Source organism: Nyctereutes procyonoides, unplaced genomic scaffold, assembly GCF_905146905.1.
Source record: "Nyctereutes procyonoides isolate TBG_1078 unplaced genomic scaffold, NYPRO_anot_genome, whole genome shotgun sequence".
NCBI lineage: Eukaryota > Metazoa > Chordata > Mammalia > Carnivora > Canidae > Nyctereutes > Nyctereutes procyonoides.
In genome coordinates, this window is record NW_026575132.1 from 15,736,167 (window position 1) to 15,979,959 (window position 243,793).

The 243,793-nt window shown below is 42.0% G+C and overlaps 1 long non-coding RNA gene across 1 annotated transcript; it reads right to left on the minus strand.

Annotated features, from left to right (window-relative positions):
• Positions 1 to 121,932: 121,932 nt before the first annotated feature.
• On the minus strand, positions 121,933 to 235,545 carry LOC129522905 (uncharacterized). Its single transcript, XR_008667006.1, has 3 exons — positions 235,419 to 235,545; positions 220,927 to 221,050; positions 121,933 to 122,694 (listed from the first exon to the last, which is right to left on the minus strand). It is a non-coding gene; the product is annotated as an uncharacterized LOC129522905 (long non-coding RNA).
• Between the last annotated feature and the right edge of the window lie 8,248 nt (positions 235,546 to 243,793).

Sequence of the window (243,793 nt, forward strand, 5' to 3'; positions counted from 1 at the left end):
CCAAGGCAAAAATACATCTAGGTTTTGCTTTAAGAAACTTGTTCTTTTGATAAAGAACATTATGATCAAGTAATTTCTTTTTTTTTTAAGATTTTAAAAAATTATTTATTCATGAGAGACACAGAGAGGTTGAGGCAGAGACAGAGGGAGAAGCAGGCTCCATGCAGGAAGCCCGACGTGGGACTCCATCTCAGGTCTCTAGGATCACACCGCTGAGCCACCCGGGCCGCCAAAGTAATTTCTATAAGAATTCTTTCAAGATTGTCCAACAGAACTTTCTGCAATGATGGAAATGTTCTTCATTTGCATTGTCCAATATGACCGCCACTAGCCACATGTGGCCATTGAACACTTGAACTGTGGCTAGTGTGACTGAGGACCTGTGGTTTTTCATTTTCATTTTAATTACTTTAAATTTAAATGGTCACGTGCAGCAAGTGGCTATGCTATTGAACACCACAGGGCTGGATGTCAAGACATATCCTGTTCCCTGTTCCATTTTTTAATTTACTTTTTTAAAATTTTATTTATTCAACAGAGAGAGAGTGCCAGAGAGCACAAGCAAGGGGAAGAGCAGAGGGAGAGGGAGAAGCAGGTTCCCCACTGAGCAAGGAGCCTGATGCGGAGCTGATCCCAGGACCCCAGGATCATGACCTGAGCCAAAGGCAGATGCTTAACTGACTGAGCCCCCCAGGCACCCCTGTTCCCTTTTTAAAAAACTAGTCTTCAGTATATCTAACTTCAAACACATCCTCCAGAAATTCAGTATTATCAGCAATGGGGAAAGAAGGAAGCAAACATTGGATTAAGCATCCTCTAGGCACCAAGGCTGGGAAAGGTGCTTTCACATGTGAAATTCATTTATGTTTGGTTGAAACCTTACAACTCTGTTATAAATTATATCATTCCCATTTTATAGCTGAGAAAACTGAGGTGATAAATTTCAACAAATAGCCTAAAGTCACTAGATGAATAGCTGGCAGAAATGGAATCTGAGTCTTTAGATCCTGTCTAATAGTCTTCCCATTTTAAATAAGTGGTGTTATTCCCACTGCTATCCCCACTTCACAGAGAGGGAAAACAAGTCATTAATTACAACAAAAAGTCTGGGAATGAGTGGTGGCCACAGAGGTTTGTGGTCTGTAGCTACACGTTTCTTTCAGATCCAAGTGTCCATTGGAATATCCAGTGAACTTGCATTTCTTGGTGCCAATGGTGTAGCAGGCGGTCTGAGACCGATCCTAAGCCACTCTATTGCTACAGAAAGGTGTCTGAGACCACAAGGAGGAGGGGGCATTTATGAGGCAAAAGCTGTGTCCAAAGGCGCCTGGCTGGCTTAATTGGTTAAGTATCTGCTTTCAGCTCTGGTCATGATCTTAGGGTCCTGGGATTGAGCCCCTCACTGGGCTCCCTGCTCACTGGGGAGCCTGCTTCTCCCTCTGCCTCTGCCCCTCCCTCACCCCACTCGTGCTCTCTCTCCCTCTAAAAAAAAAAAAAAAAAAAAAAAAAAAAGCATGTCCAGAGCAAGAAATTGGAGATATTTCCAAATGCAGTGGTATAAGAGTCAAGGAGAAAGCACCCTTCATCCAAAATAGCTCAGTACCTTGACTCTGGGAGAAAGTAGGAGGATTACCAAGGTTTGGGCATGTTGATTGAGGTATTTTTTCCTCTTCCCAGGCTACAGCCAGAACCCCTGGCTCCAGTACCAACCGGAGGGTAGTGAGGAGAAAGCTTTTCTCTGCTGGTAACCATCCACCCAGAAGTTTCCTAGAAGGTGATGTTGATTGTAATTAGAGCCTTGTCTGGGGGTGGAGGGGGGGTTGTCTCAATTCCCAGTCCTGCAAATGCAGCTGGTGGCTGGGAAGCTGCCGCCTGGCACTCTCTCCAGAGACAGTCTCAGCTGCTCTTCCCGTCTAGAATCATCACTTGGTTGAGTTTCCCAGGGTAGGGGTTTTGAGTGTGGGGCAGGAGGGAGGATGGCAGCGTTTGGCCCTGGAAGGAGGCAATGACCATCACGCAGGCGGCTGTTCACAGCGTGTGTCTGCCCCTAGCCTGGCAGCAGACTGCAGTTACTCCCCGGTCCCTTGCTGGCTGTTCACTTTCTACACCAATGAGCTCTGAGGTGACAAGTTCAATTCCCAGCTCTGTCAAACCTGCATTTTCTTCCCTGACCTACTTTTCCCACTCTGCAGTGTTTGGAACAATGCCTCTCTCTGTTCCCTGTTTAGACCCATCTTTTGCCTGAGCTGGTGCAGAAGCACAGGCCTTTGCCAGGCTTTTTGCCTTGAATCCCTGACAAGTGTTGATGGGAAAAGAAAAAAAAAAAAGAAGAAGAAGAAGAAGGGAAAAAAAAAAAAAAAAGATCATCTCATAAAACAGAGTTCAGCTCTCCCACAAATGCCCAGATTCTGGAGGCAGTGAATGCTGCCGCTGGTAAGGAAGGAAATGAAAAGGTCGTGCTTCTCCATTCACACCTCTCTCCCCTCCACCCCCTACACCGCACCCCAGCCTCCTGGGCACACTGAGGAGCAGCTAAGGTGATGCCAAGAACGCTCCTGACCTCATGAACAGAAAAAAAAAATGCTGCTGCTGCATTGAGCAGCTCCAGTCCAGGCATAGCCGAGTGCTCTCCTCCACATGCCCCCCTGGGGGGAGCGGCTCCTGAAAGGAGCAGAGGGCAGCCCCTCTCAAGGCTCTTGAGTGCTACAGCCCTGCCACCACCTCAAGGTTTCCCAGGCTTAGGGCCCCAAGGTGCTGTAAAGAGGAGCCCGTGAGGGAGCACAAGTGAAGATGCCTTGTGGTCTGTAAAGCAGATGTCCGCTCTATGAATAAATGCAGGATAATCTGACCCCGGAAGAGGTGAGTGGCAGAGAATATAGTAAATCCAGAGCCATCCTTTGTTTACCGATTGCTGTGTGCCAAGATTGCTCGGTGTGCTTTCAAAGGAACTAAGTGGCTACTCTCCTAAGCCCCCACGGACAGACGGACGTTACCACTATCACCCCCATTTCCTAGATGGTGGGGTACGGGGCAAAGGCTAGGAGTCAGCCCAGAGCCTGCCCCTGCTCCCTCCAGCTTGCACTGTGCACCTCTACCCTGTGCACACTAGCGTCTTCTGCTTGCACTGCCCGCTCTCCATCTTTCACTCCAAGGTAGAGGCACTGCTGTGTCCCCTCTAGCACTCCGCAGCCCTCTCCTCCTGCCCCCTCAAAGCTCAGCCAAGATCACAGTCCTGTTCCTCCACGTGGGCTTGCGACAACAGGCTCCCCTGGGACACCCCCCACTCCCCCTTCAGTTATTCCATGAGTTTTCTCTCCTAAGAGGATCTGGGCTAACCTGGGGCACAGCTTCTGTGCTGGGCACAGATAGGGCCATGCCTGAGCTCACACCCTCTGGTCCTTCTTAGTCTAGGGATGCTGATGTCTAGTCAGCCCTGTTTCAGCAGCCTTCAGAGGATGCAATCTCTTTCCTGCTTGGTCTGCTGCTCTGCGAGGACACAGAGCTTACCATCTACCCTGCAGCCAGGAGAGAATGACATCGTAAGGAAAAAACACGAAAAGTCCCAGGAACTTGATGATATCATTGAGTTGCTGTGCTGACCCCGGAGCTGCCAATTTTCAGATTGATTGTTTGATTAAAAAAAAACTTTTAAATTTCTATAATTAATCTACCCCTAGTTAGGCTTCCTATTACTTCCAGCCCGAAGCAGCTGACTAGTAGAGGTAGCTAAAAGTAGCCCTCCGGAGAGGGTGCTGGGTGACTCCTTGTTCTCCATGTCGGTCACTGCCTGCCCCACCCTGACATACACACTCCTGCTTCCCTCCCCGAGAGGCTCCAGGAAGGATAACCTGGCCATCATCCTGCCTGGGTTCCTGGCCTTTGTGATCTCTGCTCCCTCTGCAGGGAAAACCCCTCCCCAATCTTCACAGGGCTACTTTCTTTTCTTCACCCAACTCAAAATCACCATGGCGAAGAGAAGCCCTACCACCCACCTTGAGTTCTGTGTCTTACACACTCTGTGTTTCCTTCAAAGAGCATCTCAGGATGTGTAAATATCTAAATTGTTTCATATCTTCCTGCACTCCACAGTGTGCCCCCCTTACTCACCTAGAACATCGCCTGGCTCAAAGCAAGTGTTCAGACATGGTGCACAATCCCCTGCTTATCCCCTGCTGTGTTTGTTATGGTGTCTCAGTGGGACCTTCTCTTCTTCCTCCTCCTCCTTCTCCTTTTCCTCCTTCTCCTTCTCTTCCCTTTTTCTTCTTTATTTTCTTCCTTCTTCTCCTTTGAAGCCAACTGATGCCCTTTAGCTTCCATCGATGGTACTGATGATTTCTTTTCCAAATTAACCTTCCCAAATTATTAGAATCTCTGTCCGTGTTCAACAGCTGAAATCCCAGTTTGATCTTTTCCAGTGAGGCTTGGTTTCTAGGGTATCATTGTAAATTGGGATGCTTTGATGGAATGACAATGTGGGGATGTTTTTAAGCTTCTTGCATTCTTTTCACTATATCATTATGGTGGTTTTCAATCTTTCAGACATTTTAATCTATGCTTAATTATGCTCATTCCCAGAGGCTCCTTAAAAGCAAATGACACAATTTTTTTTGATCAAATAAATAATACACACGAGGCCTGCTAAGACTTGATAGAAGCCTGTCTGATCAGCTGAAGATGATGACTGGGAGGCAGGAATTTGGGAGAGTCATCACCCACCCTTCCAGCATTTCCAACCACTCAAGAAAAATCTTCAGAGCCTAGGAAGAGAGAGTCTGAGCCAACTATGTACCCTAGCTTCTCCTCTCTGCTAGGATGGAACCTGTGGAGATGGATGACTGTGGTTCCTCTTCCTTCCAAAAGAGGCAACGTGAAGTCCATCTGGCTTCTTTGAGAAAAGGAGAAACAGGTTCTATAGTAGTTCGGCCTGCTATAACAAAATACCATAGACCGGTGGCTTAAACAACAAAAATCTTTTTCCTACAGTTCTAGGAGAGTCTGAGGACTCTTCCAAGAAGGTTGGAGAATCCAAGATGAAGGCATTAGCAGATTCAGTGTTTGTTGAGAGCTCCCTTCCTGTTTTTCAGATGGCCACCTTCTCATTATGTCTCCCATTGGCCTTTCCTTGATGTGTACACAGTGAAGGGAGAGAGAGAGGGAGAAAGAAAGAGAAAGAGAGCATGTACATTTCTGACCCTCATTTTATAAGGGCATTAATCTCATCACGAGGCCCCTACCCTCATGACCTCATCTACCACTAATTATTTCCCCAACAACTTACTCCATCACCTTGGGGATTAGGGTTTCAGCATATGGAATTTGCGGGTAGACACAAACATTCAGATCATAGCACTCTCCTGTCACTTTGTAATAATGACAAGAGTCAGTGTAAGATTGGGGCATTGGACATTCCTTGCCAGAGCAATCTGGGACCTCTCAGCTTATGATGGGCATCTGCTGACTTGGCCTGTCCAAGCATGCTACACTCTGCATGTTCCCCTTGTTGTGAGAGTGATTTCAGAAAGACTATCAGTTAAGGTGCTTCACGCTTATCTAGTGGTTGGCATGGGCCCAAACTGAGTCAACTCAGATTGTTCTGGAAATTTTAATCGTGAACAGAACAAGGACATAAACTCAAGATGACCCAAAATATTGTCACTTCCCTAAAGAGAAAGTGACAATATTTTTTTAATTCAAAAGATTTTATGACATACAGTCTAATGACAGTATGAAAAAAAAAATCAAAGCCCACATTTGGTTTTCTTAACAAGGAAACAATGATTTAGATGCTGCACATAACGACTCCTAAGATGAGAAGAGCAGTGTGCTCACTTTCTGCTACTTAAATTCTCAGGTGTCCATACTTTCTGATACTTGGTCTTCAGCTTTGGCTCTTAATAAATGACTACTACAAAAAAAAATGACTACTACATATCCTTCAATTAATTGTTTTTTCCCCTATGAGTTGCCAGGTTAATATCTGCTACTTAATAAGAGGATCCTAAATTATAGACTTTTTAAACAATGAACCCCAGAGCTCTACACCTGCTCCCATTACTGAGGCCTCAGAATATGTTTATCTTATGCATCCTCTACTAACTCTGGAAATCAGTGTGGAAAAGGCCCAAATAATTGAAAAAAAACAAAACAAAATAAAACGGGTCACTCTCTCTCTGATCTGCTGTGTCATTCTCAAGTAGAAAACAAATGCTGAGTGAAGTAAGTCAATCGGAGAAGGACAAACAGTGTATGTTCTCATTCATTTGGGGAATATGAATAATAGTGAAAGGGAATATAAGGGAAGGGAGAAGAAATGTGTGGGAAATATCAGAAAGGGAGACAGAACATAAAGACTTCTAACTCTGGGAAATGAACTAGGGGTGGTGGAGGGCGAGGAGGGCGGGGGGTGGGGGTGAATGGGTGACGGGACTGAGGGGGACACTTGACGGGATGAGCACTGTATGTTGGTAAATCGAACACCAATAAAAATTAATTTATTAAAAAAAAAGAAGAAAACAAAATGGCAGATGCAAGAACCTAAGGGAAAAAGAGTCTTTAAAAAAAAAAAAAAAATCTTATCTGTCTGTCTTAAAAGCCATGAATGAAATAAAGGAAACTGTGTTCATAACACCTGACTCACATGATTACTGTGGGTCAGCCATCAATATGTAGATAGAAAGAAAATAATTGGCATAAGCTCCTTGAAATTTCTGCCTACAGCCTCCCCAAGGAGGCCTTGGGGAGATTCAGACAGCATTTGAACAGCTAGGGCTTAGTAATGAGAACTGACATTCTAGTGTGTAGTACAAAAGACACTTCCCTCTTGGAACCAGGAAAAGTACTTTAATCAGCCAAAAAGTTGCTACTGTAAAACAAAAAAGAGAGAGAGAGAGAGACAGAGGATAAAATAACCCCCTTCACGTATTGTTTCTCTACCTTGCTAAGCCCAGTTCCTACTAAGTGTCCAAGCCCCTGTGCCATCATCTGTGCCTACCTCATTAATGCCATTTGCTCATTGCTATGCCAGAAAACCCAGCTGATTAACGGGAAATCCTGAGCGGAAGGTTGCCTGGGTTTCAAGTTGCTTATGCACACAATTCACACTCCATGTGTTAGGAGCTCCCTCCTTTCCTCAAATCACTCAGAGAGTCTGGAAAGTGGGAAATAGGCTTTGAATGGTCTCTGGCTTCTTACTGACCGGTCAAACCCCAGGGTGCCCATGGAATATTTGATTAGTTGTAAACTCAAAACAACCATCACGAAGAAAGATAAAAGGTTAAAACCACAAGCAAGGCCCCCCAGAGTGAAGAGCCTGAGACACTGGAAAAGGTAAGCTGAGAAAATACTCAGACCCCCTCTAGCAGAAGCTAAAGATAAAACAAAGCATGTTTCATGCCTAAGGCAGAAAATTAAAAATTGAGCAGGTTCCATTCTGAGAGGTGTATTGTAAGGTGAGGCCTCCTTCTTCATACTCCACCCCCAGTCCCTGTCATCCTCTCTGGAGTCCAGTCTTACCTGCTGGCATCTTGTGTTTCCCTTTGTCTCCTGCCACCACCACCACCCGCTGCCCCCCCCCCCCCAGCCCCTGCTTCTAGCTGAGACAAATACCCCATCACTAATAAATGTGCTTACCAGTGTCATCAACAGACAATATTTTCATGGCAATAATCACAGAAAACTTTAGTGAGGCACCAGATCCTAAGGGCTTTGGGTGTGCACTTTGGGAATATATGCAGACCCCTTTGTACAAGCAGCCAAACACATCCTGGAACACATTTTCAGAATCTAAAGGCTGGAATAGGGCCACAGTCATGCCCCCTTCCTTAGGGCATCCTACATCAATTTACTGGTCCATGTGGGGGATAAAGACCTGGCTCCCTTGCCTGATTTGAGACAGCTCTGAAAATATGTTCCAGTCTCAGAGTGCCCTATTTAAAAAAATGGCAGAAAAATGCTGTAACAGCAATGGAGTTCAACATCCCTCTCTACTCAATCCTGTTCTATTATTCCCTTGACAATGTTGATCCCTAGAATACTCCCCCAATAAACTTATTGCATTAAAATAATTTTTTTTTAAATTTTTATTTATTTATGATAGTCACACAGAGAGAGAGGCAGAGACACAGGCAGAGGGAGAAGCAGGCTCCACGCACCGGGAGCCCGACGTGGGATTCGATCCCGGGTCTCCAGGATCGCGCCCTGGGCCAAAGGCAGGCGCCAAACCGCTGCGCCACCCAGGGATCCCGCATTAAAATAATTTTTTAAGAGATGGAACAGACTGAGGTGGTCTTAAAATCTACCCTCAGTGACTGTAGAAATCCCTTCTGTGATATCCTTAAGAGAGAATCAAATGGCCCTTCATGGAAACTTCCCAGTGGTTGGGGTCCCACATTCTCACAGAGGAGTTGAAAGGAAGTGGTGTGACATAGGGGAGGGAAGGCCCATTTCTGACACTAGAGTAGATATGGAACACTGTAATGTGATGAAGTAAGGACTAGAAAAGGCGAAGAGCTTCTGGGAGGGGCAAAAGGATGGGATGCAAAGGTATTAAAATGTGATGATCCAGTAAATCTGAGTGCCCAAAAGCTAGCAGAGAAAAACCATCAAATGATACCCTGGCATCCTTTTCCTTTCAAAGTCGAGCTAATAAAGGAATACAGTGGGGTATCCTGCCAAGAGTGGTATAGAAACAACACAGGGAATTTATGATAAAAGACCAAGGAAATGGGCAAGGAAAAAGGAGCTAAGAATACAAGGACACTACAGAGAGAACTGTTAAGCAAGCATCATGCCCCTGGCTTATCTCCTTTGCACACTGAACTCCCAGAGGCTTCCAACAGAGCTCGACACGGCGAAGACTGACACAGAAAGAGTTTGGCTTGTCACATATCTAGCATGGCAGGAAAAAGTAGGAGAGGTTCTGAAACATGGAGTCAGGCAATTTCTAGTAGTCAATCAGAAGGCTGATTTTTGCAGTGATGGTCTACAGACATGGTCATCAAGCTTTGTGATGACGGCCTAAACTGCTCTGGGCAGTAAGGACAGGGAGCTGGTTATGAGTTGCTGTAGGTCTTCTTTCAGTGGGAGAATCACCATAAAGGAGCTTCAACTGACATCTGAGTATAAATTGTTAAAGCAAACCCTAGAGAGGGGACAGGCAGTTTGTATAAGCATGTTACTTGCCCAGGACAAGACAACAGGGAGTGGGTCATCTCCTAAGCTGTACCTAGCAAAAACACTTCCAAATGCTCTGCTAGCTAAACCATTATGTTTGTGGCTGAATTTGGCCCTCAGGCTGCCAATTTGCAACACCCATTCTAAAAGATGGGGATCTTCTAAAATGTCTCAAGTGATCACCTGGTGCTACCACCGCTCACACTCACAGTTGAAGCAGTCTCACAGCTACATTTATGTTGTATTTCATGTCAGAGAATAGCCTCCCACATCCCCCTCTCTGTGTCTTCGCTGCCACCATCCCTCTCACCATTTCTGGCTCAGAAAAGTAAGTCAGTGCAACTGCCAAAATGGAAGGGAAGGAATTGACCAAGTGGAAAAAGAAAAATGTTGAATAACAGTGAGCAAAACATGAGGGGCAGAGTAAAAACTTCCAAGATTGTTAAGATGTGATATCCTAGTGCTTTATACAAAATCAGCCTCCTCCTTCTTGAAGAAAAGGAAGGCATCAACATCTATTGAATACCCGAACTATGTCAAGCAAGTGCCTGGCACTTTACCCAGAAGGGCCCAGAGAATGTGGGGTGGGGCTGAGGCTATCTTCTTCGTTGTAGGCCTTACAGACTTTGATTCTCAGGCCACCTAATCTGTACCTCCTCAGCTGATTAACATTATTTAACAAGGCATTATGCCTACAAAAGCAGAAGTGCAGGAACCAAAGGAACAACCTGTGTAGTCAATGTTTGTAACCAATAGTAATACAGAATAAAACTGAGAAAACACAAGCTTACACTGTGAAAACTTGCAGGAAAAACTTAACTTCTATTCCCAAAATTCATAAGCAAGTCTTTGCTTGACTGATGCTGTCTATACACTGTTTGGTTCTCCGAGGCTCTGCTCAAAGAATCATCCAGGCACCAAGTGGAGATGGAAATGGGAGAAAGGCAATAGATTCAAAATCAAAATCAAGAAGGCACTATAGTGGTTACATGAGGAGACCAAGTTTATACTCCAATTATTATTTCAGAAGTGGAGGATATTGAGCTATAGCATAGCTTCCATTTCAAACTTCATCTCCAATATTTAAAATAATTTTGCCTCGTTCCTGGGACTAATCATACCTCCATCTCCCCCTCATTTTAAAACATCCCTTCAAATCCTAAAACTCTACATTCATTTATTTGACAAATATGTATTATGCACTTACTGTGTACCACCTGTTCTAGGTGCTGGAGATAAAGTGAGAGGGGTCAGTCAAGAACCAGGTAGATAAACAAGGAGCTTATGTTCCAAAGGGAAGATATTTGGAAGCATTAGTTGGCTAAGAATATCAAATTTATTAATCTCTTTCATTAAAGTTAATTTTTCAATGAAACTTAAATCATCTTTCTCCTTTACATAGGAGTTCTTACAGAGAAAGAACTTAGGCCTTCTTAGAAACCAGATCCAAAGACTTACAGGTTCTGATATGTAACAGTATTATTGTTATCACAGTATTTAAAATAACAATGCTGACGAAGGTCACAGCCATTGCTTGCACCTGCCCCATGACCTCTGAACACCAGCCTACTTTAGAACCTAGAAACGTTTGGAGCCCATCACTGAGGGGCACTGGGAAGCTACTAGAGACAGACTGGCAGAAAGGGGAAGGAAAAGAACAGAAGAGACAGAATGGAGAGAAACAACCCGGAGAGAGAAAAATAACATGAATAAAAGGAGAAATACAGAGAACATGGGGCTAGGGAATGAAACAGAGTGAGAGCATACGCATCAGAATGGTAGGACAAGTCGAATGCTAGGACCAGGTGGAGGAGTTAGGGGCACCTAGAGTACCCCTATAAGGAGGTGCTCACTCTCAAAGTCATGCAAGTACCCAGACACCTTGATTTCCCTTCCTGAACACAGGGTTGGCACTCGGGGCCCCTTAGTGACCATATCAGTACCGCTGGTACCCAATGCTGGCCTGTCATAAGTGCAATAGCATCTCAGCTTCTCCCTTTTGGATGGAGAGGCACAAGAAATGTTGAGAATCAGGTTATTTCTACCTCTCATTCCATTCCTTTCTGAAAATACTCTCTCATTCCTGACTACCCTGAGCTCTCCCTCTTCTCTGTTCAGGGTTGTTGAGCTGTTGAGCACTTAGGGGATTGCTAATTGTTTCACGGGTTTAACTTTTGTGTCTTCAACTAGTATGTAAGTAATCCAAGGATAGGCACCATGTCTAATGGTCCACAAGGCCAAGGAAAATGATGGGCACACAGTAGGTTCTAATTAAATGACTAAATGATTGATTGATTGGTTAGTTGTGATACTGTTGCTCAGCTAGGAGCTAGCAACACAGATAATGACCTTCAGCTTATTATTCACAGGCCACCCAAGTCACTCCTCATCTCCTGAAACACAAGAACTGCCCCCATCACATTCCCCTAAGCGACTGTGTGTCACACACGACAGGTGTGAGAAGAGCTGAGGGTGACACTAAGGAGGTATCAGAGACCCTCTTGGACAACAGTGGAAAAAGAAAACAATACAAAGCAATCATCTCTGTGAAAAGGGGACTGGAGTAAACTAAGAAATGATTGCCTTTGCTTCAATAACAGAATACCGGGATCCCTGGGTGGCGCAGTGGTTTGGCGCCTGCCTTTGGTCCAGGGCGCGATCCTGGAGACCCGGCATCAAATCCCACGTCGGGCTCCCGGTGCATGGAGCCTGCTTCTCCCTCTGCCTGTGTCTCTGCCTCTCTCTCTCTCTCTCTCTCTCTCTCTCTCTCTGTGACTATCATAAATAAATAAAAAAAATTAAAAAAAAATAACAGAATACCCAGGCTGTCATATACTCCCACTTATGGTGGTTGGGGGTCTACTGTGTATGCAGCTGGAATTCAAAAGAACCTAAACTGCATAGAAAATTCTCAATTTCCTAGGACACCTGAGTGGTTGAGCATCTGCTTTTGACTCAGGGCGTGATCCTGGGGTCCTGGGATCTAGTCCCACATCATGCTTCCTGAAGGGAGCCTGCTTCTTGCTCTGCCTGTGTCTCTGCCTCTCTCTGTGTGTCTCTCATGAATAAATAAATAAATCTTAAAAAAAAATTCTCAATATCCAATCCAGTTAGAATACTGTTGGTTGCACTATTAAGCCCAATACTATAAAGGAATTGTAGTCTTTGACTCTCTTTATGCTTATAAACAATCCCTCAAGCCCAAGGAAGGGCTCTAGCCATTGGTTAATTCCTATCTGGAGCATGTGATGCCTGCCTGGTCCTCAAAGTCAGCCTGGCCCATCGGCAGAGCAAGCATAGTCTGGCCTGCACAGGTGAGTAGTAGACAACTGTAAGTACTTAGGACAAACATCCTCAAACACAATTTGCTTGATCACAGCACCGTTTCTAGACCCCTGGATCCATAGCCCTTTTTAGGCCATTCTCTTTAACTCCTGTTTAAATAAGATCTCACTGGTGCTTGACCCTCAGCTGCCCCTCTGGCTTTCCAAACCCTGTGCTGCATCCCATGGACAATACAGTTCTTGCCCCATGGGACATGCCATGTGGCTGATATCCTAATGGAGCCAATTGTGGTAGCCCTGTGAGTACAGAGACTCATTTACCAGGAAGCCACTGACAAAGCAGCAGACAGAAATGGGAGCAATTACAAAAGTGTCCACTGCACTGGACCAACGTCTGCATGTGGCTGGCCCAGGAAGCCAGGCAAAAATCCTCATCCCTGCTGTATTAACTTCAACTTATTTATCCGGGGCCTAAGGGGACCTCAATGGAGCATGTGATTTCTGTGTACCATCGGGGTCCAAACACATGGCCATAGTAGACGGAGTGGGAAGGAGGGGGAGGGGAAGGCCTTAGAGGCAGCTGGCATGGAGGGAAGACAGGGCACCTAAGAAAGGCCACGCCGTGAAGAGCCTTAGAATATAAACCAGACTTGGCAACAGGTCCTAAAAATCGGAGGGAAGACATGGTTCTGACTCCAGCTGGTGGCCAGGTATGTGAGTGCTCCCATCCCAGCTGTTCCACGTGCACATGCCATGGAGAAAGGAGTAAATGTGTAAAATAAAGGACTCTCTTATCAAACCCTATCATAGACTAGGGCATAAGCAACCCTGCCGTAGGATCCCCTGTTGGGAACGTATCACAGAGGAAGAAGGGCTCTCCTCTTTGTTGCCAAAAGCTGCCAAGTTGTCAAGGCCTGTGCGGTTGAAGAGTGGTGGGTGCTGGGGCAGAGGCCATCCGGGTCACCAAGGCTGAGAGAGAGTGGTGGCTCTGCTCAACACCCCAGGTCAGAGGCTCAGGAAGATGTGCGGGCCCCTGAGAATACTCCTTAGGCACTCTCAGGAATACACTTCGGCGAAAAGTGTGCAGAGGATGGAGAAGGGCTTTGCAAACTTTTATGGAGTTGGTGGAGATGTGAGCACCAAACATAATGGGAACTTATTCTTGCTCGAGGGCTGGTAAAGCTTGGGGATCTTTTCACTATGTCAGTGTACCAAATACTCTAGTCCCTTTTTAAGAATGTCAGGAGATATCTAATCTACCAGAACGAATCCTGCTGGTTCTGTCCTTGTGATCAGAGGTCAGTTACTTGGGGACCATCAAGCACATGAGCTTCCATTGTTTCAGAGAAGTGGGCTCTCTCCCTGCAGAGAAAAAGGAGGAGGTTCATAACCACTAAGCACACGCTGGCCCCTTCATTCTATCATGAAAGCCACCCCTGCTACCCAAAGCCTTCCCTTGCTCCAGCGAAGATGGCAGGAAGCCTTTACTATAACACAAGAATCCAACGTGAGCCTTGCCATCCACCACATTCCAATATTGTCTATTGCACTTACGCATCCCTAGCCAGAGAGGAGGACAAGCAAAGCTTCCCATAGTGTTCTTTTCATGTGCCTAATCATCCCAGACATGCCTCTGGTTTCCTCCCTGCCCCACCAGGCCCACAGTCTTTTCTTTCTGTGGTAAATTTGGGCATGTCCAAAGGCTCAGGGTGGAGAGCCATGAATCATGAAGGAGAGGCTATAAGAACACTGCGTTTCTACCGCTTCACCCACATGCCCCAAATGGTCTAGTGGGATCCAACTCTGACCCCAGTGGAGCTCTTCATCCATGACGGGTGCCTTTAGGAATGTGTCTGTGGGAAGCAAGAAGAGCTTCAAATACAGTAGAATGGACTCACTGGCTCTTTCTTTCTTTCTTTCTTTCTTTCTTTCTTTCTTTCTTTCTTTCTTTCTTTCTTTTTCTCTTTCTTTCCTTCTTTCTTTCTATGTTGTGTTGCAAGAGGGCCCTGAAGATTAGTGAACTGAACAAGTAACTAGATGCAGAGACCCAAGTCCTGCTGCTGAGTCATTTTAATCTGTTTCAGATTCGATTTGCTCAGAGTATGGAGAGGAACAAGGCTCCCAGTGGAGATATCATGTAGCTATAGCCTAGAAGTATTTTCTTAATAGATGAAATTTAGAAAGAATTTGAATCTTTTATGCTGGGGAGGTAAGTAGCTGAGTGAAATGGTTGGGAAAAGGAAACATTTGGCTCTAGTGATTCCAAAGGACACTTCACTGATCTAAATATTTGTCCAGCTGAATTGCTACATCCACTCTCACCTGCTCAGAATCAATATGTTCAAATCAAACACAATTGTCTGCATCTAAGTGGGGAAAAAGAACTTAAACCTGAGCTGGCAAGTGGGGAAGGTGAGACAAGATAGGGAGCCAGGACAGGAAAGCTCTTTTCCACTGAGTAAGGGACCCAGAGCAAGTTGTTAATACTCGGAGTTAGATTCTGAATTCTGTGATTTGATGGCAAGTTCCAGAGCATCTAGATGTCGTGAATAACTTCTATACTCAGGACAACATATGCGTTTTTTTGAGAAAGAACGTATCTGTTGGAACAAACATTTTCTCTTCTTGCTTTAGCCTTGAATTTCTCAGGATGCACACATGCTGCCATGCTGGGAAGGCGTGAACAAAGCTGAGTGTACTGGTTTCCTCACTTTTTAAGGAGTTCCCTCAAGATGGCTGTGTCAAGGCCTTTTCATTCTGAGTCATTTGAGTTTTATCCAAAAAAAAAAAAAAAAGAAGTACTTTTTGATTTAACACTGTTTTCCATCAGATGTGTGCAAGTTGAGAGCCATCTGGCACTGCACGTAGCCCAGTTGCTTGCTGCCTCCTGCATCAGCACCTTCCTAGGCCCTGCTCCGCATGCAGTATGGAATTAGGGGCTGGCTCAGTGACAGTAAAGGAGAATCAGGAAGGACCAGAGTTCTGCAGTTCCCCTTGGCCACAGATGAGTCTGCACATTTGTGTGTTCAGCAGCATGCCCAGCGGCCCGTTCCTGCCATTCTTGTCACCACAGCTATTCGACCAAGGACAGGCTGGATCTTGTGACCAACCCTCTGCCTATGGACTGATGGAAAGGCACTTCTGGGCCTTATACATGCACTTTATGCACATGTGTGGAAAGGTGAATATGGCTCTATGCAGCGGCCACTCTTGATGTCCTCCTTAATATCATAGATTGATTGCAAAAATGCCCCCAATTCTTTACCCTCCCCCTGAAGCCACGCCTTTGCGTGTGATTTTGCATTTCCTTCCTTCAATAAACGGAGTTAATCTCCCCACCCTTTAAATCCGGGCTGGCCTTGTGACTCACTGTGACCAACGGATTCTGATGGAAGTGATGGTGTGCCAGTTCTCAGCCTCAGGCTCCAGAGGCATTGAGCACTTTGGCTCTTCCTCCTGGACCCATGATTACCATGTGAGCAAGCTGCACTGCTGGATGAAAGAGACGTATGGCCCAGTCTTCCTGCTACCCTCACTGACAGCCAAAGAACTACCAGGCTTCTGAGTGAGGCCTTCCTAGACCAAGAAGCCCTCGGCCAACCTGTCCTTGGCCAACCTGCCCTTGGCCAACTACAGATCCACGTAAGCCTAATCAAGATCAACCGAACCTGGCCCAAGTTAGTAGCACTGTCCAGCTGACCCACAGACTTGAGAGCAGTAGTAAATGCTTGTTATAGTAAGTTGTTAACTTTTGGGAAGACTTGTAACACAGCAAGAGCCAACTGATACACTTACTCAATTCAGGCAGAGGCACAGCATGACAGGATGGCATAATAGTACCCTTCAGGCATTCATACTCATTTATTTATTCTGCAGATATTGATTGAACTTCTGCCGTATAACAGGTATTATTCCAGGTCCTGGGGAGGCAATGTCTCTGCTTTCTTAGAGTTTGCATTCCAATGGGTGAAGACAAACCACAAATAAGTATGTGAGGAAATAAATAATAAAAACATCAACTAGTAGTAGGTAATATAGAGACCATCTAAAAGGGCCTATGATAAAGAGTAACTGGGTGTTACTTTAGCTTCATGGCCAGGGAAGCCTTCCTTATTGAAGAAGCATTTAGCATGGAGGAGAAAGGATATAGAACACATAGGGCTTTTAAGCCAGGAAAATAATTTGGATTTTATGTCAAATCCACTAAGCAAGCTATCATCACTTTTTTAAAACAAGAGAGTAACAAAATCTGATCAGTGTTTATATGAACCCCTCTGGCTGACAGACTTAGAATTGTCACCAAGGGCCAAAAGTGGAAGAAGAGAAACAGTTAAGGGACTCCTGCAATAATTTAACTTGGCCAGGGTTATCTTAATGGACATGAAGAGAATTATGGTTAAGGGGAAGAAGTAACAGGACTTGAGATGAGTTGTGTGCAGGAGTTAAAGGACAGAGAGGAATCTAAGGTGAGGTCCAGATCTTTGTTCAGTCACTGAATGAACCAAGATGGAAGACATTGGGGGAGGGACAGGGCTGGGCCGCTTGATTCTAGGATGTCTGTCCATTAGGGCAGGGAGACACCGCATGTGTGAAACACCACATAGGCCTGAAGTTCTGGGAAGGGGTGTTTTGGGGGAGGGGTCAGCACCGGAGGAGTCAGTTGGTGGTCGCTGGCATGCAGATGCCAGAAACCTTGGACTAGACAAGGTCACATGAGAACAGTGATTAGAAAAAAAGTGTGCCCGAGGATAGAGCCCTGGGACACACCCACATTTATGGGCAGGGCAGCTGAGAAGATGAGAAGCAGAACAGATTGAGAATGAACAGCCAGTAAAGGAAGGGGCAAATGAGGAGGGACATATGGTGTCAGCAAAATCCAGAGGACAGAATAGACAGGAAGGAGCTTCTAGTCTATGGTGTTGAATGCTCCAGACTGATACAGAGGACAAGAACCTTACTGCAACCATTGAATTTGGCAAACATTCAAATGCCCTGTGCCCTCTTTGGGACAGCAATACAACCATATATTTATGAAACATAAAATGGATTATGAAATTATTTTCTAGGCTTTCTATGTAAGCAGCCTTATATCACTGGATAGTTGGATGACTTAATACCAGCTGCCCCCATCCTTCTTAATCCCTGTTCTAATTGGTTCAGTTATTCTTCAAATTCCATAATTCTCCACAGACCCCAAAATATAATGACCCCTCAGGTGAGTCTGTATAGACTCTCCAGAAACTCTAAGTTCCATGAAAATAAAGATGGCCTCCATCTTGCATACACTGTATCCCAGCACCCACTACAGTGCCCACCCACAAATAAATTCTTACAAATGTTGAGTACATGAAGGAATGTTAAATCCCATTTGACCTCCTATCATTGGTACTCTACATGGGTTCTTCAGTTCACCAGGCTGCCACCACCTTATTCCCCTGTGGACGGATGTGAGGCATTTTTTTTCAACATTCTACAAAATGAGGTTTCTCAGGGTAAGGATCCTTCCTGCTCTTCAGTCTTTCTAGGGTAGCGTGCTGCTCAAAGGTCAGTTTCGTGGTACTGCTAGTGACCCCTCTGATGTGGACTTCCCATTGGCTGACAAGACCTTCCTGGTAGCCTTCCCATTCTCATAGATGGGACATGATACTCCTAAACTATGTTTAAGGGTCCCATCTCCCAGGACCTTACATTTAATATTTTGTATGTGTTTCTTGTTGTGGAATTTTTCAGCGGCTCTGTATTCGATTCACACATATGCAAGGTCTATATGGCTGGATACTAGGATGAGTCTGTGTCAGCTTGGCCCAAAATGTTGTCTGTATCTAAAAGTCAAGGTTATAACACCTAACACTGGTATCTGGGAGCATCCTTGTGACTTTTGATCCCTATAAGGGTATTACTTTTACCCTGCAATCCTGACCATGGTGCTTGTGTGTGAATCAATATTAAAGTTTTTGCTTCCAGTAAGTCATGTGGACCCTTTCTCAGAGGAGGGCATTTGGTAACTATTCCAAATGCACCTAGAACAAATCACCTGCTAATCTGAGTGGAATTCTTTTTTCTGGGACAGACAGGTGTTAAGAGGTAGAGCACTGAAAAGTCAACCTCAGGGGACCTGAGCCAAAGGCCACCCTTTCTCACCTTTAAAATGACTTCACCTGTAATCATTAAGGTTTTTTCAACTTTGAAATTTAGTAATTATTCTGGGCTTAACCCTGTAACTTTCTGCTACACTTCCTACCATAAGTAACTCATATTTGCTTGGCCTGTGAAAGGAAATTATCACAGAAGTAAAATCAGATTTTAGCTGAAGTCAAGACACATATTAAATCTGTTGCTTCACAGTTGAATACAAGCCCCTCCACCTCTGACAGGCTTCTCCTAGCTGTGTGCAGACACTTAATAAATGTTTTTGATGAAAGTCCCTCTGTCTTAAAAGGAAATTAGATTGTTCTGACAATATCTCCTCATCGCTAAACTGCTGGTTATTATCCAGCAGCCTGTGATCCTCTAGGTGTTTGCAAATTGATTGTTTAATGTTTTGCATCCCTCTATGTCCACATTTTCAGGGTCAGCAGTTACATCTACAATTCCCAGTGTAGGTGATGTGTTTGTCCTTTGCTGGTCTTCGGGCATTTCATTGAACACACACACACACACACACACACACACAATTTTTGTTTCAGAACAATGTCCCAGGCTCTTCCTTCATTTACTTCTTTGTATTTATTGAGTACCAAACATGTATGACCAGCATTGGGCTAATCACTATGGGTACTTTGGTATGCAAGATAGCATAATCACATCCTTATGGAGCTTAAGATCTAGTGACTATAATTTCAGATTGTAGTTAGGATTGTGAATAAAATAAACAGGTACGATGATGGTAAACAAATGAGAAGGCCTCTCTGAATGGGAAAAATTTAAGTTGAGCTATGAAGAGTATAAGAGGGAGGGACAGCCTTAAAAAACAGGTGGAAGGAAGTGATGAAGGCAAGAGCCCTCGCCTGAGACATGGCTTCATTTGGTCTAGCACCTAATGGAAGGCAAAGTGGAGTGGACTTTAGAAAGAGTGAAGGTAAGAGGCAATCCTGTTATGAGGAGCCTTACAGGTAAGATGAACATCCATTCTAGTTTGCCAAGAACCATCTGGTTTGACCCTTGTCCCTGAGTAATTATTGATAGGGCCCCCTTTCACTCTCAAAAGTGTCCTGGGTCACACAATAAATTATATGGTCATCCAACTTAAAGGGTATGCCAAAGGATTGGGATTTCATCATTATGTAAGACATCTATGGTGCTCTGTGGAGGCCCTACTCCTTCAAGACTGAGCCCTCTCTTCCTCCAGATGCCAAAAGGGTTTGCTGTTGGTAGCTCACAGCTGAGTCCCTCCCCAGGAATTACTGAAGGGAGCTGACTTGCTCTAGGATATGCCTCCTCTGGGGACAACACATATCTAATTAATTGGACAATATAGGAGTACAAAGGCCCCAAGCCCCATGCCTCAATTTGGAACATCTCTGAAGGCCCATTCCAGCTCCAGAGCTCCAGGTGGGACCCACTGAGGCCTCTGTTACAGATGCATCACAGCTCAATCCTACCCCCTCCACAGCAGGGGATATTCCCACAGCACTCCCCCCAAATCACCTGCATGTAAATATCCACTGCAGAGTCTGCTGCTGAGGAACCTGGCCTACAATCCCAATGTTAGCACAACTTTCCATTAAAACACCTCTTTAGTGTCATCTACCCTGACATCTCCACATCTAGTCAAGAGGTAGAGCTTCCCCTGGTGCTTTTCTGCTAGGTATATAAAGGATCTTTTCCTACTGTCTTTTATGTCCTTTGTAAATTGAATCACCTACTTTGTTTTGACCTGGATAATTTTATCTGCAAACAGTTGTATCTTCATGCTACTGGCTCCCTGTAAACTGGCACCTTTCCCATTTTGTACTGCATTCCACATGCTTACTTCAGATCTTGCAGACAACAGCTCTTCTTTAAACACCTTGGTTTTTGATTACCTAAATTTAGTTTCTTCTTCTGGTACTTGAATTATTTCCTTAGATAATGTAAAGATCCCATAAATTCTTCCTTTATTTCTTTTATTCATGAGATTATTCCTGGTATTTCTATACAGTAATTTGAAATTTACTGAAATAAATTACACTAGGACCCCATTCTTCATAGCTCATTATCACCAAGAATGCACTGCATCATGGATTAAATCATGCTTTCCCAAAACATAACCACAATCAACAAAAGATGGATGCTGGGTCATTAGAGTATAATAGGAGAGAGTTGGTAATCTTTACAAAGTAACACTCCATGTATTTACTCCCTCACAGGCATAAGAATAAATGAGCATGCAGGTAGTAGGGAATGGACACTAGGAAGGAGGAGGAGAACATTCACACACTTTGAACACAGGGATGTGCCTACACATCCTGGTGAAGTCTCTTAACTTGTTTTCAGCCACTTAGCCACATGAAGTCTCCCCATCTCCACCTTTGCCATTGTGATGAGCACATGAGAGGAGGGAAAAAGTATCTTCATTCTCCCCATTTATTCACTCAACAAATATTCTTGAGCACCTACCACAGCGCTGTGCCTATGTAGCACTGTATTAGGCACAGAGCATCTGGGAAAACTGTTCAAGTTCCCTCCACCCCACCCCTACCACCACCACCAATCATGACTTACAATATGCCTCTTGGTCCTGAATCTCAAAACAGTATAATAACAAAAATATCCCACTAGCTTTTTTCCCCCCTTTTAGTAAGTTCCCTTTCATTAAAATTCAAAACTTCTATTTCAGATTATCTGCCCTAAGCACTCCTACTGTGGAAATCTTTAATCCTTCAATTAAAGTTTCCAGTTATAGAGAGATTAGGTCAAAAAAAAAATCTTCTTTAGTTGACCCAGAACCAAACATTGTTCTTAATACTTTTCAATCACTTGCTTACACTTTTATTTCTAAAACATTGGTTATATTATGTACCTATCACCTCCAGCTTATATCATAGTAGAAAGTATATGGAAACCAGTTAGAACTTCAGCTCTATAATTTATGAGCTGTTGGATCAGTCTCCTTATTTAGTCTCTCAAAGCCTCATTTTCCTCATCCATCAAATGGAAAGAACACCTAATTTAAAGGATTTCATGAGGATCAAAATCAATCCTGGCAGTAAAGGCTTGAACCATGCCTGACACACAATACACACTTAACTCTAGGTTCCTTTCACCTTTCTTGCCCAGAATCACTGTTCATTCATTCAGCAAATTCACACTGTTGATTAAATTGTGCAAGGCACTGCTTCAGGCCCTAAGGATGTAAAATGGGTAAGTAGGACAATGTACCTAGTGTTATGCAGCTTCTATTCTAATGGGAGGAGACAGGCAGTGAATGAATAAAAAGATAGCAGCCAGTGATAAATTCTAGAATTAAAATTAGGCAGGAAATAAATGGCGAAGGGGGACAGTGTCTGCTTTATGCTGAGTGATCAGAGGCCCTTTCTGGGAAGGTGAAGTTGAGCTGAGACATAAATGACTTGTAAAGGAATAAAGTCAACTGAATATCTGGAAGAAGAGCTCTCTAGAAAGGGAGCATAGCTAGTGAGAGCCCTCAGGAAGGAATGAACTTGGAGGATTTTATCCAAGGGGTGGGACAGTGGTGGGCAAAGGCCCAACCATTATGGGCTACTTGGTCAGAGTAAAGAGCTTATATTTTCTTCTCAGTGCAATGAGGAGCCTGTGGGAATTTAAACCAAAGAAGGAACAGGATCTGAACTATGTGAGTCTGAACCACCTGGAAGAGTAGGCTAACAAGAGTAAAGGGAGGGGAATCATTTTGGAGGCTATTGTAGTCATGCAGATGAGAGATGGGGAGACCTGGAGCATCATGGAGGCCATAGGAATGAAAGATAAACAGGTGCTGGAGAGATGTCAAAGTAGCAATCTACAGATTTGCAACTGGATCAAAAGGAGGGAGAATGCAAGGGGGTGAGATGTATTCCTAGGACTTGATTAGACACAGAGGTGCCATTTACCAAGATTGAGAACACAAAGGAAGGAATATATTTATGGGAGAATATCAAGATTTCAGTGCTGGACATTAAAAGTTTGAGATGCCTCTTAAACATCTAAGGGAATATGACTACAAGACAATATATATATAATTAAATATATGAGTGAGGATTTCAGAAGATGGACCAGGGCTTAAGAAATAAACGTATGAATTTGAAAGAAATTACACTAATGATAGTATTTAAAGCCACAGAACTGGATGAGATTCCCAAGGATGTTGACGGAGAAAAAGGGTCAAAGTTCAGGACTTGGGGCCAACCAATTCATAGGAGTCCAGGTGAGGATTCTAAGGAAGAAAGCCAGTGTAGAAAAACCAAGAGACTATGAAATTAAAATGCCAAGAGAGTGTTAAGCAACGAGGGTATGATTTACAATTGCTAGAGTCACCGGGCGGGCTTCACAAGTACCCCATTATCAGCAAACCAGTATTATGCCCAATCACCAACCTGTCAACCTCATGAGCCATTTCAGCACCCACTCCTCAGATTTATCAGTGTTATGGGTTGCATTGTGTCAACAAAATAAGTTATGTTGGAGTCCTAACCCCGGTACCTCAGAATGCAACCTAATTTAGAGATAGGGTCTTTACAGAGGTAATTGAGTTAAATGAGGCCATCAGGGTGGGCCTTAATTCAATATGACTAGTGTCTTATAAAAAGAGGACACAGAGACACACACACCCAGGGAGATCACCATGTGAAAATGAAGGCAGAGAACAGGGTGATGGAGCGGAAGACAAGGAACGCTGAAGATCGTCGGCAAACCACCAGAAGCTGGGAGCCAGTCAAGCACAGACTCCCTCACAGCCTCATGAACCAAGGAAGTGACACCTTGATTGTAGACTTCTACTCAGAATTCTGAGACAATAAATTTCTGGTAAGCCCCCACCCCCCCCCCCCCCAGTCTACGGTACTTTAAACAAGCAGCCTTAGCAAACTGATACCACTGGCATGCCAGAAAGGCAAGCAAAGGCTCTCAGTACTCTCTCAGATTGGGGGTCTCCTCTCCTCAGGTCCAAAGGACAAACTAGATTTCTGGAATAGTGTTAGCCACTGAGGGGAAACCTCCGTGGGCTTTGTTCTCAGTGTTTGAAAATGGTACTTCATTGCCAGCATCTGTAAAGACACTTGGAACAATATCACACAAGGTGAGTAGTGTGAAGGCTACAAGCTTTAGGGTCCAAATGAGACAATGGGATGGAGGGAAGCAAAAACAGCATGGTTACTCAATACAGAAGTAGCCAAATTGTCCATGTGGCATTTGGCCTCAAGAAGTAACCCCAGAGGAAGGGAAGGTGTAACCCCTCCACTCTGTCTGCCCAAATTAGAGATGTCTTGTCTTGACAATGGACACACTTTGAAAGCCTTCACTTTCGCTCTGCCTATTTCTGGTCCCACAAGGCACACTCTCTCTCCTTTTATCCTAAATTTCTAGAAGTCAAAAGAAAATATGACTTTTTGAACATTCAAAACTTGAAAAGTACCCTAAGGTACTACAGTTAAGCTGTTTTCGATTATAAGGAGCAGACATCCACATATATGTTCAACTCAGTTTGGGGGCGAGGGGTGACTGCTGTCAGGAGCCGTATGGAGCTGGTAAAAAGAAATTTTCAGTTGAAACCAAGAGTGTTTGTAATAAATAGATCACACTTAAGTAGTGGGCCAGGCACCCTGGTAAGTGCTTTACACATGTTAATTTATTTCTTCCTCACAACATCCCTTTGAGGTGGATACTATACTTGTACAGATGAGGAAAAAAATATTACATGCCTTGCCCAAGGTTACAAAGCTAGCAAGTAAGGAGCCATTATTTGAACCAACATGGGCAGGGTCCAAGGAATGTTCCTCCAAGTACTGGTCTATGAAAACCCAAATGGAATGGAACCCAGATTAAGGATTCTCCCTCTCTCCCTCCTTCCTCTGCCTTTGTCCTCACTTCCTTCTCCCTCTCCTTCTCTACCTCTACCTTTTTCCTTCCACTCTTTCCATATCTTCTCTTTGACTCTCTTAGTATTTCTCTTCCCCCTCTATTGTGTCTACTCATCTTCTTCAGCCACTAACCATTTTATTCTTTCTGTGTGCTCTGTGTTGCCCATTTGTACCCAACAGCTTCTACTTAATCCTAGTTCCTCCTACTCCCTTACACCTTCAGCATCGACACGGCCCACTTTGACTACTGCAACCTCACATTGGTCACTGCCTCACCTGAGATTCTTCAGAAAATCCAACTGGATCTGTCCATTAGGTGCCCCCCAATCTAGTTGGCTGTGGCTACCTATTGAGTTGTAAGGAACTAAATATGGCAACCCACTCAGGGCAGCCACAGAGAATGATGCCTAGTAGGCGAAGTATCACCTTTGTTTTTGACAGAAAAACTGTCTACTGATCACTTCTGTCACAGATAAGCCTGCGAGCCAAGACTCCACCCCTCCCTGGCCCATGCCTGAGTATATGATGCCCCTGGTGTAATAATGCTCACGCATGCTGTGTGTCTCTGTGCGATGGCAGTAGCTGATTGCAAGTGAATAATGAGAATATTGTCTGGCTCCTCCAAGAGAAGACAAATGGGCTGGAGTTGCAGGGCATATCTGATCGAAATGGAACCCAAACATCCAGGCATCAGAAGGAGGCAAGAGACAGAGAACTACATAGTTCTGCGAAGCTCAGCAGAGACCTGCCCCTTTAGTAAACCAGAGGTCTCCATCTGTGTTTGGAATAAAAGCTGGAAACCAGAAAAGAGAAGCTGCTTTGGTAAAAGTCAAAAGGAACTCAGCTTAGGCCAGGGGTAAGCCTGCACTTGAACTAGAAAGAGAATCTCAATTTTTCCCAGGAGAAAAGGAGAGAAATGCTGAGATACAGCAAGACTGGGCTCACTGTGCCAGGCTAAGACATCTTGCTCAGAGCACATGAAGTCTCTGTATCAGACTTATGTAGTCACCAAACAGTGAACCAGGCTCTGCAATAAATACCTGCATTTGCAGGCCTGAATACATAACAGTGTTTATTTAGAAAGCAAGTCATCGGGATCCCTCGGTGGCGCAGTGGTTTGGCACCTGCCTTTGGCCCAGGGCGTGATCCTGGAGACCCAGGATCGAATCCCACGTCGGGCTCCTGGTGCATGGAGCCAGCTTCTCCCTCTGCCTATGTCTCTGCCTCTCTCCCTCTCTCTCTCTGTGACTATCATAAATAAATAAAGTTTTTAAAAAAAAAAAAAAAGAAAGCAAGTCATCTAACAATTTCTTTTTTTCAAAGGTGGCTCTATTCCAAATAAAGTATTTAAATGATATATTACTATGTTTTCCATATAATCCCTTAACAGATTTGAATAGACTTATGACAGTGCTGGACAGGTGTTAGTATCTTGCTTTATCCCAGCACTCCACACTCTGCAAGAGCACTCAGCCTTCCTTCTAGAAATTTTGCTCTCTTCTTTAATACACTGAATTACTGAAAACAGATCTTCCATATACTTAGCGAACAAAAATATTTTTCTCATTGAAAATAGAATCACAACAGGCACATAGGCAGATATTTAAACAAAGGGAACCCCAAATCTCATATCTGGATAGCTAATCTATTTTTCAGTACTGCCCACAAATACCTAACAAGCTATCCTACCACTAAATCAGACTTTATGGCACTAGTATAATGTGTTGATGATTAACCTTGTCGACTTCTTTCTTAAATAACCCCTCCTCGTTTATGCCATGGTAGTAAATGGTTCCCCTCTCCCATGCAGGAAGTCCAGAATGAAAGTGGGTTGTTGCCATGGCAACAGAATACAAGGCAGAGAACTCCAGAGAAGGGGGAGGTCTCTATACCCAAGGCCACAGCCACAAGAAAGCCCCAGGCCCCAGAGTGGTGGCAGCAAAGAGAAGCAACCTGCTATGACTTCACACTGCCAGATGGTCTGCTGTTGACACAGGGTTCCCCCCAACTGCTAATTATTTGCATAACTCTGGATCATTCATTCAAAGGAAAATGAAGAATTCACTAAAATATGCATTGATATAGTTACCAGTTTTTCTCTTTGAACAGCCTAGCATTGGAAACCATCTCCCAACACTTAACACAGTGCCTTATGCATATAAGCCACTTAAGAAGGGTGTATTTAGCTATTTACCAGATCTCTTCTTGAGCCAGGTATGGCTCAAGATACAGAGATGAAAAAGACAAGTTTCCTCTCCTCAGAGTGCTCACTGTTCAGTGGGTAGACATGCATCTATAATCTAGACCATGCAACCTTACGCTCCAGCCTGATGCTACAGCCTGGCCCAGTCGGGGGTTGGGGGGGATTCAGAAGACAGGCGTACCCTAGGGGAGAACACAGGGCAGGGGAGAAAGGCGGGCAGGGTACGTTCCACAGGATCCGAGTCCTCAAGGATGAATAAGGAGCTAAGGGCGCTCCTTGTTTGTTTGTTGTTTGTTTTTGTCTGCTTGCTCTGAGATACTCCTAGCAGAGAGGATGGCAAGAGCAGAGGCCCAAAGGTAAACAATAGCACCATCCCTGTCGGAAAGCATATGCAGTTAGCTATTTTGAACAAGAATGTGCAAGGCAGGGGATGGCAGGGGCTGAAACTGGAGACACAGGTAACTAAAGTGTCCACAGACCATGGAAGTCCCTCCCCTGGGGGACCCTGGATTGTAGTCTGGGCAATGGAGCCACCAACATGGCAAAGCTTACTTTTCTGGAAGGACCCCTTTGTAGCAGTGTGGAGAATTGCTTAGCAGATCACACTGTAATCAAGAGAGGGCCAGTTCCAAGGCTGCTTCACACACTGAGGTAAGAAACAATCAGAGCTGGAATCAGAGTAGGGTATTAGGGATGGAAAGGGTGAGGACAGATGCTAGAAACATTGACTAAGTAAAATCACATAGCTCCTCAGCATGATTCACCTCCCTCCTCCCAAATCCCAAAGACACAAATCTCCATCCTCCTCTCCATACCAGTTTTAATGCTTAAAAAAACTGGGCAAGAAAAGGATAAGATTGGCAGCCACTGACGCTCCTCCGATAGTACCTAGCTTACACATTCATTGAACCACTTAAAATGATCATAGTCACTTTAAACCCAATTGGCTGAGTTGATGGACAGGCAAAAATATTTCTTTCTTGGATTTATTCCAGTACACTGTTTCCCATCATTACTGGTCATGAGGGTCAGAAAAAGAAAGGAGATTTTTAGAAAGATTCTGAACAATATATCAATGCCAACTCAGAGTGACAGGCAAAACAAAACAGATAATGTTTCGTGTTGAGATAGGATCATTCCTTTGAGGCCCTCCTGGTTTCACAGCGAATATTAATTTTTAGAGCATTCCTATAAAGTAGACAAGTGGCAAAGGGGGTTGGCTCCAATTCAGTGGGGAAAAAAGAAAAGATGCTAGTGCCTGGGGAAATGCACCGGTTTATCAGAGGCAAGGCTAGCTGGAGGCAAGCCTGAGGACAGAGTTTGGGCTTCTCAGTTTCCTCTCCTGTTTTTATCAACTAAACCTGTCCTAATGAGGTTATTATATTTAACATAGCCTGTCCAGATATCATCTGAAAAGAGGAAGCAAAGACCTGGGTAATTTTCCAGATAATTTCTTTAAAAGAGAAAAAGCAACCTCTCTTTCCTCCAAATTGTTTATAATTGGTGCAATACAGGAAGTCTCACTGCTTTTTAATGAGCTCCCAAACTCAAATTCTGCCTTTTAAATTTTTTTTTCTGAAATCTGCATTTGCCTGAAATATCTCAGTAATTCTTGTGGAAAGGGAGGTTTTGCCTAAATTATGAAAATGACCTCAATTTGCTTCTTGGTGTAGCTAGGGGACGAGTGGGTATCGCATGGTGGTATCTGGGCTGTAGAAACCATGCCCTTATGCCCTTCCCCTGTGGCCTGAGGTACGTGGACCTCTTCTGGTACCGGGATGGGCAGTGGGACTCCATGCTGGAGGTTGACACTCAGATCCTTTCTGTTCTCCATTAGAAATTTGCAGCTCATTTTGCATGTCCCAGGACTGCAAAAGACACCACCTGCTTTGTTTCACTTGCACACAGGTAGAAATGTAAGACTTATCCTGGCAACTGGAAGGAATGACTCCAGTTCTTACTAAAAGGTCAGCCTTGGACTCGGTTTATTTTATAAATATTTATTTATTTATTTATCTATTTATTTATTTATTTATTTATTTAATGGGTAAACTGAGCTAGCAGTGATGAGCCAAGGAAAGGATTGCGTTGCTTGCTTTTTTGCCAAAGCACATGTCCCCACTCTTTGTCTGACTTCCGTCCTTCTCTGCCTCGCTGCTTTTGTCCTGCCTCTCTCAGCCACTCTCCCCTTGATCCTTTCTTCTTGTGTGAAAGAGAGAGAGAGAGAGAGAGAGAGAGAGAGAAGAGAGAGAGAGAGATGCCTCTGGGGGCAAAGCTTGGATTACAGTGTGGTCCGGAAGCTGCAGTTCAGGCAAAGAGAAGGAGCCCTATCCTGCAGCAGGTTTTGGAGGCAGACGATGAGGCTGGGGCACCCCAAGAGTTTGCCTTGTTGCTGGGGCTTGCAGACAAAAGCTTCAGATCTCGACTAGGAGCAGAGGCGGCTCCTCTGGGCTGGCGTGGGTCGGGGGATGGGGGGGCCCCCCCCCGCTGCTCCCCGCAGTTAGAAGAGCCAAGGACAAAGGATGCTCACCAGGCCACCCTGACCCCCAGCTTGTCCAGGTGTCTTACACACGCACCCCCCCCTGCCCGGCCCCTTGCACACACACCCGGCCCAGAGTCTGCGCTCTGAGCACGTCTGAGCACATGTCTCCCAGAAGGAGGGCCCCTTTCTTAGATTGAATCACTTCGTTTTTACACCCTAAACAATTACACATGATTTCCCCAAATGCGAGAGCAAGTCAGCAGACTCTATCCAAATAATGGGCTGTGAGTCGGTAAAGCGGGTGAGACTGGGGGTGGGGGTAGAGGCCCCCAAGTCTTTGTTGCTCTCCCATCTGGCTGGAAGCCAGAGGTGAATCGAAGAGACCTATCCTTTGTCCACCCATCTGACGTCACCCCAAGCTCCCACTCGGCCAAGTCAGGGTGTAATGCATCACACATGTCCATTGCTCGAAAGGTGTCCGAGAAAGCCGGGGCTCCCTGCGCCTGGGAGGGGGCTTTCCCACAGCAGTGCTGCTTTCAAGGTCACAGCAAAATGCAGAGTCCCGCTTGCTCCACCAGAGTCTGTCATTGTTAGCGCCCCCCTCATCCTCCAAGGAGACCAAAAGCATGTGCTCTGTGGCTTTAAGGGGAGAGAGAATCCTTCTCAGGCTCTCTATCAAGTCTGGTTAGGTTTTAGCATGTAAAGTTCCAGGCCATAAATAATTCAAAAGGCATGAAGAAGATTTTCTTCCTTCTCCATCTATCCCTGCACACGGCACCCCCACCCCCACCCCCTGGCTTATAACAAATGCTAATTTAATCAACTGGCAGTAAATTGCACTGGTTGCTGACTCATGCCAGACACAGCCCCTGTGGACTTGACAGGCCTTTGCCATCCCGCTTGGAAACAAACAATAAAGAGGTGCAGCTCTGAGCTGTCCACCTTTCTCCCTTTGTCCTCCTTTGTCTCCTCCCCTCCCCCCCTTCCCCAAAAAGGATCCTTCACAAATGGAAGATCCCTGATGTACTCGCAGGCAGTTCACACGGCAGTGGCCCAGGGGCCTGTGTTCCATGCAAGTCGTGTGGCCTCCCAACCGACCGCCCGATGGCCAGGCGTCCTGAAGGCCGCAGGCCACAGGCCGCAGAGCATGAGCGGCAGGGGAGGCAGGCGAGGCCCGGAGGAGGGGTGGGAAGCAGGGGGAGGCAGGAAGCCCTTGTTATCCACACTGTGGAAGCATACGTGTCAGGAAGGCTCTTGGAAACCCCACAGATAGCGCTGGGCGGGAAGCTGAGGACGGGATGGAGAGGAGGCCCTTGGGCCTCACTGAGGCAAGGGGAGCGAGGCCCCCAGGCTCCTGAGGACAGCTGGGAATGGAGGGCAGGGGCAGCAGTTTCCTGAGAGACAAGACAAGAGGAGCAGGTGGAGGGCCAGAGACCGAGAGGATGGGACAGGAAGAAATGTCCCCAAAAGGAAATGGCCAAGAGGAAAGAAAATATCTATGGGAAGCCTAGAGTCTATTTCCTTTTCCTCTCGCTCTTTTATTTTAGCTATAAATATTTATCTTCTAAAGAAGCCTTCTCCATCCCCACCGCAGAGGGATTCCTTGAAAACCCTCCCCATCGACATCATCCAAATATTTGCTGAGCACTAACGTATAGGAAGGAAATGGAAGGTTGTTGACCCTCTTGTGTTCAAATGGCCGCAAAGCACTTGGAGTGCTCCAAGCCCCATCACGCCCATTATTTTGTTTGCTTTCTCCTTCTGACCACCCCGGAAGTGCACAGCTGGCAGCGTCTGGCCCTTCAACAGCTAGGCGGGCCTCCGTGCACAGGCCAGTGGATGGTCCAGTCACAGCGGCTGCTGTCTCGCCAGACCCCTCTCTGTGGCTTTGCACACAGTAGGTCTAACTGCATCAACACTAGGCATAGGTTTTATTAAGCAAACAGAGTAACAGCAAAGCAGCAGAACTTCCAGAAGGGTCTCACTCACCTGGTCACCAAAGCCTCCCCACAGCACTGACTGTCCATACTATTCTTCAGTCTGGAATAATCAGAGTTGTTTAGTGTTGAATTGTAACCTCCCCGCCTTAGATTATAAACTCCTCCTGTGGGGAGTTTCTGTGTCCCCGCGAGGCTAAATAGGGGAGCTTACATAGAGCAAATGCAGATTTTCTGGCTGGCTGTAAGCACATCTTGAGTCTTTTCAAGTGACAACCCTTGCAACCGCCACATTAATGTTCAGATCACCCCAGTGAGGCAGATTTCATCAGTGGTCATTCCTCTACGATGGCAGCTCTAGCTCCCATCCTTTGGTTCTTTCCCAGGTGTGCATGCACGTGTACGCACACAGACGTGTGTCTTCGACCAACCGCATCGTTGTTTGCCTCTCTTTGAGAGTGTTTTCTAGAAGACTCCCTGCATAATGGCAAAGCACTTTTGCCTTAGAACTAGGAGAATGCACCAGCAACATCCTGCAGGAAGCCCAGACAAGGGAACAAATAGAAGCCCTCCTGTCTTCCACCACCCTAGTCCCTGTGCACTATTCTGCGCTTCTTTCTTCTAATTCATGGCTCCATGCCTTTGGGGTCACTGGGGGCCAAAGAAGAATGGCCCAGTGGAGGGGAGCCTCCGGTGTCCAGCACGCAGCATTCTAACGGACGAGCTTCACTGCCAAGAATGGAAGGCGTGGTTCACTTTGTCCTCATTTGACCAGAAGGCTCCGTGCGGAAGGCTGCCTCAGTGCTGGGCTGTAAACTCCTGGGGCGGTCATAAATAAACGCAGGGCCTGGTGTGGCTCCTTGGCTAAATGTTTGCACAGTAACTCAAATGAGGCAGCAGACATGAGTCAGGAGGGAGAAATAAGCTGAAGAAGGGGGGCGGGTGTTCAGGGAGCTTGGGCTTCTCAAGGCTGCGAGATGGCACTTTAGCCGGAGACACTCGCTGGGTCTCCGGGGACAGACTGCAGGCCCTCCCCCCGCACCGCACCACCTGCCAGAGCCCTTTGCAAGCCGACTCCAAGAGCTGCTGAGTGGGCGAGTGGCCTGTCCAGACTCCATGCGTGAGGCCGACCAGGGCCTTGCACATTGCTGAGAGGGGCCAGAAGAAGACACTAAATATTTTATCTATTTGGAACAGTCACCGTTTGAACGAGGGCTTCTGTACAGGCTGAGAACGTAAAGCTCCGGGATGACATTGGTTCTGCAAGCTTAGGTCTGGGGGAAATATGGAAAGACAATAGTTATTTAATTCCAGTGATCGCTGCTCTGAGTTGAGTCATCAGTGGCTCACCAGATTTATCCTTGCCTCCCAGAGACAGGGCGCCAGCGGCTGGTGGCCAGAGGTTATTAAGCCTCCATGGGATGCTTTGTTTTCTCCACTGGGGACAGTGGAAGGAAGGGCTTCTTCCTGCTGTGATATGCCGTCCTCTCAGGCTACGTACAAAGTGAAAGTATGTGCTCAACGAATGAATGCACTCCTTCCTGTGTTCATTCATCGTAAAACTCAGGGCTGCCCAGAACTTGGGCATTCCATTAAAATCCCCATTTTAAGTCTCCCTCGGCTCCTCCAACAATTACGTTAACCTGCTCGGGCTGTCACCACAGACCACGTGGCCTAAACAACAGAAATGTATTTTCTCACAGTTTTGGAGGCCAGAAGTCCAAGATCGAGGTGTCAGCAGAGGTGGTTTCTCCTCCCGGGCTTGTAGCTGGCTGCCTTCTCCTGTCTTCCCTCTGTGGGGGTCTGTGTCCTAGCTCTTCTTCTTATACAAAGATGAGTCCCAGTGGGTTAGGGCCCACCCATATGACCTCATTTTACCTTAATTACCCTTGCAAGGGCCCTATTTCCAAATGTAGTAACATTTTGAGGTCCTAGGGGCTAGGACTGCAACATAAAGAATTTGGAGAGCACACAATTCGATCCATATTGACCATTATGATTTTTGTGGCTCAGGACAAAGGATGTTCGTCTCTACCTGCATAAACACTTTGGTAAACACAGTCCCTGCCCCTGATACAGGAAGACTCAGTACCTGCCCCTGCCCCTGCTGTCTGCTCATGGCAGGCACCACCACTCCACCCACCCACCGACGTGAGACCAAATAATTCCACGGCACTTCAGGGAGTAGTAACAGGAAAGAAGGTGTTTTTTAAGAACTAATTTTTCAGTCAGTTGTTTTGCTGGTGAAGGAAGGAGGGCAGCAGGAATAAATATTCTGGGGGGCTCAACCCCTTGCCCTTTATCTCTTGGTTCCCACCAGCAGATTCCCTCCCGTTGGTGGCTCATTCCTTGGCATGAAGGTGGCTTCTACGTGGCCGCCTCTGTATCAACACCATATCCGAGCAGTCTCCTTTGGTCATAGAATGAGATTCCATTTGTTTGGAACATAAGTGGGGATTCAGCCCTTGACCAACACAAGTTGCAGGAAGACTCCAAGTGTCAGGTTTATACGTGGCTCCATTGAGTCTTGTTCTTCCCCCCAGGTTCTCCCAGATCCCATCAGCAGCCTTTCTGCCATTGCCCCAACCAAAAGTCACTTTAAGGAGGCTCTTTTCCCAGTTTCCAAAGCATGTGCCCACACCATTTGAAACTTATCCCTGCTAGAGAAGTCAACATCCACCCATTTCCAGGATATAGGGATGCTGAGACCTCTCGGGCAGTGACTTTTGGCCTCATCACTATAGAAGAGTGAAATGGATAAGAGTCCACAAAGAATATTCCTATGTCATTTGTTAATGTTTCAAAACTCCCATTTAAAATGGTTCGCATCTTAAATGCTTGCTGTGTGTGTGTGAGTGTGTGTGTGTGGTGCTATTACTGTGTTCTTATTTGACACCCTCCTCTGAGCCTACATGCTGGAGGTGTGAACATTTGGTCTCTGAATTCATATGCCCTTTTGAATTCTGCAAATGTACCTTGCTAGGTTTAAGAGCATCTTCTGGTGAGTTAAGTCAGAGGTAGATACTGATGCTGATACAGACTCAAGCAGACAAGGAAAAGTAATTGTAAGAAAGGAGTAGGAAAATATCTCCCATTTATCCTCTTCTTAGCTCATAATTCAAACCTACATTTCTAGAGATTTTAAAATATTATGGCAAGAAAGCCTTAACCGACCAAGATTTCATACCAAAAAGTCTAACCCCAGTGAACTAATGCTATTTGTTTACCCACTATGAACAGGGCACAAAGCTGTCCCCTGGGCAAGAGTCAGACATGCAAATCTCTGTCCTCCACGATTGCAGAATCAGAGTCAGAGTGAGGAAACACAGACACATAAACCATAATTAATGATAGAAGGCAGGAAAAGCTGGTCAGTTCCAACCACGAGGCACAGACGCTCAGTGCTCTGGGGTTTGGAGGTGGGACTGATGATGGCCACAGCAAAAGGGTCTCAGAGGAGGTGCTATGGGAGCCATATTAGGGGGTTAGATCTGGTCCTAAAAGCAGCAGGGGAATGACATTATAATAAAACTAGTGTCAGAGGTGAGTTCGACACAGGTTGTGCTGGGGCAGGTGAGAAGCAAAGCTGAGAGACCAGCGTGCAGACTCCAACAGTGGCCCAGGCACCAGCAACTCCCACCTGAGCCAGGGGTTGGTTGGCAGTGGTGAGAAGAGGGAGAGGAAGATGCTCAGGCCCCGTGAATGAAGAACAAGCAGAATGTTGAATCTTACTGGCTGGGAGGGACAGGGGCCGGGGCTGGGGTCCTGAGCCCTGGCCACCTCTCATGGGAAGACAGCTGTCCAGAGGGATGGTCTATTCCTCGCTCGTCAGCTTTCTTCCTCCTCGCCTTAGAAACACATCCAGAAAACAGCAGAATCACCCACACACCAGCTTCCTCAGTGGGAATCCCAGGTCAAACCCAAGAATGCAGCCCTGCCCTCTCTGAACAGACAGGAAGAATGTTCAGGGCCCAAGTATTAATGATGTAAGGCCAGATTTCAAACAAAAGTCCCAGAGCTCCCTCTTGGCCTTCGTAATCCCTTCAGCTTCAACCCCAAGACCAGATCTCCACCCTCATTTTACTGAAATGGACATAGTCTGGCTATGATCTTGGATCATTTATTATTTTTTTTTTATCTTGGATCATTTAGACTTCAGATCACATACTTCTCTGCCCCTGTTGGGTTCTCCAGTGATTTTCGTGTTGGCCCTGTTAAGCATCCAGCATCTTCTCTTCCCCTTCCAATAGCCCTTATTTCTCTCTGTATCTCACATAGGATTCCAGGGGTTACGCGATCTAGGCTAAGCTCATAAGGGCATCGCATCCACCTTTCTTTGTTGACATAGTTAAGCTCCTGGTTCAAATGTCCCCTGAAGCCAGACACCTCTAAACTTTTCATTTATATGAAATAATTTTCCTTTCTTGTCTGACTTCTGTAGTTTGTTCCTTGAACTTAAAAAGCCCCTGGCACAGGCTCTCCATGTAATTGTGTCATTGTGGGAAGGGCTCTGGGAAGGAAGGCAGTGCTAGCACCATCCCTTGAGGTCTCACTTTCGCATGCACTGGCCAGTGACCTTTGTCAATGCTCTTTGTCTCTCTAGGCTTTGTTTTGTTCACTAGAAACCTGACTGGTCTTACAAGCCAATCTCTACTGACCCTTCTAGATCTGGCGACCTGACTCCATAGGCCCCACTGTGAAGCCCTAGCAAACCTAACCATTCACTTCTGGTTCTGCCCTTTCAGGCAGTCACGCCACTACCTCTGTGGGACCCCCACTGCGACCTATGAACACCAGGTGGACTGCCCTTTCTAGAGGGGCTGAGGAATCACACATGGTTCCAGGGGCTGGAACACACGTAAACATCAATTGACAGCAGCATGAACAGAAATAGAGCGTCAGTGTTTTCTTTCTCTGTGGGGGCAGGGAGCTACCGGGCAGAGGGAGGGGGACACGAGGGGCAGGTAGAAGGCAAAGTCCCTCACAGGTAGGTGGAACTGAGGCAAGGGGGAGACAACCAGAGAGGAATGTTCGATTATCTGTTGAAGATTCCACACCAGAAGAGGTGAGACTCCCGAACTTGAACGTAACAATAGCTGGATGAGTCAGAGGTGGGTGCAGATTGGAGGGCCAGAGCTGGAAGCAGAGACGCCCCCTGAGGTGTTCTGATGGAGGTCAGACAGGGAGGCAAAAGCTGAAACCAGGGGAGTGGAGAGAAAGAAGAAAGGCATCTGAAGGACTCAGACCTGACAGACACCATGTTTTATGAGGAAAAGGTCAATAGAGGTGAAGGAGGAAACAGAAAAGGGGACTAATTTCTTGAGTTGCTGTTACACACTGGCTCTTCCCATACACCAATGCATGGAAAACCGAGAGTAAGGGCAAGGAAGCCAAGGAAGAAGCCCCAGCCCAGGACAGGCATCCCTGGCTTCTGTGATGTAGCACCAGGGACCTCGCAGAAGAGGTCTGAGTGCAGGTCAGGTCAGTGGAGCCCAGATCTTCGTGCACCCCAAGAATGATGGGTCCTGGTCTTGGGCATTAGAGAGGGTGGCAGGTGGTCTGGATGCCCTGCCCCGCACCCCCACTCCTCAATTCAGACCCACTCTGAGAGAGGCCCACCTCAAGCTCCCTCCTCCCCAACACAGGGTTTCCCTGCCTCGGGGCCTTCCCTGAAGCTGGGGGAGCCTCACACAGGGCAACCCAGAGCAGCAGAGGGCTCCTGCTCCCTTGCCCCAGCCTCAACTACCAAGACGCCAGAGCCAATGGCGCGATGCCCCCGCCCCTTTCTGCACACCTGCAGCCCAGACCTGGGTCAGGCACCCGCGTGCCGGTTCTCCCCGCTTCCCTGCCTGGGTCTCCCCACTCCTCACTCCTGTCTCCTGGGGGACCCCAAATCACGATGTGCACCCAGGCATTGGCTGAGATTCTGCTTTCAGGGGACCCCGACCGAGACAGAGGGGAGCTACCTCGCAGAGGCAGGAGTGCAAGGCCTGCTGTAAGCCCCGGCACGCTAGACACACGGCTCGACTTCTGCTCCCCTGTGCGCCGTGTCCGTGGGGCAGGCAGAGATGCTCTGGACACTTGGGATGCGAGTCACAGGTTCGGGGCCCTAAAGCCCCTCTGAGGGAACTGGCACTGCCAGTTCCCAAGACTGCTTGTGGAAACACAACAGGCAGGAGCCCACTGGCGTCAGGGTAAAGCAGCCCTTCCCCTGTGGAGGGTTAGCCCCCCCACCCCGGGGGGCCACAGCCCAGAAGCCTGGGGTAGGCAGACGCCCAAGAAAGTAGTTTGTTTCCTTTTGACTCATCCCCACAGTCTTTTAAAGTCCAAGGCCACTTGGCAGGTGTGAGGTTTAATGGCAATAGATGGAGTTCAGCCCAAAGTTTACACTAGGTCCTTCGATCCTTTATGCTACAGGCGGGCACCCAAGGCCTTTGAGCCTACAACCCCAGCTTTAGCATGTTTGAGAGAAAGGGCTTTGTCTCCGTCCACCCTCGCCCTGGGTCCTGCAACTGGGTCCTTTCTACTGCCTGGCTCCTAACTTCTCACCTCCGTTCCACCTTGAACTTCTCTGACGGTTTGGTTATCGATCACCTCCTTGGGCCTGCAACAACCATCTATCCTTAATGCTACGTTGCTTCCAGCCTTGGGAGAAGGGTGCTTTGGGGAAGGTGAAGCAGCCCTCCCCTTTGGCCACCCCAACTTGGGTTCTGGCCTGTGGCAGAATTTCCCTGCCACATTCGGGCTGTACCAGGTGGTGGATACTGTGGAGGTGTTGAGAAGATCAAGGGAGTTTCAAAAGCCAAAAAAGGAAAATGGAAGCACAGGCCTGATATCTCTATGGCCGAGTACATCAGCCCTGTGGGGCCTCTCCCTCCCGGTCTGTGGCCCAACATGTTGCTGAGGTGACTCTACAGCCCTCCTCGATCCTGCCATTCTTCTCTCCTCCAGGCTCCGAAGTTGGGCTGCTACCAAGATATCCTTCTGTTCCCTTTTGAAAACCAATTCACTATCTTTTGGCATAGGACCTTTTTACCCTGGGTTGTGTTGGGTTTTTTTTTTAAGTTTTTAATTTAAGAAATTGCCCTAATAGGAGCACCTGGGTGGCTCAGTGGTTGAGTGTCTACCTTCCACTCAGGTTGTGATCCTGGGGTCCTGGGATCGAGTCCCACATCAGGCTCCCCACAGGGAATCTGCTTCTCCTTCTGCCTGTGTCTCTGCCCCTCCCTCTGTGTCTCTCATGAATAAATAAATTAAATCTTAAAAAAAAAGAAATTGCCTTAATAAAGCAATTTTAAGCATAGGGAACACAGTTAACAGTATTGTAACAGCAGTGTATGGTGACAGATGGGAGCGACACTTGTGGGGAGCACAGCACAACATACAGACGCATCAAATCACTGTGTTGTACACCTGAAATTAAGATACCATTGTGTGCCAACTCTACTTCAATTAAAAACATTAAAAAAAATAAAGCAATTTTAACTCTTCAGGGAACCAACATTCATCATTTAGAGACCAGGCCTTTGCCTTTCCATAGCCACAGGATTACCCAAAGATCCTTCTTAAAGAAAACAGAGTGTGGTGGTATTATTTCAGCATTAATCAACCCTCCGACTTCAGCCCTAACCTGGATTTGATGCATTGCCACCATTCCATAACCCTCACAATAACAAACACATCTTTTACCATCTATAAAGGTTGTCAAGGCTAAATATTAAAGCGCATAACCTACAGCCCATGGCCCAACAAGAACACTTGGCATTCTCCACCCAGAGCTCGTTCAAAGCTAGAGATTTGATAGTCGCCTTAGAGGCAGAAAGGTCTCTGGCCAGACATCTGCACACAGATTTCCCTTCGGTTTTTACCTTTAATCTAGTGCAGTGATTTTCAAATTTCAGTGTGGATAGAAATTTGAATACAGGGTTGTATGTTTTATGGGTGATACAAGGCCTTTCCAAGGCTACTACGGAGTTTATATGATGTTCACGTTACGTGTTGATTATAGCACCTAAAAATATCGCTCCTAAGATGTGACTCTTCCGTATGGAACACTTTCTTCAACACAACTTTTGCCAACAGACTAGAATTTCTAAATGGCTGCAAGATTTTATGTGGTACTTTTTTCTTGGTCTCGCTACGCTTGCAAAGAGAACTCAGCTCCTCGGTCCTGGAGTGCCAGGCCTGACCCTCAAGTTAGCACTTAGCAGCCTCTCTCTAGTGCAGAGGGGGGAGAGGGAGGGGGTGGGGGCCTGGCTTTCTCACCAACCAGCCAGACCTGGGGCTACAAAACTCACTATCATTCATTTCGTCTTGGCATTTGAAAGCAGAGATCTCCCTGGGCCCATCATCTGCGTCCTGAATTTCCCGGCTTTATTTTGAGCCCTATTTCATCTGTCACTGCTTATACCTCTGCCCAGGTTCATGGTAAATGGTCTGTTTCTGTCAATGACTTTTTCATCTATGTCAGGGGAAGGCCCATTAGACAAATCCAATGGGACAAGTTCAGAGATTTTGTCAGTTGCCGTCATTCTCGGGCCTGGCTGTGCAGTGGAGCACAGACGTGAGACAGACTTGTCAAGATGGGCAGCTTCTCCTGGAAGAAGTTTATCTCAATGGAGAGAAACACGTGGTGGGTGAAAAACATCAAATACTGGCGCTTCGTCCTGGGAGCGGCACAGGAAGCTGAAAGGGCTGTCTGTGAAGCAATTAAAATAAGTCAGAGTCTCAATCCCCCGAGCTCAGGGAGGAGGGCAGACAACAGCCCGTACCCAAGCTGATTGGGGGTGCTTGCCACCAGCCTGTTAGCAGTGAGGAAGCAGTCATTTCTCATCTACTATTTTCAGTTTATCAGTAATCAATAATTATTGATAGGAGAAATGAAAGACACTATTTTGTGTCTTATTTCACTGAGAAAGCAGAAAAGAATACCACGTTTTCCGTCTGGCAAATTAATTAAGGCCCCTGCACCACCGCTCCCCTGGCTGCATAGACCCAGGACCCAGCTCCCCAGGTTTCCTGCAGTGAGGCCGCATCCTGGGTGTCGCAGGAGACCCAATCCTCCTCCCACTGCCATCACTTGGGCCGTCACACCCTCGCTGTCAGCCTCGTCCTCTGCCCTCTGCATCATCAGTTACTTGGTCCTTCCTTCAGTTTACAAACATGCTGAAGTGCTCCTGCTAAAAGGCAAAAACCCTCTGAATTCCATTTCCCCTTTTACTTGCTGCCCATTTTTTCCTGCTTGCTTTTTTAGCAAAGTTCCTTTCTCAGCTTCCTCCTCCTCCCATTCTGTTGAACAACTCTCCAGGGATTAAGAGTTGTTATCAAGGTTACCAATGATCTCCAAGGTAACCAAATCCAATGCTCAGTTTCACAACATTTTCCCTAATGGGTTGCTCCATGTAAGATATTAATAATATAATATAATATAATATAATATAATATAATATAATATAATAATATGTTTTCTTGCTTATCTAATCATTAACTCCCCGACCCCACCATGACATATGAGCCATTCTCATGGGAAAACAGCAACTTGATCTCTTTGCCAGGCACCCCCAGCTCCCAGAGCCCTGTGCCTGGCATATTAGGTCCTCAGTAAAAGCCTGTTAAATGAATGCTTGAATAAACAGATCAATCAATCAATTAATTACCAGTAGGGGTTGCAACAGGGAGTATGGCTCTGCTGGCACCTGTGTATTAGGAAGGAGTAAAAATCAAAAATTTTTCGAGACAAAGCTGCTGTTTCTGTAGCCTAGTATTTGCAGTAGTCTGGGAAGTGACGCTGTCCATTCTTGGGAATGGAGTGGTGGCCAACAAAAGGGGAGCTAATACTAATGCAGTGGTGGGCAAGAAAAACGGAGTGTCTACTATAGGGCAAGGACTGATCTAGCAACTTTCACATACTTTTCCTCACTCCTTATAAGATAGGTGCTACTATTATCTCCATTTTGCAGATGGAGAAACTGAGGTAGAAAAGAGGCCAGGGGCACTGCATGGTGCAGTCAGTTGGGCCTCCAACTCTTGGTTTTGGCTCAGGTCGAGGTCTCAGGGTCATGTGATGAAGCCCTGGAAGGCTCCAACTTCCACGTGGAATCTGCTTAAGATTCTCTCTCTCCCTCTCCCCACCCCCACTGCGCACATGCACATGCACATGTATACTCTCTCTCTCTCTCTCTCTCTCTCTCTCTCTCTCAAATAAATAAATCTTTTTAAAAAGAGAGAGAGAGAGAGAGGCTAAATAGGGTGTCCACGTTCACCCAGACATGAGTTTAGCATGAGGAGCCCATATAATTTGCCAGTTCTTTGGTGCTTGATATTATTAATTCACAGAAAATTAGGAATTCACAGAAAATCAAAGGAACTGAGCTGATACGGACAAGCATAAGTCAAGGTTTCCAAGGCAAAATACATATTCGTTTGGGAATATTTGTGTTGTTGTTTTTATTGTCAAAGAACATCAAAATGTCACTAAAGTCAATATAACAACCGAGTTCAAAGTGATTTTATTGTTTGTTTCCTTTTCTAAGCATACTCACAAGAGGCTTATAACCATTATTCACAGGATACATGTAGTTGTAGCATAGCCATCTGGCTAGGGCTGCCAGATAAAATGCAGGATGTCCAGTTAAATTTGAACTTCAAATAAAACATAAGTAATACGTTAGCATATATATGTCACAAACATTGCATGGAACATACCCTTAAATATTTATTGTTTATCTAAAATTCAAAACTAGCTGTGCTTCTGTATTTTATTTGCTATGTCCAGCTACCTCACACCTGGTCAAATGCTCCCTCACCCCTCCCCAGTCAAAATGCATTCCCTCACTCTGCCAGAAAGGTTTTATCAAGGCAATAAAGACAGAGAAAAGAAGGGAGAGGAGGACACTTTGTAAAGACTCTGAAGCAATAAAAGACGAATGACTGTTGTCCTTCTGTTCCTGAAGGAGGGACCAGGACCTCTGTGAGACACATTTCGAAATAGGTTAAGTTAACCTTCAGACACATTTGAGCCCCACCCTTGGCCTCTGGGGCCTGCAGTCTTCTGCTCAGAAACTGAACAACATGGAAAATCCCTTGCATTCTCCAGCCTCAGTTTGTCCATCTGAAAAAACAGTGGATATCTTAGAAGTTAGAAAGGAAATGAAATAGGTGATATGACATTACTGACTTCTGTGGGCATGGTGGCTGGCACAGACCACTCTGAACCTTTTTTTTTTTTTAGATTTTATTTATTTATTTAGAGAGAAAGAATAAGAGAGTGTGGGAAAGGGGAAGGGGGAGGGATAGGGAGAGAAAATCTCAAGCAGACTCCACACTGTGCTTGGAGGATCTCACAACCCTGAGATCATGACCTGAGCCAAAAATCAAGAGTCGGATGCTCAACTGACTGAGACACCCAGGCACCCCTGAATCTCTTAAACAGAAACCTGAATGACTAGAAGAAAGCAGCCATGTTCAGAGAGAGAGGGTAGTGTGTCTGTGTACCTACAGATAAGACAGAGGAAATGAGGCCCAGATGGGACAGCATGTACAAAATGTTTAATGGGGACAGAGGATTCCATACTGACCTGTTTTTTAACAACAATAAAAGAAACCAGATTTAGAGTAAAGTAAAAACTTCACAATTGGGGCAAAGCAAAACTAATCTATAAATCACATTCCCTGAAGTTGATTTAAGTGGTGAACTGAAGTGCATGCTAAGTGAGGAAGAAAATATAAAGACTGGGCATAAACACAGCTTGGAGTTATGATCAAATTAAAGTTACAACAAAATTGTCTCCATCGATACCTGGTACTGTGTATCTTGAAGTAGGGCAATGTTATGAACTGAATTGTTTCCCTCCTCAAATTCCTGTGTTGAAGCCCTAACCCCGCTGTGACTGTGTTTGGAGGTAGGACCCTTAGGGAGGTTATTAAGGTTAAATAAAGTCATAAGGGTGAAATCCTAATCCAATGGGACCAGTGGCCTTATAAGAAGTGGGAGAGAGAGGGCTCCTTCACCCCACCTGCATGTACCTCCATGTGAGGACATAGCAAGAAGGTGGCAGGCCAGCCACAAGCCAGCTCTCACTGGAACCTGACCTTGTTGGTACCCTGATCTCAGATTTACAGCCCCCAGAACTGAGACAAATTTTTGTTGTTAACCCACCCAGTCTGTGTGGCGCATTGTTATCGCAGCCTAAGGAGACTCAGACAGATAATAGGGAATGAAAATCTGTTTAGAGGAGCATTAACACACCCATTTTAAGAGCCTTATTATGTGAAAAGCCTAGAGTTACTTAATAGCAAGTAGAATATGGAAGAAAGAGAAAAGTAGTCAATAGGATGGACAAAAACACCCTAGCAGTTACTGGAATAAAGAACTAGGAACAAGGATGCCTGGGTGGCTCAGCGGTTGAGCACCTCCCCCTGGCTCAGGGCGTGATCCGTAGTCTCAGGATCGAGTCCCATATCAGGCCCCCTGCCTGGAGCCTGCTTCTTCCTCTACCTACATCTCTGCCTTTCTCTCTGTGTGTCTTTCATGAATAAATAAAGAAAATCTTTTTTAAAAAATAAAATAACTAGGAACAAAGCCTCTTTTCCAGTGTCAGGACCAGCTTCGGGTTTACCAAGGTCCCAAACAAAAGGACTTGATCAGGAGAGCTCAGACATCTCACTTAGAGCACACACATTGAATTACCCAAGGCCAATGGGCAGCACCAGGAGAGTATTCAGTACCAATTAGAAAGATTTGAATTCCAACTTTAAAAATTCTGAAATCGTTGATTTATTAATTTATCCATTCTCATTATTCTTTTGCTTGGGTTACAAAGAAAAAGAACAAGAAACTATCTCTAATCCATGGTTCACTCATTCGAGGCATTACTTTAGAAATGGGAGGATTTAAGATTTGTCGATGTGGGGTTCCTGCTCACAAAGAGATACAGGAGAGAGTTCTATAGGAGAGATGCTCAGAAAATCTGAGCAGTGCAAAGGTGGATTTGGAAAGACATTGGATGAATAACTGTCTTAAGACTGGATGGATAGAGGGATGGATGGATGAATGGATGGATGGATGGATAAAACAGTAAGTGTTACAGAGACTCCAGAAGGACTAATCCTGAAATGCCAGCAGCTGGCTATATTCAACCTATTTAACCATAGGCATTGATGATTCTCTGACCAATAATAACACCCTATTCATGCCTCCTCCATTACCATCACGTGAGAGACATGGACTATCTTATTTGCATTTCTTTTCCCAAAAACCTATTTTTGATACCCTGAACTGGGACCCTGTCAATCTCATTGACTCTTGCCAACATTGTCTGAGTGGTCCTGTTCCCCTTATCATTCCTGGAAGCCTATATAATAAACTCATTCATTCATTCAACATATATATGAAGTGCTCGCTATGTGCTATGCACTAAGTTCTGGGGATAGACTAGAAGGCAAACATGCTTATACTCTGCTGGAAAAAAATAAAACAGAAAATAAACAAAAAATAAAATATATCGTACATAGGACAATGGTAAGTGCTATGGAGAAAAGTACATCAGGGAAGAGGGACAGAGCAAGCCAGAGTCAGGGCTGCCATGTTTGAAGCTGTGGTCAGGGAAGACTCCCCAGGAAAGTAACCTGAGAAGCAAATATCTGAAGGAGTTGGAGGAATGGTCCAGGCCACTCTCTGGGGGAAAGGTGCCCCAACCAAAGAAAAGAGTGAAGTTCTGAGGTGGGAGGATGACTGGAATGAAAAGGAAAACAATAGACAGATGATTGCATCAGGTGGGCGGGAGAGAAAAGGAGGATATGATGTCAGAGAGACGAGAGGAAGGGAGCAGTATAGGGTCCTGTCAGCCCTGGTAGGGATTTTGTCTTTTACTTTGAGCCATTGAGGGGTGGTAAAAGCTGATGTAAATTTTAACAGGATGAATCTGGCTGCGAGATTGAGACTGAGAAGTCAGAGTGGCAAAGGCAAAAGCAAGGAAACTAGTTAGGTATTTTAATAATCCAAGTAAGAGAGGCTGATAGCTCCAACCAGGTGTTAGTGGCAGAGGTGGAGAGAATATCAGATTTTTAAATAGCTTTGAGAGGTAGAGCCAATAGTATTTGCTGATGGTCTGGGTGTGGAGTTTGAATAAGGAGATACCCATTGCCAAGCACCCCTGGTACCAATACCAGAATGCCATCTTCTGCTGAGGGACTTCAATTAACTGATTGCTAGCTCAGTTTGATTTGGGATCCTTCTAGCACCACCAGTTTCTGCTCCCCTCCCCCAAATAAATGTGATTTGGATTAATGGTCATTCCATCCCTCTACCTTCTACTGACTCCTCAGCCTTTTCCTCAAGTCCAACCTAGTGTCCATCCTATAAACGCTCTTGTTTCTACCTCTCCCCACCTGCACTTAGATCCCCACAGGAATGGGAACTATGGGTTTTAAAGGAAGAAAAGGGAATGGATCCTAAATGAAAATGGGTCCCTTGGGGGAGAGTGATTCCAAGCCAGGATATGGATGAAGGGAAAGCATTAGGCCACATATTGTAGCATGGAGATGATCAGAACAGCAAGTACAGGCATTGAAAATTAGCACCTTCCTAGCTTCCTATCCAACACTTGTTTCCAGATTTCAAGACACTTTAGGTCCAAATAAGATGTATCTGGTTGACATCTGAGATCAAGAATAGATATCTTAAAAAAAAAAGGGATATCTAAAGATAGAGGCTCTTCTAAAGTGTTAGTCTTAGTTATGATTGTTTAGACAACAAAGAAAGGAAGAAAGGAAGAAAGGAGAGAGGAAGAAGGAACAACAACGAAAAAGACGGGTTCTTTCCCTTTAGCTATTTTACAAAAGCAGCAATGTGTTATTATCACATTCTACAAAATCTACCTAATTTTTTAAAAGAACCCAAGCCATCAACCTCCTATATGTTATTTTATGATTTAGGGCAGGACTTCTCTGAAGCAACAGTTAAGAGGAAATTCTTTCAGGGAATGAAAAGGCTGAGCAAGCTGTCTAAGCAAACCATCTTCTGGTAGTAAAGCACACACTGCATAAATATCTTGGAACACAATCGATGCAGTAGATCCTGACTTCCTGCTTTTCAGATTCCTGATCAGGATTTCCAGGCATTCAGGAATGCTGGGGGCTATGCGTGCACATGTCATCGTTTTAAAGGACCCAGTACTATAATTCTTGCATGTTGAAATTTTCCACTGACTTCAGTTTTACTACTATAAACCACCAAATCCTCCAAGATTGTGCTAGGGAAATTTGGAGGCATGCTTCCAACCTCCTGGTGGGATAAATTATAAGATGTGATGAAGTAGTTATTTTCTAGGACTTGTTGTGTTTTTATTCCTCCCACAAACAAAAATGCCAACTATCACAAATTAAATAGATTCCTCAAGGTCCAAAGGAGGCTTCTCATGCCCTGTTTTGTTTACTCAGCGTTAGTGTCGAAAAAGATGTTAAAGGGCCAGCCTCACAAGGAAACTATTTCAACAAAAGGATGTGAATAGGAAGCAGGGGACTTGAAGGCCTTACCCTCAAGAAGTTTGGGTAATGAGGTGACATGGTGAGTAAGCACCAGTTTCAGCTGTCCAGCCCCTTCCCTTGATGCATCTCCCTCTGAGGTCTACCAGTTGTCCAGCAGCAGGTTGTCCAGAGTGCTACCTCCCTAGAACCTATCACCTTTGCCTTCATCTCAGATATCCTTAAAAATAGCTACTATAATGATGGACTTTTCCACCAGACACTACTCTACACCCATGTCTCTTCAGAGGCTTTTCCCCGCTGAGGCTGAAGTGGTCAGATTCATGGTCGACCAGAGTAGTTGGCATGGCTCCTGTGATGTTGAATTTGTAGAACCGAATGTTCACCTCAGAACTCTGAAACCACATCTGGGCAGCATCTCCATGCTGACAACAGGTGCAGGGTCTGAAAAAGTCATATTGTGGCCCATTGTGTGCATCCACATGCCTCCCTATCTTGTTCCCACATGGCAGGGATGGAATCCCTAATGCTCAGGCCTTTCATACTGCCCACTGTATGTAATTGGGAGGCCAGAGGAGTAGGGCAGCCCAGTGACACCTTAAATAGCTCTAAGAAAGTCCTTCCCTCCGTCATTTTATGCCACCACCTGTCTACCTCTGCACTTGACCCACCCTTTACACTGGCTGATCAGAAATATAGGATGATGGTTGGCTTTGAGGGTGCCTGTCAGTTTTAAGGGTATCTGTCAGTTTGGGGGATGCCCATCCACCCACACAGCTTTCTTAGCATCCAGCCCTCCTTGAGGCCACGGCCACAGGCCCTGATGCTTGTGCCAAAATAAAAATATGCATAACAGATAACTGATTCAAAACTCAACGTCTTGTTAGTGTGGCAGTAAAAATTAATAGGCATCATAGTCTTCATATTCTGTTTTCCTTTAACGTACCTCTGGATAGAAATTACAACTGAAGCCAGAAGTTACAAGCTTCAGTGAGCAGATTAATGAGAAACCTTGAACATTTGGGAGACAATCAACACAGGTGCTTGAATAGACAAATCTTTCAGTTAGAAATTACATCTTGATAAATGGTTGGGAAAATTACTATGGAATATTTACATACCAGTTACCCTACTTAAGCTGCATCAATGCAGTGTCTATACTTTATCTTAAACCGGTGTCTAGGCCTGTTTTTCACTGCAAAGAGATTTTCTTATGATATTCAAACGTGTGTTTCGATAGTTCTCAGAACTATTATCCTGTAACCTTAAAACTATAAATGTTCATTATGAGAAACCACATAAAGTTTGTTGTAGAAATGTGTTGCCAAAAAAAAAAAAGAAATGTGTTGTTGAACTTTGTGGTTTATAGTAGAAGACAATGTGTGTTTACTCCTTCTAATCTATGTTTCTCATAGGAGCTTGATAGAAACCACCAATCTTGTGATAATTACCTCAGTATTAGTTCACCGCTTTAGATCTAATCTACTTAACCACTATAGAGGGGCTGTGCTGTATCTCTTAAAATTAAGAACATAGCTAAAGGCAGTCTTGCTCATACAGATTTATTTTACAAGTATAATTAAAGCATTAATAACTGTGTATCTTTTAAACACAATGAGAACATGATTTGCCACGTTAGTAACAAAATTCTAGGAATCCCATCACTTTTAGTTCAGAAAAAGATGTCCTCTCCATTTAGTTTTTAAATAAACAAGTGGGTACGTTGAATAATGAAAAGCAAGTCACCCAAAGGGTAATTTTCATAATGAATTGATGAAGACGAGAACACAGGCACGTGGGACCGTACACAAATATACCCAGATTAGAAGGTGGTATGTGTGAGGTCATCAGTACACACAGCGAAATCTGATTCACAATAATTGAAATTCCTTTATTCTAAAGGCAGTCAGTCTGTTTCTAGAGACAGAGGTAACAGACAAAGGTCAAGTCGTCAAGGGTATTCTCTGGAATGTTATCTAACCCTACCTCAGGCATAAAATTCTCACTCTATCATCAAGAAGAATCTGTGAGAAGGATGTCTACTGCCTAAATTGTCCCAAGAAGAGGACAGGTATGCTGTTTCTTCTCTAACTTGGGTCACTTTTCCCTGCTGCTTCAGGAGCCTTTCCCAGGTCCCAGTGCCACGAACCTGCCTTGGGATACTGGCACTGTCCCTCTTCCTGAATCAGAGAGATATCAGTCCACTCCTGAATTTACATACCCATCTCCTAGACCCATGGCCCTGCCGCCCAGCTTCCCCTTCAAGGGAGGTTCTGAGGGGAGGAATGACTGCCATAGTCCTCCTCCAGCTATTCAGGGTCTGTCTTAGCTACAGAGACCCTCCTTACCCAAGGTCACACTCTTTCCCGATGGCCCACAGCCTTTGCTGAAGGAGGTGCCCACTGGGCATGGCTCCAATGGGCAGCATTCACAGCAGCTCTTCTGGCCACACTGGCCAAGGCCTTTCAGGACGTGCATCACGGCTTCGCTCCTTCCTCTGCCAGGTCCTCCTTCCAGTTCCTACCCTTCACAAGTACTAGATCCGATGAGCAATGTTGTTCCAGAAAGTCTAGCTCAGCATCTGTTTCTAGAGAGTCCTGGGACAGCTGTTACATACTTCCACCTCTTCATGAGATTGCAACCAAATGATCAACCTGACAAATTCAGGTAAAGCAAGAGGAACGTCTGGAAGCCGATGAGACTGCAATAGTGGTCCTTAATATTTGAGCCTTTAGAAGTGGAACCCTGCCTTCAAACAAGATCTTTGCAAAACCATAAAGCAAATAAAGTGAAGCATCACAGTTGGAATGCCACAGAGTCCCAGAGAAATGAAGGTCAATGGACCGAACAGATCAGGTATCAGAATGTTTGAGGGAATTTGAAAAATGCTAATGTCCAGCCCTCATCCCGGAGATTCAGTTTCAGCATTGTAAAAGTCCTTCAGGTGAATCTAACAGAGGGCTTGGAGTGAGAACTCATGAGCTCTAAAACACTCTACCCTCTGCAGGTCTCTGGTTCCATTACACAAGATGGCCCTTTCTCCAATATGGACATTTAGGCCAAAGCCTTCACCACCCTAGACTAAAGAACCAACTCCAAACCCTTACACTAACAGAGGGATTTATTTATTAATTACTCCAGTGACAGCATTGGCTATATTCTCCTCCACAAATCAAACAAAAGAAATTACAGATGAGCTAAAGGCCCCTTTGACCTCGCTCTGCCGGGTATTAAAGGGCTTCTCTTATTGCTCTTGGATCCCATTTCTCCTCTGCTGCCAGATCTCCCAGATTGGCCCCAAAATTCGTCTAAGAAAAGAAGCCATCTAAATGTGGGAAGGTGCTCAACTGTGGCCTCACCTGGACTTCCACAGCAGACTTCATTCACTAGGATGTCTGGATTTGTTGTTCTCCAAAGCCTATCTAAAGAGTTACATGGCATAGCTTTCCTCCTACCTTCTAAAGCTACAGAAAGACACAAAAAGACCCCTTCTCAATTGATTGTCCTGCCTGCCACATTTTTTATAGGAAATTTTCATTGTCTGTATCTTATCAATAGAAGAAATAGCCAAGATTTAGGGAGTTCTTAAGTATATGCTGGCCCCATGTTTAGTGTCTAGCCCCCCAACGTACCTGAAAATTAATATGATTGTATTTTCCCTAGTTACCTATATAAAAAAAGCATTTTTTAGAATTTTGTAGGTTCTCTCTGTAGAGGCCCTTTTGAATATTTGGCTTTAAATGTGGGTGGTTTTGTTTTGTTGTTAAAGTTGACAGCTAGTGTTAAAGTATTGTAAACAATAGTTGAGATTATTCACAGTCAACTGGTATTCAAGGATGCTTCAGTTCTTGGTCAACTTATTATTTCAACTCAATTTAGTGCTACAAAAACAGTACCTTCCTGATAACCCCTGTTGTTAAGAGTCCCTCTTTTAGGAAACTTCGATAGACTCAATGATCTCATCTCCAATTTGATTACAACACTGATGCCAGAAAAATTGTGATAGTCGAGTAAAATTGCTTTGGTTCTAGAGAGCCAGCATATATTGAACCCCTAATATCCTCCCCAAAAATATATATACATTTATGCATATGTTCATGAAGAATATGTGGTATTATTTGGGGGGCACTAAATAAAGCCTTTCATTATTTGTACTCAACAATATATAAATAACTGATTTATTTTAAAATAAATATTTATTGAATTTACTATACATTAAAGATGTAATATACATTAAGAGAAGAGCACAAATTATAAGTGTTAAACTCAAAGACTTTTTACAAGGTGAACATTCTCCCAGTAACGAGCACCAAAATCAAGAAATAGAACATTACTAGCACCAAAGAATCCCCACTCATGTTTTCTCCCTGTTTCTAGCCCCTGGCCACTGACCTAACTTCTATATCATGCGTTAGTTTTGCCTATTTGCCTACTTTATATAAATGGAATTTTTGAGTGTGTGCTCTTTGGTGTCCACTTCCTTTTAACATTTTCCTTATAAGATTCATATATGATTTGTACATAGTAATAGTTTGTAATTTTCATTGATGGGATATAACACATTATTACTGATGGATGTTTGGTTGGGGGGTGCTATGATTAATACAATTGCTATGCACACTCTTATATATATCTTTTAGTATATGCATGTAAGCATTTCTATTGAGTATAGGTCTAGGCCTGGAATTGCTAAGTGATAAGACACATATACATTCAGCTTGGAAGATACTGCCAAACACCTTCCTAAAATGAGTGCACCAATGTATATTCAGAAGTATATGAGAGTTCCAGTTGTTCCACATCCTCATCAGCACCTGGTATTGTTTGTCAGTCTTGGTTTTTATTCTAACCATTCCAGTAGATAAGCAGAAGTATCTCATTATGGTTGTAATATATATTTTCCCTAACTATTAATAAAGTTGAGCACTTTTTAGTAAATCTATCTAACATTGGTATCCTCTTTTATGAAAACTGTTCAAGTGTTCTGCCTATTTTAAAACTTCAGTAAATTAAGACAATGTATTAATAGCATAAGAATAGACAGACCAATGTAAAGGTATAGAAATTCCACACATATATGATCACTTGATTTGTGATAAAGTCAAAAGTGATGAACAGTGAGAAGAAAATGTCTTTACAGTAAACCATGCTGGGCCAAAAGGATATTCATATGAGAAAAAAATACATTTAATCCCTATCTCACACCATATCAATGTGAAAAGTAAAACAATTAAAAAAATTGTAAGAAGGGCAGCCCAGGTGGCTTAGTGGTTTAACGCTGCATTTGGCCCAGGGCATGATCCTGGAGACCCTGGATCGAGTCCCACGTGGGGCTCCCTGCATGGAGCCTGCTTCTCTCTCTGCCTGTATCTCTGCCTCTCTCTCTGTGTGTCTCATGAATAAATAAATAAAATCTTTAAAAAAATTGTTTTAAGAAAATAAAGAATAATAGCATAATGACCATGAGGAGGAAAACAATTTCATAAATAAAATACAAAAAGCATTAAGTATAAAGTAAAACAAGTTACAAATTATGATACAAGTTATATAGTATATAAAATTTCTGTTTATCAAAAGGCACCATTAAGAGAGTGAAAAAGAAAACCACAGAAGATATTTACAGTAATACATTTAACAAAAGACTCATATCCAGAGTAGATTCTTTTAATTGCTGCATATTATTCCATTGTATTGTATATCACGGTTTATGTCTAACCTCTAGTGATGACCATTTACTATTTCTGCTTACTATCTAAAGCAGTGTGGTAATGAATGAATATACGCTTCTACAGCTTTGAGTATTTCCTAATAAATTATCCAGAAGGGCATTCATGGGATAAAGCAGAGAGTTTTGAACCACAAAGGCCTTGGAAAGATTTTTTTTTTCTCACATGGGTTTTCTCCCATCTTGCAAATCTCATTCTGAAACTAATTGTCTGCACTTTCTTTGCCTGAGCCTTACCAATTTTCCTTTTTGTGAAGACCCTAGCATAGCTTAAGCAGAGTACATAGGCTTAAGGAGAAGACTTAAGAATTCTGATGAGGGGGAATAAAAGGACATAAGAAAACGTTTAGACCAGAAAACTCTCTAATACTCTCTCAAAGATTTTCTTCTTGGCTTCTCAGCTTTCTAAAAGAAATTATATTTATGTCATAGTTATTGACTTGAGCAGTATGTCTTGCATGTTGATGGTAGGCAAGCATCCTGAGGTCTTTTCAAACAAGAGATTTATCAAGTACCAACTTCAATTAACTGATTAATTTTTTGGTTACTAAAGAGAGATCAGACATCTCTCATTTTCAACATTATTTATTGAAAGTATTTTTCAGATATATATATTAATCTACTTTCTTGCTTTGGTAAATACAATATCCTGAATATAGCTGATTATTTCTTTATAGGTAAAAAATCTTAGGATCCTTAAGATCAAAATTTGAATATGAATCTTATCAAAAATGACACTGATGAAATAAAGTGTCCCTGGAACATTTTGCCTTACAGTAGACTATAAATTTTTTAAAGGCAAGGACTACATTCAAGTTCTGATTCTGTCAGGTAAAAGGTTTGTGATCTTGAGGGAGAGTATATGACTCTCAGTGTTCCCATCTGCAAGCACTCAGGTTGTTGGAAGAATGAGAATTCCTAGTTTATAGGGCACAGCACATAGAAGAACTCAGTGAATGTTCCTTTCCTTTCTCTGAAACATTTTTTTCTGGAGTCAAATTTAAATGAGTGTAGGACACAGAAATAAATTTTTCTGATACCAGGGTGTAAAACAAAAAAATTAAAAGCCTAATATTCTTTTGCCTTGTGAATCGCATATCTCATCTGAAAGTGAAGTGACATGGAGAATTCTAGCATACGGAGATTTCTAATTATTTGCTTCTCCTTAGTGATTGGGCAAACCTTCAGGCAAGCAACTTGGCAACATGTATCCCACTTCCTTTGCCCCAGCAATCTCTCTCTACTAATTCATCTTAAGGAAATAATTGAGTATGAACAAAGAATGAATGAACAAGGATATTCACTGGAAGTTTGTTTATAACATTAAAACAGCAAAAACTCATCAATAGGAGACTGGATCATGCATAGAGCAAAGCATTATGAAATCTTTAGGAATTACAGTGTAGCTTCATAGTTATATATTTATAAGATGCCCACAAAATATTGTTAAGTGGATAAAGCAAATTACAAAATACTGTATATTAAATATTTTGTTCCACTTCTTTCAAAAGTGCGTGTAACTGCATGTATGTATGCATAGAAAAGAAGTCTTGAAAAGTATACACCAATATGTTCCTATGTCTATCTCCAAGTGTTAGAATTATAGACGATTTTCTCTTTCTTTTTAATACCTTTGTGTTTTGCCTGAATTCTTTTACAATAAGCATGTACTATTTCTACAATGAAAAAATAGTAAAGCTATTTTTGTTTTGAATTTTTCAAAAATTTAGGTGCAAAAAAAAAATGCCAACTGATAGCCCTAAATTAGGAAATCCTGAAAAACCCAATTCTGTATGGACTTTCATTCATCCTCAATTAGAAAGGAGAAGTTGCATTACTGCTGCATATATCAGAGTTTCTCAATGTCAGTACTGTTGACATTAGGGCTGGATAACTCATTGTTGGGAAAGATTGTCATATGTCTTCAAAGATGGTTAACAGCATCCCTGGCCTCTACCCACTAATTACTAGTAACACACCATTCCCTTCTTCCTGAATTACAACATCCAAAATGTCCACAGACATTGCCAGAAGCCCTTGGAGGACTAAACCACCCTAGTTGAGAACCACTTCTCTAAGGAAACCCCATGTTTGCCACTTAGTAGCTGAGTGATTCAACCTCTCTGGGCTTCCACTTCCTCATCAACAGAATGACTGCATTAACTTTAAGATATCTTTGGTCCTGACATCTAGAGTTTTACAGGCTTGCAGAAAATCAGTTGGTCCAAAGGGAAAGTGATTGGTCCAGAGTCGTACAGAAAACCATAAGTACAGTAAAAAATGTAGCTTGGTCTCCTGGTTACAATCATACACTTATCCTTTATTTGTGTGACAAGTATTTATTGAGTACCTCATATATACCAGGAGCTGTTATAGGTATTAGGAAATAGTAATAAAAGAGAAAATGAGATCCTTGCTCTCATGGAGCTTACTTTCTGCTGAAAGAAATAAACCAATCATGTAAATTAATAAATAGGAGTATTTTCGATAGTGATAAATGATATAAAGTAGGTAATGTGGTAATGGTAGCCACTGAAAAGGCATGGGGACTTTAGATAGGGTGGTCTAGGAAGATCCCCAGAGGAGCTGACACTTGAACTAAGACCTAATGATAATAAAGACAGAGCCAAGCAAAAATTAGTGGGAACAAAGTCCTCAGTAGAGGAAATGAAAGTGCAAAAGCAGTGAGATGAAGAGCTTGGAACTGTATTCATGATAGAATAAAAGCAATATGAACCCAATAAAAAAGTACAAAGGAAAGACTGTCAACTTTTAGTCTTAACAACACAGGGGAAAGGTAAGTAAGTGGAAAAGTAATCTCTAATTTTTCTATAGTAGTGTGAAATATGCTAAAATTTAAATCCAGAAAAAAGCTCTTGTATCATGACCTTCTTCAATAATGCAATTGAAAAAATTGTGTTTGGGGGACTTCTGGAAACAAATGTCCCCCAAACTCATCAATGCCTCTCTATCACCATTTAGTACTAGGAGGGGATGCCAAGAAGATGTCACTGAATTGCTAAAGCAATAAATTGAGGAGATAATCTTTTTCGTGGTTGGTATGCTCAAGGGGAATGGGTCCAGCAGATAAAATGATAACTAGATTTAGTTGACAATTTGCTTTGAGTAAAATGTCGAGCTTGTAAATAATTTAAAAATAGCCTGTCATTCAATTGCAGCATGTCCTTTAAGAAATTTTAATCGATGCAAAACACATTTCTCAAACACAAGCTTCTAACCCCTATGAAACCAGCTATCGGTCTAAACAAAAAGCTGCGACTCGGTCAGAACAGTGTGTGCGATGCTTATGAAGGAGAGTGAATTAAACTGTAGCCCCGGAATCCAGTATTATGACAATATCCTGCAACTCAGAAATTAGCTATTGCGACAATATGTAATGTGGAAACACACCACTTGTTCAGCTTCTTGCTCAAGGGCACTGAGAGGCTGAGGTTTCAATCCTCTCCTCAGAAACAATCAACATGCACATAAACTCTGTGTGTTCTGGCTGCAAATGGATTGTGTATTTGTTATATTTGCCAAAAGCACAGCATTACAGAGAAAGAGAGAGGGAGGGAAAGGTGGAAGGGGAGGAAGACAGAACGACCATTGAAATTAGGGTGTAGTGTCCCCTTGAGAAGAAGCACGCAAGGACAAAGAGGCCTAGGACAGGATTTGGGGATGGGGGATCTCTCCTGACTCCCACCCTGTCACCAAGCTAAGCTAGACCCTTTTCTAGCCTGCCCTGCATCTTGCAATGGAGAGAAGTAACCATCATTCCAAACGTGAGAGCAGCAGAAAGCCACCTTTTGCAGGCCAGCTGCTTTCCCTCAGTACAGCAGGAACCAGAGGCAGCGGCTTCTCTTCCTTTGTACTTCTCCAGCGCTGCCCCCAAGCCCGCACTGCTGGGTCACACAGCCTGGTAGCCTTCTCTGACTCAGCTGTTCTTTTTCCGTAGCACTTTTTATCAAAGGAAACCAATCACTGTCCAGCCCACAGCACCAGGAGATGCAGCAGCAAAACCCCAAGGACAATAGAAAGTTCTTTTCCTTTAGATTGAAACTCCTGGAGAAGGTTTTTCATTTTTTCCCCTGCTTAGATCTGGAGGTTTTTTTTTTTTTCTTTTTCCTTCTTTCTTTTTCTTTTCCCCCAACATTGACATAGATTATGAAGGCATCATCCTAAAATGCCAGCGTGGCAGCACCAGTTTCAGAAATAAACCAGCACCATCGGAGAATAAGGACACTCTCTAAGTATTTAACTAACGTTGGCTACATGTTTGTTTTTAATGAATTGGTTATCATTGATTATCACTATATATATATATATATATATATATATATAATATATATATATATATTTTATCCCTTAAATCTTAGGTGCTAAATAATCTGCAAAGCTGTTAATCCTGGATAGATTTAAAGATAATAGATAATGGTGCATTATTCATAAATGCTGTAGAGCAGGATATCCATTATGCAACAGCTAGTCTCTAACAATATCATTTTCATATTTATCTATTATTATTTCATTTAAGCCAGATTGTCAAAAATTGTTGAAATGTTAATTTTAAAAAATATATTTTTTTAATTTATTTATTTAAGAGAGCGTCTGCAAGCAGGGGTTGGGGGAGGGACCAGCAGACTCTGTACTGAGTGTGTGAGCCCAACTCAGGGCTCTATCTCATGACTGTGAGATCATGACCTGAGCCAAAACCAATAGTTGGCCGCTTAACCAATTGAACCCTCCAGGTACCCCTGAAATGTTGATTTTTAAAATCCACTCTTAAAACGAAACAGCACTTCCTCCTATCAATCTAATATAATCATGGAGACTGCCTGAGGATATTGCTTCCTTAACTCTACCTCTCACTCAGTTTACACATGGCCACACTCACAAAGACATGCATACATACTGCTCCGCTTTGTTATTGACTGTTGAGTGGTTTCCAGCCTGTCTTTGTCCCAAGGTCAACCAGAAACAAGCTTCACTTTTTGTTTTCATGTAGGAAGATCTCTTCATTGGTAGGCCTATTTAAACTCCTTTACAGATATTGAACCAAATCTGCTCAGGCTGCAGCCTCCTGGGACCTTTCACTCAGGGCTAAATATAAATAAATACTCATGTAGGACAGCTTTTGATGAAACATTAAAGATGGCTCTGGTTGTATGGCTTCTAGATTCTCTATTTTGTCTATGAAAAATCCATGGTGGTAGAGAGAACCCTAGCCACGGGAAGGGAAGATTTGTAAATTGCTGCCTATGGACCCCCTGGGACTTAATGGCACAGGGCAAAGAAGCAGCTGATCTTGGCAAAGGAAGCAAGATAAATAAAATTAGCCACTAAATCAGCTTCCCTTAAAATACCAGCTGTCAACTTTCTCCAACATTTATGAATTTGGGGGCATGTTACTGTCACATTGGGTCTCACCCAGGATCAAGTAGCATTGCTCCTTTCAATTGAGAAAGGATCCCCTGGTTACCCACATAGGAGAGGTCCAAGCAAAGCTTTGTCTTCTTTCTTTCACTCACTTCCCCTTACCATATGTACAAGAAAGAAAACCAACCCAGGCTGACCAATATTTATTGCTATAATGACTGTAATTGTTGTTTATTTTTAAACTATGCTCTCAGCCATCCCTTCAAAGAATGGGGCTGCTGGCTTCTATAGGAGATTATGCTCATCCCTCTTGGAAACTACCATCTGCTCACAAAAATGAATCCGTTGATAGAGATAGAAGATGAGTCTGGATGAGCAGAAATAAGACAAAAGATGGGGATCGTGCAAAGTTGGTGGGGAATGAGGCGGTGCCTTATCCCTCTCCTGTGACTCCCCAGTGGGACCAGTCCTCCGCAGCTTCAGAAGAAAGGCTGGTGCTACTCGAGGAGGGTGCTGGAACTTGGACTTAATAGGCAAAGATGAGAGGCCGGGAGCAATAACTTAAAAAGCTAACCTTAGCTAGACAGTGCACAAATCGCTTGATAAGTGTTATCTCAGAATAACACTTATTCTGAATAAGTGAATCCTCAGAACAACTAGGTGGATGATATTATGACTGTTTTTTAAATAGGTTAGCAGTTGACCTGTGCTCCTGTCCTGAGAAGCCTTGTAAGTGGTGCAAGACTCTACTCTTGCCAGATGTGAGGGGGAACAGCAAACCACAGTCACATCCCAACAGAAATTGTTGCTACCCAAGCTGAAAGCATGAGCTTCCAGCTAATATAGATCCTTCCAAGCCAGGCCTCTAAACATACCTGGGCAGGTTCTCCTAGAATAATCAGCTGGAATCATATGGGAATCACATGAGACACATGGAAATCTCAGGGAGAAAACATTGACAAGTCCAACAAAGTCCTTCTCCTTGCTCCCACATACACCTTTTTGGAGCCACAGAAGAGAACCTGAATGGCATCAAACACAGACTAGCTATTTTACTCTTAATTTGCACCTAACTACGTCCTTTGGCTGGAAGCCAGGTGAAATTCCTATTATACTTTATAGAAGCAAAACTGTGAAGCCTTTCTCTTATTTTGTTGTTGCCTCTAAAAAAGAAAAAGAAACGTTACAAAGCTGAATCCATAGTAGGCACATAAAGACCATGTGTTGGCTCATTAAAACAGTAATTTTTTTGTTATTGTTTATTTAAAAATACATGAAGTTCTTCCACAGTGCCTGGATAAGAACCGTGTATAATCCATAGAAAACACAATCTTTACCATTCCAAAAACAGGCAAAATATCATAATACAAATAGGCTAAATCGACACTCCACAAACTGAATGAAGGACCTGAGGCAAATGAGCCAGAAGAGTTGGCACAATTCAAGCTAGGAGGAAAAAGTCTACTTTTCACTCAAGTATAATAAAAATTATAATGATTTACTCTTATAAAGAGCTTTCCAGTGATATTATTTTGTTTGAGCTTCACAAGGCAATGAAGGGAGGAGTGGTTATCTCCATTTCTAGAATCAAGTCAACTAAATGACTTGTCCAAGGTCATGGTCAGTGGTGGAGGGAACTCATGCTGCACATGGCCAATTATTTGACTAATCCAAGAAAATGGAAGTATATCAGGATTTTTCCACTAGAATGTTCAGCATAAGAGCTGGTCATTGACACAAATGAAAACACACTCATAAATGGCCCTTTCCAAAAAAATTAAAAATAAAATAAATAAATGCCCTTTCCCATAATTCCCCTGGGGCCCAGGTGGAAGACAGTTATGTGCACATCACCTGCATTCCTCCAGCCACCTTTTCAGTTTCTTGTAAGAGGTGGGGATAGATGGGTGAGGACAATGCTTACGAAAGCAAAGGGGGACACAGTGATAAAGAGTGGTGTCCTTCTACTTTTCCCTCCCAAGTGGAGGGGTCTGGCTCTCCCTTGAAGTTGTTCCTTTCCTCGCTAAATTACCATGCTAGGCACGTGGTGACAACACAGAAGGATTTTCCATAAATTTGAGTTTAAAGGGGATAATACTCGATGTTAAATCGTTAAATTAAAACATTCTTTATAAGACATTTTTACAATTTCAAGCCATTTTCCCAACTAGAGCTGCATAGTAAATTAATTACTACATTAGTAGTTCATTGGTGACTCTTGTAAACACACTTTTACTCAAAACAAATACACACAACTATTCTCCAAATGTTTGTTGACATATTTGAATACATTAAAGTGCTTGTAATTTTAGGGAGAAACGTATTCTTGGTAATTTCACTGCTTGCCTCATTTTGTCCTGGGAAGAATTACGTTCATCTTCCAGTTGGCATATAGGATAATTTATCACAGCTACTTACGTGATACTGGCTAACATAATTGAAGACTCTTTAGGAGTTAAGCTGGGTCAGGAAAAAGTAGTTATTAATCTAGTTTAAAATTTTAATAATTTTATTTTTACATATACTGAGAAGAAGAACTATTTTTTTTCATTCCTAATGGCTGAAAATATGAAAGGTAAAAGTCTCTTGTTAGATAAACATACAACTAGTCACATACATTATATCTAGTTGTGCTTTTCCCAAAAAAAAAAATGCTTCTCTTCACTTTTGTAAGCAAATGCTTAACCTTATAAAATAAGTAAAAATAAGTAATGTGTAATAAAGAGAATATACTTTAGCAAGATGACCCCCAACTAAGATCGGTAAAAAGCATAGTTTAGGTAAAAATGTTTCCTATGTCAGCCATCCAAAAGTATGCTGTGTTAAAATTCTATATGAGTAACTTGGATTATATGCAATTCAACCTTTTTCTAGATATACATACTTAATGCACAGCTGAAAATCACAAAGCACCAAAATATCCATGTACAAGAGCAGGTTTTTGTAATGAGTATATTTATATGTCTTATATCTACAGAAACCATTTTCTCCAAACCGAAACTTGGCATGACTGATTTGATGAGTTCAAGTATACTTACGGGACAGTGAGTATAGCTGAAAGCAGAATATTTGATATCAGGTATAAGCTCTGCAGTCAATGCTCTCTGGCTGCTATATTTCTACAAAGAATGAGGCCACACATTATGCCCACACATTTATGTGACAGCTGTGGACACCCTGTGTGCACAGACAGAGGCATATTAAAGAGAGAGCTAAAATCCTAAGCTAAAACCACCAAAATACCCATGCACAGTGAACTAGGTAAATAAATTGTGCTGTATACAGACAATGGAATACTAAGTAGAAATTACAGTGCATGAACTATTATTAGCCTTGCAACGTGAATGAATGTCATTCCTATATTGGGCAAAAGAAGCCACACATGTGAGGAACAGGATTTAAATAATTTCTGTAAGGTTTTAAAAGAAGCAAAAATAATCTATGGTGTCGGAGGTCAGGATAGCAGTTACCCATGGGGGAAAGAGGTGGGTAGGTGGGTAATGAGGAGTCTTCTTGAGAGCCTGATATATTTTATTTCTTCATCTGTGGGCTGCTTATATAATCTGGTTTCACTTTGTGAAAATTCATCCAGCTATACACTTAGAATTTCTGCACTTTTCTGTGAGTTAGACTTCAATAAAAATATTACTTAAAAAGTAATAATAAAAATACAACTACGATAGCTCTCTCCCAAAAAAGCTGACGCAAAGTGCTGCTTAGGATTCAAGTAGGGGAGCAAGAGAGCAGAGCCCTCTGTATTTTGGGGAGATTCAAGGAAATAGGCATTCACAATCACGAGCAGAGCCCTCATTTTCTCATGCTGTGTGGTAAACAAAAGATTGCCTCTCAAAGAAAGGAAAAGCCCATGGTGTCTCTGAGCCAAATGTCCTCTAGTGTGTGTTTATTTAGCTTAGCCATCACCGAGTCACACACAGCCAGGGATTCCTGGGAGGGGATGTCCATGGTTCTAGTTAGATGAACTGTTTGCCAAAAGCGTAGACAGCCTCACTCTCTAGAAGAGCCTTTGCTGGCTTTTGGCAAAACGACCTGGTTGGGAAAAAACCCACTCTGCAACTACCTCTGAGCATGACTCGGATTTGAGAGCATGTTATAAAAGCAAAATTCTCATTCTGCTGCCAGAATTAAGAAGTTCAGCCTTTTTACTTGGCATAAACTTTCTTCAAGAAATGTACCAAAGCTCGTGTATCATGGTCCAATTCCACTTGGGGAAACATGGAGCTCTGCCGTCTTCACCCAGACTGTTGCTCTACATGGAACCCAGAATCTCCTTGGTGAGCAAGACAGGGGAATTCACAAATGGGCAAACAAAGCCAATGCTGAAATTCGGATTTGGGGGCAAACGCTGGTATAAAAATGGACAACCAGAAGAGGCGATAGATAAATACCCTGTCATCCAGCAGGAATAGGCAGGAGAATGTCATTCCCAATTCTGACTCTGTTGTCTCTTTGTATCCTCTATAAATTATCTTACTTTCCTGAAAAATGGGTATGTAATGCTTTCTCTAAGTGGAGGCAAGAAATGCTGATGGTTTCGGGGAAAGACAAGACTCTGGCATGCATCCATGCTGTGCTGATGAGAAATATCTTTATCAAGCCTGCCATTACCATGATTGTGACCCTCTGGTTTCTGGCAAGAACACACTAGATCTGTAATCTTTAGTTCTTCTTCTAAACCTATTACTTATTTGTAATGCCATCTTCACTACTAATTTAACCTCTCTGGGCTACAAATACTGTGCCAAGTGAAATTGCCCTTATCATTCTTCAAACACTCAGAGGAGCAGGATAAAGATGCCTGTACATTGCTTGGACCATTCACAAACTTAAGTGATTCTGTGAACATGAAGGCCAGCCTTGATTGCTGTGCCCTCCTTCCCATCTCCTTGTATAAGTCCTGCCCAACTCCACCAGGAGGATTGAGTCCATAAGAGATGGGGTAGGGCATACAAATCTCCTGAGTTATGAAAAAGTTGGGTCATTCTCAGTATCCTTTCATTTTTGAATCAGTGACCTCTAGCTGCTACCCAGACTTGCCAGAGTTTTGACCCTCTGGTATTTTCCCTTTCCTTGACTTAAAGTGACTTTACAAATTCCCAATTAGATAAATCCAAGTTTTGAAGAAGTGATAATTGCTACATCATGTAAAAAGCAATTTTAATACATATTTTTATCATGTTTTTGTAGGAGCAGAAGGATAGTTATGACCATTAACAATTTAAAAAGAGGAACATACTTCACAATTAAAGTGTTGGAAGTTAGAGCTCAGAGAAGGTCAATAAGAAATAAATAAATAAAAGTATTGCTGAGACTGTAATTTGAGCAAAGGTGAAAGTACCATTCAATTTCACCCCAAAAAGGTGATTTTACATCCACACGTTTTAGGGAACATATCCATGGTGAAAGTGAGCTACCCCTGTAGATTACATTCCTCCAGCACTTCTAGTAATGCCAATGCAGTATTGCGAAAACAAATGCTTCTCTTAGTCAAGCATGTAATCACATATTTCCAGATGAGAGGCACAAAAAAATGATTAAAGGTTTGGGAAATTGGACCCACACAGAAAGACTAATGGAATTGGCTTCATATATCCTCAAGAAGAAGAGAAGATTGGTAGGAGAGGGGGGCTCTCAACCCTGTATGTGAAGGAATATGTGCAACCAGGGGTTCCATGGGATAACTGGAAATAAAAGCAAGATCATGAAAGAACAACTAGATATACCTAATTTACATTTTAACAAAAATTTTAAATCTTTGAATTTTTAAGTTACAGGGATACTCAGAACATTTTCTAACAAATACCAAAAGAATGCTTGAATCTGCCTATAAACTTTGGAGCAAAATTATATCTGGTTTCTTTTCTGGATTGGTTTGGTTAGCAGCAGAGAGAAGACCAAAAGAACTTGGAGGAGTACCACTAAAAACTATAGTTTCAGAGTCTTGACTACCATGAAGCTAAACAAGAGGGTAGCAGTCTGATCAGAAAATAAGAGTGACCTTCAATGACCATCCAAATGTCATCACAGGTCTACATCATGTACTCAAACAACAGAGCTGCCCTGAACCGATCAGCTCCACAAAATAAGTTCTTTAACTTGACTTTCCTATTTCTGTAAATGATGTCACCTCTTTTTCAGTCATCCTGGCATGACACTTCAGAGTCATTTTAGACTCATCTGTTTCCCGCGTTCCTCACTGGCAGTCTGTCAACAATGCCTGTTGAGTCTTCCTTCTGTCTTTTCCATCTCATAGCCCTCCCTTCCTTTCCATTCCCAAGGCCAGCATCCTAGTTCAGGTGATCACTGAGACATATCAGTTAAAAAAATAATAATTTGTGCAATTCCTGTCTCCTATATCCCAAATTCTCCCTCAGTATTTCTCAAAGGGTAGCCTGAAGATCACCTCTGAGAAAATCACCAAGTGAGTTTATTAAAAATGCAGAATTCCCAGACCCCAGACTTCTATCTTAAAATATCTGGCGTTGGCTCTCAGAGATCTGAATTTTCAATAAGCTTCCCCATGTGATAGCTGTGTACCCTAAAGTTTTAGAGACTCTCTTCTATCAATTCAGCTGACCTGCAGTTTATCCATTTATCCAACAATATGAGACACAAAAAGCTTTTCATTGAGCTATTCCATACTTTTTTTTTTCCATTTATTTATTCATGAGAGATACACAGAGGCAGAGATATCAGCAGAGGGAGAAGGAGGCTCCCTGCGGGAAGCCCAGTGCAGAACTCCATCCTAGGACTTCAAGATCACTATCTGAGCCCAAGGCAGACACTCAACCAATAAGCCACCCAGGTGCCCCCATTCCACACTTTAAATAGTCTTAAGTGAAAAAAAAAAGTCTTAAATGTGTTCATCAGTAGTAGAAAATATAAATAAAATGTGATGTATTCATACAATGGGTTACTATACAACAATAGAAAGAGCCAACTACTGCTATACACAACAATGTGGATAATTCTCACAGGCAACAATGAGCAAAAGAAACTAGACATAAAAGAGTCTATACAAGATGATTCCATTTATATGAAATTTAATAACAGACTACAGTGGTGGACATAATAGTAACTTAGGTAGAATCACAAAGGGCACTTTCTGGAATGCCACAATTGTTCTATAGTTCAATCATGGAAATATTTACATGAATGTGTATGTGTGCATATGTGTGCATTAAAAAACATTTATTGTAATTTATGCACTTCTATATGTGTAGGTCTTTTTCTCAATAAATATAATAAAAATAAATAAGTGCAGTTACAGTTTTCTGAAAGAGAAGGAAGAAAAAAGAAAAGAAGGAAGGAAGGAAAAAAGAAAGAACAGAAAAGAAAGAAAGAGACAAAGAAAGAAAGAAAGAAAGAAAGAAAGAAAGAAAGAAAGAAAGAAAACGGAGGGAGGGGAGAGAAAAAAGAAAAACCTTAAATCATCATTGCCTGCAAGGTAAAGTTAAAATTTCTTAGCATATCTTGTAAGACCTTCCACAATATATTCATAGCCTAATTTTTCAAACTAAAGTCCCACCACTTTCCTCAGGTAAAAACTCCTTTCTAGGAGTGCCTGGGTGGCTCAGTCAGTTAAGCATCCGACTTTTGATCTTGCCTCAGATCTCCATCTCAGGGTCATGAGTTGAAGTGCTGCATTGGAAGCCTATCTAAAACAAAATGAAACAAACAAACTACTCCTTGCTAGTCAGACTGACCTACTTGTGTTTGATTTTATTGAATAAAACTCATGGTTTCTTATCTTTCTCTTCCCCTTCTCTTCTTTCATCTTCTTTTGCAATTACATCTCATTCACCTAGAATGTTATTTTTTTCCATCCAAATCTTAACTACACATGACAGTCCCATCCGGTTTCCTCATGACTCCTTTTCCTGATCACTTGTTGTGGGTTGAATTGTGTTCTCCAAAAATATATGTCAAAGTTCTAGCCCTTGGTACCTGTGAATGACCTTATTTGGAAATAAGGTCTTCGCAGATGTAACTAGTTAGGATAAAATGATATTAATGGGATGGGCTCTAAATCCGATGCCTGATATGAACACAGAGATGCATTCATCAGAACCCAGGAAAGAGGCAAACAAGGTTTCTCCCCTAGAGCTTTCAGAGTGAACATCGCAACACCTTGACTTTAGACATCTAGTCTCCAGAACTATGAGAGAATAAACTTCAACTGTTTTAAATCACCCAATTTATAGCAATTTGTTATGGCAACCCTAAGAAACTATTCCACCACTCCTATTCATGGTCACCCTCTCTTCCCAACTTCCATAGCTCCTAAATTCTAAGCAAATCATTTGGCCTGTGGTAGCCAGCCTCCCCATAGTGCTGCCCACCTCGTGGTATGTGTATGTGTAGCTCCCTCCCATACTGAGAGGGTTAATCATTCCAATAGCATATGATGGAAATGATGTGTGATTTCTCAGGCTGGGTCATAAAAGACTGCAGCATCTGCCTTGCTCTCTTGGACCATTCAGTCTTTGGAGAAGCCAAGTGCCATGTCATTAGAATGTTCAGGAAACCCTATGGAGAAGTACACATGGTAACAGTCATCACCAACTCCCCATTTATGAGAGTGAGCCAACTTGGAACCATATCCTCTAACCCTAGTCAAACCTTCAGATGACTGTAGCCCTGGCTGAGATCTTGACTGTAACCTTGTAAGAGTCCTTGAACCAGAACCACCTACCTAATCTACTTCTGGATTCCAAAGCCATGGAAACTATGTGAGATAATAAATACCTATTATTTTAGGCCACTAGGTGATGGGGCAATTTTTTCAGCAGCATTAGATAAATAATACAACTCATTATCATATACTAGCACATATTTCTTAACTCTTCTTGGGAAAATCTTTACTTCTCAACCAGGTTGCAAACTTTTCAAGGGTAGGTATCATTTCTTATGTTTCTTTGCACCCTTTACCATGTCCAACAATTTTATCTCAATACTATGTACCCTAATAGATAAGCTTTCAGAATTTCACATTGAGCCAACAATAGCTCATATTCCATATCTCTCACTTAAAGATCAAATTTATGGAAACTTCCATCACAAGTAAATCACATAAGAAAAATCTGCACTTGAAGCCATTTTGAAGCCATGCTTTTTTGTCTCCCACCCATTTCCCTGCTTCTCTGTTGTTGCTTGTTGGCTTCTGAAATGTAGGTCACCTCCAGTGGCATGACCTAATTAGGAAATGTAATTTAAAAGAAAGAAAGAAATCCTCTGAGATGGTGGATTTGAAACAAAGAAAAGTGGTTCTTTCATTTTATGTTTTTGGCAATAGCTTCCTTACTAAAGTTATCCCCTTTCCACCCCCAAGCTACACAATTTGTAAAGCACAAAAAAGAAAGGTAGAAATGAGTTCAGGAGCAGCTGGAAATGATGAATTTATAATGATCACAGAAGGAGTAAGAGTAAGCTTTATTTCACTAAAGTGGCTCTGTGGGGCTGCTTCTTGGCAGCACAGTGATGAGACTTGGGAGGGAGAAGTATTGGTGATGCTGATACAAAGCATCACATGCTCTCAGGATGGGAGGACACCTTATAGTTCATCTAATCTAACTGTTCAGGAAATGCTCCGACACCTGTTGTTGTGTTTATAACACAGCAAAATGTCATTTACAAAGCATCCAAACAATAGAGGGTTTTTTTTTTCCTTCATACACTTGTCATCTTGTTCTAGAAAAGAGAAAGAGTAAGTAAGCTAAGTAGATTTTAAGGGATCATTACAAAATTAACTTCTGGGGGATGTTACTGGGCCACATTGGATTCCATCCATCTCCCTCACCTCTTCCTTTCAGAGGCATGATGTTGGGTTCCTGTAAAATGCCTAAGTGCTTTCTGAATCACCCCCAGAAACACTTAACTATACTGATCATAATTGAATACATTATTAATTATTTCTTTGAAAACTGATATTCCATGTTTATCATTAGACAATTCCATTTATCCTGCAAAACTCAAAAGCCCACAAGGTGTATGACCTGCATGATGGCTGACATTTATTAAAGTGGAAACTATTATATTATCCCATTTTACAGAAGTACAGAAGGTTAAGTATCTTACCTAAAGTCAGACAGCAAAGAAGAGATAAAGCCAAGAAGAAAAATCCAGGAAGTCTGATCATAGAACCTGTGCTCTTAATACATAACCTTAATTAAAAAAAAAAACTATATTCTTCATCTACTTGAGATCAAAGGGCATTTACTGCATAGGCAGCATATCTGTTTCTCTCTGCAAGCACCTTCCTGAATGCAGGAAAGAACCCCAGTCATATTTAGCCTTCTTTCCATCCCAACACAGCCATGGGAAATGTCACACTGATACTCATGGTTCATGCACGGGTTACTCTCCCTGTTGCTGAACAGGGCATTCTGATATGCTCTCCTACTGATAATCACTCCCTAAAGTTAAGGAATTCCACTTTAGGCATGACAGTGTGAAGAGCTCTGCAGAGCTACTCCTCCCGCAAAACTGGTTAAAGTTATTTTTAAGAACATGATTTAAAGTTTGGGGAAATGTTTCTATTGGTATATAGCAAAGGAAGAAAAATTCACTCATTAAGATATAATAATACTCTGTAAGAACTATAAGAGATAAGAGTATTTGAACCAAGACCCACATCATTCCTCCCATATCCCAGCCCAGTAAGGTAGACTCCACTCCAGACTGTTATGGTCAAGAACACAGGACTCCTCCTCCTTCCAGCTATCAGTCAGAGACTGTTTCCCTGGGACAGGCAGGACTATGGCATTTCTCACCTTCCTTCAGCCACTGTTGATAAAGCTAAATAAATACCAGGTGAATATGGCCAAGAGTTATGGGTACCCTTCTTTTACCCAGCCCCAACTCATGGCATAGGGACTCTACCTTGGTCACAGTGCTGCTCAGAATCATGTATCCCCAGTCATGTTTCTCTGGTTCGGTTCCATACCAAGAGAGGCAAGCTGAGGAGATCTGGGACTGCTGCCCTTCCCTTCCATCAAGTATTCAGCATATAAAGCAGGGTTATCCCTCAGAAAGGAGCACACCATGGTCCCTGCCTCCACCACCAGAACTGTGGCTCACAGATTTTGCCTGGGAGATGTAGTAGACCATAGAACATAGAGCTCCAAATCTTTCCCCAAAGAAGCAGACATTTGCAATAGAGTGTGAAGAAATTTAAACCTAAGGTTGCTCTCAAAATAGTGGAAGTTATGGAGAAAGGTAGTTGGGAGAAGATTGATAGAGTTTTCCCTTCAAAGGAGCCTGAATTTGATTGGATTAGTCTGTGAAGCGATTTATGCCTCAGGGCATTGTTGAAAACAACAGAGCAATCAGCCAGCAATTAATTGAATTTAATAGCTAACTGCAGTCAGGAAAAGAGAGTCAAGGAGAGCCCCACCAAAACCAGTCATCCCAGAATGACCGTAAGCACTGCTCCCCTAAAAGAGCAGCATTGACACTGTAGGAGGGGTCAGATGGTGGGGGGGGGGGGGGAGAGATCTCACTAAAACAATCCAGCCAATCACCAAACAAGTTAACAAACAAAAATAACAATGCCTGGAGAGACTAGCACTTAGAATTGTACAATACATTATCTAAAACACCACTTTCTAACAAAAAATTATAATATATGCAAATAAACAATAAAGTATATCCTTAAGTGCTTCATACAAAACAGGCACAGAAATGGACTGAGAATAACCAGATGTTGGATATAAAAAGATTTCAAAGTAGCTATTATAAATATGCTCGAAAAACAAGGAAACTATGGTTAAATAGGTAAAAGTAGACTGATAATATTGCATCAAATAGAGAATATCAATAAAAGATAGAAATTATTTTTTTAAAAAGAAACAAATGAAAATTCTTGAGTTGATAAGCATAAAAACTGAAATAAAGAATTCACTAGAGGGGCTCAATAGCAGATTTGAACTGGCAGAAGAATGAGCTAACTTAAGGATGGATGGATAGAGTTTATGCAATCTGAAGAAAATTAAAAAAAAAAAAGAAAGAAAAATGAAAAGAGTGTCAGAGAAATATGGGATACCATTAACTGCAACAACATAAGCGTAATAGGAGTCCCGGAAGCAGAGTAGAGAAAAGGAGCAGAAAAAATATGTAATCTATACACATCCAGAAACCACAATTAACTCCTAGGATAAACACAAAGAGATCCACAAATAGTGAAAATGCTAAAAGCTAAAGACAAATCTTGAAATCAGAAAAAGAAAAATGATACATCATATATAAGGAAACTCCAAAAAGATGAAGAGTTGAGTTCTCAAAAGGTTTCTGAGAGGTCAGAAGGCAGTAGGCTAACATATTCAGAGTATTCAAATAAAAACCTTTCAAACAAAAACCCTATATCCAGCAAAACAACCCTTCAAAAACAAAGGCAAAATAAAGACCCAGATAAACGAAAACAAAGATACTGTTGCTAGCAAACTTGTCTTACAAAAAATACTAAGGACATTTTTTTTTTAAGATTTTATTTATCCATTCATGAGAGACACAGAGAGAGAGAGGCAGAGACACAGACAGGGAGAGAAGCAGGCTCCATGCAGGGAGCCCGATGTGGGACTCGATCCTGGGATTCCAGGATCATGCTCTGAGCCAAAGGCAGATGCTCAACCACTGAGCCACCCAGGTATCCCCCGAAGGACATTTTTTAGGCTGAAAGCAAATGGCCCAAAACAGTCATTCAAATCCATGCTAGAAAATAAAGAGGACTGGTAAAAGTTATTATGTAATTCTAAAAGATACCATACAGGTACACCTAGGTGGCTCAGCAGTTGGGCATCTGCCTTCAGCTGGGGGCGTGATCCTAGGGTCCTGGGATCAAATCCCATGTCGGGCTCCCTGCATGGAGCCTGCTTCTCCCTCTACCTATGTCTCTGCCTTTCTCTCTGTGTCATTAATGGATGAATAAATAAAATCTTTTTAAAAAATACTGTATTTGCATATTTCTTTATCCTTTCTTCTCTCAACTGATTTTAAACTCAATTGCATAAAATAATATTCATGTAGTACACTGGCAAGCCTACAACATATAGAAAAGTAATATATTTGCCAGTAACAGTACAAAGGAGGTGGGTGGGAACAAAACTATTTGGGGCTAAGGAAAGTTTCAGATGGTAATTCTTCAAAAGATTCAAAAGAACAAATGCAAAGAATCAGGAATTTAAAAAACCAAGCTTAATATAACAAAGGCTATACAAATATCTTGCCCTTTCTTCTCTTCTCTCGAAAAAAAAAATATTTAAGAATAAAAATAACAAAAGAAGTGAAAAACTTATAACCTGAAAACTACACAACATTATTATAAGATAGTGAAGATCTCAATAAGTGGGAAACCATTCCATATTCATGAATAGGGAGACTTAATATGGCTAAGATAGAAATATACCCCAAATTGATCTATATTTTCAATGTAACTTATATACCAACAAACTCCCATATATCCTTCTCATAGAAATTAACAGACTGATCCTAAGATTCACAGAGAATTGGAAGGGATTAGAGTAGTCAAATCTACCTCAAAAAATAAAAAATTTGGAGGACTCACACTCTCCAATTTCAAGACTTATTACAAAGCAACAGTAATCAAAACAGTGTGATACTGGCATATAGATAGACATAGAGATCAATGAGATGCAAGTGAGAGTTCAGGGGTGCCTTGGTGGCTCAGTCAGTTAAACCATCCAATTCTTGATTTCAGCTTGGGTCATGATCTTGGCATCATTAGATCAAGTCCCACCTGGAGATCTACACTGGACATAGAGAATGATTTGGATTCTTTCTCTCCCTCTCCATTTCCTACCACCCCCCTTCTCTCTCTCTCTCTCCCTCTAAAAAAACAAAACAAAAAAAAAAACCTAATTATTTAAAAATTAAAAAATAAAAGTAAGTGTCCAGAAATAAACCCCCGTGTCTCTGGCTAACTGACTTTTGAAAAGGGTGCCAAGACCATTTAATGGGAAAAGAGTAGTCTTCTCAACAAATGGGACAACTGAATAGTCACATGCAGAAAAATACCATAGTATCCTTACCTTACATCATATACAAAAAATTAACACAAAATGGGACAAAGGCCTAAATGTAAAAACGAAAATAATAATATTTTAGAAGAAAATATAGGAGCAAATCTGCATGACTTGGGATTTGGTCATGGATTCCAAGATAGATAATAAAAGTATGAGCAAGAAAAGAAACAAATAGGTAAATTAGACTTCAAATTTAGAATAGCTGTGCCTCAAAGGACATAATCAAGATGGTGAAAAGACAACCCACAGAATGGAAGAAAATATTTGCAAACCATGTATGTGAAAAGGAAATTGTATCCTGAGTATATAAAGAACTCTTATAATTCATTAAGAAAAAGACAACCCAATTTTAAAATCAGAGGCGAAGAGTTTGAATAGATATTTCTCCAAAGAGGATGTTCAAATGTTCAATAAGCACATGAAAAGATACTCAACACCATTAATCCTCAGAGAAATACAAAACCAAACCACAAGAAGACACCATTTCACACCCACTAGGATGGCCACAATCAAAAAGTTGGCTTATAACAAATGTTAGTGAGGATACGGATAAATTGGAACCCTCATACTCTGCCAGTAGGAATTTAAAACGCCACTTTAGAAAACAGTCTGGCACTTTCTCAAATGATTAAATATAGAGTAACCATATGACCCAGCAATTCTACTCTTAGGTATATACCTAAGAGAAATGAAATATATGTCCACAAAAAATTTGTTCATGAACATTTATAGTAGCATGATTCATAATAGCCAAAAGGTAAAAACATCCCAAATGTCCTTCAACCAATGAATGAATAAATAAAGTATGGTATAGCCAAACAAAGGCATGTTATTTGACCATGAAAAAGTGAGGTATTGACAGAGTCTATAACATGGGTGAACCTAGAAAACATTATGCTAAATGGAAGAAGCCTATTGCAGAAGACCATACATTATATGATTCCATTTATATGAAATGTCCAGAATAGGCAAATCCTTAGTGATAAAAAGTAGATTAGTGGTTGCTTAGGATGAGGGAGGATGGGGATATGGACAGGTGATAGCCAAAGGTTTCTTTTTGAGATAATGAAAATATTCTAAAACTGACTGTGGTAATAGTTGTGAACATCTGCAACTATACTAAAAAATGAATACTTTACTGGGTGAACTCTGTGGTAGTGATCTGTCTCTCAATGAAGTTGTTATTTTTTTTAGTTGAGTAACATTCTACAAAATATTTGACCAGTACTCCTCAAAACTTCCAAGGTCATTAAATACAAGAGAAACTGTCAAAAAACAGGAGACACTAAGGAGATATGATGAATAATGTAATATGGTATCCTGGATGGGATTCTGAAACAAAAATGACACAATTGGAGGAAAACCAAGCACATTTACACAAAGTATGCAATTTAACTAATAGCAGTGTAATATACCAGTGCTGGTCCTTCATTTGGAGCCAGCATGTGTACTATACAATGTCAACAGTGAAACTGGATGAGGAGTATATAGAAACTCTACACTAAAACTTTTTGTAAATCAAAAATATTTTTAAATAAACATTAATTTAAATTTGGAGGAAAAAGGAATCACTACCGTAGATCAGTGCTTCCCAATCACTCTTAATTCTAGGGGTTAGCTTAAAATGGCTGAATTTACCATGACCTACCTTCGTGGAGAGGCCAGCGAAAAATTACGTTTCTAGGGGGCAAATACTAATGGGAAAAGGTTAGGGGAGGGGCACCACATTGTTGGACATTAGAAGGAAGGGAAGAAGTAGAAAAAAAGTGTGGTTGAAATTGGCACCTAATCTTGGTGACCAAAGTTGAGCCTTGCCTACAAATATTTAGGAGGTTAGAGAAGAGTGGCTTGAAAAAAGGGAGGCCATGGCTGACAGATGGAGGGGGCCAGGCAGGGAAGTTGGGTCAGAAACAGATTCCCTAGAAATCATCTCTGCAGGTACAAAGGTACATAGGTACAAAAGATCACCTCTGTTGAGGGTCCCCTCCAACTCTCAAATCGTCATTTCCCCCTCACCAGACAATTCTTTATAAATGTCCACTTCTCACAAAGTACCAAAGGGGATACAGGCAACCACAAACATCTTTTCGCCCAGTATCTCCCACTCAGATAGTGTATACAAAATACATAGCAAGTCATATGTATTTTGGGAAATGTTTTAGGACAAAGTCTTACTAGAATATCTAATAAGCATAGACTCTATTGCCAAAACAAGCAAATGTTCAGGATATAGGACTCTAATAAAAAAAAAAGATATAGCAAGACAAGAATCAGATCAGAATATAGAAAGGAAATTACTTAAAAGACATTTATTAGACATATCTCAAAGTCAGGAGCTGGGGATAAGACATAAATGCACTATCAACTACTGAGACCTCACAATCAAGGTATGGAGGGTAAGGAGGTGAAGAAGATGATGGTCCAGAAGAGAGAACTCAAAAGGAAAGAAAGAAAATGAAAAATACACAATACAATGCCAAAGAGCTAATATTAGAAATCTAAGCCAGTCTCTTGCCCCTTCTGCAGAAGCCTTAACCAACAAAAAAGAAGAAAGAAAAAAAAGAAAGAAAAAGAAAGAAAGAAAGAAAGAAAGAAAGAAAGAAAGAAAGAAAAGAAAAGAAAAGAAAAGAAAAGAAGAGAAAGAGAAAGCCCATCCAGAATTGTACAGAATGTAAAGGAGGCATAAGCACAGTAATCCAGACACTCCTTGAGAATTAACTGCTTATCAGTCAGGGCCATGCTAAGACCTTGACATGCATTATGACATCTAATCCCACAATTCCTCAGAGAAGTACATTTTTAATCCCTATTTTCCAAATTGTGAAGCTATGGTCTAAAAAGGTTAGTCTACTTGCCCAAGGACACACAGACTGGAAATACTGGAACACAATCTTTCCCCAGATCCATGTACTTTAACCCTATAGGACAGTGCCTGGGCTAAGGGATGAGAGTTCAAATAAGATTATTTCCTCATTTTATTTATTTATTTATTTATTTATTTATTTATTTATTTATTTATTTGAGAGAGAGAGAGTATATGAGTGGGAAGGAGGGGCAGAAGGGGAGGGAGAAGCAGACTGTCCTCTGAGCAGGGAGCCCCACCACGAGGGGCTGGACCCCTGACCCTGGGATCCTTACCTGAGCGGAAGGTGGACACTTAACTGGTTAAGCACCCAAGAGTCTCTATTTCCTCATTTTTTAAAAAGATTTTATTTATTCATGAGAGACACACAGAGAGAGGCAGAGACACAGGCAGAGGGAGAAGCAGGCTCCCTGCAGGGAGCCAATGTAGGACTTGATCCCAGACCCCAGGATCACGCCCTGAGCCGTAGGCAGATGCTCAACCACGGAGCCACCCAGGTGCCCCTTATTTCCTTATTTTAAAATGAAATTTTGTACAAGGAAGAAAGAAGAAAAATTAAGATCTAAGTCCTCCATTCTTATATCTATCCTTAAAAACAGCCTCAGCTGATGAAGGAAGATGGAAACAGGAGGAAATGAGAAATGGCGAGTGCGCAGGTGTTTGCCCCAGTCCAGAGACCCTGCTCTTCTGCAAGACGAAGGAGGAAGGAGCTTCAGCTCCAAGTTAGCACTTCCCACACCAGATATTGATCCAGGGAGACAATGACACAGCAGAATGAATAAATGTATACTCAGAGCCATTATTGCCTCGGAATAATGTGTGCACCCAGCTAGTGTGTATTTTAATGTGGGCTGGGGGTGTGGGGGTGGAGGTGGAGGGGTAGTGCGTATCATTTCCAAATGATAGCAAAAGAAGGGGGGAAAATGAACAATTGCAAGGAGTCGGGGAGTTTTATTTGTTTGTTAGAGCTGAGAGATCATAAGTCCTTCGGGCAGAGGCCTTTTGGCTGCATTACTGGGTGGATCTTCTAGTTAGGCACATATGTGAATGCTGTAGGTTCTGAACATATTATACACAATATGCATGAACAGGCCCATTTATAGTAACGCATGGAGTTGTCTTGGCACTATTTCTCATGCTAGAGGGTGGTGTAGCCAAAGTAGGAGTAAGTGTGGCACCTGAGACACATTCCAAGAGCTATCATTCAGTTTGGTATCACCCAGACATTTGGGCCCTCCCAGGGCCCTATTTGACCCATACATTCAACTTCCAGACCTCAGATCTCCCCATTATTCCATTGTCCCCATTCTAAGATCAGAGCTGGCTCTCCTACTTGTCACTTTTGCCTGTTGCTAATGTGGTTTCACATAACATAAATCTGAATATATGAATTTTAAGAAATTATATATGAGGTGTGAATTTCTTTGCATAGATGGAATCCACTTGAAGAATCCTTCTATAAAGTCACATTTTCTTACATTTACTAATGAGATTTCATGATAGATTCTCTCTCTTAAGCTAACTCTTGAGTATATCCACTATGCGCTCCGAATCAGAAAAATATGACTTTGCAAAAGCATGTATGTTGTGTAAATTGCATGCCGCCCCTTTATTGAGGTAGAGCTATCTGAAGAAGTTGTTGGATTGGATGCTGTTTAGGGGAGACATTATCTGGAGTCTAAGTTATTGCTACCAACAGTTTCAGCTTATATTGGAGTGTCCCTCCACCTCTGGTCATTAATAGTGAGTCCAGTTTTCAGTGGGAAAAGCACAAGACACTGGTGCTGGGGACCAAACTAGAAAGCATTTTGTCTGACCCTCTCACTTTATAGATGCAGAATCCAAAACCCGAGATGTTCAGTGGATTATTCAAGATCATATGACTTTGCAAGATTGGTAAACATCTCAAATCTCATAAGCATTTTTAAAATTGAGCTCAGCCTACAGAGCCCAAGCCACTGAGGACATGAAGTGGTTACAGCAGTTCCCTCTTTCCCTTCTGCCCTGAGGGACATTGAATACCATTATCCCAAAAAGTTAAGACTTCAGAGATTGGTACAGGTTTTGTGGTGCCTGAAGTTTATAAAACTTGGAAGACCCTTTGAGAAAAAAAAATGCTAAAGCACAAATATAAAATTCCTATTCTTTACAAATAGAAAAGAATATAAATTTAGAATGAGGAAATTAAAAAAGCTCATTTTAAAGACAGGACAAACACCACATATATAACAAGTACCCCCCCCCACAGTAGTATTTTTTCAAAGATTTATTTATTTATTATTTGAAGGGGAGGGGCATAGGGAAAGGATGAGAAAGGCTCAAGCAGATGCTTTGCTGAGCACAGAGGCTGATCCAGGGCTCAAACTCATGACCCTGAGATCATGACCTGAGCCAAAACCAAGAGCTGGATGCTCAATCCGCTGCACCACCCAGGGGCCCCAGTAATATTTTCATTATTTAACTTTTTGAATTGTTCCTATAACACTTTTCCTCTACATTTTGGGCTGCTTGTTCTTTGAGGGTTTCTTCACATGACAGTGATTTTGTCATATTTTTCCTATAGAGAAAACAGAAGGATAATTCCATTTTCCCTCTAACGTGGCAAATTAAAATTTGCCTTTTATTATTCAGAGTCTAGAAAAAATTTTCAGCTCCAGACCTCATTCTCAGTATTATCATGCAAACTATTAGGCTGGTTGCCAAACTGGGGAGAAACTTTATCAGGTTCCTATCATACATATGAGATAAAGGATTTGGAAGAGTTTTCCACAAATTAGCTTCTGGCTGGGCACATTTGGAATGTTTTTACTCCTTGTACACACATGTACTTCCAATCTTAGGCATCTTATTGGAATACTATTGGAATCACTTTTAGCCCAGTCAAGATGGAATCTGCACTTAACAGGGCTACATTCTGCCCCTCGTCCCTTTGCTTCCGTCCCTCTACACAGAACAAAGAGTCTATGGGGTCAAGGATAAATGTAGGCTGAAAGCCCATGTCTCCCACTTCTTGAACATGTTCCAAATATATGGGACCTACTTAAGCCTCTTCCATTTCCTTCCAAGGGAAGACAATGCTCCCAGTGTTAACATTCATTGGCCAACCTCAGAGCCATAGGCAGAGTCCATGCAAATGAGAGACCCTAAAGCTTAAACTTCACTAGCCTTGTAGCAAATCCACCTCTACAGGGTGTCCAGAAGCTCTGTAATGACAGCTATTCCATCTGGCCCCCAACCCAATCTGGAAATCACTCCACTCATCAAAAGCATAGTCTATGAAAACCTCACTATCACCTGAGCATGGCAACTATGCAGGGGAAGCAGAAAGAAAAGCTCAGAGAGATGGAGATATATGTGCCTCTGAACACAGTGAAATCTTCCTGGATATAATTTAAGTGGCAGCAGACATCCTGGCTGCCTGCCCTCTTGAACCACCATGGCTCCATCTTGATATCCCTCAGAGGGGCAGCCCCATTGCTATGCGGGGCCTCTACTGTTCCCATTAGGGGAAAGTTGAGCAACTTGTCCCTAAATATAACCCTTCCAAAGTGTCTTCCTCCTTCATAACCCCATAAGGTAACATATCAGGTACGAATTCCTCCTCAACCCAGAATAGCCCAGGATACTGACAAGGTGACCTCCTCTGGCCACAGTTAATGGATAGATGATCTCCACTCACTTCATGCATTATGGATGGGAGTGAGGTAGGAAGAGGAGTGTGGGGTAGCAGTGGCCAAAGAGGATTGCTCACACTAGCCTAAAATGAAAAGATGTTTTAAGACAAAGGGGATCCCTCAGTGGAGTATTGATTTGCCAAGCAGCTGCTCTCTCACAAGAAGGTGAAGAAAACCCTTCTAATTTCATGGCCCCTCTGCCCATGATTCCCTGCAGCTACCACCCCATCTGCCCAGAGGACAGCCCTGCTAGCAAACAGAGCAAATCCTCTTTATATAAGGCCCTGGACAACCCGAGGCAAACCAGCTAAGTAACCTAAGACTTTGTCCAGCTTCCACCCCTCAGCCACTTGCCCATCTCATCCTCCCTGGTGCCTTTAGGAGTTCTGGCTCTCTCCCCTGACATTCCAAGGTCAAACTTTCGGGAACTGTTTTTCACATTCAGGTATATGTGATTAATAGCACCCCCTGCCTTAAGCATGTGTCTTTAAACAGAGGTCAAGGTCTTACACAAACAATGTGTAGTCGATGAGCTTTAATAAATTTTAGTCTAATATATATTTAAGAAAAACTTGCAGGCTTCTTAAAATAGGGCTTTGTATTTAATCATCCGAAACCCCCGCCGCCCCCCCCCCACACACACACACAGTGGGAAGAAATAAAGAAGCCAAGAACTTTGGAGGTAGTTAGCCAGGGGAGAGGGCTAGGTGACTTGTCACAAAGGTCAAAGAGTAGGAGTGGGTACAAGCTGTCACTTGTTCTATGGAGCTGGCTCCTCCCTTCACACACACACACACACACATACACACCACAAATGCCTTTAGGATGGGGTTAGTTTCTGATATGGAGCCTAAGTCCAAGCCTCTCAATTTGTATTCCCTGCACTGTGAGGGGCAGCCAAGTATAGGCGGGAGGTTGGGAGGGGCATCTAGAAGGAGAAGGACAAATTTAAAAGGAAAGATTTACGAGGCCATGAAGATGTTTCTCCCAGACTCCTGAGTGCAGGAGTATGACTTATTTATTTTATTTTCATTTGTAACCAAAACCTTCCCCTGACTCCCATTGGCCCCAGCTGAGAGGAGAGAGAGGGCCGGCCGTCAGGCGTTGATCACCGGGCCAACGGGAGACAGTGTGGTGTGATGCTGACGCAGCCCACTGACAAGCCAGCCAGAGGCCCAGGGGAGCAGCTCTGAGCCGAGCAGCCAGAGCCAGGCAGGTAGGGAGCTGACAGCTGGGGAATTGCTAAGAGGCGCCAGGCTTGGGGGGGGGGGGGCAGGCTGGTGAAACAGTGGACTCCGAGAAGGTGCGATTCTGTGATGCACAAACACTGTTGTTTACCTGCTTCCCGTTGAGTCTTCTCCATTTCCCTGGCTTCACCAGGCTCCACGGAGTAAATCTCCTCTCTCCCTTCCCCCGCCCACTTGATCACAGGTCAACCCCACCCCATCCCTGTTCTGTAACTTTTCCCTCCCCCACTCCTTTTGGGAGAAGGAAGGGAGCACATGATTACACATTACTAACATCAAAATCTCATTTAGTGGTCAGCCGGAGAGGGACAGTTTCTGATGTCCTTAAGGCAACTTATGGAACTGGGATCTGCAGGGCTCAAAGAAAGGACAGGCTGGGGATGGAGGAGCTGTCTGTGCTGAGGGTTCATGCATCCAGGGTGCAAAGACACAAGGTACGTGAACTTTGGAAGACGTTGAGGACTGCCTTGTCCACATGCCCTGGTGGGAGGCATCCCAGGGCAAAGAGGAGCCATGTCCCCAGACTGCAGTTCTCTTTTACAAGATTGGAAACTGGGGGGGGGGGGGGGGGAGCAAAGCTTTGAGCTTGTGAGCCAGTCCTGAGCTCTCTTCACAACAGTGACCCCCATATTTGCCCTTATTGCCCTTTATTAAGGTCCTAGAACCCTTTACAAAGACCTCCTGTGTGGGAAAATCTATCATTCTCTTCATGCAAACACAACAAACAAAAACAAAACAAAACTACTAATCAGGTTGTATGCAGCCTTCTTGCCCTGTCACTTTTCTGGATGATGCTGAAAACAAGGTAAAACCCCTGCTGACCTTTCCCTTGTCACTGCACGTAACCACCCCATCCTCTTGCACTAGACAAGGCAATATCACAATTTTCACTTATTAAATGAATAGACAGACACTGTCTAGCTCACAGCTGGAGTACTCCTACCGACGGAAACCACTGGTGATTCTCAGCAATCCCAGGCTACATGTTCCCTGGTCCTGGAGTCCCATGAGTCTCTGCCCCTACCCCTGGCCCTGCTCACCGGACGAGAGGTTACATCATCCCCAATCTAGAGATGAAACAACAAAGGCCAGCTTAAGTGGATGTGATTCCTTGTTGTTGTATCATCTGAGAGCCTGATATTATGAGCCACCATTACAAAGCTGAGTTCACTCCATCACAGGAGTGGGCGCCTCAGAGCTTAGGTACTAGCCCCAACCCTGACACCTGCTTTGTATAGAATATTTAGGTCCAGGTATCAAAAGACCTGAACTCTAAGCTTAGGATCACAATGTAGCAATCATGTTAATTATATCGCTTAAAATCCTTCTGTGGCTCCCCATTGCCCTTATAATAAAATCATTACCATAATATTCAAGCTTCTGCATTATTGGACTTTGCCCATCTCTCTGACCTCCATCTCACACCTCTGTCACTCTCACACTCTACTCCTTACCCTAGTTCTTGAAGTCACCTAGGCTTATTTATACCTCATTGGCTTTGTATCTGTTGTTCCCTCTGTTCCTAAAAGTGCCTGGAGTCCACTAATCATTTGGCCTCCCACAAATATCTAGTTAATCAATGGGTAGCTTAAGCATACTTTGTATAGAACAACAATAAAACAATGGCACCCCACGAAAAAAGGTTGTGGGGAGGGAAAAATTTTTAATTTGATATATTTTTTAACCCAACTAATTATAATGGGGAAAATAGGAATCTCATTTGTTCATTAGTTCATTACTTTAGCAGACATTTATGCTACTTGAAGACCATCTGTCCCTCCTAACTCAATTTTAAGTTCCATGAAGGCACATAGAAGGTATCTGAGAAGTGTCTACTAAATGAATAATGAATTCATGAACAAATGAATAAATGCAATTTCAGTTTAATCACTTCACATCTTTGAGCCTCAGTTTTCTTATCTTTAAAGTATGACTAACAATAACATTCTTCCTTGCTTCAAAGTAGTGAAGAGACTGAAATAAAATGTACATTTGAGACCCAGTTTCCTTAAATATAGAGCCTGAGGCAGGGATTAAGTACTGGTGCTTTATTTGGAAGGTACAATTCCAGGGCATTGAAAGTGAGGACAAAAGGAAAAGAGACAAAAAGAATGGGGAAAAAAATGAAAAGTTAATGAATTGCCCCATTGACCACTGCTTCATGTGAACCCACAAAGGGGCACCGCAAATCACTTGGCAGGAACACCCACAGGAACACACACACAAACCGTCTTACATGGAGAAACAGTACCTTGAAGCAACTCTTCAAGGAAGGATGGAACACTGGCCAATATTTACCCACTACAGAACTCACTGCCCCACACTTCCAAACTGTCTCCTCTGACCACCCTCACCCTTTGAAAGCACTCAGAAAGTCTACTCCTATGCACTTCAGCACGGTATTTCATCCAGGTCTGGTTCAAAGAGCCAGAGTCTCCAGGCGTGTGGCAGGTTGACGACAATTGGTGAAACTCTGAAGCCCCACATAAAATCCCTCTGTTTCAAGGGGGGCAGCTCCTTCATAATACGCAACTGGGAAAGAGTGAGGATGAGAGAATCCGATGAGGATGAGGAGATGCACATCAGGCATTTTTTTTACATCAGGCATTTTTGATAAAATATCTGAAGATGATTTAAAAGCCGTAAAGCCCCAATGAAAAGTGATGTTTCATTGGCGTTTTTCTTTTAATTCAAGTGTGTTTCCACCTCATGATCTTTGTCCTTTTATAAATTTGATAAGCTTTCAACGAGACTGCACAAATGAAAGGCAGTTTCTCCTGTTTCCACTGTTATTGTTGAAACAGCACCTCTCTGAAATAAACCACTTCATCTCTTCATAAAAATCCTTCTATCCAAAATAGGAACATCAATGGGTTCAGTTAAAGTGGAGTGTTTTCTTACTATGTTTAGTTTGTGTTATTGAGAAAAAAATGCAACAAATATGAGCAATCCTTATGGGAGATACCTTTCAAGTAAAATCCTTTGCCTCTTGAGCCTCCCTCTCACTCCTTTTCTACAGCATCAGCTTTTGAGCCCATTCTTATACTGGTATACTGTCTACGCAGTGATTGATTTTAACACATCTCCAACATGCCAGTAAATGTCAATATCCCAGAGTCCATCTAATGGTCAGAATGAGTAGATTTCCTAGCCTGAAATGCCTCCACCAACAATTACATAACCTGGTGACATGTGGCCTCCTCAACAGGTTTTATCTACAAATCCAAGACCCTTAATATTTTAGATCAGTCCAGGTGGGAGTCAGCTAAATTGAGAAGCCTCATGTGTTTAGGTTTTGACTGTATTCCAGAGTCCAACAAAATGAAATGCCTGTACATTTCAGTAGAATACACACACACACACACAATTCATTAAATAAGTGAGTGAATGAGTGGATGTAGTCATTTTAGGGTAGAAATTTAAAAATTAAAAACACAGGCTTCAGAACCAAATTGTCTAAGTTCAATTACCAATTTTATCATAAAACAGCTAGTGTGACATTGGAAGGATTGCCTAACTTGGTTGTGCCTTGGCTTTCTGACCTGTAAAATGGGGATAACAGTCCTAGCTACTTTACAGTTTTGTTATCATCATGAAACATTGCATGGAATGAAAGTCTCTTAGCCCAGTGCCTGGCACACAGCAAACAGGAGATGAAAGTTAGCCCTAATGACCAATCTGAGTGTGTTTCTAGCTCTCCACCTGGCCCATCTAAATCGGGGGAAGGACATGCTTTTCTATCATGCCATCTGCCTTTATTGGTTCAACTAAACCCAGGTTTATACATGTTTAAAATCCAGTGTAAAACGTGCCATTAAAAATTTGTGTAGCCAAAGGGAATCTCATACTGGGTATGGCATTTATGTCGCTTTGTGATACACTGTGTTCTTAAGCGTGGTGCTGTCGATTGATTTAAGTATTTTATTGGACAATTTTACTGTTCTTGTGCCCTGAGGCTTTTTAAAGCAGGGACCAATTTTTTAAATCAAATAGATAAATGTAAAGTCGTTGCACTTGAAATAACAGCAGCACAAGCGCCAGGGCCAGAATTTCCACGTGGGCTATTTAATTCCTGCCTAAAATAAATGTAGGGGAAAAGCAGTGAGAGATGGTGGCTAAATTCTACCATCAACATCCTGAGCCCTTTGCCTGATGTCACCTAGACCCCAAAATCTACTTCCCTAAAGTTACTACCAAGATCTGGGCCACATGGGGGTTTGTTCATCCTCCTGGGGAGAGGTAGCCTGACTCCAGCTATTTCTCAAGTCCCTTTGGCATCCAGTTGTAGCTCCCCACCTCAGTGATAGAATAACGAATAATGAGTCACCATTTTAAACTATTCCTGTAAACTGTTGCCTGCAACTATATTGCAGGCTGCAAATCATCTTAATTTTAGTACAAAATAGCTCTCTACTGTCCAAAATAGAAGCTATTTTCTAATGGAAACAATGTAGTTAAAAGACTCTAAAAATTAGCATCACTGATAGTAGAACATTCCAGCCTCGCACACCTCCTGATAGGATGCATTAGGAGCATGGAGCATGGAGCATCACTTTTGAAGAATTCTTGACAAAAATATTTAACCCAAGTTGAACCAAGCCTTTGACTTAATTTACAATTTATAAGAAATACTGAAAATAGAAGGAAAGTTTGGTAATGCCACAATACACGGTAAGAAAAATCCGGGTTCCTGATTGTGGGAAGTTCTACAAAATAACTGGCTTAGTCTCTTAAAAAAGTATGATATCATTAAAAAAAAAAAAAAAAAACGGGGACGAAGCTGTTGAAGATTTAAAAAAGACTAGAAACCCCAAAGGCAATACATCACCTTGAACGAGTCCTAGTTTGAAAAATAACAGCTATAAAAGATATTTTAAGGATTATTGGGGAAACCTGCATTTATGTATAAGACAGCACTACAGAATACTGCTGATGATCCTAAATGTGATTATACGGAAGAGTATTTTTTTAGATGCGTCCTGAAATACTTAAATATGAAATATTACATTCAAATGATCAGTAAAATATTAGCAATTTTTGAATCTAGATGGTCAGGTATATGGGTAAACAATTGTACCATCCTTTCAACTATTTTGTATGTTTGGAAATTGTCAAGATAAAAGAACTTTTGAAATGCAGATTTTCCTGCATCAACTTCTGACACTATTAGCAGCATGGGCTCTGGAGAACTCGTGTTTTTCACTTCAGGATTTGGGGGTCGGTGGGGAGTGGGAGGGCATATCTGAAAATCTGGCTTCTGTGCCCTATTCAGAGCACCATGGGTTTTTTTTTTTTTCTGTACTCTTAGTCATCACTTCAAAGGAAATGTGTGATCACTATTCTTTCCATGTAATCTTTGCTAAGAGTTTGGTGAGCAAACAGATCAGGGACACAATATTTCATGTATGGAATGTATCTGGTTCATTATTTATTAGACAGAACCTATGTAATTCTCCCTCACTTCCCTTGATCAAATACCATGTTTCCGTACCCTTCTATAATGCAGATTTCAGAGTCCTAGACCTGTTAAAACTGGGGTTATTTTCCTGTGTTTCTCATAAGAAGATTAGTTTCTAAATCTTAGATGAAAGAATTTCTCGGCACAATAATTGATATAGAAAATACATCTTGGAACCAAATACATGGTTTAATCATTGTGGTGGAGGAGAGGACATTCATTTGATTGATGAAATAGAGAAGAGCCAGGATTTGTTTAAATCGGCAAAGCCAGCATTTTAGGGGGTTTCAGTGTCTTTTACGAGTCATCACCTTCAAAGCTATTACTGCAGTCACAAGTATATGAGCTCCCCAGTGGTGCTGTCATTCTTGCCGTGCCTGTCTCTGGGTGTTGTAACCAAAATTGGGCACAGGTGTACATGAAATTATTCAAGCAGGGGTCAAATCAGGATCTAGACAACTGAATATATTTTGATTTGTTCTTATTTGGAAGATTCATTCCCCTGGACGACACAACAGTGTCTGCCACTTTCTGTAAAGCACTCTTCTACTAGTAAATGAATCCCCAAATTGCCAGACCTCAACATATAATCTCATCGATGCCTCTGCTGCTGAGATGCCTCACCAAAAGAGTATCTTATTCTCTTCTTTAAGACCTAAAAAGATGACTGTGGACATTCATTCCATGTTATGTTTTTATTTTTCATTTTTCCTTTGGATTGATTAAATCCCCACTGGATGACAAGCACTATTTTCTAGGTACTTAGAAGAGAGCAGACAAACAACCTAAGAAAATCACAATCCTAGCCTCTTAGAAGTTACACTCTGGGGGAGACAGGGATAGTGAAGGCAGGTTAATAACAAATAATGAATAATAATGAGAACAATGAAGACTGGGAGTAAGGAGACCTACCTTAGATACTGTGGCCCAGAAAAGCCCCCTTAAGAAGGTAACCTTGGAATTGAGACTGTTGCTAACAGTTAGCCATATAAAAATCTGAACAAGGGCATCCCCCGCACTATCTAATGCAAGGGTCCTGGGGCAGGAACAGGCCTGATGGATTTGAAGGACAGAAAGAAAGCTGGAGTGATTGGAGCATGCTGAATGACAGATAGTGAAATGAAATGTAGGTCTTGGTTAGGAGACTGGACTTTATTCTAATTGCACTGGGCAGCCATTGGAGAGCTTGAAGCAGGAGAGTGGCATGATCTGATTTACACTTGAAAAAGACCTCTCAGGCTGACACTTTTGATCAGGGGCTATCTCCTCACATTTAGCCCAAATTCCTCCTGCTGCAATTAAAGTGCATTTTCTCTCCTCACAGTGAACAGATGCTACTTGATGCTGATATTAGTTCAGATGCCTGAGGAAACATCAGATGGCTATATCGGGATCCCCGGAAGGCTGGAATAAATGTAGTAAGACCAGGGTGATAATCATCAACCTGAATTACAATCAGCGGCCACTGATGAGAGTAAAACCTGGGTGTCTGCAGCACCCGTTCCTCACCAAGGGCTCTGCCAACTCTTTCCTGGGTCCTCCCCTAGGCTCTTCCATTCTCATTGATTCTCAAGCCCCAGTTCCCCACCAGGCAATCCAAAGCATCAGCCACACAACACTGAAAAGCTATCTTTCATATTCATGGTAGGGAACATATTGTTGGTGTAAAAGGATATTAAAATAGGGTGGGGGTAGGACTTCTGGTGGACTCTTCTCAGGAAAACAACAACTTACCCAGTGACAATTATAAAAATAAAAACAGTGTCTTTCAAATTCTCCAGAAATTGTCCTAGGAGTATAGAGCAAAAGGAGAAATATTATTGAAGATAACCCACTAAATTTCATACAAACAGCAAGTGCCCATGGTATTTTAGCCTTCACTTGCTCCTGGTCCCCACTCCCAGGCTCATGATACAGAAACTGTATCCTGGTGCACACAGCTAAGATAGGGGTCTCTTCTCTCCGAAGTGCACAGTCTGGAGCTATGATTTCACCCCAGGAGGTTCACAGTAGCGTTCCTCATCTGCCCACCCCCACCCCCATCTACTGTTGCAAAAGCTCTCTTCCTAGCAGGCATGGCCTAGAGGATGTGGCTCCCTTTATACCAGTTGCAGTCCACTGAGAATATCAGGGCCCTGATCACAATTGCCCTGGCTGCAGTATAGGAGAGGCCACATTGGAAAGGGCAAACTGAGAGGACCAGGGACTGGCACTACTCCCCATCCACAACCAGTGTCTACTCATAGAGCTCCTGGCTCTGATGCAGTGACACAGAGGTCCTATGCAGGGAGCGAGGCAGACCCCTAAGGATGAAATGCTCCTCTGCCTGAGGAGGCTGACTGTGTATTTAGAACAGAGTAGAGAACTCTACTGTGCCTAAGGATGTTGTTGAAAACATTGGAGAACTTGGTAGCGAGTAATTAAGAAGAATCAGAAAGCTCTGGGATACAAGAAAGACTGCAGAGCATCCCGAAGTTCAATAGAACTGTGAAAGAGCAGCCAGAAAAAGTCCTCCTGTGATCACAGTCAACCCAGGGTGCAAGTCTTGCTGGCACAAGGGGCTTAAACGTGATTTCTGACCAGACAGTGAACAATAAGGAGTTCTGACCCAAGGACGACTCCTAGGAAGCCAGGTTTAAAAATAAAATCACAGTCACCCCTGACAAATTGGAAGATTATGGGCATGCCCAAGGCTGAGCCCTCTCGGGAGGAATCAGAGAAGTTCCAAGGTACTAGTCCTTGGCTGAAAGTGGGGCTATAAACACAAATTCCCTGAACTGTGATTCAGCCTCTAAGCCACACACACATCAAAAGGTAAAGAGCAAAAATCTAACTGGCTAAAAGGGCTAAGTAAAACCAGTGACCAATAAGTAGCTTATGCCAACCCAGACCCAGAGATGACCCTTAGGTAACCAGGCTAAAAGGCAAAAGTGAGGGGCAAACAATGTAAGTATGGATATTAGAGGCTGCACACCATGGGAGAAAGATGTCACAGGATTAGTTCAGTCAAGTCACCTAATAAGTAAACAATTGACAAAGCCAATCTCTGGCAGAGTTGGGGGGGATGGGAAGGAATGAGCATGTAGAGTTGCTATGACATATTATCAAATTGCGAGACATGAAAAGCAACAGTAACGAGCACACCTAGCTCACAGATCTTGGTTTCTAATACCATTTTCCAGTAAAAGAAATGGTTTCCTTGGAGAAATGACTGATTCAAGGACAGGGACGGGAAATACACAAAATAAGCATGGAACATCTTATAAAGACAGAAAATAAACTATTAAAAATATTAAAACCCACTCTGATAGGGATATGCCAAGGGGATACAGGAGACAAATGGAAGAGCTCCCAATGGCCAAAGTTGGAATAATTTTGGCAAAAATAAATAAAATAGTATTGGATCGTAACCCACAGTATAAAATAGATACCCATGAGTCCATGTTAATATAAAAACAATTGAATAAATAAATGGGAAGAAATGACAAATGTCCTGGCAGGAGAATTTCAAATACTTTAAGTAGATATCTATTTCACCATTAATAAGGGGACCATAATTCTCCATTTCTTAAGTGCAGACTGCTCATAGTGACATACTTTCAGAGTCAGTGTGGAATTGGGGCAGGGAGGGGGAGGTGGATAACTTTATGGTGGGAAAACATTATCTCAGCCAAGTGATCAAGGTCAATATCAACAATGATAAGTCATGCTGATAATATATACCCTTGATATGGTGTAATAAAAATGGCACTTGACCTCTGTGGTTCTCCTCCCAGAAATCCATTAACAGTGGTCTAATCATGAGAAAAACATTAGACAAATCCCAATAGAGGGGCATCCTACAAAATACTTGACCAGTATTCTTCAAAACTGTCAAGATCATCAAAAATAAAGCAAGTCTGAGAAACTGTCACAGTCAAGAGGAGCCTAAAGAGATAAGAAAACTAAATGTAATGTATCATGGGTGGGATCCTGGAAGAAAAAAAGTGTTAAGTACAAACTAAGATGGGCAGCCCGGGTAGTGCAGCAGTTTAGTGCCGCCTGCAGCTCAGGGTGTGATCCTGGAGACCCGGGATCGAGTCCCACATCAGGCTCCTTGCATGGAGCCTGCTTCTCCCTCTGCCTGTGTCTCTGCCTCTGTGTGTGTGTGTGTGTGTCTCATGAATAAATAAATAAAATCTTAAAAAAAAAGGTACAAACTAAGGAAATTTGGGTTATATACACAAAGAGTCAAAACAGAGACTCAGGTATTTGTATACCCATATTCTCAGCAGCATTATTCACAATAATAGCCAAAAGTAGAAACAACCCAACTCTCCAGCAATGGTTGAATTAACAAAATGTAGTATGAACATACAATGGAATCTTATTCCACCTTATAAAGGAAGGAAATTCTGACATATGCTACAACATGGATGAACTTTGAAGACATGATGATAAGTAAAATAAGCCAGACACAAAAAGACAAATATTGTATGATTCCATTTACATGAAGTAGCTAGTTAGACAAAGCTGCAGAGACAGAAAATAAAAGGGCAGTTGTCAGAGTTGTTGGGGGTTGAAGAGTTGGTGTTCAGTGGGTACAGAGTTTCGCCCTGGGAAGATGGAGTTCTAGAGATGGGTGGTAGTGAGGGTGGCCCAGCAAAGTGAAGGCACTAACTACATTTTTTTAATGGCTAAATGGTAACTTTTATGATACATATATCTTATCACAATCTTTTAAAAACTAGGAAATCTCAATGGACTATGGCATTTAATTACTATGTTGATACTGATTCTTTATCTGTGATGAATACACCATACTAGTGGAAGGAGTTAATAATAGGGGAAATTAGCAGTGGGATATGGGCCCAGGAACTCCATTCTCTTCTGAGTCCTTCTATAACTCTAAAAGTGTTTTAAAAGTAAAGTTGATTTTTTTTAAAAAGAAATAATAGAGTAGAAAATGGTAAAAGATAAACACTGAGAACAAGAAATAAAAATATCAGCTGTAAAACCAATCATATCAATATTAACTTTAAATGTTAATGAAATAATTCAGTCAAAATAAAGGAATTATCAGATTGGGTTAAAAAAACAAAACAAAACAAAAAAACAAGATCCAATTATATGCCGTTTATGGGAGACATACTTTAAATTGAAAGATATACAGAAATTTAAAATAAAAGGAGAGGGAAAAAAATCTATGATGACAACAGTGACCACGGAGAGCTAGATTGCTCTACTAAATATCAGATGATATAAACAATGTGATTACCCTGCTTGCTGCACGAATTATTGCTGGCCCCTCATAGGATGAACTCCCATCCAAAATTTGGTTCTCATGTCAAGACCAATGACACCACACTATATCAGAGGAGTATCAAGAAGTTTATTACTTAAATAATGAGATTTCTGAGGGTAGCAAGGCAGACTTCCCAAGCTTATTTGAAAAATGGGTTTAAAGAGCAAGAAAAGGAGGCTAGCCCAGGTTTTTTTTAATTGTAGGAGGGCAGTGGGGTCAGGTTGAGGTTCCCATGCAGTGTCACAATAGAAATTCATTCAGTTATGTTAAAGAAACTCCAGGTAAGAGAGCACCAGCAATGTCTCCAAAGAAGCCATGGATGCATCCCGAAGAAGAGAAATCATTAAACATTTACTAAGTCCTGCCTTGAGCTTTAACACATGAGGGGTCGGCAAGCAAGGTCAGCAATGTGAGACAGTAAGACTAGAAGGGAAGCAGAAAGAGGGCTACACCGCTTCTTTGACTGCTGGCTGTCCCTCTGTTTCTGTGTGACCTACGGGAGGTTCACACCCCAGGTCTTTAGACCTAGGCTCTGAAGAAAGCAGACACTAACGCAATTCCAGTCCCACTCCCTAGGAGCTCTCCTGGTCCAGCACACAGAGTGAATGTGTGCTGATTGACGTAATGAGAGAGGGAGTCCCAAGATGATGATATCCACACAGAACCTTGAAGGACAGATCATGTTCCAGATGGAAGAGCGTATACAAAGGCAAGGTAACTACAAACCCATGATGGGTTCAAGGGATTACAGGACATTTCACATGCATCCTAAATTCTTAACTAGCCAAAAAAGTGTTAGGAAATGTGATATAGGCAAGAAGGATATTGTTCAGCACCTGGTTAAAAAAAAAATGCCTTTACTTTACTTGGAAAAAAATAGGGAACCACGGATGGATTTTCAGCAATGTCGGCAAATGAGGTTTGCATTTTTTTAATGTCCTTCTGGAAGTAGTACATGTGACTGAAATGGACCAGATTGGAGATAGGGAGACTAGATAAGAGACTGCAGTATTCCAGGCAATGAGCCATGAGGGCCTGAGTCAGTTTTCATAGGAAAACTAGTCTTACATTCTTTCCACAGCATCCTGAAATCACAACATGACCATGATTTTATCAGATTCACTAATTTTTACTATTTCCTTCAACACACAATAAGTGAAGACAGCATATTGTTGGTCACCAATTTTTCTCTGGGAATCAAGTTACCTGTGGTTTGGGAGCCAGGTGTAACCTTTTTTATTCAGCAAGCAGTATGTCTTCACGGGTCACTGTCACAGTTTCTAGAAACAGCAAGATCCACGTTCTCATAGAACTTACAAAGAGGGGGGATCCCTGGGTGGAGCAGTGGCTTAGCACCTGCCTTTGGCCCAGGGCGCAATCCTGGAGACCCGGGATCGAATCCCAGATCAGGCTCCTTGCATAGAGCCTGCTTCTCACTCTGCCTATGTCTCTGCCTCTCTCTCTCTCTCTCTCACTGTGTGCCTATCATAAATAAATAAAATAAAATAAAAATTAAAAAAAAAGAACTTACAAAGAGGGCAGATGTTAAAAGATGAAACAAAAAGTAAACAAAATAATTTCAGGACAATAAGAGCCGTGGAAAAAAATAATAAAACAAGGTAGTGAGAAGAATGACGGTGGGGTGTTCTGACTCTGGGTGATCAAGGAGCTGGCCCTGAGTGGCCCTGCTGGAATCTGAGGACAGGACTCCAGACAGGACAGCCTGGTTCCCTGCTGAGCCCTTAGCTAGTGTTACCTCAGTATACTTCCTAAAGCTGCATCTCACAGGATGACTCACAAAATCATTGTTAACACACACAATTCTCTCTCCTAGTGGTGTAGAGTTTTAGAAAAATATAATTTTAAGTCATCAAGCACTTACCTTTATATGCTTTATATATACCACATGGATGCCAAGATTCAGCCCATTGATGTGCCAAGTATAAATCTCTGAGGACACGTGTGATTATAATTTCTCTTCCACCTTATATGTTGTTGATATTATGTGACTTCAACATATGATGTGATGAGGAAATTTTGCTAATGGCCTGGCCTCTTTCTTTCTAGGAATATTATTTTAATTAACTTTGTTCTTGGCAAAAGCATGACCTGCAACATTTTTCCTACAGGAAAGGAATGTGAAATATGTCATTCTCTTCTCTACCTTTAGAGACCAAATTACTTGCTTTTGTATCAAGAATTATTTTGCACTTATTCTGTAAAAACTCAGTTTTCACCAGAGAGGACAGTGGGCTTTAAGAGGATGCACCCAGAGGTAATTATAATTATTAATTTTATAATAACTAATACTTTTTGAGCACATGCGGTATGCCAGGCATTGTGCTAAATGCTTACATGACTTGCTTGACTCTCACAACAATAAAATGGGGAAGGCATTATTATTTAAATTTGGCAGGTGGAGACATTGAGGCTTAGAAAGTTTAAATAACTTGTTTATGACCACAGTGTTCTAGAAGCAGAAACTCAAGCAATCCCATACCACGGATTTTGCACGGTAAAAATCTGACCATGCCCCAACTATACCATGCCGTTTAGATGGAGGTGGTATTGGAATTAAGGGCAAAGTCTTTAGAAGTTGAAAGAAAACAAGCCAAGGAAAAGAGAGCTTTAAGGAGAGGGATTTTAAGAAGTTGTCAGTGGTGTCACATGCTCCTGAAAGTGAGAGCCTTCTTCAATTTCGCACCCCAGGCACCCCTCTTGCCTCATGCTAGTCCTGGCTCTGGGGAGACAGAAGAGGTTGCACAAGATGAGGGCAGACGGGTACCCGAGGGAGGACCACGTGGGGCCTTGTGTGTTCTACGAAGAATTTTGACTTTCACTCAGTGTGAGATGGGAAGTCGTTGGAGGGTGTTGAGGAGAGAAACAGCATGATCTAACTTAAGCAATAAACTCTTTGGCTGCAGTTGGTAACAGGTTGTAGGAGGGTGAGGGCAGAGCTGGAAGCCCGGTTAAGAAACCATTGCAATAACCCAGCAAGAAGTGATAGTAACTTGGACCAGGTGGCAGTGGGATGGTGAGAAGCAGTGGAATTCTAGATAGATTTTGAAAGTATTGCTGACAGAATGTGCTGTCAGACAGGTTGTAGGATGTGAGAGGAAGAGAGGAGTCATAATGACACCAGAGTTGACCCCAAGAAACTACCACAGAATGTCAGGGAATACAAAGCCTAACCAAAAGGCTGTTGGATTTGGACTTCAGAGGATGCCAGGTGATCTTGGTGAGAGAATTTCCTGAGGAGGGGTGGAGATGAAGGTAAGGTTGAGCTAAGTAACAAATGAAGCCTAAGGAAGTAAAGGTAATTAGTATAATCTACTCTTGTGACTGTGTACGGAAAGGAGACTCTGGTACCCAGGAAATCCTGGGTCAAGGGAAAGTTGTAAATGCTCTTTTAAGATGGGAAAGAATTGAATGTGTGTATGTGCTTAGGACAAAAAAAAATTTTTTTTTAAGATTTATTGAAAATACCTACTAGAAAGGGAGTGATTGAGTGAGCCCCCTAAAGGCACGAGAGTGGGCCTGACTGCAGCCCAGAGCACACGCAAAGGGCCTGAGTGTGAACAGAGGAGGAGTTTGAAGGGAAGGAGGGGAAAAGTGTAGCTGTCACTGTTTCTAAGTGAGATGAACAAGAAATTGAGAATTCTTGCTGGACAGATTATACGTTTTCTGTGAATTAGGAGATAATATCATAAGCCAAGTGTGAGATTGTTCAGAGTGAGAACAGTGACAATTTTGAATCTTCTCTTGGGAAAATGTAGCATAGAATCATGAGTGGTGATGAGGACCCAGCAAAACCTGGAGATCACACGGTTGTCTGAAACAGACTTACAGGGAAATAAATGGCTTGTACAATAAAATTTCCACTCAGGGACACTGTGGACCTCATCTCCATTTCTTAAGAATTGATAAAACATGATCTCCAAGGCCAAAGCCACAACTCTGACCATTTAAGGGAAAATGGTACCCAACTTTTCCATTTAAGTGATGCATAGCCTACCCCAAAGCCTAGTGCTAAGATAGGTTTTAGGTCAACATCAGATTGATTTCACCAAAGACCCCCAAATCCTCTGCCTCTTTCCCACTGTTTTAAAGAATTTATCTACTTCTGTTTTTAGCTTTGTCCATTTCTTCACCCAATTTCTCTGATGACATATATCACACAATCATGAAACTTTTCAATCTCACCTTTATTTTTTTCAGTAGAAAGAATATTATTTGGTTTTTACCTAAAACATAAATCTTAAAATTCAACCCTTTCATTCTTGAAACCTTTCCAGCATACTTTAAGATTTCATCAAGTTTTTCCACTTAAGAAAGAGATAATTAAACGTAGTTGAAAACTGCCTTATCATTGCATTAGTTGTATAATTTATTTTTTTCCATTGGGCAATGTGCTTAGCAACTTGCACATTAAGCCTTCTATTGAGATTATATTAATATCATAAATATGCAAAAAGGAAACCACTCTGAAAGTTCAAAATAATAGCAATAACCTTTCCCTCATATAAAACCTTTTATCTCAAGATCTCCATGCACTTTTCCAACAAGCATGAGTACCCTGCCCAACCACTTTTGCAAGGGGCCAATTAAAATGCCAACCTCACTTTATCTCCTGATTCAAAATGCTAGTAAGGATCGCAAAGCAAACGCCCAACATAATCATGATTTTAATTCTTAATGTTTCCTACGGCAGCATTTATAATCTTTAAGAGGATTGGATCTCTAGTCTCTAAGAAGTCCCAAGTGGGTGTGCTTTCTTTGCTTTATTCTTTAGCCATAGCTGATGGGGTATGATGAGGAGGTAGGGCATGGGGGTGGTTGTAGTTCAGGAAAACTCTCACACATTGACTGGAGAAATACCCATATCTCTCACACAGAGACACCCATGCACACTGATGCAATCATGGCTAGAAATGAATCAGGGCCCTTGAGACAAGAGCCCATGACTAATGCTCCCTGAGGACCCCATGGAACGCCTGGCAAACCAGCTCTGTCAGGGCTGTTACCAAACAAAGCACAGGTAAGCTGCGAACAAAAGGAAAAAGGATGGGCTGATGCATTTGGTTCCAGGATTTGGAACACGTCATCTTGAGATTTTTCCCAGGTAATTAATTATAGGGTATCAGAAAGGGAAACTGAGCTTTGGCCTGAGTCACACATGCAAACTCACTGTGAGATTTGGTTGATTTCCTTTACTTCTCTGGGCCTACTTTCCTCATCTCTAAAGATGAGGGCATTATACAGTCTCATCAGAAAGACTCCTTCCTCTTCCAACACCCTTTGAAATACTCATAGTCATTATTTCCTGTTCCCTCAAGAGAAATAAAAGGCGTCATTGGAAGAAGTAGAGGGAATTGTTCTTCAATAAGTATTTCAGATTGTCGAGGAAGTACAAGTTCTCTGGCTTGTTTCAGCACTACTTTGAAAAGTCCATTTGAGGCGATAAACCAGCACTGACAATGGAGAGGAAGAGCATTTCTCTCTATCCTTAGGTCCTATGAATGTCCATGAAAGGCATTTTACCAACACATACACACTTCTGTGGACAGAATCAATAGGAGCATTTCTCACCACCTCCAGTCTCCTGGAAATGCCTAATGCGGAGTATCTCTCACCACAATAGCTAATTCAGTCCAGTCACCACCTTCTGAGACATTATTCTTCCAAATATCTTTTTCCTGGAATTGCATTCCTTTTAGGGGAGGTAATCAGGAAGACATGACCACTGGTTGACCCTGGAGCTGGACCCGGGCAATTGGAGCCTCCTTACCGCCTCCCCATCCTTGGAATGGTTATTTTGCCCCCTGTTCCCACAGTGGAAACCATTCCAAGGATGGAGCCTTGAAGCACAAAATGTTGTTGAGACCATCTCGATGGTCTACGTGACGAAACCCAGGTAGGGCCTCTATACAAACTTCTAAGATTAAGGCGGGGTATGGAGATCTACTCAAGCCTCCTCCGTAAATCCCCTTGCTTGTTAATCCTGCCACCTGTCAGTCTGGAGAAGTCAGCCTGTTTCTTCAGTCTCTCCTTGCTCTTTGTGAAGGAGGCCAGTCAGTGAACCAATAATCCCAAGGAGTCATTCATTAAAGAAGCAACAGAACTCCATAAATATCAGTCTTGTTTTTCACCTGAAGGAAAGGTGAAAAAAAAAGATGACCTTCCCCAGCTTGGGTCAAGCCAAATCTAGAACTTTAAAGCAATGATAAGAATGTTTGGAAGAGGAGAGCCAAGGAAGGACCCTTGAGAGAAATCAGCAGATACTCCCACCCAGGCAGTGACTACAGTGCACATGAATTTCCCAAGATCTCTATTCTGTTTTAAGAAAGCAGGATGAGAAGGGGGGTTGTCCCAGATTTTTCCTTTTGATTGTTGCCACTGGAAACCAAGTTTCTTCGACTGTGGAGGGTATCTAAGGTCTTAGTTACTCTTTCCAGATGGAAGAACAAAGGTCGTATCAAGTAACTGGAGAAAGCTGAGCTGAAGTGAGCTATAGGTTGATCATATTTCAGGGTTTGCTTGTTACCGATGCCACTTTGGTCACCTCCAGACCATTACTCCAGGAGAAACCTCCTCACCGTATCAAGAACCTACCTGGCTCAAACCACTTCCTGATGTTCTTTGAAAGCTGTACTGTAAAACAAAACAGAGCCCAGACATATCACATCAGAAAGATGAGGCACTGAGAGAACTTTATAAGTTAAGAGGAAGCAGGTGTCTGACTAAGGGAGGTTTTAGACTGGGGTGAGAGAGACAGCCATAAGAGAAAAGGAAGTCACTTCTTTCTATTTCCAGAGAAAACGGGAAATTATTTTTTGCTGAGGATTTAAACCGATCTATCAGGGCAGAACCAGATCCACCAACTTCATGTAACCCTGGAAGTTTATTGTTCCCAAAGTGTTTTGGCACAGGTATTTTCCACTTTCACTTAACATAGCAACTGTGTGTCTAAAACCAACATTTATTTGCAAAACCAACCAGGCTATATGGACTCTATAAAATGACATCCCTAACGCACTGAAAAATATGATTCACAAAACTCTACTTTTTCACAGTACCTTTTAGAAACACAGTTTTTATAAAAAGTGAATACTCCTAAATTCAGGCATAAAAAAATAGTCAAGATATGTAATTTAGTGTGGTTCAAAGAAATTGCACATTTATATGGAAAACAGGGACTTTGTATAAAAAACTTCACTGTTCATAGATTTGGTTTTACCTAAAATTATATTATTTGCAATTGTGCTCATCCCACAAATGTTGATACATGAACTACTATGATCTTTATATATCTAGTCAACTATGCCATACCTTTTATATGTCCCAAATTATACCATCTCTGTAAGAGGTTTAGAGACAGGTTCTGCATAGTACACGTGGATTTCAATTGTATCCCCCAATAACCCATGTTCTTTCAGGTCATAAATGGATTGACTTTGTCTTCTAATGATCCATGTGATCGGTAGCAGAAATTCTCCAGATGGCAATCAGTGGAACAACCAACCGTCCAGGTTTGCCTGAGGGAATTCTAGGGATGTGAGACTTTCAGTGTTAAAACTGGAAAGGTCCCAGGCAAACTTGGATAACTTGATTACCCTAAAGAAGAGGAAGAAATGAAATTAGTGAATTATGTTAGTTTGATTCTCATTTTAATTCTAGTCACCAATTCCAATGTGTGGAGATGTTTCTCATATCACCAAGTAACCCTCCAATCTCAGCTGGGTGTCCTACAATTCAGTTCAACCTGATACTATGTACCCGGAGATACAGCATCACATCTTCCAGGATTAGGGCTCAGTTCTACAAGTTGCACCCCCACTTTAGATGCTAACCATGAGGCTAGATTGTCACCTGTGCTTCTGACCCACCAGCTATAGGTTGGAGGTTCCAACAACATGTTGGGTTCGATTAATTTGCTAGAGCGGATCACAGAATTCAGAGGAACATTTTATTGACTAGATTACTGGTTCCTTATAAAAGGATATAACTCAGAAATGGCCAGATGGAAGAGATGCATATGGCAAGGTACAAGGGAGATGGCATGGAGTGCCCATGCTCTCTCCAACCCACCACTCTCCCTAAATCTCCATATATTCAACAACTCAGAAACTCTCCAACTCCCCCTCCCATCCCTTTGGATTTTTATGGAGGTTTCATTACAGAGGCATGATTGATTAAATCATTGGCTATTGGAGATGGAACTCAATCTCCAGCTCCCTTCTCCTCCCTGGAGGTGCAGGAGAGGAGTAAAAGTTCAAGCTCTACAATCACAATGCTGGATCCACTCATTCTCATCATTTAGGGAATTCTAAGGGTTTTCAGAGCTCTATACCAGGGGCAGCTAGGAGGCTTAGGGGTTAAGCATCTGCTTTCAGCTCAGGGTGTGATCCAGGGGTCCTGGGATCGAGCCAGTCACCGAGCTCCCTCCATGGAGCCTGCTTCTCCCTCTGCCTGTGTCTCTATGTCTCTCAATAAATAAATTTCAAAAATATTTAAAAAAAAGAAACTTCAAAAAAAGAAGAGCTCTATGCCAGAAATGGGGATGAAGACCAAATATATATTTGTCATTATCAATTGCTATATCACACTCACATACATGCTTGCCCTCTCTCTCTCTTTCTCTCTCTCTCTCTCTTTCCCTTCCCATCCTATTTTACTGGCTTAGAACCAGACTCTAATTTCCAGGTAGATCTGAGTTCCGGCTTTGCCATGACGTTTTAAAAAATCTTGAACAAATAACTAAACTTCTCCAGTACTGCTTCCTTACTTACGAAATGCCAAACTATTAGGTCATGACAATTGAGAAAATGTCTGACACATCCATCACACTTTCTATATGTTAAGCATGATTATCTCACAGATCACGCAGTGATGGACACTTCCTGCATTTGCTGGGACCATAAACAGATCAATCCTTGGTCCTTTCATCAGCATAAAGTCAAGAAATGAGTGGAACTGAAGCAACATCCTGTTGACCTAGAGCATTTTCAGTCTTTCTGCCCCTGTCTCTTCAGCCAAGGCCCTTGCATTTATTATTTACATATGCACTACAGTCATGCACACTCACACACACTCACACAGGTTTTTATACTGCTGAGATTGACAGAGGCCAGATAAAATGTGTCTGGCTTTGTTTCTGGACAATTTAGGAAGTGTGAGGAAAATGATGGGGCGCTCCAGAGGGACTAAACAATTGGAGAGACAGGGCAGGGGGTGGAGGAAGACGAGCCCTGCGAAGAGAATGTGCAGAAAGGAGATATATTTGCCAGAGGGTTCCTGCTAAAAGCAGCTAGGAAGCCCCCCATTCCCCATGTGTGCCCTCCTGGTAACTTCCCTGGGGAGTCCCCCCTCGGAGAAGCTTTACCCCGGGATTCAAGAGGAAGCTGAGGGGGTGGATTCCTGAGCAGGGGGGCTGGGTGGGCGGTGACCTGAAGACAGGCTGGGACAAGTTTCCAGGCGGGCTTCCCCTTCCTGCTCTGACAGCCACAAATGTGAGCTCAGCCAAATGGGGGGAGGGGGGTGCCCTGGCCAGGGACTCTTGGTGGTATTTTCCTTTGTCTCTCCGCTTCCTGTGTTTGAAAAGAAGGAATCAGAGGCTTTCTGCGACCACTCTCGTTGTCTGGGATTCTTTCCTCAAGAGGTGTTCATGAATTTGTGAGGATTGCCAGGAAACAGCGTGAGTCATGGCTTCTGAGCAGACAACATTAGGTTTTAGAAATTCCCAGAGATATGACTTGTTTATAAGAAAGGAAACAGCTATTCTGAGCTGCCAGGAGAAGAGGAAAACACTGCTCTTTTTTTTTTTTTTTTTAAATGCCTTGTTGAAAGGTCATACCAGTGGCCGGAGTGTCAGCAAGAACCTGGTGTAGACACTGATGTTAGCAGTTCATTTGTCTACATTTTAGAGGCTATTTTGGGTCTTGGCATTTAAAATGCAAGAGCCATGGCACGGAAATTCCACTCTTCGTCCGAAACCCAGGGGCACCAGCAGACTCCACCAGGGAGACGAGAGGCTGTTGGGCCTGGCCCGGGGAGCACAGCCTGCAACTTCACTTGGAGGGAGAGGTGCACTGGGCCCCACTTTTGACAACTTTCTGACTTCGTATTTCCTGAGCAGTCCCACCCCCCCCACTCCCCCCACCCTGAGTTTCCTTCCCATGCTTGGGGAAGTAAAATCGCCTCCACCCTCCTACTGTCTCCAGTTGGGAAGAGAGAACAGGAGATTATTGGGAGAAAAGTAGATATATTTTATTTACATGTTGTTAAAGGGAGCCCCCACAGGAAAGACATAGACCCAAGTGACTAGGCCTACGGGCGTATGCACTAGGTTGAGTGGAGAGTAGCAATTGTAGAAAAGTAGCTATGATATAGCAGGAGACAGGTGCCTGGGTGGTTCAGGGGTTGAGCATCAGCCTTTGGCTCGGGTCATGATCCAGGGGTCCTGAGATCAAGTCCCGCATCAGGCTCCCCAGAGAAAGCCTGCTTCTCCCTCTGCCTATGTCTCTGCCACTCTTTCAGTGTCTCTCATGAATAAATAAATAAAATCTTTAAAAAATAATAACATAGCAGGAGAATAGAGGAGGGTGAGTCTGTTTGTAGGAATTTCTCTTAGCCTGGACTCCCCATCTCTGACCATAACTGGTTCTTTCTTCTGACACAGGAGGGCAACTTTCACATGGGAATGTCACCTCCTGCTTTTAGGAAGAAAAAAGTAATGTCAGGTTGCTCTTCTTGCACCTGCTGTTTTCAGCTGGAAGTTATCAACATAGCAAAGTCGCATATTTTGGGGTGACATGTCCTGAACTCTTTTTACATTTTCCACACCGCCTCCTCTAATGTCTTTTCTTCCCTAGTGTGAGCCACTGTGACGTCAGCTGTCACTGCCTGAAAGAATTGTTCAAAGCTATCTACTTTGGAGAATGTGCCCAAGGAGAGAAAGTCAGGGGGACTCCCTCCCATGACCTCTGCTTCAAGGTCGGCTTCTTTCTTGAGCATCGTGCTCTGTGCTCTGAGTGAACACCAAGGTATTCAAGCTCACAGTGCCACAGCTGACACATTTGCCACCATTCGCTGAGCCAGCCTGCTGCCCACAGAGATTGATTTCCAACCAAAGAATAATTCACCGAGTATTCACTGATTCATGTGAATTTCACATGTGAACTATCATGTGATAATTTCATAGACACTGCATTTGATAAAACTAACACCTTCTCCTAATGATCAACAATTAAATATACTGGGAGGAGGACCCTTGAATGTGATAAAGGTGCTCCCAACTTAAAGTAAAGAAAGATTATATTTAGGAGGCAAACACAGGACACCTGGGTGGCTCAGTGGTTGAGCATCTGCCTTTGGCTCAGGGCGTGATCCCAGGGCCCTAGCACCAGGCTCCCCAGGGGAGCCTGCTTCTCCCTCTGCGTATGTCTCTGCCTCTCTCTGTGTCTCTCTTGAGTAGATAAATAAAGTCTTTAAAAAAAAATATGCAAACGCTGAAAATATCCAAAATCAGGAACAAACAAACACAAAGACTGTCCTCTAGTATCATCACTTTAGATTCTCTGGCTAGGGCAGTAAGTTGTGAAACAAAAGGATTAGGTTTGGTGAATTAAAATACTGACATGCTCAAAAATCACATAAGGCTATAACTAGGAAAACCAAGTAAATTAGTTAAAAGTGTTCTTAATTAATAAAGAGCCATAAAGTGGATTGGAATAAAAGAAATACCTGAAAAGTAATAGTATTCTTATGTACTCACAGTAACCAGAGAGATGATATAACAGAAAAAGAAGCTATTCCAATGGCAACAAATATAAATACCTACAAATTCAGTGAGAAATGGATTAAAACTTTTAAAAACTTCATTGAGAGGTTTTAATAATTAATAGGAAGAGCTACATTTTTACTAGATGGAAAAATTCAACGTAAAGATGCCAAGACCTCTTAACCTTATTATTAAAATAATTCCCTCCAAAACTGAAATAGGACTTTTCTGGGGAAGTCATTAGAATTGACACAAAATCTCAAGCTTGATGCACTACCTTAAAACAGGGTCTTGAAACTCTAAACAGGAAAAACTAGCAAAACACTTTCTTAGGGATCAATCCTGTCAAATACCAGAACCTTATGTAAACATAATTAAAACTGTGAATCTGATATAAATAAAAAAACATAAACCAAAGGAAAATAATCAGATACCCTGGAACAGATCTTGTTATATATATGGGTCACATTTATAGATGGCTTTACATTTTACAAAGCTTTCTACCTGCATTATCTTTTATGCTTCAAACCCATGCAGTGAAACAAGTATGTTATTATTATCCCTAATTTTTTTTTTTTTTTTTTTTTATGAAGCAGCTGATACTCAGAAATTAAGTGACTTGCCCAATAGAATGAAACGAAGATGAGGGGCAGCCTGGGTGGCTCAGCGGTTTAGCGCCGCCTTCAGTCCAGGATGTGTGATCCTGGAGACCAGGGATCGAGTCTCACATCGGGCTCCCTACATGGAGTCTGCTTCTCCCTCTGCCTGTGTCTGTATGTGTGTGTGTGTGTGTGTGTGTGTGTGTGTCATGAATAAATAAATAAATAAATAAATTCTTAAAAAAAACAAAATGAAGTTAGACTTGGACCCAGATTTTCTGACCTCCCAAAGCAGGCCTCTTTTTACTGTATCATTCCCACAAAGTAATCCCCCAAAAATGGCCTTTTTACCTTTTTTTCTTTTTCTTTTTTTTCCCCCAAAGAGAAAGAACATGAGTGGATGTGGGAGGGAGAGGGTGAGAAAGAATCTCAAGTAGACTCCCTACTCAGCTTGGAGCCCAAGATGGGGCTTGATCTCACAACCCTGAGATTATGACCTGAGTCAAAATCAAAAGTCAGATGCTTAACTAACTGAGCCACCCAGGGGCCCCTTTTCTTTTTTTAAGCAATGTTGAAATTTGGGGAGAAAATTTAGACTTGATCCTGACACCACATACTCTTCTTTTAAAACAAACAAACAAACAAACCTGATTCTGTTTAAGATTTCAATAGTAAAAATCAAATTATGGAAACCTTGACCAGCAAAATACATAGAGATAGGAGGTTGGCATGATGTCTGTGATGTCCCCCCACTGAACCCACTCAAGAAGCAGGGAATACAATGCTTCCCACTCCCTCCTGTTCCCCACTCCACACAAACTCCATCCACTCCAGATGAATTTCCTGTTACCATGAAGATGTAGAAGCTCCCAAAGTGAAGTCAAACTCTCTAAGAAACAACTATTAAAAGAAGTGTAGGGATCCCTGGGTGGCGCAGCGGTTTGGCGCCTGCCTTTGGCCCAGGGCGCGATCCTGGAGACCCGGGATCGCATCCCACGTCGGGCTCCCGGTGCATGGAGCCTGCTTCTCCCTCTGCCTATGTCTCTGCCTCTCTCTCTCTCACTCTCTCTCTGACTATCATAAATAAATTTAAAAAAAATTTTTTTTCAAATAAATAAATAAAAGAAGTGTAGCCAATCCCTTTCTGGGGGAGGATAGGATGATCAGAGAATGACCAATTGGTAGCACCTATTTAGGAGTAAGAACCAACAAAAAGGGATCCCTGGGTGGCGCAGTGGTTTGGCGCCTGCCTTTGGCCCAGGGCGCGATCCTGGAGACCCGGGATCGAATCCCACATCGGGCTCCCAGTGCATGGAGCCTGCTTCTCCCTCTGCCTATGTCTCTGCCTCTCTCTCTCTCTCTCTCTCTCTCTCTCTGTGACTATCATAAATAAAGAAAAAAAATTAAAAAAAAAGAAAAAAAAAGAACCAACAAAAAAAAACAACAAAAAAAAGGATTAAGCTACTAATATATAGTGCATCCTATTATGTGTAGCAACTACTCAACTCTGACATGGCAAAAAGGCAACCATAAGCAATAAATAAATAATAACCTTAAATGAATGGGCATGATTGTGTTCTAGTAAAACTTTATTACCATAAATCAGCAGCAGGCACACTACACTGTACTTTGACAACTCCTGTGTTAGACTGTTTTAAAATTAGCCCTTTAAAAAAATAGTTATCCAAAATCTCCTTTAGAGAAGAAATCAGAAGCCATAAGGGATTACTCAATTTGACCATTTGAGACAATAAGACAGACACAGGTCTTCTCTTTAGTTAAGTGGGCAGAAGTAGAAGTGGAACTCAGGTCTTATGACTCAAAAGCTGGAAAGTTTGTCGTCTCATTGGACAGCCTCCTATGACTTTGGGACGTTAATTGGATCTTGTAGATGTGAAATCTCAGGATGTGGAAAAGAACCCCAAACAGGTTGAGTTTAATGAAACAAACACTCGTCGTCGTAGGCGGCAACAGGGTGGGGATCCTGTGAATGATCTGCATGGTTGAGGCAATTCAGGTGGCAGGAAGCTGTGGGCGGTCTCATTGACCTCCTACAGCCCTGCTCCCATCCCAGACGTGAACTCTGCTTCTCTAAGCACAGAGTGGGGTGGGATTGTGGAGAGAGGTGTGTGCTTGCATGTGGGAGAGGTGCAGGCAGATTGGTGGTTGTTTACGGAAACCAGGAAATCCCCAAAATTGAAGCAATCCAGAGCAATTCACTTCACTTCTTCGGGCCCCAAACTCCCTTTGTGTAGAATGGAAATGTCTTTCCTCGTCCTCTTTTTTTTTTTTTTTCAGGATGTCAGAATAATAAAACAGAAAAAAAAAACTGTGTAAAGTTCATTGGTACCTCAGGGATACGTGTCATAAAATGACACAGTCTCATTGTCACCAGATATCTCATGACTTCAGCTGGCTCTAGCTCTCTGCATTTCCCTTTCGGCAGGGAACTTTGCCATCTTTACATTTAACACATCTCTGTGGAGGGAGTAGCACTATTAAGCTGGTACTTTGACAACCACATCGACAAGAGACCAGGATATATGACATATAAAGGTGAAAGGACAGTGATGAAGGGGAGCAAATGAGCTTTTAAACAAGCCTGACACCATCCAGCTAGTTTTCATATTGCTTCCTATGAAAAATCTTGACATATTGGTACATTGCTATGAGTTATTTCTTCATATAACCGGGTATAGTGGCCTGACATTATTTGATCTTGTAGAGTGGTATCTGGGACTACAGACTTATTTTATTTTAAGCTCAATGACATTTCATCAACAGTTAACACAGCATGAGTAGCTAAAACTCACTTCAGTACAGTACAAGAGGCCCCAGGATTTTGCTGCTTTATTTTTGTTTGAATAGATAACTCTCTGACATGCTCTATTTTTGCTAGTTTCTGTTTTTACCCAGCTTTGTGTGTTTTGAGCCACATTTTAGTCCAGTATTCCATATTATTTATTTCACCTATTATATTACCTATAATAATGAAAATTGATTCACTTCATTTGCCTACATCAGTGACATCCAAAAAGGCAAGACATTTCTCTCCTGGTCTTGCTTAGTGGGAGTAGAATGGAAAGGAAATGGGGACAGTCATTAAGGATTCTCTGGGAAGGGTCCATGTCCATGCTGGCACACCTCTGCTCTGGGCTAGGAGAACAGGGTTCAAACATAGGCAGGGCTCGTGTTGAACCCTCAGCAAATTCTCCTAATCTGAGACCGAGATCCTCATGGTACCTGGAATTTTATAATGCCTTCTGGAAATACAAAAGCTATCAATCTTAATCTCAGTTTAGCTACTGAGTCTGTGGTTTTTTCTACTTAAAGCCACAAAATTGTTTATGTTCTAGTTGTAGTTTAATTTTGTCTTGTTTTAAGCTCTCTTACTTGATTTCTGCCCAATCAATAAGATAGGCCATACATTTAATCTGCTTCTGTCATCAAGACAGCTGAAAATCCTGCTGATTTTTCAATTTACTATGAGTAAGTTCAGCCCGTATGTAAACTCAGCCCACTTTTCATCAGCTCTGTGACAGCTTTCTCATCTGTAATATGAGAAAACACCCACCTAGGTCATAGAGTCATTGGAGGAATTATATAATAAACAAGACCACATTGTAGTCAGTGATTGGCAACATACATTTTCTTAATAAAACAAGAACAGCATATGCCTCCGAGAAGAGAGATGCCGGGTTTCTTGGCTGCTCTATTTTAGCACTTGGCTGGTGCTTGACAAGAAATCTTCAATCAAGGCGATTGTATTTATTAATAAGGATAGGTATTGATTTTTTGCAGTTCTGCACTAATTATAATTTAGCCTTCCCTTTAAAAAAATTTATGGAAGTATAACATGCATACAGAAAATGGGATAAGTGTTGCCATGTAAAGAATTTTCGCAAGCACACCTGTGTAACCAACACTCAGCTAAAGAAACAGAATATTTCCAGCATCTGGAAAGTGCCCCCTATGTGTCCCATTCCAAGCATTGGAAGACCCCAAAGAAAACCACTGTCCTGACTCCTAATGCTAGAGATTAGTTTTGCTTGTTTTATCATTTCTTACACATGGAATTATACGGTATCAGTACAGACCTTTCTGAAGGTTACTTATGCTTACCATGTAAAGAAGGTCTAAGCCCCAGAGAAGTTTGTCTTTTCTAGGCTGACTTGAAGAAAGAGGGCAGGAGGAGGGTGAGAAGTAGAGGAACCATATAATTTGTCATCCAAACTGGAACACCTTAAAAAGTAAAAAGAGGTGCTATTCACAATGATGCTGGGAGAGAAGGTGTAACAGTGACTGTCCCCACAAAGCAGGACATGTAGCCACCCTAGTGAGAAGGAATGGTAGAAGGCAGCAGGGACACATTGGCGGGGAAAATCTATCTTCAAATTCATAGAAGAATTCCCTCATATTGGCCAAGATGTGTGTGAGACTGGGGCCTGGGGGCACATTTCCCACAGAGTGCTGTCACTGGTAAGACTCGGGTGGGCAACTGTTTACTGAGTTCCGGCTCAGTGCAAGGCATCACACCAGGAAGAAGATTGTTCAGGCACTGACCTGCCCAAGGAAGCTCACGGTCTAACAGTGACTATTAGACAAGTTCACAGACAGGTAAACTGTAAGGATGCCGTCACTGGAAATTTCCAAGTACTGTATAGATTCCAAGGACATATATGGAGTGTTACACGGATTCCAAGGGCAAGAGATCATGTCCATCGATAGACACCAAAAAGGCGTCATGGGGGAGGTAGCAGTTAAGAGGAATTTATATACTCCTTCAATGGTTCCCATCTTTGCACATTAGAATCTGCTGTGGAGCTTCTCAAACTCCGAAGACTCCAGGCAGTACCCCCAGGCCAAGTAAATCAGACTCTCTGAGAACGGGATCGAGGCAAAAGCTCTCCCAGGTAATTCCAGTGAAGGATCAAGTTTGAGAACTATTCTAGAAAGAAGAGTATAAGCCTTGGCTGGCAGGAAAGAGAGGAGGCTGGAGAGAACAGCCCTGAGTTAGAACACTCCACCTTTGATGGGCACACAGAGAAGGATCATCCACAGGGAATTACATAGGGAGGAAAAGCAGCAGGGCAAAAATAATTTAACCCCCTTCAGGAAAAAAATTAATTAATTATGAAACCATTTGCTAAGGCCAATAACAGGGATGGATAGGCAAAGGATGCACTGAACATCGAGGGAACTCAGAGTGGTAATAAATCCATCATAAATCGTACAAGCCATCTGATAACTTCTGTTCCTCACATTAGCATCCCATTAAGCCGCTATTAGGGAAAGCAAGCTGAATGGAGCTGGCTTCCTGGCTCAGCACTAGCGGCCGGGAGAGAGTTAACAAGCTGCAATCTTTCACTGGCACCTTTACGGGCCTCAGCTCCATTTGTAAAGGATGCTTAGAGGCCCCAAACCCTGACCTATCACGCTCATGCTGAGGGAGTTTGGGGGGGGCTAGAATTAATCACAGCAGGGACACAATTTGCCGATCAATACCAGCCAATTAGGAGGCTCCCTGCAGCGAAGAGTTCCCTTGGAATGCCAGATGACCTTTGCCCTTGACTTTTTGTGGGGGCAGATGCTGCTCTATCGCAGCTACTGATAAGGACGGTGTTGGGGGGTGCGTAGCTCATTTCACATCATGTCAACCCCACCAGGGCATCCTGAGGCTGAACTTCTTTAGGACTTCTGCAGAAGCCACCTGCCAGTGGGGCTACAGGAAGACAGGGATGGAAATTATATCAGTAATAAATTCACAGCCATTGTGTCGCTTTTCCCATGAACTCAGCCGTGACCTTCAAGAAGCCATTGACAACAGCAGAAAGTAGCAACTCAATCTTTTCAGTGAATTCGCTAATGTGTCTCCCCCCTCCTCTGATGTTTCTGCTGTTAGAGAGGAGATTCTGGGTCCTGGAGCACCGCCAGAGGTGGCCAGATTGTTGTCACATGGATGTGCCCATGGCCTACGGAGGAATCACCTAGAGGAAAAAAATCCTAGTAGCTCCCATTGTGTCCTCTGATCTGGCTCAGAGACTCAGACACAGTGTGAGAGTAAGTCACAGGGCCTTCCACCCTCCCTGTATTTATGTGAGAGCCGTTTGCCATTACTTTTCAGAGTTGAGTCACTATTTTTTTGCAATCAATTTTCTAAGATCTTGGCCGCAGAGGTGATATTCCCTAGGGCACAAAAGCTTAGAATAAGAAAAATCACTAAATAATTCTGGAAAGTTGTCTGAAGTTGATCATTTATTTTTCTGTCATTTACTGTTTAATTTTTACTTTAAGGAGAACAATCTATTGTGTAGAATATTTCCTAGAAACCCTAGTACTTCAGGCATTTGGCCCCAGTCTCATCTTGATTTCATCTCCTCTTGAAGGATTTCAGTCATGGTTTCTTCAGATGCTCTTCTCAACTCTCCTCCTAAGTAATCCCCCATTTCCAGCCCCTAGAAAATTGCGATTTTAAAATAAGAAAAAAAAAAGTTTCGAGCTGACGTTAGTTAAGTACAAGGCTTGGAGCAATCATAGTGTGATTCCCTCCCCTCCCCTTACCCCAATCCACAAATCTTTTTATTTAAGTCATGCATGATGTAAATAATTATCAAAGATACCCTTCAAGGGAAAAAACAAGCCTTCGGAAGGTCAATCTAGGAGATGTGAATGGTATGTTAGGGACAGCATCATAGAGTTTGCCTTGGACATAGGAGGGGGACAGTTTCATGAACTAATGATGCATGCGTATTAGACTCAAGAATATTGGAATATTTAAATGCACCGGTTGGCAGGAGCCACCCTCTTTCTGTGTCAGCTTTCTCCCGTCCAAGTACTAACCAGGCTAACCCTGCTTAGCTTCCGGGATTGGGTGAGATCTGGTGTGTTCAGAGTGGTATGGCCCTAGACCTATCTTGGCCTTTTCATCCACTAAATCCCTAAGTGACTAACTCCCTATGCCCTTCCCCAAACATGCAACAGTCACCCCCTGTCACCTGACCTGAGGGATGACCTCTGCCCCTCCTTCATTACTTTTATAAAAGGGGACAATTGTCACCTTCTTATCTCACCTACAAGGTTTGCAATGTCTGCTGTGCTGCAGTCTTGCCAAAAATGTTTAGCCTGAATCTTATCAGGAGGAAACACTTTAGACAAATCCAAGTCAAGGAACATAAATGTTTGTGTGTGTGTGTGTGTGTGTGTGTGTGTGTGTTGTGTGTGCACAAAAGTGGCAAAATTTTTTTTAAAAAAATCATTGCATCTGGTAAAGATTATCAAATTATATTACTGTTTCAACTTTTCTGTAGGCTCAACATTTTTTCAAAAAATACCAAGTGCACCTCTTATTGATACAGTGGTCAATCCGTTGCATTTAGTGGACCATGGATTAACTATGGTACTCAAAAACTTTTTTCACACTGACACAGGAAGCGAAGATTATTAAACTAGTTTTTAACAAATTTGGAGGTTCTGCATGAAAAGCTAAATTCCCCTTTGTCAGAAAACAGTCCCCCAAAGGAAAATAATTCATGTTCTCAAAGAAAATAGTTCACCAACTTTCTCATTAAGGGAATTTAGGGAAAGGTCTTCCTTCTACGATAACAAATCCTATTTAAGTTACCTCATCCATAGACAGAGAGTTCTGGAAATTAACCAAATCAAATAAGATGACAAAATGGCAAATTTTGGGGAGGAAACCACTTCTCTAGATACAGAAAAATTTCAGAAATAATTTTATTAACTACATTACTAGTGAATAGGTTTTCTGCAATGTGAATGACATAAAAAAATGTATAATTGGTTTATTTTTGTCCAAGAAATTTAAGACTAAATTAATATTTTAAATTTCTTAAAAAAATATTTTAAATTTCTTGATTTAAGGTGGCCATCATACATGTTTACATATATACACCTACATACATATACACACACTTGCACACACTTATATGTAGCACAGCACATGGATAAATCTAAATAAGGATTATGAGCTTTATTTGCCACATTGTTTACCATTTTTTGTGCCCAAAATAGATTTTTTTTTCAAGATTTATTTGAGAGAGAGAGAGAGAGAGAGCACACATACAAGCGAGGGGAGGGGCAGAAGGCAAGGGAAAGAGAATCTCAAGCAGACTCCCTGCTGAGAGTGGAGGCCCACGCAGGGCTCAATATCACGACCCTGAGATCATGACCTGAGCAGAAATCCAGTTGGCCACTTAACCAACTGAGCCACCCAGGCATCCCTGTGCACAAAGAAAGATTATAATAAACTAACAATTTCTGTAAACAATTATATTTGATGAGGTCAACAAAAATAATAGACAAGCTTGATAAAATCTCATATTCTAATGCAAGTATATCTAGGCATGTACATATATTTACTTATATATTTATATTATGTATTATATTGTCATTGTATATGTATATTTAATTTAGTATTTTTATTTTTATATGAAATTGTCTAATAATTCATATCTTAGAAAGCATTGAAAAGTATAAGAATGAAAATATAAGTGAAGGATGAGACCATTGCAACAGCATATCTATAAAAGGAAAATATTCAGCACCATCACATATTTACAACAACATTAACAAAGCTAATAATCAGAAGCATGTAGTTCACGTAGCACAGGCTATATAGAGGCTCTCAGACGGATGATCAGAATAATAACTATGAGTAACTTTTCCTAAATGTTTACCACGTACCAGGCACTACATTAAGTACTTTGTATATATGTGCATCTCATTCAATCCTCATTTGCAGAGGAATTCCTGAGATACAAAAAAGTTAGATGATCCACCCAAGTTTGATAAGGGTCAAGCTGTAGTTCAAATCCAGGTGACTAACTGCAGACCCTACCCGCATGATCATTTCCAGGCACCACCTCGAAGTTCTACTTACAAGTGGCTATGAGTGGCCCAGGAGGAGAGTACATGAGGACCCTCTTGCACTAGTCACATCACATGACAAAACCAGTATAGCTTTTATAGTCTCCATTTGTTTCCCAGACAGAGAGCTCCAACGTAAGGCAGAAACTCACAGAACTCTGTACAGCTGTACTCGCATTGTTTGGGGAGTTAGTTGTGTGACCTCAGCGCTGCCTCCTAGGACCCTAATATGTAGGCTCTGACTGAGCTAGCGTCCCTACTCCCCTACCTTCCTACTCACTGTCAGCTCCATCACCAGTGGTTCCCTAAAGCAAGGAAAGGCCTTGGGTAGGGAGAAGGATTAACCTGAAGTCTACACAGGAAAGAATCTTTCTCCCTCCACAGATTGGAAGTTAGGCTAAAGATGTTTGTGTTACTTGACTTGCAAGGGTGAGAGATCATGAAAATGAATAAAGCACCAGGTCCGGAGCTTGGCACCTAGGAAGAAACAAGGAGCAGCAGAAGGCTTTTGTCATGTGAATTTTTATCTCCATGCTTTCTCTAACAAAGTTTAGCCGTACCTCTTTTAAAAAAAAAAAAAAAATCTCTGGGTCAGCCTCCAGGGCTGGAGGGAGGGGAAAAGTTACCACTAATGCCAGGTGAACCGGGCTCCTGGTGACCAACATTATGCTGGGAGAAACCCCAAGTCCTCCACCCCTCAGAGCAGTAGCACCTAGCAGACAAGTGAAGTCCTTCCCCAGATTACTTGATTAGAAGGTGTGACTTGTATCAGTGGCATTTTTGTCATCATAGTCTACACTACATCAGTCTGGATGCAAGCCACTAACTCATTAAATTTTTCATTTTGACCTGTGACTCGGGTACCAGGTTCCCTCAAGCTCCACATTCTGTCTCCTCTACAACAGCATCAGTTTGCCCTTTTAAGTATGAGAAGAGCTATTTTTTAGGAAAACCGTTTTTAAACTATTTTATCATTTCCAACACCACCCTATCTCTAAGGTTGCTGTGTCTCAGGTCCTTGGATTATTTTAATCTGTCAAAAAGAAAAGCTAACACAACACAACACTTTTGGACACTTCAGATTTCTTTCCTTTGCTTTGACAATGCTCTGTTCTTCTTTTCTCCCTGCCCCGCCCCCCCCCCCCCGCCTTATCTTTGTTCAAAAGCAAAATTTTAAATCCTGCAAGTAGAGACTGAAGCAACTTCCAGGTTGTGCACAGCACCTAGCTACTTCCTTAGGATGGTCTTGGTTCTATTTTTTAATGCACATTTTAGAGGCAACGATATAACAAACTTTAACCTTTAAAATCTTCAAATAAATCATTTAGCAAGAGCAAGGACTAGGTAATGAGTGGAAAGGAAAAAAAATCAAACAAGGAAGTCCAAAAAAGTCTTCAAATGGAGTGTGTGTATGTGCATGTTGTTTTTGGTGTGTCTTTTAAGCTAGCAAATGTTGAGGTAAAACTGTGAGAAATGAGAAAAGTGGTAAGAGTGGTAAGCTGCTTTTAAGATTCCTTTACAAGGCAAAGATTTTATTTTAAAGCAAAGAAAAGGGAAAGGAATTCTAAACTCAGTTGTTCTCCATGGCACCTGTTTATACCACAAAGCTCTCACGCCTGCCAACACCTCGTCGCCATATTGTCATCTGGGTTGGGTTCTCTGTCCTTACCTGCCAGGAGAAGGTGGTGATGCTTCCTCTCGTTCTCTTCCTTCTGGTCTTTCTTCTTCAGTTTTCCTCCTCCTTCTCTGCTTTCTCCTCTTCTTTTCCCTTATTTTCCTTCCTTTGCTTGTCATTCCAAGCAAAAAAAAAAAAAAAAAAAAGACCCCACCCATTGTTGGGTAGAGGGTCTTTCTTGATTTGCTTACAAACATTGTTCCTTTTCCCAGTACAAGTGACATTTTATTTGACCAAAGTAAGATCAGTGAATTAAAACTCCTTCTGGGCTGAAGTTTCTTCCACTGAATTCTACAATGGAGCCCACAGCATACCGCACCTTGCGTAGGAGCAAAGTCAAAAACCAACATAACATCAGTTGCCACCCATACCTGAGGCTACAGGGTAAGCACTTCTGAGAGAGGTAACATGATGGCTTGAATTCACTATGAAATATAAACAGCTAATGTCAAATTTTTGCTGAAGCAGAAATTGATGAAAGGAAGGGCACAGATAGGAAAGAGTGAGGAGTCCTTTAAGAAAGAAGGGAGCTCTCAGCAGATGTAAAAAAAAGAGGTTAGAGCACTAAAGGGCAGCTGGGCCTGGATCTCTATTTTGCCTTGAATTTGCCTTACCCTTCCATTCTTAAGTGTGCAAAATTGAATATAATCATTTAAAATAAATCATTTAAAATAAACACCTATCTCAGAAAAATGGGAGTCACCACAGAATGCCAAGCCTAACTGAGCCTCAGGTTTGGGCCAGCTAAACACTTCCCACCCCACCTCCGTTCCTGAAACCCCCACCTATGCCCATCTCACCTAGGAAGTGGGGCAGAGCTGAATTTCCAAGTTCATCACAGAAGAATTGTTGGGTGGTGCTCCCCAACCTCTTGTTCCCTGAGCAAATGGGCATTCTTGTGTGGCTTTGTTGTCTTAAGCACCTTCAACATTGTCTGAAATATAATAGTCCTATTTTTCACTTTTCCTGTCCAACTCCAAAAGTCCATGGCAAGAAACAATCTGTCATTTGCTAAATGCAAATTTAAATGTTGCCTTATGGGGTGGAGAGTGGGCTTGTGAAACTACAGCATCTCATTGAGACTTAGTTGCCCCATCCTCCCAAAAGTAGTAACTTGTAGTAAAATAAAGAAAAATTTGCTACCAAAGCTATATTATAGCATTGTTCCCAAATTTGTGGACTACCAAAAGTCTCCTAACAAATATTTTTTCCATGAATGTCGATAATCTACAGTAGTACTTAATATGTAATAATAATAACTGGCACATTTATTGAATGTGTATTATGAATCAGACACTTGACATAGATCATTTGTAATCAGAATAATCCAGAAATACCTGGGTGGCTCAGTCAGTTAAACATCTGACTCTTGATTTTGGCTTAGGTCATGATCTCTGGGGCCCTGGGATCAAGCCCCAGGTCAGGCTCTGCACTCAGCAGGGAGCCTGCTTGAGGATTTTCTCTCTCCCTCTCTCTCTCTCTCTCTCTCTCTCTCTCTCTCTCTCTCTCGCCTCTGCCCCTCCCCCTGCTCTCTCTCTCTTTTTCTCTTTCTCTTTCTCTCCCTAAAATAAATAAGTTTTTTAAAAATAAAAAAAGCTTTTAAAAAATCCTATAGCAGGACCTATAATTATTCCCACTTACAAATGATAAAACTGAGCTTCAGTGAGCTTGAGCTACTAATTAGTGGAGACGATAGGATATGAAGCCAAGCAGTCTGACTTCAAAAGCAATGAGCTTAACCATATACTAGAATGCCTTTCTATATGCTTCTAACCACTCTATAATGCCTCTACATGAATCCTCGACAATAGGCCAGAAGCTCCTCACATGCAGCTTGTGCTCAGATTTATTCAACTTCATGTAAGTGCCAAGACCAGGCCTATAGGAAGATGGTCAGTACATCTGAAAGTAGTACGTGGAGGAGTTTCCGTAGCTAGTACACAGAACAACCTCTTGCACCTTCCTGTTATGTATCTAGGGTCATGACTATCTACGATGCCATAAAAGAGATGTACTAAGCAAGGCTCTGTAATGTAATTTGGTAGAGATAAAGGTTCATTTTTGCATGTATGGACTTATTTTGACTTGAGGAGCTTTGGTAGCATTTACCTGGAGCTCACATGCCTGTTCCAATGGCTTTTAGACCATTAAATGGGTGGCTGATTTCATCTTAACAAAAAGTCACTCTTTCTCTCTCTCTCTCTCTCTCTCTCCCTCTCTCTCTCTCTCTCTCTCTCTCTCTCTCTCATACACACACACACACACACACACACACACACACATGCTCCATCTGCTTCCTTCTTGATTAAAATTAGACTACACTAGGCACAGTTCCCAAACATCCCAGACAGGATAGCTGACCCAACACCTTTTCCCCAAGCCTGCATTTTTACTTCTTAAATACAACCAAGCTTGGAGATGAAACGGGAGCTTCCCTCATGGTAGCCCCCGCCCCCACCCTGGCAGACTGTTCTGGTTCCAAACACAAACATTGCTCAGTCTGGCTATTTCTGAAGCCTGGGTGACTTTTAACCAAAAAGGAAGCTATAGTATTACCCCATCTACATCTGCAAGGCAGTCTTGATTGCTATTCAGTTGGCTACTCCTAGTGATGATACTTTTAAAAGTGACTACAGCCCCTTTAGGAAATTTCAAATGTATTTGGAATAGAACAACAAAATACATCTTGTAAACGTATGTATAACAAAGCCATTTCTGCACCAGCTATTGCAGGGAACCAGAGTCTGCTTATTTCAGAAGTCCCATGACGCCTTAAGAATATTTGTCTCATTATCCCCATTATTTTCCCCTCCAGGGAACTGTCCCTAATAAACTTTGCTATGTCTCTTCTCCTGGCTAGTTTTAATATGAGCCAAGGGAAAGATTTCAGGAGAGCGCGAGTTCTTTTCTGCCTGGGCTTGCAAAATTGCCTTTTGCTGCAGATGCATCTGTTAGTAATGATTGAGACAATCTGTGCGGCGTAAGACAACTTGTCAAGAGGTTACTCTAAAAAGATCCTCTTCCAAGGAATGTTGAAGCCTTAGCACCTTTCTATAACAACGGGATCTTTGATTTAGCGACCACAGAAGACTTGATGATGCCTTCTTACTAGCATGACCATCCTAAAGAATCACTTGGGCCTTCTGCCTAGAGGACATTGAGAACTTCGGGGACCCCAAAACTATTAATATTACCTGAAGGACTACTTCAGGTTCAAGTACCATTGCAAGTTCTCACCTCCCTTGAGGGGCCCCAGGATGATTGAATTTGATAAAGATCCTCTTTAAGAGAACTAGAATCCCTTAGCACTCTTCATGTAGCCAAGAAGACCTCAAATCTAAGCCACATTTTCTAGAGGCTGAGAACCTCAGAAAACTCCTAAATTGTTTCTCTAATCCACTTCTCCTCTTATCTTTTTTGCTTTAGTCTGAGAATAAAATCCAACTAGAGATTTGGAGTATGGATATAAACAACTTAACTTACCCAATGGGCTCAGGCCAAAGCCAGAGTCATCTTTGGCTGTCCCGTTTCTTTTGTAGTTTTATTTGCCAATGTGTTAGCTGATACATAAGGCCACCCTGCCCAAGTCAGGGAGGACAGACTCTAAGGAATATATGTGACATGCCAGAAGAACAAGAAGCCACAGGATCAACGTGGTACATTTTCCTGGGAAATGCCATTATTTTAGAGCATTACAAACCAGGGTAGAATGTGAACTGGGAGTAAAATGTGAAATTCATGGACTTTAAAAATAAATCATAAAACTTCAAATAAATTTTGAGCTCAAGGCAAGAGCTTCCAACTCCTTCCCCAGATCTCAGGGGGTCTAATGTTTATTTCCCTTCCTCATTATGAACATTTTGATGGGTATTTGAGAAGAACGGTCTTAATGTACCTCTCCCAGAACCCACAGGCATTTTTAAGATACTCCTAACAACAGCAACAACAAATCTGGTATGAAAAAAAAAAAGTGAATTAAGGAAGAAATAAAAAAAAAAGAAAAGAAGTACTTAAAGGAGTCTGTGTGTACTCATGGCATTAGTCCTCAATACACCTTATTTTATGAAGATGGAAATTTGAGATCCAGAAACGTTTACTAATTTGCCCAATATCACGTGATGGCAGGCAATGAGTAGGAACAATGAGATAAGGGCAGTCTTTTCCAAATCCCCTGTGTCATTGCCCATGGTCAGCCATTCGCTCAACCTACACTACGTGGAAGAGTTCTCTGGAATTATGCCAGCCAACGTGTAGCTGTAGCACTGCCAGCCTGCCCTAGGAGGCATCCTTTCCAGTCCCTAACCGAGCCTGCTGCCAGACTCAGGAATGACAGTGAGTTCCAGTTTATTTTATCAGGAGAGATTTCTCTTTTTCTCTGGTTTTAATGAGATATAATTGACATACAGCATTGTATTATTTTTAGATGTACAACATGATGATTGGATACATGTATATATTGCAAGATGATCATCACAAGAAGTTTAGTTAATATCTGTCACCTCCCATAGTTACAATTTTTTCTTCCTGTGACAAGAACTTTTAAGATCTATTCTCCTAGCAACTTTCAAGGATATGGTACAGTGTTGTTAACTTGAATCGCTATGCTGTACATTAGATCCCCAGAACTTATTTATCTTATACCTGGAAGTTTGCAGCTTTTGACCACCTTCCCCCATTTCCCTCATCCCCTAGCCCTAGCCTCTGGCAAACACCAGTCTATTCTCTGTTTCTATGAATTCTTTTTTTTTTTTAGATTCCACATATAAATGAGATCATACAGTATTCATCTTTCTCTGTGACTTATTGTACTTAGCATTTCCTCAAGGTCCACTCATGTTGTCTCAAATGGCAGGACTTCTGTCTTCTTTATGCTGAATCTATAGACATATATACACACATACATATGCATGCATAGGATACATTTTCTTTGTCCATTCATCTACCAATGGGCACAAGTTATTTCCATGTCTTGACTATTATAAGTAATGCTGCAATGAACATGGAGATTCTCAGAAGATGTTTCTGCTGACCTCAATTTATCCTTCCAGCCAGACTGGGGATAATTTTAATGAGACAGACCTGCTATTATTCTTGGTCACTAGAAAGAATGTCTTGGAGGGAACCACAGAGAAAATAGAATGTGAACAACCCGAGGTTGTGTGACCATATTGGCTCTTAGTTTCTGATTCTTACTTATGTCTCTCCCTGGGTCTCTGAATTGTATATAAGTCTACCATTCTGTCTCTGTATCATTTTTTCCGTCAATTCTCTTTCTCTTCTACCAATTTTCTCTTTATTTGATTTGAAAAATTTTATCATTTGCTAACAAGCCTGAGGATATAGGCATCACAATATGTAATTAAAATTTATAATGCAACTTGACAGTCCTGGTATATTGCTTGGTTTCGTTGCATATTTATTAATTTATTTATTAATCGTAACTTAATTTGAAATACTTCAGCATAGGCTGTGAGATATTCTGCATATGCTGGTTAGTTTAAGCTTCCACTCTAGGAGCAATCAGCTGCCTTAATGGGAAATCCACACTCCTGGGGTGCTTAGTTAGCATCATATTTGAAAGGACCACTGTAGAAGCAGCTATTACAAATACGTCTGTCTCTTTATCTCAATCGGCACCCTAATTACCCTAGTGAATTTTAGAAATCTTTTAAAATGACTATATTTAAAGCCGTTAATTGAATTAATCGCTTTTTAGTTAGTATATCACAGAAGTTTCCACATATTTACAACACTACTCCTTAAATACATCATTTTACAGAAGCAGAATCTTAGACTTTATTGGTAAAATTAAATGTATTCAAGAAGTATAGCTTGGCTAAAATATTTAAGACTCTCCCTATCCTTATTTAAAGGGGATCAGAACCCAGCTGGACCCACAGCCTATCTTTTTGAGATGGTGCCCAGGGCTTGATCTCTGAATGGCCTGAGGTCCAGCCATCAGTCAGGAGGATTTCTGGTTGCTTGAACTGTAGAACAGGATCCTGCCTCTGAAATATCGCCATAGCCACCTCAAGTGGACCTTCCATGCAGGTGGGGACAGACACAATTAAAAGGACAGAAATCTGGTGTGTCATTGTGTTTGCAGAGCAGTTTGTTTGAGCTGCTCATATGACTGATTAACTTTCATATATGGGGCCAGAATTTTCTTGAGATCTGCTTTCATTATAACCCAATAGAAAGGTTGGGAGGAAGGAACTCACCCATCTCAAACATTTTCATGGCTCCTGTTATCTACCAAAAAGGACTTGAGCGTTGTGCATTAAAAATTGGCTTAGGTCAGTTCAGAGCAACAATATAAGAAAACAAGCAAGGGCGGCTTTGTTTCCTATTTCTGCTGCCTCCTAAGGACTCTGAAAAGCAAACTCTGAGAAGAGCTGCTATAAGGACAGAACTCTGCACTGGAAGACTACGAGCAGCATCTAGGCTCACCATCACTACCATGAATTGTCTGTATGACCTTGGATGAGTCATTTAACCCTCCATGTCACAATCATTGTATCTGTAAAACAGGAATAATTGCTAACTTACAGCAATCGAGTTTTAGAAGTTACTATTTAAAGTTGGGGCAGCTTGGGTTTTTGGGAACGGTCACCTTTCACAACTTCAAAATGTTCCAACTCTTTTTTTAATTATTGGATATTATAATTTTTTGTGAGTAGCAGCTTTACTGAGATAATTCACAAGCCACACAATTCAGACATTTAAAGTATGCAACTCCATGGTTCTTGCCAAGTTCATAGAGTTACGTGTGATTGTCACCACAATCTTAGAACATTTTATCACCCCAAAAAAGAAACCCCATATCCTTCAGCTACCATTCTCCAGTGTCCCCATTCACCCCCTGACACCCCCAGCATTAGGCAATCACTAATCTACTTTCTGCCTATCCTGGATATTTCATGTAAATGAAATCATACATTATGTGGACTTTTGAGATTAGCTTCTTTACCCAGTATAATGTTTTCAAAGTTCATCCATGCTGTAGCATATATCAGTACTCCGTTCCTTCTTACGGCCAAATAATTTTCCATTATATAAACACAACACATTTAATTCATCCATTCATCAGTTGATGGATATTTGGTTTATTTCTGCCTTTTAATGATTAGAGGTAATGTTGCTATGAACATTTCACATTCAAGTTTTTGTGTGGACATATGCTTCCATTTCTCCTAAGTATATACCTAAGAGTGGAATTCCTGGGTTCCACTCCATATATCTCTATGTTCAATCTTTTGAGGAATCACTAAACACTGTTTTCCAAGATGACACAACATCTTACATTCCCACCAGCAATATATGAGGGTCCCAATTTCTCCACATCCTGACAACACTTGCTACTGTCTCTTTTTCGTTATAGCAAGTGTGACATGGTATCTCATTTTGGTTTTGATTTGCATTTCCCTGATAGCTAATGATGTTTAGCATCTTTTCTTGTTCTTGTTGGTCTTTGGTTATCTTCTTTAGAAAGATGTCTACTGGGGCACCTGGGTGACTCAGTGGTTGAGCATCTGCCTTTGGCTCAGGGTGTGATCCTGGGGTCCCAGGATCAAGTCCCACATCAGGATCTCTAAGGGACCCTACTTCTCCCTCTGCCTGTCTCTGCCGCTCTCATGAATAAGTAAATAAAATCTCTTAAAAAATAGAAAGATGTTTACTCATAACATTTGCCCATTTTAAAATCTGGTTATCTCTTACTGAACTGTAAGAATTCTTTTTTGTATTCTAAATACAAGTATCTCATCAGACATATGATTTGGAAATAATCTCTCCCATTCCAGGGGTAGTGTTTCTACTTCCTCAGTAGTGTACCTTGAAAAATAAAAGTTTTTAATGTTAGAGAAGTCCAATTTATCTATCTTTTTCTTTTGTTGTTTATGCTTTTGGCATCATATCTAAGAATCCATTGCCAAATCCAAGGTGACAAAGACTTACCTCCATGTTTTCTTCTAAGAGTCTTATGGTTTTAGCTTTTACATTTAAGTTTTTGGTCCATTTTTAGTTAATTTTGTATACGATGCAAGGTAGAGATCCAACTTCATTTCTTTGCATGTACCAGAACCATTTGTGGAAAGTCAATTTTTTCTCCATTAAATGATCTTGGGACTTTTGTCATATATCAGTTGACCACAGATATGTGGGTTTACTTCTGGACTCTCATTTCTAGTCCATTGATCAATATGTTAATCCTTTTCCCAGTACTGTATTGCCCTAATTACTGATGCTTTTTAGTAAATTTTGGAATCGAGAAGCACAAGTCCTCCAACTTTGTTCTTCCTTTTCAAGATTGTTTTGATTATTCTGGGTTCCTTGTATTTCCATATGAATTTTCAACTCCTTTTTAAAATTTCAAAAAGGAAAACTATTCTAGTGTCGGTGAGCTGTAACATCTATAAATGGGTTTTGATTTGCCTTCTGGAGGTTTAAAAGCAAAGAATCTAAAATTTCTATAGTTCTGTGACTTAAACATAGTAGGAATTTCCTCCAAAACAAGCTCATCCAACTGAACATTCTTTACATTTCCCCCTTGCACTAGTTATCCTCTCATTCCCTAATGAGAGACCCTTTAAAATTGTTCAGCTTGAGAAGTTTTGCCCACTAAGAGTGGTCACAGATGCTTGATACATCTTCCTTAATTCAAAACTTCTAGAGATTGTCACTGGTTAGTCAGAGAAGCAGAGACAATGAGAAAGAACTCACCCCATATCAATTCAGTGATCGGAAGAAAAAAAAATTCAGGCAACATTCTCTAAAACTGCTCTCTTATTTAAAATTCTTGATCCAGACATCACCTAATAAAAAGCTGTATGCCCTAGCACCCCCCTCTCCTTCACCCCTACTGGGTAATGCAATGGTCTCAAGAATCCATATAAAAACCCCTCTCAAATGAGTACATTGAAAGGCAAGGAAAATGGTGTTGAAAGCAGGGGAGACCTGCAGAGAGAGGGGAAGAAAGGATAGAGAGCAAGATAAGGGCAGAAACCAATAGCAACAGGGAATGGGAGAGAATGAAGAGGGGAACGGGAACTCAGGAAGGGAAAGAAGCATATGGCAGGTATCAATTATTTACCATTTATGTACAATAAAAAACATGCACTTTAACTACAGGAAGAGCACCAAATCCACTCAATAACCATTTAAAAGAATATATAAATAAAACACAGCCATTTAAAGGGCTATAATAAATGTGCAATGCTCTTTGTAATGCCCCTGAAAGAATACAAGTGTTAAGCCTTGGTAAATTACACTTAAAAGTACGGGTAACATAAAAATGAAATTAGGTATACAAATAACCTCACACTTAGGCGTTTTTTAAAAGTCTCTTCAAACAGTTAATTGGAAAAGCCTCTACGGAGCATAACTTTTCTTCTCTCATATTCTCTTCTTTTAACAATAGAGCCACACAAATGGCAGGAGCAAATAAACATAGATTGATCCAGGACGCACGGAAGGTCTGCATTGTATCGTCTGCCCTAGAAAAAGAAGGGAAGAAAATAAACAGAAGGCACTCCCAGAGTTGTTCCCTTCACTTTCTATTTCTTTAAAAGATTTATTTCTTTATTTGAGAGAGAAAGAGCACAATCCGGAGGGGCAGATGGAAAGGGAGGGAGAGAATCCCAAGCAGACTCCACACTCAGCATGGAGCCCAACATGGGGCTCAATCTCATGACCCCAAGACCACAACCTGAGCCGAAATCAAAGGTCAGACACTTAACTGACTGCACCACCCAGGCACACACCCTTCATTTTTTAGAGAACCAAATGAAACCCATTTAACAAAGGTCACAAAAATATGCAGATTGCATCACAGCCTGTTTCCCAAATGCACATTTTAATAGCTTCAATATCCTCCTCAAAACGCAAGAATCCAATGAGAAAGTACTATTAACCTGGTGTGTGCATTTTTCATGAACGTCTGCTGTGTCATATAGTCGCATTCCCAGTAAACCGGTCCCAGCACAGTCCAGTCTCAAAGGAGAGAGGCTCAAAGTTTGGCTCTAAGGCAACTGCAGCCCTTAAATAGCAGAGTAAAGCTGGGGACTAGGGAAGGGTACAGCTGCTGGCAGAGTTTGCTGTGCTCCAGCCTATGAAAACGCCACATAAAGGTTCTAGACACAAACAAGAGTTCTCTCCTCGATCAACGAGTAGCACATTGTCTTTTCACCCTACCCAGTGGGCCCCCAGATCTCCTCTATGCTTGGGACAGAACACATGACACCTACACAATTTCATCAATGTTACAGCTCAGGTTGCCCAAGAAGCCAACTCTGAGACAGAGATGCGGGCACTGGACATCTTTAGGGTGTGCTCTTGGGATCCAAGACCCCTGGGGGAGGAGGGAAGGTAGTAAAATTGGGCAGAGGGAGAAATTGGACGCAGCCAACCCTCTGGGGAATTCTTAAGATGGCCTGATCCCTCAACACTGCCCCGACTGGCGGAGAGGGCCAGGCCTCCCTTTCTCTTCATCACCAGTCACTAGATACAGCTGCCCCAGGAAGGGGAACTGTCCTCATTGGAGGCCTTTCTCATCTGAGTCAACAACTCAGAAGGGGCTAACAACCGAGACAGCTGCCTACAGCACCCTGGCAGCTGGGGGTGTCCAACATTCAATCCTGAAAAAGGATCTCTAGGTCCGCCACAGGGAGCAAACAGAATGGACCTCTTTGAAGGTTCCTCTATTCACTCAGGAAACATTTATGGCATCATTTTGCAAGGCACTGACCTACCATGACTGATTATGTCAATGTGTCCAGCCTGTCTTTAGGCATAAAACACAGAGTTTTTACTCGTTGCCTCCCCCAAGTCCCTGGGAGGCAATACTCTCCCAAGGACTCCTCTAGGAAAACTGGCAATAGTGAAAGTAACCAGCCATTGCCTTTTACAGGCAGGCCCTCTAGGATTTATCAGAGAAAAGGCATCTTGAGGAGATGATGGCAAAGCTGGCCTAGAAATATAAGCAATCCATTGACATGGGGTTACAGATGGATAGGAAACAGAGGTGTAGCTAATGAGAAATTTCCTGGAGCTTCGGCTTCTTCCCCCTTCCCTGTCTCCTTTCTATCTTTGCAGATGCTGGAGGGCAAGATCTAGTCCATAAATTATACTCTGACCCCATTTTCTAAATTTCATTAAAAACATTTTTTTTCTCCTTTATCTGAAAATTCCTCTTTCAACTCGTACAAAGACACTCCTGGGTCTGTCTTATTACCCAATAAGTAACCTGCTACTGTTCGCACTGACTGTAATCAAGCCTGTGTGGCTGCCCTAACAGTACACCGAAGTGCGCCACAGACCGCCAGCACTCACCCTCTTGTGTCATTTCACTTAATTAATAAGCAGAACAAAGATTTCAGAAAAGGGAAAAATTTGATTATGCAGCATTGTAATGGCACTCAAGTCTGCTATAAAGACTGAGTGGGGTCTGCCCCTTAAAATCTCCATTGGCTCCACGTTGGTACCATGGAAATGTCAGCTCAGGGCCCCCCCTCAACCCCCACCCGAGGTGACCTTTAGCTGTATCCCTCAGTAATACTAAACCATTAGTCATGCCTGGGTCAGTGATGTGTCAATAACAGAATAATTATTGAAGAAAGCCTTAAGAGGAAGGACAGCAGTCTCAATTCAGAATCAGCTCAACCCAAACCGGCACCATGGCTTGTTGAATAAATGAATGGATGTCGAATAAATGGCCCCTTTGCATCTAGAGACCTAGAGACTGTTGATTCCATTAATCCAGGGGGGTTATTTGTAGCTGCTAAACACCTTTTTAGACCAGTAAGTGGCATGGCTTTTACTCCTGCTGACTGCAACCCACTCTTCTCCAGAACAAATTCACTGCACTTAATGGCTCTGGCATTTTAAAAGGAAGTCCGTCGGCAGTGCGATCCAGAACACCTGCACCCCTTGCAGGGCATTGGCTGCCCAGAACCTCTCCCCACTCACGGGAGAGACCGGCTTGAGCCCCCAAAACTGGAGATGCCCCCCAAACTCTATGCTAGACCTCTGATAGAAACTAACCAGCAAGGTGCTAATAAAAGAAACAAGGGATGATGAGGGAGGCAGTGTGGCTTACCAGTTAGAGGCAGGAGCACAAGACACAGATGTACCCACAGGGAGAATGCCAGGTGAAGACTGGAGTTCTGACTGCCACAAGCCAAGAAGCTACCAGAAGCTCGGAGAAAGACCTGGAATAGATCCTTCCTTGGCACCTTCATAGGGAGCATGGCCTTGCTGGCATATTGATCTTGGACTGTCCAGCTCCCAGAGCTGTGAGACAATGCATGTCTACTATTTAAGCCGCTCAGTGTGTGGTGCTTTGTTTCAGCAGCCCGAACACACTAAACACTGAGGCACCAGTTTGCAGCCAGCAGGCCTTGTATGGAGTTCTGTCCTCAGCACTTACTTGTGTCAGCCTGAGCAAGTTATTTAAACTTCTCTCCCTCTATTTCCTATAAGACCAAGACAATAATACATGGTTTGCCTACCTCACAAATTTATCATGGGAATCAAAACTTGACATATGTAAAAGCACTTTCAAGCTAACAAAGCATACACACGATCTATATGACATTACTGTGTCCAGGATAGCATTCTGTATGGTATTCAGGAAAATAAGTAGACAGGGGCGCCTGCGTGGCTCAGAGATTGAGCATCTGCCTTTGCTCAGGTCGTGATCCCGGGGTCCTGGATCGAGTCCCACATCGGGCTCCCCGTAGGGAGCCTGCTTCTCTCTCTGCCTGTGTCTCTGCCTCTCTCTCTCTCTCTCTCTCTCTCTCTCTCTCTCTGTCATGAATAAATAAAATCTTTACAGAAAAGAAGTAGACAAAAAACAAAAACCACAAAGATCTCTCTTTCTTATCTTCTAGGCAGACAAGATGAATTTGAGCAGGGAATGGGCAGCTTCTTGAGACAAAAAGGAAGAGCCATCTCTAAGGTCACTTCTTCCTACTACTTTGACCCAGGTGAAAATAAAGCACACCAAATAGATACCAGCCAAGACCAACTGCTTTCCACTGGAGTGCAGGGGCCCAGGGAAAGAGAGAGAGCTGGAGAGAGGGGATGTAGCGATGCCATGTAAATGTTCGACAGCAGCTTCTATATTGTGGTGGTCTTCATTAGAAGCCAGGTATAATATTCCCATAATACTTGGCTTGCTTGGGCAGCCCAAGTGGCTCAGCGGTTTAGTGCCACCCTCAGCCCAGGGCCTGATCCTGGAGACCCCAGATCGAGTCCCACGTCAGGCTCCCTGCATGGAGCCTGCTTCTCCCTCTGCCTGTGTCTCTGCATCTCTCTCTCTGTCTTTCATGAATAAATAAATAAGTAAATAATATTTTTAAAAAGCAACAACAGCAGGGGTGCCTGGATGGCTCAGTCGGTTAAGTGTCCAACTCATCATTTGGGCTCAGGTCTTGATCTCATGGGTTGTAAGATCCAACCCCACGTCGGGCTCCCCGCTCAGCAGAGTCTGCTTGAGATTCTCTCCTTCTGCTCCTCCCCCTATTTGTGCTCGCTCACTTTCTCCTTCTCTTTCTAAAATAAATAAATAAATCCTTAAAAACAACAACAATGAAGTCTAAGAAATCAAATGACTTTAAAAGGCAGTCCTTTGATGGTATGATACAACGAAAATAGCACTTTACATCTGTGGTCTTCTTCTGCAAAACCTGTAATCCCATTCTAATCATAAGAAAAATATCAGACAAATTCCAATAGAGAGACATCCTACAAAATACCTGCCCAGGACTCCTCAAAACTGTCAAGGTCACCAAAAATAAGAAAAGGCTGAGAAACTGTCACAGCCAAAAGGAGTCTAAGGAGACATGACCAGTAACTGTAATGAGATGTCCTGGATGGGATCCTGGAACAGAGAAAGGACATTAGATATAAATGAAGGAAATCTGAATAAACTATGGACTTTAGTTAATAATAATGTATCAGTATTGGTTCATTAATTAATGTAACAAAGATAATTAATGTAATTAATGTAACAAAGATAACATACTGATGTATGTTAGTAATTGGGGAAACTGGGTACATGGTCTCGATTTTAATGTAAATCTAAAATTGCTCTAAAAACTGGGTACATGGTCTCGATTTTAATGTAAATCTAAAATTGCTCTAAAAAAATGAAGCCCATTAAAAAATAAAAAAGGCAATCAAAACTTTGCTTTCATCTTTTGAAGTGTACTAAAGGAAATTAAATTTATGACTCACAGAAATTCTTCTTCAAAAATCCCCTTTCCTTTTCTTTCCAGATATTACACAACCTAACATTTCTCCAGAGCCTCTTGCTCTATCAAATCTCCTCACACATGTGCACACATACACACACATGCACACACTGTTTGGCATCCAGTAACTATGGCTTCTTTGTCTCTGGTACTTCTCTGCTGTTCCTCCATCCACATGCTCTCCCAGAATGCCACCACTAAGATTGCTCCAGCCAGCCAGTCACACAGCCCTTCTAGAAACCTGCATGACCTGATAGTTCCAAGTGCCCAATCTTCCTGTTTTGCCCATGAAAATACAGTATGAGGTATTCCTAGAATATGGCATCCTTCTCCAGGTCTGTCTGATTTTCTTATAAGAATTCTAGTGGAGAATCTGAAATAAATAAAACACTCTACCTCAATATATGATAAAGAATTTGAAACTCAAAACGTAAATATATCATTAATTTCATGCCCTTACTACCTACATGTGTGAACTAGTATTGAGTTAAAAAGAATAAAAAGATACTGTTTTGACAAATCTCAAAAATTAGCAAAAGTGAGGATTATATTGTTCAGACATCCCTAGATAGATGACAGAGCTATTTTCTGAAGAAGCAAGGGAGCAATAAAGAAAAACTTCAGATAGTGTTTGTCTCCTGGGGAAGAGGGTAATGTTCTAGGTCTTGCTTTGGATGCATATTATTTTGTTTCACTTATATTTACATTGCATACCATTGATATATATCAAATAGAAATATGTATTTTTTTAAAGACAGTAAGAATCCTAATTATAATACTGTATCAGTTATATACCTGCAGGCAGGGAAATCAACTTTTAGATGGGGGGAGGGAGGGGAGCTGCTGCCACCAAGTGTCCTCAGGGCCCCTGCTTTTTCATACCTTCTGGCTCTAGTTTCTAGCTCTGGGAAAATAAGTCTGACAAATGGAGCCCAGGTCATGTGCCTGTGTCCTACCTGCAAGGGAGGCTGGAAAAGTGCTTGGCTTCTACGGTAAGAAGCAGGCTCAGCCTCCCCTAAGACTGAAAAGGCAGTGAATCTCCCACACAGAAACAGAGACTTAAGATGCTGGGTATTTAAACACCTGACTGATGTCCACCTTAAAAAGGTCCAACTAAAAGTTGTTCAATATCAACAAACATCCTTCTCCCCATGCATCTGTTGTTTAATATGACTGCTTGGGCCACCTGGGTGACTTAGTCTGCTAAGTGTGCAACTCTTGGTTTCTGCTCAGGTCATGATCTCAGGGTTGTGAGATCAAGCCCCCCTTGGCTCCATGTTCATCCATGTTCATCTGCTTGAGATCCTTTCCTCCTTCTTCTCCTCCCTCTGCCCCTCCTCTCTCTCTCTCTCTCAAATGAATAAATAAAATCTTAAAATATGACTGCTTAACACAATGTAACAATTCTTCATATAATCAATAAAATGTCTACCTTCTGCCCAAAATGGGGACAGGGAAAGCATCCAAACACAAAAGGTCTCATCAGGTCCTACACTCAGCTTCAGTACAAGGTTTCTGAGTGTCCACTCTTATATTAGTTCTATTATGATCTTTGCCTGATATTTGTTTTGTTTTGTTTATTTTATTTATTCATGAGAGACACAGAGAGAGAGGGAGAGACACAGGCAGAGGGAGAAGTAGGCTCTCCATAGGGATCCCAATATGGGACTCGATCCCCCGGCCCAGGATCATGCCCTGAGCTGAAGGCAGACGCTCAATCACTGAGCCACCCAGGTATATCTATGCCTGATATTTTGTAGCCTCTAAACCAAAGTATTAAGCTACTAATAACACATCACTAATACACCCTATAAATAAAATGGATGAAACAGAAAGATAAAAGAGGGCAAGAGGAAGAAAATTCAAGTATAAATATATGTGTTGAACCCAATCGGGACACCTGGGGCGCTCAGTGGTTGAGCGTCTGCCTTTGGCTCAGGATGTGATCCTGGGTCCGGGGATTGAGTTCCACATTGGGCTTCCTGCATGGAGCCTACTTCTCCCTCTGCCTGTGTTTCTGTCTCTCTCTGTCTGTCTGTCTCTCTCTCTATGTGTGTGTGTGTGTCTCATGAATAAATAAATAAAATCTTTAAAAACAAATTTAAAAAAAATAAAAGAACCCAATCAAAAATACTCTAGCTGGTCATGAGTGAATAGGTGGTATTTATGAAGCTCTCCACCCACTCTAAGGTAGCTTTGCCTTCAACCAGAACCTCAACTAGGGATTCTTGACCAAATGGAGGAACCCAGAATCTTACTCCTGAGGGTTCTAAGTCATTGGTGGCCCTATTTGTATAGGATGATTAAATCTTCCTTAACTTTTACCATTGGGTGTCCTCCTCCTTCCTGACTCCCTATGTAACCATGATCCCATTTTCCTTCTAGCGTTAGGATCAGTCAACTCAGCAATGCCATGGACCCCTCTTCAGCCTTTTCATCTCATGGCATGAGGCTGTAATTGGAGTCTCCAAAGTAGGGGTGATTTCCTGAGTATATTTCTATACTCAGGGCTTCTAGGGTTTCTAGGGCTGCTATAACAATTTACCACGAATTTGGTGGCTTAAAATTCAGGAAAAAATTTTTCTCTCACAATACCTGAAATTGTGGATGATTTTTCTGGATTTCTGAAATCAAGATGTCAGCAGGGCCATGCTATCTCCAAAGTTTCCTTGACTTTCCCATCTTCCAGTGGCTCCAGACATTGCTTGACTTACAGCAGCATAATGCCAGTCTCTGTCTCTGCATTCACATGGTCTTCACCCCTTGGGTCTCTGTGTATTAAGTCTCCTCCTTATTTCTCTCACATGGACACTACTCACTGGATCTAGGACCCACCCTAAATCCAAACAATCTCATCTTGAGATCCTTAACTACATCTGCAAAGACCTTATTCCCAAATAAGATCATATTCACAGTTGTATATTCGTATTCACACATTCACAGTCCTAGGAGTTAGGACTTGGATGCATCTTTTGGGGGAACACAACTCAACCTAATATAATAAGTACATACAAATTCTCTAGCTCTGGACTTATTCTGAGAATTATAACCATATTTCCATTCTCCAAATCCAAGGCCAACAATCTTCTATTCTTCTTACCCAACCTACCCAAACTGCAAAGCCTTAGACCTGCCCATGGATCAGAGTAGATCCTCATTTCAGGCTCTTTCTACCCAAAGAGGGCAGTGAGATGTTGTGAACTAAAACTAAGGTGCACAGACCAGATCTTCATCTCCCAATGGAGGTGATCCACAAAAAAGAGATGCACTAACCTTGCTGTAACTCCAAGGAGATGAGACTACGGATATCCCACACGTGTGGCGCTATTCAGGATGCCCTCACCCAGTCAGTGACTGTTAAAGATTAACATTTGTAAACTGCTCAGCTCTAGGACAATTACATACTGAGGTGATTATTGTGTTGAGACATGAAACTAGCATACACCCCTCTCTAGGGACGAGAACTTCCTCTGAATATAAATGTTTCTACTATAATCATTCTGAAAAGAAGCCCATTCTCTGGCCTTGACTGCTTGAAGCCTGCGTTTCTATAAGGGTGGTTTTCAACTTCCAAATACAACCCATTTTCTATTACATTGCATCGTCTCTCTCAAAATATGCCCCAGACAAGGGGAAATGCCCACCCCCAAAATACACACTGGGTCATATGCCAGTGTCACATAATTATGCACTAAGAAAATACTCAACTGCACTTTTCAGGTCAGCATTTTCTTCTGATCCTCACAGATTATTCAAATTTTAGAAAAAAGATACCAAAACTAGAACTGAGACATTTTTGTTCCATTACTTCTGAATTAGGAATACCTTACTATCCTCCTCCTTTGTATTTCTTTTTTCTTTACTAAGAAATTTGTCACTCATGCTGTTTCTCTGACAATCAATTCATTGATCTTTACTATTCCACTCCAGGAATATTTGAAATGCAAATAAGGTCACAGGTCTCTTTTCCATCAAAAAAAGGTCGTTCAAAAACAGTAAAATAGTGCAGTTCTATAAATCCCCCATCTTTCTAATATATGTTCATACCAACCTTTCTTTTTCATTAATTTTTCTCTTTGTCAAAGCAGAAAAATAAACTGCTAGCAAAAGCATGCACTAGTTAATCTTTCAAAACACAGGAAATCACTATACTAGAAGAATCTTTATTCATTTGACTGAAACCCTTCAATTTCTTAGACACTAAATATCAGCAGACTTAGCAAAGCTCTTTGTATCTATCATCTACTCATGCATGATTCATGTAAAAGGTGACCTGGGTCCCATTAGTTGACTAGCTGATCTGAATCTTTTGGGTTACTCAGATAAGTCATTTCTAGTGGTCCTCCTTTTAAAATTAATGGAATAGAAAAGAATACATGCTACTTAAAAGAATACCCTGCTGGGAATTTCTCACTAAAGTGAGGCTAATTCTTTTCTGTATTTCCTCCTTTCTTTCTCACCCTTATTTTTGCTTTCATTCCAAAGGACTGTATTTCTGAATTTATTTCAGATCCAGGAGTAAGAAGATCAATGTCAAGGCCCAGCTGGGACTCAACACACATGAATTTGAATCAGTAACCACCCTCTAGTACAAAGCCTTCTTCTCTCAAAGTGCTGTCTTTTCTGCTCGAGGCCTTTGGTAACGCCCCATGAGAACAATGACCCAGTCATTCCTTGGAAGCCCTGTTGATCAGAGACTCATAGATAGTCAAGGCTTTCCCTAAAACACCCTATAGGTCGGAGTAATTGCTCATTTCCTCATTTGCCAGGCAATTATGACTAGCCACAGATGTAGTCATAGCTTTTAAAAACACATATCTTGAGAGATTTAAATAAATGGTCCCCATCCTTCTTAAAAATCCTTCAAGGGTACCCTGTAAATTTTCACCAGAGTTCAAATTCTGAACCCACAACGTCCCATGGTTGCCCCTACATACCTTTCTACCATCATCTCCCAGCTCTCCCATGTGTACATTTTATTTCCATCAAGCTGCTCTGTCTCCGGTGCTTCTGCATTTATGACGCCTAGAATATTCTCAGTCCCTCTATCATCTAGCTAACTCTTACTCATCCTTCAACATCAGTTCACGTCTTATCCCCAGGAATCCTTCAAAACCTACACCCTTATCTAGAAATCCCTACTCTTTGCTGTCAATTACCTTGCATCTACCTCTAAAATAGTGCTTTTCACACTGCTACACAGTAAATGCTAATTCACGTATTTGTCTGCCATACTAGTTCAGAGCTTCTTCTTTTATTTGCCAACAAAAGCATAACTTTTTACTAATCCAACTCTAAGAAGTGTCAGAGAAATGGCTAGTGGGATTGACTAGTATCTAAAATAAGGATGGTCAATGTGACCAGGAATTGATGTTATATTTCTCAATATCTTCGATAATAGAACTTTTTTAATAACTAAGGGATTTATCATATGGTGCAAGCCTAAGAATAATTCACACATTCAATTAAATTATTTATATGTAAAAGGTTATTTTAATTTTCCCATATGCATTCTTTAAATCACAGTGGAAGCTTTGTAAAGCTGTTTTTAGCTGCTGTCTTATAATTTGACCACCTCAACCAGGAGCAAAAACACCACCCTACTGAGGAATTCTTATATTCCTCTGTATTTTGGGCTGTAATGTCTCCCTTCTCTCTCCAAACACCATAGTTTTTGCTTTGTTTCAGCCCTGTCCATAACCATACTCTTTTCTACCACTTCACTGGTTTCCTTCTAATTCCTCTGTAAGTTGAAACTCAGTTGCGAGTATTAAAAAATACAGGTCAAACCATCATAAACAGACAAACTAAAAAAACAGGCAGGAGTGATTTTCCTAAGACATGTAACCGAGTAATTCAGGGCACACAGCTAGATCCGGGGGTTGAAATGTTGGCATCAGGAATCTGCCTCTTTTCTTCTTTACTGATTTTATTCTTGGTCAGGCTTTCTAACAAGAAGAGATGGCCCCGTCCACACCTCCAACCTTACAATGCCTTTTCAACTAGCAAATTCCCAATGAACTGCTACATTCCTGAGAGTTGAAGCAAAAGTATCCAGGGGAATCTTATTGGCCCAGTCTGAGTCACATGCTTATTCCTAAACCAATCACTGTGGCCAATGGGATACATTATTCTGTTTCTCTTTTTTCTTTTCCCCACTCCCATATGTTCATCTGTTTTGCTTCTTAAATTCCACATATGAGTGAAATCATATGGTGTTTATCTTTCTCTGACTGGCTTATTTCACTTAGCATAATACACTCTAGCTCCATCCAAGTCATTGCAAATGGCAAGATTGAATTCTTTTTAATGGCTGAGTAATCTTCTATTGTATATATACCACATCTTCTTTATCCTTTCATGAGTCAATGGACATTTGGGCTCTCCATAGTTTTGCTATTGTTGATGATCTTGCTATGAACATCAGGGTACATTATCCCTTCAAATCTGTATTTTTGTATCCTTCAGGTAAATACCTAATAGTATAATTGCTGGATTGTAGGGTAGTCCTATTTTTAACTTTTTGAGGAACCTCCATACTGTTCTCCAGAGTAGCTGCACCAGTTTGCATTCCCACCAACAGTGCAAGAGTGTTCCCCTTTCTCCAGAAATGCATTATTCTGATTGGCTAGACTGCTGCATTAAGGGCCATCCCAGGAATAAAAATAGGTGAACCTCATTCAAAGTATAGGGACAAGATCCACCAGAAGACATAGGAATTCTATCATCAGAAAAAGAGAGAGAAGCATGCTGGGCAGGCCAAAACTAGAGACAGATCTCCCATCCTTACAGTGTTTCAAAAAAAAAAAAAGGAAAAGGGAAAGCATTCCCTAAACATTTCTACTAAAAAATTCCTAATAACAAGGGCCAGTCATGATTCTACCAAAGACAAAGACTCAATAGAATATATGGAGATTATATGTATATACATACGTGTGTGTGGGTATCTATGCATGTGTGTGTGCATAAATGTATATGCATGTACGCAGGTATACATACATATATTTCTGATGTCTGGTGAAAGTCTGCTTCCTGGCTTGTAGGTGACCATCTTCTCCAGGACTTCTCATGTGGCAGATAGCAGGCAGAGCAAGCAAGCTCTTCCATGTCTCATCTTATAAAGGCACTAATCCCACTTGTGAGGTCTCCCCCTCATGACCTAATTACCTGTCAAAGATCCACCTCCTAATACTATCACATTGAGGATTAGGATTTCAATATATGGATTGGGGGTAGGGGGCACCCACATTCAATCCATAACAGGATCACATTCTCTCTTACTTCCTGTCATTCAATTCTTCTCTCCCCAACATACCCAAGAGCTCAACAAATATGTGTGGAACAGATAAATGAATGGATTACATTTTAAGTTTTTCACTTGTTCCATTGAATATGAATGATTGCTCTATTTTTCGAGCAATGCAGCTTCTACTACATTGAGTAAAATAGTAAAGAAATAAATTTGAACAATGGAAAGCATCTAGAAATCTATAAAATAATTTTTCTATGTATAATAATATCAGTATTATAGCAATTCATATACTCAATATTATGGTCAGAATTCTCCCTTGCAATACAACTTGTAATTTTAGTTAATTTACAGATTTTTTGCATGACACTATGCTAGATGCTTCTAATGGTTTATCAATAGACTAGCATGATGAGAAGGAAAGAGTAATTCAGGTGTGATAGCATATAGGATAGACTGTAGAGTGAAAATCCTTCAGGCCAGACTTTAGGATCATTGTAATAGTCCAGAGCTGAAGGGGGATGGTGACATGAAATTGGAAAGAGAGAATGGATTAAAAAGACAGAGCAAGTGAAGAGCAGAGATGATTTGGGCTAATCAATTCCTATGGAAAGAAAATTCCAATGTTTTAAATCAAATGAATGAGAGAATGATATACCTTAGTGAGGCTGGATGGGGACCTGGGGTGGGAGGTATTTTGATGAGTTACTTTTATACTCATTAACTTTAAAGTTATAGAAAATCCAAGTCAGCAATGTCCATTAGGTAGTTAATAATTCAGTAATGACACTTGGAAGTTGACTGGAGATTCAGATTTGGACATTGCAGTATGATGGGCATCAGCAAAATCCAATTTATTCCAAATATGTCCATATGATTAAATGGATCATTTCCAGAGCATCCCACAAACAGAAGGTTCCTTCAACCTAGGTTTTTCTGACTTTTACTTGAGTCACTTTCTACTTTTATAACCTGTAATACATAAGAATTCAGGGAAAAAATCATCCTCAAAACTACCATGCCTCCTCAGTTACCACTGTTTTTCATCCCCTGTTCAGTAGCGGTACACCTTCCTTGGCAAGTCTACACATCAGCATACTTACACCATTCATGTACAATCTCCATCTGTATTCTCATTTAAGGAGGTTCATTAAGTTGGATCAATAAATACTTATAGGGCAAATAAGATGGTTCAGGAACTGTATTCATATTGAGGAAAGAAAGATGATTAAGAACTACTCTATTTCCTGAAGGAATTATGAGTCTGTTAGGAAGACATGCAAACAAGTAAGAAAGGACAACATGGGGGATAAAGGAGAAAGAGATCTACTCTGCTTATAGGGTTTAGGGAGGCTAGTGTCTCAGAGGACACTTAGGAAATGACTGGAAGGTGAAAAGAAGCAGGGCTTTCCAGGCAAGAAGAAGATTATGTGAGAGGCACAGAGACTATGAACCACATGGTCCATTAAAAGAAATGAAAGTGACTTGCTGGTGGTTGACTGGTACATATGACATGAACCAGCTAATGGCTGGAGGTGAAGTTTAAGAATAAGGACCAGAGGGAACCCTGGGGGGCGCAGCGGTTTGGCGCCTGCCTTTGGCCCAGGGCGCGATCCTGGAGACCCGGGATCGAATCCCACGTCGGGCTCCCGGTGCATGGAGCCTGCTTCTCCCTCTGCCTATGTCTCTGCCTCTCTCTCTCTCTCTGTGTGTGTGTGACTATCATAAATAAATAAATAAAAATTTAAAAAAAGAATAAGGACCAGAAATGGTAAACCTTGTTTTGTGATATTTTTTAATTGCAGAGCACCAACTATGTACAGTTGAGAACTATCACAATTAAACCTCACATCACTCAACAATATATAATAACCTTGGAGCACTAAGGACTACTTCCAATCACTGAAGGTTTTTATGAACCTTCTGACAGCAAGTCACTGCCCCAGATTCAGTGCATGTGATTTTCTTGTTGATCCAACCTGTTTTCCTTCCCAATCAAGAGTTCATTAGCTCTTATTCTATCTATCCTATACCCTTTAGACTCCTATCTTATATTAGGATTGTTTAATTGCAGATGACAGAAACCATTTCAGACTAGTTTAAACCAAAAAGTTGATCTTATCTCATAAAGATAAAGGATTAGCTTACAGAAATTAAAAACAGAAATGCAACTTGGCCTTAAGACCAAAACAGTGGATCCAGGAACCAGAGAAACATCCAGAACAATCTCTCCATCTCTTATCTCCACTTCCATCTGTATGTTGTAAACCAAAGAGTGAAGCTAAACAGGCACACTCTGCATCTTGGGTGCATGTGGGATGGAAGAAATGCCCACCACACAGCAAGGAAGCTTTCAGTGGCCCAGCTCCCCAGTAAGATCCTGTCTCTCCATCATTGCCAATTCCAAATCCTCGAGCAGGGACTCAGGTCCAGTCCATGCTAGGGGTACACCCTTGAACCAACCCACGTGACCAGAGATCAGGGTCATCTTCTTAAAAATGTATTGTGAGGCCCATCACTGTGGCCATTTGGGTCAGTTGAGGGGTTCACTTAAGCTGGACACACCCTCTAAGGTGGTGTCCACACAGGTCAGAGATCCTAACATCAGTTACTTGTACAATTAGTTCAGAGAAGACTCCTCAGCCTTTCCCCGCACAGATCCTGGACCTGCCTTCTCTCCTGGTTCTGGGGAATACCTTAATTTTCATGAGCTAGGCCTCCCATATCAATCATCAAAACCAACATTCTTTCTCTATCCTTCATCCTGTTTCTCCACCTAACTCTGACCTTTAAACTAGGTCTTTGAGTCCCATCCCACCCTTCACTCACCGTTCCAATGCAGAAGTCTCATTCATGAATCCACCCAATCAACACAATGCATAGCTTTCATTCTAGATAATAGGTTAGGTGGTCATAGAAAGCCGCATTTAAACCTTTTGTATTTGTATTCATTTTTCCATCAACTCCACTGCTCTCAGTCTAATAAATCTCATTAAGAAAGATTTGGGGGAAAGGAGTTATAGGCAGTTCTCACTTTGCATAGTTGCAGGCCAACTCAACTGAGTGCATATCAAAACCATGTCTGCTCTTTTGCACAATTCCGTGGTACCAATCTTGGTTATGCTGAAACATGTAAAATGATAACACAGTTCCTATATGCACACATATCAGTTAATATAGTGTCTTGCAAAGTGAGGACTACCTGTGTTCCAATTTGATTAATGGATTAGTAGACAAAAAATTATCCCATGTAGTCATACGTCCAACACTTCAAGGGTTCCCTCATTCTGTTTCATTCCCTCCTCAAGACTTCTAGTCTTTTCAGCATCAGAAATTAGAGAGATTGGTGGGTGTCAAAGCCAGGAAGTTTCTCAGGCTACCTTTCTTGCTCATTTATCCTGTCAATTTTCATTGTTACTCTTTTATTGTTATCAAGTTTATGGGAGAAAAAGATGGCATCATATTAAGGCATAATTAGGATAATAAACGGGAGCTGTGGTTTGTTTTTGGACTGATTCCAGTTGGGTAACACACATAATCACCTCTAGCTGACTGCTTGATAATTATGACTTTGACAAAGTGGCATTATTTACTGCTAATGGATGAGATGATGATTTATTACTAATTACTCTCTTTTTCTACAATTTTTATATTATGTTAAATGAAGGATTACCATTGGGGTAATAAATATTCACCAGAAAAAAATGTCTAGCAGCAGAGTTCATGAAAGTAGACCCTGAACAGAGAAGCCATTTTAATTACCCAGGACTAGCCATTAGAGGGAACTGCACCCACCTCTCTCCCACCTCTTCTGTGAGCTTCTCTTTCCTTCCTTCAATAGTCTTCACCCCCCTCCAGGTCCTTCTAGTCATTCCATCTACCTGCTCTTAGTTTCAATCTGCCCGTTTCCTGATAAGACATTCATGAAAACTCGGGCAAAGGAGTTAAATTGTCACACAAGCACCTATGCTGCGTTATTCTGAAATTCCGGTGTCTTCTGGGGTGGTAGGGGGAGAAGAAAGCAAAATTATTCCTAGATGCAAAAAAATAAAGAAGGGATTAAGATCCATTCCTTTGCAGAAATACGAGTGTGCCGACAAAGTATAATAGAAGTGGATATAATTACATATAAATGAGGGGTCCTAACTCTAATAAACAGTGATGAAATATCTGGAACAGGATAGGGGTGACATTAAGCAGCTAATCATGCCCCCTTTGGAAGAGGGACATGTGCAGACCGGGGTGGTCTGCTGTCAGGGTAGACCAAGTATGAGACTTGATAAGCTGATTGGGAGAAAATCTCATACTGATGTTGTGACACAGAAGGGTACCGTTAGCAATAGAATTCATGGATCTATGTTGAGTGCAAGGGTAGGCAAAGGAACCAGAGATGACACTAACCTGAGCAAGAGACTAGGCTGAAAGACCTTTGAGGGCAAGAACCATTTCTTTAGAATCTCCACAATACCTAGCACAGTGTCCAGAGCACAGAAAACCCTCTGAAAGTGTCTGTTGACTAATTTTTAATGCATTGACTAAAGCAGCGAGGAGCAACATTCTCTGCCTGCAAATCAATTAATAACTACTTTTTTAAAAGTTTGCAACCACATTTGTAAAAGATGCTATATTTTTATTATCGGGGAAATACAGTATCATCAACTTAAGCATTATTCTTTTATTTCCCTTTCACTAGGGGTTTTCAGTGCAGGCTAGAATTTCATATACTCCATAATTAGCACACACAGCAGTATCTGATTTTAATGTTGTACCTGTGATCAAATTTTATTGTTGAGGAAGTTGCTTTTAAAGTTGGTTTATGTTTTTTTCTCTTGACTGAATTTGTAGACCTCTTATTGCAAAATGTGGTTTCATGCAGCATCCTTTAATATTATACCAACATTAGCTATATAATACTTAATGTATAAATATATGACATATAAACATGCAAATATTTAATTTGGTTTGGGTTCTATTTTCAGATTATAAACATATGAGTTGCTTTATTAAGTAGTATCATGTAAAATAAACTTAGTAATATTTTGAATATTATGTGTTTATGTGTCCTCACTGGGCTGTCAGCAGAGGGGAAACCCCACCCCTTACCCCAATTTTTATGATCCATTAGATAAGCCTATACTCCACCAGTGGACACAACACTGGACTCTCACCAATGCTACATACTCCACAGATCTAAAGAAGTCATGTGTGACCTGGGTCCTGAAGGGTGAGTAGAAATGAATCAAACAGAGAAGAGGAGCAGGATATTCTAGATAGAGAAAGCCACTTTTCAAGGCAGAATGGCTTATAAGAGACAGAGCACTTAGGCAATGATGGAAAGGTCCCTGTAGCAAGAGGGTATGATGTGTGAGAGTAAAGAAAAATGAGCTGGGCAGTTTGTTTAGAATTAGACCATGCTAACTATTTGCATGAATTTTTTTAATCTACAGGTGTCTGGAGGCTCCAAGGCTGTATTTCTCAGGATTCTCCAGAGAAACAGAACCAATAGGCTACACATATCCTATACATAGGCCAGAGAACTGGAGTACCTATGATATAAGTTCCAGCCCAAGGGCAGGAAACCAATGTCCCAGCTCTGCAATCAGGCAGACAGAGAGAATTTTCCCTTCCTCCAAATTTTTGTTCTACTCAGGCTCTCCGTGGATTGAGTGAGGCCCACTCACACTCAGGAATACAATCTCCTTTCCTCAGGCTACCAGTTCACATGCTAATCTCACCCAGAAACACCCTCACAGACAAGCCCAGAAATAATATTTAACCAAATATCCAGGCATACCAGCGCACAGTCAGGTTGACACAATGTTGACCATCCGAGGCTCACAAAGAAAAGGAATATGACCATATCTGCGCTTAGGAAAAATGGCACTAGCAACAATGTGGAGGGTAGAACTGAGAGGGAAGCAACCTGCAGAGACCAGTTGGGAGTCATATTAGTGAGAAAGTCGGAGACGAAGGATCCAGGGAGGAGTGGATGGATCCTAGGGATAATTCCAGGATAAAACCAACATCACTTATAACTTACTAATATGTGATCAAGAGAGAAAAAAGTGACACCAACATTCCCAATCTGATCCTGAATGTGTGTGAAAATTTTTATATGAACTCAGTCCATTTTTTTTTAAACAGTTGCCCAACCAGGCTTTGTCTCCTAAAGAACTTTGGGCCAAATTGAGTAAAGAAAAACATGTACCATAAAGGAAGAAAAGAAGAACTCTTTGAGCACCTACTAAGTGCTGGCTTTAGACTAAACATTCCCACTTACCCTCACAGAAGCCCTGCAGAGGCACATACTATTATTACCCTCTTTTTACAGATTGAGAAACTGATGACAGGGAAAATTAATAACCTGGGCAAGGTCACACAGCTAGTAAATAGCAGACCCCAAAAGTTCAAATTCAGGGTTTTGGTGTTTGAGAGAAGTATTTTTTCCACCCTCTAATGTTGCTTTTCAGTAGAATAAAATATGTCTTCATAAAACTTTACATTCGTAGGAGTAATTTCATCAAAGAGAATTCAAAAGGCTTTGAATTTCCACCCTGGAAATAATAGGGAAAGAAATTAAATAGTCATTCTAAAATTCTGAGTACACACAAACCTCGAATGCCTCAGGTTCCATTAGCAGCTTTAAAACTGGCTGGTGGAGCAGCCATTAGAATTGTTTTCTGCTGGTTCATTTGTATTCCCCAGTAGTATTATTAATAGTAATAAAAATTACTCACAAACAAAATGTACCACTTGTGATGCATATTCACATTTAGTCAGAAAAGGACTATTTTAAAAATTCCAAGCAACATAGGTACTTTTTAAAAAAACATACAAAAATGGATTTCTAATAGGATATAGATTGGGGGTTTTGTTGGATTACTATATCCCACCAGGTTCTTTCAGGAAGGTACAGTGAAGATTTAATGCAGCAGGGATGGTTGATTTTACTGGTTGAAAGATTTTTTTTTTTAAATTTACTTAGGATAGTCACAGAGAGAGAGAGAGGCAGAGACACAGGCAGAGGGAGAAGCAGGCTCCATGCACCGGGAGCCCGATGTGGGATTCGATCCCGGGTCTCCAGGATCGCGCCCTGGGCCAAAGGCAGGCGCCAAACCGCTGCGCCACCCAGGGATCCCCTACTGGTTGAAAGATTGATCAGCACAACTGAATCCTAGTGATTATAGAAGGATGCTAACTTTCCCATATCAGCTCTCCTTTGTGGCTTTCAAACCCCCACGACTAAAAGATTCTCTCCATTCATTCCATAAATATGTATTGACTGACTTATGTGTGCCAGTCACGTTTTGTGTGCTGGAAATATATATAGCAGTGAGCAGGACAGTCAGGCACAGAATTTACACAACATAGATGAAGACTGGGGAGGAAAAGGGACAATCACTAAATAAACAAATATAGATAAATCCAGGTAGTTGATTTGCACTGTGAAGGTAACTAAAACTGGTGCACAGTGGAAGACTGTATTCATTAGGCAGGCAGGGACTCCTCCTGAAAGGACAGTACTTAGAAATTAGACTTGGGAATTAAAAAGAACTACCTAGGAAAAGGCCTGGGAATAAAAATTTCCAGGCAGAAGGAAGAGAACACAAAAATCCTAAGGCAAGGATAAGCTTGAGATTAGAAGAGCAAGAAGACTAGTGTGGCTGGGATATGGTCACCAAAAGCGTATAAGAGGTGGCTGGAGGGGTAGGCAGGGGCAACTCATGGGAGTGATTGAAAAACAGTGTGTTGTGGGCTCGCTGGCTGTCCTCCAAGGATGCATGCTGCCCTTTCCAGAGGGAAGAGTTATGCCTGGAAGTGTCTCCCTGCCAGAGACTACATTTCCCAGCCTCCCTAGCTTCTGAGTGGGCCATATAATCAATTCTCACCAATAGAATGTGAGCATCATTGGAATGTGGTCTTACTAGTGCCAAGGCTGTTAAGAAGTGGGTGTGCCTTCTCCACCCACCTGCCCCCACCTGCCTGCTGGATGCAGAAGACTCTGAGGCAGCTAGCAAATGGCAAGACCACAGGATGAGAAGCTAGGTCCCTGAATCATCACGTGGAGGAAAACTGCTCAAAACCGGATCACCTGCACTGAACTGTTAGCCAGGAGTAAATTAAAGGGATTCTATGTTAAGCCGCTGAAATTTTGAGTTTCATTTATCACCACAGCTAGAATCATTTTAACTAATATACCATGAAAAGGAGCTTGGATTTTACTCTAACTGCAAACAAATGCTACCAGAAGGTTTTAGAAAGAGGATGAAAGTGACCTGGTTTATGTATTTAAAGACCATTGTGACTGCTGTGCGGAGCCTAAGGGCAAGAGAAACTGAGAAAATGTGGAGGTTTCTACCTTAATGCAGGCAAGAATTAACAGAATTGGCATTAACAGCAGAGGTGGAGAAGAATGGACAAACTTGAGATTCACTTTGGAGGTTGAGCCCAGGGTTTTCTAGCTGATTGAGGGAAGGAAGAGTGAGGAAAGAAAGAGTCAGAGGGAACTCCTGGCTTGTGGCTGGGTCATATCCTCTATTAGGATAGCCTGGGGAGCACGTTTGTGGGAGGCACGCTGGGCTTTGTTTTGGCTGTGTTATTATATTCTCTGTTCAGATGAGAACACTAAATCTTATATTTAGTAGTTATACAAAATTTAAAAATCAAGTACTTATTTATAGCATATAGTGTAAAGGAAACAGGTAGTAACTTATTTTACAACCACTAAAGGGAAAATGCCAGAACTATATTAAATGTGGAATTAAAGACACTGATTATGAAACTTTCCATTATTGCAAGTATAGCAAAAAATTAAACAAAAAAATTAAAGGCTGTATGAATTATATGGCGAATGATGAAATTCTAACAACTCAAGTGTTAGTGCAAATGTTGACTTGGAATTTTTTTTTTTTTCAAAAAGTAGTTACAGGGGCTCCTAGGTGGCTCAGTCAGTTAAGTCCAACTCTTGATCTCAGTTCAGGTTTTGATATCAGGGTAGTGAGTTTAGGTCCCACAATGAGCTGGATATGGAGCTTACTTAAAAATATAAATAAATAAATAAAAAGCAACTACATTTTAAAGCTGGTCTTTGTCAATTCTCACCAACATGAATGTATATTATGCAAATGTTGCAAACTATTGGAGGCCTGAAGGATTTTAAAACTTACTGAGTAAAATCTTCTCAAGTTAAAAATAAAACCACTTAGTCTCATAAAAATGCCTTGTCCAAGGTGATGAGGCTATGACTCCAGTCTCATCATTAGGACATGTTGAAGCCCTGTTAGAAACCAGTATCTCTAAAGCCAAGAATCACTGTCCGTATGTTTCACTGTGTGGTAGGTTTTCTCAACCAAATAATTTTCAGTGAAAATAACTGTTCAACTGAATGAAGAATCAACATAAAGAATACTGAATTCAAATAACAGTCAACAAGACCTAATTTCTCTTCCCTTAATCATATGCTTTGAATTTGGTAATAATACGTGGATATTATACTAAGAAAGCAAACATCTGGGTTTTCAAAGTGCCTTGTTCTATCTATAAAACCATATAGAAGAATCTGGAATAAACACTGAAAGAATGTGTACTCATGCTTTATTTTTCATTAGAGAAACATAAGACCTCCAGTGTTAAAAATTGTTTTTTGTTTCATGACATGATATAAATTGGAACTTCACCCCATATTCCAAAGACCCTCCCTATAGGACTATCTAAGAGGTGGCCAAAACCCTTTGGCCCATCACCCACAGCCTGCTGACATAAAAGAGAAAGATTCTTTTTCTTTTTTTTAAAGATTTTCTTATTTATTTAGACAGAAACAGAGAACAGGAGGACAGGAAGAGGGGGAGGGAGGAGAGAGAGCCTCTAGCAGACTCTGTGTTAAGCACAGACCCCAATGTGGCGCTTGACCCTGTGACCCTGAGATCATGGCCTGAGCAGAAACCAAAGATCAGACACTGAACCAACTGAGCCACCCAAAAGAGAAAGATTCTTTAGAGCTTCATGGGTTTGGATTTTCCTATCCCTTCCCATGGAAAAGGAAATGGGGGTGCTTTGCCTCCTCCTATTACCCCCCTGACACACAAAACAACATGCTTACCAGAAGGGACTTCAACACAACCACTTGCATGCAGAAGACAGGCATCTTAGTCCATGGTTGAATGATCTTAGGGAATGGGGCAAAGAAGGGTTTTTGAGAGAACCTAAACTATCATCCAAGATAGCAACTATCCCTGGAGAATTAGAAAATGGAGAAGCAAGCTGCACTTCTACCAGCCAGCAGCAGGAAAAGATATCCTGGACCATGTGAATACACAGAGGGGAGCCAGGCTGGCACCATCTTGACAGCACTTTGCCTACAGTGCACTCAGTACCCAACAAGAGAAAGCTCAGTAGGGTATAGAGCCAGAGCAAAGAACTGAAAGGATGTCATAAGAGGTCAGCCAAAGAATACATTCCTCATGCAGGACAAAGATCCCACAAACATTCCTGAGTGAAACCCAGTATTGGGTCATCTGCCACACAGAGAACAATGGCACCAATTATACCAGTAGCAGCTAAGTTAGAAACTGTCACCATCTATCTCTCCTCCATACTTAGCACCCCAACTCTGTAAGAGTCCAGAAGCAGCAGCCTTCTGAGTGGAGACTGGGAATAAAGGAGCAAAGTAGAGAATGAGAGGGAGACCCAGGCATGCTTCAATGCGCATCTACTGCACTGAGGGATCATGTCTTCTCTGAGCAATGAGGTGGGAGAGAGTGGGGGGCGCTGACAGGGAATGTTCAATCCCTCATCTAATTGAAGCTTTTATATTAGATTGGGCTGTACTGTTCAAAACTTGAAGATGAGTCTGTTTGTTAACACTTTGACTGAAAAGTGGTGAGGTCAGCTCAAGTTGTCACCAAGGAGCCCAAGAAAGGAAATCTGACTAAGTACAATTAAGGACAGTCATGGCAGAAAAATAAATATTGTCTCTTTGTTAAACCCTACCAAGTTTAGCATATTTAATAAACCAGTTTGGGTAGCCCCAGTGGCCCAGCAGTTTAGTGCCGCCTTTAGCCTGGGGTGTGATCCTGGAGATCCAGGACCGAGTCCCACATTAGGCTTCCTGCATGCAGCCTGCTTCTCCCTCTGCCTGTGTGTCTCTGCCTCTCTCTCTCTCTCTCTCTCTCTCTCTCTCTCTCTCTCTCTGTGTGTGTGTGTGTGTGTCTGTCATGAATAAATAAATAAAATATTTTTAAAAAATAATAAAATTTAAAAATAACAAAATAAACCAGTTAAAAGTAAACATGAGAAAACCACAAATGAAATGCAGAGTTAAATATAAGGAATATATCCAGTTACAGTCCAGCATGCATCTAAGATTCCTTTCCAGTCAAATCTAGTTTCGATATACCTGCAACCAGGTGAAGTGAGCTTATAAGAGGCCTAGGAATGGCTTGTAAACCGTTTAAATATTAATCATAAAAAATAAATTTGAGGGATGTTTTTATGGGAGAGCAAACTACTGCAAATGAAGCTAAAACCAAGCAACTGATGTTACCAGGGAGGCATCTTTATTAGCCATCATCAATGTGGTAAGTGGTAGTTAGAGGCATATGAAGAATTAGAAGATATGGTTCCTATTCTTAGAATCAGCTGGATAAAATAAATCCATGCTTAGAAGAAAAAAAAACACTAGAGAAGAGAATAATAGAACAATGTAAGTATAATCAAGTGCTATAATAAGAGTAAGAGGCTATACTCCCAGACAGAAACGCACACACATGAAGGTAGAAGCATAGTGAAGAGGATTTGCACAAGAGGAGAAACAGACCATCCAGACAGAGGATCTTGAAAATGCTTTCCTGACACAGATTACAAAAAGCTCAGCTACAAAACTCAGATCCATGGTAGTCAATGGAGATTTCCATTATATGGGCATCTGTTGGCAGTCTCGTTATGGGGAAAAAACGAGCACATAAGAAATTGTTAAGTAGCCTTGCTGAGAATTTTACTGCCGGGAAGGATACCATGGGGAAATGGTTAGCAGGGATTTTTTTTTTTTCTAATTTTTTGCTGATCCAAAAGGAAAAGTCAGTTGGCAATCTAATCCTGTCAAGATGCTTAGGGAAAGTGACAATGGTATGATGGTATTTTAGATTTCTAAATACTAAAGAAATAAATGGAGGTAGCCTGGACTTTAAGAAAATAAGTGTGCCTAAAGCTACATTAGTGAAATAATGAAGACTGAAGTGCAACCCAATCAGAGAAACTATGGAGAATTTAGCTGACAAATGGATCTCTTTGAATTAAGGTTTGACAAGGACAAGGAGCCCTTTGTCTCTGAAATTCCAGCTGGCACTTTGCTCTCCACAGTGACCCTTGGCCTTGGATTTAGGTCTACCTATAAAATGGTTACTCGGTCTGGGTTTCCTCTGGAACCTCCTTTGTAATTCCAAGAAGACATTTCAGGGTGTGTGGGTGGGTTTAGTACCATAAATGATGCACCTTTGAGGAGCAGCCTTTCTGCCTTATTCCCAGAAGTGCTGGTCATCACATAATTACCCTGCTGCCTACTTGTTGCATTTTGGACATGCTGTCCATAGTCAGGACACATTCCAAGAAGTTCTCCCATTCTTTGGGTATGATAAATCATTTGAAAGAGAGGAAGAGAACACTCTGAACATTAAGGAAGGCTGTTCAGGTTAGATTTTTGACAGCGCACATTAAGTATGCTGACCCAGATATTCTGACTTCAACTGTTTTCCACATCCACTAGAAAACCCTGATATCAGCAAGCATGTGGTTTGGCAATCTGGGAATATTAACCTGAGGTCTCATCAGGGTTCTCCATCACTTTAACATGGTTCAGCCATAGTTAGTAAGGCTATAACATTCTCCCACTCTGGGTATGATCCTTGTTGGTACTTCCACTTAAAGCAGATGAAACGGATACCTGCACATGGGATGAGACCATCTCTGCCTTGATTTTTTTTTTAAATCTGGAAGTTTTCAGTGAGAAAGGTGATATTCTTTTGTATGTAAAGGGCCAGTGCTGAGATCTAAAGCATAGCTCTAGTTCCAATTATTTTCTGGAGAAAATAATGCTGTGCTTTGGCAAAATGAATTAGTCTGCCCTTTTTACCACAAGATGTAAGCTGTAGATTATAATGGACCTCTGAACAGTTCAAACCAAAATTATAACTTCTGATTAAGTAGTATGGCCTGGCCTGCTGAATCACCAATGTGGAAACCCATCTCTGAAGAATGTGGAGCCCAAGATGACATAGGTCGCCATTGTTTGTGAATACACTGAATTTTTTTTTGTATCTTTTTATTTAACTCTTTAGTGACCAAACTCATCCTCCAAATTCTGCAACAAGAGCCAAATCAAAGCAATCAAGGAGGTATGACCAGAGTCGAGAAATAACAAATAAGTTCTGGGGAACAGTGAGCAATGTTCACGGGTTCCTTCCACAAATGTTTATTAGCATGTACCATGTGCCAGGCACTGGGAAAAGACCAGTGGATTACACTCATGAGACTCTTATCTGGTATGTCCAGAACTAATGTGCACTGTCCCAACTATAAAAAGATGTCTGCATTAGCTGCTTAATCTTGGAACATTAACCTTTGAGTGACTGCAGATGTGATGAAAACTAATGAATCACTTAGGATGTTTTTCTTGTAAGTAATAGAAAACTAACTCATACTCCAACTAACAACAAAGTTAATTTATTGGCTCACATAATTGAAAAGCTCAGAAATTATATAGACTTTGGGGATGGTTTGATTAGGACTCTGACTTCAACTTTAGCTATTCTCTTGACCTTTTCTTCCTCCAAGTGTCAGTTTTATTTTCAAGCTTGGGGACAGAGAACCTTCTAAGCAATGTTCTAAAGTTCTAAAGTCATAGGGCCTCCTCTGAATCAATCACTAGACAAAGGGCTGATTGACTCAGGCCAATCAGGGTCCATGCCTGAATCTGGCAGTGGAGGGAATCCCAGCCAACCACATAGCTACTCTCCCAATGCTGGAATACACGCTAAGAGAGAACCTCTGGAGTGAACCTGAGCATTCATCTCCAGTAGCCAGTATTAGGAACATAAGATTAACCAAACGCTTCCTCTTTAGGCAGAGAACTGTTAAGTTGCAGATAAAGCACACACTCATCTCTGTTCACAAAAATCTAAGAATATGCAAGAGAGTTGGGGTAAATTAACTATTTGTCAATAACATTTCCCTAGATAGTCTATGAAAGGTAAACACTGTTATATCTTCTTTGGAGGACTTTAAAGGTTTGCCAAGCTCATGGCCCCTTTTAGGGAGATCCTGTCCCTCCTTCACAGGCCTCAATATTTGAAAGGTTGGCCACAGATGGCTGTTTTGAACAAGAGTAGCTGATCCAAAAGCTGCAATCTATTGAGGGTCTTATGAAAAGGTCTAGCATAATAGCTCTGTGTGATAGGCATTCTCTATACTGGATAGTGACAAACTAACCCAGTCAGATCCTCACAGGGAGTTTGATTGGAAGACCCAGATGTCAAGAAGTATAAAGAAATATGACCTTCCTTGCAAGCTAACAATTTAGCCCTAGCATACTTTCTCAGATACAGCAGAAGACACGAAACACCTGAGTCAGAGACAAAGACTTATTACCCACAGCATAGTGAGCACATGAGCTTCACATTTGCCCTGGTTCTCCTGGTCCATCCCACCCCTTTGAGTCCCAAAAGGGTGACATGGAGCAGTCTCATCACAGCTGAGGAAATCAGACTTAGGAAACTTAACTCTTTTATACTGGGGTACTAACAAAACTGCCCTACCTTTATCCCTGACAGAGACATTACTATACTGCACAGTGGAATGCAGAAATACAAGAGACCATTGGAGAATTGTCTCCCAACACTAACATACAATAGAAAGTTATAGAAACTCAGAGATGCACAAAGCATAGGCACCAAGTACTAACATGAGGCAGCAGAAGCCACAGGCAGAAAGAAAATAGGAATGAAAGCTATTTCATAGCAGCAGGAGAAATAAGAAAGGACATAGCATCTTCATGGAATGGAAGCCTTACGATATTTATAAATATGAACTAGAATCATATTCTCTCATCGAAATAGAATCATGTAGTATTTGTACAGAAGTTACCGGTGGGTGTAAGCAACAAGCAACATGAGGATCATTTTGTTTGACAGTGGAAATTTCTCACATGGTCCACTAAGGTAGCCCTCATGATAGTTCAGAAAGTCAAGCTGGACTCTCTGGTGCTGTCGCGATTCTGGGTTTTGTGAGCGATTGTGTCATGTAAATGTGGGCTAAATACTGCAGGTGATTCACCTCAGAAAGTTAAGCTCTGGAAAACCATCTCTATCACAGTGGCCATTTCTGTTAAGGAAATTGATTTTGTACTGTTTTCAGCTTTCTGCATTTTATCTCTTACTTTGTATCTTAATCCAACCTCTTCTCTAGCAAGAGGTGTTTATTGTTATTTGTCAGTAGCAATAATAGCTGGGTGATTCTAGATATGTCCTTGCTAAAGTCAACACGATTATCTCTAAGGGGAATACATATTTATTTTAGACACTAACTTGGCCCCTGTTTTGTATTTGTCTAGTTATGGTTAGGTCATACTATTTTATCTCCAAAAACACAAATATCTCACATTTTTCCCCATTATGTGTACACTCCAAGCAGGCATCTTAAGTTGCTACTACCTCTTATTTATATTAAGTATTTTGTTCACTTCCACAACAACAACAATAAAAAAAAAACCTCCTGTTCATTGATAATTAGATGTTTTGCTTCATTTGGATTTCCTCCAAAGTCTTCTGTTCAGATTCAGCTCTTATAATTAATTATCCTCTTGCTGAACAACTGAAAACTGAAGTCTGACCAAAGTACATCTCATCCCACACAGATGTCCTAGTTACTCCACAAAAGGTTAATTAATCATAAGAGGTGCTTTAGAGCATGAGGCGCTGGAAGAAATTCAGACCTAGTTTCTGGCAACATAGAAAAACCACTATCATGCCCGTTGCTATTGAGCTCACACTGAGAGAATCGTTTCAATGGAACAAAAATTCAACTGCACAAAATAGCTGGTGGGTATAATATCATGCTTTAGATAATGGAGCATGCCACTTCCCAGTCACTGATGATTCAGAATCCCAGACTGCCTGTGAGGGAAGGTCAGCCCTGTTTATCCTCCTTTAACAGAGGTGCCTGAAACTCCTGAATCACAACAATGGCAAAGCAGTCTTCATTGTTCTCCTCTCTTTGGCTGGGTGCCATTTCATTATATGAATGAGCCCTCCTCTCCAGCCAAAACAGTCTATGTACAGTCTTCCAAATACACCTTCCACTTTTTCAACCTGTGGTTTTAGTCATCCCAATCCTTCCAAGTCCAGGAATAGCCTTGCTTTCTTCCACTGTCTAGCCAGAGCCTATAATTCAGTTGAGAGCCAGTTCAAATACCTCCTCCTCATAAACCTGCCCCTAAGACATTCCAACCCACAGGAAGTGCTTCCTCTTCTGACCTGGAAGCAGCTGTGGTGCAGTAGAAGGAGCAGAGTCCTGGGCAACAGAAAATATATGCGGTATGGGCTCTATTATGCGCAATTTGTTTAACTCCTATGACCCTATGCATTCTGCTCAATAAAATAGGAAGAGTAACAACTACTCTGTGGGTTTTCTCATGAAAATTAAATGGAATAAAGTAAATGAAAATGTTTGTCATGTGCTGCTCAGCACATATTTCTTGGCTTACTTAATCATTGACCATTCTTTCGTTTTCTTTCTTTTTTTTTTTTTGTATTTGTTTTTCCTGCCTTTAAATGTGTGACAGAATGTCACTGTGGTTGTCCTTCGATGATAAGCATCAGCAAAGTAGGCATCCTTAGAAGAATAGGAAGACAGTTCCATTTTTCCAGGAACATGGATATCATAAATGGTGTGTTTTAAAGAAATATGAGAAGACATCTCTGGAGCAGAGAAGGAAAAGAGGTCAGGACTCTGACACCAAGAATCTGGACCCATCATGTCCTAGCACTGGGGGACCCATCTGTGGTCCTAGAAGTGGCTGCAAATTGAGCAGGAAAAAGAATCCACTATAGTGACTCAGGCTGCCAGATGTAGGATCCATAAGAGATAAGCTCAACTCTGGCTCCCCTCACCCAAGCAAGGTGTGCTTCTGCCACCAGCATACTCTCCTGAACAGTGAGAGAGGCTGTGATGGATTTCCAGGTCCCTTGGGAGTCAGAAAAAGGGCTCTCTACTCTGTAGATGAAAGAGAAGTGATGCTCTGGTGGCAGCTACAAATTTTCTCATTGTGTCTCATAAGCGATGAGTATGCCTTTTCTCCCCAACTAGACTCTAGGCTCCTGAGGACCAAAAACTGGTTTTACACGGTTTTAGTATTTTCCTCTAAGACCTGGCCCTGAGTACAGTGTGCACTCAGTAGATTCCAGTTTGCTTCCCTGGGCCTCACTAGATGAGCCAGGTTTCTGCTTCCCTCAGTCTTCCCTCCCTTGTTTATTGTTTATTCGTGGTGTAAACCATAGTAAACTGGATTCTAAATCAGTGTTGAAAATTCTAGGTGGTTGATGTTTTCCCCTTGCTGAATGATTCACTCCATCTCTCTTGGAAGCCCCCACTGAAACAGAGAATCAATGAGCTTGAGGAAAGGGGAGAGGGTGAAGGAAGCAAGAAAGAGGCTGCAAGGGCAGCCTGGGTGGCTCAGAGGTTTAGCACCACCTTCAGGAGAGGGCATGATCCTGGGGACCTGGGATGGAGTCCCACGTTGGGCTCTCTGCATGGAGCCTGCCTCTCCCTCTGCCTGTGTCTCTGCCTCTCTCTCTCTCTCTCTCTCTCTCTCTCTCTCTCTCTCAATAAATAAATAAAATCAGAAAGAAAGAAAGAAGAAAGAAAGAAAGAAAGAAAGAAAGAAAGAAAGAAAGAAAGAAAGAAAGAAAGAAAGAAAGAAAGAAAGACTACGATAGGTGGCTCTGCCCTGAGACCAGAAAGTGTGACTTGTCTTTCAAGAATAAGATTCTGTGAGAAAGATGGCAATTCTAGCTCACAGCAGCAGCAAGGTGGCAGTGCTGCTTTGGAGAGAGTCAGCTCCTCCCAGCCTCCTTGTCTACCATGTTTATTTATTTCTCATTTGGAAGTCAGTCTAGAGTGGAAGTATAGGGAAGATTTCCTTCCTGTCCAAGATGTCAACCTGTAAAACACATTGATTGAAACAAATAATAATTTGCATTCAAAGCACATTTATTCAAGGGTTCAAATCTCTTTGCAATGCCCCCTCTTCAGAGATAACAAGGTACTTATCAATTATCTTCATTTTAAAGATGCCAAAACTGAGTCAGTAAAGTCAAATATCAAGTTCAGCCGAATAGAATTGGAACCCAATTCCATCCTTTTTATATATAATTATTATAATTATTATCATTCAAAGGCATTTCTGATGCTAACACAGCCCACTGTGCAGAATTCAGCCAGCACCTGAAATACAGCCAGGGAGACAATGTTTAATAAAAAATAATTCTGAGACCACAGCACTCCCAGTTTTTGAAAGCCTTAAAATAAATCCCAAATTTATTCATAATGGAAATAAATCACAGAATCCAAGGTACAAAATTATTTCCACAGCTGCTCCAATAAACATCAGAAAAGGCCTTGCCAACTCCTGACTATTCAGGCTACTGTTGTTGTACAAAAGAGGAGGTTTTTTTAAAAAAGAATAACCCTTTCTGGTCCTCATGAAAAACTCGTAGGCAGACATTATCAGGTTCTAAAAAGAACATGTTCAATTTCAAGTCTTCTCCAAACCTCCTGGTTATATTTACTCATTTTCTCTATTAGCAGGTGTTTGAAGCCCTGAGAAATGTTCTCACTGCTCTAATTTTATAGTCAATGACATATGTACAGATATGGAGATTGAAAGAGATATAGAGACCATAGAGGCAGATATGTATCTTGCCTATCTCCCTAACTAGATTACTAGGCTGTTCATGAATCCTAACTGGAGTGAGAGTCTTCCTGGATTTCCCAGGTAGATAACTACTATGGTTTGCTTACGGAGAGGCCTTCAAAAATGCATATTGATTGATGACTCAATGCAGATTTCCAAGCTAATTCTAAGTGGTTGGAAACGTAATGGTGAGCCAATTGTTTAAAAGAAAAAAAAAAGCAGTGCTTCAAATTAGACAGTAAAAACATGTGGTTTCCAAAGGAAGAGGGTGAGGTGGGGAGGGGAAAGAGGGGGGATTATGCACAGGTGGAACACAGAGGATTTTAGGGAAATGAAAATACTCTGTATGATACTACAGGTGATGCTTGAACAGTGCAGGGATTAGGAGTGCAAACCTCCCACACAGATGAAAACCCATGTATAACCCATGGACTCTCCAAAAACTTAACTACTAATAGCCTACTGCTGACCAGAAATTTTATCAATAATATAAACAGTTAATTAACACATATTTTGTATGTTCTAAGTATTATATGTTGTGTTCTCACAATATGGTAAGCTGGAGAGAAGAAAATGTTATTATAAAAATCATGAGGAGGGGATCCCTGGGTGGCGCAGTGGTTTGGCGCCTGCCTTTGGCCTAGGGCACGATCCTGGAGACCCGGGATCGAATCCCACGTCGGGTTCCTGGTGCATGGAGCCTGCTTCTCCCTCTGCCTGTGTCTCTGCCTCTCTTTCTCTCTCTGTGTGACTATCATAAATAAATAATTTTTTTAAAAAATCATGAGGACGGACACCTGGGTGGCTCAGTGGCTGAGCAGCTGCCTTCCACTCAGGGCGTGATCCTGGGATCTGGGATCCAGTCCCGCATCGGGCTCCCTACAAAGAGCCTGCTTCTCCCGTTGCCTGTGCCTCTCTCTGTCTCTCGTGAATAAATAAATCTTTTTTAAAAATCACGAGGAAAATACATTTACAGTACTGTATTTATCAAGAAAAAGTCCATGTATAAGTGAACCCGTGCAGTTCAATCCTGTGTTGTTCAAGAGTCAAATGCATAATGATGGGTATATGTCATTATACATTTGTCCCAAACCACGGAACACACAACACCAAGAGTGAACCCCACATAAACTATGGACTCTGGGTGACAATGATGTGTCAATATATGTTTTTTGCTTCTAACAAATTCACTACTCTGATGGGGGATGTTGATAATGGAGAAGGCCATATGTGGGGGGGCGGCTAGAGGGTACATGGAAATTCTCTGTACCTTCCTCCAAATTTTGCTATGAGCCTTAAAGGCACTCTTAAAAAAAAAAAAAAAAAAAAACTTTTTTTTTTTTTCCTAAAGTACTCCTTCCTACTTCTTAAAGGTGGACTAGCAACACCATGGGCCACAGGGTGTACATTGGAGGCTCCCCACCCTCCAAGGATTTAAAGTGATGGAATTGCAACTATGTTGGACACCAGAGAAATCTGGGTGCAAGTACTAATTCTCTCTCTTACCAGATGGCTGTACTTGAGCAAGTTAACCAAATCTCTCTAATCTTTACCTTCCTTTTCTGTAAAATAGGTGGAACAACAGCTTTGTTGGGAGGATTAAATATGCTAGTTCACTCAAAGTGCGCTGACATGACTTGAGCATTCAATTAATTTGAGTTTCTCGGCCTTTCTGACTCCTCTCTACCAAGGTACAGTTTTCCCATGAAAGTGCAGGTGGGGTAAATCACTAAATGATCCCCTCCCTTGTCTCCATCACTGTATTCCTCAAGTCCTAAAAATCCACATGCCCCTTGATCATACAGAGTTGTTCTTTCCCAACCTCCCTGTTGAGATTTGTAGCTTTGACCACCCCCTTCTAAAATTGACTAGAAAATTTAAAAAGGCAAAGAGTACACGAATATTCCCCAAACGTCTCTCCGAACCACAGAGAGCGCCGCGGACGAGCCCACATGTCTGCGTGTGGATGAGTGTGGGTATGTTGCAGAGTGAAATTTTCATTTGCTGCTCTCGGGTTACTTAGCCCCTGCCATAAGAATTCAATTATTCCCAGAAGTCAGAGACAAGTCAAGTCAGCTGTTTTGCTTAAAGGAGCAAGACACAACTTAAAGCCCCAAACAGAAAACTCAGGAAAGAAGAAATTGTTTGGGTAGCTAAATAGTCACTGACATTCTTGCCAGCAACCCGAGGCAGGCTCTCACCACCTGGTTGTTTTCCAAGAAAAAATGCAAATGACACATCTCTTTGCTTTGTGATTTATCAGTAAGCCAACATGCTCAGTGCCTGCAAGCCTCTGCACTGGATGATGTGAACCCAGGGAGGGAGGAGGGCTGAAAGGAAGTGAAACAGGTATTCGGTAGACTTCCTCTGCCTCTTGTTCTCTCTACATCCTGGCAGGAATCTGCCAGACTTGTTCAAACGCATTGCCCAATTTGTACCATTTGTCAGACAAGGGGAGCCGTGGGGCCCAAGGTGTCTGTGGTGTGGTGCAGGGTTAAGCAACGGCCAGAACACATTCCCACAATTATCTGTGAGCCTTAACAGAAAGAAGGGAGCCAGCAGTTTAGCACGCCTCCAAAGAAGTCTCGATGGGAACTGTTGGGGAGACTTGGAAAAAAAAATTTAAGAAAAGGAAAGAAAAAATGTGATAGGCAAAAGAATTTTAACATATGTCAAAAAATGGAGATCTCTATCACCTACCTGTAACTATGTCCTGGGTACCTTTCGTCATATTCTACAATTTCATTTTGTTAATATAAACTACATTTTTCTAAATTGGTTTGGTCCAATGCCAATCAACATTTACACACACATTTAGCCATATTCAAAGAGACTAAATTGACTTTTCAATCTGAAAATCTGGGCAACAGTAGATACCAGACATCTCAGGGTAACCTTCTAAGATTTGCAGCTTTTCTCTTTCTGACACATACCATTTAACACACATAGGTCATTCTCTGGCAAAGAAAGCAGAGATCAGCAACTGCTTTATCTGAAGAGCTCACAGGCATTAATTTCTAACAAAGCTAACCAATCATCATACGTGGCCACACAATAGACTCAGACACCCACAGAGGTGTGCACACACATCGCATGCACACACACACACACACACATACACACCCTGTAATTCTGCTCTACCAGCCTGTAGTCCTTCCTGCCTGGGTCTGGGAGAAATAGACTAAACATGTTCACCCACATTTACATTTTCTGTACAACAACCTGATTAGAACCAGTCTCACTTTTCATTCTGATCTTTGAGCCATCTTCCAAAAAGAAAATCCACTGTACAAGGCAAGTGTGGAGCAACATCTAGAAATAGATACTGGGGTTCAATGAACACTTTGTCTTTGACCTGATTAAAGACAGCAACAAGCAAAATTGGGAACCAGAATAGCTCCCTCTTTTTACCGTGTCTGGTTGTCATCTCTCCGTGTTTAGTGCTAAGGATACAAGACAAACCAGAGAGACCCAGTCTTGCTCTCATCGAACTTACAGAGCAGTAGCAGAAACAAACAGTCAAAAGGCAATTTGAGGATTGCGTGATAAGGACAAAAACAGGAGTAAGTAAAGGATGCCATTGGAGCGCAGACGGACCGTCTACCCTGGGAGGTGATTAAGAGTTAGCCTGAGGAGGGACCAGAGAAGGAGACCATGGTCTGGAGGGAGACCCCAGCAGGAGTCCTAGTGGTCTCTGTGCTTGGGGTGTATGGGTTCCACAGGAGCACGGTGACCTGTAGGGTGGCAGGCTACCTACGGATCAGATCGTGGAGGCCTTCTAAGCCATGATAGAGATTTGGGGAATCCGAGAGGTACTTTAAGCAAGGAAATGACGATCAGATTTGCTGCTTCGAAGGAGCACTTTGGCTGCAATGAAGCCCCACATGGAGCTGGAGAGCCCCAAATGGAAGTGGGGAGAGCAGTTGGAAGCAGTGGTCCAAGGGAGGGCTGCCGGTGACCTGGCATACGGCCCAGGCAGAGAAGACCAAGACAAGTGGACAGATTCGAGAGTCAACTATACTTCCGTGAAAATTTTTTAAAACTTTTTTAATAATTTAAAAAATAATTTACAAAGAAACAGAGAAAGATAAAGAGGAATCTGAAATCCCTACCTTCCTTCAAGTAGGTGAACACTTATGATGCACTGTGGGGGGAAGGGGGATGCAAGACATTTTGCCAAATAGTCTTCAACTATGAAGTATCACTGCATATTTTCTCTTTGAAAATTGCCATGCCTCACTCATCTTCTTCACTGAAATTCTTGGTAATTGAAAGGAATGTGGAATCTGTCATCACTTTGAACACAGAGCCGTCACACAGCTCCCCTGGCCAATAGCAAATCGTTTTGTAATCCTCCAGTGGGTACTTTCCACAGGACCTGCCCAGCTTCAGTTTCACTCCTGGCATTTGTTCACCATTCCACTTTCTCAAAGCGAATGAGTGAGCAAATGGCAATCAATGTTCCCAATAAAAGTTTTAGGAGATAATTACAGTGATGGGAAATGTAGTCATTACAATAGTCATGCTGGGTTTGTTGTGATGCTACTAATCACACCAAGTTTTCTGATTTCATGTAAATTGCAGGTACCTTTAATCCTGTAGGAATCTCTATTAATAGATAATATCATTATGCTAATAGCTGCTTAAAGTATAATTTAAGAATTTCAAGCGATCTAAGCCAGGTATTTTAAAACACTATACTAATCTAACAGATATGAGCCAAAAAATTAATCTTATCACATTTAAGGAAATTATTTTTAAAGAGAGACACCTGCATTTTACCCATAAAAAATAGAGTTCTACTACTTGGAGCCAAGTGATTAAATGTATGTGTGTTTTTTCAATTACTCAACAAAACAGGAAATCCAAATGATCTACTACCTGAGCTTCAGTTTCTTGCTAATCCATGAGTGTTTATACACACACCACACACACACACCAATTATGGAATGTGCATAGTATACTGCCATTTATTCATTTATTTGACTTTTATTAAGTACTTACCTTATGCCCAACACCATGCTAAGCACTAAGCACCCGAGAAAAGAATAGAACATACTCACAGGCCAGAAGGGGCAACTTAAATTCAAATATGTATGATATTGACATATGAGCCAAATAGAGACAGGGACCGAGGTATTATAGTGCTTTAGAGATGTCCTTCACTTAATCATGGAGGGCCTCCCAGGGAAGGTGATTCTTAAGGCAGGCTCTTGGCAGAAAAGTCAAGAGTTTTGCTGACAAATTCAAACAGTAGAGAGGTGAGCCAGGAACAGAAGAAAAGACCATTCAAGGGTACAGAGGTCCAAAAGGAAATGGTGTGATCTGGGAGTTACAAAGGCTAGAGCTCAAGGCCCATGAGGGAGGGGTCAGGAGAAGATTGCAAAGGCCTTAGTGTGCCATATTAAGGCCATTGGAGCAGGAAAGAAGCATAAATTATCTTTGACTTGCTCTTTAGAAAAAGAGAATCTATGCCACTAAGACACCATTTGTGTATTTCATCTATTACACTTCACTGTATAGTGACCATGTTGGCCAAATCCTGACATGGGGTAGACTATTGGAAAACAAAATTCTTCTCAAAAATTCAGGAAATTCTCTCTTCCTTCTCATCCCCTCACCTTGCTAACTCAGACTCATCCATTAGTCTTTAGCTTTAGCATCATTTCCTTAAGAAGTACTCCTTGATCATTCCAATTAGTCCATGACCCCACATCTATGCCTAGCCATGTTGGGAGAAAATTGTCACCTGCACAGGGTCATGTGCAGGCTGCTGAAAAGTACCCTTACTCTCTATACACTCAAGTGAAAACAAACACACGCATACATACACATAAAGGGTTGAAAAATCTCCACACTTCCTAAGGGCTTGGTAAGTGTTATCTGGGAGACTCAGTTAATTATCTGGCTTACAGTTTAATAGGAAAGAGTTTATCCAATTAACTCCAGCTTCACAGTCCTCACTTAAAATCAGGGCACACAGGAAGTCTGGAGTGGTGGAAGAGGGGCATCGGGGAGGTGGGGAGCAACAGGGTAGCAGGAAAGACGGTGGGGGGGGGGTCCTCACTTAGAGGGACAGTGGGAGGAAGCAAAGGGAGCCTGAGGAATGGGCGACCCTGCAGGGGAAGTGGTAAGAGCTACTGAGAACTCTCTCTCTAATGGCACAAGAGCTTCACATTCTGTATGTAGAAAATTCTAGAGATCTCCAGTGGCCTCACAAAATAAAAGGTGAGGGAGAATTTCCTGTGTCAGTCTGGTCTTTTCGGCTCATCAGGAAGTAGTAGACTGTTAATGTTATCACGTTTCTGCCACCTGCATCACCCTTCAGCTGTCCCACCACTACTGAAGTCTGTGGCACTCCCACGGGGCAGTTTGCAAACGCCTGAAGCCCCACTCAATCAGGGCAGCCCCAGCCATCCATATTTAGGGATTTTAATCTTTCCACATAAATCACTCCCTCTGGCTCCTTAATCATGGGTGACAACTTGCAGTGCCTGCATCTCATGCTCTGATTTCCCTGAAAGGTCTTGCAAGCTAAGCAGGGTTAAGCTGAGTCAGTAACTTGGATGGAAGACGCAAGAACCACACAGGAAATGCACAGGATGAGTCAATAGGCAGCACATGTCTCTGTGACCCTCCACTTCTCCCTGTCCGGAAGAGAGACTCCCCAGGTCTAGAACCCTGCCGTTTTCTGAGCAAGGAGCATGCTTGCAACCATCACAGCGCCCTCTGCTCACCTGTGGAAGTCAGAAGTTAGGCTAGGATCCTAAACGACCCCCTTAGCTTTAGTATGCTCCCAACTTCCTTTAAGAGGCAGAGCGCCCTAATCAGAGTTATATCAGAACCAACTAAGTTGGTGTGGAGGAGGATTTTCAATCACACTGGGAAGAATTTGGGACTTTATCAAGACTCCTGGGCCTTAACTGCTGCAAATGAGTCTGTGTCCCAGCCCTTTATTATTCTGAATTTAACCTCCTACAGCCCCATAGTTTCTTTATCTATTAAACAGTCTTCTTGCTGATAAACTCTGATCTTTTGCCTCTGATTGTGATGTTAAGATCCATGCAATTCTATGTATTTGCTTGATCTCCTGATACAAGACAAGAGAAAGGTCTCTAAGAACCAATTCTTATAATAAGTACCCTTTCCCTCAGTGCCTGCTCGAAACAGGCGCTCTTCTGAGCACTCTGTTCAGAATAACTCATCCCAAACTTCTCAACAATTCTACAGGGAGATGAGACATGGAGACACAGAGAGGTTAAGGAACTTGACTGAGTCACAGAGAGCAAGAGGCAACGCTGGATCGTCTGATCTCAGAGCCTGTGGTTACCGCTCCACTGTTCTACCTAGACTCTTTGCTGTTACTGAAGTCTCTGTCTCTTATAGAAAATTGGGAGGAAAAAAAAAGAAAGAAAGAAAATTGGGAGCATAACAAAAACTTATAAGGAAGTGATATAAATACCTACATAAAACATAGACGAGACCACAGAAGATGATAATCTCCAGAGTGGGAGCAAAAGCCATTGGATCTTCCTGAAAGGAACATGGGGCAGTGAGAAGGATTCAGTGGGAAGATGGAGATGAATATTTACTAATAAATACTAGTCCACTTCAGGGTGTGGAGAAGACAGTTGGTTAAAACCAAAGAACACTGGGCAAGTAGTGATGGCATTGAGAGTGGTTGAAGTGAGGATCATGAATGTAAGCTGTTTGAGGGAGGAAGTGAAGAGAGTTGGCACAAAAAGAAAGCAGAGAGATCAAGGAGGGAGGAAGTGAAGAGAGGATGTGGGTGTTCCTCGACATGAATTAGCTCGCTCAATCCTCACGATCATATTAGGCTTCCAAATCATTTCTGTTTTCAAAATGAAGTTGAGTCTTAGGGAAATTAAGTAGACTGCCCAAAGTCAGTGAGCTGGTTAGTTGGAAGTGCCTAATGAATGGGGCCTGGAGTCAGGCAGCCTGATCCTAGTCACTAGGCCACTCCCCGCCCCCACTGCTTAGCCCCCAGGGAGGATGGCTCTCTACCCATCTTCTGAATAGAAAGACTCCAGATACGAGAACAGTGGAGGTAACTACAGAAGTGGAGGGCTTGGAAGGACAGGGGCTGGTGAAGTTAGACAAGTCCAGTTAGTCTCTAAAAGGAAGATTGGAGCTTTTTTCCCCTCAGAGATAACAGGGGGAAAAGAAGACCGAGTGAGCACACAGGGCATTCTAGCAAGGAAGGAGAGGCTAGCTCATGTCACATACGTCTCATTTTCTCAGTGAATTGGAGCAAAGGTCAGCTGCCAGGTTCTCTCACCCTAGAGGTGTTGTGTTGAAGCTGTAGCTCAAAAGCCTGGCATGTCTGCAATAGCTGTTGTGCTGGACCCCCTGCAAATTAATGCCCGGGATGCTCAGCTGCTCTGGGGCTCTTTCTGAGCTTATGGTGTCCTTATGTGAAACCATTAGCCCTGATTTTGTGATTTTCTCCTGCAACAGCTACAAGGACAAGAGTAGAATTCAAGAAAGCGGCAGGGCCTTTTCCTCAGTTTGGGGTGGCTGCTTGCACACTCATGAACTCCCAAACTGTTAAAATCACCCAATTTCTTCTAAAGGGGGAAAGTTTGAGGGCTGATGATCCACATAGAGAAAGACCAAGGCACACTGAACCTAAAGTGTAGCCCAGTGGCTAATAGCACGCACACCAGCATCAAGCTCAGGGTCAGCTCCCATCAGTGCTCTCCATAGCTGGTGACCTTGGGTAATTCCCTTAACCTCTCTCTGCCTCCTTTTAATAACCTGTAAAAAAAGGGGAGTATTACTTTGTAAGGTTGTTGTGAGGATTAAATAATATAAAGCACCTAGGACAATGTCTAAGACGTCATACGTGGTCAATAAATGTTAGCTTTTATTAAGGCTCAAACAAGGACTTCACTGATAGTGCTAGTGGCTCCACGTCCCCACTGATCAGCATTCACTCCTAGAAGCCCGGCATCTCATGCATATACATGTATGCACTAAATCATGCGAGAGACTAGAATCTCCCAGCCATCAGCAGTGGCTTTAAATTGTCCAGCTGTGCTGACTGGTTCTTGTTTTCAAATATGAGCAAAGTGGTGGCATAATGGACGACGAGTTTGCTCCTAGGGAAAGTAGCCAACTGTTCCCTATTTAATGCCAATAAGACCTTGACCTTTCCTGCTTTCTATGTCAGCCTTCCTCTCATAAAGCAAACCCAGACCACAAGTCTAGCCAGAGAGTCGATATTAAATTAAACTTAGAATTTTAAAACATTGCCCAGGTCTTTCTCAACAATTAGGGTCTTTTTAAGCATGAGGTTTTCTGTATGGGCTCTCAAAGAGCTGCAGAATAGAACTAGTATTGTTAATCCTTCTTCCAAATCTCTATAGTCTATTCAGCGTCATTTCTTTTTATACTCTCTCAGGTGTGAGTAATACTGGTTGCCTGGGATTGGGTTCTTATTCTGCATAACAAAGAGATTTTCTTGAAAATGTGATTCGAATACAAATGCCTTATGCACTTAGATGTGTTGAATGGCTACATTCGAAACTTCCTAAGAATTTCCCTTGCATGAAAGAGAGATGGTTTTTCTCCTTTTCCAGAAAATAGAAGTAATAAAATACAGAAGCTTAATGACTACGAATATCAATCAGGGGCATCCCTCTCTCTGAATTTTGATGTTGACTTGTGGTCTCTTCCAGGCCGGGTCTCTCACAGCTGCACCTGTTACTCTCTTCCTCTTCATTTGGGCAGGAATAGCTTGCACTTCTTTCACAGTTCCTAGCAAGTTCATAGAAGTTGAGAAGAAACCAAATATAAACTTTTCGATTGCTGAATTAATCCATGCAGAGCAGGGGATCAGGGAGACTGCTGAATGAGGAAGGCTGCTGTGAGTGAGACCATAGGGAGGAGTATAAACTGAGGTCATATGAGAAGATATCTCATCTAAGGGGACCGATGGAACTCATCCCCTGCCCATTCTTAGCCACATAGTAATGTAGGCCCCATGTTGCTAAATGTTCCAATTTTTAGATGGAAGATAGATTTTTTTAATGTGAAATCTCTCAGCTTTTACATGCTGCCAATCAATTCTAAAAATTATTATTTTAATACAGTACAGGCCCAGTATAACCCATCTGTGGGCCAGGGTCAGCCAGGACTAATGGTCTGCAATATCTTAGTTAAAGGAAATTCCTAAGAAATTATGATGAATGATCCAGACTCCCCTTTATCTATCCTTTACACCAGACCAACTTTCAAGCAGCTGTGACCAAGGCCTGTGGTGCTATCCTCTGTCTCATCCTATTGCCAGTCGCAGCTGGGCTGGCTCGTATAGCAAGACTCATCACAGAGTCAGTACAGAATGACACAAACCACACATTCCCACAGCCCACTGAGCCCTTTGATGGTGTCCTACAAAAACTGAAATGATGGTAATTGGTAGCGAAGATGTCCAGGTTAAATGTTGTGACAAACCTTTTTAAAGGCCTGAATGATTTCCTGATTCTAACATAGCCCCAGCAAAGCCACCTAAAGAAATGACATGGGTAATCAAGTATCATGCTTCAGATGTCAGCAGATTGTCTGCAGTGAGAGAGGCAGAAAGGGTGGGAAGGAATATGCCATGGTTCCCCATCTCCACCAGCTCCAAATTAGCCAACATACAGCAAAGATCCCCACTTTCCTATGAAGCTCAAAAACACATCCCTGTAAAAAAAAAAAAAAAAAAAAAAAAGCGAATGCTTAACCCAACAATGGGCTTGTATTCTTAGCAGAATTTATACATTTCCCTGTGGCACAAAACTCTGTCTTCATTTACCTCTTGGAGGCTAGGTAAAGCTCTGTACCTCTTCTAAGACAAAATAGTACTAGAATTCCCTGAAAATGGATCCAATGGAAATCAACCTTTCTATCCCTAGCACCTGACACAATACCAGTCACAGAAGAGAGATGCGACAAATATTTATTTAATGAATTAATTAATGATGGAATGAATGATTGAGCTCAATCTATGCCTCAAATGGCCTCACTTTATAATAATGCTGTGGGAGGGGAATAAAAAAGAAAGAGGACAAAGATCAGCATCTTTAAATGCAACATGCAGTGCTTTGTCTCTGTTTTTAAAATCCTTTAGAGAATCGTGCAGTCATTTATCTAATTCACCCTGTCAGGGAGAATTTGAAGACACAGTCCCTGCCTCCCTGCTAAGTCTTAGCGTGTGCTGATTTCAGGTGGCTCCAGAAGTGAAGCTAAAACAATCAATTGCACTATTAAATAAACACTTTATGTTCCCTCGAAAACATTTAACGAGAGCCTCGGTGTCAGAAGAAAAGATGCTGAAGCATCAGAACGATGAAAGACACATTAAATTTCTGCCTGCAGCCCTGTGGATTCCCGTGTCTGCTCCCAAACCCTGCAAAGTTCACAGTTCCTTCACATGACACCGAGCTTGACAGAGAAATTGCAGGTACTTGAGTACGTATCTGCATTGCAACAGATGTCAGCATCACGTTTAGAAGGAAATTGAATTACAGATGAAAAGAGCTTGAGAGATGAGAGCATCTGTTACAGGAATCTGGATTGGAGAGAATACATTTGAAAAATATGTCTCCTCGACTTCCGAAGGAACTAAAATTGTTCATGATTCTCATTGCCATTCTCTTTCTCTCTCTCTCTGTCTGTCTGTCTCTCTCTCTTTCTCCTTTACTCCTTCCCTCCATGCCTTTTAGAAGGAATGAAAGGAGATTGAAGCTTTTCTACACTGTCAAGGTGAAGAATAGTATAAGAAAACATTTCAGAGGCTAATGTGTGCTTTTTATTAGTCGTGGAATGCCAATTAGAAATGTTAGAATAGTCTACAGATTCTTTGCAAATAATCCTAAAATCCTTGCCCAAGTAAAAAGCATCATCTCATCCAGGGATTTGAGAAGTCACCTACCTTGCTTGGTCAGCATAAAATACTTAGTACCTGCAGGTGACCCTTTTCTTTTGCTGTCATTGTTCATTTTGTTTTAGTTAATATGAAAAGGGATGCTCAATCCAGGTATTTATTATCATTTCATTAGACAAAGGAAGCTCTCTTTGAGCAAAGAATTTTCAGAGGATAATTTATGGCTCTGAGTAAAACTCCCTGAGAAATATGACCCCTGAACTAGATACAGGACACAGTTCTGTCCTTCCCAATCATATTCTCACTACAACTTGCCTTCCACCTGTTCCGGCTATGCGGGCTGCAGGCTCGGGGGAGACCACTGAAAGCACACACTGAAGGTCCACACAGCAGCTTCTGGGCTCACACACCCTTCATTTAGCCCCCATCTCACCTCCAGCTATGAAAGGTGGATGATCTGCAGATTCTCATCGGTGGGACAGTGATCATCTGTGACCTCTTAGGGTCCCCCTGGAGACCAGCTCAGACCTAAACCAGGATAACTATGCATATGTGCCCCTAAACCTGCAGCCAGAATTTAGTACAGCCTACCCAATGCCCCCCAGCCACTGTCATGAGCCTCAGTTCACCCCTCAGTGTCCTCTAAAGCCCAGTTGAGATTTAAGGTCCTTCCATGTTGCCCTCAGCATAGTCCCCAAATGTTGCCAAGTCAAGCTTTCCACCAACCAGAGGTGGATAGAAGGAGAGTAGAGGAGGGTGGAGGGCTTTACCTCAATATAGAAGACAAATAAATAAGGGTAGATTGTGTACCAAGGAGGCAGGGCAGCCACAGGACCAGGGGTCACTGCTTAACTACGGCTGGGGGCAAAGAGCTTTTTAAATGACCTAATGGAGGGGATCCCTGGGTGGCGCAGCGGTTTGGCGCCTGCCTTTGGCCCAGGGCGCGATCCTGGAGACCTGGGATCGAATCCCATGTCGGGCTCCCGGTGCATGGAGCCTGCTTCTCCCTCTGCCTATGTCTCTGCATCTCTCTCTAGCTCTCTCTCTGTGTGACTATCTTAAATAAATAAAAAAAAATTTAAAATTAAAAAAAAATAAATAAATGACCTAATGGAGATCATTGGAACTGAGAGCTTGGATCAATTATCCATAAAAATAAAATTGGCATTACCTTTTATAGGATGTTTAAAGAGCCTTCACTATTACCCCTTTCCCCCCTTGAGCAGTGATCCCCCACTTGGGAGGGGTGACTCGGTGTGGACCAGCTGGGGTCAGGATTCCGGCGGGTGTGCTGTGTGACGCTTTCCACACCTTCACACTAATCATGATGGATGCCACAGTCTGGGCACATCTGGCTAAAGTCAGGAGTGTGAGGCAGCCACATCTGGAGTCTGGCGTTATTTCATCTCTAATTTAATAGCTGACTTCCTAGTTCTGAAGCTGACAAAGGACTTGAGCGTAGAAAAATGAAAGGATGATCACTAAACTTCGTTGGCTTCCAAGCACTCGCTCTTCGCCTTGGGGAAATTTATATCCTATTCCATTGAAGACACTGCTCAAGTGACAGTCATAACTCAATAATGGGGCTCACAAGATTTCCCACAGATTGACATTCTAACTGATATTCCCTTAACCTACGGTTTGGATCAAACCTATGCTGTGGAAATCTCCCCTTGATGCCGTGGGCCCAAGGTCATCAGTTCATCAAGAAAAGAATATCTATTCTCACTTTTGAACTTTACGATTCACTTTTATTTTGTCTTTCGTGAACCTTATGGATCCTCTCACTTCCTTGTGCTGTTCCGAGATCATCATTTTTTAATTTTGTTCATTTAGTGAGTTAGTTTGTGTTTTTGTAATTTTTTTATTAAGACTATGTCAAGAGATCTCTGCTAAAATTTTTCTGAGAGCTGCTGCCAGTTGGAATACTTTTCTCTCCACCATCTCATTTTTGAATAACGTTATCTCGTAGGCTTATCTTTATCTCCTTCACACAGAAACCCCTCACATTAAGACTCTTAGTCTCAGGGTTTACAATTTAACGTCACAATCTTTGCACAGAGCTTGACAGACCAAAGAAATTCACTGTAAGACTTGGGGCCTCTATTTACCTTTGAAATAAGATTCCTATGTAGATCTAACAGGATGGTATTAAAATACCTAATTTTGAAAATATAAAGTAAAATACTTTGTAACTTCTCTGTGTACTATAATCTTAAACAAATGAATTGAGCTTGTACTCCTATAGGCGATACCAAGGGTGATTATTCAACCAGAGAAGTGGCTGGATAATAGAAGACATTACCTGACAACCTGAGGCTCTCAAGAAATTGTATTCCCCTTGGAAACACCTAATGAGTTCCTACTATGTGCAAAGTGTGAGGCAAGGTGCCCAAGGGATGAAAAAGAAACTTGGAGGCAATCCTTGCCCTCCTGGTTGCTCATCATCTGGGAGAAAAAGCAGACCCATGGATATACCAGATAGTAGAACCAAGGCCAGAGGAAACCGGGAGGTTAAGTGCCAGGCAAGGCCTGAATAAGCAGATTCTAGAGCAGGATAGGAGTGGCCAGTTGTGTTTGCTCTAAATCCTGCCTCAAGAACCTATTTATTTATTTTATTTATTTATTTATTTATTTATTTAGGAGAGAAAGAGAGAGAGAGCATGAGCAGGGGGAGGGGAAGAGGGACAAGCAGACCCTACTGAGCAGAGAGCAGAACCTGGGACTCGATCCCAGGATCCTAAGGTTGACCCTTAATGGCCTGAGCCACCCAGGTGCCCCTGCTATACTATTTCTACCTGAAGAAATGCAGGTGAGTGTGCTCCTACTGATCACCAAAATACCGATGGAGTAGGGGAGCCTCCAAAGGGGTTTATTAGTCCTGGTGTCCCCAGCAGAGTCAAGGAGTCAGGGAGCAGCCACAGTCAAGTTCTGAGAGCAGGTGTGGGGAGGGAGAGTCCGCAGACTGCACAGCACATTCCAGCACATTCTCCAACATCCAGGAGCCCCGATCGCCTGCTCGTCTGATCCCCTTCGGTCACTCTTCAGACACAGCAACCCCTCCCGCGGCATTTCCAACAATCCACTTCCGACTACCTTTTTATGACTTTACAACACAGTTTTTCCTCGAATTTTATGGCATTTCATTAAAGCCGCCAGAAGGTGATACTGCCCCTTTTCTAGGAGTGAAATAAATTCAAGTTTTATCGCTTCTGGAAATGCCCGAGCAGCTGTCAGGACATTTGATAGATTTTCTCAATTACAGGACTTGTGGAGCATTTTATACTTACATCTGCACCGAAGCCCAATATAGTAGATGCTTGGCTTGCCTCCCTCTCTTTTATCTTGTGCATCTTTTTTCTTTTAATGACCAATTTGTTATTTTTTCCCTTTTATTTCTCCTTACCTCTTTTCTTCTGCATTTTGTTTCTCTTTTTGCTATTTGGTTTAGAGAAAGATACATATCCTGTACAAACTTCCATTCTTTGTGGAAGAAAAGGGAAACGGGGGAAAAAAAGCCCTCACTGTGATCTATAAAAGAAAAAAGGAGTAGATTAAAATTTTAAAGCAAATCAATTTTCCATTGGGAATTTACTGTTAATACAAGGTACACTTTGCACATGCAGTATTTATTAATGTGACATGACATATGTCAGGTTTTTTCCTAATGGGGTAGAGGCTTTGGATTGTGTGACTTTTTGTACTAATAAGGCTGCTCATTGGTGTTTTTCTTCAGTATCAACATAGACAATATGATAGAGAAATTAACAGTGACAACTTTGTGGATTATTCAAAGCTGCAGAACTATGCTCCAAATGGATGCCAAATAAATTTAAAAAGCTAATGTGTAACACAGACCATGCCAGTGGAATGTGCAGACAGGCTGTGGTTGTGTCAGCTTGTGGACAGAGCGGAAGCTTCAGAAAGCAAATGGGAGATCAACCTGTCTTTTTTTATACAAATGATTTCACTTAAATAACATTTAAAGACACCGGGGTACTTTCGCAAACATTACTGAGTATAACTTCCCCAGCAATCCTGGAAGGTAGACAAGGTGAGTGTTATTATCCTGGTATTAGAGATCAGGAAACTAGAACTCACAAAAGACCAGTGTTCTTTCTGCCCAAGGTCAAAGCAGTCTAAACTCCAAACTACCTCTTCTAAATCCCAGTGTCTTTTTTGTTTTGTTTTGTTTTTTTTTTCTCTACTGTTGATCCCCACACTATCTGACATTCTCAGCAAGAAACAATGAATTCCTCAGTTCTGGATAGAGTCCCCTAGTAATACCTTACAGGTGACTTTAAAGTCTTCAAAATGTGCTCACACTAGTCTCTCTGAATTTTCCCTGTCATTCTTCATACCATTATCCTGTTAATTTTTTTATAGCTCAAATTACACTTTGAAATTATAGTCCTTATTTATTTACTCACTTATCTGTTTCAGTTATCAAATGCTGCATAACAAACCACCCCAAAACTTGTGGTTTAAAAAAACAACTATTTATTATTTCTCACAAATCTGTGGCTGACTGGGCTCAGTCGGGTGGTTTCTCTGCCAGAAATGATGTAGCTGAGGTCACTTATGTGGTTTCGATGAGCTGCAAGCTTGGTTGGGGCTGAAATGTCCAAGACAGACTCTCATCCTCCAAGCACTTCCTCCAAGTGGCTTTTTGGTATTTAGCCATCAAGTCCAAACTTCTCTACAGCAGAGCAGCTGGCTTCCAGAAAGGAACATTCCAAGAGCTAAAGCCCCAGTGTGCAAGCACTTCTCAGAGCTTCTGTTTGCACCCTGCTAATGTCTCATTGGCTAAAGCAGACCACGGGATCAAATCTAGACTGTGGGGAAGGACTACCCAAGGATGTGGCTGTCATGAGGTGTGAATCATCAGAGGTCAAGATTGTAATGGTGTACTCAGGTCTTTGGGGAGGAAACCACTAGAATGTCAGTTCTATGAGGGTGGATACTTTGTCGTGTTTGCTGCTATAACCCTAGCATTTGAACGGTTCCTAGCAAATAATAGAAGCTCAATAAATGTAAATGTTTGTTAACTAAATGAATGCATGGATGAGACAAACCCTATGAATTTGGATGGATTTTATTAATTTTATCTTTTTAAAATTTTATGTCCTTTTTTTAAAACTTTCATTGGTCTAATCCCTTATGCCTCCTCCCAGTCATTATCCCTCTTACAATTTAACTACTAATCTGACTTTTTTTTTTAAGATTTTATTTCTTTATTCATGAGATACACAGAGAGAGGGAGAGAGAGGCAGAGACACAGGCAGAGGGAGAAGCAGGCTCCATGCCGGGAGCCGGACGTGGGACTCGATCCCGGGACTTCAGGATCACACCCTGGCTGAAGGCAGGCGCTAAACCACTGAGCCACCCAGGGATCCCCTATTAATCTGACTTTTAACACTCTGAATTAGTTTTGCCTGTTTCTGCAATTTTACATAAATGGAATTGTGCAGTATATACCCTTTTGTGTCTGGCTTCTTTCATCATCATTGTTTGTGAGATTAATTCTTGTTGCTCTGTGAAGATATTCATTCTTGTATATTCTGAATATCCCACCGTGTAATTACATCTCACTGTTTCTTAATGGACATTGAATTGTTTCCAAGCTGAAGGGATTATAAACAGGGCTATGAATATTTATCTTCATGATTTGGGGTGAAAGTATGTTTTCTCCTGGGTATGTTATCTGTAAGTGGAATGGCTTAATCATAAGGATAAACATCTATTCAGTGTGAGAAGATACTCCCAGACAGTTTAGCCAAGGGACTGTAATGTACACTTCACCCCACAATTATATGGGTGTTCAAGTGACTCGGCATTCTCACCAACACTGAAAATCATCTTTCTTGTTCATTTAGCTTTCAGGGGACAAGTAGAGGTATTGCATTGTATTTTTAATGTATTTATTCCTGGCAATGAGTAAAGGCAGTTTATTAGTTTTCTGTGGCTGTTGTAACATATTGCCACACTCTTGGTGGCTTAAAATAACATAAGTCAATTCAACGACAACTCTGCAGGCCTGAAGTCTGAAACCAAGTATCAGCATAGCTCGCTCCAGAGGCTCTAGGGAAAACCTGTTCCTTGATTCTTCCAGCTTCTGGTGTCTGTTGGCATTCCTTGGCTTGTGGCTGCATCAGTCCAACCTCTGCCTCTGTCTACCTCTTGCCTTTTCTGGGTGTGTATCTCTCAAAACTCTCCCTGTGCCCCTCTTATGAGGACATGTGTGATTGCATATAGGACTCATCCAGATATCTTTTGCCATGCAAGGCATTAGTCACAGGTTCTGGGGCTTATGAAAAAAATAAAATATATCTTTGGGGCACCTTTCAATTTCTATATCATCTTTGGTGAAGCACCTGTGCCATTACTCACTTTTCTATTGGGTGGTCTGCCCTGTTTTTACTGACTTCTTTATTATTCTCAATACAAATCCTTAGAGAGCTGGAGAGCTGTGTTGCAGATTCCACCCCCATGCTGTGACTTGCCCTTTTGCTCTTCTATTAGTGTCTAGTTCTTACTTTAATATGGTCCAGTTTATCTTTTTTTTTTTTTTTAGAGTGAGAGAGAACATACATGCCTGCATTCAGGGGTGGGTGGGAGGGAGGAAGGGGAAGGGACAGAGGGAGAGGGAGAGAGAGAATCCCAAGCAGGCTCCATGCCCAGTGCAGAGCCCAACATGGAGCTCATTCCCACGCCCCTGAGATCACAACTTGAGCCAAAATCAAGAGTTGGACACTTAACTGGCTGAGCCACCCAGGTGTCCCATAATTTATCTCATTTTTTAATAGATTACTAAAAAGGTTCAGAGAAGCCAGGTGACTTCTCCAGAATTGCATCTAACTAGAGAGAAGGGCTTCTGTTCAACCTTGTGCCACATTACCGAAATTCAGTAATGGATGGACAGGGTTGTTTAGTGCTATAAAACCACAGGGCACTTCTAAATGTTTCCCTTCAGGATTTAGTGTTTTTCAGGGTTTTTTTAATAATAATTTTTTACGTTAAATTTTTAAAATTTAAGTTTCTCAAAATTCCACTGGCTGCTTTAGAAATATTAACGAGCTGATCCTAAAATTCACATGGAAATTCAAGAAACCCAGAATAGCCAAACAATCTTGTTAAAAAACAAAAGGAAAAAACAAAGTAGAGGCGCCTGCGTGGCTCAGTCTGTTAAGCATCCAACTCTCGGGGACACCTGCATGTCTCAGTGGTTGAGCGTCTGCCTCCAGCTCAGAGCATGATTCTAGGATCCTAGGCTCATATCCTGCATCAATCTCCCTGCAGGGAACATGCTTCTCCCTCTGCCTATGTCTCTGCCTCTTTCTGTGTGTCTCTCATGAATAAATAAGTAAAGTCTTAAAAAAAAAAGCATCCAACTCTTATTTTTGGCTTAGCTTGTGATCTCAGGATCATAGGAATGAGCTCTGCATTAGGCTCGAAGCTCAGCTGGGTGTCAGCTTGGAATTCTCTCTCTCTCTCTCTTCCTCTGCCCCTCTCCCCACCACCTCTCAATCTCATGTGCTCTCTCTCTCTCTCTGAAATACATAAATAAATCTTAAAAAAATAAAAAACAAAATAGGAGGACTCATACTTCCTGATTTCAAAACTTACTGCAAAGCTACAGTGAATAAGACAGTCTGGTATTAGCATAAGGATATATCAACAGAATAAATTTCAGTGTGCAGAAATAAACCCACACATCTAGGTCAACTGATTTTCAACAAGGGTGCCAAGATCATTCAATGGAGAAACATTTAGAAAACAGTGCTAAGACACTAAAAACCATTGAACTGTACACTTCACAAAGTGGGAAAATGGACAAACACATTCTTTCTTATCATTCTATGGTAAGTCATCTTTAAGTCACATTCTACTCATTTGTAATAAATTCAGCAAGACATTGACACAACAGTTTTATCATGCAAATGAATAGCATAAACATTAAATTTTATGAAAATGATTAATGGAGGGAAACTTGTGTGGCTCAGTTGGTTGGGCATCTGCCTTCGGCTCACATCATGATCCCAAGATCCTGAGCTTGAGCCCCACATCAGGCTCCCTGCTCAGTGGGGAGCCTCCTTCTCCCTCTCCCTCTGCCTACTGCTCTGTCTGCTTGTTCTCTCTCTCTCTCTGTCAAACAGATAAAATCTTAAGAAGAAGAAGAAGGAGGAGAGAAGGAGGAGGAGGAGGAGGAGGAGGAGGAGGAGAAGAAGGAAGAGGAAGAAGAAGAAGAAGAAGAAGAAGAAGAAGAAGAAGAAGAAGAAGAGAAAGAAAGAAAGAAAGAAAGAAGAAAGAAAGAAAGAAAGAAAGAAAGAAAGAAAGAAAGAAAGAAAGAAAGAGAAAGAAAAATGCTTAAGGGAACTCATTGTACTTTTTTAAAATGCAATTTTTGTCTGCTTCTAGCGTTTTATTTACCAGGTTGCTTTGTAACTGCCTAACTATGAGGCTCATTTCCTAGACCAAAGTCCTCTCATAAAGAGCTCAGAGCTTCCTTATTTTTATACTTCCAGAGCCTAATGCAGTGCCTGGCAAATAATAGGCATTCATCAATAAATATTTATCAAAGGCTCCTTGTTTCAAAGTACAATACCCTGAATACTTCTGAATCCATTTACATTTAGCAACTAGTATGCATGTCAAAAAATGTTCCTCTGACTTGCTTTTTAAAAATAACTTTAGGGAATCCCTGGGTGGCTCAGTGGTTGAGCGCCTGCCTTCGGCCCAGGGTGTGATCCTAGAGTCCCGGGATCGAGTCCCACATCAGGCTCCCTGAGTGGAGCCTGCTTCTCCCTCTGCCTGTGTCTCTGCCAATCTCTCTCTCTCTCTCTCTCTCTCATGAATAAATAAATAAAATATTTTTAAAAATAACTTTATTAGGGAAATTTTGCTAACTTTCTCCTACTTGTGTTTCTGTAAGTCATTAAACTTTACATCTGCACTTCTTTACAAAATATGGTATAATTTAGATTTTTCATTAATTCAGTCCCTTCCAAAAATTAATCTGAACTAATAAAGCTTCACTATGCTAAACCAGTATTTATGTTTTCAATTTGGGTTTTAAATATACACATTCTTAAATGCATAATTCTTAATCTCCCATAAATTCATCACCGAATTGATCATCATGATCCAAGAAAAGTTAGAAGTTGGAAGTAAATGTAAATAAGCTTTTGGTTATATTTGCATTAAGACTAATGTTGGCATTTACTTGGGGCGGGAAGTACACAGGTGTTTGTTAGGATATCTTTTGTAATTCCTGCACTTTTTAAAATTTTTCAAAATTAAAAAAGGAAGAAGAAACATTTGGAAGCTGCTTGAAGGATGTTGAGTGGGAAGCTGTTCTGGACCTGGCAGTTAGGATGATGTCTCAGTAGGCAAGAAAGCCAAGGACAAGCAGGTCAAACATACAGAAAGAAAGTCAGCGTAAGACGCGGATGAATGGTCTAGAGCAGCAAAGGCCAGCGTTGGACTCATCTTTTAACTACATGTCATAGTAAACTGGCACAATGTGTTTCATTTGTGGATCAATGTATTGTTTTGTTTTGTTAATGGTTGGTTGGTTTTTATATCTGTTAAGTACCCAAATATCACCCTTCAACTCACAGTCTTAAATACATTCTCTTTAAAAGGATAGACATGCTCATAAATGATGAGCTTTCTATATCAAGCTAGAATCCAATTCCTCCATAGCTTTATTTGTATTTGTGTCTTCTTAAACTTCTTTGACAATGGTTTCTAAATTATCTAGAGTGTTCCAAGAAAAAAAAAAAACAAAGATAGATGGATAGATAGAAATTTTTACAATACCCAGAGCGACAACAAAAAGAGAGAGAAAGAGAGAGAGAAAGTCCTCCCTGATGATAATTAGCTTTATTCTGCACATGAGATTGTGTTACCCTTGTCTTGGCAGGGAAAGGTTACCCTTCTTCATAAATTTTATCCTACTCACAGACCAATCATTAGATTATAGCCAATAATTTCATCAATTCACAATTCTGCTTTTCTCCAACCTGCCCATTATTTTCTATATTTCGGCAATAAGCTAGTACAAAAATTGCATGTTTCATTACCAATTCAACGTCTCTCTAAAAATGATGCATCCCTAAGTCAATTTCTTCCCACCCTGCATCAGGAGTGCTATATTCCTCAGTCTTCCACACCACAAAATCTCTATTCAATAAAGAGTGGTTAATTTTTGATCAGGGAAGTGGGGGTTGTAATATTTTTACAACACTGGCAATATTACAGAAACAGAGAAGCAATATTTTATTTGTCAGTGCAGGATGGTAGAAAAAGCACTAGATTGGGAGTCAGAGAATCTAGAGACCTATTAGCTGTGTGACCTTGGGCAGGTCCCTTTATCTTTCTGAGGTTCAGGTTCATCATCTATAAAAACATCACCCATCTTCGAAGGTTATTTTGAGGCTCAAAGAAAAGAAGTAAAAATATTTGAAAATTGTAAAGAGCTATGTAAACATGGAATATTATTATTATTATTATTATTATTATTATTTAAAATAACACATTAACTTTTTAAAGGCCTAGCTTCCGTGCCATTGGCATTGGCTCTACATTCCTGAAGAAAATGCCCTGATTGAATCTACCCACCATATGTGCCCCCATTTTTACTATTTAGCCCCAAGTAAATCTTCCTGCTATCTTCTTGTGTGGGGTGTTGAGTTTTTTTTAGTTTTGGGGGTTTCTTGTGGTTTGGGTTGGTTTTGTTTTGTCTTGTCTTGTTTTGCTATGCTGATACCTGAGTTATTGATTTTGTAGCTTTCCTCCATAAGGGGAAGTGAAAATTTTCATAGGCAGAAATTCATCTCCATATATGCTGTCATTCCATCACTTCACTGCACCGAGGGAGACAGCCTACAGAACCCTAAACCTTTCTTTAAAGACCCCAGTGATATATGAACATTCATTTCCAAGCGCTCCCACTAGAGTCGTTCCAATCCGGGCAGCTCTGGGACTGTTTGAACGCGGTCTATATGAAGTCGTTTCTCAGACACTTCTTCTCACTGTCATGTCGCCAACAGGCTGAATCAACCACATGCAGTAATGAAAACATCCTGTATTTATAGGAGTATTTCTCCAAGGAACATCCTTCAGCAGGAATGCCTGAAAGAGTTCTAGGAATTGAAGGACATATTTCAGACATGTCCAACCTGTCTCGAAACCCCTATAAAAATGGTCAGGATACCGAATTGTGCCTTTCCCCGCCTCGTGCTGTAAAATGAAACGAGAGAGTTGTTTGGCTTTATGGCTCTCCATGTCATTGTGTCTTTTTGCTATTACATGGGTGTAAAAAAAATAAATAAAAATAAGCTATATTAAGCATTATGCCATGTCGCCACCTCACCAAGCAGCTACATAACTTCAACTGTGATTTTGTTTTATCTTAAGGAATTTTTTTAAACATCAGTCTGTGCAAAGTCGTCTACAAGCATATAATTTTTAGATTTCCCCCGCCCCAGACAAAGCTCTTGGCATCCAGAAATACTAAAAGGAGAGAAAAAAACGATGTGGAGGATTTATAGCAAACGAAAGTTTACATTTTCTCTTCCTTAAAGTGAAAGGGAGTTAGACTACATTTACTTTAAGATCCTTGTACTGCTTAAATTCTTGAAATACATGAACAAAAAGCAAACTGAGCAGTTAATTATTGCGCAATGGAAGATAAGATAGATACTTTTCAAAAGCTTTCTCATGGATAGCCTTAGCCTTCATTTAAAGTGACCTAAGAACAGAAAGGCTCCCAGGATTTCTAGGACAAGTGGTTGTTGATCATTTCCTAGGTCATGAGTGGGAGGGGGTTGGGAGCTGAATTCCCCCAGAGGAAGGTGTTCACACACCAGTGGTCTTGCAATGGGCATCCATTTCAGAAAGGTAGACAAGATATCAAAACCCACTTGGAGACTGGGAAGGTAGATCTAATCCATTGATCAGGAATCTTTGCTCAAGTGTTGGTACTGACCCAAATGGTGTAATTTTCAAGGATCCTCTTTTCTGTCCTAGCCAGATTTTGAGAATGCTCATAATTCTGGAGTCCTTTGCTTGAAACACAAGTTTAAAGAGGTGAAGTAAGTAGAGGTAAAAAGTATCCCTTGATCATTATTTAATACCACAAAGACTGGACATACCCACTATGTTTTGAGCATCATTGTGGCAGGAACTGGAAAGATGTATGTATTGCTTTAGTCCAGTGTGGCCAAAAATGATTCTCTGTTCTCTTCATGACCCTTGTCCCTTCCTATCTGCACCCCAGGAGGTGAATTCAGTATAGTTACTCAAAGTGATATCACTTCTTATAATTGAGTCACTATGAGCAAAAGGATGTTCTACTTTGAAGAATTATGGCATGGGGAACAGCTATGCCTATACCATGTAGGATCTTGAGAACCTACCATTCCAATGATCCTTCATCATTGCCCTCTAAAGGTGGAGACAAGAGCAAGATTTTTACCAGCCTTGGCCATCCTAGTGCTAGGAAAATGGAGCTAGAATACTGATGGAATAGGGGAGATGGTAGAAAAGAGAGAAAGAGAAAGAAGAAAGAAAAGAGAAAAGAAAGAGAAGAAGAAAGAAAGAAAGAAGAAGAAAGAGAGAAAGAAAGAAGAAGAGAAAGAAGAAAGAAAAGAAAGAAAAGAAAAGAAAAGAAAAGAAAAGAAAGAAGAAAGAAAGGAAGGAAGGAAGGAAGGAAGAAGACTGCTTTGATACCTACCAAAGAATGATTCAGGAGGCCTAAAAGACAACCTAGAGGAGGAAGTTTCATGCCTCACTTCGGACTTTGCGTGTATTCATGATGATCATCTTAGACTGGGGCTCTTTTCAGTAAAATACTGTTTCTCAAGCCCTCCTAGATGCTGTAGGGTTATAAGATCCTTATTTCAAACAACAAGGTCCAGCAGAAGAAATTGAAACCCAGAGAAGCTATGTAATTTGCACAAGGACACACAGCTAGCAAGTAGCAGAGCTAGGTTCCAGCCCAGGGCTGCCTGACACCAAAGGCTATGTCTTAGTCACTACACAGCACACCTTCTCACAAATGGCAACCCTCCTGCCATGCCTCCTCTGTCCCACTAATATACATAAGTTATATAAAAATTCTATTTTCATCATTCTCTTTAAAACAGCTTTTTGTGTTGATGTTTATTCACATATTTCTCTGTGCACCATAATATTTGAAATAACTTCTTCCACTATTCATTTCACATTTATTCAACACATAACTCCTAAGTTCCTAAGCTAAGCCAGGCATTGTGCTGAGTGCTTTAGGAAGTCACAGTCCACTGGAAGAGATCACATTAAAATGAAAATAAGTGCTTGGTTTCCCATGGTACAGTAAGGCGTAACCAAGAGATTAGAGCTTGCTTATTGAGCTGCGATCCAAAACCACATTATTGGGCTATAATTTCCTATTTGATTGACAAGAAAGGACTGAGCAACTGGCCCAAGGTCAAGCAGCTAGTCAGCAGCAGTTCATTTCACTTACTTTATTGTCTCTGACATACCATGTTTTCATGATTCACCCTCACTTAATAGCCTTATGTAATGTTCAAAACATATTTTATGTTTTGCAGACATTTTTAAAATTTAAGACCAAAGAAGCAAAAGCGACAAAAGCTAACATTGGGCTAGATCACATTTTGACTGCCAGCTTTAAGGACAGCAGAGAGCCTACAAGGTTTGGCTTCCCCCCAAGCATATTTCCAGGCTATGGGAGCAGTTAATTCTGCCCTAAATGCATGCTGTGTCCTCATCTCCTCAGTAGCCCTCTATCCGGGCTAAGACTTAATTGGTTTGGGTTGGGTAATTCATAGTGCCTCATTAGGGCATCAAAACACATACTAGGCTCTCTAGTAATTTTCTTTCCTGAAAGATCATTGATTGGCTCCTTCATTGGGAAAGGAATTAGCTAAAGGACTCTTGGGTTTGTGCAAAGAGATTAAGTCCACAATGGATCATTTCAAAGTGTGTTCTACAATCGGATTTCTTTGAGCCTTATCTGTCCGATCAAATTTCTCTTCCCTTGCTAAAATCTCTTGCACACCTACCCAGTAGCAAGTGAATGTTAGTTACCTTGCAGAAATTACATAAACCGTAAGGATTTTAAAGTTTTCACTAGCCAGTCTTCTAGTTTTCTTTTGTCTGAGGTGAACATTGTTAATGCATTGGTTGGAAAACCAGCAAAAGATGGCTCTTCTTCTGATCTTGATTATTAATTATTATACCTCCTTCTCTCTCTGTAACAGGCTCAGTTGGTGCCCCACCTCTACACCAATGTTAACTGTGAATACCTACAATTCTCTGCTTACATTTTCTGGCTTCAAGAGATGGGTCAGCACTCCTACAGAGCAAGCCAATATGTTAGGGTGTTGGTGCCCTGGAATCAACCAATGACAGAGGGCATTTGGTGGATAAATATCCAGCTTCCTGGGCAGAACAAGCTCCAGTTGCCTAAGTGATTGGCCTAATAACACACTTTTTCCTTCCCCGTCTCACCCCATCACTCCACTGTAAGTGTTTCCTGGGGTCATCTTCCCAAAATATCATTTCCACTTTACTCCTTACCTCAGGGTCTGTTTCTGAAGAACCTAAAGGAAAATATTTACGTGGTCCAGTATTTGAAAGTCTTTGACTTTCACCATCTGACATTTAAAACTTGGGGTCATTGAGACAGATTTCCTGCTGTGGTAATGGTGGAGCTTTCTCAGTTGACTGTGTTCACCAAATAATCTAGACATATCTGGTTCGGTAAACTTCACTAGGAGCCAGTCTTCACTAAAGTTCAAGAAACTTTCTGGAAAATAACCTAAAAGAAGAAAGTGTTGAGACCTACCCAATTTCCCCCAAAGACTTGAGATCAGTATGGGTGGAAGGACATAATGTGGATTGGCCAGTTTTGAGCAGTGTGTGAATAAACCTACATTCTCCTACTCAGGGTATCCTTGCTCCACACCCATGATCTACTGATGGCCCTCTAGTGGAGAATGGTAGGGACAAGGGGAAAGAGCAATGAAAAAGTAAAAGAAACCAGAATAAATGAAAGGGTTGCTTTCCTTACATTTTCTGAGGGAGATCAAAACAGAAATTAGCTCTGTTTTTTAGTTATTGTATCCTATTTTTACTCTCAGATCAGTATGTCACAGGGAAACATTAGTAAAACTTTGATCAGCATCCCATAAATACAACTTCCCTGACAACAGCCAGCCTTGGTGCAGCCAAGGCATCCAATTCCTAAAACCCTGCGAACTCTTCTCTCAAGATAATATTCTGGGACTTTCCTACCAGAAAACAAAGTAAAGTCATTCCCTTCTCTCCAATCATACAAGATATGCATTAGGCATATTGCCATCGACAGTCTTGAGAGGGCTCACCTGCTGGCTTTCTTTGTTATCCTTTACTTTCTTATAAAATTGATATGACCCCTAGGATCAGCATGAACAAAACTGTGAATGGGACCTACTCATGGGATTATGGATTCTGAATCCTCCAGGAGTGTCCCATAATGCCCCTTTCAGTTGGTTTTTCCCTTGGGTATCTAATTTAACTGACAAATCTGAAGAATCACATGGAGGCAGCCACCTCCCCAGCAACTTCACAGATGGGAACCCTGCAGTGAGTAAGGTATTCCAGCAAGTTTGACATTAGCTTATGTTGAACATTCTCCTGACAGGTCTGCTCATTTCTTAACAGCATAAAACAGCTCACTGTTATTAGGCATGAGTCTCCCTTGACTTGATAAATACTATGGCCCCGTTTTTGGCTGATTTTATGGACGTCCTAAAGGCATTTGAATATGGCATTTTACATTTGGCAGACGCTGATCAACAACAATTTTTTCTAATTAGTCTTGGAAGCCTCACCCTTAAATGCACAGGGTCAAATATTCCAACAAGTGAAGGATATCCAACTCTATGGACAAATGCACTTTTGAGGCTGAATGGAGGTAGGGAGGGCATTCATACTGCCTGAACACATGTGGGCACATTTTGCAAAATCAACTTAGCTGCAAATTTAACCTGAAATCAAATCATGTCTTGGCATTATGCCTAGCAGGCATTATATAGTTGTTAGCTTCAATCACAAGAACAATTACTTCAAGTTATGGTGCAGACCAGTTTTAAAAGTCCTCAGGCCAGCAAAGTCTTCCCAGGATACAGTTAGCTGCAAAAAAAAATCAGTAGATGAAAGAAGTGCAATACTTTACACTTTCAGCTTTTATTAATATTTTGTCAGTCAATTGGCAACAGGCACAGAGCCCTGGCACTACACCAAACACCATGTGTATGGTGCTGGGAGAGTACAAATGAATGAGGAGGACATGACCTATGGGCTCAAAAAACACAAAGTCTATACAGAGAGTTAGACCCTACTGAGCACACCCAAAACTGGAGAGAAAATACAGAACTATATGTAAAGATGAGATCATAAATGCAAAGAACTTAGTTCCATGCCAAAGAGGCCTACACTAAAGACTAAACAACGAGTAGCTATTATTATTATTTTATTAGAAAGCTTAATTCCATTAATAGTGAGAGGGAACAAACTCAGGTTGGAGAGGAATGAGTTCTGAGACATATTATGAAAGATTGGGGAGTCAGGTTGGAGTAGAGTTTTCTCTACTCCAGGGGGAGTTTTCTCTACTCTACAGGGGGCCCATTCCCACCAGAGAGAGCTGCTTAAACCACAACACAGCTGCAGAAGTGGGTCAAATTCTTACAAGGGACAGCAGGTCTGGCTCATCTCAAATATTCTAACAAGGAGATATTAAAATAAGAGGTTAGCATTCTCTTTAGTAACTAAGTGGAAGAGTTTAGATTTAATAGAGTTAAAATAATGATCTACCATTGACTTTTTAAGCAGGCCAAACACATAATTTTCCAGGCCCAGTACAAAACAAAACTTCAGGGCCCCTTGTTCACAAATTATTAACAATTTCAAGACCATGGGGCACCTTGGTGGCTCAGTCATTTAAGCATCTTACTCTTGATTTCAGCTCAGGTCATGGTCTCTGCATCCTGGGATTGAGCCCTGTGTTGGGCTCTGTACTCAGTAGGGAGTCTGCTTGAGGACTCTCTCTCCATCTCCCTCTGCCCCTCCCATCATCAATCTCTCTCTCTCTGTCTCTCTCTCTCATAAATTAATTCATTAATTTAAAAAAAAAGAATTTCAAGACCATGACAGAAGATTATTAACCCAAGTGTGGAACCTTTCTGAGCCTAGAGCCCTGTGTGAATGCACAGGTCACGTGCCCATGAAACCAGCCCTATCATGCAAGGTGTGATGATGAAAAAACTTCCTAAAAACTGTTATTCTAGCATCTACTCATGAGATGCATTGGAAAAGTAAAATTTGAGGTGGAGATACCCATGAAGTTGCCAAGAGACATTGCAGAGAAAAATTGGGGAGAAGTTGACAGCAAAAAAGACGTAGAACAGGGTGCCCAGGTGGCTCAGTGGGTTAAGCATCTGCCTGAAGTTATAGTCCCAGTCCTAGGGTTGAGCCCCTCCTTGGGGTTCCTCTCCTGTCATTCAACAGGAGTAATCACAGAGGGGGCAGTGCTCTCTCTCTCTCTCTCTCTCTCTCAAGTGAATAAGTAAATCTCCTCTCCATCAGGTGAATAAATAAAATCTTTAAAAAAATAATACTAATAAGGCATAAAGGACAAGGAAAGTTGAAATCACCTCAAGTTAAGCAGGAGGATTAGAACAAGGGAAAATACAGTGGGGCTACTTTAAGCTGACCAACTCATTCCTTTAACCAATGATGTTATCCCCTCTGTATAACGTGCTGACTGATATCCTAGCACACTGCATGCTAGCACTAGATGGAAGCTCCAGAAGGGTGAGATTTCTGTCAGTTTTGTTCATTCCTATATACCCAGGTGCCTGATATGTAATAGTCAGTACCTGGCATATAGCAATCACTTAGCAAATGCTGAATGAGTGAATGAATGAACCTGTGTAAGTAGATTCCTCTCTTCTAAGACACTGTGATTCTACTATAAATTTGAACTCCTTTATCCTTATGTAAAGATAGTTACTTTCCAAACCTATTAACGCTATTTGTATTTGTATTTGCTTGTAATCATGCAATTTAATCAATTATGGAAAGTAATGAAGTGTGTATATGAAGAGTTGTTTTTACAAAAACAAAGTTTTTAAATCCTTAGAAAGACTCGATAAAGGTTATTGAAGGAAATTGTATCAATGAGACATGGAAAACACAACCACGAAAGAATAAGGGAAAATACATACAATTCCAGAATTCTTGACTCAGGTTGCTTTGCAAGTGGCTCTATGCTCTCATTCCCCTTTAAACAGGTGGAACCTGGAAACTGTAGCCTATCATGGATGTCTAATGCAAGAAACACCATACAGGTGTCACACAGCCGACTCATGCTTGAAGAAAAGGCCTCAGCCCTGCATCAAAAGACAGCTGAAGACTGTAATGTATAGGCCATAGGTTTGCATGATGTATTTATCATTTTTTTGTAACTTCTACTTTAACCAGGGTTTTGTTTGCTTGTTTGTCACTTATTGTTACTATGCCCTACTTTGTGTTGAGCATAGTAATACCTGTTCTATCCACATTATCACTGATTTGGGTGGCAACCCTGCCAGGGAGTTGCCTTAGTCCCATTGTACAGACAAAGCATCAAACACTCAGTTGCTCAGCTAAGTTTTCACTTGCCTCAAGGCTACCCTGACAGGGCCAGATCTGGATATAAACCCAAGATCTTCTGGCTCCAAATCCCAGCATCTTTGTACCATATCACAAATAAGTGATTTGCTCAAAGTAACTGAGGTCTTCCTACTATAAACCTAATTTACTTTCCATTACATCAAGTTAACTGAATATTTTAATGATCTGACCAACCACTAGATCTGATTGCATCAGATAAGAATAAACCAAAATAAAATTGAATAAATAAGTAAATACATAAGCAAACTAACTTAAGGGAGATGAACCAAAATGTCAGCATATTATGCCAATGGCCTAATTATAGATTATAATTATATGTTATATAATTATAGTTATAGATAATAGATTTATATTTATAATTTAATTTCTTTATTATTTTACATTTATATTTAACATATATTTTAATTTCTACTGACCCAATTATTTGCATTCCCTATGCTGGGAAGTCCCCTCCTGATATCAAGTTACCTGGGAGGTAAATTTTAATCAGAATGCTGATTGGTGAGCATAGAGCAAAAATTGCTTTGGGAGGATGTTTTATGCAAACTTTAGAAAAGCCTGATAAAATATCCCTATTCCATAACCAAATTCACTGCTCTGTTGACCAGATAATGGAATCCCCAAGCTCAGTAACCTTTTACATCAAAAGTGTGAGTTCCTTTGGAGTGGAGAGAGTGATATGGAACAAAATCGATAAGCTATACATGATAGGCAGAAAGGCTCCCAAAGGCGTCCAAGCCCTGCTCCCTGGAACCTATGAATATGTTTCCTAACATGGCAAGAGGGGCTTCGCAGATGTAATTAAGGTCAAGGACAGAGATTATCCAGGTGGGCCCAAGCTAATCACATAAACCCCTAGAAGCATCGAATTATATTTTCTGTCACACACCTGTTTATATTTTCGACATCTCCACTGAACATTTATTTCTTATGTAATTAGGAAAAATGTTGTGAACTCTGATGAAAAGGAAAAAAAGAAGATAGAAAATACCTCCCCAAACTAAAGCACCTGAGAACGAACAGGCTGATTGGACGGAGGCATAGGACGCATGGGAACCTTTATTTGTCAGGACTATTTAGGTTGCAAGTGACAGACACCAGACTAGGTCACATAACCATCCCTGGACCAATTATAGTTTCCAGAGCGTGATGCACCAACTCTGAGTGGAAGAGCCACCAAATTCACATGGAGTGTAGGAGAGGAAGACTCTCGAAGAAGGAGGAAAGAAGTGCTTACTCTTCAGTGTCCCCAACCCTAACAGAAAAAGAGGCAAAGTCAGGTGCATGGGGGAGGGTCCTAACAAGTGGTTGGAAGAGGAATAAAGGTCATGATGAGCTCAGTTTTAAACACATTGGAGTCTTCTTGTCAGAAACTGTCTCCAGTGTAGATGTTCTAAAGGCAACTGGAAACGGGAGAATAGGGAAGTTGTGATATTTGCAAGTCATCTGCACTGACACGAACAGTTATCGGTAAGACTCTTTCTACATCAAGGGACAAAACTCCACCTCATATTACTTTAAACCAAGCAACTGAAAAAGTCCAGGGTAAAATGCAGAGGCTTCACTGGGTCTAGATGGTGACAGGTGTCCACCTTGGCCCATCTTGGTCCATCTTCCCCACTCTGCTTTGTCTGTGCTGACCTCATTCCCAGATATGCCCTTCCTACAGAGTGGCCAGAGGCCCAGCAGCAATCTGAGCATTCTTCTGAGTTAGCGGCAGCAGTGTAGACATCTGCCCTCACGAAAGGCCCAGAGAAGCGCCTCGTGCGCTTTGGACTACTTTTTGTCACATCTGGAAACAATCTTTATGGCAAGAGAGGAAAAAAAAATACATGGATGGGCCAGCCCTAGATCAGATGTCCAAGCCTGGAGGAGCCAGCAGCAGTATGCCATCTGAAAGTGGCTGGTGGGCATGAAAAGTGGGCCCAGAGAAAAGTCCTTCTCTCTTTCCTTTCCCTTTGCCTTTGTCCCATTTTCAACCCCATATGTTTATTGAGGTGCCCTCTACCTTCTGCTGGACACTCCACGACTGCTCACTTACTCACCTAAATCAGATTTGTACATCCCTCCCCTTGTCATTATAACATAGGGAGAGGTTCCATGTCCTGGGCCCCAGCTTGACACCAGTTCCTCCCTGATGAAAATCCTAATGCAGCCGATTTCCTCCAAATGTGTGCAAAACATATTATATTCCTTTGAACAAAATTATGCAAAGAACCAGATGTTTACTTTTCATTATCTTACAGATAACAGTCTGTGTTTGAATGACCTTACCTAGTATTTCACTGTCCTTGTCCTTTGAATTCTGTTTTGGACTGTGTGCTCACACACACAACTGTGTTATTTTTCTCAGATTATTTTCTTAGATTGAACTTGAACATCCTAACATAGTGTTTTGGTTTTCTATTGCTGCAGTAACAAATTGCCATACATGTACAGGCTTAAAACAACATTCATTTATGATTTTGTAACTTCCGTGGGTCAGAAGTCTGGGCAGAGCAGGGCTCAAGGGTTTTCTCTGCTCCAGGTCTCACAAGACCAAATCAAGAGCTGCATTCCTTTCTGGAGGCTCTGGGGAAGAATCTACTTCCAAGCTCCTTCAGTTGTCAGAATTTCATTTCTTGTGGTTGTAGGATTGAAGTCCTTGTTGGCTTGCTGGCTGTCAGCCAGGGGCTGCCCTTAGCTCTTAAAGATCTCACTTAGTCCTTGCAGGGGGCTCCCTGTGCTCAAAGCAGGTAAAGCACTCCAAGCCCTTCTCACACTTAGAGTCTCTCTCTCTCTCTTGGATTCCTTCTCTTGCCTCCTATTCCACTGATGTCCTTGACTCCAACAGAGTTCTCTGCTTGGAAGGGCCCACCTGGATTATCCACATCCATAATCTTTTTTTTTTTAAGATTTTATTTACTTATTCATGAGAGACACACACAGAGAGACAAAGACATAGGCAGAGAGAGAAGCAGGCTCCATGCAGGGAGCCCAATGTGGGACTCGATCCCAGGACTCCAGGATCTGACCCTGAGCTGAAGGCATGCGCTAAACTGCTGAACCACCCAGGGATCCCCCAACATCCATAACCTTAACTGCAGATGCAAAGCCCCTTTTCCCATGCAAGGAAACATATTCACAGGTTCCAGGGAGCAGGGCTTGGACATCTTTGGGGGCCATTCTGCATATCACATATAGCTTATCAATTTTGTTTTGTATCACTTTCTCCACTCTGAAGGAACTCATTCTTTTGATACAAAGAGGTACTGGATTTGGGGGTTCCATTATCTGGCCATGAGAGCAGTGTATTCAGTTATGAAGTAGGGATAATTCATCTGACTTTTCAGGATTTACGTGAAATATCTTCCTAAGGCAAATTTAACTCTATGCTCACCCATCAGCATTCTGATTATAATTCACCTCCCAAGTAACTAGATATCATGAAAGAACTTCTCAGGATAGAGGATGCAAATAATTAAGTCAATAGAAATTAAAATAAATAAGTATAAGCATAAAATAATACATAAATGTAAGTTAAAAATATATATTAAGTTAAAATAAGGTGATGACATCTGGTATCAATTGGAATTGGTAATATCAATGAACAACTAAAAAAATAAATAAATAAAAGATCATGTCTAGGAGGACTTAAAACTTCCAGTATTCTCACTCTGATACAATGGCTTCACTGAGGTGATTCTGTGAGAGACTGTGTCACCAGTGCCATACAGCAGCCTCATCATCTCTCTCTTCACCAAATCACCATTGAAGAGAGATATTGGAAGATAATTTTTATACAAATGCTGACTGATATAAGCATAGAAGCTTCTTCAAGAGTAGGTAGGGATGGGGGTGCCTGAGTGGCTCAATGGATTAAGCAACTGAGTCTTGATTTCGGCTCAGGTCATGATCTCAGGGTCATGAGATTGAGCCCCATGTGGGCCTCCATGCTCAGTGGGGAGTCTGCTTGAGATTCTCTCTCTCTTTCTCCCTCTCATTCTGCCTCTCCCCCAACGTACTCATGCAAGCACGTGCTCACTTGTACTCCCTCTCTCAAATAAATAAATCTTAAAAAAAAAAAAGAGTAGTTAGGGATGAAGGGGGGGGGTGTCCCAACCAGGGAGGAATGAGCCATTCTGTAAGAGGTACTGTTTTCCTAGCCTGCCTCTCTTAGTATCTTGACTGTAATTGTTAGAGATTCACTTGGCATCTCAAATTTCTGGGGATGTTCTTTAGCAATGGCTTTATAAATATAACTAAGGAATTCCACACGGCAGAATGGAAACCAAACCCACATACGTATACACATTCATATACATGTATATGCAAACACATACATTTGTGTGTGTGTGTGTGTATGTGTGTGTGTGTGTGTGTGTGTGATTCTATGTGGTTTTGGTGTTAATTTACAATCCCTCAGGCCTCTGTTGCATCTCATACTATGTGTATGGCCAATGGGTCTGCATCAGAGTCCTAAACCCTGCCCCCTTTGTGCCCATATCATCTTGGTTTTCAAGCAGCCATGCATTTATATTATCATTTGACACTATAATGGCAGATACATTTTCCCTTCTTCTCTTCTAGGTTCTTGGACTGGTCTAATAACTAAATTGACATAAGACAAATTGACAGGAAAAAATAAATTTAATTTTGTATGTACAAGAACCCCAAAGATATGAGACTCAATAGCAGTCAGAGAACTAAGGCTTAGATGCCTCCCCGAGCTAGGGAATGAGATGGGGTGTGGGGCTTCCAAGTATGGTGGGGAGGGTAGGGGCTACTCACAGAAAGATAACAAGAGCTGATGTTTGGTAATCAGATGTTTGTCCTGCCATGCAGATAAGTCTTTCAGATAAAAAATAAGTTATCTCTGGTAATAGCTGTCTTTCTGGGCCAGGGCCCCCTATCTAAATTCTCTAAGGCAATTAAGGGATAGGTAAAAGTTTTTCTTGAGTCTGCTGGCTTTTGGCTGCCTTCCACTCAAAGCAATCCACATACTAAAGTGGTCCCTTTCAGGGGGGCATGCTCTGCTCCCGTGCAACACCAAACACTACTTTTCCTTGTTGGTCACAACTCAGCTTACAGAATGAGTACACGCCATCCACTGCTTCATCACTTTCCATCAGAATTCTTGCAGTAGTACTACTCATATTATTATATTACTCTCTTCAGTATTTTGTCTTTACTTTCTCTGTAGTTGTTTGCTTATTGTTATTTATTACTATATTACTTTTATCACTTGGCGAGAATTTGTGCACTCTCTGTAGACTCTTAAATCACGAGTTTAGGAAGAGAACCAACAGGTCAAAGAGGAAAGAAGAGCCACTCGCCAAACTCCAAATGCAGCCAGACACCAAGAATATATCATAAAACAGGTCGACTGCCTAGGACTTTCGAAAAGCTTGATTTTCATTAGATTCCCCTCCAACTTTTTCATAATCTAGGCTTCTTGCCCTGTGTTAATTATATTTCTGACCCAAAACCAACAAACTAAGAGGCTGCATGTTGTGATGGAAAGTGTGCTGGCCCAGCCGCCAAAAACTGTGAGGTTTAGGGCCAATTCTGGAGCTAACCAGCTGTGTGACCTTGAATAAGTCACTTCATCTCTCAGAACTGTTGTGCCCTCACTTATTCAATGAACAGTTAATAAAATTATGTCTATATTTCTCCCCAAAGTTATGTCATTCTTTGATTCTGGTTCCCTTTATTCTTACTACTGATACACTATATTTAACAACAAAGTCTCTACAGTTCTTATACACTAGCCTAAGTTTTTACTACTATTTTTCTCTAAACATAAATTATGATTCATGAGCTATATAACACTAAAAATGAACACTACATGCAATTTTAAAAACAATTTTGTTAAATTTATTTGAGGTATGATTCAGCGAATGAGGTATTTGACATGCCACGGTGAAAGTAAACCTTGGTTTTAAAACCCAGCAAATAAAAACTGGATCTGAAAAAGCTGGAGCTAAGCCTGGCTGGGGTCCATCATCTTTATGAGAATAGAGGGACTTAGAACATAGCATTTGCCTAGAAACTGGGCAGATAATCTGGAGCAAGAGGGCAGGCGGTGGTAAATTGATGGGAAAATTAAAGATACATTTTCCCCAGCTGTTGGATTTTTCACGCTGTTGAGTTTTGAGGTTACAGTATGTAACTCGAATATGAAACATCACTGGGAGGAAGGGAACTCATTTAATATTATGTTAGTTGTAGAATTATAACTAGGTGTAAAGCAAAGAAAGTAGTTATCTATTATTCATTCCTTCTGAATAGACATTTCCTGTCTGTGAATACAAAGCATGACTAGAATTCACTTGCCGAAACTGGGGGATGCTACAAAAGAACATTTCATTTTCATTTGATCTGACCTTGTGTATGATAATGGAGCTTCTTTAAAACACTGACGCTTGTCGTTCTCCTTATATTGCACCCCTGAGAGTTATTCCTACCCCTGGCCTCACAGGACAGGAAATTAACTTTAGAGAGTGTCGATGACTTGTCCAAGTCATGCCAACACTCTCTCTTTAGGCAATCGGGAAGAGATCTGGCCACAGAAACCAGTCAAGTTAGCTATTTGTGTAGATCTATGGGACTGCCTATATGATAAGAATTTCTCTCATTGACGCCTGAGCCCACCAACTGGCAACCAGCGTGTCAGATAGACCAGAAATTAACATACCTCCTTGCTCTATCCCAAGTATCTCCAGCTGCTGAGTGAACCTCAGAAGGTGGCTTCTCTTTAGAGTGGCGGTAGAAAAAGAGTCCCAGTTGGACACAGGTGTATGGGACAGAAACATACTGGACACAGGTGGATCAGACCCGCAGGAGTCTCAGGCTCAACTGCTAAATCAAGTGCCCTGTCTCCTCACCAAGGCCTTGATCTGAACCAAAGCATAAACAATGCAAAGAACCACAATAGACAGAGATAAGAAAGCCCCTTGGTTTTCTTCTTTTGTTTTTGTTTTCTCCAGTTATGTTACCCAATAAATCAACTTTAAAATTCAGTCAGAAAAAAAAATAAAAATAAAAAAAAATAAAATTCAGTCAGATTTGGGATGCCTGGGTGGCTCAGCGGTTGAGGGTCTGCCTTTGGTTCAGGGCATGATCGTGGAGACCCGGGATCGAGTCCCACATTGGGCTCCCTGCATGGACACTGCTTCTCCCTCTGCCTGTGTCTCTGCCTCTCTCTGTGTGTCTCTCATGAATAAATAAATAAAATCTTTTTAAAAAACAAAATAAAATTCAGTCAGTTTTGACCTAGAGTCTAATCTACTCATTTTCCTAAAAAATTATTAAATCAAAACATAATTTCATTGAATTGATGTGTCATCCAGTGCAAGCCCTCCATAAATTGATGGCTATATGGGTGGATAGACGAGGAGGCAGAGGACGGATGGATGGACGGACGGAGGGGTGATAGATGGATAAATCAAACGGGTGCATTCCGTTTCCTGGACCGTAGCCATGGGCTCCAACCTCTAAAAGTACATCATGGACATCTTCATGGAGATGCCCCCTTGCTAAAATCCAGCACTGATTAAAAAGTGAATGTAAATTCTCTCTGATGAGCTTTTTATCATGTTCAGAAGAAGGAGAAGTCTGATATAAAGTAGTAAAACAAGAATAAACAAACCTATAATTTGAAGTAGCAGCTCTGGGAACAATAACAAGGTTTTCCAATCTCCCAGATCATAATTAACAGTGTAAAGAATTAAAGGGAAGTTCAGGAAGGAGTGCTTAAACCTTTTTGTAAATTTAAAAACAAGTAATGATCTCCATTGCTGTTCTCCAGGTTTATTCAAATTTGGACAATTAGGACAATTAAACATAAAACAGAGACAGTTCTAAAGAGGGAGCTGCAACAAAGCAGAATAATTGCTGGTACGGGCTATCAAATTTACATAAAAAAAGATTAAAAAGCTGATTTACATTTAAAAAACAAGATCGGGCAACATCTAAAATAGATAACACAACCCGCTGAGAAAAGCTCTTTTCATCAATAAAGGAGAAGCAAAGGTGATTATACATAACAAAACTAATCTTCTATATTGCTTTAATCACCTAAAACCACTTTAACTGTTTATTTGGGAACTGTTACGTGAAAAAAAAATATTGCATGCAAAAGTGTCTAATTTTCAGGTTGCCATAAAACATAGACAGCGTCAGGATCCTGCTCACACATCCTCTGTTTATCACCTGCTCTCTTCTCTGGATCCCGTCTTCTCTTGGTTATCAAAGTTTTCGCCAATTACAAATCTACGCATTGCAGAACTTGAAAATTTGCCACATAATTGGTTTAACAGATGCTTCCAGAACAGCAGTTCTGTTTATTGTTACAGCATCTCATGAACAAAGTAGATTGTAAAGCCTTTTCCTTCCTGGACTGAGCATCTACGTGGCATTTTGAACTTTTTTTCGAAACAAAAAACATAATTACCTGAATTTTAATATGTGCCATGACCAGCTCCTTTGTTAATATTTGCTATTATGGTGGGGGGGGTCCAAGTTATTTATTCATTAGTTCAGTACATTCATGATTTGAACTTAAAGAATCAAAACCACTGTTGGCAAATCAAACTCCAATAAAAAATATATAAAAAAAAAGAATCAAAAACACTTAAACAGATCTCAAAATTGGGGGCTCGACTGCCATTAATATACATCAATGTTCTTAAAGCATCTTGTGACTCATCCTAAAAATTAAGAAGAAAATTACAGTTATCCCAATCCCAATTATAATTTAGGCTAAGAAAAACAATCAGAAGCTAGAAAATAGGATAAATTCCCATTTAAGTTCCTTTACAAACAAACAATGAAATACTTACTGATGATATCAAGAGATTTTAGCATACCAAGTGATGGGGTTCAGGACACACTAACCCAAAATATGGCACCTCTGTATATTGACTATCTTAAGCTAAAGGAGTCTAAGAAACAGCAAATGTAGGAAAGACTCTCTGACCTCCCCCTTCTCTCTGCAGCAGATTATAAGACCCTCAGTTGAGAGGCGCCCTCTCTGTCCCCAGAGGAAAGGAGGAGCCTTGTCTCCAAAGAGGATGAATCTGAACAAACAGGCCTTGCTAAGTTTCCCTCAGGTTGCTACCTTTAGCTTATACCCCTTTGCCCTATCACATTTCCCTATAACTTTCAATTCTTTATCAAATCTACTATAAAAACACTCAGGGCCAACTGTTTGTTCAGGTCTTCATTTCCTTATGAAGGTTCCCATGTCACATAAAACTTACATTAAAATATTAAGTGAATGTGTATGCTTTTCTCCTGTTCCTTTCTCCGCTGTTACAGGGGCCCCAGCTGAAAACCTAGAAAGGTAGAAGGGAAAAATATTTTTCCTTCCTACACAGCAAACCACAGATCAAACAACATGAATAAAAACAAAATTGAAATTGAAGACAAGAAAGAAGATAGATTTGACTTGAACAGTTTTATAAGTTCCCACAAAACTCTCAAATCCCTGTAGCCCTTGTGGAAAGTGCCTACTGTCTGTTATCTACGACTGCACGTGTTTGTGAATCAAATAGCAAGTGTTTGTATGTTATAAAAGACTTCAAATATCTAGCCAAGTTGAGCATCACTTTTTTTCTTATCGAATGAATCCGATTTCCCACTCATTTCTATTATAAATAGGAAATGTGATCCCACAGGAAACAAAGGAAGAGAGATTATGGCTTAAAAAGAAAAAGAAAAACAGATATGGCAAGAAATTTTGCCACTAATGTTCTCTAGGACTTGGGGTCAGAGGCTGAACCTCAGTGCATCCTAGGCCACCCTTCAGCAAAAGGACCTCAGTGACTTTCCTGCCAAGCTCTAAGAGAAATGAAAAGATGAACTAGAAACTGCAAGTCACTCTGGATCCCTTAGTTAAATATAAATATAAATATTTATTACTGTTGTTACTTCACAGTAAAATGCTGCAGCCCCAGACACGACTATTTCAACTATACATACAAAGCAACCAGGGAGAGAAGACAAGTTTGCTTTCACTAAGTACCGTATGAACAGGAATCAGTCAGCATCCACCTGTGTAATGTTTTTAAATGTCCATGATATGGAATATATATATATATAAGATACAGCCTGTACTTTGAAATATGCAGGTTAAAGGAAAACAGGGCAAAAACATATGGAATAATAAAACACATAACAAGAAATGCTATAAACAAAAGAACAATGTGAATGGTGCTCACAGGCATAACCAATGAGTGAAGGAGGCCACGTACAAAGGAATACGTACTGTATCATTCCATTTTATATGAAGTTCAAAAATGCACGCAACCAGTCTATAAGTGGAGGTCAGAACTGTGGTTACCTTTCACTGGTGGGTGGATGACAATGGACTGAGAAAGAGCCTGGGGTGCTGGAAACATTCTAGATCTTGATCCAGGAGGTGATTTCAGAGGAAAAAATATATGTAAAAATTCATCGACCTGCACATTAAGATGTATGCCCTTTATGTATGTTATGCCACATAATTTTTTTTAATTTAAATAAAGAAGGGCTACAGGCGCCTTAAATTTGAGTCTAGCTCTGTGGAAGTATTAAACGTGAATGTCAGCAAGATGTAGGAGTGACTGGAGTGGCCAGAGAAAGGCAGAGTCCCTCAGAGATTGTTTTAGGTTTCTGTATGGTAAGGAGCTTGATTTGGCAAAAAGGAAGGGAGAGGACATTCCCCAAAAGAAATAGCAAGAGGTTCCCAGAGAGTCCGAGACTATGTTGCCAGTCATCACAAACACAATAGACCCAGGACTACAACCAAAGGCTCAAGGATGAAAGGCCTGGCCAAACTCTCTCGGCAGAACAAAAGGCAAACCGTTTCTATGACTCAAGAATTTTGGTGACATAAGCTATCCAGAGACAGTTTAGGGTCAGAATATTAAAGTCTTCTCACGCCCGGTCAAATTAGGGACTCAAACAACTGTTCAGTCCACAGACATCTCCAATGCTGTCATCAAAATGGTGTCTATTTATTCCAAGAGCATCTGAGAAGCAGCCACTGCCAAATCCACTGCCTGCACGGAAGAAGAAGAGCACCTTCCTCTCTGCACCTCTCACACTCCCCATCCCTTCAGCATCTCATCTCCATAAAATCAGGAGAAGAGCTGGGCTTCCTGAAGCACAGCCCGAGATGGGACTTCAGGGGTGCATGATTTATGGAGGACATATGCAAAAGAAAAAAGCTACCAGAAGGTGAAGGGAGCAGGCTGGGGGTGGAGGAAGGGAGGCCCCTGCTGAGGTACAACCCTTTAGAAGAAGAGTTTTGGCTTCTCTGCCATCACCTCAATCATTTACTACAGGCTGGGTGGACAGGACAGTAGCCTCCTATAAAGAGGTTCCTGTTGGCCCAGGGCAATTTTTGGAGGAAAGGGAAGCTGGGATTGATGTGCCAGCCCAGTGGAAGGATGTAGGCTGGGCAGTGGCCTTTACGGAAGCTACCAGAGCCCTGTGCCCATCCTTAAGTTAGCAGTTCATGTTGCCTATTGGAGCAGCTGTTACACTGTCCTCATAACCTGCACAGTCAACCTCTCAGACACTTGTTTGTTTTTCCTACTAGAGAAATCTCAGGACGCCTGGGTGGCCCTGTGGTTGAGCGTCTGCTTTCAGCTCAGGGCATGTTCCCAGGGTCCAGGATCGAGTCCCACATCGGGCTCCCTGCATGGAGCCTGCTTCTCCCTCTGCCTGTGTCTCTGCCTCTCTCTGTGTGTCTCTCATGAATAAATAAATAAAATCTTTAAAAAAAATCTCACCTCAATATCAAAGATGCAGATTGGTTTGGGCGATACTTCATATCTCCTGCATTAACAGTGATAGTAAAACAAAGTAATGATCATTGGCACTAAGCTGTGGCAATAGGCTCAAATTTGCTTTCAGAAAAGAATTCCCTTCATATCCCAGGAAATTTGGGAAGAAGAGAAAACAGAATGAAAGTTCGGGAGGGGGACGGAAAGTGTCTTCTCTCAAGCTATAAATCATAGAAATTGAATTAGATCATCTCAAATTGAGGGACAAAAAGCCAGTTATAGATCCATTTCACGACACTGGCTGACATGGATTCCATTTGTGACTCACTGAGTAGCATTACTTATTCTGAGTGCTCCTCTGACAATGCAAGCACTTAACATGAAGACATGTGTAACGAACATTACTGGCGGACAGAGGGAAGAGCGAAATCCCACGGTTTGCCTCGAAAGCAAACGGAGCATCAGGCATATGCATTTCTGAAGGCTGCTCTCAGTGTCTCGGTGAAAATCTGCTTTTTGCATAGCTCAAAATTTCTAAGATCCTATTCTCTTTCCAGATACAGTCAACACAATCCAACCTTTTCAATCTCAACCTTAGGGCAATAGATCAAAACTAGAAATTAAGTATCTGGTAACTGGATCCATCAGGGCTCCAGCCAGGGGTCCCTGAGGAGATATTCACAAAGAGTGTATTTGCAGATATGGGGAGGGTTAAAGAACCCCACAGGGACGAGGAAGCACCCTGGGTCTATTAACAACAGAGCTGTTGCCAGCCCTAGGTGAGAAGGGGAGGGCCCTGCTCCCTGGGCCGGGCACCTGAGAGCTGTGGCCTCTGGGAGAGGACAGCCTCTTCTGTGAAAGCAAGCTGGGCAAATGAATCCCCCAACCACTCTCTTCTCCTGCCTTCTGATTACCCGTCCATGCCACCCTTGTCTGAATCCATCCAGAAGCCAGGGAACCCAGCCAGGTCCATCCAATGTAGTCCACACACGACAAGAGCAGCTTGGAGAAAAGTAAAGAGCAGATCTGGGGCAACAAGCAGATAATATCCAACTATCCCAAGCATGGAGCTGATATCTTTTATAAACAGGTTGGAAGTTACAGTTTTAAGGGGGGAAAAAAAAAGTAGTTCCCTTCAATGTATTCCTTCTGGGAAGTGCTTTGTGTATTATTGATAATAACAACTGCCATATGCCAGGCACTGTACCAGATGCTTTACTGTTAGTTATTTTATGTTATTTAACCCTCGTCAGAACTCTGTGTGATGGATGAAATTAGCTTCATTTTGTAAATGATCAGCTTGAGGCATACAGAGGGCCAAGTACCTGGCTTCACAGAGAGGGAGCCCAGGAGTCCAGGAGAGACCCCACGATGCCCTGACGCCCAAGCCCACGTGCTGTCTGTTCTGCTTCCCGTAGCAAACATGCTGCCAGTGCCAAAAACATGTTAGAAGTCCTCCTCTGAGTTGCTTTCAGAGGGCTTTTAAACGCCTTACCCCCAACCCCAAAATCAGCCACATTACTTTAGAGTTGCACACTTTTAACAACAAAAGAAGATGGTGATGATTCATCCTCACCGCGTTCACCAGATGTAAGGCCAGATGACACCTGACTATTTCTAAAAGTCAAATTAGATTCACCCTCAAAGAATTGAGGATATGAAAAGTAAGCTTTGAAAAATAAGTCCAAGAAAGAAGTCTCAAAAACAACATCTGTAAAGCTGGACATCCCCATTCAGAAGGCGATCCCTTTGAAACCGGCAGCGGTTTTGCCACAGAAGAACCCTAGACCTCCGAAAGGAGCCCACTGCTTATGGAGAGGAGCAAGGAAATTGGAAACAACCTAAATCTCCCAGAATAGGGCAGCGAGGAATTAAACGTGTTTGTGTACCACCTACCTCTGCCCTCGTCCCACCTTCATCAGAAGGAAACCAACATCTTGTCCAGCTATCCTACCCAGCCCTGTGCACCGAGCCTGGCACATGGTAGTCCCTCAGCAGATATCCACTGAATGAATGATGGAATGAATGAATGAATGTATGAATGAGTGAATGAATGTAATTCATCCTCCTTCCTAGAGCATATCTTTGCATAAATATCCCATACCCTTTGGCATCATTCTTCATGAAGAAGAACTGAAAACGATGAACACAAAGTGTTTTTGTTGCCTTAACACACGAGCCCAGCAAATCATCTACAGAATTATCTATGGGAAAGTAAGAAATAAATAACTCCCTATTCATCTCCTCCTCTACACTACACCCCTACGCCAGCCTCCCTCTCTCCCTCACACCCTCAAGAGTCAAAACAATCACCAATTCTGTTTGGCAGACATCAAGCATCCTTTTCTTGCGAGGCCATCCAAAAAACTAATGAGTATTATTACATCTCCTCCACGGCCATATAATCGGCTAATACTAAAAGTGCTAAGAGAGATGGTGTTTTGCTGGTTCACATCTAAAATTTAGACAATCAACCATGAATGCCTCAGGCTGATCACATGCTGGGAGAAGCAATAATAATACGTCTGGCCAGATTTCCCTGCCAACTGGAAGGCCCAGGTTGGGGAGCAGATGTGCTGTGGAGGTGATACATTTGGTTTTCAGTGGGGAGGGTCTGTGGGTCTCATCTGTCTTCCGCACCCCTACTGGTCAGCTCAGAGCTCAGCACTAATGCCAGCTGCTTAAGGACCTGCTCTTGTGTGTATTCTCCAGCCGTGGCAAGGAAGCACGCCCTACGGAGGGGACAGGCCCATGGCGCTCGGTGACCCAGTGGCACTGCTAGATTTTGCTCACAGGCTCCCTTTTGCTGTGAAGTCAACCCTTTCTTTCCCCACAGCCCAAGTTTGGTGGCCTTCTCTAAGGTGATTTCAGCGCCCCCTTGCTATGCTAGGGAAGTCTAGCTCGTGCATATGGAATCAGCCTGCAGATTCCATGTCGGCTGGAAGCCACGGATGACCAACTGCAGAATCAATAGTCCTCTGTCACTGCCACGTGAGGGAGACCCCGAGCTTATCAGCAGCATCATGATAAGTACCTATTTGCCTGACATCTCCTCAATCAATAACTTTGTTATTGTTTGCATTATCTGACTATAAGTTTGGTCAATATACCCAGCTAATGGGTAACACGAGCCAGGATTGTATTTCAAAAAATTTTTTTTTCTTAACTCTCTGTGCACCAGGTAGGAATTGCTAAGGGAAACTCGCCAGATCTACTTTGCCTTTTCTGGGTTTTATAGAACCTCTCCAAGATAGAAGCGGTCTGAGACAAGGAAATTAATGTTGCCCAAGACTAACCCAAATTAAATAAACCCTGCCTTTCTTGGCTAGTATTTTTATTAGGTTTTCACAAGGATGGGCAGATGGTTTTGTGCATGTGTCTGTTTCCTTTACCTAACGCACTGGAGAGAAAAGGATATACTTTCTAGCAAATGGATCAAAATGCACAATGCAAATGGTATTAGCTGCGCTGAGAACGTATAAGGGTCTAAATAAGTTTTGAACCCCTCCCCATGATTAGCCTAAGATAGATAGATAGATAGATAGATAGATAGATAGATAGATAGATATAAATAAATATTCTTGAACTGTGTCACAAGTCTGCTCCATGCAACATCTTGGAAGGGAATGGCCATTGTCACATGAATTACTGGCAGATGGCCCAGCACGTGGCGGTGGCTTTAGCTGGCCTCTCACCCTTCTTGGGATTGCAAGTGGCTGTAGGATAAGATCAAGCCCAAAAGGTTATGGCTAATCATAAAAAAGAAATAAAACTTGTAGTAACAAAGTGTGCCATGCACAGAATGCTTTGATTTTCTTGTCACATTAAAAATATTTACTGGTTTTTCCAGTCCAGATTTAGTGGCAACCCCAAGTACGGAGGGAATAAATAAATTATTCACTTTCCAGAATGAGTCTACTAGTATCATCGCCTGTTTCATTTTTCTGCCTTTTGGTGCCTTTTTTTTTTTTTTGAGATTGGTTCTAATAAGCCATTCATCTATAACAGCATTGATAATGGGGTAGAAATATACAGATCAGAGGCAGTTTTTTTTTTTTTATAAATTAACTTTAAAAGCATGCCACAGGAGTTTTATGTTGCAAACTGTGTCTCCCTGGTTGGTGGGCTCATGGAGCCCCAGGGTCAGCTCTAGAGCACATCCAGTCTGGCCCTTGAGTTTACAGCTGAGGCCAGACAGGTGGGCAACTGCTCAAGCCAAACATTGCATCAGCGCTGGATCTTAACTCCCTGCCTCAGCTCCCCTGCTCTGCAGGCCTCGCACACACCTTTTGACTTTGCTGTTTTTATTTCTCCACTTCTGATCCCTTTTCTGTTCCTTTTCTTTACTGTTCATTCTGCGGCTTAGTTTGAGGCAAACCCTTGCCCTCTTTCACAAACCTGAACTGTGTTGTTCAGATCCCCTCTGTAGTTTGTAAGGGAGAGGAAAACAGGAGGAGGGGGTTGGGGAACAAGACAGTGCCAGAGAGGAAGGGATGACACAGGAAAGGTGAAGGGGGTGGTTCGTGTCTATCTACTCAGACGCAGATGTGAATAAATGCCTGCCCCAAAGCTCTCCTTCCCTCCTACTCTGACTATTAACTTAACCTCAAGTCCTAACAAGAATTGATCCAGCTAACAAATAGATCCAAAGGGGCTAACGGGGTTGATATGGATGTATCATGGGAAATAATGAGTCATGGAAAATTATGAATGAAAAACACACATAATCAATACATGAGTATAGATGTGAGGGGGTGAGTAATGATTCCAAGACACTGACTCCTTTGTTTCGGATCATGACTGATGGAGTTTTGGATATGCTACCCTAAGATATGCACCTTGGTCTACCTAATATTTTTAAGCTCTAGGTGTTTGACAATCAGCGGGTGTAGGAAGACTTGCTGACCTGCTCTTCCTGCCTGAAACAGGTCATACAGAAGAGTCTCACGTGAGCAGTGCCCTCCCCATAAGTGGAAGAAAGGAGCATCGTTATCTCCCAAGACGGAGGGACACTGAAAGGAACCCAAACCAACAGACCTTGCTATGTTTCCTCCCACCCCACCCCCCACCCCCAGCTCATTGCTTTGAGCTCCTACTCTCTGCTCTATCATCTCTTTCCATGGCTCTCCAGTCTTCATCCAACGGAGCATAGAAACACTCAGTTTTAACCATTTCTTCGGGCCTTCATTTCCTGATGAAGACTCCCATGTTGCATAAAACTGGTATTAAATAAATGTGTATCTTTTCTCTTATTCATCTATCTTTGTTGGTTTAATTTTCAGACCCAGCCAGGGACCCTGAGAGAGCGAAGGAAAACCTTTTTCCTTCCCTACATGACATTCATCACCATACTTGTGTGCTTTAGACTGGGCCATATGATCATGACCAGGGTTCTAGCATCCCATGCTGCTTGGCCTGAGTCCAAGTCACTTCATTAGCCTTCCTGTCTTCTGGCTAAAGCCAAATGCTGACATTTGTGTCCTGCTCTTTTTCTTTCTGTATCGTGATCCTATCTTTGAATGTGGGGAGGCATGGAGAGAGCAAGTTATTGAGAGGTGCCACATGATCACCCATGAACCTCAGAGAGAGCTCAAGGAGAAAGGAGGGTGCAGCTGGGTCGCGTGGAACCTTCCTGCACGTGGCAGGCTGAGCTGGGGACATGCCTGCCACCCCAGCCTACATGCAGCCTGCTTGCTTCCCCTTCTGCAGAGACGTGCTTTCCTTGGTTGCTGGCTCCACTGTCTACAATCCCAAATTTGAAACCAGGTTGCCCCACCAATGAACTGGTAGGTTTTAGGTAATGATTCGCCCCTTCAAACGCAGAGTCCTGATATAAGACTGCCTCTAGGCTTCCCAAGTCCTGGCCACCAAATAACAGGATGCTGTTGGAATAGAGTTTATTTAAGAAAGCCTGTCCTTTGCACTATAAACTGAAACAGAGCCATTCAGCCTCTCTCCAGCCGTCTTCACACGTCTATCTCTTGCACACAGAATTAGGTTGGAAGGTCGAAGCCCAAGTTGGTCTGTCTCTCCATCCAATCTCTTGCTTGTTAGGCTGGCAGGGAAGTGCCCGACTCTAGTATATTTGCATTAGTCCTACTAACACATTTCCAAGCTCTCTTGCTGCCACATTACTTGAACCAGGTCAACTCTGGGAGGAGAGATTTGCTTTTCCTTCCTGTAACCTCCCGACTGATTTAATTAAGCATCTCCTCTAGCCCCGATTTATAGGCTGAAAAGTGTTCTCGCAGCAGCCCCTCTGTGTGCTGTGTTTTTCAATGAGCAGAAAATGCAGAAAGTCAAATAGAAACAGCATTCTGAGTGTCTGCTGCCACCCTGAGAGCAGTTCCAACAAGTGCATTCACCTCTGGACATTTAACGGCAAAGGGTTAGATAAATGAGCAGTGGTTTCCTTTGGTAACATAGCACAGTTCTAGAAGTCACAGGAGAGGGTCACTAAATCCTTCCTCCATCCCCCACCCGGGGATCCTGGGGAGGGCAAAGCTGCTGGGAGGAAATAACCTTGATACCTTATTTTATAAATCACACAATTTTTTTTCAAGGTTAAAACCAAAACTAAGAAAACCCTAACAGGTAAGGGTGGGAGGGCTTTATTTTCCAAAATAAAGGGGCAATAGCGTACCTCTCTTGAGTGGGTCCCTAGTGACATTTGGTTCTACCATCAGACCCCAGGTGTCCTCCCCGAGCTTGACAATCCTGACCCCTCCCCAACCTTCCACCAGGGAAAGAAGGAAACCAAATTTCCCATACGAAATGCCCTTTCCTAGTCACTCAAAAGCTTCAACCTCAAAATGAAATCTGACAAAAGAAACAAATTAGATCCATTGCAGCGCTGAGGGTTTGGGATTGTTTAGATTAAAGACTCTGCAGCGTTCTTAGGCCCCCGGGGCAATGAGCTCCTGAATCTAGGGGCAAAAATAAAGTTTTCTTCCCTTCGGCTGCTCTCGCAGGCCGGGGTGAATTATCTGAAGACGATGAATGGACAGTGGGAAACTGAAGGATACAGGGGTGTGCAGGAACCCCGGTGTTCACGGGAGCCAGGCAAGTGAGTAATATGCGTGAAGGAAACCGGATCAGCAAGAAATTGTATGCGATCTCTCCAGATTCTTCTTTTTTTTAAAGATTTTATTTATTTATTCATGAGAGACACAGAGAGAGAGAGAGGCAGAGACATAGGCAGAGGGAGAAGCAGGCTCCATGTAGGGAGCCCAACATGGGACTCCATCCCAGGACTCCAGGACCAGGCCCTGGGCTGAGGGCAGGTGCTGAACCACTGAGTCACCCAGGGATCCCCACCAGATTCTTTTAATGTTAGCAACTCATTCAATTAAAAACACACACATTGCTATTCCTTTGATGTTCACTGAGCACTCCCCATGTTCCAGGTATTTATAAAATCCATTATAAAAGGACATCCTCACTACAGCCCTGTGACAGTAGATGTGGTTCACAGGTGGGGAAAAGTGGGTCTCTAAGAAGCAGGACCAACACCTGCCCGCAGGTGATGCCAAGTTTTATCCACCAGCCCAGGCTGACAGTGTCGGGGAGTGGGGGTTCACAGAGAAGCTGACGTTCCCTGGGGTTAAAGAATATGGCCAGGATCATAAAAGAGCTGGGTGATTTTAAAAAAAAAAGAAAAAGAAAAAGAAAAAGAAATCATCAGGGACGCCTGGGTGGCTCAGTGGTTGAGCGTCTGCCTTTGGCTCAGGGCCTGATCCCGGGGTCCTGGGGTGGAGTCCACAGGGGGCTCCCTGCAGGGAGCCTGCTTCTCCCTCTGCCTGTGTGTCTGCCTCTCTCTCTCTGTATCCCTCGTGAATAAATATATAAAACCTTTATTTAAAATAAACAAAAATTTTTTAAAAATAAAATAAAAATAAACAAAATAAATAAGAAATAAAACTACGGAACCAGAACAGAATGTGAAAGAGACGCACTGGAAAAGAAAAAAAGAAAGGAATACAAGAAGAAAGGTATATGCTGTTGTAAGACATGAACAGCCTGTCCTAATGGCTGCCTACCCCAGAAGATGAAGATGTTTTACTGAAAAAAATGGTGACTCTTTCAGCATAAATAATGCTGCTTCTCTTATTATTCCTTGTGTTTGAAACCAAATGGTGGAAGACCCTCCAAACAATTATCTGTGAGGTTCCAATTTAGACGCCGTAATGTGATTAGTGTGGGCAATGCTGCCCTCTCATGGCCAACTTCTCAACAACATGATTCTCTGAATAAAATCGGGAGGTTTTCTTGTTCTTTATTTTCCCAAAGTACTTTGAAGAATTTTGCATCCACTTAGCATCACATATGTGCATATAATATACTATTTACATAGCACAATACCCTCTGCACATTTTTATATCTATATCTGGAATTGGATGTGTGCCATCTATGCGTGTGTTGTATAGGGCACTGGAGGAAATGAATGGAAAATAAATCATGGTGCTCCTGGGCTCCTGAGCTTTCAGAATTCAGTTCCTCAGGGAGAAATGTTTTTCTCATAACAGAAAACTTAGAAGAACTCCAGAACAGAAAATGTTTTGAATGTCTCTAATCTGAACACAATCTGACTGAAATAACCCCCCGCTGTCTATTCTAAGAGAAGCATTTGTTATATTTGAAGAACACAGCAAACCGGTGCATGGACATATTTTTAGGTAAAAACAACTGTGCATGGTTGTGCATAGAAAATCACTTTCTAGTTTCCTGCAGGGACAGATCACCTGTAATTACAGAGAAATTGCAGCCCAGGAGACCATCAGATTTACCATACCAAGGGTAGACACTGCAAGGTAATTTTCTTAGGCCTGAGTGACAACCCCCAGAACCGCTGACCAGAAGCCTTCTGTCTCCAAGCCTGTGCCATGAACTGCTGTCCCACGGAGAGCACACCTACGTGGGCACCATAATGTGAACCCTGGGTAGACAGCAGCCCTAGGAGATGAAATGTCTGTAATGGAAATAAAGTTGGGGAGAATTTTGTAAAGGGGAAGAAATCGGGACACCATCAGGTTCCCTCCTGAGGAATATTTCCAAGTTGAAAGGAAAATTCTCAACCACCAGATCAATTGCCATTCCTGATGGAATTATAAACCTAAAAATATTTGAGGCCAAATATCAGATATGCCAAGAATACACTGAAGCCTGCAAGGCACACTTTACTGGCTAATATATACCAAGGTGGACTGCACTGCATTTGTTTGTTTGGTATTTTTACATGTGTTTGTTTGTTTTTTAAGATTTTATTTATTTATTCATGAGAGACAGAGAGGGGCAGAGACATAGGCAGAAGGAGAAGCAGGCTCGCTGTGAGGAGCCTGGTGTGGGACTCAATCGGAGGACCCTGGGATCACGACCTGAGCTGAAGGCAGACGCTCAACCACTGAGCCACCCAGGTGCCCCACGCATTTGTTTTTAATCAAGATATTTTCCATAAAAATCCCAGTTTGGGTTTTTTAGTAAAATCAGAATGCCTGACACCACTGGGCCCACTTTCCCACTAGAGCTGAGGTGGGGCTGTTTTCTTTGGGGACATAATGCATAATGCATATCCAGCCCATTTTATTGACTTACAATACTTGTCTGTGCTTTGCAGTCCTTTCGGTTATATATACCTTTTTTTGCTGTAGTTCAGAGAACTGTGATGCACACATTTATTCTCTAGCAGCCACACAGTGCAGCAGATTTAAATGGCACCCCAACTTGCTAGGCATTTTTTGAATTAAAAGTTATCCCTAAAGCACCTAAAGTTTTGGTAAAGCAAGTTTTATATAAATCTATGTTTAAAATAATTAAAACAGACTAATGGAAAGCATATTGGATTAGCAAGCAGAAAACCTGGGATCTTATTCAAACCTCTTCCCCTGATAAACTCGATGGCATTAAGTAATCCACTTAAGCCCTCTTTACCTTTTAATACTTCATAAATAAGAGATAATAATCCTTGTTCCCTCTACCTCCACGGGATTGTGCAACAATAACCATAAATCAGAAGACATCTGAGTCTACAGAAGAAATGTATCGTATAAAGAGTAAGATGGCATTACCAGGACACAGCAGTAGATGGCAAGTAAATATTAAAGTGTTGTTTAGAGTGGACTTTATGAAAAAAAGGAAGCTATATAATCATACCTTTGGAGAATATATATCAAAACGTTAATCCTAGTTCTATCTAAGTCTTGGGATTTGGGATGGTTTTCCCCTCTTTGGTTTCTATGGGCTTCTTACTGTCTTTATAATGAACATGTATTGGCTGTGCAATAAAAAATGTAACAAATAAAAAAATGTAACAAATAATAACAAAAAAGACAGAGGCTGGGAGAAAGAAAATAAAACTTCTTACATTTTTCATTGTAATGGACTTGAATAATCACTGATTTCTACTAAAACCATTTTTAAATTTCTTTTCTTTATAGTTCACATATGTTTTATGTTAAAAACCTAAACATTAAAAACTCCTGGGAAGTATTCTCTAACCTACCGCCAGCTAGGAAGCAGATTGGACTAGCCAAAGTGACATTTAATTAGCCATTTCGTGCCCTCCCCATCCTAGCATTCGTCTGATCAGAAGCAATTAGGCAGACTGATCCAAGCACTGCCAGAAATTTAATCTCGGATTCCCCCCTTTTATTACAGTCAAGGAGCGTGTAAACATTTGTATCTGTGCTTCCACACCAATAGCGTGGGGTTTCTAATTCTCAACATCCTCTAATAACTTAGCCCTTTGTAGAGAAACTGTTACTACACTCCTGGATTGAAGAGCTCCGTAAACCAGTGGTTCTTAACTGAGGTGATATGGCCACATCTGGACACATTTTTGATTATCACACTGGAAGAAGGATGCTACTGGCATCTAGTGGGTAGAGACCAGGGATGCTCCTAAATATTCTGTAGCACACACAGGACAGATTCCACAGCAAAGAATTAGTGCTGGGGTTGAGAGGTCTTGCTTAAGTGAAAAATGCTCTAAGTTTGCATGTGTCATTCTGGAGTTACAAGGATGACGGTTATCAACTTTGTGCCTACTATTTAAGGTGCGAGTGGCACATCTAGCAAATTTCAATTACCTGATAATTTGGTATTTCACAAAATATTTGTTAGTCCTTTTCATAATATCAATTGCTCATGATCCTCACTATCGAATGAGACTGTTTCTTCCTAAAATTCCGTGTATTTGAACTCTGTGGACGGTGACACCACAGAAGAAAAATTCGGGAAAGAGTCATGAAGAACTTGATTTGTCACTGTTTACATTTCTCTCTGCTCAGGAAGACGAGAGAGAGAATGAGCTAAATGCTCTGCTGGAATAAAATAAAACCCACACCCACAACATCAGATAATGCTGTGACAAGACATCACTCCCTTGAAATTCAGAAAGAAACACTCTTACCAAGAAATGTGGAAGCTCGGGGTTGCATAAATAAAAAAGGATTTTTTTAAAAAAGAAACTGAATCCAAAAAACAGGATTCTTAACAGAGGAACATCAGCTCCACACAAGAATTTTTAAAACACTCAGGTTGAAGTAGAACAAAAGCAAGAAGATATATTTAGACACAAATGTTGTAACTGTTTCCTTTTGAAAATCACTCTCCAGAAATTTCTCTAATTAGGCAAATAAAGGGGTTTTAAATGCATTCTCAGATTCGTTTATTAGTGTAGATTATTGTCTCTTTTTTGTTTGCAAATAATACAAAACAAAGCAGCATTTCATCAGTCAAGGATTTCACTCAGGAAAAAAAAATTAGAAGCTATTTTGGAGGGGATGAAAATTTTTTACTCACTTTTAAAAACCTTATCACCACCCACAGATAAGTTATGAAATAAGAACTGGGAAAAGGAAGAGAGAAAACTCAGGGAGACTTTGCCTTTATTGTCTTTGAGCTGAATCCTTGATATTCGTTATTAATGTGTTATGTTCATAATAGTCATTATCATCAAAATTTATTTGCCTGATTATTCCCTTTTTGACCCATGGGTCACAGAGCATCTTACTTACTATTCTGGTTCAAGAGGAAATTGAAGGGGAAGAGCACAAAATAAACTCATTGCTCCGTTGATTAACAATCTGAGTTGGGCCTCCAAACCCTTGACCTCACTCTTTGGATTTGGTGCAACAGAGAGAGAGAGAGCAGCACGTTCAGGAGAGGGCTGCGCAGAATGTTGGCCACCTATGTGGCACTGGCTCTCGTGTAGCTTAGATACCAGATACCGAGGGAAAAAATAGATATGAGGATTAATGAAAGCCTAATAAAATCTATTTCAAACCACTTAAGGGTAAGGGTGGAGAGACCTAGGAAGAATCCAAAAAGAGACACGAGTGACAGTTGAGGTCAACATCTCTCCTGGCAGGTCCCATTGCTTTACTTTGATTGGCACCCGGCTCAAGAGTCCATCACACTGGTTCAGGGCACTCCGCCTGCAGGGCCGCTTCTCCCAGCTTTCAAAGCCATCTCAGCTGTCCCTTTGTCCCCTCTGGCCCAGTCAAAGATGTCAAAACAGACACAGGCAAAATATACAAGGAGGAAGTAGAGGAGGAGGAAGAGCGGATGACTAGGAAGCACTCGTGAAAACATGCTTGGGAGAAAAACAAGCCCATACTTCTAGACGGACTCTATTGTACTTCTAAATAAACTGGAAATATTATTTAATAGTGGCTCATTTTCACTGCTTACTTGGTGCCAAGTTCTTCCTAAACACGTAGCATACATTAACTCACTTAATCTCCACATCACCTATCTCTAATTCGTACCGCCATCACCCACTTTCCAGATAGGAAAACTGAGACATATATTCCTGGTTATAAGCTAATAAATGACAGACCTGGAAAAGGAACCTGGATAGTCTGATTTATGAGCCCATGTACGCCCCTCACTGTCTTACGTAGGCACTCACCTACCCGATACCCACCCGGGATGGCTATTGCTACAATCTGGATTTTTAAAGAGAAACAGAAGCAGAGAGTCTGCATGACCATCCCACAAATCATGACGCAGTGAGGATCCAACTGTCTCATGCCCCTGTTAATGTTTTTCTGCAGGACTGATCATGTTTAACCAAACAATTTGATGAAAATAGGCCTGAAGCCAAGTCCAGTTCAACAAATACATTAACATTATGAATAAATGAAAAAACAAAACACCAATAAAGATAACATACCCTTTGTACCAGCTAGCTCGTTCTCTCATTACTTTATGTACACGAATGCCTGAAATTGCAATTACAAGCCCCTCAAGGGTAGGACCGTGTGTTTTGTTTATGAATATCCTAGCACACTGACATGAAGTGTGCTCGGTAATTACTAGTGTAATGAGTCCATCAGTCTCTCCATCAATCAGTCCACACTTATTTGTCAAATGTCTACTACAAGGCGCATCAGGAAATGAAAGGTCAGGAGAGAAATAGGTTAATCCTAACTTCCATTTAATGGCAAATGGGATAAAGTAAATACTTTTAAAACCAGGAATAGAAGCATACTCCGCTCCTCCCTTATCAAAAGAAGTCAGTTCTATTTGGAGCTGCATAGTACCTGGTCAAAAGCCCTCCCCTCCCCAGATTCCCTTAGAATTGGGGTGACCACGGAAATCCGTGCTGGCTGATTGCTAAGGAAAACAGAAAATCACAGGGTGGAGCTTCCAGGGGACCATCTCCCCAGGCCTCTGCCCTTGACTCTGCACTTCCTCCTTCTTTACTTGCCTGGAGCGTAAACACAAGGCCTGGAGGTGGAGCCAAGGGACTGGAGCAGCAGGAAGGAGCCCAGGTCCTCTGCCACGTCTTCAGGCACCTGCTCTGGACTCCCCGCCCTGCTTCTTTGTCATGTGAGGAAAGCACCAGCGCTCCTGTCTAAGCCAAAGACACCAGGCCTCTCTTCCAGGCAGGTGAACAGAATCCTAACGGGTGGGGACGGCTTCCTGGGTCTGTCTCTCCCCTTATAGGTTTTGAGGGGTACATGTCTTCAGATTCCACCCATATATGGTCACAGGCGGACACACGAGAAAAAGGGAAAGAAAAGCCAAAGGGGATACAATGAAGCATTACTAATGGCATATTATGTAACTTTTACAGGTTTGATTATTTTTGGAAAGTATTGGGGAGGAGAAACAGTAGATTTGTTGTAACTTTTTTTTTCCTGCAATATCCCCCCATCTGTTTATTTTTTTACACCTCATTTTGATGAAATCACTGTTCGTGTGATTTTCCTCTTAAAGTCTTTTTATTTTTTATTTTCTTTTGAGAGAGAGCATGAGTGCAGGCGGGGAGGGGTACAGGGGAAGGAGAGAATCTCAAGCAGACTCTCTCTTCTGACCCAACATGGGGCTTCATCTCACCACCCTAAGATCACAACCTGAGCCGAAATCAAGAGTCAGACGCTTAACCCACAGATCACCCGGGTACCCTCCTCTTAAAGTCTTTTGAGTATGAGGCTTTTGAATGATCTACTTTACTTTTCCAATTGACTTTAATTTCCATTTCTTGTTCCAAAACGAAACCCTAACATGACATGTAGAATCTTCTAGACCATAATGGGCTTGAAATATTATGTAGTTTATTCTCTCAGTTGAAATATTTATCACTCCTGAATCATAGTTGTTCCACTAAAAGGCCTTCATGTAACTTCTAAGGAGGTCATTAAAATGACTGCTCAACACTGAGGGGGACACTTAACGGGATAGCACTGGGTGTTATTCTGTATGTTGGTAAATTGAACACCAATAAAAATTAATTTATTAAAAAAAAAGAAACTTAAAAACCCATTAAAAGTATAACACTTTAAAAAATAAAAATAAAAATAAAATGACTGCTCAAAAGCATTGCTAAAGGAATCAACATGCTCTTTCAGGTGTTCAAATAGTGCTCTGGTCATCACTTAGCCTTAGACCCAAATCAAGGAAAAATATTTAAGTTAAGCTCAGTTCTTTTTAAAATATTATATATATTTTTAACTTCACAGCAGTTTAAATAGTTAGAAAATTAAAAATAGGTTTTTTTTCTTAAAGAATTTTTATTTATTTATTCATGAGAGGCACAGAGAGAGAGGCAGAGACATAGGCAGAGGGAAAAGCAGGCTCCCTGTGGGGATCCCAGTGCGGAACTTGATCCCAGGACCAAACTCTACAGGGGCACCTGAGTGGCTCAGTCCTTGGGCATCTGACTCTTGATTTTGCCTCAGGTCCTGGGATAGAGCCATTGGGCTCCACGCTCAGCTGAGGGTCTGCTTAAGATTGTCTCTCCCTCTCCCTCTGCCCCTTCCCCTACTTGTGAGCTCTCTCTCTCTCTCTTTCTCTCTCTCTAAAATAAATAGATAAAACATTTAATAAATAAATAAATAAATAAATAAATAAATAAATAAATAAATATTTTTAAAACTTTACAAAGTGAATATGTCAATATATCACCAGATAAAATCTAAAGTCACAGTTTTATATCTCAAGTGAAAGCACTGTCTCACTGTGTTTAATTGACTCAGTGTTGAGAGAGAAATTGGTTTGGGGTTAGGAGTTTATCAGAATGACAGCTTTATTTACCTCAAACATCAGTTCTCTTCACCTTTTAGTTAGTATGTGAACCTAACTGTGAACTTAGTCATAGGGGAAAAAAAAATAGTCCAAAATAAACTTACTGGATGAAGAACCAAAGTCAGAAAAACTTGCCTGGCCTTTATTCAAGTTATATAAACTCATAAATAACAAGGAGATGAAGTTTGGGCCTGATAAATTGCTCAGTGGCATGGGAAATTTATTTTCCACGACAGTCTCTGGCTTGCGGATGCCTACATTTCGTACAGCTCATAAGTACAAATGACTGCACCAGCCAGTTGTCTCCAAAACCCTCCATTCCTTTACCCTGTGTTCTTAGGGATTTCCTTCTCCTATCTCTCCTCTCCTTTCTCCTCCCCAACTACAACCCTTATGCTACTTCAGCACAAATCTGTGCGGGCAGGTGAGGAGAAAACAAGGAAAATGTGAGGGAGAATGAAAGAGTAAACCTTCATCACACACATCCTCTGTTCCTTATAGCTTCTTACATGGCCTGCCGCGAGGAGGGGAGAGAGGCCTCCGACCACGACACACAAGATCCTTCGTGGTCTGGCTCCTGAATTTGCTAATGTAATATAATGTAATTGCCTAAGTGGACTAATTCCTAGAGGAGCTCTACCCAGGTCAGCTAGAGCATCACAGCCCAGTGTGGGATGGGCAATCCCTTGACCTCCTAGGCTGTGCATTCTTCTCTTGTGCTCTTCCCCCATTTAACATCTTTCTATACAGTGAACAGCTTGAAAGCAGAAAATATCTTTCATCTGTATTTCTAGGACCTAGCAGCCTTGCTCAGTGACTGACTCAAAAAACCCAGTGGTGCTCTAGAAATATTTGTTGTAGGGATGCCTGGGTGGCTCAGGGGTTGAACGTGTCTGCCTTCAGCTCAGGTCATGACCCCTGGGTCCCAGGATTGAGTCCTCCATTGGGCTTCCCACAAGGAGCCTGCTTCTCCCTCTGCCTATGTGTCTCTCATGAGTAAGTAAATAAATTCTTTAATAAAACATATTTGTTGTAGCATGAATGTGTGGCCCCAGGACTTTTCCAACTGTCTCATCCCAGGGCCCTGCTCTGGTCTTCACCCCACTCCACACTGAAGTAACTCTTGCGTAACTCTTGCATGGTGCAGAGGGAAGGTGAAGTGAATTGAACTACTGTCTTGAAATGGAAATGAAGCTACTTAGGTCCTTTTGTTAGGCTGGGATCCAGAATTATCAACTATGTGAACCTTGGTCTCTAAATGGGGGGAAAAAAGAAGCAGCAGGAGGGTGTCTCTGGAGAGATGGACTTTCCTTAAATGGGTGGGGCTTTTTAAAAGAACAAAGGTGAAGATACGGTTATAGATTAAAAACAGCCAACATGCAATTAGCTTTTATTCTTTGGGGATGCTTTTGTAAATATGCTACCTCTATTGTAGCCTATTATACTTTGAGTATATGAGGTCTTGATGTTCTCCCTGAGTTAGAACTCAGGTACCTTATCTCTAATCCATTAATATCCACTCACCAAAGTATTATAAAGAAATAAGGATGACAGGTTAGATGGAAACACCAAGAAATGTGTATTCATTAGACTATTAAGATAAACAGTCTATGCACCCATAATCTACAATCATACAAACATGTAATAGGAACTGAAAGGGAATGTCCGAAAATGAGAGCAGTTTGGTTGGAATGATGAGGAGTATCTTTTTTTTATATACGTTATTACTATCAATAAAAGCTTGCAATGAAGTTTAAAATGTACTTTGAATGAAATGGACAAAAGTTTCAGTGCATATCAAGGCCAACACATACGGAACTCCCTTAGAGAATTTTTTTTTTTTTTAAGTAGGCTTCACATCCAATGTGGGGCTCACAACTTTGGAGATCAAGAGTCATGCATTTCACCGACTGCGCCAGCCAGGTGCTCCTTTCAGAGATTTCTTGACTTGCCTTTTATTTTCAGTCTCTCCCTTTTCCCCAAGCAGAGTGCTCACTTCAGATATTGAGAAGAGTGGAGGAGGGGAAAAAGGAGAATTGACTTTCGTTGAGTTGGGTAGGAAGCCTGGGGGCTGGAGGAGGGGAGGGTATCTTGGCCTCAACCTCCATCTCTTCATCAGCCCTCACCCTATTGACTAGGGACAACTGATTCTAGCTCCATCTTGTAAAATGGTACATAAATACAACTTTCAAACCCTTCCTTCCAGCTAAATCAGCACCTCTAAGCCTGCCTATAAGAAAATTCTGGAGTCACCAGGAGCAGAGTGTCCACTGTATGGCAGGCCTTGGGAGGCATTTTCCTCTATGAAACAGAGAAGAGAATTTCAGGCTAGAAGCAACCAGAGTGGCAATAAAAGAGGAAATTAAAAAAGATCTTGGCAAAAAATCAATGAGAGATGACTCTAAAGCTGACAAGGATAAAGAGTTGTCCCAATGCAGAGGTTTGGGCTGGCAGATTTGCCCCCCATATCTCCTGCTCCACCAAATCCAAACCACTGGCCTATAGAAATATATACCCCAGACAGTCCTGCCAGACAGGGATCCTGTGCCACCAACCTTGACTGGCTCGGAAAGGTGAGACTCCCCTACCCTAAAACCGAGCTGGACAGGAAGGAGAGGTAGGGTCAGGCCAAGCCTGCCAGGGAAGGATCTGTTCCTGGTTGTGCTGCCAGCCAGAGCAAACTTTCTGAGGGAACTGCTTCTCATTCCTCCTCATCCCCTTCTGTTGGTCAGGTAGGATGTCAAGTTAACCGGTCTCTGTGGCTGGGCAGACTAGCCTCATCTAGGCATTTAGGCAATTTGCTTAACTGTTTTTATGGGAAAATCCATGGTAAGTAGCAAGGAATTGACTACTAATGAGCCTTTGGAACTCAGCTGCCCCCAACTGGACCCTGTTCACACAGCCAACGTGAGTGAGTGAAGGAATTGGGTGTCATTGCCCACGGGCTTTTTCCAGAGAGTTTTAATTTTTATTGTCGGGCTTTTTTCAGAGAGTTTTAATTTTTATTGTCATGGCCTCGTTTTCTTGCCATATTCTCTTTCTCAGCAAATAATTGCTTAAACAGAACTTTTACTTTGTCATTCAGATTTTAGAAATAGATAAGTTAAAACATTACAGATATAGTTAAATCCTCCCAAAATTCCTCCTTGATTTCATTGCCTGCCCTTCATTCTTCAGGGGTGATCATTGTCCTGAATTTGTTTTGTTTTGTTTTAAGATTTTATTTATTTATTCATGAGAGACACAAAGAGAGGCAGAGACACAGGCAGAGGGAGAAGCAGGCTCCCTGCAGGGAGCCTGACTTGGGACTTGATCCCGGGTCTCCAGGATCACACCCTGGGCTGAAGGAGACGCTAAACCACTGAGCCACCCGGGCTGCCCCATTGTCCTGAATTTGGTGTTTCTCATTCAATGGGTGATTGTATACTTTCACTACATAAGTATGTATCCATTAGTAACATAGTTTGCACATTTTCAAACGGTACATAAATGGTACTCTGGACTTGCATCTCTTTTACTCAGTTTTTGTTCAACATCGTTTTGGAGATTTATTCATATTAACATGGCTCTAGTGAATTTATTTTTAATGGTAGCATTCTAGCATGTGAATATATCACATTACTATTATTATGGTAGAGTTGACCCTTGAACAACACAGGGTGCCAACAACCCCGGCAGTTGAAAATCTGCATGTGCATCTGACTCCTCAAAAACTTAACTGCTAATAGCCTACTGTTGACTAGAAGACTTACCTAATATAAACAGTAGATTAACACATTTATTTTGTATGTTATATGCATTATATGCTGTATTCTTACAACAAAGTAAGCTAGAGGGAAAAATATTACTAAGAAAATCATAAGGAAGAGAAAATATAAGTATTACAGTACTATACTGCATTTATTGAAAAAATCTGCACGTAAGTGATCTACAGAGTCTAAGCCATGTTGTTCAAGGGTGAACTATATTCTATTCCTGTTACTATTCATTGTATCATTTAATTGTACTATTCTAGTATATAAAGATATAATTTGTTTTTCAGTTCTCCTAGAAGTGAAAAAGCTAGATGGTAGAGTATGAATAGAGCAGAAAATGGTAACGTCGAATAAAGTGGTTGAACCAATGCATAGCCCTGCTAGCTGTGGTTGAGACTTCATTTCTTTCATATCCTCAGGACACACCTGATGTTGTCAGACTCTTTAGTTTCCCCACCACCACCGTGATGAAAATGATATGAAATCTCATTTTTGGCATGATCTTGATTCACATATTGAAAAAGGTTCTTTTTTTTTCCAAAAAGCTCATTTAGGGATCCCTGGGTGGCGCAGCGGTTTGGCGCCTGCCTTTGGCCCAGGGCGCGATCCTGGAGACCCGGGATCGAATCCCACATCGGGCTCCCGGTGCATGGAGCCTGCTTCTCCCTCTGCCTGTGTCTCTGCCTCTCTCTCTCTCTCTGTGACTATCATAAATAAATAAAAATTAAAAAAAAAAGAACTCTTCTCCTTTAAAAAAAAAAAACAAAAAGCTCATTTATTTTTTAAAAAGATTATTTATTTATTTATTTATTTGACAGAGAGCAAGAGGGAGAGAGAGAGAGCACAAGCAGCAGGAGTGGTGGCCAGAGGGAGAGAGAAAAGCAGGCTCTCCCAGGACCCTGAGATCATGACCTGAACCAAAGACAGTTGCTTAACTGACTGAGCCACCCAGGAGCCCCCAAAATGCTCTTTTAGATCAGTGTTTTTCAAAGTATGTTCTGGGAACCCTGGAAAATGCCTGGAACTCCTTTAAGTAGTCATTGAGGTTACAACTATTTCCTAGGAACACCAAAATGTTATCTGCCTTGTTCTAGAATTCTCCAGAAGTTTCACAATATGCAAAGGTGGAAGAGATTGTGTGATCGCCCAGGTGTCCTCTATTAAGAAAGACATTAAGGACGTTGGCAAAAGTCTAAAGCAATGCTGCTCTTCTAAGTACTTTTGTCTTGGAAAAAAAATGATTATTTCTCATTTTTAAAAATATCGTAACATATAATGGGTTTGCTATTGTTCTCACATGAATTAATAAATATTTTAGCTATTTCGATTTTAATTTCCAATGTGGTAAATATTACTAGGTATACGTATAAACAAAAGCTCTCTGAAGTCCTTGGTGATGTTTAAGAGTGTAAAAAGAGCGTAAAGAGGCCCTCCTGAGACCAAGAAGTTTGCAAGTCGCTAGTATAGAGTATACACTTTTGTTGCCACTCCCTGCTTAAATTTATGCCAGCTGACTTTTAGATGGTGCTTCCTGCCCTGGGTCATCATGCTGAGTGGCCGAGAGCCAATTTTCCTTTCACCTCCTTGGTATTCCTATAAAGCAGATACCATGATTGACCCCAAAAAGAGAGAGTGAGCCAAGGCTGGGGGGTTGGGTGGCATGCCTGAGGTCAGGCACTGGGCCAAAGCTCAGCCCTGCTGCCCGCAAAGGCCCCTGCCCTTCACCAGCACAGCCGCTGTCCACCCTCTTCACCCTCCAGCTTTCTTCTCTTAGTCACTCTCTGAGTCAGCCATCGTGAACGTATCTACTCATCTTTGAATCATCCTCTCCTTTTGCCTTGAAATGATCTGAATTCCCTTTCCAAGGCAGCAGAGGGTGGGAGTGGGGGGAGCCCCTCAAGGGGCTCTGAGGCTGGCTTCCTACAGCTGGAGCTGCATGCAGTGTGGCCAGTCCCCAGGCTTCTGGGCAGCAAGAGCCAGAAGCCAAGGGACATGCACAGGATGCAGGCCTGGAAACAGATCCTCCACAAAGGCGGTGCTAGAACACACAATATTTGCCAGACGGGGTCTGGAAGGCAAGATTGCCAATGCCTAGGAATAGAAAGGTAAATCCTCTTCCTTTGGCTTTCTTTGCCTTGGGCCCATAGGTGGGGAGGAAGTGTTAAATCAGACATCTGCCTCTTACTCATATCCATCTCTTAATCTCTCCTCCTACTCGCTGACTTTCTTCATTCAGCAAATACAATGGTGTGATAAGTGGGTCGTGATGGGGAAATAACAACAGCTAACATCAATTGGTGCAAAAGGATGCCGGTGCCTGGAAATGAGGCTGAAGAAGAAAATGAGAGCCAGCTCATGGGTTGAGATCTTACATGCAAGGTTTAATCAAGGGAGCAACCTATTCAGCTTTGCTCTTTACAAAGATCTTCTGACTGCAGAGTGGAGAATGGATTGCAGAAGAGCAACGAGGAGGCAGAAAGTAATGGTGTCTGGAATCAGCATAGGACTAGTAGGGATGGATGAAAGCAAGTGACAGAGAGGCTGGGAGCAAAGATGTGAATGGTTTCCGATATGCCTAGAATTATGGCCCTAGTCTCCTACCCACGGTGCTCATCACCAAGCTTTTTTTTCCTTGCAATTAACCCTGAACATCACCACCAGATTAACCTTCCTTAAACATACACTTATCACCTTGTGGAGTACTAAACAGCCTACAGATTTAATGCGTTTGCTCTAGAATCAAAGAGCCTGGGTTCAAATCCTACCTCGGCCACTTTCCTTAAAAAATGAGACACTGAAAAGAATGCTTATATCACAAGGTTGCTGAGTCAGTGCACACAAGAGCACCACTATCTGTATACAGTATTCCTCCAAAAAAATATATGTTACTGGGACACCTGGGTGGCTCAGCAGTTGAGCGTCTGCCTTTGGCTCAGGGTATGATCCCGGGGTTCCGGGATTGAATCCCACATCAGGCTCCCTGCATGGAGCCTGCTTCTCCCTCTGCCTGTGTCTCTGCCTCTGTGTGTGTGTGTGTGTGTGTGTGTGTGTGTGTCTCATGAATAAATGGATAAAATCTTTTTTAAAAAAAGAAATTTAAAAAAATCTATTACTATTGTGGCATTTGTGTACTCAGGAGCCTTCAATAGAAAACCTTCTATTTCTAGGGCCCCTGGAAAGCTCAGTTGGTGAAGTATCCAACTCTCAATTTGACTCAGGTCATGATCTCTGGATTGTTAGATTGAGCCCCTCTTTGGCCTCTGCACTCAGCAGGCAGTCTGCTTGAGATTCTCTCCCTCTCCCTCTGCCCCTTCCTTTCCCACCTCTGTCCCCCTACTTGTAGGCACTTTCTCTCAAAAAAGAAAGAAGAAAGAAAGAAAGAAAGAAAGAAAGAAAGAAAGAAAGAAAGAAAGAAAGAAAGAAAGAAAGCCTTCTATTTCCACTTGCTAAAATACCAAGGCCTGCCTCTCCAGAGCTGTCATAATCTAGGCTCATCACGTTACCCAGCCCCATTAGATTCTATTCCTCAAATATGCCCATAAATACACTGGATACAGCACCTTTATGCCTTGTTCACACTGTTTCCCTCATCTCAAATGCCTTTCTTTTCCCCATTTACCCTCCCCAATCCTTCTGTCCCTTAAATGCTCATCACCACTTCTAGAAAAATGACTCCAAATGCAGTGACTGGTGACCATACCTGTACAATCATTTTCCCCCAAGCAGGACAGCATGTCATTCCTCCTAGGAGGCTATCACCCCAAATAACTCACAAAGCCACTCACGCTCATACCTGTCACTGCTTTCTAAATGCTAAGTATTCACAGAAGGCCCAGAGCAGAAACTTGTCTTTCCCATGCTTTGGGGAGCACTATGGATGCTCTCAGAAGCCCATAAATAAAAAATAACTTTGGTATGAGTTAAGTTTTCATTAGGACCATCAGCTATGAAATATTTAAAGGCTCTCTTGGGTTATTAAACCAAAGCAATGTTGTGTGTAAAAAGGAGATAGGACCAAAAATATATGAATTAATTGACCAAAACATATTTTAAGGGAAGCAATGTCTTACCCTAAGCAAAACTTCATAAAGCTCATGTGTCCTTCTACACTTCACGTCTTTTTGTTTTTACGCCTTTATTGAGACATGATTGATAAACAACAGATTGCACAATACTAAAGCACACAGTTTGATAAATCTCATGTTCTTTTAACCACAAAGCTTTGTAACAATCAGACTTTGTCTCAGACTACTTAAAATTCTCTTATATTTTCAAACATGATAGGGTAATGATAAAACCCAAGTTTGCCTACAGTGAGGCTTTCTGCATCTGTAAGTTACTAGAAATTTCACTTGGTTGGAAACATGTGTTCCAGAATTTGAAATTCAGAAACCAAAAGGATTTCTTTTTCATTGACAAATTAGAGCTTTGCATTTTCAAACCAGGACATTGGAGGCACTTGATTTGTTCTTGGCTGGAAATAAGAGATTTTCTCTAAATTGGGCCCCTCGTTAACTATAATCTCTCTATAGATTGTACTCTGTTCAATAGAGTTTGTTGAGAGACACAGGAGAATTTCTCTCAGTGTTCCCAGAGAGGTTCAGAGAGAATGCCAACCAGCAGACCCTGGCAAATGTTGACTTTTTATTGATTTGCTTATTCAACCAGCATTTACCAAGCCCCTGTTTTTTGCTGGGCTGGATAGCCCTGCCCCATCAGTAGCTCACAAACTATTTTGAGACGTAAGGTATAAATTGTCAGTCCCTGCAGTGACCCAGCAAGCAACTGCATCTATGAACTGTGGGAAGCCAGCATGGGAAGGAAGCTGGCAGGCCAGGATCCAGTGCACTCCATACACATTCCCTGCCCCCCGCTCCCCGCCCCCCGCCATAACAACCTGGTTTATACAGTAAAGTTTCTGACTCAGTTTCCCAGATTCTTAACTTCTCAATATTTTTTCCCTGGGATATTCTTTCTGGAACTAAAATATTTCCCCGAACCCTAGCCTGCTTAGGTAAGCCCCAACTGTCAGTGACTTTCTCCAAAAAAACAAAAAACAAAACAAAAAACTGGCTCTGATTTCCTGATCCCTTAGCTGCTGGCTAATGTCCAGTTGCAAATGGACTCATCATCCAAACTGGCCTGGCCACTGAGTCACCTTGGGCTCTTGTCAAAATCATAGATTCTTGGGCCCCAACCCAAGTCCATTTGAATCAGAAATTTGGGGGAAACGGAGGCTTTCCAGATGAGGAGGCTGAGGTTCAGAGAGACTAACTTATAGACCGAGATCCATAGGTGTGAGTTCAGAGCCAGGAAGAGACTCCAGATATGTTCAGTCTCACCTTCTTGATTTCATACCTGGACATGCGAGAGGGTGTAGAGCCATGTTTGCTTCAGCCCCAGCCCCTGTCTTCAACCACAGCTTCCTAACTCCCTTTCCTGGAGTCATTCATTTCCTCAGGCTCTTCAGAACATAATCCTGGGTCACAGACTCAAAAGCCCATGATAACAGGAGGGCACAGGAGGTGACTAACACAGATTGTGCTGGAAGGTGGAGCTCTGGGAAATGGAAGAGTTCTCTCATGTCCAGTGGGGCAGCGGCTACTCACCGACAGGCTGTCTCCCAGGGAGAATGTGGGCCCATCTTCACTGAAAGATCCAGATTTTCGGGTGAAATCTCAAAACAGCAGTCCCATGATGACATTACAGTGTCTAACACTCCCCTTCAGGGACCTGAGAGAGAAAATCTGTGGTTGGTCTTGAAGAAGCAAGTTGCCGTGCTGTGCACTGCAGCCTAGCAAAGGGGGAGGCCACATGGCAGGGAACCACGGGCGGTCCCTAGGCCTGAGGGCCTCAGTCCTAAAGCCACAAGGAACTAAATTCTGCCAACAACCTTGTGAGCTTGGAAGAAGATCCCATGTTCCAGAAGAGAGCGCAGCCCCTCCAGCATTTTGCTTGTCCCTTTGTGAAACCCTAAGCAGAGGACCGAGCTAAGCCACACCCTGACTCCTAACCTCCAGAAACTGCAAGATAATAAATGTGTGTTATTTTAAGCTACTAAGGTTGTGGTAATTCTGTAATTCTTACACAGCAATGGCAAACCAACACCCGCTCCACGGTCTACTCTTTTCAGTGCTTCAAACTGCAAATGCTCCTTCTCCCCATCTGCCATCAACATTCCCATCCCTAACCACCCTGATTCCAGTTGGCTGCCAAGAGAGAAATGAATTTGGCAAACTTATTTACCATTTACAACTTACCTCCCCCTGCTAGGGAGTCTTTGCATTTTGAAAGAGAAGGCTCAGAGAGGTGCTGGATTAATCAAATACACGACTGACTCAAAAAGTTAGAAATTCAGAAAAGCGCTGCAGAAAAGTGGAAGGACTTTGGTGCCTGGAGATTGGGCCTAAGCCCATATCATAGTCTTTACCTAGGAATAAGGTAAGCCCAGGCAAAAACACTCTACAGTTGGAACAGGAGCCACACTGTCATTTATTAGTAAGATATATTAGGGAAAGTCTTCATTTTCTTCTGTCAAGTAGGGGTGCTTGTTGTGAGGATCATGCCTGTTGATGTATGCATGTAAGGCAATGGAAAATATATATTGGTCTCTGCCCCCAGTGACTGTCACAGAGCTCCTAAACCCTTGTAATTTCCTGGGTTAGGAATGTCTTTTGTTCTCATGAGGCAAAATCTGGATGGGCTCCTGGATGTCTCCTGGATGAAGAAGGGTGGCCACAGAAAAGACAAGCCATGATTAGAAGCTTAGAATTTTCAGCTCCACACCCCACCCTCCATTCTCTTGAGGAGGGAGAAAGGCCAGAAATAGAGTTAATCACTGATCCTGTCTCCCATAAAATCATCCTAAAACCTCAACAACGTGGGATTTGGGGAACTTCCAGGTTGGTGAACGCATCTGCATCCCAGAGGGTTACACACCCCAACTCCATGGGAACAGAAGCTCCTGTACTTGGGACCTTCCCAGACCTCACCCTGTGTATCTCCTCACCAGCTCTCCACCTGTTTCCTTCATTGTATCCTTTAATAAACTGGTAAGCCTAAGTGTTTCCCTGAGTTCTGTGAACCACTTTAGCAAACTAATTGAACCTGAGGAGGGGATCATGGGAATTTCCCCTTTCTAGCCAATCGGGTAAAGTTGTGCGTAGCCTGGGGACCTATGATCTCATCTGATGGCGGAGCCTGTCTCCTGACTAAGCCCTTGACCAGTGGGATCTGACCCTAATTCAGAATTGAGTTAAATTGTAGAACATCATTGATAGCAGAGAACTGCCTGCTGGGGTCACACATCTGGTGACCAGAAGTGTCAGAGGCATCGTAAATGTGATAGCCATGTGAGAGTAAAGGAAAACACGGGGAGGAAAAGACTGCGTTTTTCTACTCGGTGTGAAAGCACTCTTTAAGTAGAGAAATGCATCCACAAAAACAAAACACAGTGATAAGGCAATCACAGGTCATTTAAGCCAAAAAAGTTCCCAGTGCACACATTCTGATTTCAGCCCTGCAGCTTCAGCACTGACCTTGCCCGGGTCTGTTGTCAGACCTCTGTCTCCTTGCCACCTCTCAGTTTCAGCCACAGGCTGACATTTACTTCTCGCTTCCATGTAGCTGACAAAAGCCAGGGAGGGACTGAGATGACACTCCTCTCACATCCCAGCACGTAAATAACCAGGGAGGAAGAGGCCTCCAGGAAGGTCACGCAGATGTCTGGGGAGTCCCCTGACACCAGACCAAAACAGCCCATCAAAGTCCCCACCATCCAAGAACGAAATCACCCCTAGTGAGACCCGGTGTCTGAATCCTTCAAGCCCAAGCAGTCAGGCTCCCGAGAGTTCGAGAACTGTTTCTCATTAGCAAGGACCCACAGTAGCCAAGTCCACATTTCAAAGGGCAAGAGGAAGCAACCCCTTTTCTCTGATGTCTGTGTGGCTTACAGAGAAACCCACGTTAGGCATGGTGTTTTATTGTATTCAAATAGATAAGAAAAAAAGAGTGGGAAGGAAGAAAAGAAGATGATTTATCCTCTTTATAGTCAAACAAACAAAGAAAACACAGGAAAAGAAAATAAGCCATTCCTGTTTTAAACACAGGGGTGGAAGTCAAGGATTACATGACTGTTTGGAGGAGGGGAAAAGACTCTCATTCCTCAACTAAATTATTAAATTGTAGAATTTAGTACAGATAATAACATAATAGTAATTCTAAAACAGCTGCTACAATATTAAATATTTACTGAGTTCCCCACGTGCCTGGCACTATGTGACAAGCTCTCCATGCATGCACTCTCAGACCTCACGACAGCCCCCAAGGAAAGGTGTCACCATTGCCCCAATTTCACTGATGAGGAAACCAAAGCTTAGCAAACGTAAGCAATTTATACAAGGTCATACAACAAGCAAATGACAGCTGGCCCTCGAAGCTGGCTAGGTCTGCCTCCAGTGCCTGTGCTCTTCCCCATGATGCCATCCTGCCCCCTCAAAGTGGAAGGACACAGCTGTGCTCCCACAGTTCAGAAGGGCCCAGAGGCTGACCACAGATCTGCCTCTGCTTCTCCCACCATTGTTCTTCCAAAAGCCTTGTCAGATGTGCCTGAAGAAAAGACTCTCTCCCTGGTTCCGCAGACCTCACAGTGACCCTCCCCTCTTCAGAGAAAAGATTATGAGCCCCACACAATAGCTGTTAATATTAACATTAGCATTGGGATCCCTGGGAGGCTCAGTAAGTTAAGCATCTGCCTTTGGCTCAGGTCAAGATCTCAGGGTCCTGGGATCCAGCTCCACATTGGGCTCCCCGCTCAGTGGGGAATCTGCTTCTCCCTCTGACCCTCCTCCCCACTTTCATTCTCTCTCTCTCTCTCTCTTTCTCTCTCTCTCTCGGCCTCAAATGAATGAAATCTTTTTTAAAAATATTAACATTAGCATCAACACCATTGGTACCTTTTTCTTCTCCAGAAATAAAACATACCATTTTCAAAAAGTGGGAATCTTCTTTATCAGAGACAATCTAGATAATGCCACCTCCCCTCAAGCTTGGTGCCAAACAAACAAATGGATATAGATATAGTCTCCGAATATAGTCTCGGAAAAAGTCGTTGGCTTTGCCTAGAACATTTTCCCCTGTGTGGCCAGGACTTGACCCAAAAGCAATACCCTTTTATATTGTTGAGGTACTTTGCAAGACAAGATTGGATTTTGATTATCATCTTCTTTAACGACTTAAAATTAGCATGCAAGAGAGAGTTGGGAGCTAACATGTTTACAGTAGCATGGAAGAAAGAAAAATAGGCTAAAAATTATCAATTGTTTGTGACCTGAAATGAACAGTGCATTTGGAGAATGTAAAGTCTAAGCAGAAATGAGAGTGAAAGCCATGGTGGCCTCTGCATGGCAGGGTAGGTGACATTAGATGGACATACGGTACCCAAAAAGGTCAGTGTTAGCTTCGATATTGCTTTCTTATTGTCGCTCTTCCACAGAACAGATCTAGTCCTTCCTGCTGCTGGGAGTTTTCAGGATTACAGTTTGGAGGTGTATCAGATTAAAAAGGAGGAAGGGAAGAAGCCAAGGAGGGAGGACCAGAAGGAAGACGGATGCAAAAAGGAAGAAAGGAGAAAAAAGTGGAAAAACAAAAACATGGACCCCAAGTTTAGCCCAGCAGGGACAAGTAAAATATGTAACAGCAACAAAAAGGTTTTCAAGTCTCCAAGTACGAAACTTCATGAAATCTAGATATTAAGATAAAACCAAAAAGTATCAGAGAGCATACTGGAATTCTTGGTATCAGAATCTGACCTATAGGGATGCCTGGGTGGCTCAGTGGTTGAGCGTCTGCCTTCCACTCAGGGCATGATCCCGGGGTCCTGGGATCGAGTCCCACATCAGGTCCCTATGGGGAGCCTGTTTCTCCCTCTGCCTGTGTCTCTGCCTCTCTCTCTCTCTCTCTCTCTCTCTCTGTGTGTGTGTGTGTGTGTGTGTGTGTCATGAATAAATAAATAAAATCTGTTTTAAAAAAAGGATCTGTAATTCAGAAGATGATAATAGTGATATTTAAGGCCACAGGAAGGAGTGGAGAGCGTGGTGACACAGAATATTGTTTTGAACGATATTTGTGCTATATAGGTAAACTAAATAGCAGTTTTCCAATTTCTGGTTTTCATAATAATAGCTGTCATTTGTTGAGTGCCTTGTGTCCCCATCTCCATGCTAAACACTATTTGTAATTCTCTATTTGACTTAATCTTCCCAACTGGTGTACCAGACAGCTATAATTATCCTCGCTCATACATGAGAAAACTGAAAATGAGAGAGGGTAAGTTGCTCAAAGATACACAGGTAGTAAGAGGCAAAGCAGCTCGTGAATGCCAGCCCCGTGTGGCCAGAGTACTCTCAAACCTGCTCAGTCACAAGCATCACCATTGCCACCAGCAGCATCCAAACAACACCTGTTGAGCAGTTTACGGAAGGTATCACCTCTGGTCCCCACCATTACCCCTTGAGGTGGTAACTCTTATTACTCCCATTTTACAGAAAAGGAAATTGAGGCTCAAGTGATTAAATAGTGCCCGAGTTCACCTAGCCAGTAAGGCAGTGGAGTCAGGATATGAACTCAGACAAACTGACCTCATACACCAAATCACTGCATGCTTCAATATTCCAACATTCCTTCATAGCTAAGAGAAGCCTAAGAAAATATGACAACTAAATGTAGTAACTAATAGAAAGGATTTTTGGACAGCAAAAGGGCATTAGGTAAAAACTAAGGAAATTTGAATGGATTGCCATTAATGATAATGAAGCAATATTGATTCATTAATTATACCAAATGTACCATAATAATGTAAGATGTGAATCATGGGGGAAACTGAGTGTGGGTAATATGGGAACTCTGTACTGTCTTCACAATTTTTCTGTAAATCTCAATCTACTGAAAAATAAAAGGTTTTTTTTGAAAAATAAAAAAATATTCCAACATTTCTGAAATATGATACTTTAAAACACTCTTGTACAAATAACATCAAACCAGCGTTTCAATGAATGGGAATGAACAGCTTGCTCTCTTGCACTCTGAACACAAGAATAAGCATCAAAACCAACTCAAATTCAGTTACAGGCCATTTAATGCAGAGACCTGTGGGTTGGATTTCCACATTCTCATTCTGGTGAAAAAAAAATGCTGCAATGACTTAATTGTGATAAATCACACTAATAGTCGATTGGAGTTAGAAACAACAGAAAAAGAGCTGATGCTGAGTCTTACTATCTTTTTTTTTTTAAGATTTTATTTATTCATGAGAGACAGAGAGAGAGAGAGAGGCAGAGACACAGGCAGAGGGAGAAGCAGGCTCCATGCAGGGAGCCCGACATGGGACTCGATCCTAGGTCTCTAGGCAGCACTAAACCGCTGAGCCACCCAGGCTGCCCTGAATCTTATTATCTTTCTAAAGCAACAGTGAATCAACAAATTAAAAGAAAAATTCTAAACAGAAAACAGTAAAGGAAGTGCCTGGAAACCCTTCCCCTCTACAGGCTGTGAGGTGTGCATATATTTGTGGACACAAACAGCCTGGGCGAGCAGGTCTTGGTAACTAATTGGGACTTCAGATTTATTTGTCTAGAAAATGGATAAGGAAAAATGATAAATGATGAAGAGCTCAGCTTCTCTCTCCTTTTCCACTCTCTCCCTACACTTATCCGTCCACAATAAATTGGCTAGGTTACATGTATTTATCTAATAACCGAGAGGTCCTCTAGAAAGGCCACATTTTATGAAACATGAATTAGTCAGGATGAGCCACACTATGCTACATTAAAACATGAGTCAGTGACTTAACTGAGCAAAGTTTAATTTCTTGCCCCCACAGACTGCTATGTCAACTGAGCAACTCCCCAGAGTATCTGCCCTTCATCTGGGGATGTCGGTCATCATGGACAGTCATCCAGGCTCTTCCATGGAATGGCCTTCACTATCTCAGCACCTGGCTTTCAAGCTCACAACAGCAGAGGTGGGAGGGATGAGAGGGAGCTCGGGGATCACACAGAGGCTCCTAAATGCTTTGGCTAAGCAGTGCACGTGCCACTCTGCTGCCGGTTCAGTGACCAGTATTTCGCTCATGGGAAAGAGGGCCCAGAAATGTAGGAAGCACAAGCATGCTCCGTGAGGAATAAATGTCTGACACAGAGCATTACATACACATTTCCTTATTGCTACTGTCACCTCCACCACTACTACTAACATCATTTATTTATCATAACCAAAGTTTGTTTATCCATTCTTTTTTTAGAGAACAAATTTTGGGTCTTATTAATCAATTCTACTAAGATGATTTTGCTTTATTAATTTTGCTTTTATATTTAATCTTCCATAAATTCATTCACTCTTTAGGATTTATTTTTGCTGTTCCTGTTGTATCTTCTTAACCTGGGTACTTTATGCTCAGTGTTTCTTTTTTTCTAATAACCTTTAGGCTATAAATTTCTCTCTGAATGCCACTCTGGCTGCTTTCTATGGTTTTGATACATACTACTTTCATTCATTCTGAGTATTTTGCAATTTTACCCTGACTCCTTCTTCATCCAAAAACTGAATTAGGGGGATCCCTGGGTGGCGCAGCGGTTTGGCGCCTGCCTTTGGCCCAGGGCGCGATCCCGGAGACCCGGGATCGAATCCCATATCGGGCTCCCGGTGCATGGAGCCTGCTTCTCCCTCTGCCTGTGTCTCTGCCTCTCTCTCTCTCTCTCTGTGACTATCATAAAATAAAAATAAAATTAAAAAAAAAAAAACTGAATTAGGGCAGCCCGGGTGGCTCAGCAGTTTAGCGCCACCTTCAGCTTAGGGCCTGATCCTGGAGACCTGGGATCGAGTCCCAAGTCGGGCTCCCTGCATGCAGGAGGAGCCTCTCTGCCTCTCTCTCTCTCCGTGTCTCTTATGAATAAATAAAATCATTTAAAAAAAAAAGCTGAATTATTTACAAATGTGCTTTGTTATTTCCCAAATGCATAGATTTTGAATGACTCTCTTTGTTGTTAAATTTATAACTGTATTACATTGTAACTAAATAATATAGTACCACCTATATGATAACAAAAAACGCTTAAAAGGTCATTTCTTTTGTAGCCTGTTTATCTTACTCTCTAAAGCAAGATTAACAATTACATTGGGGGCTCTCCCCACAAAAAACCTATATAGCCAAATGCTTCTGCTGCAGACTGAGTCAGAATCTCCAGGGGCAAGCCTAGGTACTGTATTTTCATCTGCCCCTTCACACCTGCCACAGCAACCGTATACACCACTGGTTGGAAACTTCCGCTCCAATTATTTTGTAGATTTGGCATTTGAGGAATTGGAAGATCAGAAAAAGACTGCAGGAGGAGCAGATTGGGTTGTAGCAGAGATGAAGAATTCTTTTTGGTCATATTAAGTAACTTCATCACTGTATCTCCCTTATCATTGCATACACAGCTCCTGGCATCAAAAGGCACTAATAATGTGGAGGATTAGATTAGTCAAGTTGCCTATGCAGCTAGGAGCATTAAATAATGACAGCTAAGGGTCTATATAATAGAATAAAACCTGGGGTGCCTGAGATACTCAGTCGGTTAAGCATCTGCCTTTGGCTCAGTTTACGATCCCAGGGTCCTGGGATGGAGCCCCACATCCTGCTCAGCAGGGAGTCTGCTTCTCCCTCTGCCTCTGCCTTTCCCCCTGCTCTCTCCCTCTTTCTCTCTCAAATGAATAAATAAAAACTTTAAAAAAAAAAGACCTTATATGGGACACCTGGGTGGCTCAGTGGTTTAACATCTGTATTCAACTCAGGTTGTAATCCCAGGGTCCTGGGATCGAGTTCCACATTGGGCTCCCTGCAGGGAGCCTGCTTCTCTCTCTGCCTGTGTCTCTGCCTCTCTCTGTGTCTCTCATGAATAAATAAATAAAATCTTTTTTTTAAAAAAAGAAAAAAGACCTTATTTTATCTTCTGGGTGAACCATCCATCATTTGTGAGAAAGTGTGACAGCATTTACATTACCTTTGTATCTCCTCCCCATATACACTGTTGAGCATGTAGTAAACACTTCCTAAATATGTTTTAAATGTGTATTCGTTTTTCTACTGCTGCTGGAACAAATTTGCTGCAAAAACTCAGTGGCTTAAAGCAACACAAATTTATTATCTGAGAGTTCTGGAAGTCAGAAGTTTAAAATGGGTCTCACTGGGCTAACCAAGGTGTCATCAGGGCTGCATTCCTTTCTGGAGACTATAGAAGAGATTCTGTTTTTCTTGCCTGTTCCAGCCTCTAAAGACTGTGCATTCCTTAAGTGGTGACTCCCTTCTATCCTCAAAATCATCAAAGGCAGGTCTTTTTCACAGGGCCATTTCTCTGTTTCTGACTTTTTTTTTTTTTGCCTCTGCCTTGCTGCATTAAGGAATCTTGTGCTTCCCTGTGTCCCACCAGATAATCCAGGATAATCTCATTCCTTTAAGGCCAGCTGATTAGCAACTTTAATTCCATCTGCAACCTTAATTCCTCTTGCTTTGTAATATAACATACACACTGTGTCTGGTGATTTAGGGCATGCATACCTTTGAGTGGGGGCATTATTTTGTCTACCACAACATGTAAAACAAAACCAAAAAAACCCCAGGAAGAACAGAGGAAGAAATAACAATGAGGGGACAAAATGGAGTGGTAACATTAATACCAGGAGTAACAAGTAACAAGATTCTTGAACAAAGAAAAAAAAATTATTCAATGCTATAAGCCAATTTCAAGTGACCGGGTGCACGTGCACAATCATACTCACAAACACGCTAATACCCTGGTTCACTGGTACCATGGCTGGGGTATCACCATTTACAAATTAGACAAACTGAACAAAAAAGGAATGACATTTTGTTATATACAGAACATTTGTAGAAAAAGTTCCTGAATTCCTTTCCTCCTGAAAAAAAGATTTTCTCGCCCCTTCCATTCTAGCTCACCTCTAACACTTCTGGCAAATTTCTAGGAGGATGGATGAATGTCTCAACATTTGCCTACCTACCTTAACCCATCACTGCACAAGGATGCCTAGTGAGTGACTGTCCCTGGGCCCTCACAAAATGGAACACCCCTGGCCTGATTTAGAGGTGAAGACAGGTTAATGTCACCCACCCCCTTATGCAGGGAGGTAGAGAAAGCATTCTGTATGGTTACCCAACCACTTTGCTGGAGGAAATTTTATGGCTAAAACTCCATGGAAACCAGTTTGGACAGTGATGTTCCCCAGAGGTTTGAGAATCAACTTTTTCATCACTTGAAACCTACATATTAGGAAATCTTTCCAAAATATTGCGCAAAAAGAACAATCGGACTGAATCAATACTGGATGAAAAGATATAACAGCATAAAATAAATTCTCCATTTCCATGCCTCGTAAAGAAGACTCTGAACGGGATTTTAACAGTTCTCTCTGGCTGTGAACCCCCGTGGTTCTCCTGTTCCACGGAGTAGATTGGATGCCTGTATTCCTTTGCATGTTTGGGACATTTTTAAAAGGGTTTCGGCCTATTGTTTCTGCTGTTTTGTTTTTGTTGTCATGAGGGGCCCCTTTTTTTTGATTTGAGTTGGCAGTGTGGCTTCCTTTTGCTTCCTTCCCCTTCTCATTTGTGGAAATAGTAACTAGGATACCAAGCTAGTCAGAATTGTGAGTAAAATGAGGTTAAACGGGCTCCTCAACAAAGCCCTCTCTTGCAAGTGCCTGAGATTTCAGCCCGAACCAGAGCAACGTCCCACACAGGGCTGCCCGGTCCAGCTGGAATTTGTAACTCTTTGACATCTATTTGGCTACTTAAAAGCTATTTTTACCTCTTTGCTATTTTTGCTCTGAATAGGTTAGTGTGAAATAGTTATGTTTTGGCAAGATGATATATTGCTATATTTTTCAATGTGCCAAAGTCTTGAAAGGGGATAAAAGTTCTTCAGTTCTGAGACCAAGGGGACGGGTGGGGGGCCTGGAGAGCAGGGAAGCCATGCCCCCTTCAATGTTTGTGACAACTCAATATAAAACCAGGACTGCAGTCTAAATACCCATTAACAGAACAGGCAGTGTGGCTCAGCTGCATGACGCTGCAGCTACGAACTGTGCACACCACAGACACATACACCGACTGGAGAATATGTTGTCATATTGCTTAGTTAGGGGAGGAGGGAGCATGCTGATAGAAAAACGTCTCCCTCTCTGTCCCCCACCAGACAGTCCTGAGATGTGTTTCATAAGGCCCCTCAGGAGGTACCAGCAGGTCGCCCACAGCACCAGCCCACTCAGTAATGCTTCCTTATGTTGGCTGTCCCTCTTTCCCAGATTCTTACTCCCACTCCCTGCGATCACCTCCCCAGGCCACCACACAACAGCCTTTGTCTCGGGTTTTGCTTTTGAGAGAAGCCAGGTAGAGAAAGACCCTGCCAAATGAGAACATGATGTTTTGAGCCGCCGGACCCATCTTGCAACCCTGAGGGGAAGACCAGGGGAATTGCTCAAAAAACTGATGCAAAAAGCATGGCATCCCTGGGCTCTAGTCTAATACCTCTAGACATCTTGTTCCATGAAAAGAATAAATCTTTATTAAGACACTCACAGTTGGGGTTTCTGTTATTTGCAGCCAAAAGTACTTTAAATGGTACTCATGGCCAGTCAACATCCTTCTTGGGAATGCTCTATTTAGAGCTTAAGAGAAGCGATAAGCCCTCTGTGAGGGGAAGCCTGGAGTTGGGAGCCAGGCAGCTTCTGGTGACCAGAGTTCCAGCCTGTGGAGTATGCTGGTCTGAGGGAAGCAGAGACAACCACAGAGAGATTGAGTCCTGTGGTTTAAATTCTTCTGCCAGTGAATTCCTCTTTTTGCCAAAAATGGCTGATGTCGAGTTTCTATCACTTGCAAACAGAAGTCCCACCTAACCTAACTGAACTGTGAGTCCATTCTTGTTTCACATAAAAATGGGAGCATATCTTATGAACCTATGTTCATATAAGCCTACCAAAAAAAATGTATGGATGTACTAGCAGCGACCAGTTATCATTTCTCTGGGAGAGTTAGAATAGAGGTGGATAAGGGCTTATCATTTTTACTTAATAAACTTCTCAATGTTTAAGCTTATTACCAGCTTGTATCATGTGTATAATTTTATTTTTTTAAGATTTTTATTTATTTATTCATGATAACATAGAGACATAGGCAGAGACTCAGGCAGAGGGAGAAGCAGGCTCCATGGAGGGAGCCCGACGTGAGACTCCATCCTGGGCCGAAGGTGGCCCTGGGCCGAAGGTGGCGCTAAATCGCTGAGCCACCCGGGCTGCCCTCATGTGTATAATTTTAAAAGACTAAAAACTTCAGAAACTATGAGATAACAAGTGTGTGTGTTGGTTTGTGCTGTTAAATTTGAGTTACACGGTAATTAGAAACTAATAGACACCATTCATTACAAACCTGAGAACCATTGCTTACAAATGACCCAACAAACTACAGACAGACAACCACAGATTCTAACACATTAAATTAGCAACAATGTGCCCAGTAAGGGACTGATGCTAATCCACCTACCAACCCCACACGTATACATAATTTTCATTATTTCTCCCAAAATCCACCCCAAATAAATCCACAATGTAAGTTAAAAAAAATAAAATAAAACAGTGGATCCCTGGGTGGCTCAGCGGTTTAGCGACTGCTTTTGGCCCAGGGTGTGGTCCTGGAGTCTCGGATGGAGTCCCACATCGGGCTCCCGGCATGGAACCTGCTTCTCCCTCTGCCTGTGTCTCTGTGCCGCCCCCCCCCTCTAGGTCTATCATGAATAAATAAATAAAATCTCTAAAAAAATAATAAAACAGCATTTTGCTATACATACGAAAGCAAGCTCATCCATTCACCCCTTTCCAGCCTAATCCATTTCTAGACAGAAAAATCTAGAGCTGCCACAGCTCCATAGGTCTGTGCAAGTAGCCTGGAGTCTAACGGAGATGGGAAGTATGTCGGGCCGACCTCAGCACCCAGGCTGGTGGGATGCAGCCAGGACCAGAAAGGATGGGGTCATGGGAAACCGATACAGCTGGCTCAGCCACAAGCCACTTGGTAAACGGACCAAAGCACATAATTGTAGGGACACGACATTCTCAGGGTGGAGATGGTGTCAGAAAGTGGCACACAGACAGCTAAAAGGCAGGTGACAGTTCTGACCAATGCCAGCAGGATCCCTAACATGGGCTGGAGACAGGGTGAGGACCAGCAAGATCTTGTGTGAGGAGATAGCATCTGAGAATAGGGGAGGCCCAGAATTTCAGGCAGGGATACTGAGGCAGAGATTCAGGGGTATGAATAGCAAGAGCTACAAGTACATGCTTACTATATGCTGAGGGCTTTGAACTCCTATCTCACTTCATTGTCCCCAAAACCCTGTGAGGAGGGAACTTGATTATCTCCATTCTTCAGATGAAGAAATAAGATGTGTGATCTGCTCAAAGTGACACAGCGAGTCTTTAGCTCAGGCTGCTGTAGCAGAATACCACAGACTGGGTGATCTAAAAACAAAAATTTATTTTCTCAGCGTGCTAGAGGCTCAAAGACCAAGATCATGGTGCTTGGCAGGGTTGGTGTCTAGTGGAGCCTCTCTTCCTGACTTGCAGGTGGCCGCCTTCTTGCTGTCCTCACGCAGCCTTTCTTTTGTGTAGAGAAAGAAAGATCTCTGGCTTCTCTTTCTCTTCTTACAAGGACACTAGTCCTGTGAGATTAGGGACCTATCCTTATAGCCTCACTTAACTTTAGTGACCTTCTAAAAGGCCCTATCTCCCAATGCAGTCACCCTGGGAGTTGGGGCCTCAACACATGAATTTGGGGGGTGGGAGGAGGGAACACAATCCCGTCTGTAAGAGCAAGTTAGTAGCAAACAGACATGTCACTCCAGAGCCTAATATTCTTTGTGTGTGTGTATTTTAACATTTTATCGAAGTACAACTTAGATATTACGGTTCAGTGATTTTTTAATCCATGCATACGTCCACGTGACCCACATTCCTAGCGAGAACTGTATAGTGGTCTTGACCACTGCACTCTCTCATACGATCTGCGGCCGCCAGTGGAAGCCACGACAGCCAGGAGTCCCTGCAGACACAAGGTTTGCTCCCAGTAAGACTGGATTCTGATCCCCCATGCCCCCCCCACACACCCACACACACAGGCTCCTTGCCTGGGTCAGCTCTTATCTCTGCTGCTCTGCCCTGGGTCGCAGGAGACTGACCCTTGTGAGCTGTGTTTCCCAGGGGACTTTACCCGCCCCCCCACGCCCAGGCAGTGTCTCTGGCATCTCTTCTCCACTCCAGCTTTCACCAGGCCCACCCACGGTGGCTTCCACCCCAGGACCCTCAGGCTTCACCTCCCCCTATTTGACCTCCAGCTGAGAAATAGCAGTGGCTTCCAGCTGTTCCCATTCTTTGGGGTATCTCACCATTGGTTGTCTGGCTTCTCAGCTCTTCCATCTTCCTAATAAACACCCGCATTAAATTCCCTCAGTTTCAAATGCTCAGCGTGGTTTCCCTTTTCCTGGCTACACTTTTACAGTACGCTGAGCTGACCCGCTCCCAACTTGTCAGGACCGGCCCAGTAACTGGGGTGGTTCTAGGTGTTAGTTGGAGCCCGTGCATCGAGGCTGGGGGCTGGAGGACCCACCAGCACAAATTTCCCCAGGAGGATACCAGGGGTTGTATTTACATTGGTTCTGCACCTGCTTACATCTTGTTGGGCCACCTTGTTAGTAAATTAGCACTTTCCTCCAATTCATTCATTGCCTGTGGCTCACCTGTTTTTCAGGTAGAGGCCTGCAAGCTTTCAAGACTTAAATGTTGTTATCACCTAGCTGTTCTTCAGCTATTGTCATGACACTAAACAACTAATGGGATTTGCCCATCTGCCACTTATTTTCAAAAAAACATTCTTGTCTATATGAAGTGGTTGGGAAGAAGAGTAACTAAGAAGAGCAAGACAGGGGTGTCCTGTCAACAGCCTGGGGGTATCCCCTGGGATCCTGCCAATCAGCTCGGGGCTGGGGTAGGGGTGGGAGCCTACCTGGAGACTTAAAAGAGACAGGATCCTGGTCACTCTAGTTGGGGTTACAGCAGCCTCTGGCTAACTGTAAAATCCGTATGGAGTCGATCCCCAGGACTACAGCAGAAGGACCTCCATCTTTAGTTTGGCTGCAAAACTAAGGCTCGTCTTCCAAGAGCCTTTGGCTTTAGAAGGGAGAACCAGGAGGCAGACTGCACCCCAACTGGCTCACCGCCCCATATCCCAGGACTTCTCCAGAATGGTAACAACTGTGAGTCAAGTTTCCTCTGCTCGGCCCACACCACCTAAGTAATGGGTGTTGGCCTGTCCTGATTACAGGAGCAGAAGCCCTGGCGTCAGGGGGTAAAAGGAAAGCAGACAATCCCCACTTCTCCTTCACTCTGCGTGATAAATCACTTCAGCCGGGAGAAATGTTGTGAAACAACCTGGCAGCTAATGGGAGAAATGTAACCCAAAAAAAGAAAGCAACGAAGAAAGAATCCTGTTAGTCACAGAGCTTTTCATCTGAACCAGCGAACAGGCTCTGGCTTTCTGTGGGAATAATAAAATCACAGCTCTGCCCTGTATTAGCTCCTCGAACAAAGGCAGCTCCCAAGAATGTAACTCTTCGGGGCTTCTGAGTTGGATTCGTTTACACTGCGTGAAGGCCTACATGAAAAGGAGCACCCCAGTGCCCTTAAGGAATCAAAGAGGGCAATCAGCTTGCTATTCACGCGGGGAAAACACAGGCTGTGGGGCAGCTCCACCCTGCGGTCCATTCAACACCTGGTGAGCAAGCTGCACGGTCTCTGCCCCTGCTGGAGTTGTCCCACAGCGGGCAGGCAAGTTCAGAGGCCCAGGAGAACACCAGCACTCTCTTCTGGACCTTGGAAAATAGGCTGAGAAGGAAGGGCAGGAGGAGATACTCCACTCCAAAGGAAAATCACAAAAGCTCAGCGTTGTTGTAAGAGGAAAACCTCAAAGCAGGCGGCTGGAGCTATTTTAGGGGTAAAAAATACTCTTTGGAGAAATGTTTAGAAAAAATACACACACACACACAAAGAATGTATGATATCATATTATAGGAGCAAAATGTTCTCTCCACAATAAAAAGCCAGTATGGAATTGGTTATTCTAACATCCCATAAGCCTAATGCATGCCACCTAAGCAGCAGTCTGTTCGAAGTAAAGAAATTGGGGCTCAGTAACTCTGTCTTCACCCTCCCATCCCCATCTGGCCAACCTCCTGCCGTCAGCACCCCCTTCCTGCAAAGGCATCCAGGACTCTCAGGATTCTGAGACAACTGCTCCTGTAAATTATTCATAGTACAGTGCTGCTTACTTCCACCCTTCCCTTCCCAGAAGTATTTGCTATGTAAGAAGCCAGTGAAAATGAGCAATCCTTGAACAAATAATCACTCCTGGTAAAATTTCAAGCGCTTGCAGAGATTTCATTGAGGGAGGAGGGAGAGAGGAGTCTCTTACCCTCAGCCAACGCAATACACCCTATCAAAATACACTATAAACATGTCCTCTTTTAGAGCATTAATTCACATTGGATGGGTGTGAGAACCTTATATTTTAAATGCTGACTTTCAAAATTTGAGATCACAACTTTCAATCAAAATACCCATGTCTCGGGGATGCCTGGGTGGTGCAGTGGTTTGGCGCCTGCCTTTGGCCCAGGGCGCGATCCTGGAGACCCGGGATCGAGTCCCACGTCGGGCTCCCGGTGCATGGAGCCTGCTTCTTCCTCTGCCTGTGTCTCTGCCCCTCTCTCTCTCTCTGTGTGTGTGACTATCGTAAATAAATAATAAATAAATAAATAAATAAATAAATAAATAAATAAATAAAATACCCATGTCTCTGAAGAAGGCCAGTGAGAAAATATTTATGAACATATTTCCAAATTATGTTCTTGTGTTTGAACTTTTGAACCTATAAAGTTATGGGAAAGCTACTTATGATAACTAATAAGACTTTCTAAAATTCTGTTTGCTCTTGCCACACTTCTTTTCTTTTTTTTTTTTGTTTTGTTTTGTTTTGTTTTTTTTGCCACACTTCTTTTCTAGCAGTGCATCAAAAAGAAAATTTGGAAGTGCTTTATCCAAATCATACTCTGGTCTTGGTAAGGATAAAATATAATGAATGGTCTATGTCCGTGGTTACAATTATGAGGGATTCCTACTATGAAACTGGCATTCTCATTCCTGACTGTGGCCGACAGGTAATAACCAGACAGCTACAACAATCCCTCTCAATCACGTGCTCTTCCGTGATGGGACTTTGCCACTCTTCCTTCCCATTGCTGCTTGGCATCTACCTCCTTTCCCCTTGAATCTGGGCTCACTTTGTGACTCACTCTAACCAACAGATTTTGGCAGGAGAAACTCGGTATGACTTCTAGGCTTAGAACTAAAGAAGACTTAGAATTTCCATTTCACCCTCTTGGAGCCCCAAGCCTCCAAGTAAGGAAGTTAAGGCTATGTTGCTAGAAAGAGTCTCCTAGAGAAGCACCAAGGTGCCCAGGCCCAGATGTAAGAGTGAAGCCATGTGGCATCTTCCAGCCCTAGTCATGACCAGCCAGTACATGGAGAAGAGAGAGAGGCAAGCCTTCCGCACTGAGTCCTGCACAAATTGCAGACCTACAAAATCACAAGCTAACGAACGCTTTAAGCTTGTTTTGGGGTTGTTTGTTACACAACAGTAGATAACTCAAATACCAACCTCTTACAAAAATGACTAAATTGTGTAGAGCTATCCAGATCTGACATATCAAAGATGAGACATAGACCTCAGAAAGCATAATCTGTCTCAGTATAAACATGTAAATGATCAACATCTAAATTATTCTCCAGGGGATCCCTGGGTGGCGCAGCGGTTTGGCGCCTGCCTTTGGCCCGGGGCGCGATCCTGGAGACCGGGGATCGAATCCCACATCGGGCTCCCGGTGCATGGAGCCTGCCTATCTCTCTCTCTCTCTCTCTCTCTCTCTCTCTGACTATCATAAATAAATAAAAATTTTTTAAAAATAAAATAAAAAAATAAATTATTCTCCAAATCAGAGACTGCTCCCAAATACCCATGCTCCCCTTCTTCTGGGTAGTGGTTCTCAAAGTGTGGTCCTGGACCAGCAGTATCAGCAACACATGGGAGCTTGCTAGAAATGCAGATTCTTGCCTCTTACTGAATGAGAGACTTGGGTTTCAAGTCTTGCAGGTGATTCTGATGCATTTACAAGTGTTGTTCCATACCAGTAACACTTGTGACATTTAGCTGGTGCATCTGGGCACCTGGATAAAGCTAGGCAAAATGGCTGGGTAAGGCCACAGCTAAGTTCTGGTCAGCAAGAAATAAGCAAAAATGGGAAAGGGGGCATTCCCTTATCTATCTCTCACCTTCATGCTGGCTGGAATTCAAATGTAATGGCTGGAGTCCTACACCATGAGATGTTCCTAGGGAATGAAACCATGCACAGCAGAGCAACAGGATGGAAGGAGCCAGGGTTCTGACTCTATGGAGCTGCCGCTTTAGCTCCAGACTGACTCCCTGATTTCCTAAACATGACAAGGAGATTCCTATTTTGCTTAAGCCTGTTTCTTAAAGTCTTCTATCCCTCTCAGTTAAATCTGACCCTAACTAATATACCATCCTAATAAAGTAATCCTTCTTCCCCTCACCTACTGAGATAGTCTTTAATATAAAATATAAAAATACTTCCTTTTCCTTGTTTATCATAAGCTATCTTTTAGGCTATTTCTTTAGTTGCTTATTAACTGTCTCCATATTTGACCAGAAGCTTCATGAGGGCAATTTTGTTTTCTCTATCATCGAATCCTCAACATCTAACACACTTCTGCCCTCACAATAGAGACTTGGTGAATATTTACTAAATCGAATGGACAGATGGATGGACAGATGTAGGCAAACCAGATTTGTCCAGTTTTCAGCACTGATAAACTGACCAAGCCTCAAAATAAATCTTTCTTTTAAATACTGAACATCTAGGGGTGCCTGGGTGGCTTAGTTGATTAAGCACCTGACTTTGGATCATAGGTCTTTATCTTGGGGTCCTGGGACCAAGCCCCATGTTGGGCTCCACACTCAATGGGGAGTCTGCTTCTCCCTCTCCCTCACCCCTTGGCCCTTCCCTTGTTCATACTATCTCTCTCTCAAATAAATATAAAATCTTTAATAATAATAATAGTAAATACTGAACATCCAGCAAAACTATCTCCAACTTCCCATCTCTATTCCACATTTTAACCTGAATATGAAGTAAGAATAACAACACCCAACACTTTTGTAACCAAAGACATGTGCCAAAAACAAATTCCCGTAGAGAGGCATTTTACAGTATACTTGACCAGTATTCCTCAAAACTGTCAAGGTAATCAAAAACAAGAAAGCCAGAGAAATTATCACAGCAAAGAGAGCCTAATTACTGGATTATAATATAGTATTCTGGATGGATCCTAAAACGGAAAAGGACGTGAGGTAAATACTAAGGAAATTTGAATTCATTAAAGACTTTAGTTAATAGTATTGTATCAGTATTGGTTCATGGATTGTAACAAATGTACCTACAATGTTAATGGGAAACTGAGCTTAAGATAGGATAAGAGGAGGATATATAGGTGTACATATATTCTCTGTCCTGTCTGCTTTCTTTTTCTGTAAATCTAAAACTGTTCTTAAAAAAAGTCTACTAATAAAAGAAATATGCCAAAGACCTACATATATTAACTCCTGTTACACATACTAATTCTCCTAAAGACTGAAATAGGTACTATAACGAGACCTATTTTACAGACACATGAGTACACTAAGTTTAGTTTCCCCAGCACTTTGAGGCTTAAACTACCTGTCTCTTCTGGATCAAAATGTATTTGATTTAGTCATTTTAATAATCCATATTGATTAATGTGTGTCATCCAGGGACTTAACTTAGGTGATTCTCTTTTTTTACAATTTTTTTTAAGATTGTATTTATTCATGAGAAACACAAAGAGAGAGAGAGAGTCAGAGACACAGGCAGAGGGAGAAGCAGGCTCCATGTGGGGAGCCCGATGTCAGACTCAATCCCGTGACTCCAGGATTACGCCCTGGGCTGAAGGCAGGTGCTAAACCGCTGAGCCACCCAGGGATCCCCTGAACTTAAGTGACTCTATGAAAAGAGTCACCATTGGGAAGGCAGAAGGGGACTTGTATCTGCCTACTGAAATTCAATGGGCACAGGTAAACATTGTAAAAAGTGTACAATTCTAAAATGTGTTATATTTACATGCTGACAGCACATACACTCCTCCAACAGCTAGAAACAACTGAACTTGACATCTAATTATCAAGAATAATTATTTAATATGAAGCCACCAGATGGCACAGATTGTTAAGGACACATAAATCATATATTATAAGTTACAAAGCTGATTTGAGAGTAGATTTGTGTTTCATCCCAAGCACCGATATAGCTAGAGCTCTATCTCTGAGGACAATCCCTGGTCTGCACTGAAAGAACACCTCAAATGAGAAAAATCTCTATGTCATAGCATTCTTTTCTAAAGATAATCACTATCAACATCCTTAACTACTATTTTGACTAGCAGAACCTTAGCATTTCATTACTGGCCACTCCACTGACCAAAACAAAGATTGAGGCTGGTCAGACTGGAATTCCTGGCCAAGGCAGTTTGACCATGAAATGGTATTAGTGCTCACTGTAATAATGGGGTACACCCAGACAGAACTAAGCTTTGTTGAAACATTTGTTTACAAAGTTTATTACCTATGGGATTTGACTTGCTTACTGTGAATTGTAATCATAGGTAGTGTCCAATCTGAATTTTCACCTGAAGCAATACTCAAGGGAGTACTTTGCATCTGTGATTTCATTGCTCTTCATGGTTCCTTCGGCCACCTCAGTCTGTTTACCGGGAAGCAAGTTCACCTGAGCCTTCACAAAGTCTTTCTTGACCTGCTCAGTGCAGGCCATTTCCATACACTCCCATCCCACCTTGCTCTGATCTCAGTTGTGGAATTTATCACAGTTCAGTACAATTCAACAAGTATTAACAGATGCCTCTCAGGTACTGTTCTGGGCACTTGGGAATCATTGCTGAACAAATTAAAGCTGCCTCTCAATTCTTGTGAGAATTCTCAAAAGCAATCAACCATAATAAGTGAATTTTATAGTATGTTATATTGCTAAGTGCTATGGAAAAAGAAAATGTGGGGTGTGTTAAGGGAGGCGGGGTAGACTAGGATACAGGGGGAGGTTCAGGTTGCTGTGTTAATTCAGGTGGCCAAGGAAGGCTTCAGTGAGAATGTGAGCAAAACCTGAAGGAGGTGAGGGAGTTAAGCACGCAGATCCTGGAGGCAGTTTCCAAGCAGAGGAAAGAGGGCAAAAAGAGCATGCCTGGTGAAACTGAGAACCAGCCAGGAGGCTAGTGAGTCTGGAGGAAGTGCCCAGAAGAGAGTAGGAGGGGAAGAGGGAAGTGAAGCAGGGAGCATCAATTATGTAGGGCCAGGGGAGGGAGGGCACTCCAAAGACTTTGGCTTTCACTCTGAGTGAAACCTGCAGCTAATGCTTGGTTTCAGGTAGAGGAGGGACAAGAGCTGACTTAGTTTTGCAAGATTCATTCAGGCCACTGTGTTGACGATAGAGCTGTAACAGAGCCAAGGCAAAAGCAGAAAAACCTGTTGGAGGTGATTATAGGTGAAAGATGATGATGCCTTAGGCTAAAGAAGCAGCAGTGGAGGAAGGCAGATGAGAGCCAGGTTCTGGATTTAACATCTTGGTGGGATTGGATGTGGGGTTTAACAGAGGAGAGCCAAAAGTGACTCCAGGAATTTTGTCCTCAGCAGCCCCTACAATGGACTTATCATGAACTAGTGTGGGGAAGACTATGGAAGAAGCAGGTTAGGATGTGACATACAGGAATTCAAGAAAGAGTGTGAATTTGGTTGTTGCCTGAGAATGCTCTGTGGACACTTCCTGGAAAGACAGAACAAGCACAAGAAGAGTGTGTGTCAATGGTTTGCAAGAAAACCTGGGATTCAGCAGAAGATTCATTTTATGAGTGCTGCATTTCTAATTTCCGACACTTGATATCACAGAAAACATTGTGAGAAAAAAAAAACACAGAAATCAACATCTCTGAGTCAGAAAGTGATTCTGATGAATTAGACTCTGATCATGCAACAGTTCTTTTTTATGTATGGCCTGAGGATGGAATATGGTTTTTTAAAATCTAAATAAGTCTAAAATTTTTCAATAAATAGAAAATAATTTTGATTATAAGAAATCATGTAATCATTTAATTGGAAGTTTTTTCTTAGTGACACAAAGCTATCTTTAATTGGATGCAATAAATATGGTGATAAAAATATCTAATACAAAAAAAAAGAATCTAATACTTACTAATCACGAGTTAGGGACAGCGCTAAGAGAAATACAGGGATTTTTTTTTTCATTCCACCTCACAACAACCCAGCAAAGTACTTCCAACCCCCACCCAGCCTGCCCTTCATAGAGAAAGCTCCAAACTGTGAAGAAAACTAATGTGTTCCCTGTATGCCCTATACGATCTTTGTACTTTGCCATTATTTTTTTCTTAGAAGAAATCTTCGGCCTCTAATTTAATAAATTCCTCACCTTTAAGAATTTTAAGAACGCGATCTTTTGCCCCGGTCTTCCATGCCTCCCCTCTCTTCCACTCAGCCCTCTGATTCCAGTTGTTTGTGTCCTGGGTTTTGGGTGTGGAGTTTGGTTCACCCTGTTTAAGTCAATAAACAGGCACATAAGAAGGTGCCTGAAGCGATGAGTAAGACTCTGTCCTTGGCCCCGGGGAGCACTTAGAGCCCATCTGGTTAGGCATATTAATACCTGAACAGATAATATAACTCCTTACACACAAGAGGTACTCTGCCCATGTGTGTGCAGCGAGCTCTGACAGTGAGCAACAACTTAGGACAAGTCCTGATGGAAAGAAAGAGAAGGTGTTTTTAAAACGCCTTTGGCTTCATGCTATGTTATGGGTAATTCCAGAAAACGTTCCTGGGCTGCACCAAGCCACTTAAGGAGTGTTTTGATTATAAGTCTTTTCATACCTTGCGTCATGTGAGCCCAAAGAGCAAAAACACTGTTTAATCTTGGACCAACAATGATAGATGACGTTATATAAAAGTGAAACTAGGATATTGTATGTCGATTAGAGTTCAATTAAAAAAAAAAAGGCCTAAAAATGATTCGGTGCTGCCTTCCTGGAAGAAGTAAGAGAAATTCTGACACACAAATACAAAAGTATTCTATTGGTTCAATTCAAAACCACAGTTACAAAAACTATTTAGCACTGTGCCAGAAAATAGATATTAATAACCGTTACAGGGTGTCAGTA